Here is a 267,266-nt window from a genome sequence, read left to right on the forward strand (position 1 = left end):
ATTCGGTTGTCCTCCTGAGAAATAATGTATTCCTTCTCTTGTTGGTGTGGGAATGTGGGTTGTGGCAGAGTGCTTGCCTAGCATGTGGGAGGCTCAATATTTAATCGACAGCACAGAAAAGAAAGTCAACAGAACCTTTTCATATATCTCATCTCTAGAATCTTTGAAAGTGTGAAGAGAAAAAACAGAATTAGGACAAACTGTTGCCTATGAACAACCTGAAGGAGAGACCGTGAAATCATTTCTAAAAGGAAACATACCTGTCCTAGTTTGGTTTCTGCTGCACTATGGCCAAAAGAAACCTAGGGAGATAAGGGTTCATTTGGCTTACCAACTACAGTCCATCATGGAGGGAAGCCAAGGCAGGAACCCAATACAAACAGGAACCTGGAGGCAGGAACTGAAGCAGAGACCATGGAGGAATGCTGCCTAGAGGCTCACACATTCATCTACCTTTCCAATACAGCCCAGAACCATCTACCTGAGGACAATACTGCCCAGAGTGGGCTGGGTCATCTTATCTCAATTAGCAAGAAAATGACCCACAGACATACCTACAGACCAATCTGATACAAGCAATTCTTAGCTGAGGTTCCCTCCTCCCAGATGCACCAAATTGACCACCAAGATTAGCCACCACGGATCCTCAGGATTTGTACTTTGAATGTCCATTGAGTGGCAAATACTATTCCTGCCGACTTTTGGTTATGTCTACTGTGTGTGAGGCAGGATTCACTGTGGTGGTATTGTGTTCCCCACAATATTGTGCACCCTAATAAACTTATCTGAGGTCAGAGAACAGACAGCCACTAGATACAGAGCCACAAATGGTGACTAGAAAATGGGAAGAGTAAGCCTTAGCAGAAGTTGGGCGGTGGTGGTACACACCTTTAATCCCAGCACTTGGGAGGCAGAGCCAGGTGGATCTCTGAGTTCAAAGCCACTTTAGAAACAGCTAAGCATGGTGACCCACCCCTTTAATCCCAGAAACCCAATCTTTAATCCCAGGGAGTGGGGGCAGAAAGAGAAAGGTATATAAGACTTGAGGACCAGGAACTAAGTGAGTAAAGCATGTAGTTAGTTAAGCATTTGGTTGGTTAAGCATTCAGGCTTTGGAGCAACACAGTTCAGCTGAGATTCATGTGGAGGAGGACTCAGAAGCTTCCAGCCTGAGGAAACAGGATCACCTGAGGAACTAGCAAGGTGAGATAGCTGTGGCTTGTTCTGTTTCTCTGATCTTCCAGCATTCACCCCAATAACCTGCCTCGGGTTTGATTTCATTAATAAGAATTTTTAAGTTTCCTACTACAATTCACAGTACTGTGAACTTGAACTTTTCCTGTTGAATTATGAGACAACAGCTGTTATTTCTCTACCCAGAGCAAGAATTCCCCAAGGGTCCTATTTCTTCCCATTCTGTGGGTTAGTTTCTCTGTCAGAAAGATGCTTCTGAAGTGGGAGCCCTCACTTTGTGTTCTTTTACCTAGGGTGAGTCTCCAATACATTTTGAAACTGATTTTCAAGTATCAGCTTCAAAAGAAAGAAGTGGATTAAATAGAAAATGTGAGGAGTTCGTTGGTAAATCAGATTCACTTGAAATTTGGGTTTTCAGTTTTATAGATATACACATTTACTGGTTCTCCATGGAAAGTTTCTTTGGCTCAGGAGTTAAAGGTTTGCAGTGGGGTTCAGAGACAGCTAGGCCATAGCAGTTCTCAACCTGTGGGTCACAACCCCCACAGGGGTCACATATCAGATATTTACATTATGATTCATAACAATAGCAAAATTACAACCATGAAGTAGCAACAAAATAATTTTAGAGTTGGGGTCACCACACTTCCCAGGTTTGGGAAGGTTGAGAAACACTGGCTTAGCAGGTAAGAGTCTACAGTGTTCTTCCAGAGGACCTGAGCTCAGCTCTCAGTGTCAGATGGCTGACAGCTCTCCTGTAGCTTCTGCTCCAGGGGATGTAATGCCCTCTTCTGGACTATGAGATCACCTGCACTCACATTGCGCATACCCACTCACTGGCACATGCATGTACACACAATTCAAAGAAAAAGAAGGTTTCAAAGTAAAAAGGGCTGCAGAGAACTGTTCTTCTTCACCACTTTGAGATGTACAATGGTTTCCCATCGATGGTCCTGTTGGGAGTGAATTATGTGTGATAAATTCTCGTTGGGTGATGGAGTCTTGCAGGATTTCTTTAGGTATGTTGCCAAACACAGACACAGTGTAAGCAGAAAGGGTGAACAGACTCAAAGGTTTCTGACCTGTCTGTCTTGCTGCTGAGTGATCAATTCTCTGAGGGCACATGTTGCCTGGTAATTTTTGAAGCACACAGTACATTATTTGTTCAATCACATGACTTTCCTTCACTAATTACAGCTATTCTGTATTTATTATATTCTGTACTTATAAATCATTTTCTTCCTTTTCTCCCAAAAGACACCCTTGCTATATTTCTTGAGCTCAGATGCAATCATCTGAAAACACATTTTATAAAGCTCTGGAGCGAGGAATACAGTGAGGACAGATGATAGAATTGTGTTGTGAATTATTAAAGGCACCATGCATCATGGGGGATGAGATGAGAATTCAATTGGTAATTTAAAACCAACTCCAAAGAAAGGAATAAACACACACACATACACACACACACACACACACACACACACACACACACACACACACACAGGACAGGGGGGAGAAAGGGAGGCAGGGAGGGAGGGAGAATATGATTCTTGTGAGTGCTATTTTCAAATACAGCATTGACTTGGTAGTTGGTGTAAATCTTTTTCAGACACAGCCAAGTGAGATAATATTACAGAGTGTGGAAAACAGTCTCCGAGCCTTTCAGCATGTATGTTTTGATTCTGAGAAGGGGAAGAAATGGTGGCAGTTTTGCAGTTTTATACAGATTTCCAAGAACTTTCTCGGGGAACTCCAAGATGTTGCTTCTGCATGAGTGGCTCCAGGAGCCTGTCCTCACCTGAGGCAGGCACAGCTGAAGTCGGACGCTCAGCTGCATCTGCTTGGAATTTTATTTCCTTTTCCCTTTAGCTAATTTTTTAAAAAGATTTATTTATTTGTTATGTATACAATATTCTGACTGCATGTGTCCTGCAGGTCAGAAGAGGGCACTAGATCTCATTATAAGTGGTTGTGAGCCACCATGTGGTTGCTGGGAATTGAACTCAGGACCTCTGGAAGAGCAGTCGTTGCTCTTAACCACTGAGCCATCTCTCCAGCCCCCCTTTAGCTAATTTTTAAAACTATCAAACCTACAAAGAAGTTGAAAGGATTACAACAACATGCATCTATGGATTCCCTGTCTCCCTTGGTTCACCCGTTAGTCACATTTTCTCACATTAGCTTTCAGACATGTACAACATCCATCTAAAATAAGCCACAGACCTTGGTGACTTACTCCTAAATACTTGAACAACTCTCTCCCAAGAGTGGGACCGCTGTACTCCATAACTATAATGTTCAGCACTGATTCATTGAGATCTCCTGATACAGAGCCTAATCTCGATTTAACTGATTGTTCTGGAATCTGATATTGAGGCTGTGCTGACATGGAATTCTTCAGCATTTCCAATCCCAAATTGAGAAATTCACTTAAACTGGCAATAAGTCTTCCTTACCCCATGCAAGGGACCAAGTTCTATCTGGAACTGTACTGTAATATTCTACCCCCAGCCCTCCCTGTAGGATTTAAGGCCCACAAATCAAATGATGCAGAGGGATTGTGGCCAGCCTGGAAGTCTTCTTGGGGGAAGCAGTTCTTTCAGCTCTGAGCCTTGAAGATTTAAGGTGAGGGGTTTCTGTGCAAACTAGCCTCTACATCACAGGCCTTCTGTGATGGATGGGAATTAATACCCAAGGCCCTTCTTTGTAGATGTAACCGTCTTGTTAAATAAGAAATACAGAGACAGTTGCAGAGTTAAAAACCACGAGGTCAGAGCAAGAGCTGAAAACCTTACCCTTCACTACTTCTGCTGTCCTATCTTTTTTTTTTATATATAGACTTTCTGTTCTGTTTTCTCATTGGTTGTAAACCCAGCCACATGACCTCATCACTGCCTGTTTGTACAGACCTCCAGGTCTTCTATGGTTGGTATTGAGATTAAAGGCGTGTGTCTGCCATGCTGGCTGTGTCCTTGAACACACAGAGCTCTACCTAGCTCTGCCTCCCAAGTGCTGGGATTAAAGGCGCGCACCACTACCGCCCAGCTTCTGCTCTGGCTTGCTCTGACCTCAAGGCAACTTTTTTAACATACAAATAAAAATCACATTTCAATACAAATAAAATATCACTGTATTTCTTAAAGTGGCTTCCGTGGTTTTCTCCAAGCTCATCTTGTTCCCTTCCTTACAACTTGTTCTTCAGGATCCTCTGACAAACAATGCTCCCTTAACTCCATGGCCACTGCACTTCTGTCCAGTTGATAATCTGTCCACTTTCTCCCCGCAAGTGCCCCATAGTACCTCCTCTGAACATGCTTCTCTCTCATCTGAGTTACTGCTTCTCCTCTAGCTCCCACAGTGCCTCTCTGGGCTGTCACATTCCACTGGAATTTCCAGACCAAAAGGGCCACAGGGGTAGAGCTAGGTCCCCTGGGTCCCTGGTGCAGTTCAGGCGGTACTGTGTGTCCAGGCATGCTTAGGAGGTTGTCTCTTGTTGACTGAGCTGTCTTTTGTTGACTGAGCTGTCTTTTGTTGAGGATCTAGGTGTGCTTTGTCATTATGCATTGTTCACCCCCCCCCCCATCTCATGCGATGAGTGGGCATAGTACCCATGTGACAGAATCCAGACCACTTGAAGTTATGCTAAAAATAGAGTGTGAAGTCGGAAGTGACCACCCCAGCTGTAGAATGGAGAAAGTGTGTGGAGCTCATTGATGGGGCTGAGCAGCAGTCTCGGATGCCTGGGCTGCACTCCTTAGAGATGGAGGGCCTCTGAAGGGCTCGGGGAGGAATTGATCCTGGGGACAAAACAGTGTAAGCAATCACGACGTTGTGACCATTGCCTAGAGAAGAGAGCAGGGGAGGTCATTTCAGGGAGAAGGGACAGTGTTGTGAAAAGTAGGACATAAAATAATGCAAGCATAGCTGGAGCTGTGGAACAGGAAGCTATGTGCCTCTAAGGTCTGAGCCAGGACTCTTTGGATTTTATTTTTATATTCTTTTTTTCATTTGTGTGTATATTGCATGCGTGTGTGCGTGTCTGTGTGTGTGTGCATGCATGTTTTATATGTGTGTGGTTACATGTGCATTTATGTGTTTGCATGTATATTTGCAGGTGTACATGTGTGCACTTGCATGTGGAGGCATGAGGTTGGTGTCAGGAATCATCTTCAATCACTCTTCCATCTTTCATTGAGGCAGGGTCTCTTAATCAAACCCAGAGCCCATCATGTAGCTACTCTTGCTAATCAGCTCACTATGGGAATCCTGTCTCTGTCTTCTCAGGCTGGAATAACAGCAGGCCACAATATCCACCCTGCGTTTACATGGCAATCCAAATTCCACTGCTCATGCTTGCAAGATCAGTGCTATAACTACTGAGCCATCTTTACAGACCTGCTTTAGACTTTCAAGATGGCTCCTGTTAGGGCTGGAAAGACGGCTCAGTTGTCAAGAACACTGGATGCCTTTCCAGAGGACCCAGGTCCCAGTCCCAGCACCCACATGATGGCTCAAAATTGTCTGAAGTCCAATGTGAAATTGTCAAAGAATAAAAATTTGGGGCTGGAGAGACGACTCAGTAATTGAAAGAAATGGTTCCCAGCACCAACGTAACTGCTAACAACTCTCTGGAACCCCAGTTTCAGAAGATCCCACCGCCTCTTCTGGCCTTCTCAGATACTGCATAGAACATGGTACACAGACATGCAGGCAAAGCACTCAAACACATAAAATATTAACATAATTTTTTAAATTCAAGATGTTTGTTATTAATGGTTATGCCAATGGTTATAAATTGAAACTGGTTTGGGGCACCTTGGGATACAGATAACAAGCAAGGCAGCACCTGGTGATCTGGACATGTAGGTGATCTGGACATGTAGATAGGAGCCTCTGAAGGGTTTTGAGTCAGGCGGCTTTGTGCCTTGCACCCATTTATGCAGGTGAGGGATTCCCAGGTGAATACACAAAGGGGGAACACAGACCTGCAGTGTGAGGCTTTGATATTAGGCACTGCCTTGCTCTGAACGCCCCCCGCCCCCAAAACAGCATCTAAGCCTTTTACCACCTCTCTCTTCAAAGGAGGTAAACAAGGGTCATTAGAGTATCGCGGCATCTCAGAACGTGCAAGAACATTTTCCACTTTGGGTTGTTGGGCAAATCCCCACAGAGAACCCACACCAAACAAGTTAATCAGATGTTATTATTTGCTCCACATCTCTTACTTCTGGGTACCAAAACGTGGGCTGTGGCCACCCAGCAGAGAGAAATTATCCCAGTCATGGGGGTTTTTAGTGAGCTTTTTAGGCAGTATTCCTTTTGCAGTGGTAGAGTGCTTGCCTAGCAAGCACAAGGCCCTGGGTTTGGTGCTCAGCTCTGGCAAAAAAAAAAAAAAAAAAAAAAAGAAGAAGAGAGAGAGAGAGAGAGAAAAAGAATGACCTATGAAGGACTGGTTACCCCATCTGGCATTAAAAAAAAAAAAAAAAGATGGATTCCTGATGTGAGTCTGCATAGGAAGACTTACCCAAGCATAATAGAGCAGGTGGATTTTGCAGGCAGATGTTACTAAAAGTAACATTCAGGTTTCTACATTGACTCTGTAACCTCAAGCAAGTTTTTAACCTCTCTGAGTTTTAGCTGCCTTGGGAACAAAATTTGGACAGGGAAAAATGTGAAGTACTATGACCTGAATGCCCGTTTCTCCTTAAATTTTGGTGGTAAATCCTAACCCCAAAGGTGAAGGAAAGCATTAGGAGGTGATTAGGTCATAAGGGTCATGGTAATAGGAGCAGTGCCTCCTTCAATAGGTCAGGTGGGGGAAGAAGAGAGAGAGCAAAGAGGTCCATGAAAGATTCCCCACCCTGCTCTTCTACCCTGGGACAATGCAGCAAGACAACAACATTCTGTGAAGTGGAATGTGGGCCCCCACCAGACAAAGAATCTGCTGACACTTTGATGCCAGACTTCTTAGAGTCTAGAAATATGAGAAAGAAACTTTTGTTGTTATACACTACTGATATTGTGGTGTTTTGTTACAGTACCTGTGGTAGTTAGAATGGAATTGACCTCCCTAAGCACACAGGGAGTGGGGAGTGGCATTATTAGGAGGTGTGGCCTTGTTGGAGGAAGTGTGTCACTGTGGGGGTGGGCTTTGAGGTCTCATCTATGCTCAAGCCACACCCAGTGGCTCAGACTACATCCTGTTGCCTTCAAGTCAAGATGTAGGACTCAGCTCCTTCTCCAGCGCCATGCCTGCCTGCACGCTGCCATGTCACACCATGATGATAATGAACTAAACCTCTGAAAATGTAAGCCACCCCAATTACATGTTTTTTTCTTTATAAGAGTTGCGGTGGTCATGGTGTCTCTTCACAGCAATAGAAACTCTAAGACAGAACCTGAAAGGGTTAAATCACAAAGTTGTTTAGAAAACATGAAATGGAGTGCATAAGAACATCCACCCCAGAGTTCAGGGCTCAACAGGTACACCCAACTATCTATCCTACTGTTCCTGCATATCTAAATATACTCATGAATATAGTTTTTGTCCTTAGTCACCAATGGTCCTAAAAGTTCACATGCTCCAGAATCCCCTGGGTCACTTACATCAAGAGTTTCACGGAGGACTATTAGAGAGAGGAGGGGGAACAGCAGGAGAGAATAGGGGCACAAGCAAGGAGTGTGTGTGTGATAAAGTATATTAAAGTGGTATGAAAGTGTCATAATGAAACCCTTTATTTTGTACAATTAATATTAATGAATTACAAGTTAAGAAATCCCTGGGCTTTCATACACACACATATATACATATACATGTGTGTATGTATGTATAGGTATACACACACACACACACACACACACACACACACACATCTTTCCCAGCCTTGATACTGGTTTGCAGCTGCTGTACCCACACTACACTTGTTCTCTATATGACTGCCCCATCTAGCGCCCCGGCTTTCAGCTAAAGAAGATGGCAGGTAAATCAATCATTTCACCGCAACAAGGACAAAGTCAGCAGCCCGCAGCACCCAGGAAGCAATGTGAAGTTTGCCTCCGACAAAAACCAACCACAACTGTTATTCCAAGAGCAACATGTTAATCCAAGAGACAGAAGCCCTGAAAGTGAACTAGGTAGCTAGAGAGAAAGCAGCTGCGTTCCCAAGAGCTCAGGGGACAAAGACAAGAAAAGCAGACTGCTACTTAAAACTTGGAAGTTTGGAGCAATATGGCCGTTCCCTCAAAAAAATAGTAGTCCAGCCAGCTGTGGTCTCGCACACCTGTAGTCTTAGTGTGGGTAAGGTATATAAGGAGGCTCAGAATTTGAGGTCATTCTCAGCTACACAGTCGGGTTGAGGACAGCCTGGGCTACATGAGGCCCTGTCTGAAAACAAGAAACAATTGATGTATGACACAGCAATTGAACTCTTGGATACCAAAAGAACTGAAAACAGAGACCTAAGGAAATGCACACACCATGTTCAGTATTGCTTCAGTATAATTGTTCCTTGTCCTGCCCCATTCCTCACTTTTGGAGTAGGAAAGTTGACTCTTCCATCCTACATCGGATGGATGCAATCCGCCTTCAGATTTTCCAGAGGCTCCAAGTAAAGACAGCCAGGTTGCCTTGTTGGACTATGCAGACTCTTGAAGGTAGACTGAATGCAGTTTGGATTGTAAGATACCACAAGCCTCTGGGCACCTTGGTGGAATGTTGTGATTTAGGTCTGACACCCCCTCCCCCAAGCACACATGCTTAAACACTTGATTTCCAACCGTGTCACTGCTTGGGGAGGTCGTGAAACTTCCAGGAGGTGGGGCACGACAGGAAGAGGCAATCTTCAAGAGAGCAGACCTTGAGATGAGGACCTGGTCCTTCTTCTGGTCCTCTCTCTGCTTGTTCCATCTCGATATGAGCAAGTTCACTCGACCAGAGCCATGGATTGCCTGCCACCCTTCCTTCCTTGCACCACCAGGAGAGCCTATAACCCAGAACTGTGAGCTAAATCCACCCTTTGAGGACTGCCTTTGCCAAAGCGTTTTATCACAGCAACAGAAAAATAAACTGAGACATGTCTCGTCATCTCTTCAGGAGTTTCCACTCGAGTTCCGTCAGCAATCTTTCTAAACCTTTCCCACTCAAAGCCCAGAACCCTGACTGCAGAGGTCATCTTCTGTAGGGTGAATACCACATACATTCTATGAACTTGGACTCATCTTTTAATGCCTCAGAGTTTTAGTTTCACGAATGTGGTCGGTCATACTGCATCTGCAGTCAAGAAGCAGAGAGAGAAGAATGTTCAACTGAGTATAAAATCATCCAGGACTCTCAGAGAACAGTCTCTCCCACAATTAAGGTGGTGGTGCACGCCTTTAATCCCAACACCTGGGAGGCAGAGGCAGGCAGACCTCTATGAGTTTGAGGCCAGCTTGGTCTACAGAGTGAGTTCCAGGACAACCAGAACTACAGCACAGAGAAACTCTGTATCAAACAAACAAATAAATAAATAAATGAGATTCGTTTTCCCACATAGTTAATATAATCAATATAATCCTCCACAGGCACATCCTGAGGGCCCATCTCCCAGGTGATTCTGGATTCCATGAAGTCGATAATTAACGTAACCATCACACTTGGTGAAACTGCTTCATGTGTGCTTGCATTTGCTTGGCTATCCTTGGAACTGTATTTGCAGGAACGGGCGCTTTAGTTGAGCTGTCCCTGTCTCTTCTACCTGCCACTTCTACTTTTATTGCGTTTCAAGGCAAGGTTTTTCTCTTAGCTAAGACTGGTCTCAAACTAATGATCCTCCTGCCTCTGACTCCAAAATGCTAGGATCACAGGCATGTGCCACCATATCCATCTCCTGGGACTTCTTGTGACCCACCCTTCCTGAGGCAGGTAGATGTGGAGGGCCTGTGTGTGCTATTGCCAGCTCTTGGATTCGAATTTGTTCACAGGACACAAGCTTACCAAGCTGACCACTGCCATGTCAAACAGCCTAGACTCCAACCTTCTTTGCTATACCTGCTTGATGTTATTCTCTACAGTATCTATGTCAGTTATCAAATGAATACAGGCAAATGTGTTTTGCAAAACATTGAATACCATAACATGTTAATTATCATTGCTAGGACAGCAGAATTGGCCACTTTGCAGACTTCCTTGCTTGGGTGAGTCATTCAAAGTCATGTTATTTGGGGACTGGTCACTAGGTGTTGCTATTTGACAGCACATCTTCAACATTTTTCAGGCATCACAGTCCATGTACTTTTCTTTATTTTTCCCACAAGTACTGAGATTTCTAATTGATTTTGAGAATTACCCATAGTGTTTCAAATTGATTCAAAGTCGAGTACAGAAAACTAATTGCTCTTCCTTTTGTTTCCTTTCATCCTCCTTTGATTTTGACAACCACAGTTTCACAGCATCTCAACCCATACTTTATCCTTTGAAAAATATTTATTGAGCATTGTATATGTGCCTGGCATCGAACTAGGTGTGAATAAGGTGTGCTATATGGGAGTGAATAAAACAGACAAAGTTTGGACTTTGATGCATCTTACTCTGATAGCTATCTTGGACAAGACACTCCTCTGTGGTGAAATTAACTTAAGCACAGTGAGATATTTTAATTGTTATTTAATTTAATTTAGTTTTAATTGTCAACTTGACCCAACCTAGAATCACCTGGGGAAAAACTCTCTTAGGAAGATTGTCTAGATCAGGTTGGGCTATGGGATCATGTATGGGGGATTGTTTTAAGTATTAATTGATGTGGGATGACTCAACCTGCTGTAGGTGACCCCATTGCTTAGGTAGGAGATCATGGGGTTTTGGACGTGTAAAGAAAGGGATTACCACAAGAGGCATGTCTATATTTATTTTCTTTCTGCTTTTGACTGTGGATGTGACTGGTTGCTTGAAGTTCCTGCCTTGACTTTCCTATAATGACAGACTCTATCTTGAACATATGAGCCAAATAAACCTTTTCTTGTCTAAGTTGCTTTTTTTTTTTTTTTGTCAGAGTATTTTATCACAGGAAGAGAAGGGAAACTATAACACACTTACCTTCGTCTATCCACACTAGCATCGTCCCCAGTTAGCCGCATAGCCCAACAAGTGTGGGTGATAAGGGATAGTGAAAACCGGATTCAAGTAAGACATTTTCCATGGAAGGACTAGCAGGTTATCCCTGAAGATGGGGTGGGAAGAGTGATAGGAATAGGAAGTCTTCTATAGCAGATGCTCCCTGGAGACCCAGGGGCTGCTCCAGATTTGGAATCACGGAGGACAGAGGCTCACATTGCCAAGTCTGGCAACCTGATCTCAAATCTGAAGAGTCCTCAGGTCCTCTTCCCTTGTCCCTTAAGATACGGTCTGATCATCCATGGTGCCTGTGCTGTGGGATGTTCTGTATGTCAAATGTATTGCTCTGATTGGTTAATAAATAAAATGCTGATTGGCCAGTAGCCAGGCAGGAAGTATAGGTGGGACAAGCAGAGAAGAGAATTCTGGGAAGTGGAAGGCTGAGGCAGAGAGACACTGCCAGCTGCCGCCATGACAAGCAAGATGTAAGGTACTGGTAAGCCACGAGCCACGTGGCAAAGTATAGATTAATAGAAATGGGTTAATTTAAGATAGAAGAAGTAGATAACAAGAAGCTTGCCATGGCCATACAATTTGTAATCAATATAAGTCTCTGTGTGTTTACTTGGTTGGGTCTGAGCGGCTGTAGGACTGGCGGGTGAGAGAGATTTGTCCTGACTACGAGCCAGGCAGGACCAGAAAAACTCTAGCTACATGCCTGATCGCCTCTGACGCGGCACGTGTAGGGGAAAGAAAGTCATTTTTTAAATCTGCTTCTGGAGTTGTGTTCATTGTTTTTCATGGTTATTTGCTGAGCCCACAAATATGATGCTAATGTCTGGGTTTCTCGATGCTCTGTAGGAAGAATGCATGCATGCTCAGAAACACTGAATAACTCAGATTCCTCTTTGTGAAACACTGAAGTATTTCAATTTCTCTCTTTCCACCCACTCAGGAATTTTTAGTTTCAAAGTAACTTTAATAATGGCTGACGGGGAGCATTATTATGGATGTTACTAGGCTTTGGAAATGATTTTATGATACTTATTCCTTATATTTTCATTTATAAATGTTAAAATGTCTCCATAAAGAACCAAATTGTACTTAAACTGTCATTGACAAATTAATGAACAATCATAATCCAAAAGTAATTATTATTCTCAGTAATTATAATGACAAAGCTTCATGTCTCAAGATTTGTTCTACATGAGAATAATTGTAACTCAATTATACTTCCTTCAACTACCTGAGTTGTTAGGTAATGATACTCATGAATGGTACATAGGTATTTAACAAACACCGTTTGATTTTTATCATGATCATGTTAAAAACTGGTGTGGGAGGATTGTGGTGGTACACACCTTTAATTCCAGTGCTGGGACACAGAGGCTAGAAGATCTCTGTAAGTTTGACATCAGCTAAGACTTCATAGTAAGTTGAGGCCAGCCAGGCCTACATAGTAAGACTCTATCTCCAAACAAAACAAGAAAACAATAAAACCCCAAATGATACAGGATCAAAGAAGGAACATCAATTATTCACTAGATGTTTCTAAACAAAGGAAAATTCAAATTATGGTTTAAATAATGGTGAAAAATGAAGCTAAAGGCAAAAAAATTAATTATAGATTGATGTTCGTTCTTTTAGTTTACAATCAGTGGTTCCCGAGGTTGCAAGGAGCTGGAGGTGAGCAGATACTTTAGGTTGGTGTCATAGTTAGCTTCAGTTGTTAACTTGACACACCTGGGGAGAAGGACCCTCAACTAAGGAATTGCCTCCTTTGGATTGGCATGTGGGTATGTTTATGGGGATATTTTTATGATTGCTAATTGATGGAGGAGATCCCAGCCCACTGTAGGTGGTACTATGCTTAGGGTGGTGGACCTGGCTTATGTGAGAAAGGTAGCTGAACATGAGTCTGGAATGAGCCAATAAGCAGTGTTCCCTGTATTCTCTGTTTCAACTGCTGCCTTAGTTTTCCTTGATAAGGGGCTGTAAACTGTAAGCCAAATAAACCCTCTCTTCCTCAAGTTAGTTTTGATCAGTGTTTTCTCTTAACAACAGAAAGAAAACTAGATGATAGTCTTGGATAGTGTGGATTTCTGGAGAATATTCCCATAAATCTTGCTCTCTAATGAGCTGAGCTGGGTTGGACCATACATTTGAAAGACGTCATAGAGTATGCTTTGCCAGGAACTGGTTGAATTTTCTGTCCAGTTAAAGTTTCCCCAAATAAGGGAACCCTCCCCAGCCTACAGCAGTGACCAGAACCCACACTGTGTACAGTGGTGTTGTGCACAGTCACGTGACATATAAGACCACTTTGCCAGAAAAGGGGTTAAGAATCCTGGTCAGTGAATGGAACTCAGAAAACAAAAGCAAAAATGAAACAACAACAAATAAAACCAAGCAACAAACAGCCCAAGAGCAAAACCTAAGGTGATTCCCACAAGGCTGAAAGGGTGGGTGGAGGGCAGGGCAGGGGCGATGATTCTGCAGCATTAAACTAGCAAATGGCTGTCCAGGGGCAGAGCTAGCCAGCCATCTCTGGAAGATAGGGCATATTGATTATAAATACTCTGAGCTCAATTTGCCAGAATTGATTTTTTTCTTTTTTTTAAATAAAGGATCACACAATTCATCCAGGTTTGGAATCTCCACCCAAGGCCTTTCAAGGTGAAACTGCTTGGTATGACCTGAAGGTGGGCTAATACTTCAACAGACATACAGGAGGCTGAGAGAAGGAGAGGAAGAAGAGGAAGAGAAGCAGAAGGCGAGGAGGAGGAGGGAATGGACTGGACCCAAGTGCCAAGTCCCTACCTAAAGGCAGGGTGAGGGTTCATCTTTAAGGTAGATTGACCTTACTGGGCCAGTGAGGGAATGAAGAAAGGGCAGACACACAGACACAGTACAGACAAACTGGGATTGGCTGGTCTGGACTCCCGGATGAAGGAGCCTCAGCACCCTGGAAGTGCAACCTGTTTATTATAGTTGAACAGGGAGGCAGGGTTATTGCATACAAGCTCTGAACAGGGACGCGGGGTTATTATACAGAGCTGAATAGGAGGTGGGGTTATTATATAGAGGTGAATAGGAGGCAGGTTTAGCCAACCTCTTAGGAGCAGCTCTGTAGGGGAGTCTCAAGATTGTAAACACCCAGAGGGAGAAAGCTCAGTGGATGATTTCAGCACATGCCGTCCAAATTCACACTCAGGCCCGAGGAAGGCTTTATCATCTCTCTCAGACTCACTAGGGAAGATTGACATTCTCATGGGGCTGAGGCCTTGGGGTCCTTAACATGGCCATGCTCATATCAAAACAATACACATTCATTCTCTACAGTAGATCATTTTTCAGGTCCTTTGGCCAGATGGCATTGTGTTCCAAAGCAAGGCTTTTTTTTTTTTTCTTGGTAAAACATTCACTCAATGCCTAAAGGAACCAGGAACACTTATTACATTGGAACAGCTTCAGGAATACAGAGGGACAGAGGGGATGGGAAGGGAGAAGAGGATAAAAACAGGGACATAGCAGCTCCAGGGAGGTAGAGAGGTGCAAAGGCTTGGGACTGGCTGGCAAACCAAGGTCCTCCTGTTCCAGCGCCTCAACCCATTACCACTGTTTCCTTTCACTATTGCTTAAAATGTTCTTTTGGGGTGTGTGTGTGTGTGTGTGTGTGTGTGTGTGTGTGTGTGTGTGTATGCTTATAAGTGCAGATGCCCATGGAGTTACAGGAGTTACAGGTAGCTGTGAGCTGCCTGATGGGGGTCTTGAGGATAGAAATTGGGTCCTCTGGGAGGCACAAGCTCGTAAGTGCTGAGCCATCTCTTCAACCCTACTTGCCTTTTTTCTCTAAGGCTTCCCATTTTTTCATAGAACATTTTCCACAGGAATAAAAATGGGCCTTGGAGGTCCGTGCTAAAGAGATTTTCAGCTAACACCATGGTTGTTAGTTACTGTACCAGAGTCGGGAATTGGGAGGGGTATGAGAGGCCTGACAATTACTGTTCTTGAGTTTGCCCAAGGACCTAGCCTCGTGCAGAATTCCTGTCTTCACAGCATTTACAGCAGCTATTGGCCTATGTGTCAAAGGTTCAGTGATCACATTTTTTAAAAATAAAACTGTCTTGAAGTAACTGGGCAAGCAGAAATGTTCTTACTTATATGGATCATGGGATGGGGTGTTAGAGACTATAATGACCTCCAGGTAAAGGTATTGATCCTCATTTAGCTGACAGAGTTGTCCTCTGAGCTCTATATGTCCTGTGGCATGTGTAAACTTGCACTCACACATGCATATCCACATCCACATATATCACAAACACATACCATACGCATACATCATATACACCTACACATATCTTCCTACATACAACACACACACACACACACACACACACACACACACAAAGAGAGAGAGAGAGAGAGAGAGAGAGAGAGAGAGAGAGAGAGAGAGAGAGAGAGAATACTCTCATTTAAATGGCATACAAATATTCTATCAGCTAGTTGTGGTAGCTCATATTTATATGCCAACACTTAGGAGGCTGATGGAAGGAGGTTTGTTGTGATTTCAAGGCCAACTGGGCTATGTAATGAGACCCTGTCTCAAAAAAAATATTATGTGCCTTTGGGACTTTAAGAAAAGAGACGGGTTGGGGATTTAGCTCAGTGGTAGAGCACTTGCCTAGCAAGCGCAAGGCCCTGGGTTCGATCCTCAGCTTAAAAGAGAGAGAGAGAGAGAGAGAGAGAGAGAGAGAGAGAGAGAGAGAGAGAGAGAGAGAGAGAGAGAAAAGAGACTAGGGGGCTGGAGACATGGTTTAGTGGTTAAACCACCAACTTCTCTTCCAAAGGAACCAGGTTCAATTTCCAGCACCCACATGGTGGCTCACAATCACCTGTGCCGCCAGCCCCCTTCTGGCCTTTGTGGGTACTGCATACATGTAGTGCACAGATGTTCAGGTAAACATTAACACATAAAATAAATAAAATCTTAAAAAATACATTTTTTCAAAGCAGGCATGACCTTACCCTTCAGTCTATGAATAATCAAGAAGGTTGCAATATGACTGAGTTGGTTGGGTAACCCAATATTCTAAGTGTTTCATGTCAATTTAGCTAAACAATTATTTCTCTTTTCAAAAACATCTACACTTCATATCAAGACTGAATGACTTTACTATTTGAAACATTTTTATGTTTTGGTAATTTTGTAACTAAGAATAATTTTATTTTCATTCTTATTTTTTCAAACTCCATTTCTACAGAATGACTCATGTTATACTAGCACATGAGATATTCAAGTGAGAGAGAACAGCTATTTAAATGAAAGGAGTATTTTTTTCAAGCTTTGGGAGCTGCAGCTTTGTTGAGAGGAGCTGTGGTTGGTTTTGCCCTTCATTCTTTGCTGTGTGTTTTCCCACAATGAACAGTAATGCTGGACTAGGAAGCTCTGGGCAGTTAGTTTTCTGAGTTGTCCAAGATCCGTTCTCTATCTTGTGTTTGTTTGTTTTGAGACAGGGTCTCATATGCACCCTTGGCTGGCCTGGAACTCATTGTTTAGAGCAGGTCAGCCTCGAACTCATAGAGCTCTGCCTGCCTCTGCCTCCCAAGAGTAATCTGCACCATTACGCCTGGTCAGCTCCTCGTCTTTTGGACTCTCATTTGTCCATAGTATTTTTTTAATGCCACTGGCAATTCCTTCACTCTCTCATTGTAGCACCTGCTTCTCCTCACTCATTATTTTATCATTTTTCCTGTTAAACTTCTATTTTAATAACAGGAATTGGTTACATCTGCATTTTTCATATCACATTGCTTGGATTTTGACCCACTTTAGATAATAGATGTATACAGTTGAAACATTTCTTTTTGTTTTTTCTAAGACAGGGTTTCTCTGTAGCTTTGGAGCCTGCCCTGGACTAGCTCTGTAGACCAGGCTGGCCTCGAACTCACAGATATCCACCTGCCTCTGCCTCCCGAGTGCTGGGACTATAGGTGTGTGCCACCACCGCCAGTGAAACATTTCTTTTGTGAACTTTTATGCCATCCATTAGCCTAAGAACTATCTTTTGGTGTATCATACATACACTTAAACACATGTATAAGCACACTGCCATGCTGGGCATTTTTATGTGAGTTCTGGGGATCAAACACAGGTCTTCATGCTTATGCAGTTATATATATTCACTTAGTGCACACGTGTTTCCAGGCGATACTTTTTCATGTTTTCTCACCAGAATATAAGCTGGCTTTAATCTCTTGTCAGAAAGTGGCCCATGTTTTGCAGTGTTTGGGCTGATGGTGGGCTAAACTTGAATGATTTTAGTAAGTCATTTTAACCCACACTCTATAATCTTATTTCAAAATGTCTGGGAGATAATGGTAGCTAGCCAAGGGCTTGGCTGTTCTGACGGAGTTCTGTGTGTGTATCCTCTTCATCCAGGGCAGACACCCCCTACCTCGCCCCCCACTCCTGCTCCCCCTCTCCCCGTGTTCTGGATGAGAATGCTGGGTGGAGTGGTTGTTCACTTCAATTCCTGGCACTTGGGAACAAGGCAAGCCATGGCAGTTTTCTCAATCTGGGAGAGTTGAGGTTGGGGAACAAGCATCCAAGAGTACGCCTCAGTTTCCCACACCCATGAGCTGATAAGATGTTTGTTCGCCATCTACTGAACAAATTTACAGAGAGCTAAGAATGCTAGACCATGGGACCTATGGGAAGGTAGTGTTAGTAGAAGTGGGACAGGAGACTCTGAGGAGGGACTGCCCAGCCTTAGCAGATACACTGAGAAGCCTAAGGCAGGTTCTGGAAGCAGGTTAAGCCTGATCCTCCTGGCTACTTCTAAGATGAAGGCCTTGGGTAATGCTGATAGGAAAACAGCTAGCCCCTTCTCTGCCTGGGGCTTCTAACCTCCTTCTGTACTTCCTGTTGGCAAAGTCTGACAGGGAGCAACTGGCAAAGGAGAAATATCTGCAGTGTGGAGACAGATCATAAACCAAGTATCATCTGTAGCAGAGAATGGAGTCTAGATCTAACGTGGATCTGAAGTGTAGTTAGCATGTTGCATGTTAAAGAACTGGATATCTAGAATTTAATTTGATGGCTCCAGCTTCCTTCTGTCTAAAAAAAAGGAGAAGGAAAGGGAGACAGGGAGAAGGGAAAGGAGGAAGAGAGGAAGGAATGGGAGGCTAACGTGGGTAGAGGTGGCCAGGGACACAGGAGAAATGTTGAAAAGGGTGTGTGCAGAGAGGCTAGCACTCTCGAAGTATTTACTTGTGCATGTGGTCCACACGTTCCATTTTTCAGCAATGTCACATATGCTTTTTTAACATTCTCTAGGTTGTGTTCCTCCACAATCAAAATTTGACATGACAGACTAGGTAAGAAAGAACCTTCTATGGTTCTGTCATGCCCCTCAAGGAAAATACAATTAGCCCGCTATCTCAGCTAGGGTCTCTGTTGCTATGAAGAGACACCATGACCACAGCAACTCTTATAAATGAACCATTTAATCAGGGCTGGTTCACTTACAGTTCAGAGGTTCAGTCCATTATCATCATGGCAGACATGGTTGCGTGCAGGCAGACATGGTGCTGGGGAGGTAGCTGGGAGTTCTACATCTTGCACAGGCAACATGAAGTGGTCTGTCTCACTGCACATGGATTGAACATATATGAGACCTCAAAGCCTGCCTTCACAGTGACATACTTCCTCCAACAATACCACACCTACTCCAACTATGCCACACCTCCCATTAGTGCCACTCCCTTTGGGCGCCATTTTCTTTCAAACCACCATATTTTCTTTTAACTTTCTGAAAGAAGATTGGAAATAAAGGAAGTGACTTTTTCACAAATCAACAAACTTCTGAAGGGAAAGTGAGTCTCCCCTTAAAACGTTCAGGGGTGTCCAACCCATAGGACACATGTGGCCATGGTTAGCTGTGACTTCAGCCTAATGCAAAAATCATAAACTTACTGAAAACATAATGAGGTTTAAAAAACCTGTTTATTTATTTATTGGCAATTGCATTGTCTTAAGTATGAGCTTGTAGATGACGGTTTGTGTACTGATGTCAAGAGGATGGATATGCCTGAGAGGCATTGTTTTTAACTGGAAAAAAATGTCCTCAGTGTTTCCTGCATGCTAGGGAAGTGCTCTACCACAAAGCTACATCCCTGTCCTACAAATATGTTTCTTACTATCCTGAGGCTCAGCACTGAACATTAATTTCCTACCTAGTTGTGAGATTTCCAAGTTAGAGCTGTGGGTCTATTGCAATTATCAGGCCACAGAGTGCAATTTTACAGAAAAAGAACTTATTTATTTATTTATTTATTTATTTATTTATTTATTTATTTATTTATAGTTGTGTTGGAATTGAGTAGGTAAAGGTTTTTTGCTAGCAGGACTATCCCTGCTTAGCTTTGATTTTCTTTTTTCCAGGGAGGAAACAAGGTGAAGTTTGTCCCTCACGTGGCAATGGCCATTGTCTCATATGGCAGTCCTTGGTGTGGGCGTGCTCACTGTGGCTGAAGAAAGACAAATAGGACTACAGTTTCAAATGACTAACTTGTCCTTAGAGACACACCCATCCAGACATTCAGCTAATGGGTGTAATGCCAAGGCTCCTGCTGTGTTTCTCTCTTACATTTGGGGTTTTCAGTCATCAAGAGGTCAGAGACAGAAATACCTGAATACTCTGCACGGTGTCCCCGTGGAAACCACCTGCTTCATTTGAATTCTGCAGGACAGAGTTGTCTAGTTATGAATACCTTTACTTCAAAAAGAGTATGAGGGCTGGGGAGATGGCTTAGGGGATGAAGCGCTTGCTACTGAAGCATGAGGACCAGAATTTGGATTCCCAGACCCTTGTAAAAGTTCGATGGGTGTGCTGGGCCATCTGTGATCCCAGTTCTCTGGAAATAGAGACATGGTATTCTGGGAGCAAGGTGGCTAGCTACACTAGCTGAGGTGGGAAGCTTCAGTCTCTGTATGGAGGATGATTATGGAAGACATCCTATGTGACCTTTGGTCTACACACACACACACACACACACACACACACACACACACACACACACACACGCATACCTGCACCCAAACACATATGCCTACACAGTGAGTGCCTATCTCATATGAGAACACAATATATACATTCCTAAATACTACACACACACACACACACACACACACACACACACACACACACACACGGAAAAAAGGAGTGTAAATTGCTGTTAAAAGTATTATATAGAATATAGCTATATAATTTGTCTAAAATCCATATGTGTGAGAAGAATAGGAAGTTATTATTTAATAGGCATGGAGTTTCAGTTTGGAAAGTTGAGCGAGTCTCAGCAATGAATGGTGGCTGTGCTGGATGGTTCTATCACCTTGACACAACTAGAATCATCTGGAAAGAGGAAGCTCAATTGTGGAAATGCCTCCATCAGATTGGTCTGTAAACTAATCTATGGGACATTTTCTTGCTTAATGATTGATTCAGGAGGGACCACCCTACTGTGGGCAGGTGGTCCTGGGTGGTATGAGAAAAGCACCTGAGCCTTGAAACAAGCCAGCAAACATTCCTTTCTGGCCTCTGCTTCAGTGTCTGCCTTGTGTTTCTGCCCTGACTTCCTTTAGGAGGGACTCTAAGTTCTGAGCTGAAATAATCCCTTTCTTCCCAGGTTGCTTTTAGTCATGGTGTTTATCACAGAAAGCCAGCGAAGACAGTGGTGATGGGTGAGTGACACGGTGAATGATCTTTCCTCTTCCCAAGTACCCGAATAAATGGTCACAATGGTGTTATGCTTCGGATTTTGTTTATCTCTCAAAGCCTTCTTGGAGCTTAATGCTTTGGTCCCCAACATGTGGTGCTATTAGGAGGTGAAACAACCTTTAGGATATGGGATTAGGGGTCGCTGAGGGTGTACCCTTGAAGGGGATCCTGGCCCTTCTGTCTTGGTTGTCTGTCCAGTTACCATGGGGTGAGCAGGCTCTCTCTGCCCTCCCCTTCCGTCACGACACACTGCTCTGTCACAGGCCTCAGTGACCAGCTGGAACAATGAGCAAAAACAAACCTTTTTCCATACAAGTTATTTGTTTCATTTTTCTTTTTGTCACAGTGATTGGAAGATAACTAACATAAATGGCAAGATAATATTACTTACCACAAAAACAACTAGATTAAAGTATTAGAAGTCATGTTCTTAAATACTTCAATTATCTGGGCCTGGTAGTTCATGTATATAATCCCAGCAGTTAGGAAGTAGATGTGGGAGGATCAGGAGTTCAAAGCCAGCCTTGGCTAGATAGTGAGTTTGAGGCCAGCCTGGGCTACAAGAGGTGGCTCAGCAGGTGGAAACATTTGCCATGCAAGCTTGACAATGTGAGATTGATCCCTGGAACCCATATAAAAGAGTGAGATGTGGTGGTGTGCATCTGTAACCCCACTGCTCCTATGACAAGAAGAGAGGCAAAGAAATAACTAGCTGGAAGCGTGTGGATCAGTTAGCCCGGAGTCGCTGCAGAAAGAACAAGAGAAACCCTCTGTGGGAGAGGGTGAGAACCAGCTTCTGAAAGTTGTCCTCTGACATCTACATGAGTTGGGGCACACAGGGTACCATCAAAAACACTTATGTAAGCCCATGTGCATTCATGTATACACAGTAAATAAAGCGTGAAAACCAAACAAAATGTTCAATTAAGCTGAGACATTTTTGAGACAGACCATGCTTTCGAAGGAAACAGCACTCTTAGATTAGCAGGGCATCGTCTTTCCCTTTACTCTGAAATTACTGGAGCTCAGAAAGTTCATGGACAAGCCCTTGTCACTAGTCAGCTGCAGTGGAATTGGGATTATTAATTGGAGAATACTATCACATCTTAATTAGTACCCGATCCATTGCTTCTAAGTGATATATCCTTCCATCAATTGGTTAATATAGCAGGAAATAGGCTGTTGATTTTGCCGTGAATTATGGCAGTGGTGCATGTGCAAAGGGAGAGGGTATAGTTTTTGATAGAACTGCTAATGGTATTGATATTTATATTGGTGGAAAATAAGGATAAGACAAATTTTGTTCATGCACTGAAGAGATTGTAATATGGTGGATTAGGTCTGATAAATAATTAACCTTATTAGCTCTGTTAATTAGCTCATTTATCTGTCTGAGACAGTTTATAAGTACTGGAAACAAAAAGCTAGGAGACCTCTTAAACTTTTCTTCCTAGGTTTGAAGGAACCTGTCTGTTATTTGATGTCTCTTGGAAGTGTTTCTGGACAGTTCTCATAATTCTGTAGCCTAGTGATGCTGTTACAGAGATATGGGTAAACTCTAAAGACCAAGAGGCCAGTGGGAGGAAACTGATGAGTCTTAAAGGTCTCACAGTTGCTTCTCTGGGGACAGCACTTTATTACAGTTTGGATGAAAAAATGTCCCCCATAGGCTCATGTATTTGAACACTCGCTGGGAACACTGCTTTGAGAAGTTGTGGAATCGTTAGGAGGTGGGACCTAGATGGAGCAAGTGGGTCCACAGGAGAGAGGTATGCAAGCCTTGAGGACTATAGCCCAGCCCAGCTTCTGGCCACAGTCTGCTTCCCAATCTATAGAGATGTGAATGAGCAGCCTCACACTTCCACTGCCATATCTACAATGCCTTCCCTACTGTAATGGATCATACCATCTGAAGAGACACTAGCCCATTGGAACATGTGGCTCTGGCAGGCCTTGCCCTTCATCCCATTCCCTGTGTCTTGCTAAAAAACTGTTAGATTGCATTCCCAAACTAGCCACCAAGGTCTAGTCCCTTATTTGACCACTTCTTCTTCCTGAGGCTGACTATCAAGGTCCAGCTACCAAAGACTTGAAGTCCAGCAATCAAAAGCCCCCTTTGGCTGCCTTAATTAACATTCCCAATTAAAATTGAACACCTCATCCTAACACAGGGTTTCCACCTTTACTTTTATAAACTGTCATTTTCCTATGTGCCACGTCTGTCTCCTCTCTGTCCAGAGGCGGTCCTTGGTCCCTCTGGGATAAATCCTCCTGCTCCCTTCCCTTGTTCCCTTCCTCTTCCCCTTCGTTCTCTGTCTCCTTTACCACCGTGTCGTAGCCCATTCTAACACAGACCTTTTCCTTTTCTCCTGCAAGGTCATCTGCTGCTGTTTTCCTGCCCGAGTCAGAAAGCAGCCACTTTACCTTTTCTTCCCACTTAAAAAGGCTCTCTCTGTGGAAACAGGTGTTTGAATGTGGTTTGTGCCCGAGTAGGGGTCTGGAAGGGAGCCCGTGCTGTGTGGGAGTCCCCTTCACCATCTAAACAACCCCCTACTCCCCCACCTAAGTTGCTTCTTTCAGGTTTTATCACAGTGATGAGAAAAGCAATGAAGCCTTTTCCATACAGAAGCTCAACACACCGGGGTGATCAGGACTGGAAGAGCGAAGACGGAACTGGGCCTGTCCCCAGGGCCTATTGAGTTGTTTGGTCTTAGGGAAACCATTATACCTAGCTAGGTGTTGGGGTTTAGTCTCCCTTCAGCTTTATGCCCTGATTACATGATTCTGTCCACCTAAGTGATTTTATCACTTAATCTGTCAAGGCCTGTGGTCATTGCAACAGTTATCTGAAGATCTGGCACCCACAGGAGGGCACAAAAACTCCTGTCCTCAGCTAGGGAGAGATGTGGTCTTCCAAGCTCAGGTGGGTGCTATGGAGTGAACAAGTCTCCTGTATCCTGTGAATTGCTGACTAGTTATATGATTGCTGGGAATAGTAACCTACTGACTGTAGTTAAATGGGGTTATTTGCTGGGAGGATGCAGAATTTCCATAGAATTTAAGGCCAGGAAGGCCATTTTCACCTTGCAAAGCATTGGGAATCAAAAACTGGGAAGATTGGATCTAAGGAAATTATTTCTCTGATAATTCTTTTTCTATATCTCTCTTCTCCAAATCTTTACTTCTTCTTCTTCATTCTTTATGCCCACCCACCATCTTTGGACATTTCTCATATGTCTAATTTAATTCTAGATTTACATGATATATTCATTTCAGCGTGCAAATTGAGACCAACCTTAGTGCAGAAGAAATTTCCCTGGCCCTGTTTGAGTTAAGTGTTAACATCTGGTCTGGTTTTCTATAAGAATGAGGATGGGTTGGGAAGCAGCTTATCTTAAACAAGGACATGATCTGGATACATTCCTTAAGGTTATTTGGCTACAGATAGCAAAATGCTCTCTAGATATTAAAACAAAATGACTTGGAAATATATTCAGATACTTCTTGTAATCTAAGGAAACAGGGCAAGGAACCTTTAGGTGTTTGTTTATAGATCTTTTATTTAGGACATTGCCACATGCGAGACTCAGTTCTCACAGTTTTTTTTTCCCCCTTGGAGCTGAGGACTGAACCCAGGGCCTTGCGCTTGCTAGGCAAGTGCTCTACCACTGAGCTAAATCCCCAACCCCGCAAGACTCAGTTCTAATGGCTGTCTTCTCTCTGTATTTCCCTATGCCGTACTTGAAGTTCCTGAGACAAGACGTCTTAAAGATTTGGTCTAGGATGCAGTAGGAGGGTCATGAATTCAGGCTAGCCTGGGTGATACAGTAAAATCTTGTTTTAAAAGGAAGAAAATAAGGAGAAAGGAGAGCTTGGTATGCCAGAAGCCTATGTAATACCAATAGTGAGTAAAAGATAGCAACAGAATCAACAGTCCTCACTGCTGTCTGTGAAGTCTGCTCTTCCCTGGCTCCTCCCTTTGGTTGGTATCTCTGTTGGTTGAGGCAACCTCAAAGATCTGAGCCTTGGGAGGGTTTTAGTATTTGCTCATTCTTTTTCCATCTGGGTATGGCTATTTGAGAAGATACTCGCAGGGAAGACTGCCTTTCTACCTATGGCTTCTTACGGGTTTTTATTTTCATCTCTCCTCTTCCTCTGGTCCTGCCCCTTTCCTTCCTGTCTTGTGAATCCAGGCTGCTCTCAAGCTAGCTTTGTAGTTGAGGATGACCTTCAACTACTGATTCTCTTGCCTCTACCGCCTGAGTGTTAACTTTCCAGGGATGCATCACTGTGCCCAGTTTCTATGATGCTCAATAGCAAACCCAGGGCTTCATGCACTTTGGTAAATACAATAGTCACAGACCTAAAATCCCAACTATCAGGTTTCTGTTTTTTGGTTTGTTTGTTTGTTTTTTGGTAACTAGGACAGTCACTCCGGGAAAAACCACGATTCACTGTTTTGTCTGTTCTACTAGTGACTGCATTGATTCTGTTGTTATGAAATTGGAAGCTCCAAGTTTTGTTTTTGTTTTTGTATAAAGTTGAGCATCATCTGGCCTTGTCTAGGTTTGTTCTTGCCCAATTGACCCCACTTCTATGCAGCTACCTGTACAAGGCTCTGACTTCCTGGTATCCTACCTTCACCCTTATTCACTCTTTAATTCAGTCTCCACTGAAGTTGTCGTTCATAGGCAGTCTTCTTGCTCAACTCTCTACACCATACCATTCTCCATAACCCGCCACAGCTCTTAACAAGTTGTTGTATTACTTGAGGGGTTACAACTTGTACCCCAACAAACCAGGTTCAGCCACCTGTCCTCCATAAACCAATGAAAGGATCCAAAATAATAGGGGAAAGCAGAAAAAGAAGAATTATTTAATATTGCTTCATTGGGAAGAGGGATAAGGAGATCGAATAACACTCATCTTTAATGGAGTCCATCTTCAGGGTCCTGAAATGAAAGTAAGGCTTAATAGAAAACAGGAGATAAAAGATAACTAGACAGCCCGTCAAGGTGTGGTCTTCTGTTCACCATTTTCCTGTTTCCTGAGTGATGGAGAAGATAAACATCTTCGTTAATGAGATAAAATCTCCTCCCTCGTGGTGTGATTAGCCACTGCTTTTGTTTATCTCAACTTTTCAACACTTTTGGCCTAGCATTTGCAGACCGGCTAAGTGACATACCACGGGGAGCCCGAGATAGAGGAGAGGCACGCGCCTCCACACCCCAGCCCAGCTGCAGCGGCGTGGAGTAGCGGGAGGCCTGGGCCCAGGAGCCAGAGGCGGGACTTCCGGTCCCGCTGGCGACCGCGGCCCGCGCCAGGCGGAAGCGCGGCTCCGGGCCAGGATTCGCGAGCTCCGGCTGGAGCTGAGTTCGGAGCCTCAGTGTCCCGGACGCCTGGGGTCCGTGTGGATGCTTCTCGGCGCTGCGTCGCCCCGTGCCGCGGTTCGGGGGAGGCCGGGGAGGCACGCGGGAGTCGGCGCGGGAGAGCCGGGACTCCGGGGTGAGGACGGCTGGCGCAGGGCCGCTGCGAGGGGCCGAGGAGGCCGAGGTGACATCCTCCATGGGGGTGTGTCCGCGTCCCGCCGCTTGTGGGGAAGGTGGCCCGAGATGGCCTAGGGGGCTGGCAGGGAGAGGCTCCAGGGCCAGCTGTCTTCTCCATCGGGGTCGAAGATGAGAAGGACGTCTTGACCTAACCCATCTGCGAGATGACCAGCCGCGGCTTGCATGCTCAGCAACCACCGCTTTCTTTGCCACACTGTCTCTTTCTCCCCAGTCTCCCCCTCTCCCTTGGGCTTTGGAGAATATTCTACATTCACAGGGAAAACTTGAACTCTTACTTCACCTAGCTCCAACTCAGGCTACCTTTCTTTGTCAGACTCACAGGACTTCATGCCTTTGATTCAGACAAGCAAGCCTACCGAAGTTTTCATTTTGGACTCTGCTCTACCTTGCGAGTTCAGGTTGCCTCACTCCCTTTGTCGCGGGATGAACTCCTAATGTCTGGAGAAAGCTAGCACCTTCATGTTTGCACTTTACCACCTACTGTTTGCTTTCCAGCGTAGTGACACATTTTCAGATGCTAAATAGATTGGATTTTTGCCACATACTGGGCGTAGCTAGGGAAAGCCAGAGTACTGTCACTGATGGAAGCTGATTTGTAATGATTGTTTCAAATCCCAAGAGTTAGAATCTTAATTTCCCCCCCCCCCCCCCCGTATTTGTCAGTACAGGTAACTTAAATCTTACTTAGTGATCTGACCTGAGCTATTTGAAACAAACCAGAAAACTGTATATTTATTGTTGTCATAGTATCTCACTAACTTACTAGAACGTCTTGGTGACCTTGAATCTGTGCTCCGCTCCAGTGAGATAGTTACTGTAATAACGATATGTTGAGTGGCGCAGCTGATGTTTACCAGTGTTGGATGGTCCCTTACACAGTGCTTTAACATATTAATGAAGACATTGAATGAAGTCTTCGGAAGTTACTGTGCTAACTGCAGTGTTGATTTTTTTCCTTGCATGTCTTCCTTTAATTTGTTTAAAAAATTATTTTATGGATGGATGCTCTGCCTGCCTATATGTCTCTGCTCCACCTGCAGGCTTGGTGCTCATAGAGATCAGAAAAGGGTGTCATGGTCCCTGGAACTCGAGTTGTGGGCTGCCATGTAGGTGCTGGGAATCCAACTGAGGTTCTCTGGAACTGTGGCGCAAGCCTTTAATCCCAGCACTTGGGAGGCAGAGGCAGGCTGATCTCTAGGCAGGCTGATCTCTAGGCAGGCTGATCTCTAGGCAGGCTGATCTCTAGGTAGGCTGATCTCTGTGAGTTCGAGACCAGCCTGGGCTACAGAGCGCACCAAAACTACACGGAGAAATTCTATTTCCAAAAACCAAACCAAAACCCACCCCCCCAAAAGACAAAACAACCCCCCCCAAAACAAAACAAAAAACCTGTAGCAATCCCCCATCTTCCTATTCCACTGACTTTTAAAAGAGAAAGCCCTTGAGAATGCTGGAGTCTTTATAGCTCTTGGGTGGTGAAGTGTTCATCCTTGAAATGCAAGAATGGTTGCCTTCTGTGGTAGGTTTCTAGTTGTAGATCTGAAAGGTGTTCGAAGTTTCTTGGGTTTGGGAAATCATTGGGATGTTTATTCTTTGATGTAACAGTTGAATAAATTGCTTAGTTTTCCCTTTAGATATATTCTTTGCATCCTGTATGATTTTGATGTGTTTCATAATGAGCTATGTTAGTTAGAATTTTTGATTAGCGGCAGCAAATTGCTAGTTATTTGTGTGCATGGATTCACATTTTCTTTTTATTTCTAATACATGATGTGTGTCTGTTGAGGGAGAACTGCCCAGTCAGTGGTAATTCAGACAGCCTTCACATACATGTATTTAAATGTTTTGTTTGGGTAGTCACCAATTTATAATATGTATCAAGCATTTGAGTTCATTGGTTCAATGCCTTCTGGCTATCAGCTCTACCATTGTATAGTACATTCCCAGTTATGTGCTTGTCCTAGTTAGAGGTCAAACTCTTGGTCATTTGATGCAATCCAGGAAATTGGATATGGCTGAGGAACACAACTTTGTGGGTTAGGAGACACGCCAGAGCCAACAAGGATGGCTGATCATCTCTTACAGCCAGTCCTCTCACCCTCACTGAGTTAGTAGTCCTTTCCTTTCATAGTGACCAAGGTGACTCAGGCCTCAGTGAAGGGGGTTCAGAGCAGCTACACAAGACTGCCCTTCGTAAGGGCAGAGTCCACTATGCCGAGTCCCCGAGGAAAAGAGGAACCCAGGGGCAAGCTAAAAGTGTTTGTAATTGAGGTACAGCTCAACTTTTATTGGAAATTTGTGTAAGATTTGCTACCTCTGAACAGCATTGTTTTGTAATCGTCTATATTATTATCCTTGCTGGAATGAAGGCAGCAGATTTGTAGACTATTTCTTCTTGAAAAGTGGACATCATTCCATACTATTACCAAATGTTTATTGTTATTGGGAGTTCCACATGGCGCTAAAACTTAAGAGACATGTCCTGTTCCTGTGTTGTTTGGTATCCAAAGTGCCCTCAACTTGTGGAGGAAGTCGGTGTGGCTCTGATTGCCTGTATTGCTATTAATGATTTTTAGAATGAAAAATTTTATGCATATTTGTTAATTTTTGTCTCCCTATGCTAGGAAGGTTATTATTTTTGCTTGTTGTGGTATATATTTTGGTGTCTATTTTCTAACTCATTTGTTAATGATTATTTTTAGCTTGGTCTTCTGCATTTAAAATACTTCTTCTGTAAAGCTTTTATTGAGTCAGGGCTGGTTTGAGTCGATGATAGTGATTAATGATTCATGATCATAGTGAGATAATAGCATTGTTAATGTGTTGGCATTGCATTGAAAGTACTAACTTAGAAATAGCAATCAGCATTTCTGTAACATGCTGTCATATTTGAAGGGTTAGAAAGATACATTTATCAACCCTGACTTTAAAAAGTACCCATTCGACTTTTACTATTTTAGTGTATCAGTTAGGGTTTCTCGGGGAAAAAAATGAATGAGTGTATGTGTATTATTACTATTATGATTTAAAGGTTTATTTTAAGGGGGCTGAGAAATGGCTCAGTGATTAACAGCACTTGCTGTGTAACCCTGAGGACCAGAGTTCTGATCCCAGAACTCATGTGACCCCCAGCTTCTAGTGGAACAGAGAAGAATTCCTGGGGCTAGCTGACTTCCAGCCTAGCCAAGAATGCCCAAGCCTAACTTCAAGGAGAGATCCTGCCTCAGGGGAATAGGTGGATGGGGGGCAATAGAGGAAGGGCACTGATTCATCTGAGGGAGTCACACATTCAGGCTGGAGATTCAGCACTTGATTTTGTAGTCCTCTTGTTGTTGACATGTCCATTTAGGGCACATCGTGATGTTGTGCTGCCCATGGAGCTTGAAGAATTTTTGCGAGTATAAATTAATTATTGCATCATTCACGGGGATAGTCCAAGAGGCCATAAGAACAGGGACCACAAGAACCCGGAGAAGTTGTTCAGAGTTCTCTTTCTGAAAGAAGTTGGTGGTAAAGAAACACGTGCTAATGGAACCCACAAACTGTGGGGCAGGAATTTGGAAACCCTCTCCCACAGGGTTTTAAGGAGACTCTGGGGGCATTGTCGGATCTAAATGGTCTTTTAGAAGGTTGCCAGATTTTAGGCATTAATTTGAGCTGAATCTTGATAGTAACATTAATGCTATTTGTTAATCAATCGTAGTCCAGGACTGTGAAGAGAGATTTTTCCAGCTTTCTGCCCTGATTGAGTTCTTGTCCTGGTTTACCTCAGTGATGAACTGTGATTGAGATATGTAAGCCAGTAAAAAATCCTTTCATCCCCAGGTTGGTTTCAGCCAGTGCTTTATCACAGCAAGAGAAAGCAAACTAAGACAATAGGTATTTATAGTTCAGTTCTGGAGAGGTTAAGGTACTTTGTATAATTCCGTGTTAGAGTGAATGCTGGAGCGTATTTTAAAGTCCTTTCCTGGGGAAGTATACATTGTTTTCTTTTTTCAAAAGCACTTTACATTTTTTTTTTTCTTGTGTGAACCTGAAGTACAAGAGGGAGGACTTTGATTTCGTCTGTGCACAACTAGGGGTGTTTTAGCCTCTTGTTTGAGTCCATGTGTTTCACTTTAAGTTTTCATTAGATGCAGTTAGCTTATAATTGATCAGTTTTTCCAAGGATGCTACTTCAATTAATGTAGCATGAAGGATGGTTGAAAGTAGTATATACTTTGGACATGTTTGCTGTGTGCAAAAAGTGAGGTGGCAGTTAACACGGGGCCTGCTCACATAAAAATTCATTTTCCTTGGAATGTGAGGCTGGAACACTTCTCATCTTACAGCATGCTGCAGGGCAGGGCTCGAATCCAAACTCTGATTAAAATCACCCAGCTTTTTTTTTTCCTTCACTCTACAATCACAAGTTATTGCCAGCTGAAAAGGATAGTGTAGGGTAATAATGAATTCATTTCCATCTGTTGCAAAAAAATGTTTTAGACACTTTTAAACCTAGATAAAAAGGCTACTTTGAAATGAAGAGTGAATTAGTGGCTATCAAGCAAGTAGTTATTAGGTTCTTTCCTAGAAGCCTGTACAGGCCATGCTGGTGGCAGTTAGCAGTTTGCTCTCAAACAGGACCCCTCGGGCATGGGTGGAGATGTGGTGTGACTGGTCTTAGGTTTTAGACAGAGGTGGCTTGTTCCTGGGTGCTGCTTAGGCTTTCTTAAGCTTCAGGGTGAAGTGCTTTGATTTTGGTATGAGCGTATGCAAAACCACCAGAAACACAGACAGTTGTGTTCATTTTTTTTCTTTTCAATGTGAGAATTGAGCCCAGGGCTTCACGTGTATTAGAAAGATGTCCTACCCTGGGCTACATAGCCCTAGCCCTAATCGGTTAAATTAACAGTTAGTTTAAAGGACACGTACTATTGCTCTTTCAGAGGACCCAGATTCAGTTCCCAGCACCCACATGGCAGCTCATCACTGCCTGTAACACCAGTTCCAGAGAATCCAATGCCTTTTTTTTCTGGTTTCCTTGCACATATTCATACACATAGACTCATAAATAAAAAGTAAATCTTTAAAAACCCTTTTAAAGGCCAAATGTAACATGTATGATTACTTGCAGTAAGTATGTTATTTTAGACTTTGAAACCTCAAGGAACTAAGGCATTTTGAATTGCCCATGTCTGATGTCTTGTCCCCTGCCTTTCCCCGTCTCTCATGCAAGTTAGGTGTTTGAGGGAAGGACTGAGGTACTGTACATACCAAACAGTTGGTTCTTTTTGTTCCTTTGGACTGTCCTGTGGTTGATTTACCAGATGCTTTCCTCGATGGGTAGCTTTAGCAGCAGCATAGTATAGAAATGTGTCCCTTAGTATTATAGCCTGATTATTAGTGATTTGAGCTCTGGCCCTTATTGAATAGTAACCTTTTAAAAATCATTTAATTTCTAGTTGTTGCTGGCTTCCAGAATTTTCTATTTGCTGACTGTTTGATGGATATTAGTGTCATCTACTCCTGTTAGGAAGTGGGCAACCAAAATATAATTTATTAACCATTGTTTAGGTGCTTTTGGCATTTCAGATCTGTTTTATAAAAGAGTTTAGTCTTAATTAGACGAGTACTAACAATTACTAACTGTTTGGTGCATGCTGATTTCTGGTTTTGAATTCATCCTGTCTCATCTAGTCTTCATTACAGTCCCATTAAGAGCCATTACACCAGATTTACAGACACAGAAACCGAGGCTTATGGAGACTGAATAGCTTGCCCTATCCACACAGTAATTACTGGAGCTTGGACTTAGAAGTCCAGGACCTAGCTTTTAACAGTTGTGCTATTCACCAAGCGGATGCCTTCTGGGTTGTGCATAATGCAGCCTTACTTAAGATTTCCCCTACAAATCCCTCCCTCCCGTGCCATTTCTGATAGGAATCTGGGCATGCAGGCAGGACTGTCCATTTCTATTGTAATAAATGTTCCCCTTCAGTGTTCGTGCCTGGCTGTTGAGTTCTTAGCACTTGCACCCCAGGCTGAGAGGACCTGTCTTGTGGATGACTGCCTGTGCTTTCCTGTTGGAGGGGGTGGCCTTCGCTTCCACTAACAGTAGCAGTTATAGGTTTTTCTGGTACTTTGTGGGGCAGTTTATTTTAGATACATACAGAAATTAATTTTTATTCTTAGTGGATATAGATGGCAGCATTGTAGAAACATCCTGTGAAGAAGAGAAAAAGAAAGTTGATTTAAAATTGGCCGTGTGAGTGGAAAGGGGATAGTTTGTATGTGGATTGTTGAGTCAAAGCTTTTCACTGCTTTGTCTTTATTACTGGGAAATACTTGACCTACAGCGTTTTTACTATACTCTTTTAAATTTTAGAGTGAAGCGTTTAGCTCTATAAAATAGAATAATCTTCAGAGGCCCGTGAGATAGCTAAGTGGGCGAAGGTGCTGAATGAACATCCTCAAAACCTGAGTTCAGTCTCTTGAACCCACATCAAGATGGAAGGAGAGAACCGACTCCATGCATTGGTACATAGGCAGACTGGCACACGGACTACACGTAGGTACAGATACAGACAGGCCTTACAGGCGGACACACGCAGGCATGCTGGCAGAGATCAAAGCACTTGCCTATGACCTCAAGGCCATATTTATCCAGCATCACATAAAAGTACCCTTCTTTATATAACAAATTTCATTGCTGTTTGCTTTGGGGTTTTCCAGACATTGGTGTTAGCCCCTCCTTTTTTCTGAGTCATACATAGTCCCCTATATGTCCAATGTTAGTCATCTTTGCCCATGCTGGATATCTGTATAGGCACCATGCTGTCTAATCAAAATGGCTCTTGCAGCCTCTGTTCCCTACTGTAAGGAACAGTAATATCAGCTTCCTCTGATGTCATCTATTTTTATGTTACAATTCTTGAGACTTCATCTTTTAGCCTCAGAAATAACAGCATTTAGATTAGCTGTTAACATTCAACCTGTTTCTTCTCCTGATCATTCTTCTGTGTGTTCCATCTGTATGACAAATTACTTTTGAATTTACTCTACTGTGGAGCTTTGTGTGGGATGGTTTCTGGCTTTGCACTGTGTGTAGACTGCCAGGTTTTAATTCCTCTTACCAATTTTCTGCACCCCGCCTAGAATTTTCTCCACCAGGACTGTGCAGATGCCACCAGGACCTTAGAACTAATTTACCTCTCTGTATTTGTTCATTCTGTTCTTTTTGAGGCAGTCTCTTTACGTAGCCCAGGCTGTCCTGAGACTGACTTTGTAGCCCAGGGAGGTTTCAAGCTGGCACCTTGCCTCTGCCTCTTAGCAGTGGTGGAGATAAGGTGCAGCATCACACCATTGTAGTCAGAAGCCTGAAGGTCCCTTTTGTCTTTTAGGGACCTCAGTTCAGGTTAACAGAGTTAGTTTACCTTTACAGGGGCTCGGGTGGCTCTCTTAGAGGCAGAAGAGTAGCTTAGGATATTGGTGTATCTATCAGTCCTTATGGTGATGGCCTTCTGATAGACCATGTACAGTACCACCTGCCACATGAATGGAGCATAGTGGCTCTAGGGGATTTTGATCTTTGGCACCAGTGATATTGTCATATTAGACATTGTGTGGGTCTTTGATCGGAAAATAGTCACAGTGTGGTGGTTCGAAAGAAAATGGCCCCTGGGCTGGAGAGATGGCTCAGCTGTTAAAGGCTAGGCTCACAACCAAAAATATAAGAAAATGGCCCCTAAAGGGAGTGGCACTATTAGGAGGTATGGTTTTGTTGGTAGGAGTGGCCTTGTTGGAGGAAGTGTGTCACTGTGAGGCAGGCTTTGAGATCTCCTTTGCTCAAGCTGTGCTCAGTGTGGTACACAGTTCACTTCCTGTTGCCTGTGGCTCAAGATGTAGAACTCTCAGGTCCTGGAGTTCCCAGGATGTCCCACCATGTCTGCCTGCATGCTGCAATGTCCCACCATGATGATAATGGGCTAAACAAACCTCTGAAACTATAAGTCAGCACCAATTAAATGTTTTCCTTTATAAGAGTTGCTGTAGTCATGGTGTCTCTTCACAGCGATAGAAACTCCAAATAAGACACAAAGTCTAGTTCCTGGTCCTCACGCCTTATATACCTTTCTGCTTCCTGCTATCACTTCCCGGGGTTAAAGTTGTGTGTCACCATACCTGGCTATTTCCAGTGTGGCCTTGAATTCACAGACATCCAGATGGATCTCTACCTCCCAAGTGATAGGATTAAAGGCATGTGTGCCACCATTTTCTGGCCTCTATGCCTATCTAGTGGCTGTTCTGTTCTCTGACCCCAGATAAGTTTATTAGGGTGGACAATATATTGGGAGACACAATGTCATCACAGATTATTTCAGAGGTGGGATGGAATAGGGATTTTGTATCTAACAACTCCACACATGTAATATGAAGTGAGGATTGATCTCTGCAAAAATGAGGTAGATGTTTATGTGTTATTGCTGTTGATTTCCTAATCAGGAAGAAGCTTAGGACTGCATATTGGTTAGGCAGAAGAATAGCTTAGTTAGTGGCAGTACCTTTTCAATTCCTTTAACAATGTATACTCAAAGCCTGTTGTGGAATGTCAGTGTTTTCTTGGTTCTGTTGGAAGAGATAGTACCCCAAACTAGAAGTATTGGAACAATTTTTGAAGTAATAGCCTGAAGTATATGGGATGCCTATTAGGAGGCTCCTGTAAGATGGAACCAGGACATATGACATTGAATATGCTAATGATTGTGAACTAGTGAAGTGATCTTCAATTCATTCAACAGCCAGCTGCCAGCTAGGCAGAATAGTACAGCAGGGAAGGTCGTCGTAACTCTCAGGGGGCCCAAAACTGGTACGTTTAAGTCTTAATTTACTGCTTGATGGCATAATGACTTTGTAATTTTGAAATTTAATGCTTGCTGGTAGGTCTGGACCTGTCTACAACAGTAAAATTGCCAAGTCATTGAGTTTTGTCAACTTTTTGGTGTTTACGATCTAAGAAGCTATTATAAGAAACTTCAGTCTGGCCAACTGATCTTAAGATATATAGAAAGCTTTTATCATCACTAACAAGTATTTTGTATTTCATAAGCTGCTTTAGCTGAGGGGCTTAGGGTTTGGTTTAACAGTAGTGTGAAGCCCAGGCTCAAATTTTAGCACCACTCCCCCCAAAAAAAGCAAAAAAGTTTTTAGTTGAGATTTTTAAAAATGTAGAATACTTTTTAGTTAGTTTGATTTCTTGTGGATACTGCCTAATTTGATTTTAAGTTAAATGTAAGAGAATATAATTTAAATGAGATGTTTTTAACTTTAAATTGAGCCATGTTAAATTTAAAATCCAAAAGTGCACCCCCTGAAAGTCACTGTCTGAATACTTGTACCCATCTGTGCGGCTAAAGGATGGCATGGAAGCATTGGCAGTTTTGGGTTTTCAGCCTTGTGAAGACAGTGTGGAGTGAGGAGTGATTCTGCAGACAAAGTAGACACTTCTTTGTCACTCCTGTTGATGTCAAGCCAGAAAAGGATTAGGAAAGCATGCTAGGTAGACAGAAGTAGTTTTCATAGCATCTTACAGATGAGCAGTGGGATATATCCCTAACAGTCTTTGAGAGCAGATGTCTCCCTGTCACATCTGCACCCCATGGTACTGGGGTCTAACTCAGGACCTCATGCGTACAAAGCAAAGACTCTTCCAACTGAGCTGTGTCCCCAGCCTGAGAAGAGACTTTTTTTTTTTCCCTGAGACAGGGTTTCTCTGTGTAGTTTTGGTGCCTTTCCTAGATCTTGCTCTGTAGACCAGGCTGGCCTTGAACTCAGAGATCTGCCTGGCTCTGCCTCCCAAGTGCTGGGGTTAAAGTCATGTGCCAACACTGCCCAGCCTAGAGAAGAGACTTTTAATGAAGAGGTAAGTCACAAGTATGATCTCACAGAAGCTGGTATTAGTGTGCTGTAAAAGTGGGAGTATAAATGTTTGAGATGATCTCTCTAGTACTGTGCACAAAGACTACTGTAATCATTCACTCTCTCATACTGTTGAACAGTACAGTTAGACTCTTGCAGGGTAGAGAATGTGAGGAGTGTGCTTGGCCTGAGAAGTGAGTAGGAAAGCTGGGTCCTGTTGCCCAGCCTCCATTAGGATTGTCCTTAGTTGTTATCCACTTTCCTCATATACCCATGGCTTTGTCGTGACTGTGAAACCGTGGTGTGGTAGATGGATTACGAGGCATTCACTTCAGAGGGTATGACCTGAGCTGTGAATTCACATGATGGAAACCTCATTTTTCTTCAGAGACTTTGGGTGTAGTCGGTCTAGAGCTGGGCTTCAACTTTGCCTTTTCTTATTTCTACCACCCAGGCAGGGATACCATGTTTCTTAATCTGCTTCCTTGTGAGTCAGTGCAGACTACTCATTTTTGTTGTAGGTTGTTGTAATGAGATTTAAAGTGAGATCCTCAGAAAGCATTTCATAAAATTCCAAGGGCTGGGGTTGGGGATTTAGCTCAGTGGTAGAGTGTGTGCCTAGCAAGCGCAAGGTCCTGGGTTCTATCCTCAGCTTAAAAAAAAAAAAAAAATTCCAAGGGCTATTTAAGTGTCTTGTATCACCGGGAAACTGATTGGAGTCATTGGAACATGTCATTTAGGGACCAGTGTGTTTCAGATTTCAGAGATTTTTGTATTTTGAAGTATTTGCATAGTCTTAATCACCTGAGCATTTCAGATCCAAAAATCCAAATCCTGTGTCTTTTTGTGTATCTTACCTGTGCCGACAGAGCTATCACAGATGAGTAGTTTGGAAGTTCTCTAGGGATGAGATTTTTTTTTGTTTTTTCTGTATTGTACCCAGCATCTGTGTAGATCATAGTTATTTCATTTCTAAGTTTAAAAACTTTTTATAGTTTTTATTTTTTCTATTCCCATTTATTTTTCTTAGGGATTTTATTAATCCTCTGCCATCTTTGAAAATATGGGACAGGCAGAGTATAGTACCTTGCTCTGTAGCTAGATGGAGAAACCATGGGGTCTGGTCTCTGGAAGTAAAGGAGAGACAGATCAGCAATGGATTCCCCTACGATAGCTATGAATTTGGTCTGATGCACAACTGTAAACGTCTTAAAATATGAGATTTTGTCTTATAACTCAATTACACTGTTCTCCAGTGTGAACATCATAGATGACATTGGTGGGTTGCAATGTCAAAGGTTATATATTCTATACAAAATGATATAGCTCAGGTCTTACTACTAAGAAATTCTGTCCTAGCTAGGCAGTGCACATGAAGCCTATGCATACAAGGAATCCAAACTACAGGCTTTTAAAGTGGTAGTTGTTTTGTTTATGAATGTAAGTCAGTATTCTTACAGTGACATGTGATATAGGTAAGCCTTTATAGTTTCTGATGATACTTTCACAATTCTTTTTAGTAGGTTAAATATAACCTTCTACCTAGTTTCTCTGAAAGAATGATTTGACCTTATACATGAGCTACTAGATAAAGGGCACGTTGCCCAACTTTGGATTCTTTTTTTTCAGTTGCAAAGTAGATTATTATTTACTTTGGAGAATTGTTTTTAGGATGGAAAATAATACATGCAATATATGTGGTATATTATTATTATTATTTTGCTTTGCTTTATTATTATTTTATACTGTTTGACAGTAAGTTCCCCTGGTATGGGATGAGCATTCCAGATGTCAGTTGTGTGGGTTTCAGTAATTGTTTCTAACCTAAATTTAAGTTATACTTTTCTTTCGTACGTTTCTGAGAATAAAGGCCCATCTTGGTTGTTGAATTATGTGTAGTAATTCATGTATAAGCTGTCACAACTGCATAATTGAAAAGAGGTAATTTCAAATTTAAAAGTGGCTGTTTATCTTTTAATTTTATTTGGGTTATATTAGTGTCCTTAGATCCGTAGATGTTAATAGTCCTTTTGAACTAAATTGGACCCATCCACACTATAAAACATAGCTATTATATTCACTCATTGTATGCATATGTGTGTACAAATGCACATGTGTGTGGGTACACGTACATGTATGTGTGCAGTGTGTGCAAGGACTAGAGGACAACCGCCAGTGTTGTTTCTCAGCACTGCCTACATTTTTCTCTCTAAACTGGCTCGGTTGGCTGGCTAGTGAGCCCCAGGGATTCCCGCCCACCTCCACTACTCTGGGATTACCAGCATATGCCACCTTGCCTAGCTTTTTAATTGTGGGTTCTGGGGATCAAACAAATCCTTGTGTTTGCAAGGTAAGCATTTGCTAACAGAGCCATTCCCCAGCCCTACATATTCATTCTTTACTGGACATTTTTTTGTTTTGTTTTCTATTATTCAAAAAACTTTTGGTAATGTAGTTTATACTGTGATCATCACTGTGCTATGTGATATAGATAGTGAACTGAGACTTTAAAAGTGTGCTCTAGGATATGGGTAAAGTTACTGCCTTGCAAATATTTAAGTTTCCTCAAATGATCTTAAATGTTCATTTTGCATCACTTATGGCAAGGATAGAGTTTGAGAAATATATCAGTAGGTCACTTTGTGGCATGAACACTATAAAATGTGTATACACACACCTACATAATATAACATATGTGCAACTAGCTATATGGTGTATACATACATGGTATAGGCTTTTGCTGCCAAGGACATGATAAATAAACATAATAGTAGTTCAAGTACAAATAGGACTCCTGCATAGAGCTGCTTGCTGATGGTGGAACATGGCCCCTGTTTTATAGGGAACCTAACATAAGTAAATACTGAAGAAAAGTATAGTGTAGTGAATATATAAACTTGTAACATAGTCCTGTATCACATCAGGTATCCTGAACTGTACATAACTGTGTCATATCTGACTGGCAATACACATGTTTATGCCAGCATCAGCACAGACTCATGGACACAGAATACACTATGGGAGCGCCTTTTGGTGCCACTAGGCAGTAGGAAGTCTGAGCTTTGTTGTTATGGGACCAATGGGAATATGTGGCCAGTTACTCACTAAACATAATTTTGTGCACTTTAGTGTTTTCTGTGGAGCAAGAGAGCACTGAGCTCTTTGGCATAATCTCATTGAGACTTTAATGCTCACCAGGGAGAAAATAAGCTTGCTAGAAATTATGTGCAGTGGTAAATTTGTTTCATCTAGGCAACTTTGGCATCTGTTAAACATTTAATTTATCTAAGTACATTTTTAAGGCTTTGTTTTGTTTTGTTTTGTTTTTGAAATAAGGTCTCACTTTGTAAAATACAGACTGCCATTGAATTTGAATGATCCCCCTGCCTCGGCTTCCTGAACGCTGGGATTTCAGGTGTGAGCCTCCCATGCCTTGCTTTAGATCTCTGTTTTCATTTGTTTGTTTGTTTGTTTGTTTTCTGAGACAGGGTTTCTCTGTGTAGCCCTGGCTGTCCTGGAATTCATTCTGCAAACCAGGCTGGCCTCTACCATCCAAGTACTGAGATTAAAGGCATGCACCACCACTGCCTGGCTTAGATCTCTGTTTTTTACTTAGTATAGTGATATTAAATATAGCTTGTAGTAGATTACCAATGATTTGACTCTTGGTGTAAAGGGAATGAGGAGTTCTATTTTTCTGGGAACAGATTTGGTACTAGGATCATTTGGTAATTCTGAATCTAAAAACAAATAGAAAAAAGTTAGGATTAAATTTACTTTCACTAGGTATGGTTGCATGATATCTGTGACCTCAGCACATGGGAAGGTGAGGCAGGTGAGAACACTAGATTTTAGACATTCTCATACTGAGAAAATGTTGTGGTTGTGAAGGTTTCTTCCTTTAGCTCCATAAAATTGGTTCAAAGATACCATATCTTGCAGTCTCAGTAAACATACAGAAGTGGTAATATACACCCAATGTATAGGGTCCACTTGGGACTAGTGTTCTGTTTCCATTTTGTATTAATTACTCATCTCTTTCTATGATAAGATGTCCTGAGCAACTCAACTTATATAAGAAAGATTTTTTTATTCTGTAGGGACAAGAATCTATCATGATGAGGAAGCATGTCAGCATGAAGCAGGAATGTGAGTGTAGCAAGCTTTCTTGTGGGACTATCTTTGGACTGTCAGCCCCCAAATAATGTCACAGAGACTCTTTATTGATTATGAAAGCTTAGCCTTTAGCTTAGACTTGTCCCCAGCTAGCTCTCTTATAACTCAAATTAACCTGCTTCTATTAAACTAAGTTCTGTCATGTGGCTTTACCTTTCCCCAGTACAGCATGTCCAACTTGCTTCAAGTCTGCTGGCAAAACCCCTGCACCTAGATTCCTCCCTCTTACTTCCTCTCTCTGCCCAGAAGTCCTGCATATTCTCTCCTGCATAGCTATTGGCCATTCAGCTCTTTATTAAACCAGTCACAGTGACACATCTTCATACAGTGTAAACAAATATTCTGCAGCATTTCTTCCTTTTTGTTTAAATACAAAGGAAAGAGTTCTAACTCTAACATACTAAAACATACCAAAACATACCATAAGAAAAATTACCAAGTAAGGATTACATTCACAATGTCCAGTCCATTTGTATTTGGCAAATTCAGAGAAATTATTCTATTATTTATCCAATTTTGATGAGTGCAAAGTATTATACCTAAGCCACTTTTATCATAACTTGTATTGCCACCCTAAAAATAGCTTTTTAGACCTTGAAACATTTTATTAGATAAACAACTTAAGCTTTTATGTTTTTCAGCCTTATATACTTTACACCTCTTTTGTGAATTTCTTTTCTGAATTTGGTAATAAGGGAAATTTTAACTATAACTATCTAGTCTTCAACTCCATCCGAGATCTGAGGGGGATATAATATTACCTGAATAAATAGGAAATGCAAATCAAGCAACTTCCAAAACTATAGAAATGACAGAAACAGCCAGCTGCCTGGACAGTCACCTAAGGTTCCTCTGAAACAGTGGGGCATCCATCTTCAGCTTACAGGCCTAGAATATCTGACAGATGTTTTTGTGAGCAGGAATTTTGAAGGATTATCTTACCTTGTCTTGGCAGAGTTTGGCAGTCACCTTATTTTGTGTCCTGCTTATCCAGTTTGGACAGCATATTGTCAACAGTTGAGACAAGGTGTAGAGGCCCATAAAGGTTTCCTAGTGAGATCTGAGCTTGCTATACCCTGCTGAGCTGCATCAGAGGATTGCTTGACCATGTTCATGGTTACTAAGTGATTGGAAAAGTCTAGACTTGGCTGAGCTAGGGGGAGGTCTTTACTCCATCTCTTGGCATTCCTATAAAAATCCCTTTAGAAGAGACAGAAGGTGCCAGTGGATAATGATCTAGGCCCTTCCAAGGCTACCCCGTGTTTCTCTCCCCTCTATCTTTCTACCCAATATCTCTTATCTTTCTCTCCTCAAGAGTACCCTGTCGTAAAATGTGGGAGCCGGTTTCCCAGCTGGGCTCTCACAAATGGCACCAGGAACAGGGACAGGGACTTGATGAAAGGAGAGAGGGAGTATCATGGGTGTAGGGGGGCATGCCAGATAAGGAATTAAAAATAAAGGTGATAGTATTTTATTCTTGGGAGGGAAAGTCAGGTGGCAGAATGCTGAAGTCAAAAAGTGAGGCTGCAGCTGAGGGGCGGTGGTGGTGCAAGCCTTTAATCCCAGCACTCGGGAGGCAGAGCCAGGCGGATCTCTGAGTTTGAGGCCAGCTTGGGTCTACAGAGTGAGTGCCAGGAAAGGCACAAAGCTACACAGAGAAACCCTGTCTCAAAAACAAAACAAAAAACAAAATAAAACAAAACAAAAAGGTGAGGCTGCAGTGAATATCTCTAAGTTTTTATTCTTTTTTCCCCCTCTTAATTTCTATCTGTAAAAATTAAGGAAAAAAATATAAGGTAGAATGTAGGACTGTAGTGTAGAAAAAAACTTAGGGTAAGAAGAAAAATATATAGAGAGTATGGGAATATAGTGTAAGAAAAACTTAGGATAAGATAAGTAACAAGACAGAGGAACTATGTCCTTGATCTCCAAATATGGGACCATGAACATGGACTCCTGGGGGAAGAATCAGAGAAAAATCTATCAAAGATGAGAAAAATGGGCAGAGAAAGATTCATGTGGATTGGATTTAAGTCCTGAGTGGCAGAGGAAAGATTTTTCCCTGTGGTGGATATGGATGAAATAAAACTTTTCACTCCACGGACATGATGAAAATATCATACCATCAGAATTATTTTCTTTGGCCATGAAGCCAAGAATAGGGAACAGAAGTTTTGGGAAAAATCTAGTAATCTTTCTCTCAAAAACTAAAAGCTTTCTTGGGAAAAATTTAGTAATCTCTCTCTAAAATACTGGAAGCTCTTCAGGTCTTTCCTTCTCAGATTTTTTTCTCTTTCTGTTAGGGCAAAAATTTAACTCACCTGGGAAAAATCACCTGTAATTGCTCTAGAAAAAAACAAAACAAAACAAAAAAACCTGTTGGAACAGGGTAGATATTCTTTGCTAGTCCTATCTCCCCTTCAAGCTGGTATTAGAAAAAATAAGAAAACATCAGCTACTTTGGACCCTTGCCAGAATCCCTTGGGGCTAGAGCCTAGTGATAGACTCTGGGGAGAGTGCAGGCAGAGAGCTGAGTGGGGCGTCTTCCTCACCCCGAAGGGTGGAGCTGTACCAGAGGTGGTGTGGGACCCAGGGGGAAAAAGCTGCTGGCATAAAAAGCAAGGTCTAAGTTCTCAGTAGCTATAGTGGGAGCATGGGAAAAGCTGAGGCAAAATTTGGCCATACAAACAAGGCCAGTGGGAACAGTGAGAGCCACTGGCTCAACTTCGAGCCCCGAGTCGGTAGGTGGGCCTACACAGCACCCACGACTGCAAAATGAAGCTCTCTGAAGAAGCTCTTTTTTTTTTTTTTTTTCCTCTATCAGGGAAAAAATCTTTCTAAAAAAGTTCTGTTTTCAAGTACTCTCCTTACTTTTTCACTGACCCGTAAGGCAGGGGAACAAAGGGTTACCAAAAGGCCTGTCCACGGATGTGTGCACGGATGGACAGCTGCAGCCCACTCTGGGGACAATATCAAGTGAAGGTAATACACCTATCAATGCCAGCTCAGGGACAACGAAAATCTCCCATGGTAAAAGAGCAAAATCTTGACTCAAAAACCGCCTGTGGTAAAAGCAAAAGCTTGAATACAGACCGTGTGAATGGAAGTTTTCTCCAGGGCTCAGAAAGTCAGCAAGGGGAATGTAGTTCTTTCATAATAGCATGATGATATAGAGAAAGGCAGCTTGAGAAATGAAGTTCATAACAGAGATGTTAGTACTACACTGTCCCCAAACACTGTTTTCTCAGCTCAAAATGCTATTTTTTCCACAAGGTTTGTTAGCTTGCTTCTTTGGGATTATTGGCTAGGGGAAAACAAGAAACAAATGATACCTGTCAGGAGGCAATTAAGATGCCAATAATGCTTCTCAAGTCATTTTGTAACCCTTAAGAAAGAAAGGAAAATTGGTCCATACACTGGGAAATTACTGTAGGTATTGAAAAAACTTACAGACAAATAAAAAAATAAGAAACTTGGGTTTTGCTTGAAATGCAAGAGAGAAATATTGGTATCACTGAAATGCTTATGATAATTTTAAAAAGCAGTTTTAAAAAATTAAGAACAGGGAATTTTACCATCAGTCAAGCTTAGAGCCATTGATGAATTAGGCTATGACTTCAAACTCTAGAAAACTTTCAGAATGATATCAAAACTGACTATAAACTATGAACTTCAGAAATGATTTGTGTACTTCTGTCTTGGTGAATGAAAATATAGTAGTTCTGTTAAGAAATCTCTTCTAGATGTTTGCTAAACTTTGTAAAGTAGTCCTGTAGAGTTTGCTTTTGAGTGTAAGTTAGTTAAGAGATTCTTCTAGATAATTTTGTAAAATAGTTCTATAGAGTTTTCTATTGAATATAAGTTTGTAAAAAGTATAAATGTTGAATGTGAGTTTGTAAAATGTAAATATTGAATGTAAGTGCAAATTGTTTTTATTACTACATCAATATCTGTCTAGACAAATTAGGTACCATTAATTTTTAAAGAAATATGTTTTACCTTCAGATATATTTGACTACTTTTTATGATAGCTTAAAATATAATTTTATGATCTTAGTAACCCCTGGAAAACTCAACTGAAGGTGTCATAATTAGGGGAGGTTTTCTGTCTTCTTCATAGAAGTTTCCACTCCTGTTTCTGTGTAGAAAAGGGTTGGCCTTTCTCAAAGGGATAATTCTCCCACAATCAAGTTGGTTTGTAAAAAGGTCTTTATAATTAGCATGGATTTTTGTTTTCTTGAGTGGATACTTTGAAGTGCTTTGAAATGACTGGTTTCTCCTGAGAATCAAAATAGTTTCTTGAAAATTTTATTGAGAGAGTTTTGAAAAGGGCTTAGTGCAGCTAAGACTGCTGAAATTACCTTAGACCCATTCCAAAGAGGATATTCCATCTTTATTATCCTCTACTGCTTTACTGGGAGGAGTGGCAGCTATGGGGATCACTGTGGATGTTTGCAAGCTCTTAATAGGGACCTGGGTCAGAGAGTAACTCTTCCTGCCAAAGGCTGGTAGCCAAAGATGGGCAAATGTTTTCTTGATAGCTTCCAACATAAGCCAGTATATGCTTAATGGAAAGTATATCTCCATGACGGGTAAGAAAGATTAATCAAGAAGGACAACCTAAGACAGGCACAGTCTATCTCAGGAGTCTGGGGAGCCTTTTCTTATATCAATAAGGGGGAATTATGGAGACCCATAAAGGTTTCTTAGTGAGATCTGAGCTTGCTATACCCAGCAGAGCAGCATTACAGGATTGCTTGACCATGTGCATGGTTACTAAGGGATTGGAAGGGTTTACACTTGGCTGAGCTAGGGGGAAGTCTTTGCTTAACCCCTTGGCATTCCTATAAAAATCCCTTTCGAAGAGACAGGGGGCTGGTGATAATGATCCAGGCCCTCCTGAGGCTATCCTGTGTTTCTATGTGTTTCTCTCCCTTCTCTCTTTCTACCTAATATCTTATCCTTCTCTCCTCAAGAGTACCCTGTTGTAAAATGTGGGAGCTGTTCATCCAGCTAGGCTCCCACAGCAAGGGCGGATTCTTGCCCAGTGGCTAGCTTTGCCACAAATAAAATAAACTCCATATAGAGGTTCTTTGATGTCTATCATCCCTTTTTGAAGTAAATTGGTGCTGCCAGGAGCAGACATATCTTACTGTCATGAAAAGCCTTGTGTTGTTAAAACATCTGAAATATCACATTCTTTAGGTCTCTGAAGTGTTTGAAGACCATCGATTTACAATATATCTCTGCTTGACCTTGAAAATATACCTCATATATCTACAAGTTTGATTGTTGTAGATGACTAACTACTAACCTGCATTTCTTAGTTATCCTAAATGGCTTATAATAATAATTTTTAAGAACTAGAAATTTACATTACAGTTTTAGATGAGCTCCATAAGCACAATACCTTAAACATGAGTAGAAACACATATATATTTAGTATATTAAAACAAAAATAACCTCTAGTTTGTATCAATATACAAAAATCTGTACCAATATTTGAGCTTAGTAGTTGCTTTTTGTTTTCTTAGCTTAAAAGTAGATTCAATAATCTACCCTCTTATCCTATCATACTTTTATCCCCTCCTTTTTTTAGAATGAGATCCCTGAATCAATCTCCTTTGCTTAGTTTCCTCCCTGACCATGACCAATAACAACTTGTGACCAACCCCCCTAAGGATGATAAACATCCATAACCCACTGAATGACCAAAACTTCATACTCCACCTCTTGGGAATGTGAGTGTTGTGGTTTCTAGACTGCTTTTTGATGTCTGGGGGTCAACGACATCTTTAGGGGACTCTGATAAAATTGAGGTAATTGTCAAGTCCTGGGAGAGCTAGCTGTATTTTTGTTTATTTGTTTGTTTGGTCTCTGTGTGATGGGAAGGTCCTCAGCTCTGGGAAAAAAAAAAAAAGTCATGTAGACTTAGTATTAATTATGAATGCTTGGCCTTAGCTTAGGCTTGTCCCACTAGCTCTTTTACTTAATATAACCTGTTTCTATTCATCTACATTTTGCCTCAGGGCTTTTTACCTTTTTTCATTCTGTATGTCTTACTTTCTGTTTCCTCCATTTCTGTCTGGTTGGCCCATGGCATTTCCCTGGTGTTTCTTTTTTTTTTTTTTCCTTTCCCAAGCCTAAATTTCTCCTCCTACTTACTCTCCCTGCATGGCAATTCTTCCTGTTCCTCTTCTCTCACTATTGACCATTCCGCTTTTTATTAGACCCACCAGGTGCCTCAGGCAGACAAGGTAAAACAGCAACACATTTTTACATAGTTAAATATTCTACAACATAAACAAATGCACCACATTTTTACATAGTAATGCAGCACATATTTGCACAGATAAACAGATATTCCACAACACTTTATCCATGCCATATGAAAGGATGGCATATAATAATATGTTACAAGGACTCTATAGCCAACAAGATTTATCATGTCTCATCCAGTCTCAGAGCCATTCCCATGTCAAGGGATCAGCATATATATGTCACCTGTCTTGCAGTTTTTTTTCCTTCGTGTCTGTAACCAAGATTTTCAGGAGGTCTCCCCTGATCAAATCTGATTTTCATTAATTTTGAAGAGGTCCATAGTTTTTTATTTCCTGTGGAAACAAAGGCATAATCTCTTTCCCAATGCAACATATTTTCTGATTTTCATTCTAAAATTAAGACATCCTTAAAAATATATAGGTTGGTTTATTCAGTAATTTTCTTCACAATTTAATACCTCTCAGCAGTTTTCAATTTTGTTTATTAGCATTTAAATAACTCAAAGTCAACAAAGCAATATACAGAATCCAGGTGCCCTATGTATGCTATTTCCCATCCTTACATGGCTTGTTCCTTTTATATTGCTTTACTCTTTCTTTAAAGACTTTAGTTTATTATTTTTAAAGTATTTATTTTTCTATGACTGTCTATACCCATTTTCTTTTCTTCAGCATACTATATCTGTTCAGAGTTTTCCCTGCTCTGAACCTGACATTTTGCATGCCTGCATTTGTGCACTTGGAGCATTCTCTGACCATGGGAGACAAATATTAAACTGCTAGGCTACTCCTGAAGAGTGGCACTGGTGGCTGCCTCTGTCCCTCACCTCCGTTCTGTGAGAGTCTAGCCTCATGCTGGTGGGAACAACCCTGGAGCTGCATTTATTGCCCCAGCTCTGGAAAGTTGCTGAGTCCACTTTCTGGAGTCTCCAAGAGTGGCAGCCAGCTGTTGTGAGCACTTGCAGGGAGGCCCAGGTGGTGACTGCAGTGGCTCTGGCTGGCAGGACTTCTCCATATGGTTGTGCCCCACATTGGGCGCCAACTGTAGCAAACTATCTTTGCATTGTCAGCCTCTAAATAACGACACAGACACTTCTTATTAATTATGAAAGCTTTGTCTTTTGCTTAAGCTTGTCCCCAACTAGCTCTCTTATAACTCAAATTAACCTGCTTCTATTAATCTATGTTCTGTCACATGGCTTATACCTTTCCAAAGTACAGCATGTTTTACTTGCTCTGAGTTTTCTGGCAAACACCCTGCACCTAGATTCCTCCCTCTTACTTACTCTCTGTGCCTGGAAGTCCCACCTATTTTCTCCTGCCTAGCTGTTGGCCATTCAGCTCTTTATTAAACCAATCACAGTGACATATCATACAATGTAAACAAATATTCAGCAGTACCCTGAGAGCTCACATTCTCAACTACAAGCATGAAACAGTGAGAGAACTGGAAATAGGCTGAGGCTATATAATCACAAAGCTTACCCCCAGTGACTTACTTCCTCTAGGAACATTGCACTTCCTAAACCTCCCCAAATAGCACCACTAACTGGGGCCAAAGTGTTCAAATACCTGAACCTATGGAGGACATTTTACATTCAAACAACCATATGTTTGGAAGAAAAAAATTACCCATGTAACTTCTGGGAGTGATTATAATTGTGGCAAGTTGGACTTCCAGTAATAAAGAGATTCTGGAAGGATCACTGGAGTACTAGGGGCTCAGGGTCTCTTACATGTCTTTAATAATTGACTGGGAGCTTATGTAACTCAGTCTTTGGGATTTTATTTCCCCATGGAATGAGAGAGAGTGAAGTACCAAGGGTCCATTCCTCCCAGAGGAAGAAAGTTTTGTAATTAGCAGTACTGAGACATGCTGGTCCACAGGGTTAGGGCCAGTCCAGTTGTGCCATTTTTGGCAACATAGTGTATGACATCACATCTGTGGTGGCTGCCTCTCTCTGTCTATTCCTATTGTCCTTTAGTGTAAGGTCCAGAGAAAGAAGTGGAGTGGCGTCCTGGGTTTGGCTGTGTCTCCTCAGGCAGATGGCTGGTTCTCTGATTCTGTAGCAGGACTAATGACAGTCACTTGAGACAGAGGCTGCTTTTCTTCTTTGGAGAGATAGAGTCCCAGTCGGCCTGTGCTTTTTCTTGCTCATGACTACCCATCACTGTTCATCAGGTAGATGCAGATAGATTGGGCCTTATAGGTTTGGGCCATTGGGATGTAAGAGGAGGAGATGGTGACAACTTTTGGGGTTATTTTCTTTAAGAAAAACTCATTTTTCCTAGATGTCTTCTTTTTCCTTTTCTGTTTGGCTGATATGTGACCCAAACTGAAGCATCAGCCTTTTATCTGGAGATGGACACTACATGGTGAAGACAACATAGCCAACTAGGATCTGTTCCTTGGAGAAGGGTGTTGTGTTCACCTCAGACCACCTGTGTACCTTTCAACTGTCGAGGGACAATAAACTTTTACTTAAGTTATTAAATTTACTTCCTTGTTATAGTTGGTTTTTGGCTTGGTGGGCTAAAATCACATAAGAAGAGTAGAGATAGAGTGTCCCCAAAGGTGCTTCTAGGTACTATCTAACCTGCATGAATGTGCATTTCTACTTAGTGTGAGTGGATGTAGTGCTAAATATAAAGGTCATGAAGATGGTTTCTGATGCTAGTTGATTTAAGGAGAATGAAAAGTTTCTCAAACTTTAGGAAAACAATTTAAAATAACTAGCAGTAACCAGTTAGAGAAGAAACAATTTAATGCCAGTCTGAATAGTAACGAAAACTATAACTTAACTAGAATGAGATGGATTGACAGATAAATATGAGAAATATAATTTATAGTTAAGACAAGAATATAAGAACATGTGACATACCTAGCTATGATGTGGTAGGTGTGCAGCCCTCCTCCCCAGCCTGAATTTACAGGTTATCATTTGGAGCACATGTTCAACTGAAAATTTTTATTCATCTGTTTTGTGGAAATTCTATGGGTCTGGAATAGTTTTACATTTGCTCCTAAGTAGCTCACCAGTATTATCACCTGAGATCACCTTAAAAATAAAATTCTAAGCCTGACGTTTGAGGTTTTTCAACCATGCAGAAGTATAAATTTGAACCATTTTAATCTTTGTGGATGCTAGCCTACAATTTAAGTTCTAAATTGTCATTGCTCTAGAGGTGGTGGGACCCGGGAGAATGGAGTTGATAAATGAGGTGAACTAAAGTCTCGTGATGGCCAGCTTTATTCAGAGCACCAGACAGTTTATAATCTGAGGGCTAAGAAGGCTCACCTGGATAAACTTCTCATGAGTTCAAGCTGTATACAACCACAAGGACAGACTACATGTGGCAAATCCATGCTTTCCCTGAGGCATACAGAGGATAACAGCAGCAAGTAATAATGACTAATCTGAAGTAAGCTCACGCCTTTCTGCTACACCTGGGAAGAACACAAAACCACATTCCAGGAACAATTTCATGTTTTTCAGAAATGGAAGTCACAAAACTCTTGCCTTGTTTTCTTGGAGTGTTCTCACAAGCACTCAGAATTCTCATTATGACTCCATTCATGACCACGCTCTGACACTAGATAAAGAGTTTTAATTTATTATTATTTTTCTTTGGAGCTGTAGATAATTCAGAGCCCTTTATATGGTAGGCAAGCACTCTATCACTGAACTACATCCCAGCCCTTCCATAGTCCTTTCAATTACTGCTTTTTCTTAACACCTGAAAGCCTGAGATGTGGTCACTAACACATTTCCTTTCCACCTTACTTCATTCCACTCACCACTGGTAAAGGTTTTAACAGTTGAACTGCAGCATGATCAGGGCTTCCAGTACTGTGTTTCCCATTGATGATGGAAGCTTTTGGGTGAGGGCAGTTCCTAGAATGAATGAGTCTTGACTATGAGCCAACAGTAGCCAACAGTTGCAGTGTATGGTTTGGGTTGTTGGAGGCCAGGTCTGATCAGTGTACCATAGTGTCTACTTCATGTAATCTTAGTGGCTATAAAGCAAGAAATAAATACTAGTCCTGTATTTCAAACATAAATTCTTTCATAATTCTTTCCTGGTAGGTAGCAAGACTGGAAATATATGTTAATTATATCACTGAAATGAGGAATCATATTTTGAAATAGACCTAGATATTATTGATTTATGACTTGAAGGATACTGGTTTTTGGTACTAGCAATATATTTTGTTTTTAGACAAGTTCTGTAATAAAGTACTATATTAGCAGCTTGTTAAAAAGGGGAAAACATTGTAAAGAATCAGGCCTTGAAGCTTTAATATTACTCATTAAGAGGAAGAATCCAAATGCATATCAGAACTCACAGGTATTTTTTATATTTTTGAGATGCATTTCATATACCATAAAAGTTAACTGTTGTAAGCAACCAGAGTAGTGACTTGCAGTATATTTACAAGTGTCTATCCATCGCCACATATACATTTAGAACATTGTAACATTCCTAAGGAGAAAGTCTTGCTCCTGCGTAGATAGTAGGCACTGATCATTTCTCCTCCTTGGTCCCTTCATTGCACCCTCCTTCCTGTAGGCACAGACTCACTTCCTGTCCTTGCAGACTTGTCTAATCTGGACAGTGCATACAAGCAGGGTCGTGTAATAGTACCTTCTGTGATTGGCTTTGTGCTGAAACCCCTGTTTATTTTGTAGTACTTTAATGCTACTAGCAATTCTTTCGCTCACAGCAAGAAAGAGGGTTGGGGCCGTCAGGGAACAAAGGTCTGGCACTTCCATGGCTTGTGAGAATCTCTGACTACGTACTGGAGGTGGCTCTATTCCAGGATTTGGTGGGTTAATTATCAGTCATAGATGAGATGATTTCAGTGATTAAATTATCTGTCTATTGCTTTATTCAGATTGGCTTTGTGGAAAGAGAAATGAGACATACATCTTTAGCCAGTTCTCAGGAAAAACTGCATTCCATGTAATAGCTGGAATTTTAACATTGTTTTAAAAGGAGAAATAGCTGAGACAATATGAGATTGTTTCTTTTGTCATTGGATTATAAAAGTACCTGTCATCACCATGTCTTAGTGCTTTTGATTGGCAGCTTCCAGTGCATTGAACGTGATGCTGAGAGTGTCACATGAGTGATTCCTTATTAGCCTGAGAGCTTTGTGAGGTAGCGGCATCATCCCCACCTTAGAGATAAGGAAAATGAAACCTGGCGATTGAGCAGCATGTCCATGCTTGCTAAGAAGTTTTCACATTCAGGTCTGTGCTGGCCCCATATCTGGACTTCAACATCCATGCGTGCCTGCTTTGTTTCTCAGCTCTCCATTTATGGTCCATATATTTATGTAGCCATTTTGTTGTCAGCTAGTGTGTAATGAGTTGGGCATGGTTGCTGTCCTCAGGAAGCCCGTGGAAGAGGTTTTGTGCCTGCAGCTTACTGGCAGTGGTCCTGCCTCCCACTAAGGAACTAGATGTGCCCAGTGTGGGCCACACTGTAATAGCCCCTCTTTCTCATTCTACCATTTATTTGGTGTTTATTGTATGCCAGCTTCTGTGCTAGCATTATTATTTCATTTAAACCTTAAAGCAACCTGTGCTTTGGTGATTCTGGTATCCTCATTTTCAGGGTATGGCAGCTGAGTCTGAGAGAGTGAGGTAATTTTTCTCTGGTGAATAAACTCAGGGGAGATAGCTGAGATTTGAACTCAGCTAATTGTAGTTCTCCATCCACACCCCAAACGCACCCATATGTCCTTGAGCATTGAAAATATAGTCACCTAAAAGACTTCAAGTGCTTGAATCAAGCCAATTTGAAAATTAATGATTGTAAATATTTTTCTGCTGCAGAAATAATATTTACCTAAAAAGTGGGAGAACTGTTAGACTGTTAGACCTACTAGCATACCAAAAAGGCTGTATTTGACGTGTTTTTCATTTCTTCCTTGAGAAGACGATTTCATGTTGTAGACAGGTTATACTTGAGGATAGAAGCAGTATATTCTTATGTAAAATTTAGAGAATCCTCAATTAAATTTTATACAGGCTAGTTAGAGACATATTTTTGGCCCCCAATAGGAAAAGAAATGTCAAGTTAGACTATGTCTGAGGAGAGGGACTTTATAATGATGTAGTAGTAATTGTGATATTGGGTTTCATAGGTGAGCATAGCTATGGGAAATGCCTCAACGGACCCTAGGGAGTGGTTATGGGAAGGAGAGATGAGGGTCTACTATGTATCATCCTTGTGCAGTCTCTGCAGGACCGTCTCTTACGATGCCTCTTCATTCTGTAGATTGTGTGTTTGTGTGTTCTAGGTGGGGACTTTGTTTTTGAAAATGTGTAATATTTTACTGAATGAGAGCCCTGCAGTGATATAGCTCTTATTATCTCTATATTAATTGTAATTAGAGTTTTAATAACTAAGTCATCTCTTATAAACCATACAGAATATACTTGTTACATATAAAAATTACTGGGTTTTCTTGCATTTTTGTTGACCAGTAGACTTTATTGCTTAGGCTCCTGGTTTTATGCTTCCAGAAAAATTGCATGGAAAATATAAAACCTTCCCTTATGCTCCCTACCCCCTGCCTCCCCAGTTTTCTCTGTTCTCAACATTTTTCTTTGCTTTAGTATGGTACATTTTTTTCCAAATGATGAATTAATAATTGATGTGCTAGTATTAACTAGAGCTCATAGTCTAGGACTTATATCAAGATTGTGTTGTGTAGTCATATAGGTGCTGACAAATGTCACAATTTAAAAATCTCCTCTGAACTTTTGGAGGAAAAATAAGTTCCTCCCGTCAGCATCCCCAGTCTAACTCCTCAAAGAAACAATGGAGGTGTCATCTTGTCTCCTTAGAAGTGTTTTGCAGTTCATCTGTTTAGTGGAACACTGAGTGTAAATGTTCCTGTAAACAGATGATTTTTGTAGGTATCATATTGCCATTTAAAGCATAGTAAGCCATCTTGAAACTTCTCAGAGGGAGGGGTTATTAGGGAACTGAGGACTGAGGTCTGATATTTTTCTGTTGAGCAGTCCTCTGGGAATAATGATGCTGTAAGCTAGCTTAGCTAATGCTCTACCATAGCAACACCTTGGGTTGGGGACTGGTGCTGGAACACATAATGGAAGCCTTGGGATTCCTGACACATAATAGCATGCTCTTTTCTAGACTTGCAAGCAAGTGCTCTGATGTGTGGTGCTCATGCCATCACCACCTTTGTCCAAACAGAAAAGCTTTACCTAATGTTACACAAGACTTAAGATCCTCATCTGTGATACTTGAAACCTCTAAGTAGCTTATTGATTATGTGATTAAATGTGTCTCAATAACAGGTATGTTTTCTTTTTGAAAAGTGAAAATTAAAAAAAGAAACATGAACTGGTCAGTGAGGCTGAAAGGGTGTTTCATGAAAAATCAGCCATCGTTTTACTGCTTTCTCATGAAGTTGCTTGCCCTGGGAAGATACTGGTGGAGGCCCCTTCATAATGAAGTGTTATACAGTCATTTTAGAGATGGAATTTCCATTCGGTGGTTTGGTACACTGTCATGCCTGAGTGCTGAAGAAGTAGAACTTAGTGACAACTCAAATAGATAAGCTTTACAATTTTTTCCTATTAATTTTATTGTATGAAAAACATCATGCTTTTCTGGAAGCTTCATGGTGAGTCTGTTTTCTAATTTTTTTTTTTTTATACTGTTGGCTCTTGACAAATTGTTTAAAAATCAATTCATAGCTATATGCATAGCAGCATTATAATAATTGTTATGTGAAAGAAAGTGCCTGTAATTGGTAACTGGAAAAACAAATACACACAGTAGAATATCATTAGCGTTAAAGTGGAAGAAATTCAGACAATACTGCAGCATAAATGAAGGTTGAGAACATTATACTAAGTGAAATAAGCAGTCTTAAAAAAATCAGATACTGTATGTGTCTACTGTCTGATTGAGAACCACAGGGACAGACAGGAGAATGGTGGTTGTCAGGGAGGAAGATAATGGAGAGAGGTTTAATGGGTGTAGAGTTTCAGTTTCTGAGAGACAAAAATCCTAGAGCTTGTTTGTATAACAGTGTGGATGTGCTCCACATGACTAAGCTTAAAAAGGGTTAAGATGATACGTTTTATGTGTATCTTACCACAAAAGAAAATTAAGAAAAATCAATTCAAAGACAAACAGATTTTTTTTCCCCAGGGGATTAGCCACCGAGGAATGGAGAAGGCTGGAAGTCTGGGTCTTTTCCTAGGAATGTATTATCTCATTTCTTAAATATTTAAATTTAGGGATATCCAGCTGCTTAGAGCTAAAGAGGAAGACAGTCATTTGGGTAATTACTGTCTATTTTTAAAATAGATGTAAAACTGTTTATTCCTATATAAGAATTTTCTTTTAAATCCCGTTTTGCCATTTATGCTGACGGAAGTTTTGTGTGTTCTACTTAAATCATCTAAGCTAGTGAGTAAAGGCAGTTTGAACTAGTCAAGTTCAAAGGAAGTTAAATGTGTGATAGTGTGGAGGTGATATCCACACAGTGGCAGTTTGAAGAGGTCTGAGCAGCTATAGATTTGCCTGAGAGGAAGGAGACCAGCTGCTGAAGAGGATTTCTGTGGTTTTCCGGGAGTGAGGAAGTTACTTGGTAAACACAAGGAAGACAGTGCTATTTGTGCTAGGTTATCATTCCCAACAGTCATTAATTGTGAGCGGGGCCTGGGGTAAGAGTGATGGAAAATGTGATGAGATCCTTGTTCTTCCCTGTCATCAGCCACCGTCTTGGGCTTGTAGTAGGTTTAGGCACAATCTTAAGCAAATATGCATGGGACTGTAATTAAATACTTAGATATACACATAGTATTTTAATATAAGTATCAGCAGAGTACCTGATCTTCAGCAGACATTTGTAGGTAAAGTAAGATTTGATCTTATTTGTCATGTGATATCATTACATCACACAGTGCCAGGCAGGGAAGATATGATTAATAATTATTTAAATGACAAAATAAGTGTGTGCCAGTTGATAAAGTGAGATAAATAGCATTTTATCTGTAAATCTTTTGTAAACACACACATAAATAAAAATAAATTTAAAACCATCAGATTTCATAGGAATAAGGTAGAGAGTGATAGAGCAGGACTCTCATTGTCCTCTGGCCTGCAAGTGTATATTTGTGAGTGATATGTAGCTGTTGGGTGCTTGAACTTTTAGTTGTTGATAAAGTGTTGTTTTCAGTAGCAGAGGAGGAATGGGAGTTAGACATGGTGTTTTAGACATGTTCTTCATTTTTGACTACTACTTTGACAAGAAAATGTAAGGTCAGCAACGCCGCCTTTACTCATCACACTGAATTTGAGGCTGTGGAGTTGTTTAGTTTTGCCCATTTCTGTGGCTCAAGAAAGAAGTCTGAAAGTTGAAACTGCAGCTGAGTTTGAACTTGGATTATTACCCACTCAGGCTCACATTTATTTGTTCTTATTTGCAGTTCTCCTTTGCTATCTTCTGGGATATTTCTTGATACTCTGGTTGCTCAAAGTCTCTAGGAAGCCCAAGAGGGGAAATAATGTCTAAGATCAGAGGGCTCTGTGAAACAAACTGTCATGTTTAAAACCCAGTGCAGCAGACTTGTGTGCTGTCAACTCCAGCAGTGTGACAGTGTGATCAGCACTGTGTGATGTGTGTGTGTGTGTGTGTGTGTGTGTGTGTGTGCGCGCCAGTGTCCATTTATGTGCACTGTGTTTGTTCAAGAGCCAGTGGAAGCCAGAAGAGGGTGTTGGATCCCCTGGATCTTGAGTTTCAGGTGGTTGTAAACCGCCATCTGGATGTAGACACTCACTCAGGTCCTCTGCAAAAGCAGTGAGTACTCTGAACCACCCAGCTGTCTCTCCAACCCTGAGCACTTTGTATTCCCCTTCCTTTGTCCACATCCACTTCTCCTTCTACATATAAAGAACTGTTGTTGTTTGTTTCTTTGTTCTTTTGGGGGGGCACCACCCAGCTCCCAAATAAATCACCCACAGAGGCTTATACTTAATTATGAATGCCCTGCCTTAGCTTGGCTTGTTTCTTGCCAGCTTTCTATAACTTTAAATTATTCCATCTACTTTTGCCTCTGGGCTTTTCCTGTTCTCTTACTTCTGCAAATCTTGCTCTCACTCTGTGGCTTGCTGTGGAGCTGGGTGGCTGACCGCTGATGTCCTCCTCCTTGTTGGCTCCTTCTCTCCTTCTCCAGATTTCTCCATTTATATTTTCTCTCTGGCTTTCAGCCTCACCCATCCTTTCTCCTGCTCGATATTGGGTGTTCAGATCTTATCAGACCATTAGGTGTTTTAGGCAAACACAGCTTCATAGAGTTAAACAAATGCAACAATAACAAAAGTAATACACCTTAAAATAATATTCCACAACAGAGAACCTGATAACAACTGTTTATGTCAATGATTAAAACAGTATTGGATAGTGGCAGAGTTTTGTGTATATTTATATTTTCCAAGGTGTATTGCATGGTAATATAGAATAACACATTTGCTTTAAAGGACTTTTAGTCTCTCTATTGGTATCTAATAATGGGATGATAAACCTCATTGATTCTAACTAATTGGGGAATCTGTGTAAGTCTAAGGTGTCAAAACAAAACAGTCTGCTAAAGAAATGCAGTTTATTATTGTACACGCTTCATCTAAAAATCATACTAACATATCAGACCCATGTGGAAGAGTCTGGGGAGATTCTGTGAAGAGAGGCGGCAGCGGCTTTGCAAGTGGATAGTGACTTTTGAAATGACAGACTCCTTAAGCAGTTCTCTAAAGTTTTAGCTTTCATTTTCTTTATAGCATAATCAGTCTTTACCCCCTTCCCCAAACTGTGGGTTGAATTTATAGCCTTCTAGTGTTGGGCAGGCACTCTACCTTACGCCCTTCCCACCTCCACTGTTGAAAACGTTTTGAGACAGGCTCTTGCCTTGTTGCTCAGGTTAGGCTTGAATTTGTTATGTAGCTCTCAAAGCCTTGAACTCTATCCTCCTGCCTCAGATTTCTATGTAACTGGATTACAGGTCTGTGTCTGTGGAACATCTTGTAAATTCTTAGTTATCTGTGCCCTGAGACCAGAATGAAGCATGGGAGGAAGGCCCGATGGGAGAGCCTCTAAATGAAGAAGGGCAGAATTCAGAAGCCAGCCCCTTTGAGCAGGGTTAAAGTAGCAAGCAAGAACTGAAGACTGTCTGAACAAAAATGAATGATTAGTAACTGATAAACAAAATGAAAGCATCTACACTTTGGGGTCTGGGAAAGTCCATATTGAAGGCCCCAGAGGGCAAAATCAAAATGGCCATCCCAGGATAACAAAGAGAAAAATGAAAGATCAGAAACAGAGAGGTGATAATGGTGGTTGCCCCACCTAGCATGGATGTGAGGGTAGCCAGGAGCCAGAGCCACTACAATGAGCATGAAGAGGAAAAGCACAAGGAGACTAGACAAAGGAGTCATCCTGTGGTCACCACCATAGCTCTGCTGTACTGACCCCCTGCCGCGATGTGGTGAGGCAGTGGGAAGGAACCCAAACAGCCCTTAAAGTGCTACCTTCCTAGATGTTGTGTGAACCTTCAGAGATGCCCTAAGTAGCTTATTCTCCTTTGCAGTTTAAAATAACAATTACTTTGTTTCCTAAAATCCCATCATGGTTCTTGCTGATTTTGAATAATCCTGATGAATTGGTATTCATTCTCCTACCCATAATTGTACTTTTTATTTTATTTTGGGATAAGAAGGAGCAGTTAGGCCTTGTGACATCACTTCTTCTTCTTCTTCTTCTTTTTTTTTTTTTTATAGGAATGAGCAAATCAGGGTGAAGGTAGAGTTACTTGTACAAAGAATGAAAGAAAGGGGCTTTCAAGTGCAGCTTGGAAAGTGGGAGTTTAGTATTTTTATAGGAAAAAAATATAACTAATTGAGCAGGCTTTTTGACTTAAATTTTTGTATGCTTGATGGCACACTGAAGTATTAAATCTTTCAAGTGTATCTGTATCAGTGCTGGCTAATCTGCCTTTAGGTATGTAATGGACAGTTGATCTAGCTTTGCTTTTAAGAAAATCCTTGGTGCACTTGACCATTAAAACACATTCCAGCATTTGGTGTTCATTAGTGTTGTAACTGAAACAAAAACATTTTAATGGTTGATCCCAGGGTATTTTGAAGTTAGTATAACTTTGCTGAGAAGGTATTTAAGCTTTAGTATCAGTTACAAATAGGCTGTGAGCCAACTTTTCAAGCTGTTTCTGAGTAAGACATTGAGTTTTTCTGAATTAAAAAAAAATACACTATATGGCACTGTGCCATGTGGAGGGAACAGAATGGAACAATTATTGCAGGATTTGTACTGATAATTGTCGTTCTGAGTGAGGCCTTTAGGATATTGTGAAGTGGGCTTAGAGTAACTCCTCGTGTCAACAGTTTGCTAAAATTTAGTTTTCGATCATGAAGGACAAACTTTGAATATAAAAATAGGACTGGATTTGGATAAGAATTAAAGTTTCAACTCATTTTAGGGGTTCTCTACTTGTCTAAAACTGGGCTACAACTCTTTTTGAAATTACATGAAAATGACTCATTTATCTGTCAAGGTAGGATGATAATTTCACAATCTAGTGAGTTACAAGGTAAAAAGCCACTGAAGAGAGCACTTGGGAGGTAGAGTCAAACAGATCTCTTGAGTTCAAGGTCTACAAAGAGGGTTCCAACCCAGCCCGAGTATGTGATGAGACCCTGTGACAAACCAACCAACCACCTCCACACAACAACAATAAGAGATGGAAAACTGGCTTGCCAGAGAAGGGCTTAGAACTAGAGACTGCCATTCTAGAGAACATACAGAGCCTTCACTTTGCCGAGGAAAGCAGGAAGTCTCATTAATGTATACATATTTGTAATAATTCTATAGTCTGGTTTTCTTCATGCAAAAGAAGAACTTGCTAATTATTTACCTGGGTCTATTTATATTCTTTAGTTCCATATTGTAGAATTATGCCAATGAAAGTAATTCAATCCAAATCATTTTGTATGGTTTTTACAATCATTCTGGTGATAATTTTTATAATTTTGCCCTTTTCATCCATTGGCCTATTGTGTTTGAAAGTGTTGCCTTCTGATTCTCTTGCTTATGCTCACTGTGTAGTTTGTGTATAGCATAAACTATGGGTGTTGCTTAGGAAGAAGGAAGATTGATGTGTCTTGACTGTTTTCATTACTCCACACATCAGTGCTCTGTGGAGATAGATACAATAGATACAAGGCGATAGATACAATCAACTGTCCTTATGATGATGAGTAAGTGAAACAGTTGTACCATGCTTGGGTTTAAGTTATTTCCTCCTGCTATAACAGAACACTCAAGACTAGATCATTTTTAAGAAACAAGATTTATTTAGTTCATAGTTCAGGAGGCTAGAAATCCACAGTTGAGGAGCCATGCCTGATGTAGGCCTTTGTGCTGTTAACACATGGTGACAGGAGAAGCAGAGGGGTAGTGACAATAGGACATCATGAGATGACTCTTGCAATAACTGACTTATAATACCACAGTAAGCCCTGCTGTGCAGATCCCATCTTGAAGAGTGTCTTAGTTACTTTTCTGTTGCCATGAAGAGACACTGTGACCAAGGCAACTGCTTACAATTTCAGAGGATGAGTCCATGACTGTCATGGCAGGTAGCATGGCAGCAGACAGCCACATGATGCTGGAGCAGGAGCAGAAGCTGAGTCCTTAGATAGAATCCCTAAGCACTAAGCACAGAGAGCTTCCTGGGAATAGTGTGGGTTTTTGAAACCTTAAAGCTTGTCTCCAGTGACATACCTCCTCCAACAGAGTCACACTTCCTAATCCTTCCCGAAGGGTTCCATCAACCAGGAGACAGGCATTCAAATATATGAGACTATGAGGTCTATTTTCATCCAAACTACCTCACTCTGAAGCCCTGGATGGCTTTGAACTTGTCAGGATCCTTCTGTCTCAGCCTCCCAAGTGCTGGTATTAAAAGTATGAGCTACCACTCTCAATTCATGCTCATTTCTTCCTAGGCCTCGCCTCCTACATTGTTGTGCTGGTAGTTACATTTCCAGCATATGGATTTGGAGAAACACATTCACATCATAGCAAGTAATAAACATCGATTCCTAACACTCATTCTAAGGCAGTAAAATTGAAAATTAGCTGTAGGGGACTGATCTGTGTTTATTTTCCAATTACGATCAATGTCACTGTTTTATATACAATAGCTTATTTACCAGGTTTCTTTAAAAATAGATACTGTGTACATGGATTTTCTTGAGTGTATTTGTGTATGTGTGTGTGTGTGTGTGTGTGTGTGTGTGTGTGTGTGTGTGTTTAGTTTTGCACAGGGAGACAGCGTTAGGTTTCAAGGAGAGAGTAAGTAGACACAGTAAACTGATCTAAGACAGTAGCACCCGCAGACAGCAGATTAGAACAGAAGGAATGGAAGTTTTGAAACAGAAAATGTTGGGGGATACTGTATGAAGGTAGGAGGTAGGAGGCACATTGCTCCAGGAGTTGGGGCTGTAACCAGGGTTGGATGCAGAAGAGGCAATTTCTGACTGATGGAGCACAGTTGTGTCTTCCAGCTGTTAGTTCATGCGGTGTTAGGAGAGTCACTGTTGACAGGCTGTTAGGACACAGGCAGGCAGACTTTTAATGGAAAGACTCTTTAATCTACTGTAACTAATTCTGTATGTTATTGTTTATTCTCCATTATAATGATTTTTATGGCTCCACAATACTGTTTAAATTTTGTAGCTGTATGAATGAATGATGTTTTGAAAACTCAATGAAAGTATTTTCTTGACCCCCATTTGCTCCTATAATCCCTCCTCCCTCTCTTCAACCGAACTTCAGGAGCTTGGCCAAGTGCTTGGCTGTGGATCTCTGCATCTGCTTCCATCAGTCACTGGATGTAGGTTCTATGATGACAGTTAGGGTAGTCACCAATCTGAGTATGGGGAAGGCTAGTTCAGGCACCCTCTCTATCATTGCTAGGAGTCTTAACTGGGGACACCCTTGTAGGTTCCTGGGGATTTCCCTAGCACCAGGTTTCTTCCTAACCCCATACTGGTTCACTCTGTCAAGATATCTTTCAGGAAAAACCACAAATACAGCTGACCTGAGCTAGTGGGAGCTCTCAGACTCTGGATTGACAGCTGGGGAGCCTGCATGACACCGAACGAGGCCCTCTGAATGTGGGTGACAGTTGTGTGGCTTGATCTGTTTGTGGGACCCCTAGCAATGGGACCAGGACTTATCCCAGGTATATGAACTGGCTTTTTAGAGCCCATTCCCTATGGTGGGATGCCTTACTCAGCCTTGAGGCAGGAGGGAGGGGCTTAGTCCTGCCTCAACTGGGTATGCCAGCTGGTGTTTACTACCCAAGGGAAGCCTTACCTCCTTTGAGGAGTGAGTGGGGGAGAGTCACAGGGTGGGGGAATAGGAGAAGGAGAGGGTGAAAAAAGTTTTTAAATAAAAAACCAAAGAAAGAAAGTAGTTTTCATGACTATTGCACTTGCTTTTTAATCTCGAGATATAGGCATCTCATATCATTCACAAAAGTCAGGTCTTAAATCTGTATTTGTGGGTACCCTCAAATTGTCCCAGATGTGGCCAGTAACCCTTTCAGCCAACTTCTGTGTCTTTTTGATAATCCTAATAATGTGTGAGAACTTTCTTTCATTCTTTGATGACAAGATACTCTAGGCTTATCCAGCACATCCCTACCCTAGCCCTGTGCTTAGCCATTTTGCTAAAAGTTTTAGCTGAGTAGAAGTATGTCTATGATTTCCAATTTCTCTGCACTGACAAGACTTAAAAACAATGATGTCAGTTGAGCTACGCAACAATCTATGAGTATAGCAGAATAGTATCATTAGGAATCATTTCATTGACATTTTATTTTATTTTATTTTATTGTCAGTCATGTTTGGTTCTATCCTAGGTCTCTGGACTGTCCACCCTCTGGGTTCTAGCCCTCTAAGAAGTGTCAGGGATGCGCTCCCTCTCATGGTATGGGTCTCAAGCTGGACCATTCATTGGTTGGCCATTCCCATAACTTCTGCACCACCATTACCCTCAGCATATCTTGTAGGCAGGGCAAATTGTAGGTCCTGCTGGGTTATCTTGTTCAGCCTCAGTAGAAGAGGTGCCTAGTCTTACTGCAACTTAATATACCATGGCTATCTGATAGACATGGGTGGCCTGCCCTTTTCTGAAGAGAAAGGAGGAAGAGTGGATGGGGTGGGGAGGAAGAGGGGAGGTTGGGGTAGGGACTGGAAGAAGAGGAGAAAGGGAGGAGAAACTGATCGGGCAGGAATAAATAAATTAATTAATACATTTAAAAAAGTAATGATGTCATCATATGTGGGAGATCCACTCCCACTTTTACCTCAAGGTACTCTTGAGGAGTGAGGAGTGAGAAATATTTAGATAGAAGGAGAGAGGGAAGAGAGACAGATAGAAACATAGAATAGCTCGGGAGGGCCTAGATCCTTATCCACGAGCCCCTTCTGTCTCTTCTGAAGGGTAATTTATAGGAGTGCCAAGGTGTGGAGCAAAGACTTCCACCTAGCTCAGCCAAGTGTAGACCCTCCCTTTCAATCACATAGAAACCATGCACATGGTCAAGCAATTCTCTAATGCAGCTCTTCTTGGTAAAGCAAGCTCAGATCTCACTAGGAAACCTTTGTGGGCCTTCACAATCACAGCAGGGAACATATGTAGTATGCAGATCTTTTATTCTAAATGCCATAATTATATATTTATACATATAAATTAATGTATGTATATAGTGCATACATATCTACATTTGTTTCTTTTTTTTTTTTTTTAATTCCAACATTAGCACTGATTAACCCATCTTTCCCACCCCGATTGAAGTGCCAGTCCCATGTTATGCCTTTCCCTGCTTCTCTACTCTGTGGGCACCACTGAGTCCCTGGAAGTGAGGCAGTGTGGTATTTATTTCAGTGGGTTATTACAAGCCATAAGTGAGACTCGCCAGCCTGGAAGAATTGAGTCAACACATTAGCCATCTCTGCTATCTCAAAGTAGATGATCAAGTTTAAAAACACGGGAGTAAATGACAGCAGCCACTGAGGAGCCACATGCAACAGTCTGGTCGGAAGTTGGGGAGCTGGTCCTGATGATGTGTTTGCCACCTCAGCATCTGGGAAGCTGAAGCTGGAGCTTGTTGGTTCAAGGCTAATTGGGTGCATAGCCAGGTCTTACTGCCATCCCTCCCCACTCCCTCCCAAAAGTTCTGACATCCCTCCCACTGGAAGCTTAGAACCTACTTTTAAAACGGTTATAGGACGGTGATAGTTCATGTTCTTACACACATATCAGTGTGTTAGAAAATTCATTCAAGAGTAGATAAAATTTAGCTACTTGAGATTATAGGTATTCTGGATTATAAACTCTCTGAGGGCAGAGCCTGTGTCTTATTTCACTTAACGCTTACTTATTTTGTACCTAGTGCACCAGACACCGAGCATGGGCTATGGTACATCTGCCCTGGGCAGCTTACAGTCTGCTTGGGAGAACAGGCATAGAGACAGAGAAGCACAAATAAAAACTGCCAGTGCATGTGTAGTATACTGCTCGTTTTCTACTGTTGCGGAGCAGTGAGGTCAGAGGGCACAGACTCGCACACTCGCTGAGCTATCTTCCCAAACACAGGGAGAAGGGGCATGTTTAAGTGGTGTCTCACAGCCCTTGTCTGTGCCCTTCACGCACCCCAATCCTGTGTGCCAACTGCAGAGATAAAACATGGTTGCACTGTCACATTGCTTTTCTCAGGTATCTTCTGTAGAGCTCTCGCATAATCACAGATAGTGGTTGTGTGCAGCCAGCATGGTGGCAGTGACAGCACTTGGCTCTAACATCATTTTCTCCAAATGTGTCTTGTGTTCTGTCACTAAAGTTCATTTAGATTTTATAAGACTAAATAATGTATTTTAATTCCTCTGTTTTGTGTTTGTTTAACACCTGTGACAAGATAATTTCAACCATTCACTTATAAAAGAGAAACACATTACCAGGGCATGACCCAGCTTTGAAACACACCTTCTACGTTTTTACCCATTAGCCATGTGGCAAATACCAATTACAGAAACTTTGAGAACAGTTACTTGTAAACCTAGTATTCATACAAAAAAAAAAAAAGCCCATTAAAATAAAAACTGTAATGAGATGCACTCAACCAAATCTGTGTATCATAAACCTTTCCAGATCAGTGCAGCTGAAGAATGTATCCATGATTCTGGAGCAGCTTGAACAAAACAGTATTGTTAACAGGACTAAAGCGAAGTGGCTGGCAGCTTGGCTGTGAGAGGAAGGTGTGGAACTCCATGTACGAGTGGATCATTCCCAGCAGTGGGGGGCTGCTACAGGCCATCATTCTGTGCACACCGCTTAACAATGTAATACACCTTGACAAGTAGAATTATGGAATTACCAAAAAAGCAAAACAAAACAAAAACCAAACCCAAAACCAAACCAACCCAACCCAACCCAAAACAAAACAAAAAACCCATTGAAAGTACTATTTTAGTTGGAAGGAGAATCATGACAGTTAGTTGTAAATGTAATTGGAGTCTGGCATTGTCTACCAAGAAGGACTTGTATTCTAGTCTCACCTGTGTTAGAAAATTGCCCTCAGTGTTAGAAAAAAGCATTCTTTCAGGGTGTCACAGGGGCAGATTGCACAGCAGGCATTACTAATAAAGACTGAGAGACTGGCTTTGTTAACTCCTGGCACAGGACACTTACCATGTCTCCCTCAATCTCTTGAGCTGTGAAGTGCTTAATACAGGCCCCCAAAGGGTTCTGTGAGAGGACAGTCAGTGTGAGAGTGCTGACCCTGTTAGCGGCAGAAGCTGGCCTAGCCTGTGCTAGCAGCTTTCCGTACAAGCAGACATTCTCCTGTCCTCCTGTGCTCGCTCATTCGCTCACTGGCTTGCTCGCTCTCCCTCCATCTTGCCTTCCACCCTCACCTTTTCTTCTTTGGACTAGTAGATTCCTTTAGCTCTCTTACTGTTCTTCATTGACTTTTCCTTAGCCTCCTAACCCTTGTTTGTTTCTTTGTTGTTTTTAGTTATGGGGGCGGGGTGACTAGGTGGCTGTGAGCTACCTGACCTGGGTGCTGGGAACTGAACTTGGGTCCTCTGCAAGAGCAGTAGTGCTCTTAACTGCTAAGCCATCTCTCTAGCCTCTGACCTTTTGTTTTTGTTTTTGTTTTTTTCCCTACTTTATCTGATGTCTATTATCTTCTTAAATTTCCTTATCTCCAATTCCCATTCCTTTCTTTATTGAGCAGACTCAGTGCTGCGCTCTCTCTCTTTATCTCACGGGCATGTAGCTCTCCATGGGAAACTCTTAACCTGAGATTTTTGAAGAGCCTTTTGGAGGACCTCGGGATCTCTGAAATTGTATGCGTGTGTATCTTTATAAGAGAGAGGCTTCTAACTCCTGATGCTGTTCAGAGCATTTCATGAACTCTACAAGGCTAGGAACTGTTGCTTCCTGGGATATAACTGCCCTTTCCTCCCAGATGACTTGCTAGCCCCCTTTCCACCTGCCTTATTGGTGTGAGGGACCCTCTTCATCAACACGTGCACAGGTGTTTTTTACTGCTGTCTCTACTCGGCGTGTATGCGTTTCTGTCACTGTATTATAAGGAGCTTTGCCTTCAGAACGTGGTTATTGCTCTTCACTCTGCAGGCAGCAGCCTTGCTGTAATTTCCCCCCACACTTTCAGAGCCACAGCTGTATATATTCCTTAAAAGTTACCTTTCTTGGCTTCAAATTTGGTAATTTTAATGAGAATGTCACCCATAGGCTCTGGCATTTGGAAACTTGATTCCTAGTTGGTAACAGTATTTGGGGATTTTAGGAAGTGTTGCCTTTGTTTCCAGTTCACTCTCTTTGCTTTGTGTTTGTGGTTCAAGATGTGAGCTCTCAGCTTCCTGCTCTGGCCACCGTGCCTTCATTTCACTCTCTAAGACTCTAACCCTTGGGAACAGTGAACCCACATAAACTTTTTCCTTAACAAGTTGCCTTGCACATGGTGTTTTATCACAGTAACAGAAAAGTAACAAATACACGGATATTCCTAGTAAATGGCCAGCTCAATTTGAAACGTGGCAAATTGTTTTTGATTTTCCTTTTCTTATATGTGAAATGTGCCAACATGGAACCAAAGTGTTCAGTATTTTAGAAGATAATTGTCTAGTGAAAAAAGAATGTTTTGAAGTTAGTTATAAATTCACCAGAAAAAAATGCACATTGAAATAATTTTGGATTTCTTTAGCCTTTGAAGACAAATATGGCAGCTATAACAAAATAGTCATGTAGACTTACAGTATATTATTTCTAGTTGGCCAGAGAACCACAGTTGTTTTCTTAACCAAAATCATCATGCACATGAATCATCATGTCAGCTGGAAGAATTTAGAATTCCTCCAGGAAAATGAGATAACCAAGCAAGGCATTTTCATGCATCTTAGCGTCCGTGAAAGCCTGAGGAAAAAAAAGCCTTCCTCTGAAAGCCATGCCGCTTTCATCTCTGCACTGGCACCCTGACCTCAGAAATACATGTGTTTCCAGAGTCTTTCCTGTGCTTGTGATAATCAGATCAGATGGACAAACACAAATGCCATGTGTCCACCTTTTCTTAACCCTCGGCGATCAGCTCTGGGTTAGTGACCCAACAACATGTGCTGAAATTATTTAACAGAAATGAAAGGAGTGCCTGGCATTGACTCTTGGTGCCCAACAGTGAGTGTAGCACACAGGGCCTTTGTCCTCCAGAAAAGAAAGTATATTCACATCTATACTGTAATTCCTATGCAAGTAGTCTTAAGTACATTGAAGGACTGGACAGAGACTCACCCAGGAGAGTAAATTACAGCCACCAAAATAGCTCAGTTAGGAGAGTGCTGGATTGTAGAATGCCATATACAAGTAGTGATTTGATAGGGAAAAAGACCTTCATTTTGTAACTGCTAATCTGTTTTCTGTACTTTAGTAGTGAAATGGGTGGCAGGCCATTATGTTTGGCTGTTCAGCAGTGGTATACAAAAGCTTTTGGACCTTGAAACAAATTGTGTTCTGGAAATGAAAATACATCATGATCCATGCAGGAGATGTTGGCCACAGCTGATAAAGGGGAGTGAGACTGGAGGGGTTCTGGTTTTTGTTTCCCTGGTGGCAGATCCCTTAGTAAGGCTGACGTAAAGAACTCCAGTCTGTTTTGGAGACCGCTTTGGGCGTGGGGCTCTATGAAAGACAGTTTAGACAGTACTTGTCTGGACTGACCCCTCTGTAGAGATGATGAAATGGAGGCCTCTGTGTCCTTTCAGCTGGTCAGAGGATTATAGAGTTGAGCCTAAATGTTTTGCTTAAAAAAACAAAAAAAAAACAAAACCAGCCTTTTACAAATGGCTGACATTGTGCCTACTTCTGCTGTGCTTTGGGACCTGAGTGGTGAGGGTCACAAAGTGTGCTTCACAAGACATTGGAGAACAGGGAGTGGCTTTGCTGGAGCCCGTGTGTGTGTGTGTGTGTGTGTGTGTGTGTGTGTGTGTGTGTGTGTGTCTGTGTGTGTGTCTGTGTGTCCGTGTGTCCATGTGTTCTATTTCTTGCTTCTTTGTAGTAAGTCATTCCTGAGTTCGAGTTCCCAAGACCAGCACTGGAGCTTGCCACCTGCTATAAGAAGCCACAGCGAGAGCTCTCACCTGGGCTCTCCCTCCTAACATTCTCTGCTGCCCCTAGGCAGATAGGAAAATGAAAAAAGATATGTGACTTCAGCTATAAGGATTTTAGAAGCCATTTAAGACCTGTCAAAAATGATAGATTTAAGCAATTAATGTTTCAGGGTCCTCAAAATTATGTTCTTAAATCTACCTAACTGGAAAAATATGTTATCTTCATTAGGAAGACTCTATGGAGGTAAGCAAGAAGCCAAAGCATTTAGAAAGCAGCATATTTTACCAGTAATGAGCTGTAACTTCTGCGGGGCTGACACGTGGAAATCATTATGTACCAGCAGATAGACCTTCACCATACTTCTCAAGTCAGAAGCCAGGGCTTCATTAGAGCAGGCCATTCTGATGCTCACAATTCATCTTACTAGCTGGCCAAATGCTTTCCATACTTAATGAAACTAAGCTTCAAGAGAAGGCTACCTTAATTCTGTAGTGTGAAATGCTTCCTTTTCTTTTTATTTCTAAGCATATTCTCCCTACCTTTAGAAGATTTTTTAATTTTAAATTTCACATAATATTAAGAATAATTTATAAGTTATGTAGGTATGAGATTTGCATGCTTTCTATCTAATGTGACTGGAATTTTTCTCCAATTACAGCAGAGGGCAAGCCTATCATTCTCGTTTCCAAAAAGATTCCAGCTGCTTGCAAGAGGAGACCTAAACAGAACATTTAATATTTTGAAAAATCTGCCCTGGGGGAAAAGGTTTCCTACTCACAAAGATATTAAATTATGTACTTTGGTCACTCTGGGGTGTGGATATTTTGAATACTATAACTGTGATTTACTTTTTATCAAGTTCAAATGGAAAAATTGAAAACTTACTTTTGACATGTGGTCCTTTGGCTGCACGGACCTGTGTGCTGCTGAGATCCACACAGTCACATTCCTCTTTAGTGGAGACGTGTTAGTCTTCAAAATTCTCAGCAAATATTGCTGCAGCCAAAAATTCCTCTGTTGAGATTCCTTCCGGCCCAGATGAAACTAATAGTTCCAGGCTGTGTTGCTGTCAGTCATTATAATCCAGGTATGGCTGCTCACTGTTCTTAATTTTCCTTTTCGGAACTGAAAGGCAGTGTTTGCCCTTTTCCCATGAGAAGTCAGTGCTAATGTGCCTGGGATTCTAGCAACTGCAGATAGTTGGCCCTTTCCACATGGACACAATTAGGCTTTGTTTTAGGGCTGTTGTGGATATGGGCTTGATGATAGACATAATACAGGGGAAGACAGGCCTTGTTGGGGCATTATGGAAAAATAAGAACTTTGGAAGTTGATGTCACAGAGAACAGCTATTTCCTACATAAAATACTTCTTGGTTATGTTTGCCATTTGGGGGCAGAATGTGAAATTAATTAAACGAACATTATATTTCTGTTTATTCTTTTCAGTAGTCACAAGACTTTTAGAAACATTCAAAGTCTCATCACCAATTACTGTTCTAGTCAGACCATATCAAAATGATTTTCTCTTTCTCTTTTTCTTTTCTCCTTATCTCCCTCATTTTTTAAACAAAAATTGCATTTATTCATTCATTAATTTATGTGTGTGTGTGTGTGTGTGTGTGTGTGTGTGTGTGTGTGTGTGTGTGTGTGTCAGGGTGCAGGTTCCTCCTTCTATTGGCATGAAAGTCCCAGGGATTGAACTCAGATCATCAGGCTTTCTCCTTTGAGCCTCTCTGTCTTTTCTGTTTTTCTTGATAGTAACCGAGGCTGGCCATGAATTTGTGATCTTGCTGTCTCTGCCTTCTATGTACCGGGATTTCAGGCATGTACCACCATTTCATATTTTAGATTATCTTTGTTAATACTTAAAAATGGCATGATGGACAGTTCTGAGTTTATATATCAGTTGGCTCTGACCTTAGACCAGTGACGGGTGATCTTTTAGCTTATGAACTAGGGCAGTAAATTATAGAGTTGGTAGAAGGAGTAATAATATGGCAGATATGAAGTGTCTGAGGTATGCCTGGTATTTAGAAAATGGTAGTTATATTGAGTCATAAATTGCCTGCCTGCTTGCTCATTTATCTTATTTTACTTTTTTTTTTTTTTTTTTTTTTTTAGCTCTACCTATTTTTGCTAATTTAGTTCTTTTCTATTGGAACTTAGAAGTGTGGAAATAATTTATGGATAAATTTATAAAAAAATAAGAGCTTTGCTGGTCATCTCCCAGAGGCTTTGAAGACGTTTGACTTTCAGCCTGAGGATGTTTCAATGTCCTCAGGGCACCATATCTCTGGGGGAGACTGGACTTGCTTGAGTGGACACTGTGTACTCAGATACAGCCTGAGAAGGAAGCAAACAAAGGTGGAGTCCTTTCGCTACCCTGGGGCATAGCTGTAGAGAGCACTGATGCTCCAGAGCTTGTGGATGCACAGAAGAGAGTAAAGAAGGGGGTAGTTCCAGGGCGTGGGTGGGTGTTGAGTGGTGTGGGCGAATGTGGCACTGACCACACACTTGCTTTTCCCGCTTCTCTCTGAAATTCTACTGAAAAGGACCATGCCAAAATGGACAGGTGGTAACAGTAGTAGAGTCGTGAACAACATTTTGGAAATTAGTGAAAAGCAAAGAAGTAGATGTTTGCAGGGTGAAACCAAAGACTGTAATTGAAGGAGAAGATCTGGAAAGTCACAAATTCACATGCACTGGGTGTGCATTAGTCATTGAAGTATGAACCTTCTTTATTCTCAGGGGAGGAGATAACACATATTACACATAATGAAGTGATTTAAATAGTGTTAGGTGACAGGTAGTGAAGAAGAAAATGGGGTAAGGAAGGTTAGGTATACTGAGGGAAGGGTGGAGAGGAGAGGGGCTGGTCATGTTTTACAGTCGGGTGGCTGAGTGGACTTACTTGAGCAGTGACTTGGAAGATGGGGATTGAGCTAAGCCCAGTGGAGGTATGCTGCTATAGGCATCAAGATGACTAGTGGAAGCCTGGAGCATGTGGAGACCAACTTGAGGACCAAGGTTGTGAACATGGTTGGACAGGAAGGAGTAAGAGACAGGTCATGGCTGGAGAGAGGACCCAAGTCTGGTTCCCAGCACTCATGTCAGGTGGCTCACAACCCACCTATACCTCCAGCTCCAGGGGGGAGGGTCTGACATCTTTGGCTTCTGTGAGCACTAGCACACGTTCACATTATCATTGCACCCCCTTCTACCCCCACCAGATACCATAATTAACAAAATAACAAATGAAGAGATCAAAGGTAATGAAGAGGTGTGAGTAGATGATGGAAATTTTTGGCCATTGTAGGGATGTTCTGAGAGTAAGTTTGTTGTGGAATATTATTGTAACTAGGCAAAGATGTATTACATTTGTTTATGCTGCAGAATATTATTTTAACTGTATAAAGGTGTTATTATATTTGTTTGTGCTGCATTTGTTTAACAATGTAAGGATGTTTGTTTAATTATGTAAAGATGTGCTGCATCTATTTCACCTTGCCTGCCTAAGGCACCCGATTGGTCTAATAAGAAGCTGAATGGCCAATAGCTAGGCAGGAGTGATAGGGCAGGGCTGTGGTGCAGAGAGAAAAAGAGAAGAATGAGAGAAATGCCTGAGGCAAGAAGCCAGGCAAGCATAAGCCAGTCAGACATACAGACAGCCAGCAAGAAAGAAAAAAGTAAAAAGCTCTGAGGCAAAATGCAGATAAAGAGAAACAGGTTAATTTAAGTTAAAAGAGCTAGCTAGAAATGAGCCTAAGCTAAGCCCGAGCATTCAAAATTAATAAGAAGTCTTTGTGTCATTATTTGGGAGCTAGTTGGTGTCCCAAAAGAAGAAGCCTGCTACATAAGTTGGAATGACATGGTCTGCCCAAGGTTTTATCAGGGTCAAACAAGAATGTGTATGCCAACTGTGATACTCTGCCTGCTTCTAATGGCCGGCACTCAGAAAGCTGTTGGGCTCATGACTTCTCCCGACATGCTCCACCCCAAAGAAGGACACATAGGAGAGTGAGAAGCATTTATTGGAGAGACTAATTAGAAGAAGGTCTACATGCAGTGGTTTTGAGGTCCCGATTGGAAAAGCTCACTTGCCATGTTAGCCTATGATGATGTCACGAGATGGTGTGTCACGAGATGGTGCATTGCACACGTCTAAGTATACCTACTGTTCACTTCAGCTATTGCTCTCTTGACTTGAGCAGGCATGTTTGAACAAATGAAACCAAAATAGGTGAAAAAGAATGTGAAAGGAGCAGAGTCAGGGTCAGAACTTGCAAGCTCAGGTAGTAGGTGTGCAGTACCTATAAAGAGCAACAGGGCGCTGGCACAGCACCACTCACAGATAGATAAAGACTCATGGTCATCTAAAATGTTGCTTAGCCAGAAGAAGAGTTAGGAGGTGAAGTAAGTAGTCTTTAAGGTTCCTTTAAAAATGGTAAGGCGGTATGGAATAGAGTGGAGGTGGGAGGTTCAGGAGAGCACTGGAAGCTGCTTAGCGCTGACTAACGAGCCTCAGAAGTTTGAGATGAATGGCTGTTCTTCCAGTCAGCTCTGTGGTCTGGACTCCAGCACTTACACTGGGAATGTTTTTCTGCTCCTGTTCACTGTTCTGTGCCTAGTCTATGTGTACATAGTTGATTCTCTAATATTTTGACTGAAATTAGCCTCATCTTTCATAGAAAGGACACATAATAAACTAAGCAGGGAGCTAATGAGAAGGAAACATTGTTTCTTCAAGAAAGACAATTCACTTATTTTTATTTTTATTTTTTAAGTCAATTGGGAATAGTCTTGTTTGTTTGTGTGTGTGTTTTGAGACAAGGTCTCACTGTCCAGGACTCTAGCTGTCCTGGAACTCACTCTGTAGACCAGGCTGGCCGTATTTCAACAGTCCTTACTGTAAAACACCAAACGTTGGTGTAGATGACAGTGGTGGTGATTGCACTGAGAAGGGACGGAGAGTGCTGTGGGAGAGCTAGGATGGTAGTGGGGAAGCTTCGGCTGTCGCTGTGGAAGCACCTGTAGGCATGGCATCTGGAGATAGCTGAAGAAGGATGTGGTAGGAGCCCTCACCTGCACTGATACATGTCTGTGAAACTAGTTATAAATAGTGTAGTTTCATTTTGGCAAAACAAAAATTGAAGGTGTATAATGCTGCCCCACATTGCATCCTTCTGTGTATCAAGGCCGTGTCTGTCACCTGCATCTTTCCAGGCATCCCTTTACATGCGATCTTTCTCCTTCTCTTTCTGCTTCCATTGCTGGTCCATCTGATGCTGTTGTTCCACATAGGATCTTTTGTTGGATGCCAGTGTTACTGTCGTGAGAGGTTCTGGAAACTTTAGGCCTAGAGGGCTGGAGTAGGTCCTTGTTGGTGTGCCTTTGAAAGTTCTATCAGTCTCTTCAGTCAGTGCTTCCTGTCCACCTTCTCCATTGACTCCCATCACCATGATGTTCTGCCTGAGCACATGGACCCAAGCAACTGCTGTGGGATGTCTTTCTGTATGCTGTGAACATGTGTTGCTCTGATTGGTTGATAAATAAAATATTGATTGGCCAGTAGCCAGGCAGGAAGTATAGGCAGGGTAAGCAGACGAGGAGAATTCTGGGAAGAGGAAGGGCTAACTGAGGAGTTGCCAGCCAGACACAGAGGAAGCAAGATGACAAGGCAGAACTGAGAAAAGGTACCAAGCCATGTGGCTAAACATAAGTAAGAATTATGGGTTAATTCAAGTGTAAGAGCTAGTCAGTAATAAACCTGAGCTAATGGCTGAGCAGTTATAATTAATATAAGCTTCTGAGATTATTTTATAAGTGGGCCGCAGGAATGCGGGGGCTTGGTGGGACCTGGAGAAATATCTGACTACAAGCAGCCATGGGTCCCAAGAACCAGAATAAATCTTCCCTCTTTTAACTTGCTCTGGCAGATGTATGGGATACATAAAGAAGCCAGCACACCTCTCTGATTGATATGGCCTTTTGACTTAATTAGTACAGTGAGTAAGACTGTAGCCACGTGTCTGGGGATCTTTTGCAGTGGGCTGTTTTCTCTGATGAAGTCACTTGTGACCTCTTGCTGTAGTTTCCTTTAATGATGACACTTTTCACGGTAATGAAGGCCACTCAGGTGCCAGTGTTGTTCCTTTGAGTTCTTTAGTGTATATTGTATGTTCTGCCAGGCCAAGGACTGTCGGCTCTGTTTACTGTGTAAGGACAGTCACTGTACGTGTGTGTAGTAGATTCCCACATATCGGATAGGACATTGTCATATGCCATTGAGAAGGAGATCATTAGTGTTTAGAAGAGCATGGCTGAGTTAGACAAGCCTGGATCTCAAACCCCTCTCTACTGCTTACTAGCCATTTTACTTACCTTCCCTTGTGAATACCAGTTTTCTCGTCTACATAACAGAAATGGTCATGGTTCCTCAGGATGGAAGTTGTTGTATGGAGTAAATGAAATAAGCAGATGAACTACTCAGCACACAGTAACGGCTAGTGTGTGCTCACTGTGGTTTCTCTGGCCTTGTTTCTGAGTGATGCTGTCACTGTTTGCTCAGACTTTGAGAGCTTCCATCTGCTTGTCAAGAGGAATTTTTCCTCCTCAAGGATTCAGCGAGTGTTGACGGCTGCTTGTTGTCTGTCTGCACCTCTTCCTCCCTCTCCTGTAGCTACTGCTTGCATTTAACACCTAAGGCCCTCTCACATCAGAGACATTTTCAGTTTCCATCATCTGCTCCTGCTTATCATTTTCTTCCTGCTCTTTGAAAGCATCACACTTAATTGTTTTTTTCATTAAAGTGATGTCTGGCACTAATAAATTTTTCTAGGGATACCATGAGAGGTCACACAGATTTTAGAGAAAAAAATTCGGTCAGGAAATAGGTTTTTTTTTTTTTTTTTTTTTTTTAAATGATATCTATTGTGTAATTTCCAGTACAGCGAGAAAATGTTTTTCACAAAACATTCTCCACCCCGTGGGGTGTGGATTGCTTTCAGAGAAAGTGGTGAGAAAAATTTGCAGTGCTTTCAAGAAGGGGGTTGGTGTCCTCCAAGGTGGGAGTCTGTTCTGCTCATCTCTCTGTCCACTGGCAGGAGGAGGACCGTGTGTGTGTGTGTGTGTGTGTGTGTGTGTGTGTGTGTGTGTGTGTGTGAAAGAACCAATCAGCCATGTGGCTGATGTGCTTTTCCCTGGGTTTGTATTTTGTTATTCTGTGAGAGGTTAGTGAAGGGCCACCTTACGTCTCCATCCCGCCCTTTCTGATTCCCACTGCTTTTACATGGGTAGATGTTCTTGGCCCTTGTGTCGGTTGCTGAAGCGCTCTTGGCTTTTTTTTTTTTTTTTTTTTTTTGGATGAATTTGGGTCTGTTGTTATGCAAACTGCCCCTCACTTTGGATTGGTATAGTGAACACTCTTAATAGAGTAAGGTTTTGCAGTTCTGTGGAGAACCATGGCAGGACACTCTGCTCCCAGGTGTGTCGGTGGGCACATGATACCAGTTTGTACCAGTACTGTTGATCACTTGGTTAAGATGCGTAGGAGGTTGCCCAGTGTCAAGTTATGGTTTGTCCCTCTGTAACTCCTGTGTGATTTACACTAGCTTCTTCCTCATAGATGCCTGCTGTTGCATCCTTCCTCATTCATTGGTGCTATCCTGCTAAGGAAGGCTCCCCTTCTTTAGCTTTTATTTCTATTAGTTTGAACTCACAGATTCTTATTTATTGAGTAGATTAAGTTTTATTACTAACATTAATTAATTCATTACTGACATTAAACGTTTTGTTGCTTAAATTAGTTCAGGTCTAGCTAGTGGGAGTCCTTGCAAATAGCCTCATCCTCTTGATAGAGCTTCATCATTTACTCAGTCTGCATTATCTTTCTGTGTATTAAGGTATTCAAAGTTCTTTTTGTACTTTCTGCCTTAGCCCTAGGCTCAGTCTTTTCTCTAAGGTGCCCTGGGTCCTTTTCATGGAAAATGGTATTTTAAAAACAAGATCTGAGTGTTTGGTGCAATCATTGCTGCTAACATAATCATTGTTGGAGATGCCATCAGATTGCATGTTTTTCAGGAACCAAGCTGCAAAAGATATGTGTGTGTCTGCATTGTGTCTAAATTACAGCTCTAATACAACAAACACTACAGTACCCAGTCTAGATCCTGTTTGTGACTTTCTAACAGTTGAAAACTTGGCTCTGTAGTATTATCTTCTGTCCCTGTTAGGACCCCTGCTTTGTCATTAAGTGATATGTTTAAGTTAAGTTATAATAAACAGTTACAGTGTTAGGTATTCTCACTGTATGGTCAGTGTTCGGCATGAAGTAGAAGAAGCAATATCTTCATTTTTTAAAACTTTTGACAGTGGTTCTCAACCTGTGGGTTGTGACTCCTTTGACAAACTTCTGTCTCCAAAAAGTACTATGATTCATAACAGTACTAAAATTGCAGTTATGAAGTAGCAATGAATATAATTATATGTTTGGGGTCACCACAATATGAAGAACTGTATTAAAGGGTCACAGCATTAGGAAGGTTGAGAAACTGCTGCTTTTGACTATATGATATACAACTATATAAATATCGTTGCTTTTTACTGTTTAAAGTATGACTATGATAGATTATTCAATTACTGTGAACCATTAACATCTGGCTTGTTTCCAACAAGAAAAAGTCATAACTTAAAATAAAATTGCTCAGTAAGAAAAATAGCTCCTTTGTCTGCTTTAGAACGCCTCATGTGTAGGCAGTGGTACCGAACAGACATCACCTTTCTAATTACAGAATTAGCTTGCGGACTTTGTCGGGCTTGTTTCTCACACCTGTCAGCTGTAGCGATGGGAAATATGTTCTTCATCTGAGTCCCCTCCTGTGCCTCCTGCTGCCAGACCAGACAGAGCTCCCATCACTGCCGCTCGGTATTAGGCTGCTGAAACAAGAATGCTTGGAACTAACTTAGGAGCTGGAGACCAGAGAGTTCGATAACCTTAAGATTCATTTCCAAATTACGTTGTTAGCGCTGTGTGTAGTCCTGGGAAGAACAGTAGGGTTTCCTTCCCTGTGCCCTCCACAGTTACACAGTGACCGTTTAGGATGGCCACTAGCGGCTTTTCTCTGTGATGTAATTACAACAACACCCTGTTCTCACAAACTTAGGAGCATGCTTTCAGAGTGATCTGTACTTGTTTATTTGCCTCGGGTGTGTTAGTTGTAGCTGTGGCTTCTCGTAAGTTTCTAATGTGATTTCTCATGCCACCAGGCAAGTAGGGAGAACAGATAGCTTCGTGCTCATCATGGCTTTCCCACAGGATAACTAGCAACTGCTTTTGTTAGAAGAGATTTTTCTTCACTGTGGATTTTCTAACCCAGATGGAAGTATTTGTTTTAGGCTTTTCTCTTCATACTTATAAGGGAGTGGATCTTTTAAAACTGGACAGAAAGATCAAAACCTTCCAAGCACTCTAATCTTAAAAGCATTGTTTTGTTTAAAGAAAAACTGAAATGGCAATTTATATAAATTTTGTTCTAGAGTAAACTTGAGAACCATGTTCTATATATTCAAACCTTTCAAATGTGGACATTCGGAGCTAATTATGTTCCATGAGACAAGGTGTGATTGTCATAATGTATGTCCCTGCTCCTGTTGTGGTTGTTTCTATAAACACAAATTGTTCAAATATTGGCCCCGTATTACTGACTTACACACACACACACACACACACACACACACACACACACACACACATTGCTGTCACAGCATGACCTACCTACTGGCTGTAGTTTCAAATACATCTTTGTACTTTTAGCCAGTTATGATTTTGTTTTCATTTTCAGTTTTCAGGCATTGTCCCATTGGGTTTTATGACAGTGCAGTATCTTTTTTAGGGTTACACATGAACCTCAGGGATACAACCCAGAAGAGGTATGGGAAAGGAAACTCCACCCTGCTAGGGGTCACTCAGGTTCAGTGTTGACGGTGGGAGCTGTCTTTTTCAGTTAAAGTGAAAACCAATGTTTTTCCCCCATTTCCAATCACAAGTGTGGCAGAATAGTTATTTAAAAAGAATCTTTAAAAGATACATAATAAACTTTATATTTAATCACATTATGGAAGCATCCTGAGGTGCAGAGCCATAGGCGTCACCTGGCAGCAGAGGAGGCCATGTTCCTTCTCACAGCATATCCCCAGGCAGATTTGTTTAGATGTGGTGGATTCTCAGCTAAGATGTGTGCGGAGAATGAGTGAATCTCAGGAGCTTTTGTCTGACTTTTCTTTTATTATTATTTTTTAATTGAAAATAGAATCTTCTTTCATACGGTTGACTTTTCATTTTACAGATAAAGAATCTTAATTTGCAGATGGAATGGCTAGGACAGAAGCAGAGCCCCAAAGTACTTTACGCTCATTTATAACTTGTTCTATCTTTAAAATAAGTTTTATTTTCAGGCTGTGTAATAGTTGGAACTAAGCCAAACATAATCAAGTGAAATTTTTATATGTACTGCTACAGTGCCTTGACCGTTTTCAGTTGTGATTTGCATATTGGTTGTCTGTAAACTGACAGTTATAATGTTCTCATAGAGGTACTTAAACAGTTGCTTTCTTGGGCTAATTTTTTCCCTTTTCTGTTGTTATTACTGTTCTTTGTTTAACTTGTTGGTAACTCCCCTACTGAGGGCTGTTATAGTTGGAAGTTTTGAACAGAGTATAGTGTCACTGACTGCAGTGTGAAGGGACTTCAGACTATTTTGTTGAAGCAATTCATTATTTACAAGAAGAAAGGCCTCCAAGCGCTGAGTGACTTGTCAATGCCACATCAATAGTTGGGGGCAGAGCTGGAAGTAGAGCCTGGGTTTTATGGTCTCTTATCCAGTGTATCTTTGTTGTGACTAATTTACCTCTAACTTGCAGATAATATAAGAAGCCAGAGTTTTGGTGCAGATGTATTGGGGCAGTGATTATGATAAAATGTAGGGCAATAGAGGCAGGCTTACAGATCAGTTTCACTGTGCTTTTCTTTCCACGTGCTAGGTCCCTATGCCTGTTGAAGAGGGAGTTAGTGAGAAGAAAACCTAAGGAGATGAGGACTCCTTAGGCTGTCACAGTTGGAGCACACACTTGAAAGCTCTGACCTGCTAGCAGGGCAGGAAGAATGATTATGGAGAGAAGAATGATGTTGCATCTGTACCACGCGATCATTTTACAGGGATTGCAGACACTGGTTAGCTCTGCTTTGCTGATTGAAAGTGTAACCAGGAGAGATGGGAAAGCCCAGCTGGAGATTCCTAAGTATTACTTCATGAAAAGGACAACAAAGCCTAGCACACGTGGGCCCATGTATGCATGTCTACATATGTGTTTAAAGATTATATTTGTATTGATTGAGTGTTCCCAGAGGAGTCAAAGCAGTTATATATTGATATATTGGCATTTGGGAGATAAATTACTTTTTCTCTGATAATTATATTATTTAATATGTCACTTTCATGTGTTACTTTTATTAAATAAAATGGAAATAAATGAAAATTCATTTATGGGATTTTAGACTTAAGATCTTTTTAATTTTTATTTTTTATAGTACGGTCTTGCTCTGTGTCCCAGGCTTTCCTTGCTTAAAAGCTGAAAAGCTTAAAATAGTGAGGGCAGCTAATAGACTTTCCTGTACAAAACAGATGTCTCTAAATGACTTGTCCTCTGAATCACTGTGCGCTGTGCATTTCCAACACACTGCGTTCTTCTGGAAGCTGACATTTAGATGTGCTCTGTGGTGCTTGAAAGACCATGGCCCCCAAAGGGAGTGGCACTGTTAGGAGGTGTGGCCTAGTTGGAGGAAGTGTGTCACTGTGGGGGTGGGCTCTCTTTTGCTCAAGTTCCCTTCCCTCTGTGTGACTGGTAGTTGACTTCCTGTTGTCTGCAAGATATAGTGCTCTCAGATACTGCAGCACCATGTCTGCCTGCACGCTGTCATGATATAATAGACTGAACCTCTGAAACTGTAAGAGAACCACTCCAGTTAAATATTTTGTTTATAAGAGTTAACATGGTCATGGTGTCTCTTCCAGCAATAGAAACCTCAACTAAGACATGCTTTCTTAAGTTGAGAGTTTTCAAATGCCTATAGTTTTGATTCACTTACTTTTAAAATGTGTTTCATGTTATTTCATAAATCTCTTATATTTAGCAGTAAACATATTAAAGTTAGTATATTCACCAAATTTTTGTATGGGATATTGTTCTCATGTAAAATCAAGGCCAGTGAGTTCTCATGATCTCTTTGATTAACTTAAGACTAGAACCATCCTTCTGCTAGAAATAGATTACTATTGTATTTTGTTGATTTTCTAAGTCCTGAGTTTCTTGAACCTTTAATAACTTAATAAATACTCTTGTAATTTTCCAGCACTGGAGAATCTTGGCCTAAAAAGTTGCTTGTTTAATTTAAATCATAGATACCAATAAAAGAAAAAATATTTTGGGGTATAAATATTTACTGAGAGTGTGTTAGTCACAGGTTTCACATAGTACCAACAAAGCTGTTCTTCATAGAAAAATTAAAAACTAGGCAGTTTAAAAACATAAGTGATAATTTGTGTTTGGGGTGAGAAAACAGAATACTATTTCTTTTCCTGGTTAAGAAGTGTATTTTATAATTAACTGCTCTTATATGCTATTTTTTCTTGTAGTAGCATCAAATTAATATTTATATTTTGTAATCATGTCTTGCAATTAAACACTACATTAAAATTGTCTTTATGATTATTATTGTTGGTGTATGTGATGTGGGAGGGATACATATGCCATGTTGTACTTGTGGAGGTCAGAGGGCAACTTTGATGGAGTCAGGTCTCCCCTTCCACCTTTGCATGGTCCACTGTTATTAGGTCACTAGGCTTCTGCACCAGGTACCTTTGCCTGCTGAGCCGTCTCACCAGCCTAACATCCATCTTAACAAGGGAAGCCTTCCACTCTAGGGGGCTTGTAACACTTGTAGAAACCCAGTGTCTGGTCTGCAGGCTCAGAATATGGAGACTAGCTGGTTCAAGCTACAAAGGAATAAAGTAACTTGCACATGAGGGAGTAGTTATAAAGAAGGGGAGAGGGCAGTGGGTGGTCTTGTCGCACACCTTTAGTCCCAGCACTTAGGAGGCAGAGGCAGGCAGATCTCTGTGAGTTCAATGGCAGCCTGGCTATAGAGTAAGTTCCAGGACAGCCAGAGCTGTTACACAGAGAAACCCTGTCTCGGAAAAAAAAGAAAAAACAAACAAACAAACAGGAAAAAAAGAAAAAGCAAGCAAACAATCAAACAGGAAGAAGGTAGGAGATCCAATGTGCTGCACAGCCTTCCTTAGCTTTTCATGAGTTTACTAAACTTAGCCTCCCTGAAGAACTCTGACCAGCTTCCCCTTACTGCTGCTGTGAAGTTTTCATTGAAAAGTAGGTTGTTGTGGTTGACTCCTGCTGTGACGTTGGTGAGGAAAGCACAGAAGACCTGGCTTGTTGTGCAGTGGGGCTGCTGGATAACCTGGCTCGTTGGACCCTAATTCTACCATTAAAACATTCATCCTATTTAAGGCTGTGCATGCGGTTGCATGGTTTCTGCATATTCTGGAAGGATATTCAACTTAGACTGCAGTGGAAACTCAAAGAACAGATGAAGGTGGTCAGGGCCTTTCTGGGCCCCTGAGGGGCAGGTATTAAGTTAATTAGAAGTAGTAGTCGAACAGACGTTGGCTAGAGGTGTGTTAGAAGCATGCACAACTCTTGCTTTTGACCTGTTTTTGTTGTTTTGTTTTGTTGAGATGAAGTCTTGTTGTGTACCTGAGATTGGCTTTGAACCCATGGCAGTCCTCTTGCTTCAGGCCTCCCAAGTGCTGGGAAACAGATACATGCCAACATGTTGGCAGACTCTTGCAGGTGTAAGATTCATTCTTGCTATTAAATTTTAGGATTCGTTCATGATTTAAATGTTTTTATAGGAGAAAAAGTATGAAAACAGCCAGGAAAATTCTAGAAATACCAAGTGAAATACATCTTCAGATGGCAAAATGGGGTATTGATAATGTCTGCTTCTTTAGGTTGTCATGAGGATTAAAGGGTATAATTTATTTAAAATTCTTAGTAGGGTATCAGACACAGAGCAAATAGTTAATGTTTTTGTGTATGGCGTGTGTGTGTGTGTGTGTGTGTATGTGTGTATTTATATTTGCATGTGTGCACTCATACTAAGGCACTTGTGGTGGTCAGAGAACAATCTTGACATTGGCCCTGACTTCACCGTGTGTGAGATGGGGCATCTCTCCTTGTTTCCCCCTCCATCGATCCATTGTGCCTGTTAGGTACCGTGTATGTTTTCCTTCTGTAAACGAGATCATTTTGTAATTCAGGCATTTTTACTAACATAGCCAGTTCTTAGAATAGTGAGCCAATAACAAGAAGTTTAACAATGCTCTAAATGGGTGCCATTGTCTCAACAGTTACTCATTACTGAGCTGATGAATGATATTCTTACCCTACTGCTAGAGAAGTACTTACTAAATAGCATAAATCTTTTGTTTTCTCTACTTTAATGGGTTCAGACAGTACTTGCACAGGGTGTGCCATGCCCTGTTCTGGACTCTTACTTGGTTGGTGACCTCTTGGCAGTTGGGAGTGTGGGGGTGTGGGCGTCCCTCTTAGAAGATCCTTCCTTCCTCTCACTTTCCATTCTGTGGGTTTGTACCCCTGCAGTTGGAGAAAGGGAGAGAGTCTGTTAGTGTGGGCTTTAAAAATAGTTTTACAAAAAGAACAAAACCCAAATTCTATTGGTCATATTTAGAGAATGTTAAAGACCCAGCAGACTATTATGAAAGATGAGAATGAGTGGCTGGGTGGGTCACTGTCTTAAATGACTGGTTTAAACATGGAAGCCAGAGATCCACTGACTTATCTGAACTAAAAAGAATCACAGGGCAACCTGAGCTTCATAGTGAGAACCTGTTTCAAATAAAACAGACAACACCAACAGCTTCCCTCACCCCTGCCTCACATCCCCAGCCAAAACCTAAGTATGAAGAAATACCCCATATTGTGGCTGAAGCAGAAATATGCCAAGTTAGAGGCCATCTGGAGTTATATAACAAAACCCTGTCAGGTGTGGAGTAGAGAAACACATAGGTGCTTCCTTAGACCTTTGCTTTTATAACTAGTATCCTAGTTATATGTTGATGGAGACCAGTAAGTTTTATAACTAGTGCCCTAGCTGTATGTTGATAGTGCCCATGTTAACATGTTGATGGAGACCTTTTCTATTTATTTCCTCCTCCGTTTCTCTCCTCCACCCACCCTCCTTTTCTTTTTGCTATATAAAGAATGCTGTAGCTGGGCAGCCGTGGCACACACCTTTAATCCCAGCACACAGGAGGCAGACAGGTGGATCTCTGTGAATTTGAGGCTAGCATGGACTTCAGAGTGAGTTCCAGGACAGACAGGGCTACACAATGAAACCCCATCTCAAACAAACAAACAAACAAAGAATGCTGCAACACATATCCTTGTATACACTGTTTTAATGAAATTTTAGGCTTAGTCATGGAGTAAACTCCAGTGGCAATGGGTTTCTAGATGAAAGGACTTTACAAGGTACATTGAAGTCTGTTAGTAGCTATAACTGCCCTGTAGAGAGGCCTCCTAGTTACATTGTCACTACATTTCCCCAATTTTGTGGGCACCAGCCATCTACATTTTAGTGTTTTGATTGGAACAAAGTTTTGTTATGAGAAAGCAATTTTGAACTTAATAACTTTATAACTTGTTTGTTCACGTTTTCTGGCCTGTTAGTTACCTACCAGTATTACCTGCTCTAACCAGCAGCCTTGTGTTACTTAGGTTGGCTCCAGCTGCTCACTCAGTGGCTGCAGAAGACTCCTGACTGAGGCCTGCAGAGAGGAGCTGTGCTCTGGCATTAAGGTGAATCATGTGACCCTCCCAGCCAAGGTGTCCATTCATGTGGAAGGTAGGAGTTGATCACTTGCCACATTGTAGAACAAAAAATTTTTATAAACATAAACCGTTATAAAAACAAAGTATTACATCTTGTATAAGTTCATTTACTTTTGAGAACAACTTTCAAATGCTTTTTTTTAATTCTTTAAGTACAGGTTTTCACTGTATATCCCTCCCTGGGGTGGAGCTCACTCTGTACACCAGGCTATCCTTGAATTCACAGAGATCCACCTGCTTCTGCCTCCTGAGTGTTGTGATTAAAGGCGTGCGACACCACTGCCCAGCTATCCCTAGCCTCTTGCAGATCTCTGAGGCAGGTTCTGCAATCTTAATTAATTTATTGGAAAACAGGGTCTACTTTTTAGTGTGAATGGTATGATTTTGTGTGTAAAGAGCTTAGGTGTATGACTTTGGTTTTGGCACATAAATAAAAGGAACACCTTAATTAGTCACGCTCACTGAGCAGCTTGTGTGTTTGTTTGCTGTGTCCTCTCTTGTGCAGTTAGTCTGCCCTGGAGAGACTCGGGGCTCTGGGGTTTTTACCTTAGAAGTGGGCCCTGTCAGGGAAGGACTGTTTAATGCATCATCTGTCTCAAAATGTTACTTAGGCCCCATCTTCGGCCATATGACAGCCAGATTAGCTATTTAGTTGTTTAAGGCTGCAGTGGAATATTCTTACCACCCCCCCAACCACATGTACACACACACACACACACACACCTTTTTTAAACCCCACAAAATAAGTTGAGTTACTTTAAACCTCCAAGTGCCTGTTTATTACACTTGAGTGTGTTTAGTGCTGATCAGCAAGTGAATCCCATTGTGATGTGAGGGGGATGTCAGAGATGACAGAAGTGAGCCTTGTTTGAAATTTGGTGACCTTGTATAATATTATGAAGGATCAATAAAGAAATTTTAATGTAATTATAGATCTGTTTTTGTAGATTATGAAGAATATTTTAAATTTGAAGAGAAATATATTTATTTTGAAACCAGGTCATTCTGTCTTGTTTGGCTGGCCTTGAACTCTTGATCTCCAGTAATTCTTCCTTGGTCTCTAGAATAGGTGGCCTGCAGCCATGTATGACTATGCCAGGCCAAATTAATTTCCTAAGTCCTAAGACTTACAAGCAAAAGAAGATTAAAGCAAGTTGGTAATTCTGTAGTGTTGGCACAAATGACAGCGTTACTTATATAGCTGGAAACGTGGGCTGGCAAAAAAAGATCCAAATAATAAGCAAAAAGCCAGTTTCTCTGGGGCCAGAGCAGTGACCCAGCAGGTAAGAGCACTGCCTGCTCCTCAAGAGACCCAGGTTCAAGTCTCAGCACTTACAGGGCAGCTGACATCTGTCTAAACTCCAGTTTCAGGGGATGAGATTCCTTCTTCTAGCCTCCTCATACCAGGTATGCAAATGGTTCACAGACATACACGGAGGCAAAACACCCAGACACACAAAATAAAAACTCGAAAAGGCAATTCCCAAAGAGAACATACATGTTGCTATCATCTACAGAAAAAGATTTATGTGCCCAGTGTGCTAACATATGCCTATATAGGCTTTCTACAAGTTTAAGGCTAGCCTGACCTACATGATGAGACCCTGCCCTCAAAAACAGAAGAAAGAGGATTTCATTTCCTTAATAATCAAAGAAATGTAAGCTTCTCTTAGAAGTAGTTGTTAGCATTAACAGAATATTGTAGCTGTCGGGGAAGACTTGTTGAGGTAAGCATGCATGCCCTGGGTATGTTAACATTTGAGAAAGTAATTTGTAGGACTCTTGAGGACATTATAACCAGTGAAAAAGTCACACATATAGTCATCACCGCTCAGGTGATTCTTCGTTGGGATTTGATTTTTAAATAAAAACCCCAGAAGCAATCTGAAAGTTGAGTCATAGTAGGGATGTTTGAAACCAAGTATCTGAAACTGAATCTGTTTATGCTGTTTAACTTGAGGGTTGTTTTGATGGACGTAGGTAGGAGCCGAGTACACTCTCAGTGATCCTGGCAAGAAGAACATGTGAAAAAACTGCCAGTATAGTCGGGGACTTGTGCTTCAGGGAATGGTCGGATGGGCCTGGGGGAGCGATTTGTTTTTTGTGGGAAGGCTGTTTATCACAGGGAAAAAAATGTTGGTTTTCATAAAGAGAGGGCAATGTTTTCCTGTTTAATGGAACTTACTAAGTTGGTTCAGTGGAAAATGTGGCTTTTCTGTGTGCGGACTCTCCTAAAATATCATGTTGGAAAGAGTGTTAGGAAATGTTCTGTCTACAAGAAAATGGGTTTTAATTGGTTTGAGGAAACTTTAGATTACTGTGTATCACTGCATTGGGTTCTGTCACTTCTTTAAGGGGTTCATTAAGTAGCATCTCAGCTGCTCGTGTTAACGGGCTCTCAGATGAAGTTTGCTTTCCTCTTCCCTCTGTCTCTTTGCAGCCTCATGACAATAGCTGTGCTCCGACTTTATAAGGGATTTATTGACAAAGTCTATTGGTGTTAACCATAATTTGTGGTTGTAAAGTAATCAGCACAATATTTTCAGCTGTTTTGATTTCTTGAAGGTTTTTACAGCACATTTATGCCTTTAGCAGTGGTTTATAGGAAAACAACTGTTTGATTAATTTGTAGTTCTGGACTTTGGAGGAGACACATGCTGTATTCTTACTTTAAAAATCAACACAATGAGACAAGTGACTGAGTGGACACCTTCGTATGTGTTTATGAGCCTGTCTGTGCCTGTGTATCTAACATGTTCGTATAACTTACTCAGAGCATTTACAGAGGGCCAACACAAGCTTGGGCCAACAAAGGGTGGGTGGGCTGAGGTGGAGAGGGAGGGGTACATGGACTTTAGCAGTTAACATTCAGAAAAATTGCAGGTATTTCCTTTCCTGTAGGATGGAAGTTTTCACAAATCCTTTAAAAAGTTTTCGTGAACATACAAAGAACTGTCTGCTTCCCTGGTGAGGTGGACGTGGAGGCCCCTGAGGTTTTGTTACTTATGCCTGTTTGTCATAGAGATTTAAGTTGTGAACTAATCAAGAATGAGGGAATTCTACATCCAAAACGACTCACTTTGGGGTTGGGTGTCAATACTGAGGTCCAGCCTCTCAGTTGGACTCCCTGGGCCAAGAATGCTGCTGTTGCTCCTGTGGCCACCCATCAGCTGCACTCCAAAGGCGCATGCTTTCTCACTGCCTGTTTGTAATCTGGGAATGGCAAATATTTAGAATAACTCCGGTACAATGGCAGAAGGAAAAGTCCATGGGTACCTCTCTTGCCTGCATTAGATTTAAAAATATCTCTACTTAAAGGAATAAGAAACCCAGCAAATTTCTGTTGATCAATTTAACGTGACTGAGGTTTTGCATTTAGAGCTGCATGACAGAGAAGAATGTGCTCTGTGTTTCCTTTGGTTACTCTTGTTGAAGGACCCTATTTGGTCTATTTTTGTCCACTTTCCATTTCTCTGCCTCATTTTCCATGGAATTGACAAAATAATGAAAGTATTAAAATATTTTATAATTGAGTATTATACATTTGATATCAAAAGTATCTACAATCTCTGTCCCAGTAATTCTAAGCATAACAATTTACCCTGAGAAAATAACTTAGAACCTCCACCTCCCTAGATATATGTATGTAAAAAAAGATTAGAAATAATTTTACTCACTTTCAGGTTTTTCAAAGTAAAGATCATCTATCCATTGTTTAGAGACAGATTGATTATACAAAGGTGTCAGAGTAGTTGCACAGGCTGACGATTGTGCATATGGTTATACATGTGCTTGGAGCTGCTGGAAATAGACACATACAGTGTGATCTCTTGAATATTTTTTCCAGTAGTTTATGATGCATTGCTGTTCTGGTTTATTTTGTTGTTCGGGTTGTTTGGGGCTGTTGGGGTCTCCTTTGAGACCTTGTGTCCTTCCACATTTTCTTTTGAGTGTTCCCATACTTTAAGGCACCAAAGGCTAGTCCAGGCTCTAGTTGCATTTTATCCCTGTCAGGCAAGAGTTTTGAGGACCCTATTTTATTGAAGATGGATATTAGAGACTGAGGTCCAGGTCCCGAGTGTCCTTGCTCTGTGGACATCATTGCTTTTAGGCCCATTGGGTGGGTAGAGCTAGAAATTACATGTGTCTTTACCAGAATACCCATATATATTTTATTTTCACTATTTACCTGCACCCTGCACCCATATATTCAACACTATGAGTTTCCTCCTCTCATTCTGACACTTTGAACCTTTCCTCCTTTTATAAATTTTTTCTCCAGCAGTAAGGAGGCCCGTGCTCACTACTCGGTGTATTTAGAGTCTGCAGATAAAGCAAGGGCTTTCCAGGGAGACATTTGCCCCGGAGACAGTTACAGATGCTTGGGAGTATTTTAGTTGTTAGGGTTAGAAAGGCCTAATGGCATCTGGAGGTCAAGGATGTTACTGATCATCATCAGAACAGTGAATGTCATGGTTCAAAATGATGAGCCATGCAAGGTCGTCCTGTCTGTAACCTGGTACATGGGAATCTGTGGCTGGAGGATTGCAAGTGTGAGGCCAGAATGTACTCTATAGTGAAAGTGCTCCCTCATTGCTAAAAAACAAAGAAAAAGACAGAATGCCAGTGGTGCCCCATGTGAGAAAATAAGTAGTTCCAGCGTTACTAGTTTATAGCCTATGGGAAATGAAATAAACATCTGTGCTAGTTAGGATGAAATAGTCGTGTGCAGTTAGTTTAGTTTCTTTCTTTCTGACAGCTTGCTGTGCTAGTCAACTATAGTACAGTTAGGATTGTTTGTTTTCTTTGTATTAGACTGTGGCTCATCTTAGTTTTGTTTTACTTTTGTATGTTGTTGGGGATATGAAACACCATGGGATTAAGAGTCAGAGCAGTACAAGAAAATTCTAGAAGAGGAAAGCTGTTGTTTGAAAAGCTTCCTAGAGCACTGCCCTAGTCTGTGGGCTCTGGAATTAGCCACGACTTTAAAGTTAGCCAATGACTAGACACAGAAGAGTGGCGAGCTGTTTTCCAGTTCCTACCTGGGAGGGTTGTTGTGAGGATGACAGAATACCCAGGAAGCATCTGCCCATGATGCCTGCTTCAGAGAGCCCGGCCACAGAGGGTCACCCTTCTCGTGTTTAGCAAACACTAATTACCTTGCTACTGCGAACAGAGGTACTGGCTCTTTCCCAGTGACAAAAATCCACATGGTCTGTGGCTTGAATTGATCCTGTGTGAGCGGTGTGTAGTAGTTTATAGAAAGGACAGTGTCTGTTTCTTATCATTGATAATGCAATGCAAGAGGCTAGGGTAAAAGAAGTAATAATTATGAAACTTTTATATAGAAAAAATGTTCATTTCTGTGACAAAATGCCTGATACACATTACTTATTGAAGAAAGGAGCTTTGTTTATTTCTGTTTGGGAGGCTCAGAGGCACAGCTCAGTTCCTGGATGTGCGATACGGTGGGTAGATTGGTGGAAGCGTGGTCAGAGGCAAGTGAGCACGTCTCAGGACTTCTAACTTGGGTGTCATACCTCTAATCACAGTGGACCTTCAGCTAATACCTAAGCCATCGTGTAGGTTACATACATACCTCTCCAGGGAACTACAGGAAAACAAACAAGTAAGGGGAACAGGGTATGATGATACACACCTTTAATCCCAGCACTCTGCGAGTTTGAGGCCAGCCTGGTCTACATTGTGAGTTCAAGACCGACCACCCATGGCTATATAGTGAGACCCTATCTCAAAAACAAACAAACAAAAATAGGTAGAAAGTAATAGAAGACGATACCTCTGGTTTCCACACTTGTACACACGGACAAGCACACTGGCAGCACATGTGTACAATTCCCTGTGTGTACACTACACATGCACTCACACACTCACACACTCATGCATTCACACATGCATGCACACATTGTAGAAAATAGTTATGTGTCTGTTATTTCTGCTTTTAAATACCATTTGATATTGAACAGTAGGTGGATAGGTGTTTAGTATTCTCAGATACTGAAAATGCTCATGTGTCTCTATTTACAGCACCACCATTCAGGTTGAATGTGTATGAGAATTCTCTGAGGGCCCTTTCTAGAGGCAGATTCAGAGCGAGAAGACCTGAAGCAGGCCTGAGATTGGCATTCACACTGTGACATGCACTTGTGGAACCAGCTTCAGAGTCCTGCTCTCTAGCTGTGATTCAGTTCTTCCATTACACAACTGTTAGAACTGTCAGTTACACTCACTCTGTGTCCCGTAACGTGTTAGCTGTTGAAGTCACCGCTAGTAGCGGTGATGTTAGAATTCTCCATAGGGGAGACAGACATAATGTCTGCCCCTCCTCCCAAGATCCCAAGAAGGAGAGTTTCCATTGAAGTTCACCCTGGGGAATCAGAGAGTTGCTTGGGCTTCTTCCCAGGGCTAAGTGAGGGTCGCCCCCAGGGCATGGACACTCCTCTCCCAAGCCGCAGCAGCACCGGCCATGCCTTCCCCATCCGGGAGGAGAGCTCACCTGGAGCTCTTCAGTGGCGACCTCTTTAGTCTTTTCCAGCCTCCCTACACTCCAGGCCCTCCTGAGGCCATGTGCAGCCTGACCAGGTGGTAGGAGTCCCTGGGTAGTCAGGAGAGAATCTCCTGCACCTCTTTGCTGGTGGGGATGCCTATCCAGGATAATCTTTGTAGGGGGCACAGCCTGACTCCCCAAATAGCAGTTGCTTGGCAGGGAGGACAGCCACTCCTGCCGAGCAATTAAAACATTTTAAATTAATACTCAGTATGTGAAGACAACCTGTAACAGTTAATGAGTAGAATTGATAAACAAACATCATAATTTAGTCAAACAGGTGAAATGAGCTTTTTTCCTTGGCTCCGTGTATTAGTCAGGAGAGCTTTATGTGTATGTGAAAAACCCTTAAAACCAAGTACTTAAATTAACTGACACTAGAACCCAGCCTGTGATATCACAAGTCTTGTTAAAGCATGGGCGATACACTGCTCTCACTGTACTGATAAAGAAGTAATTAATAATAAAGTTATTTTACTGGTGGTTTTTGAATGACTGGCTAATAATTTAGAATGCTTTAAAATATGTTTACTTCATCACCCTCTTTAAAATGTCTAATTTGTGTGTGTTCACACATGTGTGCCTCGCAATAGAAAACATTCATATTCTATCAATGGGCAGCATGAAAAAGATGGCTTTCTTTTAAAAATATTTTTCTTGATTCTCCAAGATCTCATACATGTATATAATGAAACATGATCATACCTACTCCCATTTCCCCCTCCACTCCCCTAATCTCCCCCAACTTCATGTTTTCTTCTTCCTTTTTATAACCCACCCATGACTTTCTTTGAAATCAGATATTGAGAGCAGATGTTATAGTCCTGCCACTGACTAAATACCAATCTCAGGATGTTCCCCCGGTGCCTGATGCTTAGAAGTTTTATGACCACCATTGTAGTTTAGGCAGACTCAGGCGAGCGAGCGCACACACAGTCTAGGCTATGGCTGTGAGTCTAAGCACAGTGGCTTCCTCCAGCCTGCATGGCACTGCAGGCTGCTTCTGCCGCATGTGCTCTAGGCCCACACCCAGGTCTCATGTGTGCTGATTCCTCAGCTTCGTCTTTCCCCTCTCCTGGTCCAGCTTCACCCCCTAAGCAGTAGATCTGAAACTTGTTGGTCTGCAGAACCCTTAGAACCACTTGGCCATAAAATATTTTGTTGCTACTTCATAACTGTAATTTTGCTACTGTTATGAATTATAATGTAAATATCTCACTGGGTATAGTAATGCTTACCTTTAATCCCAGCGCTTGGGTGGCAGAGGCAGGCGATTCTCTGAGTTCAAGGTCAGCCCGGTCTTCAGAGTGAGTTTCAGGATAGTCAGGGCTGTTCCACAGAGAAACCCTGTCTCGAAAACACAAAACCAAATGTATATGTACACACATATGTAGATCTGATGTGACCCACAGGTCGAGAACTAGTGCTTTAGACTCTTAAAATTGATTGAGGAGCTCGACCATTTTTGTTTGAATTAAAACTACCAGTTGTTCCTCAGCAGAAATTAAGACAACTTTAGCAGAGCCTGTTCAATAATTTGTTTTTAAAATATGTTGCATGTCAAAGTAAATAACATTTCATGTGAAATAACTAGTTCCAATTATTCTCCATTGTTTGTGAGCCATTCTAATGTGTGACTTAATGGGCACCAGGGCTTCCTGTCTGCTCCAGTATCCTGTTGAAACACCATGCATCATCCAACCCCTGAGAACTCTCTGGATGCTCTGGAGAGAAGGAGGGTGAAGGGGTTGTTATGACTTGGTATTGTTATGAAAGCCCTCTGCAGTGCAGATCCTTCAGAAAGGTCTCTGGGTTATGTGACATTTTCCTTTTTCCTGGGCTGAGGGAGAAAGAGATGTTCCAGCCTGGCTGTGCCCTTCCCAGGGAGGGTTTGCCCAAGGCCTGATTTGGGGCACGGCACTACCTCTCCTTTGCTTGCCCTGATTATGCTGTAGGTGGGACACTCCAGTTGACATGGCACTCTGGTTTCCTTGAAGGTGTGTGCATTTTGTCCTGCTAAGTCTACTGAAAGCCTTTCCCTGCTTCAGTTTATTATTAGTTTTACAATGAAATGGAATCTGCTCAGTGTTTGTTTCTTATAAAATGATCAAATCTATTGTTCCTTTCTGTTAGCAAAACACATGGACAATTAAATTAGGTGATCAATTCATAACAGATATGAACTGATTATTTGAAGTTGAAAGCTTATTTTTTATTGTGATACCCAGACCTTTGGTTGAGTTTTGTTTCAAAATGTCTATGGTGTTGTTTTCTTCCAGTAAAGGAATTCTTAATTTGTAATAGAGTTTGATATATATTGTATTATGGAAGTATCTCACAAAGAGCCAGTCTGATGGCCAGTACACAGTACTGGAAAGATGTTTCGGATACTATGAGAGGATGCCGAGGCAGACAGCTTGAGAGGAGGAAAGGTTTGTTGTAGAGATTTCAGCACATGCACTTGCCCTGTGCTCGTGCTGGCACACTCTACACGGAGGGAGAGAGGGAGGGAGTGTGCTGGAGGAGGCCCGTTTATTTGACTGCAGCCAGGAAGCAAAGAGCGAAGGGCCCCAGGGTCTCATTCTCCCTTTTGTTGTGATTTGTATCTGAAATGACCCACAGGCTTATGTTTTGAAAACTTGTTCCCGGAGGCTGGCAATATTTGGGGTGGAGGGTCTAGTTGGCAAAACTCATTCATTGGGAAAGGCTTTGGAAGGTATTCTAATCTCACTCTGCCTGTTTCCTGCTCCACTGAGCTGTGAAGAGTCATGGTCACATGATTCTGCCGTCATGCTGATCATGAATGCTACCATGCCTTTGCCACCATGGTACACAGGCATCTCTGAGCCACAAGCCAAAATAGACCTCAAAAACAATACCTGTTTTTCTCAGGTGTTTTGGTCACTGCAGTGCAAAAGCAAACAATGTATTCTTTAAGAGCTCACCCTGGTGACCTAACTTCCTCCCACTAGGCTCCACTTTCTAAAGGTTCCATCACCTATGCAACACAGGTTGCTAACCAAGCCATTGACACTCAGCCCTTGGGGGACACTCAGTGTGCAAACTGATTTTTCTGGTGCTTTGCCATAAGAACAAGTTTGAAAATACTTGCAGAGTGGAAATTGGAAAGGAGTGTGTAAGCTTAAATTGCTGTCTTTTGTCTTAGTTTTGTCATACTACTGATGTGATGAAACACCATAATCAAAAGCAACTTGGGGAGGAAAGGGTTTATTTCACTCACGGTCTATATAAGAGTTGATTATCAAAGCAGCAAGGGCAGGAACTCAAGCAGCGTAGAAACATAGAGGCAGGAGCTGATGCAGAGGCAATAGAGGAATGCTGCTTATTGACTTGCTCATCATGACTTGTTCAGCCTGCTTTCTTATAGAACCCAGGACCAACCCAGGACCAGCCCAGGGATGGTACCACCCACAGTGGGCTGGATCCTCCCTCATCCATCACTAATTAAGAAAATGCCTTAAGCTGGGTCTTATGGAGACATTTTCTCAATCGAGGTTCCCTCCTTTCATATGACTCTAGCTCATGTCAAATTGACATTCAACTATCATGACGTTTTTGTATAGCATCTCAACCACAGCAAGACAAAGGCATGAGGGAGAGGCCCTTTCAGTAACCTCCCCGACTTGGACACTGCATCCGATATATCTGATTTCTTTCACATTTCCCCTTTGTGCTTTTCTCGTGCTAATGGCAGAGAGCTTAATTCTGGAATGCATGAAGAGTGAGTCCTGAGAAATGCAAGGACAGAGTGACAATCTGTTTATTAGGTAGAGCCTGATGGTGGGTGCATCTACTGTGTGTCTGTTAGCTCGTGTTGTTTCTTATGCTATAGATGCAGGAATTCATGTCTCAAGATGTCTTAATTGAGCATCTACTAGATGCTTTAAGAGTGTAATGGAAAAGCTAACACAGTCACCCCATTAGTCAGCTTTTCCTTCTTTGAGTAGTCTAACCCTGCCAGTCTGTGGTGGTTTGAATCAGAGAGGCCCCAAGAGGCTCATGTATTCAAATGTTTAGTCACCAGGGAGCGGCACTATTTGAAAGGACTAGAAGGACTAGGAGGTGTGGCCTTGTTGGAGGAAGTGTGTCACTGAGGGTGGGCTTTGAGGTTTCAAAAACCCATGCCAAGCCTGGTGTCTCTCTCTTGGCCTGTGGGCCAGGTTGTAGTCCACTGCTCCAGTGCCACGCCTGCTACCATCTCCCCTCGAGGATTATAATGGGCTAACCTTCTGAAACTGTAAGCAGGTCCCCAATGAAGTGTGTTTTTATGAGAGTCGCCTTGCTCATGGTGTTTCTTCACAGCGGTCGACAGTGACTAGGAGGACACCGTCCAGTGGGGGAGAAGTTTTCATGTACTTGGGTGACTGAGCTGTTGTTAGAGACCATCTTACACCATGTCTTCTTTGAAAAAGGAAAAGCCAAGGCTATCTTTTCTTGATGTAAACAACTTAAGGGAAGAGAGATTTACTTGGCTGGGGTTTCAGTCTGTGGTCATGGGACTCTTGCCTCTGGTTCTGTGATGAGGTAGAATATGTCAGTACACCATAGTAGAGGTGGACACATTCCTAATGACTTCTGTCCCCTGACCCAGCTTCACTTCATAACAGCCTATCCACTGTGAACCAACCAGTGTGTCCTCATGATCCAGTCACCCTCAATAGTGAGTGCCATCAGCTGGGAACAAGCCTTCAACACAGGCACCTTTTGGGGAACACATTTCATATCCAACCCTAACAGTCTCAAAGTGCCCTGTGAGATAGAGTGCCGCTGACTGCGAGGAGACGAACTTTAGATCTTCCTGGTCAATAATACCTGCATTTCTTTTTAAAAGGGGATTAACACAGTACAGAGGGCAAGTGAGTGCAGATGTGGCTGGCTGGGAGCCAGCCCTCTGAAGCTAGCTGCCATAGACCAACCCTGTCAGTTCAGAGGCATAGGAAGCCCTAGTGTGCTTTCTGTCAGAACTGTTGGGAGGCCATCTTCTTGTGTTTCCTTTGAAGAACCTTTCCTGGTAGAGGGCCAGGTCTCTGACCCACAGAGCCCTGAAAGAAAATTCCTTCACCAAAAGGGAGTTGAAAGTTGCTCCAAGTGACTTGCAACATCAGTTTACTTCAGCAGCTTCAAGGGAGACCTTTGCAGTTAGTCTCCTTTTCTTGGAGGTAAAGGGCTCCTTGTTTCAAATGATTCCTTATGGAATTTACAGTTCGGTGTGATGTGTCTCAGAATTCTTTGGGCTCTGGCATGTTTAACTGCAGATGTTTTGGGGGATGGTCAGTTTGCTGATAAATGGCACAACTTTACCTTACCTTACACTTGAAATATGTCTTGAGACTTTTTTAAAGCTAGAATGGAGAAAATGCTCACAGAAGCTGAAGATTCAGTTTCAGAAATACCAAGTTAGTGTTTCTTCTCTGGTGCCAGATTAATGGGGGTTGGGGACTGAAAGCTGGTATGTATTACCCGTGTACACCCTAAAATGCTGCTTGTTAAGACAGGCACATTTCTGAAGTAGTTGCTTGAGGACCTGAAGGTCAAGCCCCTCTCTTCCTGCCTGTTTGTTATCCTCCAGTCATAACCAGAAGATCTACATTGTTCAGTTGATTTGATTTAAAAACAACTTGTTGATTCTGTTTTAATAAACACAGTTTGGCTTAATCATTTCCTGACCTAAGTAATTCAAATGTTGTGTTGTTACTGTTTCTAATATTTTTGTGCTTAAAATGTAGATGCCATTGAGAATGGCAATCATTGTTCCTGATTTGGCAGGTTGGTATAGGGTTTGGGTCACAACCCTGCTAGAGATGTGACCCTGCTGAGTGAGTGTCATGTGATTCACTCACATCAGACCTGGATTCAGGTTGCCTGCAAGGCCCTGAAACATTGACTGTTCAGTGTTCTGCAGTTCACAGTTTGGAGCAGAACTGCAGAATGAACCTGCCTGTAAGTTATATAGAACTTATTTAGAATTGGCATTTCAAACCAGGTTTATGTTTTTCTACTTAAGACCATTTCTAGGAGAACATTTATTTAACTTTATAAGATTTCTTGTAGTATTATAACGTGGCCTTAGTTGAGTTTTCCCCAATTCACTTTTAAGTGGTGGGTGCGTGATGGAGAGAGGCTAGTCAATTTTCATTTTAGATGTGCTGGGTAGTCATAAAAGCATAATGAGCATCGTGCGTTAACAATGGACTGTGCACTTACCACATGGATGTGAATGACAGAGCAAATCCCTGTGTTTGTGTATGGTGCTCTATATTAAACTCTACTTATGTGTTGTTCCTTATGTTGAACAAACTAATCTTAAGGAGAAGGAAAGGAACTCTTAAAGTAAAATCTTTGTGGTTGATGTATTGTGTATCCTAATAAACTTTGACATAGAGGCCAGAAAATGGTGGCACACACACCTTTAATCCTATCACTTGGGGAGCAGAGATCTGTATGGATCTCTGTGAGTTCAAGGCCACACTAGGAACAGAGCCAGGCATGGTGACACACACCTTTAATCTCAGCACTTGAGATCTCATGTCTTTACTTGGGAAAAATGCACGCCTTTAATCCCAGGAAGTGATGGCAGGAAGCAGAAAGGTATATAAGGTGTGAGAAACAGGAACTAGAGGATTTTTAGGCTTTTTAAGCTTTTAGGCTTTTAGCAGCAGTTCAGCTGAGATCCATTTGGGTGAGGACTCGAGGCTTCCAGTTTGAGGAAACAGGATCAGCTGAGAAGTTGGTGAGGCGAGGTTAGCTATGGCTTGTTCTGTTTCTCTGATCTTTCAGTGGTCACCCCAATACCTAGCTCTGGGTTTGTTTTATTAATGAGACCTTTTAAGATTTGTGTTACAAATCTTCTTTACTATTTGTATTGGGTTTAAAAAGTAGAAGTATATACCTTAAGCAAATTTATTCTTGAGCAAAAGCATGCTCAAGATTGGGGACTATAAAATGATGACAGGAATGGAGCAGTCACTCAGGGATGGCCTCCTAAGTCGTTTTGGCAGTTTGGGTGTGGATGTGCTTTTTCTACTTCAAAGGGTTTTAAGACATTAGTTATTAGTGTTTGCATATGTGTATTAATCTTGAAAATAAACTTTTTTTAAAGGAAGCACATTTACTTATTAAACACTTTTTTGTTTGGAGATCCCAGTTCCATCTATCATTCAAGCGGCAAGTTTTTCATTTCTTACTATGGGAGTTTTGGGATCCTTTTGTAGTCAGAAATTTTAAGAATGAAAGAAAAGGCCCTCAAAATCTTAGCAAGCTAGTATTAAATAAATTAGTGTTTCACCCTCTAAATGCTAGCTGTTTTGGCAACGAGCACCCCTGGATGGGCTGTCTGTTGAACTGATGGGTGGTGAAGCTAAGCTGTTTTTTCCCAGCGAGTGCCTTTCTGTGATTCCAAAGACTGTTTAGAAAGAGGCCACCTCACTGGAAGCTGGTGCAAACCGTAGTTTCTGTGGTAGTATCCTTGGCTTACGTGAGAAGGATTCTCTCCAGATGGAAACTTCTCATTAGCTCATTGTTTTTACCATGTGACTATGTTCCCACAACTATTAGCCACATGTCATTACAACTGTGCGGACTCTGTGTCCTCTGAGGCTGCAATACACAGAGAAAGGAGAACCAGCAGGTATGTCAGAGACATCCAGTTGTGGGAAACAGTTGTTTTTTTTTTAGAATTAATGTTGTTAGCATATGTAGGCAACCTTTTATTTTATCATCTTGAAAAACTTATTTTCACTTTTTCCCATTTTCTTTCCCACTTTGCTGACTTCATCTAAGAAAGTAATTTTACATTTTTGTTTCATGAATGTAAATCATTTTGAGGTCAATCGTAGCTGAGAACTATGCCTTTCGACTGATGTTGGCATGTTTCTATGTAGTGCATGTAATCTATAAAGTAACATGACGTTACTAAGAAAGACTTACATTAGTGTCTGTGATGCTGTAGTTTCCAGCCTTGTAGAATCTTAAGTGATTTGTTGTTTCTTTGAGACATATTCTCACTATGTACACATAGCTCAAGCTGGCTTCTTATTCAGGATCCTCTTGCCTCAGCCTCCCAAGCCCTGATTTTACAGGTGTGAGTCACTTCATAATAAAATGTCTGACATCATTAAGTAGGCTCATTCCCTCATTTATTCATCATGTGCAGTTATTGATTGCTTTTTATATAGCTGGCTCTCTATATACTTTGCACTCTGCATGTCACAGTGAGCAAAACAGGCATTTAAGAGATAACAAATGGACATCAGTTATGTATCAGGCATTGTTAAATCTGAGGTTATGCTCTGTGGAGAGAGAAGGAAGCACTGAATAAGAATTTAATAACTAAAGTAATTTCAGATAGTGTTTTAGACAGGGTTCTCTAGAGGAACAGAGCTTGTAGACTGAATCTATCTCTCCCTTCTTTCTCTGTCTTCATATCTATGTATTTAGATTTATTAGAGTGGCTTACAGTCTATGGTCCAGCTAGTCCCACAATGGCTGTCTGCTAGTGAAGGTCCAAGAATCCAGTAGTTGTTCAGTCTGGTCTTTGGTACATGCCAGAATCTCAAAGAAGTAGGCTCTGATGCCAGGGAAGGAATGGCCTTGCCGGTGAGAGTGAGGGAAGCAGGCAAAGAGAGCAAGCTTCCTTCTTACATGCCCTTTCTATAATCTGCCAGCAGAAAATGTGACCCGCATTAAAGGTGGATTTTTCCACCTCAGAAGATCTGGATTAGAAGTGATTCTTCCCACTTCAAATGATTTTATTAAGGAAAATATCCCTCACAAATGTGCCTAGCTGCATGGGTTTTTGTTAATTCCAGATGTAGTCAAGTTGACAAGAAGAATCTCATCACAGGTAGAAATGAGAACTTCAAAGATATCAACAAAGGGAAAGCTGTGAAGACCCTGGTCTACTTTATGGTTGGTAGAGGAGATCAAAATGAGTGTAATTAATCACAGGTATTATGGGTACCATAAAGGAAGAAGTAAAGGTGCCGTGACAGTGTAGAAAGGAAGTTGGGAGTGACAAGGAAAGAGTGAGGAAGAGGAGACAGTCTGTGCAGAGTGGAGCTGCGTCTGTGTGTTTGCTGGCTCTTGGAACAGGTGCGGCAAACCAAGAAGCTTGAACCACAGAGATTGATGGTTTGTCATTGTGTAGGCTGAAGATCTGAGGTCACAATGCCAGTGCAGCTGGCTCCATCTGGCTCCATCTGATGGCTAAAGGGCAGTTGGTTCCGCTCTGTCTGCCGGGGGTTGTGCAGTTTTTCCTATTACTTGGTGAAGGGACACATCACCCTGATCTGCGCTGTCTGTTCACATTGTCTTCTCCATGGGTGCTTCCTGTGTCAGGTTCCCTCTTACAAGGATATCGGTCCTATTGGGTTAGGGGCCATCCCACTTAAATGAATGACATTCACAGCCTTTATTTCCAAATAAGGTCACCTTCTGAAGTGATGGTTTTAGTCCAGTGTGATCTGATAAGATGCGAGAAATGGTTTCTTGCGCTGTTTTAACTTTGGTGTGTTTAATCTGTTTCTGGAAAAAATAAATATGTTTTTAGAAAATACATTGTAAAGACCTTTTTCAGAAACTGCCTTCAGCTAATGTCTCATGAGCAGGGTGGTGAGTGGAAGATCAAGTTACGGCTTTGTTGAGAATCTGAGCTCTGCAGAACCAGGGGTAGTGTTTTGCTTGTTTTGTTGTTTTAAAAAGAGAAAACAAAGACACATTTGTAAGCTAATGGAAGTAATCCAGTAGAGAGGGAGAGCTTGGGGACACAGAGGAGATGTAGGAGAATCCGTGGATGAGATGATCCTGAGTAGGTGAGAGGAGATAGATCTCGCACACACATAAGAAGAGCTAGTCTTAGAAATGAGAACAGGTGGGTTGGGAAGGTGCTCAGGAGATATAGAGTGCTTTATAAGTACTTTTGCTTTTAAAGTGTGTGGATCTAAGTTCAGATCCCTAGAAACCACATAAAAGCCAGGTTGATATGGCAGCTGCCTGTAATCTAAGCATTGAGGAGGCATAGACAAAGGGTCCTTTGGGCAAGTTGGCTATGACATCAGGTTTGGCCAGAGATCCTGCCTCAGTATATTGTGAAGCAACTGAGGGAACTGTTTTCTGTAACAAATGCTTGTGTAGCTTTCTTCCCCTTCACAATGAGTGGAAGGTGAAGCTGCAAGCTGATTTTCAGAAGCTTCTGTTGCTTGGGCAGGCCCACTGGTTAGAAACGTCAGATATCATATGACTTTAGTCCACACTATGTAAAATTAAAAGGTGCCACATATTTGACAATGGTTTCCAAATAGAACAAAGATTAATATTATGCATCTTTGATATATCAGCTACCAAGCTAAGGAAGAGATTACTCCTATGTGTTTAAAGACCTAATGTGTGGACACCGCCACAATAAGAGGCCAGGAATTTGTGCCTAGATGGACTTTAATTCTCCCTGTCTGCGTCAGTGTGTGTGTGTGGCAGCAGCACTCAGGTCCAACCAAACAGCCCCTGAGCTGTGCCCCTAGAGTTCAAACCCCTTTAGGAAAAGTGGGCTGCCTTACATTTCTCCATCCAGTGTTGAGCAGCAGCTGGAAGTAGCCTCATTTCCACCATGTAAGGGTTAGGAAGTTTAGAAGACCACTAAGGAAGGGAAGGAGTCTGAGTACTTGTCAGTGTGAAGTTTTAAACCCTCTTTGTATTTTCAGAATTTAAAAGCAAACTCCTAGTTTGATGTCTGAATGACTTGGTAGATGGAAAACTGGTTTGCACAAGATTCCCAAGCCTCTACTTTCAAGTGACCATGCAGCCTGGGCAGGCATTACCAAGCCTGGTCTGCAGAGCAACAGGGATGCTATTACGTATTAGTACTGTTGACTTTCCCAGTTTCTCTGAATGTGTTAGCAGTCATAGTTCCTGAAAGTAACTCAAAGCTCATTTCTGAGATGGTTCCTTTTTAATGTGATACTTAATAAAAACCCAGAAACTTTTTAAAACCTAGAAAGCCTAGAAAGTGTCTTTATCTTGAGCTTTCTCAGGGACCTTGTCTTAACCAATGGTGTGATTTCCCTGCATTTAATTATATTATGGAGTATTTTACTTAATTCATCTGTATGTTGTCACTTAAAAAAACAAATTTTTATGCTGTTAAGTGTGCTTGCTAGTAAATGCAAATCAAATAATTTTAGACTATTGCTATTATCTTTTTTTGGAAATTTTATTACTGCTGTATCTAAAATAAAACATTGTCATACTCCATTTTAAAGCAAGTTGGAACATAAAAAACAAATAAAATAGGATGGATCGTGAGATGGGAAATGTTCTGCCAGGTTAGCATTTCATTTTGCAAATAGCTAAATAATTTCAAAGCTTTTAAAACTTTCTTTAAATTTGAGTTCTAAATCATAGTAGTTTGAAGAGTGTATTAGTAAATGCTTCAATTGGAAAACCTGCAGCCGCGGTAGAGGAGTGTGTCACCGTAAATCTGTTTACACAGCTGTGTATGATGTCAGTACACAGTGAGCCTCATTTCCAAACAGCCATCAGCTCTGCCGTGGAATTAGCTAATTAAAGGATTACTTGAGAGGTTGACTGCGTACTCCTCAGTATCACTAGCTGCCCTCTACCTGCATGTATGCATTTGGTCATAAGTATATGTTGGCCAGTTTCTGAGAAAATTTGGACTTTTTGTTAAGACTGCTGCATATTTGGGATTTATACTTTCATTGCATCTGTTACCTCCTGTGTTAGTACCAGTTACATAGGCTCTTTTGGTGCACTTTACTGGAGATGGAGAAGTGAATTAATTTGGTCTGTGTGAAAACCTCCTTTATCATTAATAAATTTCATTTAATCCACAGGGCTGTTAGTTTTGGATAGACTGTATGACTTCATTCATACTGCTACAAGGATACAAATACATATTTTAAAACTAAGCATTAGTAAAAATACAGATTTAGACTTTTTTCACCGGACGTTGAGGATTTAGAAATCTCCTGTGTGTTGTCGGCACGTAGCTTCTGAAGTACTTCCCTGCAAGGGTTAACTACTGTGGGTGCTTTAGCTGGGTTCTCCTCACCTTCCCAGACACCAGGACACAAGGGTCACCTCTGCCCACTGGTGCTTTCTTTTCTTTCTGCCTGGAGAGCATCTTAAGCAGCAACGTGTAATTCCAGCAATTGCTTTCTTAAACAGCATCTGGTAGAGCAGATCTCTGCAGCATGAATGGTGGCATCCTTGTGAGACCCTCAACTCTTGAACACTCTAAAATGGATCTTGCATTTGAAAAGGGCCCCAAAGAGAAGTAGATTCACTACATGTCCATTACTCTGGGAAAAGTCACTTCAGTGTGGATTTTAGTTGGACAGTAGGGAGCTCCTTATTTTTCTTGTTTTAAGCAATTTAATTTCCAAGTTGGGTGCAGAATCATGGTGTGTTCTCAGTTAAGGTTAGTTTGCGTTTAATTTTTTTTTTTTTAACAGCACTTAGCACAGCAGTATTACTGACTGAGCCATCTCCAGTCACAAAATTTGCTGCTTTGTACAATTAGTATCTGCTATACAGATTACTAAAATGTGCAACTTAAGGAGAGCCCAGAGCTCACCAGTTGTCTGGCCAGCAAGCCCCAGGGATCCTCCTGTCTCTACCTCCCCCAGGGGTAGGGGTGGAGAGGTGTTGTGTGTGTACGCGCTCCATCCTCATGTTGAGAGGCAAGCACTTTACTGACTGAACTCTTTCCCCAGTCCTGAAATTCATTATTTTGTGTAGTTAATACATGCTATAATAATGCATAAAAGTTTGCCGTTTAAGGAGACAGGAAATGCCACTTACCCTGATTTGATCCTTATAAATTAATGCATATATAACACCATACTTCATAAATATATATATAAGTATGTCAATTAAAAATTAATGAGAAACAAAGTCTTCAAGTAGTAGGAGAATCAGTATGATTGTAGAGAGCAAAGAGCTGTGAAATCAAAGTATTCATTTTTAAGTATGATTTATTCTTCAGGCGTACTAGACAACAGAAGATAAAAAGGAAATCACAATATATTCTTACACTTCAGTCAACTTTTGTTGAACTTATTTGGTTATTTGAGGTCCTCTGCAAACATCCTTGATAGAAAAACAGCAGCGGCAGGGATGTGGGCCAGTCTGGGTGTTGGCCTTTGAGAAGCACAGTAGTCCTGGGCAGCCGTGTGGTCTGGGGTCTGGAGGCAGTGTGCCTGGCTGTCCACCTGCCTGCCCAATGTTTTAGCGGGGAGGATGAAACAGGAAGAAGCCGTTCTTCAGATAGCTTCCAGTTGTGCTTTGAAGTCTTACAACATAGAACCAAGTATGGTGGATTTCTCCCACATGAGGAATGAGTGACCTCACAGTACTTTCTAGTACTTGGTACTTAACCATACTTTTTAAATGCTTTCCTATGAAATGGTTAGATGTGAAATATACAGTTAAGAATATTAAGAAGCTGTTAATGAGTTCAGCTCTATTTCATTGATAGCTAGATAATATCAAGTATTAGCTTCAGTGTGTCAGTGGAGGGTGGAGATGGTGCCATTTGGCCTCATTCTAGGAGATGTGAACTTCCAGTGAGAACTTCTTGGGAAGAAGTTGGTTCCTAGGGTTTGGCTTGCTTCTCCTGTGTTGTTGTCTCCCACTTTCCCTTTCCTTTCTGATACTGCTTTGTCTTACAAAGAAGTCACAAGGTACTAGTGTTAAACATTCAGTAAAGGTAAGTAAAGAACGAATTTGTTTAGTCCTGAATTTGTACTTGAGAATGAGAGTGCTTTGTGTTTTCAAGTACAAACTAAACAAATAACCTGGGTAAGGTCTGTGCACATAACCTTGTGTCTCTTCCTCAAGCTTATTTAAGCCTTCTCTACAGGAGAGCGGGAGACAGTCACTACACTACTTGTGTTGTTAAGATGTCTTCTTCACTACTTGTAGTAGTCTTTATTAGTAGGGCAAGATGTAAGTTTTCAGAAGGAACTTTTAAAAACTAAAAACTGTTAGGCAGACTTGTGCAAATAAGTGCTCAGCTGAACTTTTCAACTTTCAGAATCCAGAAATAAACATATATTACTATATACAGATGTAATTGCCTTCAGAACATGTACCAAAGGGATGTTAATTTTATGCTTTGAAGTTAAGATCAGAAAAACTATTCCTCTGAGCTGTGCACATTATTATTAGTGGAACCTTTGCTTTCTCTAGAGCAGCTCCAAGATCTCCACTTTCAGAGACAGCATGACATGGACCCTGGGACCTCACCTGCACTGTCAGTCCTCTTACTACTTCCTCTCACAGAGCGCAGCAGGCTGACCAGATGACTTGTCACCAAGCCTCACGACCTGCACTCACTCCCCAAGTCCCACATGGTGGAAGGAGAGCAGATTTCTGCAAGGTGTCCTCTGACCCTTCCAACATGCATGCCCTCATATGCAATACACACAATCAATAATAATTTAACAGAAATTTTAACTAAAACAGGAAAAGGCACAGGGGAACAGACACTTCCAATCTGGAAATGTAATGAGAAGCCCTGTGAAACTCAGTTTTCCACAGTGTCAAGAGTCATGGAGCCATTAAGAGCGCAGTCACAAAGACTGAGTTCTTTCATTCACCCCTGGCTTTCTCAAATCAGAGTTCTGCTCCAGTTAGCTTGACAGCCGCCTCTAAGTGGTTTTTCTCAGTGGTCCATAGTGACTGCTGATATTCCCCACAAAGTCCCATCTGCTGAAGACTGTGTCCTTAGCTTGGTGCTAACAAGAGGTAATGGAAGCTTAAGGTGTGGGGCCTGATTGATGGGAGGTCTACAGTTCATTCTGAGTTCCCTGGAAGAGGATCTGGGCCCTTCCCTTTTCTCTTACTCCCTGACCATGGGGTGAGTGGTTTTGTGCCTAGCCACTGGCCCAACAGCAATGGGACCCTGTACTAAAACCTTCAAACTATAGGCAGAGAAGTCCTTTCTCTTTGTGATTTTGGTCTCTGCTTGGTTTCTCAGATACTTGTATAATAGTGACAGGAAGCTAAAACAGCTGATTAAATCATCCCAGGAATTGTTAAAATGACAAAAAGCTATCACTGAGAAAAACATTTGCTTCCAATACTTATAAATCTCTTAAAAAGAACATTTTGACGGGGCTGGAGAGATGGCTCAGAGATTAAGAGCACTGATTGCTCTTCCAGAGGTCCTGAGTTCAATTCCCAGCAACCACATGGTGGCTGAAAACCATCTGTAATGAGATCTGGTGCCCTCTTCTGGCTTGCAGGCATACATGCAGACAGAACGCTGTATACATAATAAATAAATAAATCTTTAAAAAACATTTTGAAAAATGTATCTGTGGGGGATGAGTGCATATATGTGTGTGTATGTGTTTGTACATGTGCCTGTGTATGTGTGCATGCATTCTTGTATTTGCCTGTGTGTATCTGCATATGTGTGTGTGTATGTGTGTGTACATGTGCCAGTGTATGTGTGGGTCTGAGAAGCTTTCGGAAGTTGATTCTCTCCTTCTCTCTTAAGTTTCAGAAATCCAGGTTGGGTCATCAGGCTTGCTAAGCCATCTTGCTGACCTCTAGAGTTAAAATTCTTGGATGAAAGTAGAAGGTGTGTTTTAATTGTATATGAGAATAAAGATTGTATTAGAAGTTTGTGGCAATTGTACTTCTCCATATAGAGGTTCTGAGCTTGATTCTTGGTGCTGGTTTGACCCCTTGCAGAGCCAGTAGGGTGTGGATGTGAATTCCAAGGCATCACCCTTGGCAAAGCAAGGAGTGAGTATCGCATTGCCTAATGTCCCGCAGGGATGGGAGGGGAGTGCATAAAGTTCCTTCACTGAAGTTGGGGGCTGCACTGACTGGGATGTTAAGGGAATGTGACTCCAGAACACTGAATAGAGTACTTAGGAGTCCTTGAACACTGTCTGAGAGGGCCAGCAAAGCAATACTATTGTTGACTCAACAAAGCAGGTATCTTAGGAACAAAACAAAGAAACTTGCTAGTTTAATTTTTGTGGCTCCTTGGAGTTATTTTCATCTCCTGTCGTGTAAGGTGTTGCTAATGACAGGCCTTTGCAAAGTATGAATACTGACTAGTATTCCCAACGTTGTAGTATAAATCTCTCTTTTCAATGTATTGCTGTTTTGTTTTAAGGAAAAGATCATCTTGGCAGCACTCTGTTACTAACTTAACTTGGAACTCCAATGCAATACCCTACTTAGGGAATACAGTATTTTCTTGCTATCGGTAATTGTATAAGGACTGACAAGAAGGCTCTGCTAATACAGATGCTTGCTAGCAAGCCTGATGACTTGAGTTTGCTCTCCAGGACCCCCATAGTTGAAAGAGAGAAAGGACTCCCACACATTATTTTCTGTATTCCCATACATACATGTATTTTTCCTTTAGTAATAACTCTGTAAGTTCTTCTTTGGCATTTCTTTACTAATTCAGTGCTTACTTAGTGCTTTGCCCCCTGCTTGTCAGACTATTTTCACAGTAAGGTTAGCTTGTGAGTTTTGTAATGAAAGAGTTTAAACATGTGAAACCTTTTCCTCCTACACTTGTGTCAGAAACATTGCAAACCTAGGTTATGTGAGTAGGACCTGGATATGTTAACAAGGAATCCTGTTTCCTCCCTGAAATGGTGAAGATGACTTCTGCAGGCTCTACCTGGACCCAGTCTTTGGGAAGCCGCAGCAGGATTAGGACAGCACCTTGTCACAGCCACATGTCACTGTACCAACACTGGAGCTGGAGCAGTTTCTATTTGAGCCCTCAGGAGGACCATTCTGACAGACAGCCCCAGAAGTCTGCCACTGTGGATGACTGCCAGTCAGCTGGACTGCTGAGCCCTCCAGCCCCGAGGTCTGTGGAACTGCATCAGGTGACTCTTAGCACCAAGGCCTGTAGGGACTGTACTGGGTGACTGGGACTAGAACCCTGTGGAAGGGAAGAGACATTGAGATGTTTTATTTCAGTGTTGTTCTGGGATTTTTTTTTTTAATGGGATGGGGTCTCACTTTCTTTTATAAACTAGTTCCAAATTCCTTGACTCAATTCCCGCTGCTTCATTCTCACTAGTAACTGGGAGGCGAGGCCAGCACCAAGCCCAACTCCATCTCCGTGTTCTCCAGGTGGTTCTCCTGAGCTGATGGTGCTGCTGCCCTTAGAGACAGTAAGGCCCTTTTACCATCCAGGACTCAGGCCTGCTTTCTGATATATCCCATCTATGTACGTGTTTGCTTTCAGCCAGGCCCCCACTATAAGTCTAACAACACTGCCTTCCTGGGATATTTTGTGTGTTTTCATAGTCTTTAATTCTGATGTAAGTAAAAATTTTCTTATTTTATTATTACCTTATTTCTTAACTATTTATAGCCATCTCACAGAATTTTATCTCATATAAACAAATTTCTGAAGCAAGACTGAGTATGGCTTTCACAATTTTGAACTGTTTGAACTTTTGAATTGTTAATGCATGTCTTTTCAACATCTCAAGTAGCTTCCTCCGCATTCATGAAATACCTAATTCCAGCGTCTTCAGTCTTAGAGATTGGGTGGTTTCAGGTTCTTTCCTTGCCCAAACCAATATTATTCTACATTATAAAAAGTTTAAATAACTAAAGGGGATTTAAGGTGTTTGTTTGTTTGTTTGTTTGTTTGTTTGTTTGTTTGTTTTTTTTAATCCCAAGACAGGGTTTCTCTGTATAGCTTTGCGCCTTTCCTGGAACTCACTTGGTAGCCCAGGCTGGCCTCGAACTCACAGAGATCCGCCTGGCTCTGCCTCCTGAGTGCTGGGATTAAAGGCATGCGCCACCACCACCCGGCTGGATTTGAGTTTTATTTACCCTTCTGTATGACTTCATTTTACATCAGAGAATGTCATGTATCCTTGTGATATATCTGTTAGTCTTTAGCAATGGTGACCCATGTTTATATTCAAATAACACCTAGTTTCTTAAAATATCTAATGCTTAGAAAATTAAATTGCACATATTTTTATTTCATGCTGTAAAGAAGTGTAACTTTCCCCATAAATGCCCCAAGTCTGCCATATGGAGGATTTCAATTTGCTAGGTATAATCCCATACTCTGCATACTGCTTTCATTTACTTTGCAGGGCAGAGTGCAGTAACAAAACACAACTGAAACCCTTAAGAGAATGCTCTAATTAGATTCAAGTCAAGTACAATGTTCTTCGTGTTGGCAGGAGGTTTCTTGCTAAGAACTTCTATTGGAAAAGTAAAGTATCACATTTTAAAATCCTATATGCAAACCAGAAGTATTTTGGGAGCTGCCCAGAGCTGTTAATATTATGCTTTGTTTTTCAATCCTTGTGCATCTCAAGATTATGTGCTTGGGTCATCTGTCTGCCCTCTTGTTATTTGCAATGCTTGAAATGATTTTACTTTTAAAAACTATATGTAAAACTATCAAGTCTGAGGCTTCTCTCCTGAAATTTAACACCGAGTCTTTCATGACAGGAAAGCTCTCCTTCAGACAAATGTGGAACCTTCGATGAAGTGGCCTTGCATTAACTTTCACATTAAAGGGCAGGGCTTGTTGGTTCCCTTGGTGTTTTGAGAAAAGCTAGCGTTGAACCGTATGGATGGTGGAAGATAATCTGTACTTCTGACCCTCCTACCATCTCCTCCCAAGTGCTTGGGGAATAATAATAATTCCTTTTGGCTAGGTTAAAGGAGGCTAGAATTGCTGTGGAGTCTCCCAAACTCTACAGGAGACTAGAAGACGTTCTTCCCTGAGACACACCAATGCCCATCCCTTCTCTTCTAAAGTACACATTCCAGTTTCTGATCTCTTTAAAATGTTTGATAGCTTATTAGTTAATACTAAGTGAATTTCATTCTGGATGAACAAGGTATTTCTTGTATTATTGATAAGATACATATGATTTTCTAATTTTAATCAAATCAAGCAAAGAATATATGAGATAAAAACCAAGATTTCTACACTTGTACATTTCCATGATGCTTTGCACAAAGATCAGATTCACTACAGTAAAATTAGCTAGGGATTTATTACTGTAATGGTTCACTGTGGAGGGGAAAAATTCTTTTGTTGTTGTTTAAAAATACTTCTGTTAATGTGTAGGAAAATCCTTCCACAAAAACCAAGAGAGTTGAGAAGCTCTCTGAGGATGAGCTTGCATATTAGCTCCTGAACTGACTGCTGCTGGTACTCAATAGTACAACATACTGCGGTCAGACTTGACATGAATTCAGTCTGGACTGTTGTTTCTTTCCCACAGCTGTGGTGAGAATGGTCCCTAGGGCCTGTATACATCAGCAGGAAAACAGGATTTTGTGTACTGAATTTTATTTGATAGACTATATTTCAATGCTACACTCTGCATAATAAAAATGCAGCATGTGTAATAGTTACAAATTGTGAAATGTGACTTGTTTAGTCAACATTTGTTAAGTGTAAATATTTAACTTAGCACATAGTATACTGTTCTTTATAATACTTTCCTCAGAGGCCCAAACATAATAGAGCTTTTGCCTTTAAAATGTAGATTAAGAAGGCAGAGGAGAGATCTAAATAGCCCTGATTAAAAAAAAATTAAAATTGCCATATGATAAGTGGTGTAATAGAGCTCTTAGGGTCATGTGACTTAGAGTAGGATGTCAGGATTTCTGCTTCAGGCAATCAGAGAAGGCTTCCTGGAAGACATGGTTAGGCATGTGTTTTACAAAGAAAAGGATTGTGGGGAGAGGTTGGAAATGTAATTAAAGGGCATTGCTGGTAGAAGGCGTAGTGTAAATATGGAGAGAACGTGTGCAGACTAGCTCAGGGCAAGGCAAGTTCCGCTGTGACCCAGCTCAGCGTCTCTCATGCTAGGGATTGAATGCAAGGCCTCCAGCATGCCAGGCAAACTCATAACACTGAGTTACACCCTCAGCACAAGGAAGAAAGCAAAATATGTTTTGGAGGGCATGACTGGGAGAGAAAAGGGACCTCAAGAATAGATCTTGTATTCCAGCTAAAATTACTGAATTTCTGTGCACAGGGACCGGGGAGCCATTAGCATTTCTGAATGAGGACAACTTGATCAGATCTGTTTCTTCTGCTGATGAATATAGAAACTCTCTCTCTATGTATATATAGATAGATATAGATATAGATTGGAAAAAGTATAAACTCTGCACTATCACATCTGTGAGGCTCTGGTAATTATCCAAGGAAAAATTCAACTAAATGACTGAGGGAGTGAGATTGAAGAAATGGGTGTCAGTGGCTAGGGAGGGAATCAAAAACATTGTAGTTGCTTAAAGGTCAAAGGTGACTCCTACTATACCTCAGGATGCAGCATAGCTCTAGTGCTCCATAAATAACTATTGAAGTAGAATTTGTGAGCCGGGCGGTGGCGCACGCCTTTAATCCCAGCACTCGGGAGGCAGAGCCAGGCGGATCTCTGTGAGTTCGAGGCCAGCCTGGGCTACAACGTGAGTTCCAGGAAAGGCGCAAAGCTACAGAGAAACCCTGTCTCAAAAAAACAAAAAAACAAAAACATTAAAAAAAAAAAAAAAGAATAGGAAAACTTAAGAAGGTCTTTGATGCTGACAATTTATGTTTTAGATTGTTGACTTTGAACAGCCAGTGGGACATGTAAATGAAATGTCCTCGGACAACAGAAGCTGTGAAATAAAGCAGCAGAAGTTGGGGGATATGGAGTAGGCAGGAATCGGCAGAGAGAACAAAAGACAAGCTGTCAGTGCTGCAGGGTTAGAGGACAAGACTCTGGAGGGTCAGGCCAGGGCGTGTGGTAGAGGTCAACAAGGCAGAGATGACTGGAACTGAAGAAGGAGAAAAGAGCAGCAGGGTGGGCAGGTGGAGAAACGCAAACAAAGTTGAATACTGAAAAAGGACTACTGAATTTCATTTTGGAGGCAAAGGTTGTATCAGTGTGGGAAGAGGGGGAGTGTGGGATGAGGCCTGGGTTGGGTGTGGCAGTTGAAAGACAGGAACAGGTCGGCTGAGAAGCCCAGGGACCAGGAGGCCAAAGAAAGGAGTCCTTGGATGGAAGAAAGCTCAAGAGTTTTTGTGAGTGAAGGAGCTGACAAGGAAGGAACAATGGAGGTGCCCTTGAGAGGGTGGATGAGGCAAAGCCAGGTGTCCTGGAGCCAGAGCTTTGCTGCATAGCCTTGTGTGTGCTGCAGGGAGCTGTGTCTGCACGCTGCGGTTCAGCGGCTGAGCACCCACAGTGGTGCTGATGCACTTTCTCTACATCTGAATTAATTTAAGATAAAATAGTCCCTGTGGCATGTGGCTGCCTTTCAGGGTACCCAAAATAGCATAAATAGTTACGTTAGGAAAGAGGATCAGACGCTGCAAGGGCTAACGGACAAGTTCTAGATGACATTTGAGGAAGAGGTGGAAGTGTTGAAGAAACTTGGGATCTAGTTTCCTTTTCTTGTATGGAAATGCATCACTTGCAGAAGGTTCCAGCAGGGAGATGGGTGGGCATTCAGTGTCCTTGTGGATTTCAGTAGAGAGGCTGGCAGATGGGAATCACAGGGACACAGAGAGCCTCCTAGACTCTTTAGGTGCCCTTCCCTTTCTAGAGGCTGTTTTCATTAACACCCCCAAATCTGGGAGAACAAAGCATGAGGGGACTCAGAGAGCAGGTTTAGGGGAGGTTTTTGCAGTGTGATGGTTGAGTAAATTAATGCTAAGCAAGTGAAGATGGCCTGGGGAATTATGGATTAGAGCTGGAGGCCCTGAGAAGAGGTGGGGGAAGAGCACATTCTTCAGCTGCCAGGCTGTGGGAGAGAAAGCCGGGCAGTTTTCATTGTGAGAATCACAGGTCTGGAGATAGGATTTCCAGCAGGAAATGGGGTAAGGAGATTAACAGACGACAGTTGTCAGATAAGAGGGAGCACGGAAGATAGATGCACATTTTCCAAGTGCACAGGGCTGGTGTGCTTGTCACCTTTACTCTGCCTTTGTTCCCAGTCTACTGACATAACCTGGAATAGAATCTGAAATGGTCAAACCAGGTTTATTTTATCTTTTTGTAATGGCCTCCAAATTTATCAAAACTGAATTCAGAGCCTGTGAGATCTTCTTTCCTGACATTGAAATTTTGTAGATGGAGAATGTAACATCTGGATGTTGTGAGAAAGCTCAGAAAGCTGAGCCTGGGCTTCTCGGTCTTTCCTGCCTGCCTGCCTCCTGAGCTGTGGTGTGGCTTGAGCAGTGGTGGCTTCTGGTCGAGATTGTTACTAGGTATCTAATGATCTGTGTGCCAGAAACTAACACACCGCATGCACTGCTGTCAGTAGCTTTGCTGGAGTTGCTTTTCTGAATTTGTATTTACAAATTACTAAACTACTGGCTTGACCAAACTGATAAAATACCTTGCTGGACTAGTGCTCTGTTGTCTCCCAGCTTACTCATACATTGCCATTCTGACATTCACCAGTAGGGAAAGCAGGCAGCATGTCAGTGCTGATAAATATAACAAGGCCTGAATTCTAGTGTAGCTTCAGCTGGGAAGGAGTATGTCAGTGAGCAGCTCTTTCCTTTCACTTTTTAAAAAGTACTAAGTGTGCTCTTCTCTTCTGCCACCCAGCCCCTAAACCTTCTCCTATGCTCTTCTGGACTTCACAAAGAAGAAAGAAATCCAAATTATACAATAAAAAGTAAAACACTTTTCAGGGAGTATTAGAACTTCACAAGGTCACTAAGCATTTCCCTTTTTGTTATGAATAATGTTAAGAGCCCTACTGAAACGGTTGAAATTAATCATGTTTGTTGTTTTATAAAATAGTACTTTATATATATATATATATTTTTTTAAAGATTTATTTATTTATTATGTATATACAGTATTCTGTCTGCATATATCCCTGCCGAGCAGAAGAGGGCACCAGATCTCATTTCAGGTGGTTGTGGGCCACCATGTAGATGCTGGGAATTGAACTCAGGACCTTTGGAAGAGCAGACGGTGCTCTTAACCGCTGAGCCATCTCTCCAGCCTGTACTTTATATTTTTATAATATATATATTACACACACACACACACACACACACACACACACACACACCATATGATAATACCGATAGTACTTTCTCTTGCCTGTTTGTATACACACCCTGAATTTGAAAAGAGGTCAGAGAGAAATCAGCAGCTGCTACAAATGCAAATGATGATGTACAGGTTTGGGAGATGGAGAGTTAGGCCTTCAGTTTTTGTAACACTGTAACTGCTTTACCGAGTTTCTTAAAGCCATGTATGGGATCAGCTCTAAAGCATTTTCATTTTTTGCAAGGAGAAGCACAAAGAAATGGGCTTACTCATTTTATAAACTAAACTATAGTGTTGTGCAGGTGACCAAAGAGGGTTAAAATGCCCTCTTTTTAAATTAGTTAATATAGTTTTCTTGAGGACTTTTAGGTGTTACAGTATTTGGAGTATGTGTGACATCACATCATCAGACATTGATGATAGGGACTGTTGTGGTTTGAATAGGTATGGCCCACATGAACTCATGTGTTATGTGGCTTGGCCCATAGGGAGTGGCACTATTAGGAGGTGTGATCTTGTTGGAGTAGGTGTGGCCTTGGAGGAAGTGTGTCACTGAGGGGCAGGCTTTGAGGTCTTACATGCTCAAGCTTTGCCCAGTGCAGTACAGTCTCCTTCTGTTGTCTGCAGATCAAGATGTAGAACTCTCAGCTCCTTCTCCAGCACCATGTCTGCCTGCACGCCAACCGCCATGCTTCCTGCCATGATGATAATGGACTGAAACTGTAAGCCAGCCCCAATTAAATGTTTTCTTTTGTAAGAGTTACTGTGGTCATGTGTCTCTTCACAGCAATAGAAACCCCAAGACAGGGACTAATATTTTTTTCTCAATTAAACACTTCCTTCCTTCCTCTCCCTGACTTCCTGCCCCCTACCTCCAGGTTAACTGTATTTTAGGTACATTTAGGAGATGTAGAGGGGAAAAATTACATTTAGGATCCTAGGCATTGTCTTTAATGCAGTGCTTCTTAAAATATAGATTTGCTCACCAGCCCAGACTTCCTAGAAAATCAAAATTTCCAGCCTACCTCCAACCCTGATCCCTGCCCAAGACCTTCAGCATCAGAATCTATGTGACATGACCCAGTAACCTGTGTATCCACAGCCCTCTAGGGAATTGTGATGCACACTCAAGTTGAGAGCCACAGGCTTTATGGCTAGAATTTTATGTCCCACCAGCAACTCCCAAATACCCAGCAGCCCTTCCCAAATAATTGACTCGGAGGGTTAATATTACTTATAAATGCTTGGTCAGTAGCTCAGGCTTATTACTGACTAGCTCTTACACTTAAATTAACCCATAATTCTTGTCTATGTTTAGCCACCTGTGGGAGCCCACAGAGGTTTCCTAATGAGATCTGAGCTTGCTTTACCCAGCATAACTGCATAGGGATGATTGGACCACGGGCCTGGGTACCAGGTGTTTGGAAGGGTCTACACTTGGTTGTATCTAACAAGGGGAAGGTCTTTTGCCCATCCCCTTGGCATTGTTATAAAAAGCCCTTTTGAATAAAGTTCTGGGCCATTGGGTGTTGATCCAGGTCCTCCCAAAGCTATCCTGTGTTTCTGTCTTTTTTTATTCTTCTCGGCTAGGCCTATCATTCCATCTGCAAGTTCCTTATTCCTCTCTCATCCTCATAGGAACCCTGTAAAATGTGGCGGCTGCTCCCCCACAGCCATGTGGCTTGGTACCTTTTCTCAGTATGGCATTCTCATCTTGTTCCTCTGCTTCTGGCTGGTGACTCGTGACTCCGCCCTTCCTCTTCCCAGCATTCTCAGTTTGCCTGCCCTGCCTATAATGCCTACCTGGCTACTGGCCAATCAGTGTTTTATTAAACCAATTCAAGTGACAAATCTTTACAGTGCACAAAAGGGTTATTCCACAGCACCTTTCTTATTTTTTTTTTTTTTTGAGACATAATTAACATATCAGGTATTTCACTGTTTCAGTGTCTGGTTGAGTGGATTTTCACCACATTGTGCAACTGTTTAATTCTAAAACATTTCATCACTCAAAAGGAAACTCCACACCTATAAGCAGCTGGTCCCCACTGCTAGCCCCAAACCCCAGCTCAGGATGACCACTAGTTTGGTTTTTGTCTTCATGATGTACCTACTATGGATGCGTTATAGAAATAAAGTAATGGAATATGTGGCCTTTTGTTTCTGCCTTTCACTTAACAAGGTTTTCAAGGTTGATTCATGCTGTTGAATGCACTTCTCTGTTTTCATGGTTGAATTTTATTGTGTTGGAAAGATACATTGGTAACATGTTTATCCATTACTCATTTGATGGACATGCAGGTTGTTTCTGCTTTTTTTGTGCTCTGAGTATTTATGTCTACATTTTGCAAGAACTTGTTTTCAGTTCTCTTAGGTACGTAGAGTCAGTTATCACTTGTGAATGTTGAGTCCAGAAAGTCACTGGAAGCAAGTGAGCAGTGAATCATCCAGATACAGGATTGTGTTCCTGTGAGCCCATGTTCACAACATTCCCATCAGATAATCAGTACAAACCTGGCTTTATGTGTTTCCGCTTTGAGGTAGCTTCTCTGATGTATATGGCTGGTTCCTTAATAGTATCACTCATGTCTGACAGCAGTGTAACTCATGCCTGGAAGCGTTTATTTCACACATACATTTTTCTCTGAGCTGTGCGTCCCAGGCAGCTCTTCAGCAGTACCCTTAAAACAGTGAGGTTACAAACAGAAAGCACAAACACTGTGAAAAATGTGGCATTTGGTGAACTGACAGATAAGGACCTTTTGGTCTCCCCTGGGATGTTGCGTACCAGCAGGTCAAATTTCCCCCTCTTGCAGTAGTTGTGAAAATACCACAAGGATTATTTAGAGGGTTACAAGTAAGTTATATCTAACAGGCAAATTCACAGAGTATGAACCCAGAAATAATGTATTTGATGCTAGGCACCATCTGTACCTGGCAGTGGACTTTCAGGATCATGTGATGACTCTGATTTTAGTGGTTCACTGAGGATGTTAGAGTGCCACCAGCACCATGGAAGCATTCTGGCTTCTCTGCTCTTGATGTTGTTTTGAGTTCTTCTTTCTTTATTATGACCGTCTTTGAGGATATGAAATAATATCCATTTCTTTGTGGTTTTAATTTTATTTCCTGAAATCACTAATGTATATTAGTTACTTGAATGTTTTGAGAGACACCTTTTCAAAACCTTGGCCTCTTTTAAAGTGGATTATCCTTTTATGGATGACTTCTGGTTTTTGTTTTTAAACATATATCTGGATGGTAGACACGTAAGTATATAATTTGAGAATATATTCCTATTCTGTGTGTGTGTGTGTGTGTGTGTGTGTGTGTGTGTGTGTATACTTTCTTGAGACTGTCCTTTGATGTATTAAACAGTGTTTTGATGAGGCACAGTTTCACCTATTTCTCCTTTGCTTGTGCTTTGGAAACTTGAATATCCACTCTTCATGTAATTAACTAATCAGCGTGTCTTGGCAGAAAACTGTTCACACATTTTTATTATTAAAGACATGAAGAGTGGAGTTTATGGTTTCAATAGTTCCTTACTTGCTTTCTAAAAGGCTATCATTTATAAATATATGGTATTTGTTGGCAGGGATTTACAAAGATTTATATAGAATTTTACACTGGCATCTTTAGAACCATCTGTTTATAAAAAGCAGTGTTAAAGCCATTTAGCCAGTGGCTATTTTTGTTTGGAAAATTGAAGCAAAAAAAAAAAAAAGAAAAAGAAACACAACAAAAAACCTCTTATCACTGCTTTGGCTAATCCTTCTCCTTCTTCTTCTTCTTCTTCTTCTTCTTCTTCTTCTTCTTCTTCTTCTTCTTCTTCTTCTTCTTCTTCCTCCTCCTCCTCCTCCTCCTCCTCCTCCTCCTCCTCAAGACTCTGCCTCTTTTAAAACTGTGAGCTTTCTGCTTTGAAAGCAGGATCTCAAAAGCTATTTGTGAACGAACACAAGCTCCCGAAGGTGGAAATGAACAGGTATTGGTGTTTATTTGTGTTAGTTTAGAGGTAGTAGCCAACATGTCAGAAAACTGAGTCTGTAGTACTTATACTAGGCTGAGCAAGCAAACAGTATCAGCCAGCGTGGCTTTACTCTAAGTAACTCTAAATCCAGAAGATCAAAGGACGTTATAACCAAAAACAGCCCTTGTTGCAATTTCCCTGTGGAAGCAGGAAAAGGCTAGAAATTACATGTCACCTTCATATCCTGGCTGGCTGACCTCGGTGCTCAGATCAAGTCCCTCTGTATGCCAGCTGTTACCATTATTAAGACTGTGCCCCGAGGGGTTAAATAGGGGAAAAACTCCCGTGTCCTATCCCAGAGCAAACACAGAAGTCCCAGCCCCTCACATGCAGATTCAAAGCACTCTGTGCCTGCCACTCACTCCCCCTCCTGCTCTGCTCCTGTGAGCTCCTGCTTTCTGTTGTGCTGAGTTCTGCTGCCTGGCCAGTCTTGCCGCCTGCCCGCCAGCCTTTGCAGATCAAACTGAGCCAGGAGTTTCTTCTTTCAACAGGAGGTAATGTCTTTATTTCTGCTTCTCTAGGTGGGTGATTGTTGTTTTAAAGGAATTTCTTTTTAAACTGAACCCATTTTTTAAGGCTGTATTTTAAAATCCAGCTTACTTTTTTTGCAGTGTAAATTCTGAATAGTGTTTTACTACTTTAAAAATCGTGCAGTGTTCATTTGAGTGTGTAGTGTGGTACAGTAGACGAGGGTCTGCTATTCCGAAGTTTATTAAAATGTGCTTTCTTTGTGGAGTTGGAAGGAAACCTAAGATTTAAAGTGGAGTATATTGTTTCATACCTTTCGAGTTTTGTTTAATCTCTGCCTGAATCAGATTTGGGGGTGGGAATTGAAAATGTGCCCCTACCATGACCAGTTGATAAAAAGATAGGTAACGAATCACTTTACTCACTTCTGCCAATGAAGTATTTTTAAAGAACAGTGAATTAATTTTCCAGCCTATGAAGAAAGCCCCTCGGGAGCTAAGCATTAGCAGCAGGTTCAGTTTTCCCCCAGGTCATTTCAAATGTTCAGCCCAGTGAGCTCCTCTAAGCTGCGTCTGAGCTAATTAAACGCTGTGCCTGTGTTCTTTAATTCTGCCAGTGATGGCTGCACTAGGATTGGAGTCACTGCCCAACATCCTGTCAGCAACAAAATAGGTTTCTCTAGATGGTCTTTAGTTCAAGTGAGATGGATAATTTATATGTAACTGGCAAGAGAGAGAGAGAGAGAGAGAGAGAGAGAGAGAGAGAGAGAGAGAGAAGGGAGGGAGGGAGGGAGGGAGGGAGGGAGGGAGGGAGGGAGGAAGGAAGGAAGGAAGGAAGGAAGGAAGGAAGGAAGGAAGGAAGGAAGGAAGGAAGGAAAGAAAAGTTCAAACTGGTCTTAATTTGTAAAGAATGTTTCTATGTGGTAATGAAAGCTAACATCTCTCATTCCGGTCTCTGGTGAGCAAACATGCCCTTCAGCAGGGACAGTGCAAGGCTTTCAGAACATGCTTTGTGATTTACTAAGAATTGTCCTTATTTGAGAAGTATCTGTGTGAACAGAAGAATGAAATTTACTCCCTTTACCTGTAGAGGATGATTCTAGACCCTCTGCTGGCTGGGCCAGCACTAGACCCAAAAGAAGTAAGCGCTGGACTTGGAGGCAGGGGGCTCTCCGCTTCCATGGCTTTAATTCCTGATGGCATGTTCTGCTTTTTAGTGTGCTGAAATAGTTATCTTGTTTATTCTTTAGTTTTGCCTCTAATTGGTGACGCTAGGATGTTTTTACGGTCAAATACTGAACATTAGAATATGTACAGAATTACACTTCATTTGAAATGTCTTGTACTTTATGTAGTTTACATTATACACCTGAAATTAAGAATTGTGAGCATCAATTACTTGTAGTGATTATAAGGAATATGCAGTGTCTGAAATGATTGCTCTACAGTGTATTTTAAGAAACACATGTTAACCTTGTCTCAGCTTGTAAAATGATCTGTCTATGACTGATTCCTCTGGCTTTCAGCTGTGAACTCTTATTTTCCTAGCTTATATTGAACCAATCACCCTTTTGGGTAACCCTTGAGAGATCTCCTTTTCTATGGTTGTTATTCTCAATTCTTCTATTTCTGTCCTTACTGCTGTGAATCCTGGGATTGAGTCTGAGCATTCTCACAGTAAGACTCTTAAAACACTAATGTGTATGTTGGACAACCTGGACATACATTGACATACACTGAACATTTCCTATTTTTTAAAACATTGCAATCAGTGGTCATACCCCAACACGGGAGATAAAATTGAGATAAGATCAAGACAGTGAATGGCTTATGATATGGAATGAGTATATACTTTTTAGCTGCTTGATCTACCAATCTATTGTATAGTACATAGAGATATATATGCTGGCTTTGAGAAACAAGAGTGGGGTATTCTTTTCACCTTTTTATTCTCTCATTTTAGTTACTGTTAAGTAGGATCATTTAATGTCAGCCTTCATATTTAATTTATAAGAAAACTCACAAGGAGCATAGTTGATGTTCCTCATATGGATCGCTAAATAGGGACATTTACCTATTTAACTAAAAATATGGGTTAATTACTTTTGCAAGCAAACAAAAATCTCAGGGCAACAGTAAATGCTGTACTGTTCATCTGATACATACAAAAAACAATGTATCAGAATTTAGGAGCATTTATAGTGATAATTTAAGGAATAGAAAAATAGTTATGAAAATTATACCCTGGCAATACTAAAAGTAAAATACTGACCAAATTGAAGTAAGAAAAAGCCTTTACAAATTCAGTGTTTTCTAAGCTTAAAACAGTTTCAGAGTCCTTTCATAAGAGGATGCCCTAATCAGTGTTTCATACAAGTATTTGGGTGATGTTTCCCAAGTTGCTCAATAAACTAAAAGATCCCCTTGAGACATTCTGGGCCAGACTCTGCAGGGAAGGACCCATTTGGGAAGCTGCTCTACAAACTTCATTTGCTACTGCTCCAAGTTCACAGATCGGTGGTGGTGGTGGTGGGTTTGGGACAAACACAGCATTTCTGGGGGAACTTTAATTCTCAGTAAACACATCACCATTTTAATTTTAATCAATCTCAGTTTTTGACAAAATGAGAGCTTTTTTTTTTTTTTTTTTTAATCTTCACTTCCGTTAGTGTGGCAATAAATGAAAGGAGATTTTCTTCTTGACTTACCTCAGTGATGGGCGTTTACTCGGCGCTGATAAATTCTGAGGGTTTGGGTGGGGTGTTAAGCATCATGCCCTGTGCTGTCCCCAGATGAGCCTGTGGCTAACTCTCTGTTAGCTGGCTCAGTGCTACGATCCGGCATGACCAAGAAGAGCTGGTGTCAAGAAGGCAGTTGCCTTGTTGCAAGTTGAGTTTTCTTGAGAAAAGAGTGTGTTCAGATGACCTCAAGACAAAGCCTTACATCCCAAGGGCTTTATTTTCAGAACACTTTGTAATTCTTACTTGGTGGGGATGTGAAGCTGGGAAGCAGCCTTGCCATCTCTCTGTAGGTTGTGTGACTGTAGCATTAGAAATTTAAGATGCTCAAAGTGCAACCAGAATCGTCTCCCCTTTTCTTGGCGTGAACATCGGGGAACATGCTCTTCTGTTGGTGCAGCTGGAGACTTCCCTTTGGAAACTGACCATGCCTGTGGATATACTTTCATTGAGGGTTAAATAAACTCGTCCGTCAAATTAGCTATCTCCTAAACTGCCTTCAGCAGACCCACAAGTCACCGATTTTGTTTCAGGTATCTATACATTGTGCACAGGAATTCTGCAGTTGTCTCTCATGTATTAAATGTTGATGTCTTAGTGAGGCTCCTGTACTGTGTCCTTGCCTCTGCCTTTCCAGTGCAAGGACTGTCACCAAGGAAACAAGTGGAGATGTGTTTACATTTCCTGAAATATTTTCTAAATGTTGAGTATTTTGAGTGACAGTTGGGTCCTCTTAAAAACTGATGAATATTAATTATGTAAACTATAATTGCTGCCTTGGCTGCATATTAGAATTACTTGGGAGCTTAAAAAATTACTGATATCCATACCATTACAGTATGAATGAAATTAGAATTGCTGGCTAGCAGTCTGTTTATATAATTAAAAAATATCCATTGCTGAAATAATTCTGATGTGTAGCTGAGGTGGAGACTATTGTAACAGGCCTGTGGTTTTGCAAATGTCTGTTGTATTCATTGCATTTCCCTAAGACTTGTGATCTAGATGTGTGCCTTGGTTTGGGTGGTAATTAGGGAACCACCTTTAAAGGACTTTGCCTGTTTTTTTCATAACCATTGTTTGACATTTCTGAGTTAGAAAGATTCTTTGGCTTTAGTTTATGTAATTTTGGTTTTATAGATTAGTACAGTTCTCCAGATTTAGACTTAAAAAATAATTGTCTTAATGGAATTTAGCCTCTGAACTACAGACTCAAAGATAATGAGTCTTATCTCTCTCATGATGCTCACCTACAGTGTGAGTTTGAGACATGGTACTGTGTGGTGTGATAATTTCTGTGGCTCTTTAAGTACTGCTTTCTTAATTGCAGTATGTGATAGAGCTCTTGAAGTATATGTAGTCAGGGAGGTAGATGTTCATGCTAAATGAAAATGGTAGCATCTTTTGTCCCAGATGGTAAGCAAGAAATCTCATTTTTACACCTCTATCTTTTCCTGCATAGACCCAGTACAAAGAAACATAGACATAAAACATATGAAAAAATAGGAGTGGTGTTTCTATAAGCCCAAATTCCCTTTTTAACTTATCCTTGCATGTATAAATTCATGCCTTGGCAACTGATGCATCTCTAGCTAGCTAAATTCAGGGTTTTTTTTTTTTTTTTTTTTTTTTTTTTTCTGATTTGCTCTGGTGCGTTTACTATCTTCCTAAGGGGTTTTTGACTTTTATCATGTTCTAGTGTAAATGTGGGCAAAGGCTCTCCATTTTTCTGCTACATCATCAAGTTTTTATAAATACTATTGGTTGTTTTGTAGAAAGATATGTAGCACTTATGGTTTACCATCTTTGATTCTTTATTTATATATTACATATATATTCAGAGAGGTTATATAATGGTAAAATGCTTTGTACATTTCACTTTCAAAAGTGGTAGTTGTTATTGTGTAAGTTGACACTACCTAATTGATAATATAAATTTAGTAGTCAAACAGCAAGTTCTCATGAAAAAGTTATTATCCTTCCAGAGCTCCCGTACCTAAGTCAGTTTGCCTGTTCGATAGTGTGGGAAAGCACCCTGCTACCAAAGAGGCTCTGATGGGGTGTCTGTGGAATGGGTAGATAGTTGTGGGATTAGATCAAAAGCATGGCTTCGGATTTGCTGCATCTTATACTTATGAAGAATAATAGCAACAATACTTTTGTATGGCTCTTGCAACCTGTAAAATGTTTTTAAGTGCTTAGGTGGAAATATTTATAAATATTCTTATTGGAAGAGAGTTTAATGGCAGAAAGTTTATGAACTAAAAAACAAGTTACTTTGTCTCAGAAGGTAAGAAGACACTTCTTTCTAAGACCATCTCCTTAAGTCTCTTAACTAAACATACGGGCTTTGCTCAGGTTATGGTTACATTATTTTGAAATTATCTGAGTAGTAGCTGAGAGTAAGGATGGGTCTATTGGCTTGTTTTTGTTTGTTTCTAGTTAGTGATTAGCAGTGGCTGGAGAGCACCTCTAATTTATTAAGGTGTCTCTGGTACTCTTGAAAGTTAATTATAACCTTTTAAACTATTTTGGGAAATACTGAATTTAGAGGCTTTTTCATGTGGGTCTTCAGACAGAATCTTATGTCAGTAATCTCTGGTGAACCCATAAATACTGTTGACCCTGGCATTTCCCTGGAGTCATCTTGACATATTGGAAAGCCTTGCCCTCAGAGTCTTGGGGTGGAATTGAATCCCAGTCATGTGATTTAGAAGAGACTTTCATATTGTGGACACTTAGTTTTCTCTTCAAAGGGTTAAACTAACTTCATAGAGGTATTTTGAGAAAGTGATTCACACAGCAAAGTAACTTAAATTCTACTAACGCTTTATGAGGGAAACTGCTGGTAGAAACAAAGCCTGGCTCCTGCCCTTCTGAACCCTCCCTAGTTGGAGAGTGCCATGCAGAGGATGCTGGCATACAGACACTGTTTTTACAGCCTGTAGAGAAGCTGTGCTCTCCTGCTACACTACTAAATACTGAGAAGCCAGCGTGCTGCTGGTGACCAGAACCGAGGCCATCACTTTAGGGTCAGATCACTCAAGTGTCAGAGGAACAATTTCCTACTAAAACAAGGTCGATAAATAACAGATACAAATTCAGTAGAGGGGGTGGGAACTGTAGGGCCTGCCCCCCACCCCCCACCCTCCCCACCCCTGTTTTGGGTAACTGTTGCTTGCTTGCTGATCTTGACCTTGATATCCTCCTTACGCTAATTCCCTGCAAGATTCCACCCTCCTGAATGTTAAGGGAAGCTCCTCGTCTGTGTATCCAGCATATTGGGCATTAACAGCTTAGATGCAAGATTATAAAACATCAGAAGCCGGGGTGGGGATTTAGCTCAGTGGTAGAGCCCTTGCCTAGCAAGTGCAAGGCCCAGGGTTCGATCCTCAGCTCAAAAAAAAAAAAAAAAAAAAAAATCAGAAGAGAACTTCTGCCCTCCGGGTTCTCCCATTGTGCTGTAAGCCTGTATTTAAGACCTCCTCCCTCCTTAAATAAACAGCATTCAGCATTAAAAAAAAAAAAAAAGAAGAAGAAGAAGAGGGGGTCAAGATAATGATGGGGAAACCCACAGAGACAGCTGACTCTGGACTGACAGCTCAGGAACCTGCATGTGACCGAACTAGGCCTGCTGAATGTGGGTGACAGTTGTGTGGCTTGATCTGTTTGTGGGGTCCCTGGCAGCAGGACCAGGACTTATCCCAGGTGCATGAACTGGCTTTGTGGAGCCCATTCCCTGTGGTGGGATACCTTGCTCAGCCTTGATACAATGGGGAGGGGCTAGGCTCTCCTTCAACTTAGTATGCCAGACTTTGTTGACTACCATGGGAGGCCTTACCCACTCTGAGGAGTGGATGGGGCAGAGTGGGAGGGAGGGGAGGAGGTGGGAGAAGGGGAGGGAGGGGAAACTGGTATGTAAAATAAAAAAAAATTAATAAATAAATAAATAATATATTTTAAAAAATAGATACAAATTCTTCCCAAATCACCTTTTGTGTACCCATCTTCTGTTTGGAGAAAAAAGAGGCAAGGTAATTCATTCTTTACATATACATTTTACCAAAGAGATTCAAATCCTGCCAGATGTTATCAAAATTAGGTACAACACAGTTTGGGAGAATTGATACAAGCTATAGTTAAACTCAAAAATTAATTGGAACTTAAGTTAAAATGTGTTTCTTTCTTTCTTTCTTTTTTTCTTTTTTTTTTTTTTTTTTTTTGGTTTTTCCAGACAGGGTTTCTCTGTGTAGTTTTAGTGCCTGTCCTAGACTAGCTCTGTAGACTAGGCTGGCCTTGAACTCATAGAGATTTACCTACCTCTGCCTCCCGAGTGCTAGGATTAAAGGCGTGCGCCTCCGCTTGGCCAAAATGTGTTACTTTCTCTGCCCTAATTAGAAAAAAAAATTTTTTTCTTCAGTCCTTTTGTTCAACCTTGCATTGTGCATCCTCTCACCATTGCATAGGCCTAGCTCCCTTGCTGCCTCGAAGCCTTGTTTGAGGTTTTCCTCTTCCTGGAGAATGTGTGCCATGGACTAGCAGCACAGACATGTTTCTGGAGGCTGGTTGCCGCCTCCAGGCACCTGGTTCAGAACCTGTCTTTTAAGCACATCCCTAGCAGACCCCTAATTTGGAGGCATGGGGCCAGCTTTCAACGTTTTAATCCAGCAGATGTGCTCTAGAGAGCCTCACTCTCCTGAAAGCATGATTGGCTACGAACAGGAATGCAGTTTTAACCATTAACTTAATGCTGTGAGTCTGGGGAGGCAGTGTTGTTCCACATGCGTCATCTGAGCTTTTAGAAGGTAGAACGCTCTTAACCTTGGCATCGTCTTCCTAGTTTCACCCTTATCATTGGGGTGTGTCTCTGGCACCTTTCTTAGTCTCCACAGCAGTTTTGTTTTGCAGAATGAACTAGGTAATGCCTTCCACATCTGTTGTCCTGAGGGCTCTTAGCGGGATCAACTGGAGTGAGATGATGCATGTAAAAGTGCTTTCGAAATACCAAAGAGGTGCACTATGGTGCTGTTGATGACAAGGAAGACATTGTTCCTTCAGGCCATGAGTCCTGTGTTTGTTAAGGTGGTGATGGCTTCACTAAGTGCTTACTGTGGTAACTGGATCACATCTGTGTATCTAACTTGGCAGTTTTCTGGAATGGCTAGAAATTGTGAATTCCAGTTCCTGAAGCCATTGCGTAGTCCCATGGCATCCTTTAAGTGAGTTGTGTTAATGATATAGTTTGGTGCATATTGTATTAGTGATCAATTTTCATCATTCAGACATATTGTCTCATGATTATATAATAAGATTTTCAATTATGTGCACTTTTTTCTTTGAAGTATGAGTTTTTGTATTTCATAGGATCTAATTCTAAGCATACACACACACACACACACACACACACACACACACACACACACACACACACACAGAGTCTTTATTTTAACCACATAGACTGTCCTGGCAGTTCTGGAGTTTCACACATGCAAGCTCTCTACTACTGAGCTACAGCTGCTGACCTTAACCACATTGATTCTTCGCAGTGGAGTTTTTTGCAGATAGCGTTGTTTGTATATAATGGTGTCCACTGACTTCTTCCTACCCATTACATCCAGATCTAAATCACTAGTTTTTTAGTTTTGTTTTGTGTTCTGTGGTTTTTCTTTTTCTCCTTTTATTTATTTTTTCATTCATTCACTCACTTATTTGTTTGTTTGTTTATTTACTTATTTATTTGAAACAGGATCTGGTTACATAGCTCGGGTTGAATCAGATTAACCATTCTCTTGCCCCAACCTCCAAGTTCTGTAATTCTAGACATGTTACCATCATGCCAAGCTGATTCATTCTTTTCCATCACATGTAACACCTAACAAAATATGGCAGAATTTAAGTTCTCTGTTGATTGTAATTTAAGTGGTTTGTCTTTTTCACCATTAAAGTGCTGTAGCCCAGACCCTGGTGATATGCATATTATTCATATATGTGTATATATATATATATGTGTGTGTATATATCTGAATACACATTATTCTTATGTATCTGAAGTTTAGCCTAGTAGAATTGTGGGCCAGATAATGCTATTTCAAATTTTGACAAGTAGTGCCCCACTGCTGCCTTAGAAAGGCGTATCACTTTGTACCAACCTGTTTCAGTTACATTTCTCTCAGTTTCCATCCTAAAATTTTTGGGCTTTAAAACTAGGAAACATCATTTAATATCTTTTCATATTTAGATCACCCAGTGCATGACAAATGGTATTGGAAGCTGAAGTAAGGTGAGATTAGTGGCTTTTAATGGATTGATGTTGACACATCAGATTCCTGCAGAGTGAGAGGCTTGAGTGCCAAGAACCCTTTCTTTGGATGTGCTCTCAAGAGAGTGTGCTGGCTTGAACATCACTGTCTTTGTAAGTTATTCTTTATGTATGATTCAAAACTGATCTTAAACTCAGAAATAAATACTGTTGTTATTGCCTTTATAATCACACCATTACGCTTAGCACAGGATTTGTCACATGTGAAAATGGTCAGTGCTTTCTTCTAGAATCTCCTTCTGCATTACTACTGACTGTATTTGTTCTCCTCTGCTCTGTATGCTTTGCTGTTAGCTCCCCTCCATCCCAGCAGCAGACCAATTTTTCCTCCTCTGGTTGTCTCTGGCCTCTCTCGGCATGGGCTTTAGTGTCAACTCTTAACTTCAAATTGAGGCTTTGCTGTTTTGGTCATCTCAGTGTTGTCAAACCTTAAACAGTGTTTTAATAAAAAACCCAGAGCCAGGTATCAGGTGAAAGCTGAAAGATCAGAGAAACAGAGCAGGCCACAGCCACCACCTCTTACCTCACCAACTCCACGAAACTTCTGAGTCCTCTCCCGAAAGGGTCTCAGTTGAACTGCTTTAGTTCCTGTTTTCTCATACCTTATATACCTTTCTCTGCCCTGCCGTCACTTCCTGAGATTAAAGGCCTGTGTGCTTCCCAGTACTGGGATTAAAGGTGTGTGCCACCACTGCCTGACTCTGTTTCCAGTGTGGCTTTGAACTCACAGAGATCCAGACTATGATCTCTGCTTCCAGAGTGATAGAATTAAGGGTGTGTGCCACCACTGTCTGGCCTCTATGTCTAATCTAGTGGCTGGCTCTGTCCTCTGATCCTCAGGTAAGTTTATTAGGGTACACAATATATCACCACATCTGAACCCCTATACCAACACAGCTAAATGAGCCTAAATAAGTCATTAATATTTCTTAAAACAATTGATTTGTTTTTGCTTTGTCTCTCTGTGGTTTTTTTTTTTTTTTGGTTTTTCGAGACAGAGTTTCCCTGTATAGCTTTGCGCCTTTCCTGGAACTCACTCTGTTGCCCAGGCTGGCCTTGAACTCACAGAGATCCGCCTGGCTCTGCCTCCCGAGTGCTGGGACTAAAGGCATGCGCCACCACCACCCAGCCTGTTTTATTTACTTATGAGTCCAATTGGTTGTTTCCATTTTATGATTGTGATTAAAGAAACCCAGTCGGAGAGGGCACATGATATTTCTTCTAACTGCAGTCAGAAGTCTGAGTTCACATTGTTCTGTACTACCTACTAGTGCCTGCTTCATGACAAGATATCTCCAGGTTACAAAAAGGTTGCATTTCTAAATCACAGAGAGGGGGAAAGTGATTTGGTCATATTAAGTGTCTCTTTTGGCTTATCCAAACATTTTTAACTCTTACAGAACAACAGATGGTGTGGTACAGCAAGACTAGAGGAGAATGGTTGCTGTGATTCTGGTTATAAAGACAAAGAGATTTACTCAGAAGAAGGAAAACTGGATGGAAATGAGAGAATCTAGGGACAATTTTAGGGTACTCTGGAGGGCATTATAAGTTAGTGTCAAACTGTCTTGAGCCCTGTTCACTTTAGAACTGTTTACCGCAGAACCACTTGTTTCTAGATGTTTCCAAGCAGAACCACCCAGTAGCTCTGCCAGTAGATAATAGGATCAACTAGTCAGTAGAATTGATGGCCTTAAATATGAAAAAACTAGACCATTTCAGATGCCATCTTAACAGCTGGTGTGATTAACCAACCTGCAAACCAGAAGTGCCTTCCTGTCCTTCTGGGCATCTGTCACTTAGCTCAGCAGATCCTTGTGTTGGGATGGCTCTGCAGGCCTGGATAGTAGCAGGTTTACAGCCTGGGGCAGGGGCTGGAAAAGTTAAGGCTTCTAGTCAGTGTTCCTGCAAGAGCCTATCTAGTGATGCTCCCTACGTACAGTCAAACACATTCAATTTCAGTTAGCTTTCTTAAAAGGCTAAGCTTCTTTAAATGTCCTTCATGTTTGTTGATTTGGGAGCATTCCCATACACCTCATCTTTCTGTTAACAGTGTGAAGCTGTGTTCTTCCTCAGCAGGAATGTCAGGGGACATCAGTGACATGGCAGGCATCCTTGGTGGTAGCTGACCGCTTAGCTCTAACCAGTCACCTTAGTGTCTATATCTGCCTTGCTTCCTATGATTGAAATAATGCACTGAATTCACACTGCTTTGTTTTGGGGATACTATCTGAGTACTTAGACTGGATGCCTTTATTCCAGAGTGAGTTTATGAAAGAGAAAGCTACTTCATATACCATAGTTCAGAGTTTCTCTCAACAGCCTTTGGAAAAGGAGGTTGGGAGCTGACAAGTTAGTTTGAAAAGTGACGGCAAGGCCTTTTAGACCTTTTGAGTTTATTTGTACAAGGTTTAAAGTATTTTATTTTTCTATCAAGACAATTTACAAAGACAATTTTAATTTGTAATTAACTTCCTACTTTGTGGTGTTTATTTAGCTGAGTTTATGCATAGGTGTGAAATAGTTTTTAATCCAAAAGATAAATATTACACCAATGATGCTAAATTTGCATCAGAATGTGTTGAGTGCCAGTATCCAGATGGAGCTTTGTGCATTCACTGGCAGGTTCTGCTCAGAATGGCCCTGCTGAGTTGATGGAGTGGGTGAGAGCAGGACAGGACTCTTGCACCCACGTGACCCAGGTTATAGGAGCGCACACGCAGACAGAAAAGAGGTCACTTCTCTTGACACTTGTATATGCCCGAGGTGGGAAGAAGGGACTGGAGAGAGATTGCTCTAGAAGCCACAGCAAAAGGTTAGGGATCTAAAGGAGTCCATGTGTATGGTGAATAGGTCAGTGGCGTTTTATGACTGTTCTTACTGTAAGTCCCCATACTTCGTTCCTGTGTATGTTAAAAGAGCTAAGAATGAGCTGGTGGTTCAGATTGCTTGGGGGTGGGAGATCAGGCTTCTCTAGTTTTGCGGTTGCATGTTTACTGGACAAAAGTGTTCCTGGTACTGTGAGCATGTGAGGGATTTCCTGTACATGAAGGCCTGAGCCCTTTGGTAGAAGCGGGGGTGGGGAGGCACACCTAATTTAATGTGAAACAAATTGCTCCTACAATATCATTTTTCTTGTGCAAATGTTACCTGCTATATACAGCACAGAAAGCAAATTCATGAACAACTTTTATGGTGTACTTAAAGGAAAAACTGTTGTATTCCCGATAATTTGTGTTGTAAGAATTTTTAGCTAACTAATCTTTATTTCAGGAGGCTTGTTCTTACTCTGAGAGTTGAGTGACTTAGAGGGGAAAAAAAATCTTAAATTGTTGAGATCTTAAGCCATGAACCAGCCTTAAGGTTGTGTACACTCCTGACTGTGCGCTCGGTCACCTCCAGTGTCGCCCTCGTTCTGCCCATGGCTCCTAAATTAGGAGTTGAAGAAGTGTGTTCTTGTTGTTATCCTCTCTCCCTTCCTGAGAGGGAGGGTGGGTAGAGATCGCCCAGTAAGGCTAAGGAAACACAGTAGAGGAGGGGCTCTGTGGGACTGGCCCTTCTCAGACACTGACTCATGACTCCTGTGGGAACCCTCATTTCCCAAGAGCTGCATTTATATATTTATTTATATATTTTCCTGCCTGCTTCGAACTGGATGGCTTTATATCTTTATCATTTCTAGGGCCAAGAAATTGGAGCATGGCTGTGATCAGTGGAAGTGATTCTGTGCTTCTGAGCAATGGCAGCATCTCAACCAGCACTACCAACCCCTGCCCCCTCACCCCCAGTGATGGAGACCTCACAGCCCAGCAGCTCACACCCAGAGAAGCCCCGAGAACAAAAGCGAGTCCAAATGGATGCCTGCAACTTAATGGCACAGTTAAGTCATCCTTTCTGCCTTTAGACAACCAAAGAACACCTCAGATGCCAGCTCAGTGCTGCCACCCTTGTCCATACCATCACCCTGTGACCAGCCATACCAATCACCAAGAGTGCCATCCCGAGGCTGGCCCCACAGCATCCTCCGCTTTGGCCTCCTGTTGCATGCAACCACATTCCGAATACTCTGCATCCCGGTGTCCACACCATTCACCTGTGTATCAGGCCGCACACTGCCTTCAGCCCTCGCCATCCTTCTGCCTTCATCACCCGTGGCCTGACCATTTCCAACATCAGCCTGTACAGCAGCACCTGGCCGTCATCAGGTGAGTGTGCTGATGTCTTGTCGGCCTTCAGCAGTAAACTAATCCCACATAAATGTTGAATATGACAGCTTCTATTTATTTCTCCAAAAGAAGGAGGGAAAAGAAAAATGGTCAGGAAATAAAACCCACATAAACACCTATTTGTGGATTATATGAAGCCCACTAAAATATAATTGAAATAGTGTATTTGTGATATCCATTGACTTGGTTTGCATGTATATGTGTGTGGTGTGTATATATGTATGTGTCAGGGGCTTGTGTGTAGCTCAAGATTTTTTTTGTTTTTACTTTTGTTTTTTTACTTTGCATAAGAGATATATTTGTGGTGAGGTCACCCAACAGGGATCTCCTTATTGTGTTGTTAGTAGTAGCCAACCTGTATGAAAAAGAAGTCAAAACTGCTTGCTCCCTTATAATTCTGTGCATCTGTGCTCACAGTTTCTGTTCATAGGGTTTGAGTGATTATGTAGTACAATGACGTCAGAGAGAAGTAACATCCTTCCATAGCAGACAGAGCCTATAAATCTGAAGCATGTGATTTTAAGAAAGAGAACAACATGCCTTTTACAATCAAGGTGTACTATACACACACACACACACACACACACACACACACACGAGCTTAAGGTACACTTTGATTAGTTTGTCAGAGGTGCACACTAGTGTCATCGTCCACATCTCAGTATGATATGCAACGTTTCTATCACTCCAGACGCCTCCCTTGTGCCCAGTCAGTCTTTGCCTCTCGCTGCAGTACACGCCATGGTTGTTCTGTTGACCTGCTTCTGGACACACAGTTGTACTGCATTTATGCATCTTAAAGATTTATGTAATTGTTTACTGTTTTGTTTTTACTGCAGACTAGTAATCCATTGTGCACATGCTACAGGCTCTCTTGTCAGTGAGGAGCCAAGCCCAGTATGGGGAGAGAGTCTTCACCTTTGTCAGGGTTTCCATATTGTCAAGATTGCCTGTTCTTCATCTTTCAGGAAGGAGATGTAAGAAAAGAGCAAAGAACACGGGGAGGGAGGGGAGCAGTCTCTGAAGTATGCTTCTCTGGGCTCTGATTACATTTCCATATTAGATTTGAGAGCCTCTGTGTTCTAGAAGTGTATGGAATTCCCCAGAGCTAGCCTTAGATGATTTGTCCTGACAGCTCTGGGCTCCATGATCAGGTTTGGACTCTTCCCATGTTGAATTAAACTCTGTAACTAGTGGATTCTAAAATTACATACTCATAAGTATTTCTATGATTAAGTCATCAATTATATATATGGTCGTAGAGTACAAGGTGAAACAGCTAGTTATACATACTGAAGCTGTTGAAGCTGAACTCCATTTAGTAAGTCTTAAGCAACTCTGGGCAAATAACCAGTGCTTTCGATATGCCAAGATTTTCTGGATTTTACTTAGCATTTGTTCATGACCTGATTCAAAAGGAATGAGAGTCGTATGTGTACGTTAAGTGGAATGACATTAAAAGTCAAGCTGATGGTAAATGGCTGAGCTTGCCACTGCCTATGGTTGGCACTGAGAATCCTACAACCCTGGCGAACTTACTGTATGTAGATGGTTTAGAACATTGGGTTCCTAGACTTGTCCCTGTGGATTCTCCTTTAGATCTTAACTAGACAGAGTGATGCAAAGCTAGCTGTTTTCCTGGGCAGAAGATGTTGTACATATTACATACCTTATTTTGCTTTAAGAATGACTCCCACGGGCTGGAGAAATGGCTCAGAGGTTAAGAGCACCGACTGCTCTTCCAGAGGACCTGAGTTCAATTCCCAACAACCACATGGTGACTCACAACCATCTGTAATGAGATCTGGTGCCCTCTTCTGTATACATAATAAATAAATCAATCTTTAAAAAAAAAAAAAAAGAATGATTCCCACAGTTCTTGCATTTATTTACATATGTAATCAACACTTTTTATTGGATACTCAAATGTGCCACACCAAAAGTATCATTCTAAGTAGATTAAAATATCCTTTATGCCTTCATCAAGTCTTTAGTCTACTAGAAAGGTCAATCAAATAGTCTGCTGCAGTATTGTGATAAATCCTACCAAGAAGGTGCATACCGGGTTAAAGATGTGTCACACCTGTGGAGAGAGAACAGAGGCCATTGTCTTGGCTGTCTTGCAGACAGTATTTATGCAGAGCTGCAAGTTCCAGCATAGCTGAGCATCATTCAACTCCAGTAGAAGAGAGAGGAGTGAGGGGGGAGGCAAACTGGGCCCAAGTCCTGAAGGAAATTGCAAACCAAGGCTTCCTAGGCTCTGTTCTGAGAACTGTTGCTGCTGTTTGTGGCTTCTCTCTCTCTCTCTCTCTCTCTCTGTGTGTGTGTGTGTGTGTGTGTGTGTATATATATAAGTTATGAATTGCATAAAATACCATTTTAGCCATTTTTGAGGAAATGTTCAGTTATGTGACATTAAACACATGTTACTAAACAAGCATCCTGGCCACCCAAACCAAAAGATGCATCTTTCCAATCTGAAACTCTGTACCTATTAAGTACTAGCATCCCTTTCTCCTCCCCTCTAGCCCTTGACAATGACCACTCTACCTTCCTTCTACAAACTTGAGTATTGTGGGTGCCTCATATATGTAAAATCACAGTTTGTCCATTTGTGACTTTTTTTTTCCACTTAGTATGTTGCCAAGACTCAACAGAGCCATAGCATGTGGCAGTATGTGAGTGCTGCATTTATATATTCATCTCTTACGGACACAGGGACATCTGGACTCTGCCTTTTGTACGGATAATGCTACTGTGAACATGGGTGTATCAAATACCTATTGGAATTCATGCTTTCAGTTGTTTGGGGTATATACCCACACCAGAGGTGGAATTGCAGAATCCCATGGTGATTGTGTTTTGACTTTGTGAATATCTCACATACTGTTTTTCATAGTGGTTGTACCATTTTACACTCCCACTAGCAGTGTACAAAATTCAGGTTTTATATCCTTGCCAACACTTGTTATTCTACCTATTTGGTTTTGGGAGGAGCCGTCTGTTGAGTGTGATATCGTAGGTCAGAATCATGGTGTGGTTTGCTTTTCACTGTTGTTGTGGAGGACAGATTGAACTGGGCCAGGACTGTGATAGATAGGAAGATAGCACTAGATAGGAATGATGGTGACTTGAACTAGGATTTAAAAAGAAGTCAATTCTAGAGGGAGTAGACTGTAGTGGATTCGGTGATTCGTTAGTTGAGACTCTAGAAAACTCTAATGTGAATTTTTATTTTCTGAGGAGGTGGGTGGAGGGTAATGCCAGTCTCAGAGATGAAGAAAAGAGAAAAAGGGCCCTGGGTGAACAACAAACAGAGCCTACAGTATCCAGAGGGCCTGGGGTTTGGGATGCAGGGTTTAAAGCAGGGTATTGTGCTAGAACAGTAACCGTGAAGGTGATGGCAGGGGCTGGAGGGGGGCTCCTTGGTTAGAGTGCTTGCTGCTCTTCCGGAGGACCTGAGTTCAGTGTCCAGCACCGCTTTCTGGCCTTCATGAGTGCCTGCACAGTACATACATACATACACACACACACACACACACACACACACACACACACACACACAAATAAAAGAGGATAAAGATGGTTGTCCCTTGAAAGCATGATGATACTGGGTAGTGCATGGCAGTGACACTGAGGACAGTAGTACTGTTAGGGGTTATCTCAAAAGACCCCAGGCTAGTGGATATTTATTTGTAGAATTCTGCTGTGGAATGGGAGGGCACTGGTCCAGGTGCTGCCTTCTGTTTCCCATCCTGTAAAATGTCAACAAAACCTCTGTGTGGTGTAAGAGCAGGTCAGCTGAGTCTGAAGGGGTAAAGAATTCTGAAAATGAGAATGTTGTATGTCACTGCACTGCTTTTATCAGCTGCCCTACCCTGTTCTTTCAGGAGATGATCCTACAGGCTGATTTCTTGCAGGTGCTGCTGTACATTCCTAAATCTCTGTGATGGATTGCACAGCAGTGCATGCTGCCATTTAGCAATACATGATGTAAACTGTGTTCGTGACTTAACGTTTCCATAGAGGATGCCCAAAGGTTGACGGCCTTATGGCGAAGTGCAAGGATGGGGCCTCCTGCATGCTCTGAATCATTAGCACTGTTTGCATCTGTGCTACAAATCAGCCTGCCTGCTCTGTACTTCATTTTTAACATCTTTAGTTATTCATGAAGTACTTAAGCCATAGAGTGTTTTCAAAGTTCAGTCAAATAGGCGATGTTAACTTTGGCCCCAGACATTTGCTCCCTACTTTAAGGTGGTGTCATCTTCCACATCTTCGCCTTTCACAGATAGTACAGGACCTCATTCACTCCTAGACTGATCTTCCTGAGGCCATTATGTCAGTTGCTTGTGGGTCATTTGTTTCTTTTAAAAATTCTCTTAATTTTATGACTCATAACATTAAGATCATTGCAAAAGTTACATTTAGTTTTTGTTTTGTTTTTTGTTTTTTCAAAACAGGGTTCCTCTCTGTAAACTCTAGCTGTCTTGGAACTCACTCTGTAGACCAGGCTGGCCTTGAACTCTCAGAGATCCGCCTGTCTCTGCCTCCCGAGTGCTGGGATTAAAGGTGTGTGTCACCACTGCCAGCTTCAAAGTTACATTTAGTACATCCTGTTTTAATATCATTTATCACTGAATATAAAGTAGCTTCAAGAATAATATTTTAACGCCTCAGACGTTTTTACTTGTAGATTCTTGTCTTCATATCCATTGTTCAGCCATTAATTAACCTGATTAGTTGAAGACAGAAAAGGATTCGGAAAGGCCGGTAGTAGCCTCTCCCTGCCATAGAACAAAGCCTGTGCCAGCGGGTCTTAAGCCCCATTGTTCTTCTGATCACTTGGGGAGTTCAAGAGTAAATAAGTGAATATGTGGATAAGGGAATTTTGCAATGAAAATAAAGAATTCTGAGAGTTCAGAGGTGGTAGGAACCAATGAGCTGAATGAACTTTAGGTCTTCCTAAGAATGGAACTTGTTGACCTTTGAAGGATGGCTAGGAATTAATGAAGGGAGATGAGAAGAAAGGTATGGAGAGTGGTTATAAATTAAGAATAAAATCATAATGATTTGGGCAGAGTAGGGCATATACCTACCTACCCGCCTATAATCTCAGAACTCAGAAGGCTAAGGCAGAAGGATCCTAAAGTTTGAGGTTTAAATCTATTTTTCAATTAAAAAAATGTGTTTAAGAAAGGGTAGAAAAGGGAATTTAGTGAGAGAGGAGTCATTTGAGATGGTCTTGAGGCATTTTCTTAGTTTTATACCCCAAATGCTGCCCAGCTGTGTAAAGGTCTGTACAGTAATGATCTGCTCTTTATCATCTAGAGCTTGGAAGATGCCTCACAGGACAGTCATGTTCCACCTAAGCTGTGGAAACAACTTTCCAATTACTCATTTGGGATCTTATTGCCATATTAAAGTGAAAAGCCATAATATTACTGTATAGTTAATAAGGAGTTTTGTAGCTAAAAATAGCAGCCAAGAGTTCTAATGTCAATCACTTACCTTTTAATTTGGTGTTGCAGACAAGGGTTCTCGGTTACAACAGAGCACTCCATACCTGGCTATGCCATAGGCTCATTATCATGTTAAACCTATATTTGGGGTTTCCTGCCCAGTGCAGTTTTGTTTCTTTGAAGGTGCTTTTACAGACAATAGTTACCGTTAAGTTCTGTGAAGCACACTGGAAAACTTGAGAGCGATGCAGAGTTAGCAATGCTTACCATGGGGGGCCTAGAATTCTACCACAAGCCCCTTAAAAGTTGACTGAGCACTACTGCCACCATGTACTTGCAACAGAATGAATTTTGATCCCTGTGTTTTCTTTCTCCTTTACTTGTGGTTTTCCAGTCTCTGGCTACCTGAGAGGCTTTATTTCTGTTCTCCAAAAAGACTAGTCACTGTCTATGAAGGGCCTTTTTTGCTTTTAAAAAAAGTAAGAAATGAAAATTCATGTGTTATAGTAAAAGAGGTAAACGCCACCCCTTTAATGCACCTTCTTTTGAATAAAATATATTGTAACAGCTCAAGGCACCATTACCACTCTGGCCTGGTCCGCAGGACCCATCCTTTTTCCATCTTTAGCCCTGGAGACAGTGCTGTTTTATTTCGCCAGAAACATGGACAGAAGTTGGTTTTCATCGACGGAGGCACTGACACAGACCTAGCATCTTGGCTTTTTCCTGCCACTCAGAGTCAACCCACACGGTTTTCTGAGCTGCTGGGTGAGAAGACAAGGTCAAAGGTTGCTATTCACTAGTAGCAGGTACACTAGTAGCAGGTACGCACTGAGGATTTACTGTTCAGTGCTAGGCACTGGTAAGAGCTGTGAGCCTGGCTCTGATCTTCAGAGGTGGGAGCATGGTGCATACTGGTTAAGATACTTAGATCCCAGCATGGGCTGACCATGGGTAGGCTGTTGTCCTCCTGAGTATTTGGTATATTACTTGGAGCACAGAAGTTAAGCTGCCGTGTTACTACAGAGGTATAAGTCAGGCTAATATAATATGGAAACTTGTGCACATTCATATCCCTTTTCCTTCCTTTCGTACCAGTAAAAAGTTACTAAAGAGTTCTCTGTCCTCATTTCTTGAAGTAAACTATGGCATCTTTAGACTTTCATCATTCACTTAGATCCAATAAAAGTTGAAATTTGATTCTTCAGAAACACTAGTGACATTGTAAGATTCCATGGCCTAACACAAGGGGCTTTGCTAGCAGCACAGATGAAGGTGATTCCTATTATTAGCGTCTTGTTGGACTAGGCTGCCTTTCTTGGCTCTATAAAGGAGCTGAGATCATTTTTCAATTGTGGCAGCAAATGGAACTTATATGACATAGAACAACAGCCATGTGTGTGAATGTGAGTTTGTGCGTGTGCGTGTGTGCGTGCGCTACAAGTGGAGGCCAGGAATCATATGAAATATCCTCCTTGTTGCTTTCCACATTATTATTTTTGAGATAGTCTCTCTCAGTGAACCCAAGAGCTCACTGGCCAGCATACACCGGCACTGAGTTCACAGCAGCACACCACCACACTTGGCTTCCCATGTGCTTGATGGGGATTGAACTCAGGTCATCACACTGATGCAGCAAGCAGGCTACTAACTGAATCATCTACCTGGCATAAAAACAGTTATATTTGAGAGTGATGACTCTTTTTTGTCCATCTAATTGGAGTTCTGTTGGTTGCATTTTGTTTAGTGTATAACAAAGAAATGATAAATGATAAAAATGTTCTTCAAAATCTCAAAGACCAAATTCCTACATTAGGAAAAACTGTATAACAGATAAACAATATCCTTCAAAATCTGAAGATCACAGATCCCACAAAAGCCACTGTACGTCATCATTGCAGATGCTCTGAAACCAAAAGCATCAGCTCACATAATTTATAATTGTCTGGGCTCTTTAAATTGGACCTGATGAAAAGCATAGTTGTCAAGAGTAACAAGTCCTACTGACTGTGGAAACAGTTGGTGCTACCTGTCAGTGGTTCCCTTTCTCAGCCTCTTGCCTCTTCTTGCTGCACTGGGTGAGGGGAGAAAGGCCGGTCTTGGAAAGAGGCATTTAAAGCCCAGCTCTGCTGCCTGCTAGCTTTGTGGCCTTAACGTGTATTTAACCTCTATGCGTAGTGTCCAGTCCTGCGGAGGTAGAAGTGCCTGTCGAGCGGCACTTGTTTAGACTTCCACCTCTCTTCTCTTTGCTGGTTTTGTTTTGTCCACATTCTTGTTCTGCTGCTGCTCTTCATTGTCTGTGATTCCTTCTGTTGGTGCTGTTTCAGAAACAGCCATAGCAGCCTGGTGTAAGTAAAGGCAGGGGACACCCCATTTCCTTCTTAAGTGTAAATTACACACTTTTCTCCATCCACATAGGAAAAAGAGGGACACTAGTTTTATTTTTGAGAAAGGGGGTTGTTGAAAAGGCTCCCCAGCCCAGACTCAGAGTCTGGCCGCCAATTACATAATCTTATTATGATAGCTACAGATCATGTTAGAAGTCTGCTAAGACTTCCTCATGATTTTACCAAAAGCAGGGTTTATTTTTACATTCCTTAACATAGTCAAGTTAACTGTTTAAAAGGGATAATGTTTGTAATATGTAAAATGTTCCAAGCTTGCTTGCCAAATTCAGTCAGTTTGGCAGCCAGGTTGAGCAAAGGCTTATTTTATTAGGGGAGTTCTTTTAGAGTTCTTCATATTATAAATGAGCATATTTTATGGAGTTTTGCCCCGTGAAATGCATTGCACAGTGTGTAACACATTCCAGAATATGAGCCTTGGTGAGCCTTTACCTTAATAATAAATGTTAAAAAACAAGATCAGTTTTATTTCATAAAATTAACATAACTCTTGGAAATGAATCTATTTCTTTCCATGTTACTGCTAGTTTGGTAGATGAAGAGAGAAGTGGGGTGGGGGGTTTGGCTTTAGTTTTCTCAGAGTTTTTTTTTTTGAAAGGGTATGAGATACTTGGCAAACGATGAGGCTTAATAAAAAGGCATTGTTAAGGATCTGGTTCTTGTTGATTCCAAGAAAGAGACAGTTGCTGCTGACTGCACCTTCTTGAGTGTGTTGCTAGGGGGAACTGAAAAGAAGTTACAGGACTTAACGTTTATAGAAGAATTTTGATTGCCATACTAGCACTCTTGTCAGTAAAATTAACTGTACAAAATTGCATTTTTAACACAAACCAGATATTCAACTGATTGCTTGGCACTTGGGAGTTTAAAGTATAGTTTTGTGCCAGAGGCATATTTCGAGCTCAATAAATATGTGATGGATGAAAGAATAAAAGAATTTCTCAAGACATATTTTTCTACTTTTACAAACAACCCCAAACTTACATTTTTAAAAACACCTCATGAAGTTAAAATAGTCAACTGTGATCAGACAACTATGGTTTTCTAGAAGGGAATAATTTAGGCAAAAATCACTCAATGACTTCATGGAACAAAGTAAGGCTTAGAGAGTACCTGAGCTCTAAAGAAGGGGATGGGACCATAGGAGAGTTTGGAGGAAGTATCATAATAAATGGGAAGGGCTTCTCAAACATGGACAGTTTGTACAGGTACCTGAAATATGGGTAGAGGAGACCTGTAGGACAGGTCTCAGCTTAGCCATTTCCTTTGTGTAGAGATAGGCCTGCTGTGGTGTCTGTCTTAGGGTGTTCATCACATTCAACTCCAAAAAGCCATCTACAACGACTAGTCCAGAATACTACTCTCATGATGCAGTGGGTTCTGAATGTTGTCCACCCATCTTACAGCATAGATTTATTGCTGACTACTTTGTATTCAGTAACTATTTACTTCTAATACTTGTGATATTGTCCTAAGTTTTTTAAACCATTTTTGTACTATTCTGTTTCTTCAGGACCAAGCAAGGTGCCTGGCATTTGGTAAGCATTCTGAATCAGTTGTTGAAAAACTAAATAGATAATTGGGCACCAGTCAAGCTCTTCTTGCTTGCAGAGAGCTCAGTTAGATGGTGTGATACTTTGATATTATGAATTAGGCCCTGTTGATCTATCACATATGATGAGATGCTTCCTTGGTAGTGGGAGAAAGTGTGAAATCCTCACCTGTCTTTAAGAATATATTCTTATCCTTTAAAGCTCCCCAAATGCACTGGTTTCTGACTTGAAAACAGTCAACTAGGGGATGGAGAGATAGCTCAGTGTTCCAGAGCACCTTGGTTCAATTCCCAGCACCCACATGGTGTCTCATAACCATCCATCACCCCAATGCCAGAAGATTCTACACCTTCTTTTGGCCTCCAAAGGCACCATGCCACATATAATGCTCAGGCACACATGTCAGCAAAACAATTGTACACATAAAATATAACATTTTAACAAGTAAGAAATAAAACAAACCAGCCAATCATTTTTCTCATTAGTGAAGAGAAAAAGAAACAAGGGTAGATATGCAGTCCACTACTTCCAGCTCCTAGACAACTTCCCATTGCGTTTCTGAATGCTGTTCTAGGGAGAGGATGTGGAAGGGGAACAGTGCTCAACCTGAGAACAGGTTCCTCCAGCAGGGCAATTTCCTTACAGGATAGAAGTTTAATCAGAAATCCACTGTGCATGCAGTGGGCAGCTCTAGCAAGAAGTGATGTCTGGGCTATAGTGAATACTAAGTAGCCTGGGTCCCGAGGCATTAGTGTGGAGCTCTGGTTTTGTGTTGCAAGCAGTGATTTGCTAACAGGTTACTGGAAGCCAAAACTCCTTCATAATGAAGGAGTACTCAGGAAAGATTTATTTAAATGTGCTATTTCATCATTACAGGGCTTCTCTCTAATGGTTAGACTTCACATTGAGCTCCAGTTGTATTGATTTTTACACAACTGAAAATTCCCAGTGAACAACATTAGTGTCCAGTGAGTGTTTTGGCTTGAGGATTGTACACTTCATTCTGCATTCCACACTCTCTGGTTACTTAAGTTTAACAAGGCTTTTCTGGCTTTCTTACAGCCTTTTCTCAGGCCTCTTATTAATGATTATTATTCATGTCATATTAAGAAAACTAGTTTATGTGCTCATTAAGCATGTTTTGCACAGCATTCTCAGCAGCAGTCTGGTAGAGAAAGGCTCGGGTTTAAGGGTGAGCATGTTATAATAGAGTATAACTTTGCAAGGGTTGTTTGTTTCATAACCTCCAACTAAACTATGTACATTTAACTTGCATGTGCTGAAAAAGAATATCAAAGCTACTGTCTTTAGAAATATTGTTAATTAATCAGTTGTTCCTTTTAGAATTCTAATTGTTTTGAACTAGTTCATTAGTGGTAAATAGGCATTCCTAGATTGTGGTTGGCTGTGCATTGCCCAGGAACAGAAACCTGTGGTATTTTGATCATACTGCCTTGCACTGCCCCTGTGATAAGTGCAGTGGTTGGATGTGTTTGAAAATGAATACTCCATGGCTTGCTTCCGTCACCTTCAGTTAACTGTAGAATAGCCACTTTTCAGAGATATGCTAGGCTTAAGATTGCCTTAGGAAGAAAGAGTTTGTTACTAGAGTAAGAGGAAGTTACACCTTAACGCTCCCAGTTATTCCACTCCCTCTATTTTGTACGCAGGATTCCTTTCTTGTTGGTCACAATAGCCTCATCTTTTCCTTGCTTGCTCCTTGGGGCCAAACTCAACTCCTAAGAGAAAGTTTTGTTTTTTGTGCAAGTATGTGCATGTGCGCTGTGTCACAATGAATGTGGAGGTCAGAGGGCAGCTTGTGGGATCCGCTCTCTTCTGCCTTATGGGTCCTGAGGATCAAATTTGGTTTGTCAGACTTGGCAGCAAATTCATTATTCACCTGCTGAGCTATCTCACCAGCCCAAGAGAAAGTTTCTTTTGACTCTAAGTTGAACTGAAGCTGTTATATACATCTCTGACTTGTACAAGTTTTGGGGGTGGGTGGACCCAGTAGATGAGCTAGTATTGTGTGTCTTATGCACAAACATCGTTTCTTTTGGAACACCCCATAGCAGTACCTTTGTGGGTCACCAGGCTTGGCTTATAATTGACAACTGTTAAGCAAATCCTGAAAACACAGTTTTCTGTCCGTGTCTCCAGCAGATAGACACCTTGCGAGTTTCAGGTGTTAATTTTGGCTATGTTAGTGTGGGGATCTGATATTTATATGCTCACTATGTTTTTGCCTCATGTGTGCCTTTTAACATATCTTCCCAGTAATATTCTTAATGGCTTTAGGGAGAAATTGCAAACTAAGTAACAGCTAAATTGGAGGTAAGAGCCACCCCTCCCCCCCAGCTAATTAGTAGTCCTTGAGTGCCCAGTTGAGCTTTAAAGCAGGACCAGCTTGTGGATGTTTATCACATCCATTGAGTCACCCATAGACCCTTCAGCAGAAACATGGGCTTCGTTTTCTTCAGCACACTGGCACATTCCTGTCAGTTATAAAGAGAATCTAAATCTGAATGTTTAAAGTGCGGACCTTGACCACTGAAGGTGCACTCACAATCTGGGGCCAGGTAGATATTAAAAGAGAGCAGGTCAGTGTTGTGTTAAGTGATATTTTATGATTGCATTGGTTAGAGATTAAATATTTTATTTATACTCAGTAAAAATAACTGCCTGAAGACATTTTGTTTAAAATCATTATGCAAAGAAAAACAAATTCCATTATTATGAATTATCCTAAAAATTAAATTATTGCAGAATGTACTTGAGTGAAACACTGGAAGTGTGTCCTCAGGGTTTCAAAGTGGGAAGAGGTGAGCATTTTGAATAATGTATGTCTACTACTCACCCACTGGTCTACACATTTCACATAGAAATAACCAGCTATAAATCGAGTCTACATTAAATGGCACTTGGTAACAGAATCTGCTGAGAGTGTGCATCAGCATTGTGACTTAGACTACATAACATTACATTCCAATTATCCTATGGTCTCCTTTGTTTAATTTGTGACTTTTATAATTAAATGACCTTTCTAATCATTTTAATAATAAAGTTTGTTATCAAAAATATTCTGAAAGATACCACAGTTATGTATAATAGTCTGAGTTTAAAACTCTTAAGAATTATGACACAGAATTTGATCATACACTGTATTATGTCCTTAGTTAAATGATTGAGCTTTAATGGCATAAGGTTGCCATTAAAATATATGATGACATTATTAATGACTTCTTTGGTACCTTAGTATATCCAGGCATCACATTATATTTTATAGTTCTGAAAACAAACCAAGGAATTTAGTCCTGTTATTATCATCTACACTTAGAAGAAACTGAGGTTTGAAAAATTGAATAATATTTTAGATATTAATTCAATAGCTAACAATATGTGGAAGAACTTGAAACTGAGTCCAGGTCTCTTTGATTTGTCTCCCTCCCCCCAATATTAGATGCACTTACTTGGATCCTAAAGTTTTGACATAGTAAACATCATGCTTTTAAAAAGATGCCCAGTGGGTAGACAACTCATCTAGAGACTTGGAATCCCTCCTTCAATCACAGTTGTATGTCACATACATGTTAGAGAACTTTGGCTGTAACTTTTTCAGTTCCAGCAGTAGTTGAAGAACTAGTTATCACATCCAACTATGTTGCAGGCACCATGCAAGTTCATTCTTGAGGTCACAAAACTGAAATCACACACTGATTGTACAGACTGCAGCATGACTGTAAGAGCATCGGGAGCAGGCTTAGACTACTCTAGTCACTTTTGGGTCATGGAAACAGTATATTGACAATGCCACTTCATACAGACCCTGAAGAAGAATCTTACCTGATTCTGCATCCTGCGTCTCTCATGTGCATGTTAGGCTTACACATGTTAGCTGATGTGGGGCACACAATGGGTTTTGAGTGCTAGTGGGAATAAGTGTGTTTTATGTGGTGTGTGAGGTAAATTTTATTGCTCAATTAGGGATCTATGACTTGTAAGTCATCTGGATATTTCTTAAAACTGCAAGAGAAAAGATAGGTAAAAATCTCACTTCATAGTCAGACATTGAAAATATTACTAGATTATTTGTATGTATTTTCTTAAATCTAAGCTTAATGATCTGAGGTTCTATTTAAAATTTTATCTTTCTCTTAATAAAAGACAGTCCAGTAAACAATCAAATCTATAATGATCGAATATTGCAAGCTGACTCTGGGGGCAGAATGTGATTATTGATTAGGAAGAAGCACAGGAAGCTTTTGGATGCTAAAATGTCATTGTGTAAGCAGTGTCGGCATAGGTGTGTGTGCAAATAAACACCCACCATACTGTAATTGAATTCTGTGCCTTTAAAGACTTCAGTGGTATGGTAAAAGGACCACACGAGGGACTTGAAAGAGCTCTATCTGCATCCTAAAGTTTCTTTTCACTCTCTTGGCCTTCCTGGGAAGAGTGGAAAGGCCAGGACTGTGCTGTATTCAGTAGTCAGACAGGATGAAGGATGATGAAGGCCCCTTTCCAGCTGCCTCACCTGCTCTCAGTAGCTTCTTTGAGAAGACTGGTCCACTTTTAGTTTTCAACGTACTGCTTGTGTTTTTCACCCTGATTTCAAAAGTTTTGATTTTAGAACCTCACAGGGTAGGAATAGTTTGTGACTTGAGGACATGAGTGCATTTCTTGCCTCTTGTCCCTCCTTGCATCTTTGCGAGCCTCTCATCTTCCTATTTTGGTCCTTGAGAGTGGAAATTATATCTCTTGCGTTTTTGTTGCTCAGCAAGTGCTTAGTGAGTTGGAATTTGAGGGTGGAGAAGAGATGACAAGAGACTGATTTAATACTGCTGAGAAAATAAAAGGCTGTCCTTCGGCAGCCCTCCTCAGGGAAGGTAGTCATACATCTTCCTATCGCTCTGTCTGAGATGGTATGCCAAGACTGTAGCAAGATTTAAACTTTCCAGATGGAAGAGTCAGATTTAGGGTCGGGAAGAAGTCATGGGAGGGTGATTTGAGCATTTATGACAAAGCCTTGGAGTCCAGATTCATAAGCCCCTTTTTCTCTCATACCTCATCCTATAATGGGGGTCTGGGAAAACTTGGTATGCTCAGTTGACTGGGAATCTTGCATGAGTTTCATTTGTAGGAAATGTCTGTTCATGAGGAAAGCATGTGGGAGTTCCCACATGTCCTGTTAGAGAATTGAATCCATAGGCTTTTGAAAGTTCCTTCAGAATCTTTGTTCTGGGTTGTGATTTAGCATGCACGTGTCCATGTCGTGGAGAACTAATATCCCTATGTCTGGCTGATGGCCTGTTTAGTAGTGTATTCTCTTTCTCTCTTGTTTGGTTTTTTGTTTGTTTTTAAGACAGGTTTTTTTCTGTGTTGCCCTGTGTGTCCTGGAACTCACTCTGTAGACCAGGCTGGCCTCAAGCTCAGATCTGCCTGCTTCTGCCTCCCAAGTGCTGGGATTAAAGATGTGTGCTACTACTGCCCGGCTTTAATAGTCTCTTTTGGTCTGACATTATTTTCTGAATGAATTTAACTGAAGTTATTTTCACATTATAGATGCACGAACAACACTGTAAGTTTTCAAGGGAATTAGAGTGTCATAAATGTAGTTTATCCTGGGACTTTCCTATTTTGCGGTCAAACTATAACAGTGTTTTTCTGTGAATGGAACTGGTAGACAGACTGATGGCTTCACTGGGACAGGTGAAACTGGCCTACAGTGTGTCAAACCTAACCCAAGTAAAGCCTCTTCCTAACTCTGTGGCTTCTGACGTCTGTCTGTCTTAGGCTCAGACAGGCCAGGCTAAAATTCTTTGCTTCTGACAGATGAAGAAATCATGAGCAATTCTCTTTCAGGAAGTCAGGCAACAGAAATAGATCCTCAGATGCCCTTAATTTTCCCAGTCCAGTTTCTTCAAGTCACCAAATAACATCAAGGCTTGGTGACTCCTGTTATAGATCTGGAAGTCAGCTGCAGGCTCTAATGCGTCTCCACTGGTGATTAAGCCCAAGTGAAAAACTGTTACCAGATGGCACTAGACGATAGCCTGGACCAGGATGGTCCATGACCTGAAAATTCTGTCCCCTGGGTCCATGTGTGTGCCACAAAATGTTATTCTTATGTGCTTTTGTAGAAATAGGCTTTTGGATTTTGCTCTTCTTATATTAATGCCTTAATGTAAGGCATTCCTGAAGATAAAAATTGCAACAATTGTGATATGATAATATGGCCAACTAATCAGGCTGACCTGGGTCTTCAACAAATGGAACGAGGCTTCCCAATCTTAGATCAAAAATGACTGTAGAAGTAGTGATAAAAATTATAAATAAATTACAGCATTGAAAGGGCTAAAATGTGTGTCAGAAAAACCATGTTAAAAGTGTTAGGCAGCAAGATGGCTCAGTGGGTAGACACTTGCCACCAAACTTAAGATCAATCCCCAGGATCCATGGGGTAGAAGTAGACACTTGAAGCTTGACTCCTAAAAATACACACACACACACACACACACACACACACACACACACACACATACACACACACTTTTTTAAAAAATTGATACACATATCACTAACTAGGAAAAGTATTTGCCAGAGTTGTTATGTCATAACATTAACTTACAGTTCCTTTAAATAAGGAAAATATGTGTAAATTAAGAGATAAATAATGTGATTGCAACTGTGTGGTAATAAATTATGCCAAATCTAATAGCTACTTTTCAGAAGAATTGAAGTACACAGACAAATAATAACCCAGAGTGCTAACCATGCTATGCATGTTCAATGTCTGTACTAGACATGGGGGAAGCCACAGGTTTTATCTGTGTGAGAGTATGGACGAGTGTTCTGTTTTCAGTATAGACAACAAAATCAACCTTTAAAAAAAGTACCTTTGAACAAAAGCTTTTCTCCTCCCTTAAGAATTCAAGTAATCTTTTCTTTTCCCAGTTCTGGGGACTGAACCCCAGCCTGGGCCTTGCACATGTTAGAGTGAGCCTACTAAAGGTCCATTTTTAGAATTATAAAAGAAGAAGGTTATTATGGTCTTCTGACACTGGATGAGAAGCCCAGAGCAAATGTTCTGGAGATTAAAGCCCTCTCAGTGTCAAGCACTCTAAGTTACGCTGCTATAGGAAAGTCCACCAGGTGGCAAGCCAGGTGATTGCACCTGCCCTCACCAGTGTTTTTAACAACCTGGCGTGGTTTCCCATGGTGTTTCTAGCTCTGGCAAGCACCAGCACAAATGTGTTTGGCATCTCCTGCTCACCAGTTTCCATCTGGGTTAGGAGTCACTCGTTCGCCAGTTTCCGAGCTCATCTGAAATGAGCACCTGGAGACTCTGCCCTGCTCTTCTATTACATTTTTGAGTGTTTTTCCCACTACACTTTTCCCCGCTCCCATTAAATCTTTACTTAGATACTTAAAGTGTTAAGCCTGGTTGACATGTACATGAAATGTTTAACACAGGAGTTTGAATTTGGTTGGTGCCTGGTTCAGCAGCTTTTATCCCGACAGTGTTGAAGTACTTCCCAGGAGGCAGGAGATACAGGCATCTGAATTGTCTAAAATTCCAGAGCAGAATGTAATAGAATTTCACAGCAGGAACGGACCTTGGAAACAATTTAATCCAGCTCTTTATTTTACAGATGAGGATATTGGAGCCAGAGAGGTTAAAGCCCAGTTGGAAACAGGCCTTCTGACATCTCATTGTGGTCTTTTATTAAAAACATCATCCTTACAATATGCTCCTAAATCCTGGGACATCATTATTTGGCTATTGCTAGCATATACAATTGGTTTCAAGGTTGCAAATAAAGCTGAGCCTGGTGGTGCCTCCCTGGGAGCCCAGCACTTAGGAGGTAGAGGCAGAGAATCTGGAGCTCAAGGCCAGCCTTTACTGCATAGAGAGTTTGAAGCCAGACTCAGCCTACATGAGACCTTGTCTGGGTAAGAAAAATACATGAATTTAGAATTTTAATAGGCTGGGGGTGAGGTTCAGTGGTGCAGTGCATGCTGAGCACATACAAGGTCCTGAGTTCAGTACTCGGCACCATAAAAATATAAAAAGAAATACAGTTTAGGTTGACTGCCCTACTGGCAAAGTTAACAAGGACATCTCTGCAGCTTGAGGACGCTTTCTCATCTGTAGGACATTCTTGTTTGTCCTTAATCGGATTCTCTTAACCTCAGTTGATTTTTGTTTTCTTTGTTATTAGACTTTGATACTGTGAAGAGTTTTCCTTTGATCTTCGTTTATATACAGTTCTTGGTAGTCATTGAATTAAATATGGGGGTGCGGTGGGCATGAAATGTGCTGGCAAGTGTACCCAGGGCCTCATACATGGCAAGGAAAGTGCTCTATGACTGCGGTGTACCCCAACCCCCATAAATTTAAAAAATTTTTTAGTTAAAAATGTATAATGTAAGGGGAAATCAGTTCCACCACTTACTGTTCTTAGAAATGTAACTAAAAAGTTTCTGTAGATGTTTGAGGACACAAATTTGCCTCCTCACCAAGAGAATGAAGCTAATGAAACAGCTGCAGGGGACCCTTGCATGTTGTAATTTCCGTGTGATACGGTGGGTTTGTTATTTTTAACTCCTTCCCCCAAAGTCTTTTTTGAATTGACATTAAGAAAGATTAATAATATTGAGTAGATTTTGTAATTTTTACCTTGAATGTAGGTGTACTAAAAGTTACATGTTAGATTATAAAATAACTGAAGAATTTAGTAATTATTCTATGTGTATGGATGTTTTGTCTACATGTATGTATGTGTACCATGTACATGAAGTGTCAGTGGAAGCCAGAAGAGGGCGTGACGTTCCATGTTAGAGGTGGGCTGGTTTACCCTGCTGGGACTACCAGAACAGGCCTCCAGAGCAGCTGTCTCCACAAGGTCAGGTCTTGCTGGGGACTTGAATGGCTTCCTGTCTCGGTCCTCACCTTTGTCTCTTGATCCCCCAAATGCTAGTCTTTAGTCCTCCTCCCCGTTCAGGTTCGTGCTGGCTGTGTGCATGCTGTGTAGAGAGTGTCCTGTACAGGTGCTGGCCCAGCATTTGCCTCCTGACTACCTGTTGAACCTTTCCCAGAGCACCTATTTCAAGTTCTACTTCTCAGCTCAAGTCCCAGGAGATGCCTTTTGGAGCATGCAGCTGGGTTCTCCTGCCTCATTCACTTAATTTAGAGTGTGCCATTAAATTTTGAGTATTTCTTGTATTGGTCTCGCACTGTGTTTCCCTACAGGTCATATTTTCCTGGCAGATTGCCTAAGGCAGTGGCCCAAGCTCTGACTCTATAGGCTGTACTCCAGGACCTACTATACCAGATCCCAGGATGGGGACTGGGTATTTGTAAGAAGTTAATAAAATTAATCACACAGGTGATTCCAGTGATGTAAGGATACTTGATGAAATTTAGTTTAAGTGTAGTAAATATTTGACTTAAATAGAATTAAATATAGTTTTTTAATTCACTCTATTTTGAGTTCTTTGAAAACTTCTCATTGGGGTATAATGTTGCTTCTTTTCATCTACATAGTAATCTTGACAAAATGAAGACACACAAGGTAGAGCCCACTCCTGATCCTCTTCTCATCCCTCCTGTGTCCCTGTGATAAACATTTATGCTGTCTTGGCTCACTCCCTTGCCGGTTTGCAAATGCATCTGTATGTTTATATGTAGCTCATATAACCAGCGTATGACTTGTGGGAAACTTAGCTTTGTCCTGCAGCCCTGTCCGTATTAGCGTGTGTGTGTGTGTGTGTGTGTGTGTGTGTGTGTGTGTGTGTGTGTGTGTTCATTCTGTGCTGTATCTCAGCACGGGCACACCACCATTTGTTTAGGCATCCTTGCTGATAGATTGGCATTCGGCTTGCTCTCAGTTCCCCCCACACCTCAGTGAGCATCCCTGCATACACCCTGTTGTCTACCTGTAGCAGTTGTTGGTGAAGAAGAAGCTTTTCCCACTTGGCCTTCTGTCCATTTTGAGTTAACAAGCAATAATGCCCCAGCCTGTATCAGTGTGAAGCTTTTCTTTTTCAGGGATGGATGTGCATTATAGACCTGGCTCTCCCACTAATTACTCTGTGGCCTGAGAACATTTTCTCCTTTGAATGGGTGACTCTTGAGGTTCCTTACAGTTCTAAAGGCCTTGTGCCAATCATGCTTGTGGGTGTTACGCCCTGTCTTCAACAGTGCTGAGAATCACCCCAGTTCTGTGCATGCTGAGCAGGTGCTCTGACACTGAGTCCTACCATTAGTCCCCACCAATCTTTTATACTCAGCTATTGGCCAGTGTTGTTGAAACCTGTAAAGTAATCCATAGAGGTTCACAGAACCTATAAATGAAGAGCTTTGTATTTATTTCTTCATGAGTTGTCTATATTACTTAACCATGCTTGACAGCATTCCCAAAAGAACAGTAGTAATGTATTTTTCCATCAGATAATGATCAATGATTTTCAGAAAGCTGTTACCCATACTAGCTCCCAAACATTGAGCAATGCAGGGACTTGCTCATGAAGTTTAGATAAACCTCTGCTCTTCCCACATACCTTCTGGTTTCACTATTCTCTTATACACAGATTCCTCATATTTAAAATATTAATTGAACGTATGCTAAATTTATTTCTAACATTTAGGAAGTGCTTGGTGTTCATCAGGTGCTCCTTCAGTACTGCTCTCCTGCGCCCACCTTCTCCCCTCTTGGTTAATTTTGTGTAGTAGCCCAGCCTCTGTGCAGTTATTTCCAATAGCAAGATAGGTAGCACTTCTGGACCTGCATCTCTTAAGCATTCAGGAAATGCACTACACACACAGTTGTGGTTATTGTTATCCTTCAAGTCACTTGACACAGACTGTAAACATTCATCTGTGGTGCGTGAAAAATGCCATGGAATCCAGGCTTAGCTTGTCTCCGGGTATCTGTTTCATCTTCAGATGTAGCTGTGTGCCAGTGATGATTCATGGAAATACTTAATGGTGAAGAACAGTTTTGTTTTTGTTGGAAATCTTTGAAAGAGTGCTCATCAAAGTGTGGATTCCACTTTTCAGATTCTTTCTTCTAACACATCAGCAAAGTCATTCCTTGCAGAGAATCCTCTTACAGAGATGCCATGGCGAGGTGCCTTGTACTGCCAAGACCCAAAGTGCTGCTTGAGGCATTTTCCAGCTTTCATTTAGAGACAACCATAAAGCTCAGAAGTACCCAAAGCCATTTTGTATAGGTTTGCTCTTACAAATGCTAGGAGGAGGTAATTGGAATGCATAAAGCTGGCACTGTCTCTTAGGTAGCCATAATGGTAATTCTGCAGTTACCAGGAAGACCTCAGCTAGGGCAGGTTTTTTTTTTGTTTGTTTGTTTGTTTGTTTGTTTTTATTAATCCATATCTTCACTCCTTTGTCCTACAGTCTCGCCTTCTTTCTTTTCAAGAATTTTCCAAAACTGAAAAGAAATTGAGGGAAATAGACCTAGAGCCTGTATGCCCCTGGGAACTTCACTTCTCCACTTCCCTTTTTCTGTCACCTTTGAAAGCTCCAGTCACCTCTCCGCTCTCCACTGACCGCTGCTGCCTTGTGTGAACATGCACTGGGCAGTAGTCACTAGCTGCCCAGAACCATTGCCCTCCCCTGGCATGAGGTACTGGTGGCTGTTACTCATTATGAGTGCTTCAGTTTCCAAGTGCATTTTAAAAGCCTATTTGATGCTTTCTTGAGGAAGAGAATGGTACTGCAGCCAGTCCACAGCTAGGGAGCTGTCAAGACCCCCTTAGCTATGGCACGGTGTGCAAGAGTGTTACAGAGTATGCAACCGCTACCTTTCTTTAGGCCTTCTCTGCAGGCACAGAGACTTAATCTAACCAAAGAACAGGCAGATGTTGCCGCTCAAGGCTGGTGTTTCTTGGGTTGGATGGTTTGGCTGTCTGGAAGCTGATGTGTGCTTTGACTCCAATGCCAAAAGGTGAATTAAGCCCGTGAAAAGGAGATGATTTATGTATCTGTTTTTACTGGTTATTGATTAGCACCGGACACTGAAATTAAGATGAAAAGTCATTCTGGATTTCTATTAGCTGGATATTAAAGGTCAAATGTGAACGCTGTGATGGACAGAGGAAACACTAGTCAAATTCAGCTTCCTTCACATGACCTCTTTCCACGATATCATTTTGAGGATGTTAAAGAAGCAGGCCTGCAAATCAGAGGGCTTTCAGCTCTTCTCTCTGGTGTCATGGGTGTGTGTCCAACATCTGCTGGTCATGCTTGTTAGTACAGAGACTTCAAAAGAATGGAATGTTTCCCCAGGACAGGGTATCTTCGTGGTAACCTCAATTTTTCTTTTTCAGCTGATGTTGACAGTTTCTACATATTGTCTCAAATTGAAAGTAAAATGAAGTCTGCTGTGAAGCAGAAAGAATCCTCTCTGTAGGGAGTAAAGTGGTCATAGATCCACAACGAACTTCTCGGTTGAAAAACAAAATGTGATGGGCTTGAGTGGGAAGAAAGAATGTTCGCATACTGTACAGTCCAAATGTATACCATAAAATCCCATTTCTTTGCAAATCTTACTGTGACAGAGTCCAGAATTATAGCTATGGACCGCTTTTGGTCTAAAGATAGCAACATCTCTTAACTTGTGGAATTTCAAGAGGTCCTGAGGACGTGTGTGACTAGAAGACTGAGTTAGAGATGGAGGTACAGTGTGCAGTGGGTGTGTCTCTGCTCAGCGCCTTTGTCTCACTGTATACAAATTAAGTTTTTCTCAGAGCTCATTAATAGCTCCATCTATGGGGTTCCTATGGCTTAGTCTTTAAATGTCTGTGTGTAGTTGTGATTTTGGTTACTGATCTCTAAAAAATACATATATGCACATATATATTACCTTAAGTGAATGTATATGTGGCATATGAATTATATCTCAATGCTTTTATTTTTTGGTTGTGAGCCTAGCCTTTAATGGCTGAGCCATCTCTCCAGCCCCTCAATGCTTTTATAATAAAAATTAGTATGTAATTACATTAAAAAATACAGGTTCATGGATTCTCCCATAGATTTATTCAAAAGAAGTTAATTGCTTCATGGTTTCTCCAGGAGTAAACATCTGTATGGAAAGGGCGCTTTGCCTGTTTGTTCCTAAACTCTGCCCCATGCTGGCTGTGCCTGTTCACCATCTGCAGTGTGCAGCCCCTGGCCTGCGCAGTGATTGGCAGAGCTGGTTTCCCCTCCCAGCACTTGACACAAGCGCTTATCAAACATGTGGATGCTAGGTGGTCTTGTCTTTGTCATCGTGCCTTCTAATTTAAAAAATTTTAGCACACTCCATTTGTGTATAGGCTCTGAAAGAAAGCTCTTTTGTTCTTTACGAAGAAAATGTTTGCCTTAGGAAAATTAGATAAAGAAAACTGCTACCAAGAAAAATTATTATTGAATTAGGCATGGAGAAACAAATGTAAAAGGTCTGGGGGAGCCATCGTAGATAACATTACAGTCAGCACTACCAGGATATTTACAAATATCCCAAGTCCTAAACCAGAGAAAAGACAATGACCTTCTGTGTGGTTTAGATGAGGAGGGTGCCAGCTGAGCACTTATGCTTAAGTTACAATACCACAGTCAAAGAGTGCATGTAGCATGCTTTGTTTAAAAAAGGAACTTTTGATTTAACTATCCAAGTAGGAGTTCCTGAGGCACTGATTCATAGAACCCTACTATAGGATGCAGAGACACAGACCAAAGGAAGACAATATAGGAAAGTGTAAAGTAGCCTGGTTCTGACAATGAGACAGAGAGAGAGAGAGAGAGAGAGAGAGAGAGAGGGAGGGAGGGAGCTCTTAAGTGCAGATTAATATTTTACAGTTGTCCTCTGGGTTCCCTTCTTTCATGGTTATAGAAACACTCATAGGCACAGCTCAGAGAGCATCAGATCATCCAGGCACTTCAGAGAAAGGGCTACATCAACAGGACTGCAACACTGGCACTGTCAGTGGGAGTGTCAGTGTGGAGGGGAGGATTCTGTAGGTCCCAGCCCTAGACAAGGACCTACACGTAAGCACTGGCTGCAGAGGGAAGGAGAATTAGCCTCTCCCAGATAAAAGCCCTCTTAGTGGCTGTCCAGTGCAGAGTGATAACAACAACAGTGGACTCGGCTGCGTGTATTTATATATGTGCGTGCGCGCGCGCACACACACACACACACACACACACATACACACACACACACACACCAATAATAATCAGAGGAAAAGGCTTTCAATTTGAGAGTGGGAAGAAGAAATGGGAAAGACTGGAGTAGGGGAAGCGATGAGGGAAGGCTATGTAATTTTGTTTCAAATAAAAACGTTTTTTCTTAAAGAAGCTCCAGTTCTCCTTACAGCTCTGCTGCTGAGAATGGAAGTGGCCAGAAGCCAGAGGAGGTCATCTCTGAAACTGGGGATGGAACAGAATCAGAAATGTACGCTCTCTAAGATCCATTTCTGGACCTCTGGTCTCAGCAGTTGTTCCCCTTCTTGGATGTGACCTTTTTAATAGATTGTGAATAAAGCATGAAATGCAGAACACATGTCTTTCGTAGAAACAGATTCACACACTGTGCATTCTACAATGCAAAGTCCATGGTTTGGGAGCCTGTCTATTATTCATGGCTTTACTGGGAATTAGATAAATACATTTTAAAGAAATTTAATGACAAATGGAAATGAAAATAAGAAAGAAAACTTTCACTCCTGCATGGGACCAGACTAGGCATTCTGCATACAGGAGACGGTTGTGTAGCTGGGTTTGTTTGAGGGGCCCATGGCAATGTGATCAGGATCTATCCCTGGTGTATGAGCCGGCTTTCTGGATCCCATTACCTATGGTGGAACTCTTTGCTAACCACTGATAAAGCAGGGAGGGGCTAGGTCCTGCCTCAGCTGAATTTACCAGGCTTAACTGTCTTCCCTCATGGGAGAACTTACCCTGTTAGAGGAGGAGATGTGGGGGAGGGGGAAGGGGAAGGCAGGGCGAGGAGCAGGAGGGGTGAGATACAGGGGATCTGTGGGTGGTATGTCAAATGAGTAAAAAAATTTTAAAAAGACTTGAGGATGACCCTCCAAGAAAGAAAGGGGAGAGAGAGAAAGAGAGAAAGAGAGAGAGAGAGAGAGAGAGAGAGACACAGAGAGAGAGAGAGAGAGAGAGAGACAGAGAGAGACAGAGAGAGAGAGAGAGAGAGAGAACACGAACCCTCAGAGTAGGCTGTGAACTGTGGGAGGAGTCAAAGCTTGGGTAGGAGGGGTCAAAGCTTGGGTGGGAGGAGTCAAAGCTTGGGTGGGAGGAGTCAAAGCTTGGGTGGGAGGAGTCAAAGCTTGGGTGGGAGGGGTCAAAGCTTGGGTGGGAGGAGTCAAAGCTTGGGTGGGAGGAGTCAAAGCTTGGGGTGGAGAATTGGAGGCAGCGTTGCAGATTGCTTTCTTTCCTCTGAGTGCAGTGGGTTGCAGTAGATTTCGCTTGGGGAGCATTGGAAGCTAGGAAATACAGTCATTTGGTCGGCAGATAGTCACATGAACTGACTGTATTAAAGAAGTCATTCTCAAACTTTTGTTCTCATGGCCCCTTTACACAAATGGAAAGAGGTTTTGTTTCATGTGTAATAGCCGAAATGTGCCATATTGATATTGACCCTGAGAAAATTTAAGTTATTTAACTTGATGATAATAATAATAATAATAATAATAATAATAATAACCAGGTAGTGGTGATGCACACCTTTTAATCCCAACACTCAGGAGGCAAAGACAGGTAGATCTCTCTAAGTTCAAGACCAGCCTGCTCTACAAAGTGAGTTCTAGTATAGCTAGGGCTACACAAAGAAACCCCATCTCAAAAAGATAAATACATAAATGAATAAATTAATAATAGTAATCCAGGCCTGGGAAAGCAAACCTGTAATGCCAGCTACTCAGGAAGGTGAGATATGAGGATGACACATTTGAGGCAAGTCAATGCAAGCTCAAACAACTTGGTGAGATCCTCCCTCAAAAATTACAAAAAGAGAGTCTTTAATAAGTTTGTTGGAATACTTTCTTCGTGTATGTGAGGCTGTGTTCAATCTTCAATACTGAAAATAGCTATATATAATAAGTCCATTATATATTAGTATAAGTTAACATTTTTATGAAAAATACTTTAACAATACAGCTTGTGGTGTGCATACCCCTATTCTTTTCTTGTGGGTCTCTCTGATGTATGGTCATCAGACCAGAACAGGGTTTTGATTGGAGGCAGTGTGTTGCAGCCTGTTCGAAGTATATGAAGAAAATCTGTCCTTCAATAGGTACATATTTGGACCCTCACAGACCTCATAAAAGGGTCTCAGGAAATCGCTGTGGTCTTTGGGCCACACTGTGAGCCACTGTGCTTTAGAGCAGTGAAACATGAAGAGTGGGCTTTGTTTGTTCACCAAATATTTATTTAAAAGGTTACCATGGGCCAGCAAATGAGAAATTAATGGATCTAGTAGGGATAAAGAGTTCAGAAGTTGAGGCTGAGTTTGGGATTTCTTCAGCGGGGTTAGTGTTATGTATTTGGGTGGACAGTGACGAGAGGGATGGCTATAGACACTGGAAGGTGGCGACTTGAAACACAAGCCCATCCTTGTCAAAGTGGATGGGGAAGTGAGTAGTAAGAAATCAAAACAAGAGAGTCAGCTGGTATCTCAAAGAGGAAACAGAATATTTTTAGCACAAGAAGGTATTGATGTCATGTTGGGGGGTGAGAGGAGGCTGCTTAGACCAGAGGCTTGGGGATGAGAACTCTTGTCAGAGAGAGAGGAGTGAATCTGGTGGCCATAGGGTCCTGCTGTGATTCCCTCGGGAATGCTCAAAGGACTCCTCACCTGTTGGCGGCCACTTGAGCATGTCCTCGGGAGTACAGAGGCCCTGTAGTAGAGGTTCACTCTCTCCATGTGTGTTGACACCCACTAGGCCATCTCTCTTAACCCTCCTGGGAGCCTTCATGGGAGGGATACTAAGTCAAGCATTGGCATGTGGAGGGTTTGGGGGTGTCCTTACAGTACACAGCTTTGTTTCTGATCATTATTTCTTTGCTTGTTCCTTTTTTTCCAGGCCATCCAGACCTTTCAAGTTCCCGAGAAGGTAGAGTAATTTAAGTCATCTTGTTTGCTAATAAACTTCTCCATTCCTCTGCTTTTTCTACACTTTGTTCTTTCCACCTTTTTCATTCATATTTTTATGAAGGAAAAGTACATTTCTTATACATTGACTGCTTTCAGAACCACATATCTATAAAAGTACTTTTCAGACTTACAGTAGATTTTCTTACCCTTTAAATTCTCTTGGAGTCTGCATTTATATTTGTCTAGCTACTTTGCATTCTTTCCTATTTAAGTTGGCTTCTCTATCCTTTTTGTTGGCAGGAGGGGGCAGGGTCACATGCACCTCCATTATCTTATTTGTTGAATAACAGTACCGACCATCCTGCCAACTAGTTGAATTAATGCTAGTTTGTTTCAAATGCATTGGATATTTTTCTTTGTGAGAAACTGTAACTGGATTAAGATGAAGGTATTTGTTTATGTGGAAATGTTTTATTTTATTTTATTTTTATTATTAAATGTTTATTTATTAATTTTTTTTTTCATTTTACATACTAACCCCAGTTCCCCCTCCCTCCCCTTCTCCTGCCTTCTCACCTCCCTCCCACTCTGCCCCATCCACTCCTCAGAGTGGGTAAGGTCCCCCATGGTAGTCAACAAAGTCTGGCATACCAAGTTGAAGGAGAGCCTAGCCCCTCCCCATTGTATCAAGGCTGAGCAAGGTATCCCACCACAGGGAATGGGCTCCAAAAAGCCAGTTCATGCACCTGGGATAAGTCCTGGTCCTGCTGCCAGTGACCCCACAAACAGATCAAGTCACACAACTGTCACCCACATTCGGCGGGCCTAGTTCGATCCCATGCAGGTTCCCAAGCTGTCAGTCTAGAGTCAGTGAGCTCCAACTAGCACCGGTCAGCTGTCTCTGTGGGTTCCCCATCATGATCTTGACCCCCTCTTTGAATGTCAAATGTTTATTTTTATTTTTTTAAGATTTATTTATTTGCAGGCCAGAAGAGGGCACCAGGTCTCATTACAGATGGTTGTGAGCCACCATGTGATTGCTGGGAATTGAACTCAGAGCCTTTGGAAGAGCAAGCAGTGCTCTTAACCTCTGAGCCATCTCTCCAGCCCCAAATTTTTTATTTTTTAAATTGTGTGTGTGTGTGTGTGTGTGTGTGTGTGTGTGTATGTATATGTCTGTATATGTATATGCACATGAGTGTGGATGCCTCTGAAGGCCAGTGGTGTCAGATCTGAAGTCTAGAGCTACAGGCAGTTGTGAGACCCTTGATGCCACAGTGGTGGCAGAGCCATATTCAGTATTAACTGCCAAATCCTAGAAAACTTTAAATAAATAGAATTCTTGAAAATAAAGTCAAGATGCTGTCCTATGTTCTTACACAACATGATTCTAGGTACAGTGTCACCACACTTAATCTTGAAGTGGCCTGTGAGATTCAGCTGCCACAGAAGCTCAAGAGAGAAGAATCCAACCCTCCCGAGGGGAGCACTCACTGTGTGGAGCAGCAGTTCTCAACCTGTGGGGTCATGAGCCCTTAGGGTCGGACAGCCCTTTCATAGGGTCACATGTAATCCTACATGTCGCACATTTTCATTATAATTCATAACAATAGCAAGATTACAGTTATGAAACAGAGATGAAGTAAATTTATGGTTGGGGGTCACCACAACACGAGGAACTGTAGTAAGAGTTACAGCACCGGGAAGGTTGAGACCACTGTCTAGGGCAAAACTCGGCCTCCCAAGGGGAGCACTCACTGTCTAAACTAAAATTCTCATTTGCAAACTCTCCTGGTTGAAATAACACTTACGATTTTGGTAACAAAATAATAATAATAATATATAAATTACATTTTAACCTTCTTGGGTGTTTGTGATCTAGGAGTTGGGCCCAGGGCTCAGCACCTGTTAAACAAGGGCTCCAGAACTAAGTAAGCAGCATCTGCAGTTTAACTATTTGGGGGCCGGGGATCTCGTCTGTGTTCATAGTATGGAGGCTGGAGCTCAATGTCAGCTCCTTCCTCTGTCACTCTCCACCTTAGTTTTAGAGACAGGACCTCTCATTGACCCTTGACCTTGCTCTTTCATCCAGGAAGCAGTTCCCAGGATCTGCCCGTCTCAGTCCCCAGTGCCTGGCTTTACCCAGTGCTGAGGATCCAAACTTGGGTCCTTTTGCTCACAGAGCAAGTGCTTTATCCACTGAGCCAGCTCCCCAGCATGAGTTTCAACCATTTTGAAGAGTACCGTTTTGTGACATTTTATGTATATTCATATATATTCATATTTTCCACTTATAAACTGAAATGCTGCACAATAACTTTATCCTCATTTCCTTATAGTCTTGGCAACCACAATGCTACTTTTTGTCTCTGTAAGTTTGACTGCTCTAAGTATGTCATTGAGGAGAATCATCCAGCTCTTGTCCAGGGTGACTGACGCGTTCTGTTCAGCATGAGGCCCTCCAGGTCATCATATGCTAGCATGTGGCATAAGTTCCTTCCTTTTCAAGCCCTACTCATGTTCTGTTGTGCTGTTTGTAGCGGCCATACTTTGTCTAGTTCTTCCATTTTTGCCTCTTCCTGGAAGAGAGACAGAGACATGAGAAAAGATATACAGATAAACATTCCATATTAACAAAAATAATCTCATTTTTCTGGAAATAATGATTTTTCTCAGCAGACTAAAATTTTAACATTTTGAAAAGACTTGGGTTTTCCTCTGTTACCAAATTGATTTTTTTAAGACTCTTAATTTCTTCCTTTTACCATAACTACCTATAAATACAACTTACTCAGAAAAGCCTTTCCTGATTTTCCAGTTCCCACCTCTCCTGGAAATAATCTCTTCGTTTTCATTGGCCAAACATCAGTCCTGTTCTAAAGCCCCCAGTTTGCCTGCTTTTGTAGATACCTGTACCTGTCTGATTTTCTGCACTTAGCAATAAAATTCCTCAAGCACAGATCTTTCTGCCAATCTTGCATCTTACTATTTGATGTACTATTAGATGAATTTGTAGCCTCACATGAAGGAAAGAGTTGTTTGTCCTGTTTTTGTGTGTGAATTTTTTCAAATCTGATTGATGCCACTAGAAACATTGTGAAATGCCTGCCCTTGAGGGATAACAGAAGTTGGGAGGGTTATTGGGGGAAGCAATAAGCTGGGGGAGGAAGGATTCTTTAGGAAAGCAGAGAGGACACAGGATCTTAAAATTTGCTCAGATCAGTAAGATGGAAACCAAGACCATTAAGTTGATTTGGGCAGTGCCAGAGTCAGGAGAGTGAAAGCTACTGGGGTTGAGGCATTGGGGGTGGTCAGGAAAGGGACATCCAGTCAAGTTACACCCTTCCAGGAAAGTTTGTGGAGAGAACAGTTTTCTGGAGAGACCACAAAGGGTAAGCCAGGAGAGAAGCAAATAATTCACTGTGGAGGTTCCTGTGATGTCAGTGACCTGAGCATAAGGTAGTTCTGTAAGACACTCACTTCACAGCTATTTCTGGTCTATTTCCAGAGTAAGCCTGGAAATAAGGTTGAGCCTCTGTAAGTATATTCAAGGGACTTCCCGTGGATGCCAGTCCAACACACAGTGTCATCCTCACCAGGAAGCCAGTTTGCCCACTCACTCAGAGTCATGGAGCATAGAAACACTTAAGACACGCTGTTACTGAGAGGACTTGAGACAGCCAACTGAAGGATGTTAGGAACTTTATACAGTGGTGACCAAGATAGAGCTGCAGGCCCTCCCCTTAGGGAGAGCTCTCCCAGCCTTTCCAGATCACTCCCTGCCTAATCCAGATGTTACAGAGGACTACATTCACAGTTGTGCTGTGTTCCTATGTAAACATCTCCCAGTTAGAGCAGGTGGGTGCAGGATAAGTATTGCCTGATGTGCAGGGCAGCTTGCGTAAAATTGTTCTAATGCACATGTGGTTCACTTTTCAAAGAAAATAACGTGCACATACTTTACTGTTAGTCATAAGTGAAATGTTACAGGTGTGTCTGTGTGTATTTTATAGGTCATTTAAATTGCCTTTACTCCTCCCAGTTTTATAGGGCTTTTTTTTTAATCGTGATAGTATAACCAGTGTCTGGATTTCATATCACACATGAAACATTTGTATTTATTTGTAGTGCCCATAGCTGGGCCTCGGCAGCACAGGAGACAGAAGTCCTGTAAGCAATGTGTGCTATTCAGGAGAAGCACTTGTCTAAATAGCTGTGCCTGTCCCCATAGCACTGAGCATGCTCAGAATGGCAATACTGAACAGTTGTCTTAGGAGAGGCCAGCGTGAAACATCTGCTGTGTGCGGAAGGGGTTGTGATATAGTACAGTCAAGTGTGTGTAGAAGAATGCACTGAAGAACTAACTATAAAGTGTCCACATGTCATTGGTGCATGTATGCGGCATGTGGCAGGGCTGTGAAATTAAAACCAAATGTTTTCAAAGGGAAGGGAAGCAGTTATTCAAAGAGATTTTTAGAGTCTCTGTGTATGTGCGCATATTTCTTGAGAACACCAAGCAAAACGTCATTCTGGATAAATTAAGCTACAGATGAAAACTAAGCAATGCAAGGCCACCATCCTCTATTGATAAAATGTTTGTAAGAAAGAACAACTCTGGGTTCATTGAAAGAGTGGATTCCTTTAGAATGTAGTGAATAAGCACTTAGGTCTGGAGCCATCCTTATTTCATGGGCTGGTATTTTAGGGTCTAGTGCAAAGTGCTCTTTCTAAAGTATGGAGTGGTGAACAGAATGTCTCAGAAGTGTTGCTCAGACCAAGGGTAGTAGTGCTTCAAACCCAGTGATTTCCTCACTGGGTTTGGTGGAGTAGGTGGGAAAGTGGGGAGGGTGTTTGCAGTGGGCATGTGGCCTCTCAGGGAGGACGTGTGAACAGCCACAGGCAGCACCTTGGGATTCCTATGTTCCCATTACATCCTTAGCTATCCTTAAAGGCCATTCTGTCTTGCCTAACGAAATGTTCCTTCCTTCGGTGAAGTCTTAAATCCAGAATATGCAATCAGGCAAATAATGTTCACCTCAGTGTCCTGTGGTCTCTGTGACTTTGCAGGGAGAAATTAACTATTAGTGGAGCTAGAAGTTTTTTTCTCTTTGAGACAGGGTCTCACTATGTAGCTCTGGCTGACCTGGGACTCACCTATGTAGACTAAGCTGGTCTGGAGCTCACAGAGATCCACCTGCCTCTGCCTCCCAAGTGCTGGGATCAAGGTTTGGAAAAGGTAGTTGGAGAGACAGCTGTGGGCACTGGGAACCAAACTCTTGTCTTTGGGTTGTGAGTACCCTTTGTCAGCTGAACCATATCTCCAGCCCTAGAAATTTTCAAGTGTGAATTTGAAGTATTTGGCAAGTTTACTTCTTCCTCGTGTCTTTAGTTCCACTTGTGTTTGAAGAAACAGATGGGAACACAGTAGTTAAAAGTCAGACTCGAGACCCAGATTACCCAAAGCTCTATGTTTAACTAATTCCTTAGCCTGTCTGTGCTCAACTTCTCCACTAAGGTGGACATAAGAAAGATTTAGATGATGGTCTGTGAAGGGCTCATGAGTACTGACACTGCAGTGAGTACAAACTGTTATTTACGTAGTTATTTTAAAAGAACAAGCAGGGGAAATGCCAGGGCAAGCTACTTAAGGCATAACTATATTGTGACTTAATTCTCTTATTAGAGTGGTACACTTGAAGTACACATACAATAGAGTCAGTTCTGTGCAACTTCAAAACCAACACTCTGAGCAGGGAGATGGGAAGGGATACACACACACATACACACACACCAGTATTTCCTGGCATGTAGAGCCCCCTTGATTTGTAATTGCTAGCATGTTCTCAAAAAAAAAAAATCCCTATGAACCAGAACTAGGCACCCAGTAGCCAAGGAGCTCCGTTGTTGGGAGCTGGAGAGTAGTAGTCACACACCGGCTGTTTGGGCAGTTTCTTCTTCTAATAAAGACTGCAGTGACTGGAAGCTCCCAGACACTCTCTGACATGAGAGAAAGTTCAGTCTCACAAGGTTCTGGCGGGCACTTGGTTCAACCTGTCAGAGAGAGGTGGCAAAGCGCAGTCCAGGAGCGGTTCACGTCAGGGATGGCGCGTGAAGAAGGCCAGTGACGGAGTTAGTAATGGAGGAAGGTTCTGAGGTTGAGGAAGAGGCTGGAGCCGGCCTGTAGGGGCTGCGGAGGCAAGGGGCTGGGGAACCTGGGCCAGTGCGCCGCTAGTCACTAAAAATGAATTGTGAGTAATGAAGGGCAAGGTTCAAGGGAAAGAGAGCTTAGGGGAGCAGGAGAGCCCAGCTGGATCAAGAACAGAAAGGGAGAACGAGGAATAACAGACCATGATAAATGAAGACCACGTGAGAACAGGAATAGGCAGAGTGCTCGAGAGGTCCCCAGAAATCCACAATGATACATCATCTGTAGTCTGCTGGCAATGGTAGAGAGAAAGCCTGATCTGACCTAGTCTGGTGGTCAGATGGCCAAACACCCTAACGGTCGTGCTGGAACTCTCATCCAATAACTGATGGAAGTGGATGCAGAGATCCTCAGCCAGGCCCCAGGTAGAGCTCCAGGAGTCCAATTATCGAGAAAGAGGAGGGTCTGCAAGAGCGTGAATTGTTGAATCCAAGATTGCAAAAAGCACAGGGACAAATAGCCAAACAAATGGAAGCACATGAATTATGAACCAAAGGCTGTGGAGCCCCCAGCTGCAGCAGGCCCTCTGGATAAGTGAGACAATTGAATAGCTTGATCTGCTTAGGAGGCACCCAGTCTGTGGGACCAGGATCTGTCCTTAGTGCATGGGCTGGCTGTTTGGATCCTGGGGCTTACACAGGGACACTTTCCTCAGCCTGGAAGGAGGGGACTGGACCTGCCTGTACTGAATCCACCAGGTTTAAATGAATCCCCAGGGGACTCTTGGCCCTGGAGGAGATGGGAATGGAGGGGAGGGGATGGGGGGAAAGTGGGGACGGGGGTGGGAGGGGGTTGGACAGGGGAACCCATGGCTGATGTGTAAAATTAAAACACAAATAAAAAACATGAATTGGACCCTTCTATAAAGTACTGTTCTAGGACTGATGCCGCCCTGAGTAGAGTAAATGTCCCACCCTCGTGAACTCAGTCTGCTGGCATCTTTAGTTTATTTCTAGGAAGGAAGAGGGGCTCTGGGAAGTATGATTTGGGTGTTTTTCAGATTGTACTACATGAACCTGTTCATAGACTTTTTCCCTTTTGAAAGAACTGATTAAAGGTATGGAGAAAGAAAGTAAGGACAGAAACAGAAAGTTCTGAAAGACACTGCAAGATGGAGCCTCTGGGTTTTTTGTTTTTTGTTTTTTTTCCTTCTTTGTGTCTATAAAATGTGGCTTTTTAGTCATCTTCTTGCCAGACATACATACAGATACAAACTCTTTTTTTTAATTTTTATTTATTTATTTTTATTATGTAAACAGTATTCTGCCTGCATGTGTCCCTGCCGGCCAGAAGAGGGCGCCAGATCTCATTGCAGATGGTTGTGAGCCACCATGTGGTTGCCGGGAATTGAACTCAGGACCTCTGGAAGAGCAGTCAGTGTTCTTAACCTCTGAGGCATCTCTCCAGCCCCAGATACAAACTGTTATTTGTCATATAACCTGCCTATGCTGACCCAGTAGCCTGTGGCTACTAACTACTTCTACTTTATCAGAAAAACAAAAGGATGATGACCTTGAAATTTTCTGAATCAATGTGTATAAATACTTCTAATCACAGTAGGGAATCCTCGTGCTGGTCTAAAATTGGGGATCCTAACACTGCTCTTGTGTGTATGTAGCCTTACCTCCACACTGCTTCTCAGGTCCTCTCTGGGCTTGCTCTGTGTCTTGTAGTTACGCGGCCCTGCTAGCCGACTGGCCTGTGGTGGTCCTGGGCATGTGTACTCTGCTCATCGTGGTCTGTGCCCTGGTGGGAGTCTTAGTCCCGGAGCTTCCCGACTTCTCGGACCCGCTGCTGGTAAGGAGAACTTGACCTGTCCCAAGCCTTACACCGTCTCCCTGGGTTAAATACTTAAATGTATGGTATTTTCTGTTAGCAGCCCTTTCCTTTGTTTCTGAGATAGTCTTACACTGTAGCTCCTTGAACTTGTCATCTTCCTGCCTCAACCTTGTGAGTGCTGGGATTACAGGTCTGAGCCACTATACCCAGCTCCCCATTTCTTTAAAAACCTACTTCAGCCACTAGTAACCATAAAGCTCTCTTTCTGCAAGTAGAGATGTGTTATCAGCTGGGTGTGGCAATGCATGCCTTTGATCCCAACACTCTTTAGTACCAGAGGCAGAGGCAGGTGGATCTCTGTGAGTTGGAGGCCAGCCTGATCTATACAGGGCATTCCAGAACAGCTATGTCTGTTACACAGAGAAACACTGTCTCAAAAACAAAAACAAAAACAAAAACCCAAATAGATGTGTTATCTATGCTCTTAGGTAAGGTCAAGGAACTTGCTCACCCTCAACTCAAGCTCAAGATGTCCCCACTTCTCTGTCCCCATGTTTAATCAAGGAGCAACATATTGAAGAGTGTACATACTCTGAAAGTATTTTCATAAAGATTTTAATACTGTATGTGTCTTGCCACCTCCCACATATAATAGGATCTGTTAAGTAAATGTTCCTCTGGGGTGAAATAAAGAGAAAAATGTCATCAAGGATAATGATATACTCTTAGTAAAACACTGTAATTACGTATAACATAAGTTAATTTGACCATAATTTTACAGTTAGAATTAGCACTTACTAAGTGCTTGGGCACAGGTAAGTTTCTGCTGTGCTTTTCCTACTTCCTGAGCCATGTAACTAGAGAGCAGGTGACTTTGTCATAGCAAAGAAATGATCGTTATCAAAGAGACATCGTGTTAACACTGGTAACTCTCTAGCAGTGAGGAATGCCTACATTTCCTCTGGAAAACTCTGCATCACTTTGATGTTGCTTTCTGAAGTCATTAACATAATCATAATTAGTGGGAAATGGAATACACTAATGGGAACGTGTAATATTTTGTCGTAGGGTTTTGAACCACGAGGGACTGCAATAGGCCAAAGGCTGGTCACGTGGAATAACATGATGAAAAATACAGGATACAAAGCAACATTGGCAAATTATCCTTATAAGTATGCAGAAGAACAAGCCAAAAGGTAAACATTTACTTTATATGACTTTTAAATAAAATATCACTTAATGAATCCTTCTTACTGCCTGAGCAAAAAGGCTAAATTAAAACTACCAGGCTCAATTCCTTTGCCACTAAGTTTAACTTGTCATTAAAGTATCTTGGCTATACTATGATAAAAGATGAGGTTTTTCTTCTTTACCCATGGAAAATTAATGTTGCTCACATGAATCTTTCCAGCTTAGTATTAGATTCAAAATAGGTTGGAACTTTAGGGTGTGCTGTTAGAATCTGCCTATCTCCTTGAATAGCTAGAACCTTATCAAAGATGGGGTTGTTTTTCCGCTTTCAGCCACCGTGATGACAGATGGTCAGACGATCATCATGAGAGGGAGAGACGAGAAGTCGACTGGAACTTCCAGAAAGACAGCTTTTTCTGCGATGTTCCAAGTGAGTGCGCATCTAGATGTACCAAATCCTCGGCAGCTTCCTGCAGGGCAAGACTGAGTGAGATCAAAGTCCAAAACTGCTGCCCACTCAACAGCTCCCCTGGTTCTGTAGTCAGAGATGTCAGCTAAGTAACGGACTCTCCGTCTAGGGGGGTCAGCCACTAGTCGGAATTCTTGTGGGATTAAAAATTAAGGAAAGGGTTCTGTTCAGATTGAAGGAAGTGATTGATAAAATTTTCTACCTTGTCTGAACTTTCAAGTCATGTCAAATACTTTTTTCCTATTTATTTCTGGATCAAATAACAAGTGCATATTTTTTATTGAATCCTGAAATAATCTATTAGTTTAAAAAAGTCCTATACCTTTAAGTGAAAGCAAACATATTAAGAGCCGTGCACTTGCCAGGTGTGGTGGTGCATGCCGTAGACCTAGCCACTCAGTGGCTGAGACAGGAGAGTCACTTAGGTCCAGGAACTCTTGGCTGTGGTATGGAGGTACTGGCTGTTGTACCTGTGCTGTTTGGGTGTCCACACTAATTTTTCTATCACTATGGTGACCTCCCAGAAATGAGGGATCATGAGGGGTGAACTGGCCCAGATCAGAAAGAACCATGCTCCATCACTTTAACAGTGGAAATAGAGAGGTGAGCAAAGTGTGGTGCAGAGGCCTAGAGCTTTAAGTGGGTCAGCCTGGCTGGAAAGGCCGTGTGGCTGTGGTGCTGATCTAGAGCCCTGGGGCACCTGTTCTCTCTGAAGAAGTGGGGCCTCACAGAATTGAGCCCCAGGCATTGCAAGAATCCAGATTTCAGTATGGAACCCTGGATCTCTAAATGTTGGCATTCAGTTACACGTAAAGTCAGTCGGCTTGTCATGGGGCAGCCGCCAGGGGATGATGGACAGGAGGTGGTAAGGAACTGCAGGTGACATGTTAGATGTTCAGTGGTCAGAGTGATTGAGAATGCAGATTGAGGACAATAGCTGCTGACTGAGCCCCATGTTAAGAGCAACATTGTTTTGATTTCAACTTGTTGAAAACCCCCTTCATTGTATATTTCCCTGCCTCACTAGATACCAGAGGACTCACTTAGATCTTGATATCTCAGATAGATAAAGGAAAGGAGGAGATTTGGGTTTTATACTAATTCTAGGGAGCAATGTTCAAGTTCTAGGGATCAGTTCAAGTTCAAATGTTTTCTGCCTCTTAAAACAGATTAGAAAAACTGAATTCTGATTATTTCTGTTTGGGGCTGGTTTTTGTTTTGTTTCCCCTCTCAAAGTATTATTATAATTGCTCAATCAACACTTGTTAATGTCTCACCAAGAACAATAGCAAACTCAGGAAGTCAGTCTCGCTTTTGTTTCCAGGAGTCCGCACCGATAGCTGTCTTCGGAGCAGTAAGTTCTGGCTTGAGTGAAACCCGCGTGAGCTCGCTGGGAAGGAAATGCTTGTTTTCATGGGGCTGATCTCATGCTCAAACTCAGTCTACATAAGACAATAGCGGTTTGGTGAACACAGGTGTTTGCTAAGGACCACGGAATGATCATGAATAAAACTATTTGTAAAGATGGTTTGCCAATTGATTTTGTGAAAGCAGTTAGGCATTTGGGTGATATAAAATTTAATTTGCTTTGTTTTGATACATACTAGACCTTTTTAATAACCCAGACAGAAGCAGTCTCCTGGAGCACTTGCTTTCCATTTCATTCTCATGATTATTTGACAGATCTTGTCACTGTTTACAAATGAGGAAGTACTTCCAAAGAAGTTAGCAGTTGCTTGCATAAGGTCACACAGGTGATTAGCAGGGCCTGGTTACAGCCAGATCTGATTTAAAGACCATGTCCCTTCCTGCACATGGCACACCTTGTTCAAACAGTTTGTGTTAGTCTAACTTGAGGTTCTTTGTCTGGACTCTGGGGTGGGAGAGTGATCCTGAGCACAGCCAGGCTCTGCGGTGCTCCTGTGGCCCTGGTGGCACCATGCTTCAGCACTCAGGTGGCCTCTGGTACAGCAGTTCAGTCACCCACCATCTCTCCTCTGTAGTCAGCTGCCAGAAAAGCTACCCTTATGACTCTTTTTGATACTCTGCTGTATAGCATCCTAACATTTTTTATGCCATTAAGGAAACGAAGAGAGACCTTCAGTTAATTTTCTGCTGAAAGTTTACAGCCTTTTCTTCCTGATTATAATTAATCAGAAATCAGTTTGTTATATAGTTACTACAAGGTTCCCATGTAGCGAGTGCGTACAGGCTTTGAGCTGAAGTGGCACTAATGTACCCCCGTAGCCCAGCACACACAGAGACATGCATATTTTCTCCTGGAATTTATCAAAGGAAATATTGATGATGAATTGTCTGTGCAGTTCCTCACTGGAATTGTTTCTGAATTCTGACTCTCACAGAATAATAACCTGTAACATGTTTCTTCCCCTCTTTTCATCCTCCTAGGTGATGGCTATTCCAGAGTAGTGTTTGCTCCAGCAGGAGGGGAGACACTGTGGAATTTACCTGCAATTAAGTCAATGTGTGATGTGGATAATTCCAGGGTATGTAAAATACAGCTGAAATCTCTTCAGCATAATAAAGTTATGTTATGGAAACTTCTGCTGCTGCCCTGGTGTCTTACCAATGAAATGCCTGCAAGGCTTACCACCAAAAGCAAGCTCCAGCAGGCAGGCTTTGCTCTCCAGATGCCAGCATCAAAGTGTCCTTGCATTTCCCTATCTTTGAAACACACTGCCGTCTTTAATAAAGAATTCTCTTCCTTTACCACTCAAATTCTCTCACCATGACGGTCTTCTTCTTTCACAACAGTTCTTGTTAGGCTAGCAGTTCAGGCTGTCTTGTTCTGCTCTTACTGTGTTCTCTGTTCTCTGTTTAGTTCCTCTGTTCTGCACATTGCCCCTCCTGGAGTCAGTTCTCGGCATTGTCATTATGCAGTTGTATGCCGGCCTTTCTGGCAAGCAGTGGTCATTCCAGCCAGTGATTTCAAAGGAGAACTTAGGAAGCAGGCTAGGCAGTGTGTGTGTCTGGAGGAAGACAGGTAATCAAAAGGCATTAATACAGTTTCTATCTCAGTGGTCCCCGTGCTCCAGTCCAGACTGACCCAGGATCTAAACACCTTGCTGCTTAGGAGGACACTAGGATTAAGGATAGACATTTCCTGTCAGACTCCTCCAGAGCCACACAGATGTCAGGTCCAGAGACATGAAGTCAGTCACCCCTGGGTGTGGAAGGACTACAGTTTGAGCGGCCCAAATGGCTGTCTGACATCACTAATGACCTGTCCAAGGATGATAGATAGCCAGGCAGAAGGAGCTCAGTATGTTCTTAGCATACCTCTGAAATACAAACCAGAGTTTAGTCCCAAACCCAAGCACCCGGCCTGTTAAGAGCTAGCTGGACAACCTGATTCCCATCTTGTGCTCTCAGTGGGGCTTCTTAGTGAAATATGGGGTAGAAAGGGCCCATAGGGTTGCCCAGACCAGCAGTATCATTGTGCTGACGAATTCCTCCAGAGAAGTATCCCCTCACAGTTCACCTAGTGAGTTGGTCCCAAATGCCCTGGCTTTACACCATTCTCCCATAGGAAAAGCAGTTTGACATCTTGGAGGTGACCTTACCGGTGATTATGGCTTCAGTTCTCTGTCCATGTCACCTTCCTCGTCTTTGGTTCCAAACCAATCAAACTGACAAGTGGTCTGTAAAAGGACTGGAGTTTCTAGTCAGGGTCTGGTTTTACCTGCCCTATTTCCTCCACTGGCCCCCAGAGCCTCTCCTGTACTTAGTGCATGCAGTTTCTGCCAGCTGGTCACAATGGGTGGCTGTAGGCCCGTGGCTTGGAGAGCAGCACCGCTCACCAGATGAGAAGGTGGGCTTGGGGCAGTGAAGCTTGATTGATTCTTGTCTCCTCAGCTTGGATGAGGACTCTGAATGGATGCCTCTTACCCCTCAGTGCTCTGCCTGCCCTGGGTCTTCAGACCTTGCCTTCCTGGAGACTCTGTGTGATCATGGACTGCTCACTGTGTGCATTCTAAATATTTTGATAAGTCATAGTCATCCCCACAACAGCGTAAGGAGCTGAAGTACCATTGCATAGATGGAGAAACTTGGCACAGATAGTGAGTAGCAGATTTGAACGCAGCTGAATCTGCCTCCTGAGCTTGCCCTACCTTCCAGACCTTGTGCTTCCATAGTGACGACGATACCCCTGCCCTGTTTTTGTGTGTTACTGTATATACTGTTTCCTACTTGAGTGACCCTTAAAGAGTCAGCAAGGCCTGGAATAAGTATCAGCTTGATAGCAGTTAATTCCTCTAATGCACATTCAACTCTGAGACTTAAAAAGCCCGTAAGCATTACTGTGTCACAATAGCTTTCAGCCATGAAAACAGGTAGTACTTCCTCCATCTATATGTATGTATCAAGTGATACTGGTGAGATAGCTTACAAAAAAGGCACACTTAAACAGGAAAATAAGTAAGTGAAAAAAATTATATAAAGGGGAAACGATGGGAAGAAAGGTAAAGTAACAATGAGACAGCATGAGAATGTATAGCTCTCTGTCTGCCTGCTGTGAGCTGCAAGCTTGTCAGGAGCCTCTCAGCAGCCAGCAAGACCAGAATTTCCTTTCAGTGGCCAAAGTCACCAATGGGGTAATAAATCAGGATTGGAACAAGTATATGTTTTAGAAACCCAACTTTTCCTAATGCTGACGAAGGGAACATTTCCCCCATTCTCTCTCTCTCTCTCTCTCTCTCTCTCTCTCTCTCTCTCTCTCTCTCTCTCTCTCTCTCTCTCTTTGTGTGTGTGTGTGTGTGTGTGTGTGTGTGTGTGTGTGTGTAGAGAGAGAGAGAGAAGGAGGGAGGGAGGGGGAAGGAGATTGGGGGCCAGGTAAAGCAAGGATGTGAATTCATATGTATGCATGCATGTGTAAGCCAGAAGACAACCTCAGATATCCTTCCTCAGACACCAGCTGGGTCTTGCACTGGCCTGAAACTTGTTGAGTACACTGGATTATCTAGCCAGCGCAACCAGGGATCCACTTGTCTCCATTTCCCCAGCACTGAAATTATAAGCACATGTTACCATGCCTGGCTTGTTCTGGGAATCCAACTCAGGTCCTCATGTTCACACTTTAGACTGAGTCATCTCCCCAGCCCTCCTCTCATACTCTTGATAAAAGAAGTTTGATGTTATGTACATAGTTCCTTTTCTAGTGTGTGTGCGTGTGTGTGTGTCGCGTGCGCGCGCGCGTGTGCGTGTGTATGTGTATGCATGTGTGTGCGTGCGTGTATATGTGTGTGTGTGTGTGTGTGTGTGTGTGTGTGTGTAGGTACACATGCGTGGAAGTTAGAGGACACCTTGCAGGAGTTAGTTCTCCCCTTCTTCCATGTGGGTCCTGGGGATTGAACTCAGGTCCTCAAGCCTGGCCAAAAGCCCCTTTACCCACTGAGCCATCTCATCAGCCCAGTTCTTAACAGAATGCTTACAAAGTGAGAATCTGGGGGACACACCCAAAACACACACCCAAAGGAGTATTTGGTAGGGCAGTTGCAGAATTGCATTAAATGAATAAACAGGCAGTCAGGAACCTAAATATCTACTTCAAAAAACATTCTCTTAATTTTAACTTGTTAAATTAACACACTGTTATAAGCCAGTTGCAAACGTGATTGTATTCTGGTCTCAGATTCGACTCTGGAAAAGAAAGGGTAAAATGTCCATTGGGTCAACAGCTCAGCTTTGAGGTTACTGCTGTAATTATTGATGTTTTCCAGTCCCCAGTTGGAGCTGAGTTGGGAATTGGTGTTTGTTTTGGTGTTCTGAGTCCTTGGCAGCCTTTCCTCCCACCCCTCGGCCATTGTTACTGTGGTTAAGCACAAGCTAATGGACCAACCTCATGATCCAGAGCAGAAGAGCTGAGGGGTCAGGTGTTGACCCTGGCAATGAGTGCCGTACCTCAGTGAGGCCAGATGTTCCCTTGTCTTCTGCTGTGATGATTCTCCAGAGTCTGCTGAAATTACATGCCCCTTGTGCCCCTAATTCAGAGAGATGGGAGCTTCCAGAAAGAGTGGCTGTCCACCTCCCTAGAGGTGTCCCCTCATAGCCTCCATCGCCTCCCTGACCCCTTAGTCCCTGCTTCTGTCCTGCAGGACCCACCTGCCGACACACACCCATAACCGGGAGGGTCTCTGAGCTCCACTCTCTCTGTATTAGCCCCTGCATGTTACAGACGTTGGTGCTTTGAGGACTCACACGCTAAAAGGGATTTGAAAATTGGTGTCTAAGACTCTGTCTCACTAGATTAACTCTCATGGACTGCTGGAATCCCGGGAAGCTCAGAGGGACCTGGAATATATTTTCTGATGCTTCTTTGAAGAGGCCTTTGCCTTCACTCTGCTCTAAGCTCCCTTCAGCTGTGTGTGTTGGGAGGGCGGGGTCGGTTACCAGGCAGAGTTCAGGACTCGGATGAACCTGCTGTTGAGGCCCTTAATCTTCCTCTTTTTTCCTTTCTTGGCTTCTTAAAATACCTCCAACTTAGCCAGTAGTTTTTAAAGTTAAGGTACCATTTAAACACTACTGGTCTCTCCCTTCTCTCTCTCCTCTCTCTTTACCCACTATTTTAAGTCAGCTCCACCCCTGCTACTATCTAACTAGGGAACTGTGCACAACATGCCGCAACCACATAACCAGGATGATTCCCCAAGACTCCTGTTGGTGAATGGATAGAATTAGAGGGCTGTGTTCCTCATGAGGAGTTTGCTTTCGAAAACTCCATTTTATTTTTATAAACTCCTAAGGTTTGGGAGTTACTCCAAAAAATACATCTGCCCCCTGCATAAAGAGATACCTGCCTACCAGTCTCTTTTTGCCTCAGACTATAATATGGGATTCTGTATTTACCCCAGTCACAAATATCTAGTTGTTGCCACTGTGATACGGCACTTTCAGACTTGGGCACTTCCCTGCAGGTCCCCATATGTCTCTGTAATGCACTACTTGTCACATTAAGTTCTGATCTTTGATTTCTCTGCTGCTCTGAGAGTAAATTAAGGGAAGGACCACAGCTCCCCTCTCACTTGGTGCAGGTGCCCAGAGATGGCGTTTTGAATGGATGGACAGATGGGAATGTAGGGCCTTGCTTGCTGGAAGTATGGGCAGTCTGCATTGCTACAGTCCCTCTTGAAGGAATGAATAGTTAGAGGGTGCCCATCACGATACTTTTCTCTGCGATCCTATTTCTTACCCTATATGAGGCCTTAAAAGCAGTTTTTCCAGATGTTGTAACTAGCCAACACCATTGTTCCCTGGGGGCAAACTAGCATTTATTTATTTATTTTTATAATAGCCAGCAAAGAAGTGGTTGGTATTTATAATGCCCAACTTTTTAATCTTTGGTCAAATATACATGTAAAACCCCACTCTTATTAGAAAAATGGCTACGCAATGCCATGCCCCTTTTCCAGCTGTAGCTGGAAACTGTATTTCCTTTAGCTGTGCTGGGGCATTTCAGTAGCCCCTTCTAGCTGGGATCCCTGTAGTTCCTTTGTGGGGTGAACTACTCTCTGCCATGAAAACTGGAGATGATACTTTAGGGTTCCATGACTAACTAGCTCATTTTTCTCAACATATATGAATTTTTAAGCCTGGGATTGTCCTGTTTTATAAAGTAGTAATTGTGCATTTTCAGAAATAGGCTTTAAAATGAACTTTTGTCAAAGTAAAACTTCTCTACTGGATTTTCATAACTGTGACTCACTTTTCTTCACTTCCATAAAGAATTACTCAAAATAATAATTTGGTTTTTTGTTTTGTTTCTGGCTTGGTTTGGTTTGTTAAGGCAGGGTCTCATTGTGTAGACTGGGCTGGCCTGGAACTTCTATGTAGACCAGGCTAGCCTTGAACTCAAAGAGTTTCCATCTGTCTCTGCCTCCTGAGTGCTGGGATTAGAGGTGTGCGCCACCATGCTCAGCCAAAACGAGCAACTTTATATTAGGAAAACTTTGAACATTAGAATGGATCTCCACCTGCAGTTCCAGCCCACAGTCTCCTTGAACCACACACACACCTCTCTCACACATTAGTTCCGGTTTACCCAGGCCTTAGGAAATAATATGTAACTTGGGTCTTAGATAAGTCTGGTTTCCAAAACGATTGTGTATGTCAGCCGACTTCTCTGTCTTAGAAAGATATTTTAATGAACAGTTGACAAAGCCTAGTTTAATCAAGGTACAGATTGTTTGAAATCACATTAGAAAAACTCTCCACACCCTTTCTGACCTTTGGAGTGGCTCCCTAGAACAACCTTTGGTAAATAAAGATGAGGGAAAGTGATAAGGCTGGGCCTCTTCAGCTCTGCTCCCTGTGATCTTAAGTCTCTGGTGAGGCCCAGGAAAGAGGTGGTTCATCCAACCTAAGAATGGAATTGAGCCACCTTCATATCCAGAGTGCTGGTAGTTCACTGTGACAAGACCAGCCTTCCCAGGGACAGCATTCTAAAGAGAACACTGTCCACACCACCCAGAGTCACCACAGTTCCTAGGTGCTCCAGCCACCATCTACCAACAAAGAAGAGTTCCCCAGAAAGGGTTTTGCCAACCTGAATAAACTTGAGGATGTAGAGGAAGAACTAAAGTACTTTTTATTTATTTATGTTTATTAACTTATTAAAATTCAGATATAAAAATGTTCCAATCTTAAAATAGTGACCCTTCTCACCTTATTTCAGAAAACAATTTTAGTCTAAGTTTTTTCTTGAATCCAGTCACTTTTTGATTTATCAAATAGAGTTTTGTCTTAGTCTGTTCAGACTACAGTAACAAAGTACCTTAGATAAAATAATTTGTCAGCAACGGATTGGTTTCTAACAGGTCTAAAAACTGGAAAGGTTTAGAATCAAAGGGTCTGCAGATTCAGGCTCCGGTGGACCTGTCTTCTCGGGTAGTGCTATCTGTGTGTCATGATACGCACTGAAAGGCACAAACTCTCTTGAACTGCCAACTGTAAGGTCACTAATCCACTGATACCCCCCAGAAGGCTCTTCCTTTTAGGACTGTCACACTGGGGATCAGAGTGTAAGGCGTGAATTTGGGGGACATATTGCAGCCATAGGAGTACTTTTAGGAACAGCATCTTTGCCTTCAACTGTGTTTATTGGGAATTTGGTGGCTTGTCACCGAAGCTTTCATGCCAAGAACCAGAATTTTAAGGAAGACAGCAATTGGACAGCTGTTTCCTTCCAAACATGTTCACTTTATTACTTCCACAGTGACTTTGAAAAGCCCTGTTTGCTAAGCAAGTTTTAATGTTATCCCCCTTTTTAAGCCAAACTCAGTACTGGTTGACATGGCGTTATATTTGTATGCCATTCCCAAACAGGAGTTTGCTGTTCAAAATAGAGCAACCTGTGGAATGGCTGTAATATGAGATCTTGGGGGGGGGGGGGGAGTGCTCACCTGTGTACACACCAACACACACTATGAAAGAGGATGGTGTACTTTCCTTGTCCCTAGAGGCAGGAATGAACTGCCGCTGGCGAGCCTGTTTAAACTCCAGTCCTTCTGCGTGTCTGTCTCTACAGATCAGATCCCATCCCCAGTTCAGCGACCTCTGCCAGAGGACCACTGCTGTTTCCTGCTGTCCCAGCTGGACCCTGGGCAATTACATCGCCATTCTGAATAACAGATCATCTTGTCAGAAAATTGTCGAGCGAGATGTCTCCCACACCCTGAAGCTGCTTCGAACCTGTGCCAAGCACTACCAGAACGGTACCCTGGGGCCGGACTGCTGGGACAAGGCGGCCAGAAGAAAGGACCAGCTCAAGTGCACCAACGTGCCACGCAAGTGTACCAAATACAACGCCGTGTACCAGATTCTCCACTACCTGGTGGACAAGGACTTCATAACCCCAAGGACAGCTGACCATGCCGTGCCAGCTTTAAGATACAGCATGCTCTTCTCCCCCACCGAGAAAGGGGAGAGCATGATGAACATTTACCTGGACAACTTTGAAAACTGGAACTCTTCGGACGGCATCACCACCGTCACTGGGATTGAATTTGGCATCAAGCACAGCTTGTTTCAGGATTACCTCCTCATGGATACTGTGTATCCTGCCATAGCCATAGTTATCGTACTTCTCATCATGTGTGTCTACACCAGGTCCATGTTTATCACTCTGATGACCATGTTTGCCATCATCAGCTCCTTGATCGTCTCCTACTTCCTCTACCGAGTTGTATTTAACTTTGAATTTTTTCCCTTTATGAACCTCACCGCACTCATCATCTTGGTCGGAATTGGCGCAGACGATGCTTTTGTCCTGTGCGATGTCTGGAACTACACCAAATTCGACAAGCCTCGTGCAGAGACGTCAGAAGCGGTGAGCATCACCTTGCAGCACGCAGCGCTCTCCATGTTCGTCACCAGCTTCACCACGGCCGCTGCCTTTTACGCTAACTACGTTAGCAACATCACAGCGATCAGGTGCTTCGGGGTATACGCAGGGACCGCTATATTGGTGAATTATGTCTTGATGGTCACCTGGCTTCCAGCTGTCATTGTCCTGCATGAGCGGTACCTCCTCAATATATTCAGCTGCTTCAGAAAGCCCCAGCCACAAGCCTACGACAAGAGCTGCTGGGCAGTGGTCTGTCAGAAGGGCCGCAAGGTACTTTTTGCCATTTCAGAAGCATCTCGGATCTTTTTTGAAAAGGTGTTGCCATGCATTGTCATCAAGTTTCGCTACCTTTGGCTCGTCTGGTTCCTTGCCCTCACTATAGGTGGGGCCTACATCGTGTGCATAAACCCAAAGATGAAGCTGCCTTCGTTGGAGTTATCTGAATTCCAGGTGTTCAGATCCTCTCATCCTTTTGAGCGCTATGATGCTGAGTTCAAGAAGCTTTTCATGTTTGAGCGGGTCCACCATGGAGAGGAGCTCCATATGCCCATCACAGTCATCTGGGGTGTGTCCCCAGAAGACAGTGGCAACCCTCTAAACCCCAAGAGCAAAGGGAAGCTGACACTAGACAGCACTTTCAACATCGCTAGCCCGGCCTCCCAGGCCTGGATTTTGCACTTCTGTCAAAAACTGAGGAACCAGACGTTCTTCCACCAGACCGACCAGCAGGACTTCACCAGCTGTTTCATTGAGACCTTCAAGCAGTGGATGGAGAACCAGGACTGTGACGAGCCTGCCCTGTACCCATGTTGCAGCCGCTGCAGCTTCCCCTACAAGCAAGAGGTGTTTGAGCTGTGCATCAAGAAGGCCATCATGGAGCTGGACAGGAGTACAGGGTACCACCTGAACAACAAGACCCCCGGGCCCAGGTTTGACGTCAACGACACCATCAGGGCCGTGGTGCTGGAGTTCCAGAGCACCTTCCTCTTCACACTGGCTTACGAGAAGATGCAGCAGTTCTACAAGGAGGTGGACTCGTGGATTTCCAGCGAGCTGAGTTCGGCGCCTGAGGGCCTCAGCCATGGCTGGTTTGTCAGCAACCTGGAGTTCTATGACCTGCAGGACAGCCTGTCCGACGGCACCCTCATTGCCATGGGGCTCTCAGTGGCTGTTGCGTTTAGTGTGATGCTGCTGACCACGTGGAATATCATCATAAGCCTTTATGCTATCATTTCCATAGCGGGAACCATATTTGTCACCGTTGGGTCCCTCGTCCTGCTGGGCTGGGAGCTGAATGTGTTGGAGTCAGTCACCATCTCAGTTGCAGTTGGCTTGTCTGTAGACTTCGCCGTCCATTATGGGGTGGCATATCGCTTGGCTCCAGATGCCGACCGCGAAGGCAAGGTCATCTTCTCTCTGAGTCGGATGGGCTCTGCAATTGCCATGGCTGCATTGACCACTTTTGTGGCGGGGGCCATGATGATGCCGTCCACAGTCCTGGCTTACACCCAGCTGGGCACCTTCATGATGCTCGTCATGTGCATCAGCTGGGCCTTTGCCACCTTCTTTTTCCAGTGCCTGTGCCGGTGCCTTGGGCCACAGGGCACCTGTGGCCAGATCCCTCTACCTAAAAAGCTCCAGTGCAGTGCCTTTTCCCACACCTTGTCTGCAAATCCTGGCGACAGGGGACCAGGCGAAACGCCTACCGCCAGTGCTTACCGTGTAGACGCCAGGGGCCAAAAATCCGAGCTGGAGCATGAGTTTTATGAGTTACAACCCCTGGCATCTCACAGCTGCACCGCCTCCGAGAAGAACACGTACGAAGAGCCACACATCTGCTCTGAATTTTTCAATGGCCAAGCAAAGAACTTAGGGATGCCTGGGCCTGCAGCCTACAACAGCGACCTCACCAAAAGCCCCAGCAATGAGCCAGGCTCAGCCTTGTTACAGCCCTGTCTGGAGCAGGACACCATGTATCACTTCTCTCTCACTCAGAGGCGTAGTTGCCCAAATGCCTGCACACACTTAAAACATGGCCCTCGCTCTTGCCAGCAGGTGACCGCAGGTGACTCCTTATGCCACCAGTGTGCTTCCACTGCTAGCAGCTTTGTCCAGATTCGGAATGTGGTGGCACCTCTGCAGGCCACACACCAGGCTGCCGAGGTGCTTATGCATCCCGCCCGGCACATGCTGCCACCAGGGATGCAGAATTCTCAGCCGAGGAATTTTCTTCTCCACCCAGTGCAGTACATTCAGGCCCAAGAACAGCTTGGTCACAGCAGCATACACAGTCTTCAGAACATGGATGACCATCTTCCCAGGACAGCAGAGCAATCACAGTCGGTCAGCAGGAGCACTGAGTCTTTCCAAAGAGCCTGTTGCCATGCTGAGAATAACCAAAGGGGACTCTGCAGATGCAGAGCCACGGGGAACACAGAGGGCAGTGGAGGGACAGAAACCAAGGCCCCTATTTTACCAAACCAGGCTGACAAGGCACAGAAGATGGAGCCCAGCCTGCCACAGGCTGGCGAAAATGTGAACTCAGAACACTCCAATCACAATGAACCAAAGTTTATATTCAGCCAGTTCATAGGAAAGGCTGGCTACAGGGCCTGCCCGAACAGTCCACAAAGCTGCAGAAGCATTGTGAGGTTGAAGTGCAGTTCCACAGACTGCCAGATGCCAAACCTTGAAGCCAATGTGCCTGCTGTACCAGCACAATCAGAACTGTCTGGCGAAAGTTTGTTAATAAAAACGCTATAATAAATCTAGCATTGCATTCAGAAGCACCGCCTCTGTCGTTCTTTTGAATCAGGAGTGAGATCTAGGAGCTTAGAAAAGGAGGCTAAGCACGGGCGTGTTTCACATGTCACCGTGTTTGCAGTCCAGAGTATTTCATGCTCCATCCGAATGGTGAACAAACTCACAGATCTAGTGAGTGTGTTGAGATGATTGGACTATTGAGATTATTTTCAGGTTACTGGGGCTTGTTTTTGGCTTTTCTTGGGTTTTTTTTTTTCAAAATGTAGTTCTTGGACATTCCTACCCATCTGGACCAACCACTCTTCTATCCTCCTGAAGCAGTGAATGAGATTGAAGTTGTGAGTTACCTAGAAGGTTTGGTTCTCTCAGACAGTTACCTGGCATCATCTTTGGTGAGGTGCATTCTTGTTGCTCAGCATAAACATTAGGACCCAAATTAACAGAGATACTTCAGCTAGAAGCCAGGAACTAGGCAGCATTAAAATATATGTTAAGTAAAAGTTCATGCCAAGCACCTTAATAGTACATTCCATTTGTCTTGATGGGTGCCCCACATGAAGCCTATGGCATGTTTATATCCAAATTGGTATCTTTCCACATCAACTAGATGGACAGTTGCTGTTCCACTTCCTAACCTAGGAGTCATGGGCATCACCTTGTGTGAGGCGATGGTTGTGTTAGTACCACAGAAAGAAGTATGTAGAGCTGTGATCATCCATGGAGCACTGTACTTCAGGGGTATATTGAGTGATGACAAAGATGGACCCAGGTCAGATGTGTCCGGGCCTCCCAAAATCTTCAGAGTAAGGGACCTTGTTATATGGAGTGTTGCCTCCATCTCTGGTCTTAAGGGGCCATGTTCATAAGGCTTCTCTCGCCTGTGTCCCAAGACATGTTAGGATAGCTTCCCCATACAGCTGACACCTGGGAATGCTAAGCCTTTGGGCAGCACCTATGATGACACCATGTCATGTGTCAGATCAGACTGTGGTGGGAGCTGTTGGTGTGTCCCTTCTGGGTAGTATGTCCGATGACACAGCCCCAGCACACCATGTCATCTGACACACCCCAGCTCACTCAGGGAGAGCCAGCCTCTACCTGAAGCTACGCGTCCAATTTGTTCCTCCAAAGAATCTGGTGTGAGTACTCCTAAGTAGAAAAGTTGCTTTTGAAAAGTCTTAGTGGTTATTTTCTACAAATGGCTTTCCAAAATCGATCTCTGTAATCCTAGGACTTGAAAAGAAAGCTATCAAGAGCTAAATGGAGACATAGGAGTCATCAAATCTAGCTCCCCTCCTTCAGAGCACATACTGGCAACTTTTGCTTGAATGGTTCAGTGACAAGTGACCTACCATGTCTGTCTCTCTTGAGCCAGGCTGTTACTCATTTGTCGTCTTTCAAATTTCCGAAGAAAATGCAAACATCTCTGACATCTCCACCACCGGATGTCCCTCCAGATGCTTGAACGTGCACCCTAGCCTGTTGGGCACACTCAGTTGTTCTGTATTAGATGGGGTGGTGACGATCTTCCTTGGGTAAGCCCCAGGTATAGTCCTCGGAGCAGACCGCTGACACATGTTGAGGAAGTCTGGTCCCCGAGAGACTGGGTGGTGTTCCTGCTGGTTCCCTTAGAGGGAGAAATACTGTTTGGCTCAGCATTAACAGCCAACCCAGCTGTGCCTCTGGCACTGGGCCTGGTGCTGAGCTGTTCTTTCAAGCAATATCTGCCCAGCCCCCACTGCATTTAGTTCTTAGGTAAGATGACCAGGGGGAGATGGGAGCCTTGAAGGCAGGACTCAGTGCCCATGGTGAGAGTCCTTGTTTTCCTTCTGAAATGTGTAACATCAAGTTGGCTCATGAAAATCCAGGAGTTCCAAAGCACTTGTGTTCTCCACCAAGCTCTCATATTGTGTTCCACCAGTAAGGAACCTCCAGTGGCCTTTGTCCCTCCCCAGCTCTGGTTAATTCCAGTGAACCCTGCTGGGCCTGTGGGCCCTTTGTATATTTACTTCAGGGCACATGAGCTTTGAACTCCCTGGGTTTCTTATGGGGTTACTTTTGGTTGCTTGGCTAGTTAGTTGGGTTAGATTTTAGCATTTTATTTTACTTTTTATTATCTTAAGAATTTTATTGCTGGAGATCAAGCTTTAAAGGTATTTCTTTGTAATTCTTCACTACTGTGCAGAAAAGCATCACTACTTCTGATTCTTTGTCACAGGGAAGTTTCCTACGTTGTCCTCAAAAAGGTGATGCGTGAGGAACTTCCACACAGGGAAAAGAGCCCAGTGCACTGTGAAATGCTTGCAGCATGGAGGGATTTGGTGATGTGGCTTTATATATGTCTCTTACTCCTACAGAATCCATCTTTGATTGCTGAGTTCTGTCACCAAATTGCCCCCCACTTCCCTTGCAAGGTCACCTTTTAAATCCCTGTTTGATTGCGAAGTGGACTTGGCCAAGTAAAAGGCATATTTTCACAAGGAAAAGCTTATGGTTTGGAATCATCTCACAGCTTCATCAGTATTGATTCTGGATGTAATTGCTATAGACATATGTCCTCCTAAAACCATATTTTTCAGAGATGATGCTAAGCTGTCATTAAACTTTATTTCAGTAATAAATGTCCCAGCTTCAATCATTCTAAATTTAAAAACTTTTGCAGGGGTGGTGTGTAGAGCACTTTTACAGATGTGGCCTTCAGGAGGTTAGGAAATGTGCCTGGTTCCCATTGCCTCACCTGGAAACCATCTCTCCACCAGCAATTAGGATCACTTCTAAATGGAAAAAAAAAAAAAAATGAGGCCTGGTGACTCCAAAAACAGCTGTATCTTTTCATATATTAACGAGGAGAGTCATTTTAGAAAAAAAAAATCAGATCTGTATTTTTTAAAAAGGAAAAGACTGATTTTATTTTTCATAAAGTTGAGCATGGCAAAAAGGAATTTGCTGAAATCATGAAATTTTTTGTTTTAAAATGCAAAAGCAGCTGTCGTGTCTAAATGCTTATACAGATTGTATCTTTCCAAATGTTTGATCTCCAGTTGATTTTAAAAGGCTTTTTTACCGTTTTTATTGGTGTTTGGCTTTATATGCTGTGAGGCTTCCATAGTTTTGCACCGTATAGACAGGGAAAAATGAAATGGTGGCCAGTCGAATCTTCTGCCTGTTGTTAAATAATATTTTTTTTTAATTTTTGTTTAAATAATATTTAACTGCTATAATTTTATATTTTGTAAGGGAAGGAAAAGATGGCGTTTTTCTTGGTGTTAGCTTCCTAAACCAAAGGGTGCACATGTCTAGATCAGTCCAGAGTAACCAGGGCCAATGGGTCTCCTCAGCTGCCCAAGCTTTCTGTCGGACATGAAGTGAACAGTGCAAATGCCAGCTGGGACTCAGAAGTGGGGGTGGGTTGCAGCATATAGAGTGGTGCATGGGATAAAACACTGACATCCGGAAGTCACTGTCCCAGAAAGGGCTCTTCCCAATGTGGATATTCACTAAGTCTGGGGCCCAACCTAAGCTTAGCCTGCAGCGTGCTCTGGTAATACAGTGGGGATTCATGCCAAGTCTTGAGCTAGCCGTCAGCACCTCCACCCCTCAGATGAGGTAAATCTCTCAACTCACTCTGACTCATACTGAAATAAGACCTAGACTTCTTCATACTATATGATCAACCGAGACGGCTAAACTTAGCTATTAACTCAGTAGCCTTAAAGTTGTAATCCCATCTGTAAAGGAATCTACCTTCCTAAAGAGCAAAGGGCAGATTATTTTCTTCAAGAAATATTTGTCTCTGGAATCAAATAAGATTCCTAAGAATTTGTTTTAACTTGCGATAAAGTAGCAAAGTAAAATTTGCCCACATTTTATATGTAAATTAGCCATTTTTGTGTGTTTTTTTGTTTTTCTATGTTTGGAATTCAACCTAGGGCCTGGAGCTAATTAGACAGTTAAAAAGGGTTTACCAAGTAAACCAATCATCTAAATGAGATTACAAAGCCTACCTGGGAAAACTGCTAGAATTAAAGAATCAAAACAAAAAACCCTGTAATCCTGCTTTTGCAGTGTGATGCGGTTGTTAAAAATCTCACTAGTCAAAACTGCTCCACTAGAGGTTTCTCTCAAGAGTCGTTTAAGTCCAGGGCGAGAATAACGAGAGCGCAGGGTATTCAAGCAGCCTTGAATGCGGTCTCTGCTCCCTGTGGCACCACTGAGCCACCTGGGCACCCACTCAGCCTGCACCACTGAGCCACCTGGGCACGCACTCAGCCTGCAAGGTGGTTTCTCTTCTCTCCTGGCCCAACCAGCTTACTTCACTGAGGTCTTGGAGAATCAAGCTTCTCTCTCCAGCTAAATTTCCTTTTGCAAAGAGGTCTGAGGAAAGGTGTTGCGGAATGAGCTTGTCCCTGGTGATACATTGGTTGACTGACTGAACTTTGAAATGCTTTTTTTTTTTTCTTTTTCTAGGCCTTGGACATGGCTCGCCCTGTAGAGCAATAGTTCTCAACCTGTGGGGTCACGACCCCTTTGGAGTCATACATCAGATATTTACATTACAATTCATAACAGTAGCAAAATTATAGTTATGAAGTAGCAGCGAAGTAATTTTATGGTCGGGGTTACCACAGCACGAGGAACTGTATTAAAGGGCCACAGCATCAGGAAGGCTGAGAACCAGTGCTGTAGAGTTGTTAATCACTTACACCAGCAGAGGCTAGAAGCATACTGAATGATCCTGAACTGTTTCAGAATCCCTTCCCAAATTGCAACTTGGATTTCTTTGCTCTAAAAGGGAGCCTGGGCTTCTCCTATAAGCAACAAGGGGAATTTCTCCCGTGAGCCTCTGCACTGTCAATCATGGCAAATACACAGTTCTATAGCAAATGCCTGCAGACCCAGCCACCGTGGGCCAGTGTGGCTCAGCAGAGCAGTTCAAGCACAGATCCTACCCTGATACATTCATCCAGACCCCACTCCAAGGTGCAGAGATATCTGTGTTCTGTTCCATATCCTGCCTGTGGCTTGGGAAAGTCAGGCTGATGGGGCTTTAGCTGTCCTGGAGGCAAATAGCAGGCTACTCCATCTTGTCTGATTCCAGCTGCATCGGAGTGAGAGGATGTGACCTGCCTGTGCCTTTCTGACACCCCCCACCCCCAAACTGGGCTCACCAGTAGTGCCCATGGCCCTGCATTGCCATTTTCTGCCCATGTGTGTGTCGCCATTACTTGACTGCCTTCTAGGCAGTCATTTGTGCTTTTCACCTACTGTGCCTGTGACAGGACTTGACAGAAAGTCTACCTCATTGGGGACTGGAGGCAAGGCCACCAGTGACCGTGTGCTTCCACTGGAAAGCACAGAGGCAGCCGGGCGTTGGTGCCACACGCCTTTAATCCCAGCACTCAGGAGGCAGAGGCAGGCGGATCTCTGTGAGTTCAAGGCCAGCCTGGAACTAGAAAGCAAGATCCAGGAAAGGAGCAAAGCTACACAGAGAAACCCTGTCTCCAAAAACAAAAACAAAATCAAACAAACAAAAAAAGCGCAGAGGCATTCTAAACTCCAGCTTTATAAACAAAACATGGCTGCATTTTTCTTCTACCATGTAAGTCATCTGTACATGCCTCCTCGTTTGAGCTCAGTCTGTCTTCATCGTAAGCTGTGGGCTAACAAGTTTTACACAGTAAGTGTATGGATGAAGTATAAATGGATGGGTTGTTGAAGTCGTCTGAGCAGATTCTTTTTCATTATAAACTATGAAATTGAGCTTAATGCACCTAAGCTCAAAGTAACAAAGTTTTCCCCATAATTTAAAACTAACATGAATGAATCATGTTTCTAAATGGTAGGATGTCTTGATAACTTAGTTTTTTTGAGGACTTACTTATGTGTATGAATGTTTACCTGCATGTACATAGGTGCACCAAATGTGTCCTCAGAGGCAAGCATGAGAGTATACAGGTGGTTGTAGGTGCTGGCAGCCAAGCCTGGGTCCCCAGCAAAAACATCAACTTCTGAACCATGTCTCCAGACCCCTGATACCTTGACTTTAACCAGGGCCCAAACAAGGCAAGGCTCCTGTCTTCCAGGAGCCTCCAGTAATACACAAACCATTACCAAAGCCAAATGCGCCCCGGGAAGAAGAACTCAGTGGCAGCTGACACAAAGGGCAGTGTCTCTACTGCACAAATCTAAACAGAATCCATAAAAACAGGCAGTCTAAATGGCGCTCGCTAGGAGGAAGAAGGACAAATAGGTAATCTAGTGTGGGGCGGCTACCCACCAACCCCACAGCTCCCCAGAGTTTTCTTGAGTGACAGAAGCAGGAAATATTAGGTAGAAGGAATTAGATTGTGGAGATAAACAGAAAATACAGGATAGCCTCGAGAGGGCCTGGAACCTATTCCAATCTGGCCTGACTGTCTCTGTTCCAGGGTATTTATAGAAATGCCAAGGGGTTGGAGCAAAGATCTCCGCCCAGCACAGCCAAGTGCAGACCATCTCAGACACCTGCACTCAGGCCAGTGGTCCTAATCATCCTCTCTATGTGGACCTGCTGGGTAAAGCCATGAGGAACCTGAAAATGGGTTCCCACAATCTAGTCACTCAGCCTACTGTTTATTTGTTTGAACATTTGTGTGTGTGTGTGTGTGTGTGTGTGTGTGTGTGTGTGTGTGTGTGTGTGTGTTGGGGGAGTGTTCATGTGCCGTGGGAACAGACAGAGGTCAGAGGACAGTCTCTGGTGTTGGTCCTTGCTTTCTGCTTTGTTGGAGATAATGTCTCTTGTTCCTCCAATGAGAATGTCAGGCTAGCTGTCCAGCAAGCTTCCAGAAGTCTCCTGCATCCACATCCCATCTCTCTGCATTGGGATTATAGACATTCAAGTTATATGCCCAGCTTTTATGTGCATTTTGGGGATTCGAACTCAGGTCCTTACACTTTCTCAGCAAGCACTGTTCCCCATTGAGCCACTTCCTCAGCAGTGAACTTACCATTTTAACTTACCAGGTTGGCTAGAATTTGATAGCAAACAAGCTGTGTTGACTTACATTCTAAAAGTTATTCACCAAGTACCCCAAAGACAGTCCTGGACTCTGGAAACTAAACTATGACAGTGAAGTATTTCATGTAAATTTTTCTAGGTTCTGTGAGTACATGTTCCTTTAAATTTTGTTGTTGGTGGTATTTTACTCTTTCGGGGGACCTGCCACCCAGCTCCCAAATAAACTCACACACACAGGCTTATTCTTACTTACGAATGCCCAGCCTTAGCTTGGCTTAGTTTCTTGCCAGCTTTCCGTAACTTATCCCATCTACCTTTTGCCTCTGAGCTTTTCCTGTTCTCTTCCTCTTACTCCATGGCATGCTGAGTGTGTAGCTGGGTAGCTGACCCCTGGAGTCCTCCTCCTTCCCTGGCTGCTAGATCTCCTTTTCAAATCCTCTTCCTTGATTTCTTCTTCTATATATCCTTTATGCCTGCCAGCCCTGCCTATCCTTTGTCCTGCCTTGCTATTGGCCAGTTCTTTATTAGACCATCAGGTGTTTTAGACAGGCATAGTAACACAGCTTCACAGAGTTAAACAAATGCAACATAAACAAAAGTAACACACCTTAAAATAATATTCTACTACAATTCCCCCTTTTTGTCTAAATAAAAGTGAAAGGGGCCGGGCAGTGGTGGCAGTGCATGCCTTTAATCCCAGCACTTGGGAGGCAGAGCCAGGCGGATCTCTGAGTTTAAAGGCCAGCCTGGAAAGAAAGAAATGAAAGAAGGAAGGAAGGAAGGAAGGAAGGAAGGAAGGAAGGAAGGAAGGAAGGAAGGAAGGAAAGGAATTTAGCTTAAACATAGTAAGACTATATACAAGAAAAATTATCAAATAAGGATTACATTCACAATATTTTGTCCATTTGTAGTTAGCATATTCAGAGAAAATAATGCATTGTCTACCCTATCTTAGTGGATCCAAAATTTTACACCTAATTTACTTTCTATTATAACTAAGAAAAACTGCAACTATAACTATCTAGTCTTCAACTCCATCAGAGACCCAGAAGGATGTAATATTATCCAGTCTACAACTCCATCAAAGACCCAGAAGGGCATAATATTATCTAACAACAAAGACATTTGGTTGCCGGGACAGTCACTCAAACTTCCTCTGCAACATTGGGGCATCTGTCTTCAACCTACAGGCCTAGAGTATTTGGCAGACTTCTCTCTGAAGCAGGAATTTTGGACTGTTCTGCTTTCATTGTCAAACTTCATTAGTCATTTTACTCTGTGTTCTGCAAAATGTCTGGCAGTTCCTTCTGTGGAGCAGGAACCCTGAAGGACTGTTCTGCCTTGTTTGGACAAAGTTCAACAGTCTTTTTTCTGTGTGTTCTGCATGTCCAGTCTGCACAGCACATTGTCAGAAGTAAAAGGCAAGAACAATTTATTTGCCCAGTGGCTAACCTTGCCACAATGAAAGCAAACTCCATAAGGAGTTTCTTCAATGCCCATCATCTCTCTGAAATAAATTGGTGCTGCTAGGGGCAGATGTGTCTCATTGTCATGAAAAACTTTAAGTTAACAAAACATTTTTTTTTTTTTTTTGGTTTTTCGAGACAGGGTTTCTCTGTGTAGCTTTGTGCCTTTCCTGGAACTCACTCTGTAGACCAGGCTGGCCTCAAACTCACATAGATCCTCCTGACTCTGCCTCCCGAGTGCTGGGATTAAAGGCGTGCGCCACCACCGCCCATCAACAAAACATTTTAAATGCCATGTTCTATAGGTCTTTGAAAGGTTTGAAGACCATCTATCTATCTAAAATATATCAATTTAACCTAGAAAACATACCTAACATGTCTACAATTTTGATTGTTATGAATGACTAACTACAGACCTATGTTCCTTGATTGTCATATATAGTTTATAATAATAGCTTTCAAAAACTATAACTTTACTTTACATTTTAAAATAAAGCACATAGGTACAATAACTTAACCAAGAGTAGAAACACATATACAATATGTGGTTTTAAAAAAAAAGCAACCTTAAATTTGTATCAATATACAAAAACCCCTTAGATAAGAGTGAAAACATATACAGTGTAACAAAAATAACTTAAATTTATGTCAACATACGAAAATCCTTTAACCAAATTAGAATATATATAGTGCTGTAACAAAAATTACCTTAATTTGTATCAATATACAAAAGTCCTTACAAATACAAAATACTTGAGATCAATAATGGTCTCTTAGTTTATAGTAGATAAAACAATCTACCCTATTATTTAAAGTAGATTCAACAATCTACCCTTCCATCTTATCATTCCTATATCCCTTTCTTTTTTTCAAAGAGATCCCTGAATGTAATATCATTTGCACAATTTCTTCCCTTGCCAATACCAGTAACAATAAACAAACCCAATAAATGATGGCAAGCATCCATAACCCACCAAATGACCAAATACCATTCTTCCCACCTTTTAGGAATATGGGCTTCATCCACAAAATTACTTCCTGTTGTTTGGGGACAATGAAATTCTGAAAAAAACTGAAATGTTGACCCAAGTCCTGAGAAAATATTGTGATCCAGGTAGAAGCATTGTAGGGCCCCATCATCCTTTTGGAGACTTCCAAGATTGCTGTCAAGAAAATTTATTGTTAACTGTGGAAGACTTAAACATTATTAATACCAAAATGGAAAGTTTAAATTTTAAGATAGTGATATACCTAAAGAAAAACTTCAAAAAGTCAAAATAAATTTTGAGGGAAAGAAATCTGTGACAATAGTTCCCAGATTTTGGTTTTCTTCTGTCCCATACCATGGCTCTTCTGATAGGAGACAGAGACTCTGAATTTTCTTTTAACAACATGCTTGGGTTTAGAGAGGGAGAGAGCCACACTCCAACTCCAAAGTCAGCTTTGGTTTATAATTGAGTAGGGACAACAAATATTTCAAGAGCTAAAGAGATTTTACCCTGTAGAAAGTAATTATATCATCATACCAGATTGTTTCTTTTCTTGGTAATTTTTTCCAGACAGTTCTCTCTTCTTCTTTAGATGTCTATCTGTCCAAAGGTCAGTGAAGTCTTCAAAATGGATAGTTTGATTTTCCTGTAAAGACAAAAACAAAACCCTGCCCCAACCCTAATTTGTTGAGGTTTTTTTTTTTGATATGTTCAATTGCCAACTCAATTGATGAATTATCATTAAACCAGTCCTCACTGTAAGCTGTGCACTAAGTGAAAAAAGATTGTTGAAGTAGTCAGAGCCAATGTATCAACCAGTGTTGGAGAAGGTGGCAGAGGCACTGTTGGAATGAGAAAAAAAGCACAACAGAGCCAGGCTTGGTGGCACACACCTTTAATCCCAGCACTGGGGAGTCAGAGGCAAGTGGATCTCTATGAGTCCAAGACCAGCCTGGTCTACAGAGTGAGTCCCGGGCCAGTCAGGACTGTGTAGTGAGACCCTTTCTAAAAAATAAAATAAAATAAAAATCTCATTTTCCAAGGTCAGTTTCTGGGGATGTTATAAATGTTCAGTCTATGATAGAAGAGACTCATTCCTAGAAATTTTTTCTCCATAACTAATGACACAAATGAGCTAAATATATGTTCAGCCCTAGAATCTGAAACAATTCATATTTGTTAGTAAAGCCTTGGTTGAGTAAAACTATGGACTATCTTATGGACACTAACAAGAGTGATGTAGATATTTATAAACTAGCCTTTAAAGACAGTTAAGACATTGAGTGAAAGAATAATTTAAAAATAGAATAATTATATACAATGCACATATATATGCATATATATTTAGAATGAGTTTTTTTCTTTTTGAAAGTTATTACATCACACACACACACACACACACACACACACACACACACACACACCACGACTCTCACCTCAAAGGGGATAAGAGATAGTTCACTCTGGAGCCCAATGTGAGTAACCATTCCCACTCACAAATGAGAGGGACCACAGATTTAGGTTACCTCAAATTCTAATGTGGCAAATAGTTGAGTTTTTTAAAAAGTGAAAGAACACAGAAAGTCACAAATTGAGGCACTTTTCAAGTAGAAGCATTAAGTAGGTGAGTTGAAGCATCCTTGATAGGCCTCATGCTAGCTAATGACTCTTAGGCTTTGGGTGGTTAAACTGGAGTCTTGTTAAGTTAATAAATTCTGTTGGTCACAGGGTGATAGGTCCGATACAGAAGTGGCCAAGGAACGGCTATTTAGGAGGCTCAAGATAGCACAAGAAATACTGTAATTAGGCTCTGGACCTGCAACACTCCAACTTCTCCAAGGTCTCTGATGTTTTTATCAGTCAATCAGCCTCACACACAGTTCAAGGCAAGGTGAGGTTTCTTTCAGGAACTTCCGCTCACAAGGGATAGATGTATTGCGATGGTACTCACACACCAAACTCCCTCCCTCATCCTCTTCGAGACTTTACTTAGCTTTCTTTTTCCAGCTAGTTCCCTCCCTACCCCCATGCCTTTTTGTTGTTGCTTGGTTTTGCTTTTTGACAGGCCTTGCACACGTGCTGTGTGCTCATGCTTGTGACAGGCATGCCAGAAGAGAGCACATCACAGCGTTCCTCTCTACCCTCCAGCTCTCACAGTCTTGCTGCTCAGTTTTCCATGACTTCCCCGGGAGCTTGGAGGGGGTGACAGAGATGTCTCCTCTAGGGCCAAGCACTAACAAGTGCATGAACTGTCCCCCTGCAAACAGAAGAGGATCACTGGCCCAGGCCGAGAGGCGCTTCTGTGGCTATCAGCACAGATATTTAGAAAGCAGCTTGGCTGTGTGTCCAGTTAGCACAGTAGTACGTTCTCGTTCAGTGTCTGTGACTTCCCAGCTGTATTGGTTACTTTTCTGTTGCTGTGGTAAAACACAAAGGGAGCAAAGGGAATGAGAGTTTATTTTAGATTCTGGTTCCAGAGGGATAAGAATCCATGGTGACAGGGCAGAAGCAGTGATCAGCAGGCATGGTGGAGGAGGACCAGGAAGCTGAACTACAAGCAAGAAGAGAGAGAGCCATCTGGGATTACTAAGAGTATTTAGAATTAATACTAAATACCCTGGCAGCCTGTCTGGTGACATGGCACCTCCCCGGGACAGTCAATAGCCTGGCAGTAAGGCTTGCTTCTAGTACCAGAATGTAACTCCAGGTCTCCATACACACAGGAGCCCTCAGGCCTACACATCCTTGCCTTAGCCAGATCTACTCAATGTCAGCTGGTCAGGGTTCTACCCAACACTGAGTCAGGGAGAAGCGGCTAGTTCTTCATGGACATTCCAGGAGTCTTCTGTGAGTTCTAGCATGGTCCCCCAGGCAAGTCCCTTCTCCCACCTCTCTGCTACACCTCTGTAGGGCTCTCTTTTCTCAGAAGCCAAAGGCCTGTGGTGCCAGCTTCCACCCTCAGGGGAAAGTCCACTATTCACCAATTGTGGAGGCTGAAAGGAAGCAAGCTGCTTGAGAGGGGGCTGGGCAGTGGCTCTTTCCCATCTGCTGGGACAAGTCTCCACCAAGATAAACAGGAGGCTATTCACCCTGGGAATTCCCAGACGTGTTTCTTTTTAACTGGAAGAAAGGGATATCCTGACATTGATCCATGACATGGTCCCTGCTAGGAATCTTTCCAGACCCACAAGAGGAAGGGCCAGGACATGTGCTGTCCTGTTAACTGGACTGGGCCAGCTGGAGTGAGGACCAGAAACAGCTGGACTTAGCTTTGAGGGATGAAGCAAAGGGAAATCGATCCTGGGATGCTGGCTGGGGAAACAGCTCCAGAGCCAGGCAGCAGCAGCGTGGCAGAGGCTGAGCTGTCTCCTCTCTGCATCCATACTGGATGGAACCACACTGCTCATATCCCAGGCTGGGTGATAAGATGTGTGCCAACCTCAGACATCCGGAAGCTCCTTGAGCTGCTTCTGCCTGGCTTGCCTCCAAGGGTGGGGTTGAGAATGGTAGGCGACATTTTCTCCATTGCCCCTCTTCTGCAGAAACACTGGTAGTCAGGTTCTCAACACCATGGCCACCACTCCATGACCTGCTCTCACTGTCTGGCCCATATCACCAACTTATTTGTGAGGTCCATGTGCACTCAGGCCCCTGGGAATAGGAACTCACCAGGTCTGGTAGCCGTCAGCCCCTGCACCACTCCCTGGGATCCAGGTTTCCTTAGAGAACCATTTCTATCCCCATGCCACCCTCCCCTGGGAACCCGGAGTGGGGTGCTGACTCCTGGTGTCTCACGCTTCTGCCTGCATTGCAGGCCTCTTAGTTTTCTCACAGTGATCTGATTACCCCACCATTGCACACTCAGACACTTGATAGTGAGCTGTTTCATAGCCGAAATATGACTGTTTCCTGCTGTTGAACGGAGCATAGACTGTAGGCCTTCCACCATGAACAACTCTCTGATTGTGCAGCATAGTGCTGGGAGGCTGCAGGTGAGGGAAGCCATGCATGTCTGAGGGAGCAAGTGGCCTCAGGCTCCTCATGTCAGACCTGCAGTCAGGGCATGTTGTGCCCTTCCTGCCATCCTATGGAGAGAAAGGGAGCCACTATCCAGGCTGGACACCTCAGAGCTGGCTTCCACTTGGGCTGTCCTGCTGTCTGGCCTTGCCTGGTCCTTTGCTGACCATGCAGGAATGGTGTTCACAGGACAGAAAGTAACTGTGTTGAGGAAGATTGTTAAGAAGTGACACGTTGGCTGGGAGGATCTGAATTCAAACCCAGAACCCATTTAAAATGCCAGGATTGGTGGTGTGTGCTTATAATCCCAGGGCTGGGAGAGCAGAGACAGGTGAATCCCCAGGTGCTTGCTCACCAGCTAGCTCAGACTCATATGGCAAACTCCAGGCCCATGAGAGACCAGTTTCAAAAGAGAAGGCAGTGACAACCGACTGACGACATCTCAGGTGTTGTCCACATCACAAGTACACATATGCACATGCACACACAGACACACACACACTTGTATACATATACATACATATACACGTATACACACACAGACATATACATACACACAAACTTACATATACATACAGACACAAACATACACAATGCATATACACAGAGACACATACAGACAGACACACATATGCAAACATGCACACATATACACACAGACATACACCATACATATACATACAGACACACATACACACCTGTTGTACATCCCAGAGGCCCACACAAAGGCAGGAGAAGCCCTGGGGGTCAGTCTCCAGAGACAGAAACAGGGGGCAGTCCCAGAGTAGAGATGGCCGCTGGCTGGCCTGGGGAGACAGGTAGAGGGGTAGAGCTCTTGGAAGCTGAGATGGGCCTCAGCTTGTTTTGCCGGCGTGGTGCCGGTTGGCTCTGAGTGGATGTGCTCTCTGGCAGGCTGGAGCTTGCTAAGAAGAGCGGCTGAGCTCTGGGTCATCATCACACTTGCTCAGGTTCTCACTGCTCTGTTGGAGGGAAGCAATGGCAGATTGGAAGCCATGACCGTTGGAGGCCAGACCTCTCCCCAGCACTCTTCTTCCCAGAGGGCTTCCATTTCTCCTCTTCCATCTGGGCTGCATCTACCCTTCCCAATGCTGCTGCTGGTGGGACTGCTGGTTTATGTCACAGTTCTCTGCTTTTTTTTTTTTTTTTTTTTTCTGGGCAGTCCATAAGTCTTTCCTTTCTCTTTAACCCTGCCACCCACTCTCTGGACTCAAATAAATCTCCTGACCTCAAGGAACAGTCTACCTCAAAGTCTTCTATGGAAGGTGAGAACTTACTTTGACAGCCTCTTAAACCCAATCATAACCCTACTTGGGTCATGAATCAATAGAGAACATTGAATCAGTAGAGAAAACCATAGGCAACAGTGAGAAGGCTCTGATCACACAACAACCAACAATGAATTCAAAATCAAATGTGTGACGGTGAGTCAGAGGTGTCTGGCAGTGATCGCCTGTGTTGCTTTGGGTAGCTTCACTGCAGCCTTGGTTCTGAACCCACCACACGGTGCACTTTGTACTGCACACATCGTCAAGGCACACGCTGCCAAGGAATGCTGCCTGAAACACCTCAGCTTAGACAGCTTGGCTCTCACCCTGCAGTTCCCCTTGTAAGTTATGTGACTTCTATCCTCTGGACCTCAGTTTCCCAGTCTGTAGATGGGAGAGCCTATGGGCAGCACCTTACAGATCGTTGAAAGGAGCCTAGAAGATCCAGCTGTGGTTGGACCTGGAAGACCCAGCTGTGGTTGGACCTGGAAGATCCAGCTGTGGTTGGACCTGGGCTTCCAGTCTTCCACGGTGCCCATGTCTAATGGGCTCTGTATGATCTCCTGGAAAAGCCAGCAGCCCTGAAGAGGTACCCTATCAAACCATAATGGCTTGGTCTCGGGAGGCCATTTGATAGGCACGGAACGCACATACAGCATGGGTTTAAAGTGCACAGTTAGCAGTTGAATACGAAACTGCGAAGCACTCCCTGGTCCTAAGAGTGTTGCTAAGCCTGAGTGTTTGCTGTTTGATATGCTCACCAGGAGGAAACAGAAATATCTAAGTTGATTGAGTTGTATTGACCATGATGTAGTTAAACTATGTGGAAAGTGACTGGATCTCTGTAGAAACTTGTGGTGAGATATTGCATGCCCTAATAAAATTTGCCTGAAGATCAGAGAACAGAACAAGCTGCCACTAGATTAAACAGAGGCCAGGCAGTGGTGGCTCACACCTTTAATCCTAGCACTCAGGACACAGAGATCCAAATGGATCTCTGTGAGTTCAAAGCCACCCAGGATTACATGAGATTGAACTCAGTCTAGGAGAGAAACAGAGCCAGGAAGTGGTGACGCACACCCTTAATCCCAGCACTTGAGATTTTATGTCTTTGCTTGGGAAGCACACATGCCTTTAATCCCAGGAAATGATGGCTGGGTGGAGAAAGGTATATAAGGCGTGAGGACCAGGAACTAGAAGATTTTTAGGCTGAGGGGTCCTAGAGGTAAGGGGTGGCTTGTTCCTTTGTCTCTCTGATCTTTCAGCATTTACTCTAGTATCAGGCTCCAAGTGTTTTACTATAAGGCCTGATTGAGATTTGAGCAGCGGAAACTGGGACAGCCTCTTTCTCTTGTAAATGGCTGTGGCCACGTGGAAGTCTTCTGTAGTTTCTTGTCCTCCAGCATCAGGCAATCCCACAGCAGAGCCTGGACCTCTCTGCCTCTGGGCTGTGAGGCTGGGACAAGGCTCTTCAGAATGAAGACGGGGCAATCTGTAGCCCTTGCCAAAGTCTGTGGAGTAAATACTCCCAACATGGCTGGTCCTGGTCACCTGCATGACATGTCTGGCCCAGAGGTGGTGAGGATCTGTACACCAGGACCCCCCTCAGCCTATGGTAATGAGATTAACCACATGTTTTGGGGGAGAACTTTTCCATTCTTCAGGCTTCTCAAGTTGTCTAAGGACCCCTGTGTCAAGTCTCTAAGCAAAGAGGAGTGAGACTGATCATAATTGTCTTTTCTGTGGGGGGTTGCTGTGGTGAGCCCTGCTGTCAAGTGGCCTCTGCTTAGCCCCACCACAGGAAAGGATAGCAAGATGACTGTGGCACAAAACTGGGCCACAGCATCTCACTCCCTGGAGGAAAGTGAGCATAGGCTGGTTGAGAATAGTTTTTGAAAGGTCATGGGATGGGTGACATTTTTATAAGAGTATTAGTATTATTCTGTGTGGAGGCCCTTAAAGGTTTCCTAGTGAGATCTGAGCTTGCTTCACCCAGCAGGGCCACATTAGGGAATAGCTTGACCACATGTGTGGTTACCAGGTGATTGGGAAGGGTTTGCACTTGGCTGTGCTGGGGGAGGTCTTTTGCTCTGCCCCTTGGCATTCCTACCAATAGCCCTTTAGAAAAGAAAAAGGGGGGCAGTGGATGAGTATCCAGGCCCTCCTGAGGCTATCCTGTGTTTCTACCTGTCTCTCTCCCTTCTGTCCGTCTATCTAAATCTCTTATCCCTCTCTCCTCAAGAGGACCCTGGGGTAAAATGTGGGAGCCGGTCTCCCAGTTGGCCTCCCACAATTCTGCACAAGGAACAGCTTGGAACGCAAAGAGGAAACAGAAGGGTAGTTAGGAGGGCACAAAGTGAGTCCAGATGCTGCAGGACAGAACTGTGGCATAAAGTTTGCTTCCATTTGGAATGTTCTCCAAAGAGCCATGTGTTAAAGTCTTGGGTTTGGGTTTGGCACTGTTGGGAGATGTGGGACTTTAGGAAGTGGGACTTTGGGGGAGATTAGAGGTCATTGGTGGGATGCTCCTGAAGGGGGTTATAGGACCCTAGTCTCTTCCTCTTTGTTCCATTGTAGTTCCTGCTACATACCTCACCACTGACCCAACCCAGCCAGTCCATCACAGGCTGACACCTAAACTGAAAGATCAAACAAATGTTCTCTTTCCATGAGTTGATTACCCTGAGCATTTGTTATAGTACTGAGAAGCTGACCTTCCATTTGCATCTCAGTTGTCGGCTTACCCTCAGTTTCCCAGTAGGTACCAGCCCTGCCTGGATAAAGCCTTGAGGCTGAGCACTACTGCCAAGCCAAGGCCCACAGGATTTACCAGGATCTGAGAGTGTGTCACTAATCACTGGCTTATCCTTTCTTCCTCTCGAGAACTTCAGATGGCTGGAAAGATTCCCTCGGTATTTCAGAAGAACATAATTGAGCATTTTGAGGGGAGGATGCTTGCAGAAGTTCAAATTAAATGCTATATCAGGAGATTATGGGTACCACTGCCAAGAAGAGCCAGTAAGAAGGGCTGCTAGTGGCAGAAGTGTTCAGCTGAATTATCAGTGAAGCCATGCTGAACCAGCAGGGCTGGATGTCAGGAGTGGGGTGCGGGTGGGAGTAAGCAGTATCTTCTTAGTACCTCCACACGGTCTCCATCTGTCCCCAGCCCTGTCCCTGGGCCAAACAGATCAGAGGAGAGCTGGAAGCTCTTCTGCCAAGAACCTTGTAGGACCCCCGACATTCTCAGCAGTGGACATGGAGGACAGGCCAGCAGACCCTTGGCACATGGCCTCAGGAATCCCCAGCAATTTTCTCTGGAGCTGTCATCTACTGCCAAGGATTTTATCTCCTTCTCCCTAAAGTCCTGGCCATAGAATGCCTTCTTCGGAGACTTCTAGGCTAGGAGAGGGGCACCTAGGCTTGCTATAGGCCCCATAGGCTCTAGGCTGGCTTGAGGGACCTATTGGGAGCTTCCACAATTTCCTGGAATCTCTTGAAGAACAACACTAGCATCTGTATGATGGCACTTTAGCCTGATGGCCAAGAAGCCAGTCAATACATGTCATGTTGAAGACCCAAGCACTACATCCATGCCTTCTATGTCTCTTGAGTGATTGCAGTGTTCCCAGATCACATCCCCATATCTTACCAACTCTAGGGTAAAGTTGGGTCAAAACCTTGTCCCCAAGGTGGGGCCCCAGACCTGGTACCAGGCAGGGGACTTGATACTCACTGCCTGTATCTCAGCTCTGAATCAAAGCAAGTTGTGCTATTTGGAAAGGTTTTGGGGCCATGGGGGACCCAGGGCCTAGGAAGCAGAAGTAGGCTTCCTCAGGCATTGTAGGTGATAGCAGTTCCTGGTTCTAGTCCAAGCTTCTTGCTCCCTAAGCTGTCAAGATGTGAACAAGCCACACTAAAATTCCTGGCTAGCACAGATGGAGCTGCTCTAGCTACCATCTGTCTGTGGCTATCCCACCGTGATGAACCTGTATCTTCTGAAACTGTGAGACAAAGTAAACTTCTCCTCAAAACAAACAACCCAAAGGTAGTGGCTAGGGTTTGTCCAACACCCTCCTTATAGACCCTCTTCTGGTCCTCTAACTTACAATGGGATTTCCATTTTCAGATGAGGAGACTGAGGCTGGAGGTCAAATAACTATTAAAGCCAGACACCAGACACCAGTGCACCAGTGCTGGTTTTTGTTAGGGGTGTCTTTTTGTGTGTTGTGAATGTGTTGTTCTGATTGATTGATAAATAAAACATTGATTGGCAAATAGCCAGGCAGGAAGTATAGTATAGGCGGGATAAGCAGAGAGCAGAATTCTGGAAAGTGGAAGGCTGAGTCAGGAGATGCTGCCAGCTGCCGCCACCATAGCAAGCAAGATGTAAAGATACCGGTAAGCCACGAGACACATGGCAAGGTATAGATATATAGAAATGGGTTAATTTAAGATATAAAAAATAGATAGCAAGAAGCCTGCCACGGCCATACAGTTTATAAATAATTTAAGTCTCTGTGTGTTTACTTGGGTCTGAGTGGCTGTGGGCCCAAGCGGGATTAGAGAAAACACCAACTACAGGTTTTGAAACTGGATTTGTTTATCTCTGCAACCCATGTGCTTTCTGTTCATGCTTTCTCTCATCAAAGCCACTAGGATGCTCCTCTCACCATCCCCCTAGTATCCTGTTCCCAAATTATTCATATTTTCTATGGTCACTTAGTCATCCAGAAAGGGCTGTCATTCCAATGAGCTGTCCCAAAGGTCCAGTGGAGGACAAGTACTCTCCAGTGCCTTCATCATCAGGAACCTGGTTGAGAGGGGCCAGAGAAGCTGGCTCTCTACTGGAAGTCTTCCTAGCCCTCATCACCAGGGTTGGCACACCCAGATAACACAATACAGGACCCACTGGAACCAGCAAATTACACATCTCTATGGCATTCAGAACCAAACAATCACTCTGAATCTTGCCCAAGCACTTGCCCTGGCACCCGCTGAAGGCTGGAGAGAGAACTGAGCTAGCTATAGGTGAGCCAAGAAGAGTAGAAGGTTGGCAAAACTGAAAATTAGGCTGGCATGAGGGAGGAGGACCAAAGGTAAGATGGACAGCCATCGGCATCCAGGCTTGTCTTTGCAGCCCTTCTAAGTCTTCCCTCTTGGCACATCACAGGCAGGGAGGACTGAGGGACTGTTGGGTATCTCACCCTAAAAGGTTCTTCCACCAGAAGAGAAGACAGGGAAGGGGGCATCCCTGTGCCTCTGGTATGTAGACTCCATGACAGTCTCAGAAAATTTCTCCATCTAGAGGAAAAAGCACAGGAGTTTTGTTGCCCTTCTTATTTTCCAGAGAATCAGTTCTGGGGATAGCCATGTGCCCTGGACAGGAGGCCTGAGACTGTGAAGCTGTGTCTCCTCCTGCAGGGCTGGTGGCTGGTGGCCGTCTGTAGTGTCTTCTGTCACTGGAGCAGAGCCGCCCTCAGTCCCCATAGAAATGCTGCAGGGGGAGCCCTGCTCAACCCTGTCACTTCCTCAGAGACACCCCCCCCCAAAGTTCCTGAATGCCCACTTCCTCCTCCCTGTGCTCATGGTTCAGATCATTTGTGGTTCCTTGGCTCTCTGGCTTCAGGTACTAAGTAATTTTGTTTTCCAACAAAATGTGGGAGTTCCCAGACTTCTGAGCTGCATGTCACTATGTTTTTGGGATATCTGCAGCCACTCAGCCTCATTCCCAGATTCCAAAAAGGGTGGCAGCTAGCCTCTATAAGAGTCATCCCTGGATGACAAAGTTTACTACTGTGTTGGCAGTGGTTCCCAGAAGCTTCCAGGACCTACTTGGCATGAGCTTCCTGTTGTGGAAAATTACTTTAACTGTGTAAAGGTTTGTTACATTTATTTATGCTGCTCTAGATTAATAATGTAAGGACATGTGTTTAATTATGTAAAGATATGTTGCATCTGTTTCACCTTGCCTGCCTAAGGCACCTGATTAGTCTAATAAAGACCTGATTGGTCCAAAAAAAAAATGAACAGCCAATAGCTAGGCAGAGAAAGGATAGGCGGGGCTAGCAGACAGAGAGAATAAATAGGAGGAACAATCTAGGGGAAGGAGAGAGACAGAGAGACGAAGAGAGAAGAGAGGAACCAGAGAAGAAGGAGGAGAGAGTGAGAAGATGCCTGTGGCCAGAAGCCAGGCAAACACCAGCCAGCAGACATGAGAAGCAGAGAAAGTGAGATATCCAGACGGAAATAAAGGTTAAAAAACAAAACAAAACACTGGGACAAAAGGTAGATAAAGAGACAGGTTAATTTAAGTTAAAAGAGATGGCTAGAAACGAGCCTAAAACTAATAAGTCTCTGTGTCATGATTTGGGAGCTGGTTGGTGGCCCAAAAGAAGAAGGCTGGTCCAGCTTTCCCCATCTCCACCATGAAATTCACAGAAGAGCTCTGCCCGGCTTAGTGGCCTTCATAAGCCTCAAACACTGGGACAGGGGCATGATTATTCTGAGCAGGAACAAGGCTCACAAGTAGGACACAGAGGAGTGGCTGGGGTCAAAGGGCAAGTGGTCCTGGGTGGTGTAGAAAAGGTAGCTGAGCAATCCCTAGGGAGCAAGCCCTTAATCAGCATCCCTCCATGCTCCCTGCTTCAGTTCCCACCTCCAGGTTCCTGCTGTGTGCTTCCCTCCCAAGTTCTCTTTGTGATGGATGATAAGCTATAGACTGAAATAAACCCATTCCTCCTCAGGTTGGCTTTGGTCAGGATTTTGTCACAGCAACAAGTCACTGGGACACAGTATTTGCAGAGATCTTTTTTTCTTTCTGAGAATGATCTCACACATTCTGGGAGTTGAGAAACAATGTGTCAGAAGTCGCTATAAATAAATACTTTGCATTCAGACACACTGAGGAAACTGGAGACCTGCCAGATTCCAGCTAAGGACCCCTCAGTGTCACTCTGTCCTGTTTTATTCTTGTCTGTGGCGACAGCAGCAACAATGGGCCACTTTATTTTCAGTAGACAGTTTGTGTCTTCAAAGTCCTTCTAGATACGGTCTATAGAGACACTGACAGATGAGGAAATGCACGTCAAAGATTAAAGGGGCTGGTTCAGGGCCAGTCTGCTTGGCACCAGCCGAAAGGCAAATACGCACTCTCCTACCCAGCCTTAGAGGATTTGCTTGGAAGCTTCCTGTAACACAGAGGCAGCTCAGCTTTAGCAGGTATTGAGTCAGAGTTGAGATATTGATGTCATGACGTGGGAAGGTCCCACGATGCATGACACAGGACATCAGAACTTTCCTTCAGTCACAGGATGAACCGGAAGTGTGTTTGGCCTAGGCTGGAAGCGGCCCTCCACTGAGGTGGAGAGGCGTGGAGGCTGTGGTGATCCTCTTAAGCTTGGGTAAGAACTCAGCCAATGAGTTGGCCCCAAAGACCTGGCCATGCCAGGCAAGTGCTCCATTACTGAGCCACATGTCTCCAGCCCGTGAGTCATCCTCTCAGAACTTTCTCTCTTTCCTTTTGTCTCAGAGAAACACCAGCATGACTGTGGAGTGTCAAGAAAGACTGGTCCATGGCCCATAGGAGTGAGTCCTCAGTTAGGGGTCGGGTCCTTTGTCACACAGTTTCCTGAGCTTTATTTCCTTAAGACAAAGACAAGACTCACAGGTATCAAAGGGGGCATGGCATGCGCATCCCTTGATTTGGGAATCATGAGACTGTACACTGCTGTTTTAAGTTGTATGGTTTGTGGTTTTTGTTATGACAACCTTAAGACTACACCTCCCTCCCTTCCCCCTCCCTCCCTTCCCCCTCCCTCCCTCCCCTTTTTCCTCCTTTCCTCTCTCCTTCTCTTCTTTCATCTTTGTTCGCTTTTGACACAAACAAAATTTGTTATTTCTCAAATTTGTGGTATAGCTAGCCTGGAACTTGCTGTAGAACTGGGGATAACGTTGAAGTCCTTTCCTCCCAAATGCTGGGATTACAGGAGGCCTCCCTCACACAGGGCCCTGACGTTATTTCTGGATTTTGTCAAAGTAAATTAAGACTCTTGGTCAGTGGGAGACTTCCTTTGCCTGGGGGCTGTGGCCAAGAGACCTAGACTCTACCTTTCAACCGCTGGCCCTGTAAGGCAGGGTCTGAAGGTGGCTGTGCTGGTCCTGGGACAGCTATGCTAATCCTGCAGTTGCCATAGCAACTGAGGACTGAGCCTCTCTCTGCCCTGCTTTCTCCTGCTTGTGTTAGTTTGCAGATGCCTGTGACTGTGAGCCCCTGACCCTCCTTTGCATTAACCAGACAATTTCCACTATGCAAAACACTGAACACTGCCTGACTTCCCACCACCGCCAAGGCTCTTTCCGTTTTAAAGGATGACTACTCTCCACCGTTTATTTTAATGATCAATTAACACTTCAGTCAGAATCCACAGGGTGCCAGTTCTTCTTCAGGAATCAATGCCCAGAGGAAGGCTGTGGGTTGGTTCTCCTGGGAGACTCATATAGGGTACAATGGTACCAGATTTTACATCTGACAAAAGAGCTTTGAAGACGTAGCAGCCTGGGCTAGAATGTGCTCCAAGGTCTTCCTTAGGAAAGGGTGAAATGGGGAAAGATGTCTAGGGCATCTTTTCACTTCACATCCCCCCCTACCCCACCCATTCACTTTTTTTTTTTTCTTGAGACAAGATCTTCCTAAGTAGCCTTGGTTGGCCTGGAACTTACTATGTAGATCAAGCTGGCCTTGAACTCAGTTTGACAACTTTCTCAGGGGCTATAGTAGGTTAGTTTACTAGTATGGAGTTGGTTTGGCCTAGCTGCCTTGAGAGACATGCATTATATGCTTTTCAGGTTAGAGTCCATGGCTCCTCAGGCAGTGAAGCATTCAGGCCTCTTTGTGTCTCTCTGTATGCCCCCTTAGTAGTCAAGGGAACATGAAAGCTGACAGGGAATTAATTGGTCTTAGACGTTACTCTTGTATACCCTGTATGACTTGCAAACGTTACTGTATCCTGGCACCTACGGGTGTATTGATCCTGGCAATTGCCACTATATTCTGATTCTGATAAAGGTATAAAAAGTCTGGTTGCTCTCAATAAAGTTGTCACAGCCTCAGTTATGCTGTGGCCCCTCCAACCTGACCTGATTTCCTTCCTCATGACCATATCCGATGACCTTGACGTGGTAAGTAAGTGTAGGTACTTGCAGTCATGGTTTGTTGTTGTTTTTTTAAAACATTTGTTCCAAGTGCTTCACTTGGGGGTGAGGGGAAGAGGGCCGGGAAGGGGAGCACAGGGAAGCAACACCCTGAAATCTCACCTCACTCACAACCTCAGAGCACATCCAAATGTTCTGAGACCCAAGAAAGTAAAAGCCAGAGCCTAACTGAATCTACAATAGGAGTCTCCCATCTCCCAGTGCCTGTGTGTGTGTGTGTGTGTGTGTGTGTGTGTGTGTGTGTGTGTGTGTGTGTTATCCCCCAACCCCAGTACACAGACACAGGGTACTGACTTATTATGACTTATTCCTCTGTTTGCTCATCTATCAAGCAGGCCTCAACCCAGGGGGGCAGAGGCAACATGAGACAGAAAGTCGAAGAAACTCCCCAGAGAGCTTCATGGATGCAGAGGGGAGCTGAACTCTGGAAAGGGGCTCTGAAGAAAGTCAGTCATGTAAGGGAAGACAGGGAGAAAACGGCTTGTGGAGAAACAGGGTTCTGGACAATCAAAGTGTAGATGCTGAGAGGAAGAGGGAGCAGGAGAAGACTGCGGGTAGAGGACAAAGGCAGAAGGGAGGAGGAAGGGAAAGAAGAAAAAGAGAAAGAGGAGGAAGATGAGGGAACTTGGCAAGTGAGAGGAACACCAGAGTCTTGAACATGTGGAAGCGAGGAACAGGGAGGAAGTGAGGGCCACTGGAGGCAACCAGAGTTACGCACAAACTCAGCCTTGGACAATCTTTCTCCCGGCCAACCACCCCAAGCAAGAATAGGGATCAGCACAACTGTGGCACTCATTTCTAGGCCAACCTGCGCAACCCTGGGCACGAGGGAAGAACACGGAGAGGTTGGCTTGCCCGTGTCTAAGTATTTAAAAAGTTCTGAGAAGCCAGCACATCAGGAAGTTCAAATGCCCTGCTCTCTATCCCGGACAACTACACTCCCAGAACTATCGAGCGAGGTGGGCTTGAGTTTAAGATGTTAGCCTTTGGTGTTCTTGGTCAGAGGCTGAGGCTCTGGGAGAGCTGGCCACAGCCTACCGTATCCCTCCATCTGGGTTCCATCTCACACTGCTGGGGACTCGATGTACACATGGGGCCGTACGTCCAGCTGTTCCCGTCTTCCACAGATCCTGAGAGAAAGACCTGGGAACATTCCATGGTGATCAACAGGCAGAATTAGGACTGTTCTGGTGGGAACTGGGGTGGGGGCGGGGGATCCGGTCCCACCAGATGTAGTCTAACTCTAGGAGGAAGGGCCAGGCCTCTATTCAGGTGCGTTCTCTTGGTTCTATGGACTTCTTGCTCCCGGGGAAGGATAGCAGCCAGAGGAAGGCTAAAGCCAGGGACCCAGCAGCCCCTGTTTTGTGAAGGGGACAGTTTCTATGTCTCATAGCACAGCACGACTGTGACGACATGGGCCAGGGCTCACAAGCCCTGCAGAGTTTCTCCACTGTGGATCAAGATGGATTCCCCGGGCTATGACCCATGCTGCTCACCCAATTCCTCTGCTTCAACTTCTGCATCAAATCTCTGGGCTCAATTCTGCTTCTCTCTTCTCTCCTGTCAGGGCTGAGAAGTAGCACTGTGCTCTGCGGGGGAGGAGGGGTGTCCTTGCACAGCCCTTAGAAGGCCTTAACAGCTCCATCATGATTACCTTAAAATGTGTCTACACATGGCCATGTTTTTTGTTTTTTTGTTTTTTTTCTTTCCACAGGCCTGGCAGTGCTGTCTTTGGAGGTCTGGGTGGGGACCAGTGCTCAGGCAAGGGCAGCCAATCACACAGGACTTAGCCTATCTCAGTGACGCTTGAAAGGGCCTAGTCTTCAGGAAGAGAGGAAGAGGTGGGGCGGGGAGGAGGAGAGGGAAGAGAGAGAAGAGGAGAGAAGAAAGGAAGACGGAAGGTATAGAGAGGGAGAGGAGAAGGAAGAGGGGAGAGAAAAGGAAAAGGTTCAGAGCCGGGGAGAGGAGAGAGAGATGGAGGAGAGCTGGAGGGAGAGAGGGCGAGGAGGGAGGGCAGGGAGAAGAAGAGCCCCGTCTGTGGGAGGCCTCCATTAAGCCATGGAAATTGTGAGATTTATTTCAAGTCTTAAAATCGAAATATTTTTCCTGGGTTCCCTCCTTGGGAACACTTATGTGTAGGATTAATTTATGACTAAATCTCAAACCAAAACAGTTCGTAAGGCCCAACACCCAATAAAGTCTCCATTTAGTTTCTGCTCACATTTCCTCCCCACCTGGCAGGTCAAGGTCTTCTGGCTCCTGGTGTGTTTTCCATCGCCCCGAAGGCCTGCCCCTCTCTGAGTCTCCACTGCCTTGGGCATCTGCCTCTGTCTACACTGAGGCCCCTGGCAAACATTCACAGCCATGTGCTCAGCTCTACGCCCTGTCTTCTTCATAACACGTCTGTGTCCTGTAATTGGTTTGTACAGTAGTTGTGCCTGCTAACTCCGGGGTTTGACTTAGAGGCTGTGAGGTCCCTGGGGATCCCTGAGCAGCATTGCTCTATCCTGCAATCCCCATAGAGCAGAGAGAGGCCAGGATAGCTCCTCACACAGATAGTCTCTGTTGTAACAATACACAGCTCTTAGACACCCTAACCACAGAGGTCAGGTCAGGACCTGGGAAATCACCTCATTTGACAGGGGGAAGCAGAAAGAAAGTTTCCTAAGATACTTCCAAGTTCTCATTCTAGAGGAGCGATGTTTGCATGGCGGAGACTCCGTGCTTGCTGGTCAAGGCAAGAGAGCCGGCAATGGAACAGATGCAGGCTTGTGTGGGCTCCAGACCCAGCATCCAGGAAGAGCAGACACAGGTGGGAAGTGCCAGGAAGAACAACTGGAGGCTGTGTGGAGTGGTCTCCAAGGCCAGGCTGGGGCAAGGCAGGGCTATGGTGCCTCACTCACCACCTTGGGTTGCTGAGGATATTCCTTGCTTCCTAGTCTAGACCAGGACTTGGGACAGAGCTGAGAAGTAACTTCTTGGCCTTTGACTCCATAGAGCTCTGCGTATTTCCTTATGTGATCCTATTCTTGTGGTCCCTGTGCTGTGAATTCTGGGAATAGCTGTCAATAGCCCCTCCCACCTCAGATATGTGTCGCACAACTGTCCCTGTCTCTCCTTGCTCTGATAGAATCAGCTCTCTCTCTAGGACGGATATCATACTACAACCTTCCCCAGCCCACAGAACCTAGAGGTGGAGTCCCATTTTCTCCCCTCGCCCCTTCTCCCTATTGTGCCTGTAGGCAGAGGGACTTCTTGAGGTACCCTTAGGGTTGTTGCTAACTGCCCAGAGCCTTTCCCTCTCCTTCACTGTTTCAGTGAGTGGCTTTGAGTCAGTCTTAGCGCTGACAGACTGGGGTTAGAGGAAGGCAAAGGAGTAGGGAGGTAACAAAGACAGGAGGGGGGGGAGGGAGGAGGGAGGGGGAGCATTCTCCTCGTCCGCCTTCCCCACTGGCTCCCACTGAACTCCAGTCACACCACAGCTTTGTCACTATCAATCAGTGTGCTCCTCCTCCACAGCAGTTGACTGCAAGGAGCAGGTCTCCTCTGTGCTTTCCCACTGACGCTGCCCGCGCTGGGGTTGCTGCCCATGTATTTAGACATTGCATGGCTCTCTCCCTTACTGTGTGCTCTGCTGGAAGGCCTCCATTGCAGACCTCTTGCATCCCTTGCTCCCTGTTTGAATCACCTGGCAAACTCAGCTCTGGCCAAATCAAAATGCTGACCTCTTTGTGTGTCAGCTGGACGTGGCCAAGGACACCACATGTGGAGTCATACTGTCTCAGGTTCACGGCCATCAGCCTCAGCGGGGCATCAGTGGTGCGCAGCAAGTTCAGTCTGTTCGCTTTCCCTCTTCAAGAGTGTCATATCTCACAGCCCCTCTCTCATTCCTTCGGTGCCTCCCTCCCCTGCTGACTCCCCACTGACCACTTTGATAACCAAGGAGTGATAAACAATAGGAGCATGGTACTGGAACACTCACCATGGCATCCACAGCCCTCCTTCATTCCTGCCCACCTCTCAGCCTTCCTTCCCGTTGCTATGGAAGAAGCTTTTATGGAAACTGAGGCTCCATTTTCCTGCATTAGGACATCTCCTTCACTAACACTTGCCATTGTCACACTGCACAGATTCTGTGGCTCCTGCACACGGAGGGTCTGCCGGATCATCCTTCTAACAGCGCGTACTCACTTGGTGTTGCTAGCAAGATTTCAAACTTTTCCATTACACTATCTGTTGTGGTGATCTGTGACCGGGTGATCTTTAATGTTTCGATTTGATTGTTTGGGGCATCAAGAATGATGCCCACAATGGATGGCGAACCCAATTCCTAAGTGCTGGGTGTGTTCTGACTGCTGCTTCATGGGAGCACCCCATCTCTCCCTCTCCTCTCCTCTCCTCCCTGAGAGGCACACCATTTCAGCTAGGCCAGCCGTTAACCCTGTAATGGCCCACAGTGTTCAGGTAGGAGGAAGACACGGATGTCTGTCATTTTAACTCAGCAATGGTGACGTTTAGGAAGACGTCAAATGCGGAGATATGCCAAGCACTAGGCCTCTAACAGCAGACAGGCAAGCCGAGGATGCCTCTCCGGTGAACACATGAACAATAGAATAGTGGAACATGCTAAAAGTGTTTGCAGGAGTTAATGAGGGGGCTTTGATGAGGACTTCGGGGTTGTTTCTGGCACCCTTGCTTGAACACAAGAACAGCCTGCTATCACCATCCACACCTAGACATTCATCAATGCATTCCCCACATTGATCAAAAAAGCCCTTTGTAACACACTTTTTAAAAATAATTTATTTATTTTTATTTTAGGTGCATTGGCGTTTTGCCTGCATGTATGTTTGTGTGAGGGTGTCAGATCTTGGAGGCAGAGACAACTGTGAGCTGCCATATAGTTACTGGGATTTGAACCTGCGTCCTCTGGGAGAGCAGCCGGTGCTCTTAACCACTGAGGCATCCCTCCAGCTCCTGTAACACACCTTTTAGTTGTCAGATGTAAGAGAGAGTGGAGAGGAGAAGGATCATGTGATTTGCATTGGCTGGGAAATCATTTCTTCATCTCCCTCACACATGGTATAAAGTCTTACCTGTGGGACCCCAAATCCTGCTTTAAAACATAATGGAACTGGGTACACAGAGGGGTAGAGATGCTTAGAGTGGGCATTGAGTGTGAGCCTCAACACTAACGAAGGAAATACATGAGAACGTGAAAGGATTAACGATTATAGTACACAAAGCTTTAAATGCATATCAAAACACTGTGATTGCTTTATTGCAATATTCTTTGTATTGTTTGATATTTTTTTAAAGATAGACTCAATGTGCAGCCCAGGCTAGCCTCCCAGGCCGGGACTTCAGGCATGTGCTACCACCTGGCTGCAACATTCCTTTTATTGAGATAGGCTGGAGTCCAAAGCCTAATATCTCCAAGGTGCCTGTATTGGACCTTGCCGGATAATGATGCCATGTGTCCTTTGTCATCCCATTCCCCTCCTCCCCTCCTCCCTCTGACTGCACAGGAACATGCTGACTGGTTCCGTTCTGAGCACATTCCAGCCTGGCCTCACTCTCCGCCTTCTGTGTTCCCTCTTCCAGCCACACTCTTGTCTTTCTTTTTCAGATTATTTTATGTATATGGGTGATTCTCCCGTGTGTGTCTGTGAACCACATAAGTGCCTGGTGCCTGTGGAGTTCAGTAGAGGGCATTTGGATCCCCTGGAACTAGAGTTACAGACAGTTGCGAGCCTTCTTGTGGATGCTGGGAAGTGAATCCGGGTCCTCTGGAAGAGCACTGAGTGTCTTACCCTCTGAGCCATGTCTCTAGCTCAGCTACACTCTTAAAGAGAGCTTTTACATGCCTGCCCATGTATGTCTTCCAGATATCTCCTTCCCTTTTCTTTCCTTCTATTATTATTATTTTTTTATTTTTTATTTTTTAGATAGTCCTACATAGAAGAGTCAGCATGGGTCTCAGTGTCCAGCTCCACTTACAGATCACACCTCCTTGCAGTCACCACCCAGCTCAGGACATCCAGCCCAGACTGTCCCCAAGGCAGCCACCCGGCCCTCCACTCCTGGTGAATGCTTTATGAATGTGGGGTGAATTGGGGGATTGGAGTCGGGGTGGGGTGAGGGGTTGGGGGGGTGCAAGGGTTGTCAGCCAGCTGTGCCTCTCAGGTGGGGATAAGTTCTCCTATCGTCTGTGTCCACAAAGGGACACTTGGAGCATATTGTGCTCTTTTATTTATTAATTTCATTTTCCCAAATGCATTTGGATATCTACCTTGGCTTAATCCTTGAAATCTAATAAGTAAGAGGTATTTTTTATGGATGTACACTATTAGGCAATTTGATATTGAAATTTAAAAATCATGTGTTCTTTGATTTATAATCCATTATTCTACATCTAGCAGAACAAATTGAACATTTCACACCCTTAGTTTTGGAGTGAAGTGATTATATTCAGCATGTTGAGTTACTATTCCCAGTGTTCTGTGTGTTGTCCATTGTTCATGGGTTTCAGTAGTATTTTCTTCCTTCCTTCCTTCCTTCCTTCCTTCCTTCCTTCTTTTTCTTTCTTTTTTTTTTTTTTGTGTGTGGCAGGATTTCCCTACTCATGATATAACCCAGGCGGATCTGGAATTTACAATCCTCCTGCCTCAGCTCTCCGAGTGCTAGAACTATAGAATTGCATCACCACACCCAGTCTGTGTTTCCTGAGTTTTCTATCACCCTTATTTTTATTTTTATTTTAAAATGGGATTCTTTCTTGCCAGCTTCTCCTCCTCCTCCTTCCTCCTCCTCCTCCTCTCCCTCCCCCTCTCCTTCTCCCTTACCCTCTCCCTCCCCCTCTCCCTTTCCTTCCCTTTCTCCTTTGCGCTCTCTCTCTCTCTCTCTCTCTCTCTCTCTCTCTCTCTCTCTCTCTCTCTCTCTCTCTCCTCCTCCTCCTCCTCCTCCTCCTCCTCCTCCTCCTCCTCCTCTCCTCCTCCTTCTCCTTCTTTTACCCTTCTGTATCCTAGGCTGTTCTGGAGCTTGCTATTTCAGGAAAACCTTGAAATTCTGATCCTTCCAACTCCTGAGTGCTGGAATTGCAGGCATTCATGCACCTCATCAGACAGCCAGTCATCTGGCACTATTGATGGAAGGGTCTCCTCTCCCACCAGAGCAGTCATAAACCAAGCATGTGAGTGTGTGTGTCTGAGGCCGTGTTTCTTTTCCTGAGTCTGACATGTCTGCCTCTGCATAGACACTTCATCTTGCTGGTCCCTGTCCTTTGACACTGGTTGGTACACTTTGAAGACTGGCAGGTCATCCCTTTTGAGTTTGTTCTTCAAAATGTTCTTGGTTCATTCTTTGTGCTTCCAAGTAAATTTTAAAGACATCTTCTCAAAGTGAAAACACACACACACACACACACACACACACACACACACACACACACACTATGATTTTGGCATTGGATACCCTGACCCTGCAGACATAGGGGCACTAGCAATCTAAGCACATTAAGTTATAAATACAGTATATATACAGTGTATTTATTTCTTTAATTTCTTTTAGCAGTCTTTTGAAGATTCTTTCTACACAGGCCCTGCAATCTTATGTTAGACTTACTTATAGATTTTTTGATATTATTATAAATGTCTTTAAAATATTTTCTTTTTCCAACCACTGTTGCTAATATATAAAAATACAATTCAGCTCCCCATTCTCTGCTCCACATGGCCCTGACCCCAGGGTGGTAAATGCAGAGACTCATCGCCATCCCAGATGCAAAGCATTAAGTGACAGCATTGAGGACTCAGCCCTAAATAAGGCATTTACACTATTCCTTCTAAGGCTCAGGAGTCATTGCGGAAGAGGAGGCAGAAAGAACGGAAGGGCTGGAAGGCGGGGGTGTGGGGAGTGGAGGTGTGTGTGTGTGTGTGTGCTGTGAAATGCTGTCCTCTGGGTACCACACAGCCATTTTAACGGAATGAGGTCCCAGAAGCTGCAGTTACTGACGCTGGGCTGTCAACTGTCAGTCGCTGGTTTGGGAGGAGCTCATGGGGTCCTGCCCTTTGCTGCTGTACTGCTGTCTACTGACAGATTCCGGAAGAAGGGGAGTCAGTGTCCTCAGTTGGTACCCAGAGGTGAGCCACTCAGGCTCCACTGGATATCCCCAAACCCATTGTCACAGGGGATAGCCCTGGTTAAACTCAAGTGGGTCACAAAACAAAACAAAAAGGCATGCATGTGAGAAAGAGATTTGTACGGAAGCCGGGCTCACGGGGTAGGAGGGAGATAAGAGGGAGTGGGAGGAGAGGGTAATTAGAATATATTATATACATACATGAAATTGTAAAAGAACAAATGCAATTAATAAAATATATAATTTATTTTATATTGACCTTTTTCCCAATGACGTTGTGCAATTAAATGGCTAAATCTAATACTTCTTGGATAGCGTTGACTTTCTGAATATATAACTGTGTCACTTGCCTAGAGATGGCTTCCCCTTGGCTCTTTCTCTTGCTCTATACTGCAGGGCTAACTGGAAACGAAGCTGATGGGTAGCCTTGTTGGAGTCCCAATAGTAACGGCTAGAAAGCATTTTGACAGTGAGAGCATGTCTTTCACACAAGGTAGAGCAATTGCATCTGACTCCGTGCAATCAGTACCAACCTGTATGGAGGCAGCAATTGCATTAGCATTGCTGGGGCCCTGCCAATGGCAGCATCTTGGACAGAGTTAGGACCTCTGTCTTCCAGCAAGGGAGGAAGGAAAGATATTTATTGATACTACTGTTTTAGATAGGGAACCTGGTCACAGCATTAAATCTAAACAGAATCCAAACATCCTGCCTAGTGATAACTTTGGCCATTCCTCTGGGTCCAGCTCTCCTGGGAGCATATGCAAACAGGACTGTGCTTGCCTCTTCTGGGAATGGAACTCCAGCATTGGCCCCATCTGTTTGTCGGCACTGGTGGCCATTTCTGTGGTGCTATTCACAGATCCTTCTCCTCAACACCAAAAGGAACATGGGTCCCACGTGGCCCTTCTGACCCGCTTGTGGGATGGGACCATCAATCTTTGCCCTGAGTCCTTTGTAACTATCAGTTTCATGGAGAGGGTGGATATAGCTGGTCCTTGGCTGACCTCCACGAATGATTATTTTATAACATAATGATACCTCTACTTCTGTTTGTGTGGTGATTTAATAGATCACTTATGAAATTTAATAGAAGCCCCCCTTGTCTTTCTTTGATTCTCCAAGCCATCTCCATCAGCCTCAGTGGTGAGGAGTGGGGGTTTGTGCTAGTAAGCTGAATGAGTCAGATCTGCCAGGAAATGGATTTTAAGGCAGCTGTCCCTTTTTGGTCTAAGTGGGGGGGGGGGCAGTTTGACTTCCATTCATCTTGTTGTCAGCTACCTCTCTAACTGAATCAGTTCTTACCACCCCTGCCGCCAGGCCCCAGTGTTGGCTTCCTCCTCTCTGCCCTGCATTCCCATCACTAATTTCTGCTGTCCCTTTTCCTCCCCTCACAGCCAGAGCAAGGGACCTCACTCAGTGTTAGCTGCTTTTCTATAGTCATGGTAACACACCCATGATGAAGGCAACTTGTAGAAGAAAGAGTTTATTTGGGCTTATGGTTCCAAAGGGATAAGAGTCCATCACAGTAGGGATGCAAGCAGCAGGCATGGCAGCTGGTGCAGAAAGCTGGAAGCTCACCTCCGTTACTGCAAGCACAAAGAATTGCAAGTGGTGTGAGGCTTTTAACCTCAAAGCCCACCCCTAGTGACATACTTTCTCTAGCAAGGAGCACCACCTAAGACCTCCCCCCACCCCACTGCCCCAAAGAGCACCAACCAACGGGGACCCAGTGTTTAAATGCCAGAGCCTATGGAGGACATTTCTAATCCAAACCACCAGACTAGGAGTCCTTGCTGGACTCCCATCCTAGTGTACATGACAATATTTGCTAAACTCTCTGCCTGGCTTGGCGTCTTCAACCCTTTGATTAAAAGTGGCCCCATTGAGTTTCTCTCCTCTCTATTGCTTGCCCGACTTTATGTTCATCATAGAAATAATGTTGACTTGTTTGTTGTTTCTGGCATGTCTCCCTAGTCTAGAATGGGAGCTCCTCTGGCTGATTGCCTTACATTATCTAGGGCAGGGCATACAAAGCTTGTTTGTTTAGTGTGTGTTGGATGAAGAGATGATGAATCACATGTGATATCTAGAAATAGTGGCAATCTCAGAGGGGCCAGGTAAAGGAGAGAGTGGGAGGAGACACTGACCTAGTGAGGAATCAGAGCCAAAGTTGGGAGACTCCAGGGTGGAGGCTGGCTCAGAACAAAGAACAGTTGTTCACTATGCAGCAGCCAATCAGTGGGCTCCAGAGGCTGTGTAATGTCGGGCTGTTGTATCTGTATGCTTGTCTCTTTCTGTAGGTTTCCTGAGGTATGTACTCATTCCTCTCTGTGTCCCGAACACTGAACCCAGACTGTGTTCACACATATTTCTGAAGAGAATGATGAACGGAGTGAATAGTGGGTGTGTCCCAAGCTGTCTCTGGTTTATGGGTTGAACTGTGTTTCCCTTAAAATTTATAGCCTTGAGTCCTAACCTCCCCCCTCAGAATATGACTGAATTTAGGGATAGGCTCCTGAAAATGAGGTCATTAGACTGGGCCTGGCTTCAGTATGACCTTACAAGGAGGCAGCATAGACGTACAATGAATCTGTGCTTCTTATGGTTTGGGTGTAAAATTTCCCTCACACGCTCACATGTGTGAAAACTTAGTACTCTGCTGATTGCACTGTTTGAGGAGGATTTTGAACCATTAGGAAGTGGGGCTTAGCTGGCAGGGTTGGCCATTGGGAAGATATTGGTACTAGTGTGAGGTTTATACCTGTGCTTCTGGAGTAGAATTAGGTAGAAAGGACAAATTAGATACTGATTTGTTGATTTATTTAGTGGGTCACTTAAAGCATGGCTTGTTCTGCCTAGCTGCCAAGCATGATTCCACTTGCTACCTGGAACAGGATGACCTGGAGAAGTAGCTAAAACAGTAGGTCCTTGTCCTTAACGACCTGCTGCCTGCCACGTATGCTTCTGTAAAATCTTGCTTACTTGCCCATAGTGGTTTAGAATATAAAACAAAGATACAAACTAGACCCAGCTTCTTGGGAGCTGTCCTGGCTTTGGTCCATCAGTGACATCTCTCTTCCACTCTCATGGTTGGAGCACTTATTCCACAAAGATTCCCTCAACATTTCTCTCCCCATCCTTCGCTTCCAGATACACTCATGTTTGAGCAGCCTCTGCCACATGCTTCTGCCACCTAGAGCTCCAAAATGACCTGTCCCTGTCATGGCAGACTGATAACATGAACCGCACCAAATCCTCCATCCCTTGATTTGCTTCCATCAGGTATTTTATCTTTGTGATGAGAAAAGAAACAGAATCCAAAGAATGCTCCCAGATCCCCTGTAGAGACCATCATCCAATGGTACCCATGTGGTTTTAGTAAGAATGACTCCCATAGGCTCACACATTTGAATTCTTGGTCCCCAGCTGGTAGAACTGTGGGGGAATATTAGGAGATGTGGCCCTGTTGGGGGAGGTGTGTCACTAGAGGGTGGACTTTGAGGTTTCAAAAGCACACACCAGGCCCAATTAGTTCCCTCTGCCTGGTGCTTGTGGATCAAGCTGTGGGCTCTCAGCTACTGCTCCAACACCATGGCTGCCTGCCTGCTGTTATGCTCCCCACCATGATGGTCACGGACTCTGACCCTCTGGAACCATGAACTCCGAATTAAAGGCTTTTTTTTTTTTAAGTTGCCTTAATCATGATGTTTTGTCACAGAAATAGAAAAATAGCTAAGACAGTGCTCAAGTTTCTTCTTTGAAAGGATGGAGGATTTTCAGATAACCATCATACATCCTACTGTGCTACTTTACATGGCGTCTAGGTTATTTACAGCGTGCAACATGATGTCATGCAGATATTTGTTTTGCATCATTAGGGAATAATGACAGGAAAAGAAGGCTGTGTGAGTTTATTGACACATGTTTATTGTGTGATAGGGTTGGGATTTTAACAAATATTTTGGTCCATAGTTGGTTGACTCTATGGATCTTCAACCCTTTAATTAGAAAGGGATGTCTAGTGATGGAAAGACAGATCAGTGGTAAAGAGAGCTTATTGCTCTTGCAGAGGACCCAAGTTTGGTTTCCAGCACACACATCAAGCAGCTCCCAAACACCTATAACTCCAGCTTCAGGGGATTCTACATCCTCTCCTTGCGTTGGTAGGTATCCGCACTTGTGTGTACACATACACACAGAAACACATGTGTGTATATATAATTAAAATTTTACAAATAAATCTTTAAAAAGAAGGGCTTTTCTTATAGAGAAATGGCCATGTGACGATCCAGAGAAAAGATAAGCCATCTACTGTCAAGGACGGAGAGCTCAGAAGAAGCCAACCCTGATGACACCTTGATCTTGAGAGTCTGGCTTCCTGCACTGTGAGAAAACACATGTATGCGCAAACACCCAGTCTTCAGTAGCCTGTAATAGCCTCCAATCAAACTCAGACACCAAACTAACGCTAAAACAGTTCACGATCATAAAGCCACTGTTCCTCCAACTCCTTCCACCTCAACTATTCTTCACTTTTCCAGAGTCTCCTGAGGGTCTGAAGAGGCTGTTTGCCCATCGAAGCCTGGATGCGGATGCCGCCACTCCCATCTCAGGGTATAGTGACATCTCTCTCTGAAGCCGATGCTAAAGTCATGAGGACTGGCTGCTTGGGTCAGTGCAGACATCTTTAGGGACTGGCAGTGGGCTGTTGGTGTCCAATTCAGGGCACAGGGTCTTTGAGTTCCCTCTGGAAACCCTGGCTGCTGCAACCATCCCTCCCTGCACCTGCTGGTGGCTGTGAGTCTGCTGCTGGTGATCACTAAGGCTGGTGGCCAGCATGCTGCCTCTGTACTTACATCGTCCAGCATTTGGGGCACTCAGTGATTATGAGTCAGTGGGACTGGGACAGAGAACCAGAGTGTCATAAACTGTGTCGACAATGGCAGACCCAACTGTTTTCTCCAAATTTGAGAAAATGATATTCCTATGTAGCTACTTTTAATCATGTTCCTGTTTGAAAACATCTACACATGACGTAAATTAAAAGTCCTGTGACTAGAGAGATGCCTCAGTGGATAAATGTGCTTATGCCTTCAAGAAGACCACCTGAGTTCAATCCCTGGAACCCACATGGTGGAAGGAGAGAACCAACACTCACATGTTGTGCTCTGATCTGATCTCCACACATGCACCATGGTGTGTGCACCTGTACACACACACACACACACACACACACACACTCACTCACTCACTCACTCACTCACTATGCTTCTTATTTTTCTATCATTTCTGCTTCAAATAGTGCTTCAGGAAACACTTCATGTCACTTTGGAGAAGCAGTTATTTTGTTCACACTTAGCACCTTCAAGCAACACCTGTGTGGTGATCTACTGTGTACCCTAATAAACTTGCCTGGGGATCAGAGGACAGAGCCAGCCACTAGATTACACATAGAGGCCAGGCAGTGGTGGCACACATCCCCTAATCCTATCACTCTGGAGCAGAGATCCATCTGGATCTCTGTGAGTTCAAGGCCACACTGGAAACAGAGGCAGGTAGTGGTGGGCCACACCTTTAATCCCAGTACTGGGAAGCATATACGCCTTTAATCCCAGGAAGTGATGGCTGGGCAGAGAAAGGTATATAAGGCACGAGGAAACAGGAACTAAAGCAGTTTAGTTGAGATTTTTTTTTTCCGGTGAGGACTCAGAGGCTTTCAGTCCAAGGAAACAGGATTGGCTGAGAAGTTGGCAAGGTAAGGTTGGCTGTGGCTTGCTCTGCTTCTCTGATCTTTCAGCTTTCACCCTGATATCTGGCTCTGCGTTTTTTATTATAAGACCATATAAGATTTGAACAACACACTTGTGCATACAAAATGAAGCTGTTCACCAGTTTCCTACAATGATGTCATATTCCATCCTGTATGGTTCTATGGGATAGTCGCAAGCCACATGGAACAAAATTTTGATCATTTAAAAGAAAACAACTGAGATGCAATTTTAGGTTTGTTTTAGTTCTCATCACACGTGGATAGCAGGGTTGCACTAGCAGCACAGGTACTACACCAGGTACTCTGCATTTTAACACAGACAGCTAAAATGAGCTGCAAGTGGTATATATGAAAATGCTCTCTCGGAAGTACCTACTTTTCCCATGCTCTCGCCAAGGTGGATGCCTAATGGTATTGAATTATTCTGTTACTTTTGTGCATACTGGTACAATTGAGCATGGTTTGTGTACTTACTAGCCATATGTATTTCCTGTCCTGTGATTTCATTATCCTTATCCCTTTCTTTGAATTCCAAGAGGTTAGAAAGCTCTTCTTGATTACTGAGAGCACTTCTGTCTACAGACACTTGTGATCCTGCTACCCACCGCAGAGCCATCTCCTGACCCCACAGTAGAGAGTCATGATCTGCTTGGTTAGTCCACCATGGTCATCATGCGGGGCATTGTTGACCTGCAGGCAACCCAGCAAGCCTCTCCCAGGATGAGAGCCAATGTGACCTTTCCAGCAAAGGGTCTTGAACATCCCATCTTCCTGTTCTTCTGGAGATCTGTGGTGAGGCTTCTGCTCTTCAGTGACCCTGGCAGCACTGTCCTTATGATTGCCATTGTACCAGTGCCATCCCAAAGCAGGTACAACTGTGTTAGATATCTGAGGCAGGTCTAAGGATCTTTGGGTGATGCCTCTCAGCCAGGGCCAGAAGTCTCCTGTGATGCTCGAATAAGGGTAGTTCAGATGACCCCTGAGGACATTTCTAGCTTCATTCCTTGTCCTTTCACTTTGTCCCAGGAGAGTACCCAGAGACCAACAGATAAGGATTCATGTATTCATATTTCCTAATGGCCTTTGGAAGGCCCTTTGCTCTGACTTTCCTCATCCATAGGCAAGATAAGGTCACAGGTAGTGTGTGGCTGTTGTAAGGTGTGTGGGACATCAAAAAGGTCTGGCTCTAGGCCTGGCTCACGTGCCAGGAACCTGGCTGTGTCTCCACATAGACTTCCAATAGACTGGAGGCCTATCCAAGAGGTTTCCTGGAACTAAAGTACACTCCAGCCCTTTTGTAGGAGGATCCCTAGCTTCCACCAGTGGTGGGGCAAGTCCTTTACCAAGGTGGGGCTGACTGCAGTGTGGGGCCTGGGCATCTCCAGGCTTCCTGCCTGACCCAAGTACAAAGGCAAATGGCAATCTTGTGACTTTCAATAGATCAGGAATGATCCACACTGGACAGTTCTGGGGGAGGGTGGTTCAGAGAGAAGGAGAGGTCTGCAGGCCACACCATGGTGCCACAGCTAGATATTTCTCAGAGCTGGCAATGGCTGTACTCCTAAACTCTGTGACTTTCCTTCCCTAACTCACATCTTTCCTCCCCAAGATGACTGACCAGAGTCGGATAGAGCATCCCTTCATCAGAAAGGCCCCGACTTTAATATCAAATGTGTTAGGTTTAAGTAGCCAAGTCTGCCAATCAGCGGCTGGAAGACTGGGCAGGATGCCGAGCCTCTTTGGCCCTTCTTGCTCTCGTCTTTGAAATGGAACTGTCAGTTCTTATGGCCCAGAGTTCTGAAGAGTCAAAGCAATTGCTGACATAAACACACAATCATTAACATAAGCACTAGCAAAGAGCCCGGCACTTGGGGGGATTGTCTTCTTCTCGTGACTAATGCAGTTATTATTTCACAACAATAATAACTGATTTGAAGATGTTTAAAACACAGCCCCTGCTGCTGAGAGGCTTAGCTTGTTTGTGGGGGAAGGGAGGCACTGACAGTGGCCTTGAATATGGAGCATTCGAGTGGGTAGCTGCGGGGGAACCTCATCTGGCAGCTTTGGCTGTAGACTGAAGTGTTGGCTTAGGTCATGATGGGCTCAGCCCTGGTCAGCTTCCGACTGGGCCCATTAAACAGCAAGACCAAGGAAGCTTCCTGCCCGCTTATCTTCCTCTCTTGGAGATCCCCTGGTCTCACACTGTCTAACTGAGGCCACCTCTAGCTAATTCTCCAGTGCTGGCCCACAGGATGTGGTCTTTTCCCCAGGCTAGACACCTCTAGAATTGCTAGTAGAGCTCTGCCATGGCCTCTGACCTCCAGCCGCAGATACCATCACAGAAGGTTTGTTCTGCCTCACCTGAGGCTTGGCTCACACAGGAGCAGAATTCTTACTGACTGAGAAGGGGGTCCTCCAAAAGGAACTGCTAGATCCTGGGCACTGTCCTGGGACAGAATCTGTCTTCTGAGATGTCATGTCTCTTGGGAAGCACGTGGAACCCTGAGATATGACTAGAAGAATTGCCAGACATTTAGACAAACATAATAATATACCATGCCCTCAAGAAGCCAGGCGATCCTGGATGCAGCCCTGCCTCCTCTTGGGCATCATGGCCACAGGGATGGGGATCGGTTGAGACTCAAGCCCTGAGGACAGTAAGTACTCCAGGCCAAGTTCTAAGGAAAGCAGAAAGGCGTTAGAACAGGCCCCAAAGACTTGGCATGAGAAATGGAATTTCTACAAAGGGATGACTTTTAGAAATACTTTAAGCTTGGAGTTAGCCTAAGGAACAAACAGTGGCTAAGACAAACTTCAGCCAATTGATGAGTAGGCATGCGAGAGCCAGAAAGGGTGCTGTGGCTCTCACTGAGGTGGCTTCCTTGGGTTTCTGCCCATCAGAGGGCAGACAGGCCACTCCAGTTTCTCACTATGGAAACCACGTTCCCCCCTCACAGTCACCTGATCTCTGCTCTGCTCAGGCTTTGTCTGGAATCTTACTTTTTAGGGCTAGCTAATTATTGTAAAACTCTCTGCTGAGTTAATAGACATCAAATTAGAAGTAATTGGATTAAAATCACTTTTATTGAGTTCAAAAACAGCGAGACTGATTAACGTAATCGTCTTCACTCAGTGTTTTCAAGTCATTGAAAGCATGCTCTCTCCTTTAATCAACCTTTTGGGTTTGTTGTATTAAAGGCTCTAAATCAGCCATTTATCACTGCTCTGCTCATAGACAAACACATGCCAAGTCCCTTCGAGGCTGAGGCCAGACGATACCCACAAAGGTCCAGAGCAGGAAGCCCCGAGTTCTGTCTCCAGACACTAATGAGTGTACCCCACAGTGACCTGCATGGGACCTTTCTTCACACTCATGCAGCTGGTGTGGTCAGTTTGTGGGGGTACAAAGACGATGCAGGGAAAAACTAGGAGGCCCATCAGGTCTTTTCTTTAAGGTTGACAATCCTTTGCTGGGCCTGGTGGTACACATGTTTAATCTCAGCACTTGGGAGGCAGAGGCAGGGGGATCTTTGAGGCCAGCCTGGTCTACAAGAGCAAGTTCCAGTACAGCAAGAGACCTTGCCTCAAAAAAAAAAAAAAAAAGACAATGCCTTGTTTTAATTCTCAGAGACTTTGAATCACATTAATTAAGCTCCCAGAGACTCGGGTACAGGCCAGAATGAAGTCAGTAAAGTCGGGGTTTCTAGAATCCTGCTCCCATAGCTAGATTGCTTGGGAAGTTGAATGACCTATGGAAGGTGATCTTTAAGTTTGGATGAAGCGTCAGGAGATTGTGTGTGAAAGTCTAAACCTGAATGGTATCAGGACCAGAACTAAACCACAGCAAAAGCACTCATACTAATGATTCTTGGCAGCTCCCCAAAAAGCAGGCTCATTGGCTTACCAGTCTTCATCACTACTGCTTAGCACATAGTAGGTGGTCAATAAAAAGTGTTAGATCCATGAGTATTTCCCACGAATGGTGATCCAGATCCCTGGTGCTAAGAAAGCTATGGCTGTGTTCAAAGCTTATGGTATCTGGTTTAACATCCTGTGGTATGGATTAGGGGTGAGGGCACCATCTCAGTCCTGAGTGACAAATCCTGAGTTAGGAGACATGCATGGAGGGCCAGGGAGCACTTAGGTTCAGGGGCCACTCCCCGCCCTGGGAGCCCATAACTTCAGAAGCCATTGGTCTGTCTCTGTTGGAGAAAACTGTGGCTTGACACAGATTGGAGACCAGGGCTGCTGGCCCCAGGAGACTCAGCTCAACACACTGTAAGTCTAGCTTTTGTAAATGCAAAATGTAAATTTTTTTGTTCCCAAAGCTTGATATATCTTTGTTGAGCCACAAAATACTTATCAAATAACTGGATATGCTGTGCCTCAATATCTCTGGGCCTTTGAAGAGAGAGAAAAATTGTTCTAAAAGTCACCCAAGGGTCAGAGAGGTGGCTCAGTGGTAAATGCACTTCCTACCAAGTTGGTGACCTGAATTCGATTCCTGGGGCCTACATAGAGAGAGAACCAACTCCTGCGAGTTCTCTGACCTCCAAACATGCCCTGTGGTCATGACCCCCCAAGATAAAATATGTATTTTAAAGTCACTCAAGTTTCCCTTCCCTAACATGAGAAGCAGATGCTACCTCTGTGGCCAAGCATGCCTTTCTAGGGAGGTGACTCTCTTCATGTGTATCAGGTGTGTGTTCATTCCTTGTGTGGCAAACACTGGTAAAATTGAGCCAAGCACCATATGACTGTTGGTATTCATCTGCTTAATGATATAAAAGGCTGATGGTGTTTTGATTTTTTTCTGGTTCTGAGAACCTCTGGCATAGAAGAGGGAAAATTGCAAAAGGGACTCTAAGCCAGGACTGAAATTCATTTCCCAAGGTCAAGGACATGTCACTGCACAGTCCATGAGACTTCTTGCTGGGTGTTATAAACTGTTGTGTGACAACATGTTATTATTTCTGGGGAGCCATGAACAAATGTCTACTCACCCCAGATAGGGGAAAAAATTTCAGACAGCACCAAAGTCCACCTTGGTAAACTGATGAGTTTACTGGGCTTACTTAGGGGTAGAGGTTACAGGAGCAACCGAGTTGATGAAAAACCCAACTCTCATGGGCAACAACTCACAAAAGCCAAAACCCTGGAACTCTGCATGTCTTGTAGGCAGCTCCACATAACAGAGTCCTCACCGAAGCAGGCCTTATGCCTTCCATAACCTTGAGAGGGAGGGGCCTTATGAATCTGGTCCGTTTTAGGGACTTCCTGAGATTTCTGACTTGTTTACTTCCTGAGTCTTAACAAGCTTCCCTCAGGAATGAACTGTTTAAATCTGGAGGGTAGAGAGACTGCCTTAAGAGCTGGATTGTCCTCATATCCAGGAGCTGCTGAAGCTCCATGTCAGGTGCACAGTCATCCTCCCTCACCTGGAAACCACTTGGGGCCTTGGAGTCCCTCTTAGAGTTGTAACAAATGCACCTTGATTCCCAGGGCCTTACCAGACATGTATGTGTCACACATGGAGCTGGCTCAAGGGTCCCTTATTGTCTAGTTTAAGTCCCCTTTAGTACAGTGCTCCATTCTCACAAGATTCAGGGAAATGAAGGGAGAATGGGAAGTTGGTGAACCTCGGGCTTTTGGTCATTAGGAGCTGGGCCTTGAACTTATAATCCTGGTAGAGGGGGTGGTTTGTGTAGACCCATACTCATTGTTTTTCTCATTCCATAGTGACTAAGGACATATAGCTATGAGATGGAGTCAAGGGAGCATATCATCCATTCATCCATCCACCCATCCACCCACCCATCCATCCATCTACCCATTCATCCATCCATCCATCCATCCATCCATCCATCCATCCATCCATTCATCCCCCCACCCACCCACTCACCCACCCACCCATCCACTCACCCATCCATCCATCTACCCACTCACCCACCCACCCATCCATCCATCCCCCTACCCACCCACCCACTCACCCACCCACCCATCCATCCATCCACCCACCCACCCACCCACTTACCCACCCACCCACCCACTCACCCACCCACCCATCCACTCACCCATCCATCCATCTACCCATCCATCCATCCATCCATCCATCCATCAATCCACCCACCCACCCATCCACCCATCCACCCACTCATCTACCCATTCATCCATCCATCCAGCATTTATTGAACACCCACTTCAAGCTAGGTGTTCTGTTCCAAAAACAATAGCTAAGACAAAATCCTGGTCTGTGTAATCTGATGTTGTACAATAGCCAGGAACCCAGATGATGAACAATTGTGAAATGGCTTCTTTTTACAGCCAGGAACCCCTACCCCCAGAGGTCAGTCTTCTTTGCTCTAATACCCGCTGAGAGACACACACACTCCTATTTCAGTAGGGAGTTTTCCCACCCTACAATTTGGCTGTTGAAAAGCCTGAGGGGGCTCCAAACAGCCAAGGGCTACCTGGCACCTTCCCTTCAGCTTCTCATCCTCCTGGCCCTCCCCACTGCTTGCTTAGGGTTCTTCCTTTCCATGCCTGCAGACATTCTGTCTAAGGGGAGTGGAGGAAAGTGCCAAGGAGAAGTTCAGAGGCCTGGCCAGTAAAATTCCAGGGCTGAGTTCAAGATCCCAGAATAGCAGTGGACAGAGAGCTAACTTCCTGGCTTCAGGGCGGTCCCTAGTGTATTGAATGACGCTGTTGGTTTGGTGGGTCTAGAGGGTGTGTGTGTCCAGGCGGGTGGTGGCGGAGATGACCAGTGATGACTGGGACCCTGGAGAAGGATTTCCCCAGAGTGGTGACCACAGCCACATGCACACATTGCAAACAGCCTACACCCCGTCCTCCATGGTCAGTTCTTTCTTTAGAAAGAGATGCTTTGCTTTTTGTGGGATTGACAGAACAGCAAGAGACAAGTCAGTCACGGTCTGTGCAGGGCTTGGGTGATGTGGGCAGCGAGTATTTGTGGACAAGGGTGTGGGGGCATGGTGTCTGCCGGCAGCTGGCAAATGGGAGGCAGGCGCCTGAGAGAGCGGCTCTATTCCAGACACAATGGCGTTCTTATTCATCTGCCCTCCACAGAAGGGCCCTCAGTTCATTGGCAGTGTGTTAAAGCATAGAGACCAACAATCAGCCCATTCTGTAGACGGGAGGTACTTTTCATAATTTCTTAGGTTCTACAAACATGGTGTTTTCTCTTGATCTAGTATGAAGATAGCAGAGACACTGGAGCAAAAAGAAGCATTTGGGTAAAAACTTGCCTCCAGGAGTGAATTAGTTCACTGGGAGCGGACAGGCGAAGCTCACCACTAAAGCATGGTGTTGACAAGCTTTCTCCTGCTACCTGCTGTGCTCAAAGGTTGCAAATGACTTGCTGTGTGAACTAGAGACAGTCTTCCTCTTGCTGGGCCTCAGTTTCCTCCTTCATTAGGTCCTCCTACAAACATGGCTCCAGTTATGACACATGTGAAGAGAATTGGGACAGTAGCAAGCAGAGATAGGGCAGTTGGTAGAGTGCTTACCTAGCATGCATGAGGTGCAGGGCTTGATCCTCAGCACTGCAGAAAATGGGTGAGGAGGGGCCAAGTCTGTAACCCCAGCACTCAGGAGGCAGAGGCAGGAAAACCAGGCATTCAAGGTTGTTCTCAGTCTCACAGCAGACTTTGAGGCCAGTTGGGGCTACATGAGACCATTGCAAAAGCCGAGGGGTGGAGGTGGGGTGGGGTGGGGGTGGTTCAACCACACAGACAAAAGTCTGAGCACCACCCTCATGCTTATGAAGTGTCTGGCTGTAGCATTGCCAATTTCAGCCAGGTCTCAGTGCCAAGGCACACTGAGGTACACTTCTCTTCTTGAGTGGGGGCAGGTTGGAGGCCACAGGGCCATCACATCTCTTCCCATGTCCCTTTGCACACAAAGATCCATTGCCCGCACTCTGCCTTGCATGGTGGTGATTCTCAGCAGACATGTCTGCAATGAAGTGGAAGTGGGCACCCAAATGTGGGTTCCATGAGGGCAGTCAGGACAGATGCCACCTGGGATGCCACCCCTACTGATGTGGACAGGGAACTGAGTGAAGGCATTAGCTTTAGATCAGGCCAAAGACTAAATTGGGATCCTATTTAAAATCTCTCCTTCCAGGGTGGAGAGGTGACTCAGTAGTTAGAGTTCAGTTCCCAGCACCTGCTGTGGATATCGCTCTGTACAAATAAAATGCTGTTTGGCCAATGGCTAGGCAGGAAGTATAGGCGGGACAAGAGAAAAGAGGATTCTGGGAAGTAGGAGGCTAGAGAGAGACACCGCCAGCCGCCGCCATGAGAAACAACATGTAAAGACACTGGTAAGCCACAAGCCATGTGACAAAATATAGACTAACAAAAATAGGTTAATTTAAGATAAAAGAAATAGATAATAAGAAGCCTGCCACGGCCATACAGTTTCTAAACAATGTAAGTTTCTGTATGCTTTCTTGGTTGGGTCTGAGCGACTGTGGGACTGCCGGGTAAGAGAGATTTGTCCTGACTGGGCCAGGCAGGAAAACTCTAACTACAAGCACCCACACTGGGCAGCTCATTAATGTCTGTAGCTCCAGTTCCAGAGCCTCTGATGCCATCTTCTGGACTCTGCAGGCACCTGCACTCATGTGCTCATACACTTGAACATTGGTACGCAGACACACACACACAGATACACAGACACAGACACAATTAAAATCCTTAAGAATCTAAAAGAAAATCCTTAAAAAATTGTCTTCTCCCGTGGTGACCTGTGTAATTTTCCATTCTTATCCTTTTTTCCCCCACACCTCAGGCCTATGCATCTCTTCAGGTTGACTCAGCATTGCTTATAAATGTGTGAGGGTTGGGGAGCATGCATCAGGCATGCCACCATTTCTTATCCCCATAGTAACAATACAAATGTCGTTATTTCAACCTCAGTGCCCAGAAGGCTGAACCTGAGAGACGTAGAGTAGCTAGTTCAAGTGGAGCAGCTGGCAGGAGCCTGGCTAGGATTTGGACCTAGGCTGAGAGCTGGCCCCACATGCTCCTCACAGCTCCATAGCATGTTCCCCTCACTCATAGGCCCTTTCCTCCCAACCCTGAAGGTCCCCTGGTCATCAGGGTAATAAAGCATCTCCTTCCCTTGAGAAACCTTCCACATAACAGCCAGCATCCTGCCTCCGAGCACAGCAGCCCACAGCTCGGCCTGGTCCTGTCATCCTTGGCAGGCCTGCACAAACAGAGTAATTTTGATGCTGGCAATGTTAACAGATCATAGGTTAATATAATTATTATTGTTACTTCAGTCTTGATTTCCTCTTGCCAGACATGATGTCTAAACAGGAAAGCCAGCTTTCCTGTTTGCACATGAGTGACTCGCAGGACTGGGCTTCTGGGACCCCTCCCAGATCCCCTCTTCTTCATGTGGTTTGTGAAGATTCCCTTTTGGTCTTAAAGATGACTGGGGAATACCAATAATAGCCCCTGTGGAAGGAAGGGACGATGTGATGACCAGTACGTGGATGCTGCTGTCGCCAAGAGATGGGCTCTGCTCCAGAAACCCCAGCCTGCTTCCTGTCCAGTGCTGCCCCTTCTCTCTAGGAGCACACGATTGGCCTCGGCCCTGACCTTGAGCACTGAGGTGGCCAGGATGGTGGGGCTATGTCCAGGTTTGCCTGTGTGTGACTGCGGGCACCTCACTCACACAGGTATGCTTCTAGGTCCAAGAGATGGTCAGTGGACCTCGGTGGGGCCCTGGCCAGGGTCCACCTCTGGCCTCTAGAAAGGTCCAGGTCTTTCCCTGTGATGGCCATACTGCACCGCTCTAGTTCATTTGAGTTTTAACTTTGCGCTTGCTGAGCAGCCGTGATACAGCACACTACTTACCTCTGGGCTTTGAGAGCCCAGAGGGAACTAAATATTCCTTCTCCCCAGAAGACTATGGATACCAGTGGAAGAGCTACACGTGGACACATGGCTAAGGAAGCCAGGTCATGGGAAGAATGAGAGAGGCCAACACGTTTCTGGATCTTGGACCCGCACCCTTGGTCTGCAGGGGAGCAGGGGAGCTTGCAGCAGTGAGTCACTTGCATTTCTGGGAGGCAGGCAGGCAGGATCTGGCTCTAGTCCAGGGATGCTTTTCTCCTCCCCACTGCCAGCAACCCTCAGGCCATACACCAGACCCATCCAAAGAGATCCATGTCCTCCCAGCTCCATACTGGAGTCAGGGAGCAGTAGCTGGAGGGGAGGAGAAGGAGAAAGGGAGGGGGAGCAGGTTGAGCAAATGAGGTCATGTCTGTAACTGCTCCTGGGAGCTGATGTGGCAGACACAGGCAGGGGCCTGGGGCTGCAGGTTCTTTCTTCCGGTGCTGGGAGGGACCCTGGGCCTCAACATTTCTGAAGTCTTTAGGGAACCCTGATCTTCAACTCTGAAAAATCCATCCATGACCTCACCTCTACACATCTCATCTCCAGCAGCTGCACATGTTTCCATCAGGGCCTGGGCTGAGGAGAGCCGAGGAGGAGAGGCCGGAGGGGAGGGATGGCTCCTGGGCCTAGGCAATGCAGTTGGCAGAGGACAAGCTGAGGGGCTAGACTAGCTGAACATGGACAATGGCTGCCAATGGCCAGGGGGAGGGAAGAGAAGCATCTGCCCCAGGGGCCCTCATCCTTCAGACAAGACCTGCTGCCCTCCAGAAAGAGAAAACTGTCATGGTCTACAAGTCTCGTTTCTTTGGATGGTCGAGGCAGGTGCCCACCCACACCTGTCTGGAGGTGAGGCAGGAGAATGGTCTGGCAAGTAGAGGGACAGTGTGTGGCCGGGAGGCACGGTCAGCTGGTGTTACCTGCACAGCACAAAAAGGCTTTGGAGGCTGTCTGTGTCTATTCTTCTTCACCAAAGTCTTCAGCTGGAGAGCCGGGATCATGACCGTGGGACCTGAAAACATTCTAACTTCCTGCCCTGGCCATGTGCTCTGGAGGCATCCCTGTTTGCTAAACGGTCCGCTGCTGTCACAGAATATCTATGGGGAGAACTAATTTAGAGGCAGGACGTATTTATTCCAGTTCATGCTTCCAGAAGTTCTGTCTACAGTCATTTGGCTCTGTAGCTTTAGGCCTGTGGTGGCAGAGGACGTTATGGCAGGGGACATGGGGGAGGCTGCTAACCTCCTGGAAGCAAAGAAACCAAGAGGGTGAGAGACTAGCACCCCAATATCCCCACCCTGACAATGGTCTAACTTCCTCCAGGCTCCCCTTCCCCATAGCATGGACTGGCCACCAAGCCTATTTAGCAGGTGGGCTTTGGGGATGGAGTCCCTTCAGGATCTAAACTCTGGCACTGGTCCAAAGTGGAGGAGGCTGAACCCCATTGGCTGCCGTCCCACCCACTCCCTCAAACATCAGTCAGTGATGAAGACTCCGGCCATCCTGCTGCCGAGGAGGGAAAGGCCTCTCTGTGCAGTTTCAGAGGCAGACCTCAAACCAATCCGTGCAGTTCTGGAAAGCAGACCTTAATCTCCATCGAAGAATGAGGAATGGGGTCAGCAAGATGGCTCAGTGGGTAGAGGCGCTTGTCACCAAGCCTGGCAACCTGAGTTCAGGCCCTGGGATGCAGTCGTAGGAGAGAACTGACTCCCACGTACGAGTTGTCTTCCGACCTCCAGATGTGTGCTGGGCACCTCTGCAGAGCCGCTGAGCTTTCTGTGTTCAACTTCAGTGGGGATGGGTGTGGGAAAGACATGGGTCAGAGCGCGCCACGAGGGGACATGATATCCATTGGGCTGGGCTCAGGCTCTCCTGTTGGTGCAGGAGCCTATTCCTGGAGCTGGGCCTCAGGACTGGTGACCTCCATCCACACCACAGTGGCTCTGCTGCACGGAAGTGGCTTGAGAGCTGAGCCTAGAGGCTGGAGCGATGTGATTTTCCAATTGGTGGTCTAGTTGAATCTTGGGTGTTTCTGGCCGCCTGGGTTCCCGGGGCTGTGCTGGCTTCTGCTTCTGGCTTGCTGTGGGTTATCAGTCCTGTGCGAACAGCCAGGAGGGAACGGGAGTTCAGGCAAGTGCTGTTCCTGAGCAGGGCCCCAAGAATATGGAAAGAAACGTCTCAGGGTCGAGGTCAAATGAGGCATTCAGCTTGTGAGTATTCTAGTGCCAGGTGAACCAGGTTTAACCCTTTCCTTTCCAGCACCCTGTATTGTCTGTCTTTACCTTTGGTTACCATGGCACTCTACAAAAATAGCAAAGGATTCATCAGGCTTTCTAGCATATTCTGAGTGCTCTGTGGCCAGGCTGGGGCATGGGCCATTGTCCTTCCTGTGCCCAGCATTTCACAGGGACGGTGGGCACTGAGCTGAAACCACACCAGTGAAGAGTCGAGGCAGGGAAGACTATTCTTAGATGATCTGCAGGGTGTGCTGTGTGTGGTATATATGTGGTATGTGCTGTGTGCTGTGTATGGTATATGTACTGCATGTGCGGCATATATGTGTTGTGTATGTCTGTATATGGTATGTACTGTGTGTATGTAGGGTGTATGGTGGCTGTGTAGGTATATATGTATGTTGTATGAGTGGTAACGTGGTAAATATTGTGTTACGTATGAGTGGAGTAATGTGTGTATGTTGGTATATGATGGATAAGTGAGCATATCCATATGTAGCATGTGATGTTTATGTGGTATGTGTGTTGTGTGTATGCAAAAGTGTGTGGTGTAATGGTATAAACACTGTATATATGTAATATGTGTGATATATGAAGAGGTGTGTTATTGTATGTGTTTGATTGTGACATACAGGCCTGTCTGTGTGTCTGTGTCATGCATGTGTGTGTGTGTGTGTGTATAGACTTTTGTTTGTTTTGAGACAAGGTCTGGCTATGTAGCCCTAGCTGGCCTAGAACTTGCTATGTAGACCAAGTTGTGTGTGTGAGTGCCTGTGTGTGTCTCTGTATGTAGTGTGTGTGTGTATATCTCTGTGTGTAGTGTGTGTGTGTGTATGTACATGTGTGTGTAGTATGTGTGTGTCTGTGTATGCATCTGTGTGTATATATGTGTGTGTCTATCTCTGTGTGTAGTGTGTGTGTCTATCTCTGTGTGTAGTGTAGTGTGTGTGTGTATCTGTGTCTAGTGTGTGTGTGTGTATCTGTGTGTATGTATCTGTGTGTGTGTCTATCTCTGTGTGTAGTGTAGTGTGTGTGTCTATGTGTGTGTAGTGTGTGTGTGTATCTGTGTGTAGTGTAGTATGTGTGTCTATCTCTGTGTGTAGTGTGTGTGTGTATCTGTGTAGTGTAGTGTAGTGTCTATCTCTGTGTGTAGTGTTTGTGTGTATCTGTGTGTGTCTATCTCTGTGTGTAGTGTAGTGTGTGTGTGTATCTGTGTGTGTGTCTATCTCTGTGTGTAGTGTTTGTGTGTATCTGTGTGTGTCTATCTCTGTGTGTAGTGTAGTGTGTGTGTGTATCTGTGTCTAGTGTGTGTGTGTCTATCTCTGTGTGTGTAGTGTAGTGTGTGTGTGTATCTGTGTCTAGTGTGTGTGTGTATCTGTGTGTGTGTCTATCTCTGTGTGTAGTGTAGTGTGTGTGTCTATGTGTGTGTAGTGTGTGTGTGTATCTGTGTGTAGTGTAGTGTGTGTCTATCTCTGTGTGTAGTGTGTATGTGTATCTGTGTAGTGTAGTGTGTGTCTATCTGTGTGTGTGTGTATCTGTGTGTGTCTATCTCTGTGTGTAGTGTGTGTGTTTGTATATCTGTGTGTGTGTGCACGCGCACATGCGCATGTGCTGCCCGCCCCCGCAGTCATCTGGAGGACTAACAGAAGGAACATGGGTGGAGGTTGTGAGCTGAGATTCCAGCCAGATGGTTCGGTCTGTGAAAGCCAGTGTCTGTTTTTGTTTGTTTTAGTGTGTTGTTTGTTGGAGCGACTTGAGCACACAGGGATCTTTCTCCTTGAGGTCCAGGCATCTGTGCCTCTGCTGGCTTGCTAGAGTCCTGGAGAGAAGCAGGCCCCTGGGTTTAGATTAGCTGGGTGTTGGTGAGTGTGGATTCTAACAGCCAGGCTCCGAGCCCTGGGCCACTTCTGACTTCGGATGGTGGACACATGCTACATGCCTTTGAGTTGACTGGATGTGGAAGGCTCCAAAAGGTTTTGGGGGTGCTGGGGGACAGCCAAACCTGGAATTTAAGTGTGGGTCTCTTGGTTTCTCCCTGAAAGTCTGAGGCAGGAAGGACACCTGAGCTTGGGGCTGAGGACGTGGCTCGGGGCTGTGGTCCTGCAGCGCCACCTGGGGGTGATGAGGAGAATGGCTGCAGAGGAGGAACGCGTTCAGGAGTCTCCGCCCTGAGGTGGGTGCTCATGGGCTTCCCTGCTCCAGTACTGACTTCAGGTGACATGCTGGGGACTCTGGAAGTGAGGGTTTCTGTAGGGGGACCTGAAGACTCATTTCTGACATCCCTGCCTCATCTTATTAAAAGACAACAACATCAAAAGATTCTTAAATATTCAGCTTGGGGGTGTGTGTAGTTTTTTGGGGTGGAGTTCACCTGACCAGTTTTTGTAGGTGAAACAGTGAGGCTCTTCTCACAGATGTTCTAGGCCACGTCCACCTGGAGTAGGGCGCCTGACTGGGCGCTTCTGCGGGACATTAGGCAACAGAGAAACTTCCAACCTGAAGGAAAAGCCAAGTCACAACAAAGCCAGGAAGCATCCCGGGTGGGGTCTGGTGATGGTGAGCTTGGACTAACACTGGCCAGGCCCATGCTCTCAGGGGCCCCACAGGTGCCCTCTGACCCCTTGACCCTGTCCTTGTCCTTGCAGTGTGCCCCAGAGAGCACCCTGCTGACACCCCTGGTTCTGCAGAGATGAAGCCTGGGGACTTAGGGTGTGGAGTGCAAGGAAATGTCTTTTGTCTCCTTGGGAAGACTCCAGCGTGCATTCCTTTACTTATCCCTGACTACAATCAGAGGTGTGTTACGGAAACCATGTGAAAACACTCAGATTGGTTCAGGGCAAGAGTGGGTCCCACTGAGGGGCCCCAGGGAAGCAGCAGATCCAACTTCTACTCACTCAAGGGCTAAAACATGAAGCAAATCACGCTTACCATCACTGATTTATAAGGCACCTCGGCTACTGCGTGTCCAGCTGACCTCTCTAGCTAGTGCTGGTAAGCGTGCCCCAAATGATGGACAGACTTGAGTCTTAATTTGTTTCTCCCTACCCCCACCCCACCATTGCACACAGTAGTGAAAGCACATCTCTAAGCTAAGACAGGTGGTGCCTGCCTGCCTTGTTTGCCTTGATAACAGCAAAGTGTTGGACACTGAATCAGATTCCTGTCCCTGACGAAACACCTGAGTAGCAGGTCATAAGGAGGAGAGATGTGCTCTCACTGTTTCAGAGGTCTCAATCTGTGCTCACTTTTGCCTATTGCTTTAGGCCTCTGGCTACAAAGTACAATATGGAGGAAACACGGAGGGGAGGGGAGGAGAGGGGAGGGGAGAGAGAGGGGAGAGAGAGAGAGAGAGAGAGAGAGAGAGAGAGAGAGAGAGAGAAGAGCAAGGGTCCCAAGGGTGTTTCAAGAATGTTCCCCAAAGGCTTGACTTCCTCTCGCTAGCTCTACCTCCTGGAGGTCCCATCAGCTCTTAGTATCACCATGGGCTGCTGACTATGCCTTCAGCAACACATCAGCTTTTGTTTGTTTTGAGATAGGGGCCTCCCTATGTAGCCCAGGCTGGCCTAGAACTTGCTATGTAGACCAAGATGTCTCTGCCTCCTAGGTACTTTACCTCCCAGGTATTAAAAGTGTGTGTGCTACCATGTCCAGCCACACATGGGCTTTGGGGGTGGAGGGCACTTTAGAACCAAACTGTAGCTTTCCAAACTCATCCTCCTCAGCCCCCACAGGAGCTGAGTAGCTAGAGCATAAGGAGTGGATAGAACTCATGAACATTTTATTTTCAGCTTTGGAGAGGCTCCCCTAGGGTCCTTCAGATCTATGCCTCTTCCCCCAAACACTGGCCACACCCCTGAGGATCTGGAAGTTGCTAGAAGATTCTGAAAGGTCATTTTTGACCAAGGCCCTTGGGAAGGATTGAGACACTGGGCCCCATGGTCTGATCTCAGCCAGGCTGTTTGGAGGGGCTGTTTAGACACCAAAGATGGACTCTGCTGGAGAATCTCTTTCCCACTCAATAAATCCTGCATGAAGCAGAAGATAACAGTTGTGTGACAGGTCCTGGAGACAGACTGTAACATCTTAGAGAACAGCGAGTTCATAATCCAGATCCTATGATGCAGCCTTGGAGCCTGCACCACACTGGGAGACAGATAAATGGTCCCTTCAGCAGAGGGGGAACTTGGGGAGGGTGAGAGTCTGGGGCTGAGCAGGGTCACGTGAGGCACCGAGGCATGTAGGGGAGAGCTGGGGCCTGGGAAACTTACCAGGCAGAAAAGGCAGCTGGGGATGAGATGGAGAGGGACCCTGTTTGAGCCTGTCCCAGGAACCAAGTTGTCTGAGTTCCTGGATATCAAGAAAGCGGTGTCAGCAGTGGGCTTCAACCCCAGTAATGACATTTGCAGCCCCTTGTCACAGAAGATTTGTTGCTGCGGATAGCAATGGCCTGAGAGGGCGGGCTCTGTGACTCTTCATGCTCGGGTAAAGAAAGAGTGACTTGTGACCCTTGTTCAGGATGAGACGACAGTCTGTATATCTAGGGGACCGTCACAGCCAAGAAGCAGGATGGGTGTCGGTGAGTGGAATGTCACTAGCTGGGCACACCAGCCAGGGCCGGGGGACTTTGTCAGAATGACTGATAGGATTCTTGCTAAAGACTGAATATGAAGACTGAGAATTGGGTCCCAAGCAGGGACTAGGGGCGACCTTCTCCAAGCTGATGTAACAACAGGAGTTTGCTCAGACTGGATCCTACAAGACAGAGGGAAACCAGAGCTTGGCCCTGTTGTGCTCTCATGGCAAGACCCCCAAGCAAGCCCACCACAGAGCTGATATCCGATGTGAAACACACAGGGATTTATTGATAACAAGCAAGCCTGGGCTTGATCTGTGTCCAACACTCGACACAGGAGGTGGAGGAGGATGGCCCTGAGCTCTCGGGGTGAGGTGTCTTTAAAGGGAAAAACTACAAGCAGGATGGTATAAACCATGGTGTTGTATGATTGGGTGAGGATGTGTAACCTTTGAATTTACTGGTTGGGGGTTACAGTTATCATTTTTGGGGCAGGCCTACACAGGTTCCAGGCTCTGTCCTTGAGCTGCCATGGAGGCTGGCTGGCCTAGCACGTTCACATTGACCCATGCACATAGCTCTAAGTTGGAGAGAGGTCCCAGACAGTAAACAATTGACTGAACTTTGAGAGGTCAGAGAATGTGCAGAAAGGAGCTACTGCAAGGACTGTGTCTTTGTTCACGGCCCTCCCAGAAACTGCTTGCTCAAGTCTCAGGAAACTGAAATTGAGGCCTGATCTCTGAGAGAAGACTGAGCAGCCTGTTATGGTGTCTGCCTGGTCCTTTCAGCCCCACGGAACACAGGACCCAGAGGCAGGAGGAGAAGCAAGAGTCTTTGCCAGTGCTCACGTCCACCCTACAGGCTGAGAGCCCCACTATGGCCTTCATGAAGAGAGAGGGCCTGCTCCCAGTGCACATGTGCCATCACGAAGGAACACAATACTCATGCAGTGAGGGACTTTATGTTCTACATATTCATGAAGCAAACCAACATTTTTGTGGTACTTCACAGTTTATAACTATTGTGTGTTTATTAGCTCATGCTGGGAAAGGAGTGTCCTGAGCCAGCAGGGGATGCCTGGGAGCCTGGGAACCTGGGTGTGCTTTAAATAAATTGCATAAAACCATATCAAAAATTACACTCATTTCTTCTGTCTATCTATCTATCTATCTATCTATCTATCTATCTATCTATCTATCTATCTACATCAAGACAGAGTCTCACACAGCCCAGGCTGGCCTTGAACTTATTATGTAGCCAAGAATGACCTTGAACTCCTGATCTTCCTCTCTCATTACCTGTGGGCTGGAATTACAAGTGTGGGTCATCAAGCATGGTTTATACAGTGCCTGCTATATGCTAGGCAAACACTCTACCAACTGAGCTGCACTCCCAACTCTCATCCCTATTTTATACACAAGAAAACTGAGACCTGAAGAAGTGGAGGCTGGCCTAAGTCTAAAAAATATCCCCAAGGCGAGTGTCCTGGCCACCTCTATCATCTGAGCACATACTTTATAACAGGCATCACAATAGCCCTGGCAAGAAGACACTGAGCCTTGGGGAGGTGACCAGCTCCAACAGTGATTATTTGGGCCCCTGACCCCAGTCCCTATGTTCTACTGATTTTCTTTCCTCGGGGGATACTTCACATAAGGGAGTTTACTCGCTTATGTGAGACATCTCTTGTCCGAATTAAAGAGTCAGATAAACCAGGTGAAATCCATCTCTTTTTGTCATGGGTTTGGCATCAGAGTCTGTCCTTGGTGTATTCTGAGGTGTTTTAAAAGGGAGAGCTGTAGACCTGATGGTGATGACACACACCTTTAATCCCAGCACTGGGAAGCAGAGGCAGGCAGATCTCTGTGAGTTCGAGGCCAGCCTGGTCTACAGAGTGAGTTCCAGGACAGCCACACAGAGAAATCCTGTTTTAAACAAGAGCAGCAACAGCAACAACAATAACAACAATAACAACAGAAACAACAATGGAGGGGTCAGGAGCTGTGGAGTGAGAACTTGTGGGTACACTTGGGAATTTAACCCACTGGCCTCATCCCTTCCGTGGGTGTGCCTTCAAATGGAGATTCCAAATGTCATTTGGTCCAGAAACATTATCTGCTGTTGTCTCCAGAGCCCAGGAAGGCTCCTGCAGGAGCCTGGGTCTTTAAAGTACAGGTGTGGGTGTGTGTTCTTTTCCCATCAGGCTGCCATTGCTGAAGAGCTGTCCCACTTCCTGCTTCTATTTCTACTTTTTCTTCAGGTTGTTTTTAATGAACAGAACCAGCACCCGGCAACACCCTTGAAGCTGCTAGCCTGGTCTCTCTAATGAGCTTTGCTGAAACTCAGGGCAGGCGAGGTTTCCCTCTGTAGGCTCAGGATTCGGGGTTTTCAACCTTTGTGATGGCTGCGGCCTTTTTCTTTCCAGCCAGCTGGGTTTACCTCTTCAAAGATGTCAGCTCCAGTCTTGCCAAGTTCGGGTTTTATAGTTCTATGGATGGGGCCTTAACATAGGTATAAAAATAGATCAGTGTTTCTTCTTCCTTCTCTTTAAAAAAAGTGGGGAGCGGGGAGTGTGCCTGTGTGTTTTCCAACATCTCATCAGTCAGAAACTGTTGAAGCAATTTTAGCTCCGTTTTTTGCCCCCCAAAAGATTCGCTCCAAGCCTGACTCAGATGATGGAACACTTCAAGGAAACTTTTCTTTCCAAAGAAGTCAAGTGCAATTAATGAAGAAGGAGCTGAGGGGGAACGGAATTCCAGAGTGTCCGCTGTAATGTCAATTATATCACTGCCTGATAAACACAGAAACGTGTGATCCACAGGCTGGTCCCCTCCACCATACCACGTTCTTAGAAGTGACCATTTCTTTCCATTACAGACCTGGAGAATTTAATTTTCCCAACTGAAACTATAAACAAGATGGACTTTTATACCTCTCTCTCTTACACACACACACACACACACACACACACACACACACACACACACACACATCTGAGGGAGAAAGTTTATTTAAAACAAATGAAAGTCAGGCCTGGTGTTGCTAGTCTGAAATCCCACCTACTTGGGAAGCTGAGGCAGGAGAATTGCAAGTTATAGGCCTACCTGGGCAGCTTAGTGAGACCCTATTTCAAACAAAAGGACAGGCTGGATGGAGACGCAGCTCTATGGTAGAGTGCTTGCATGAACGAACCCTGCATTCAATCCTTTGCATTGTAAAAAATAATAATAGAATACGTAAAACACTGAGTTAGCTCAGGTATAGACACATTGTCATGTGCAGAAAGAAACATGGGCTGGAACTCCAGTGCAAGCACCTTAAATGTGTCTCACTGCAACAAGGTGGTAGCCAGCTTTGTGAAGGCTGGAAGCCTTATAATATGTGTCTTTGTTTCTATTTCTTTTACTTTCTTTCTTTCTTTTTTTTTTGCTGCCATTGGGAAGAGATCCCCAAATAGTTTATTCAATATTAAGTGGTCAGCCCTGAAATCATAACATACGAATAACATTGTATAAACTGAACAAGTTACATTTATATATTTAGACACACACACACACACACACACACACACACACACACACACACACACACCTTGTGTGAGGTTCAAGGGTGGCCTTGAGCACCTTTCATCCCATTCCTGTGCTCAGCCATGCTTTCCCAACCCCAGGCCAGGTTAGAGCACAGGCTCCCACTTGCTGGGGCATTCTTTTCTCTGTCCTCATCTCTAGCTGCCCATGTTCCTAAGGAGCAACAAAATTCTATGAAGTAAAACCGTCTATCCTGTGTTGTACCATCAAAGCTTATCCTTAACTACAGAGGATTATGTCCTCAAAATACTAATCGGGTAGTGTCTCCCCAGCTTACCACCCTTCAATGACATCCCCTTGTTCTTGAGACTGAGTCCAAAGGATTAGCTCAGAACCGATTATGGTGATTACTCTGACCTCAGCCCTCCTTCCCGCCACAGCTCCAGGCCTCTGGGCAGCCCAGCTCTCCCTCCTTCCCTTCCCAAACATAGCTCACAGGTGCCAGACAGCGCTGTGTTGACCACTGCAAGCAGAGATGAAATAGAACAGCAAAGCAGGCTCTTTGCAGGTGCTCCAGCAGGTTCTGGATCCCTCGGACACATGGCTCTAATGAGTCAGTCCCCACACAGCCTTCATAGCGAGGGCGGTGGTGAGGGAATGGGGAAACAGCGCAGAGATTAATGGCTCCCGCCCCAGGATTTCTCTATAGTGCCCCTGTTGGATGCTTCAGGAACTCATGAATGGCCTTGGAAGCCAAGGGGTGGATTGGACATTTTCTCCTAAAAAAGCAGTGAGTTCCGAGATTGGAAATGTAGCTCCACTGCCTAAACCTCAGCACTGCCCACAACAGTCATGGTGGCACATGCTTGCAATCCCAGCATTTGGGAGATGGAGGCAGAAGGATCAGAAGTTCAAGGTCAACCTTAGCTAGCCTGGGCTATATGAGACTGTCCATTTTTAAGATAGAAGTCAAGGTGACTGGATTCATTGTTGGAAGTTATCTCTTTGGCTTCTGTATGGAACAGTAACTAGAATACATAAGTAGGATTCCAACTGTCCATGCAAAACCCAGGGGCACCTGCTACTTTGGCAAGCTTCATGGGAATCCTGGGTCAAAGCCTCCAGTGGGTGTAGCTTCCCTGGCCCTGCTCCCCCATGTCTCAGAACAGGTCAGTTGTAAGATCCTCCATTCTTTTAATTAAGATGTTGACTAGCTGGAGGTCACAGAGAGGCTTGGTTCTTCTCGATAGGATCCCAAATGGAAGGTGGGAACGAGAGAAAGGCTAGAGCGGCAGGGGGTGTCTCTAGACCGCTGAGATCTGGGGTGGGCTGGTGTTTTCCCAGGACAAAGCCACAACATGCCAACAGTGAGGAAGGACCCACATCCCAGCAAAGAGACAGAAAGCAAAGGGGCCACTGGGGGCTGAGGAAGGACAGGCAAAGTGTCAGAGAAATCCAGGTTTGTACCATTCACTAGCTAGGCAAGTTGCTCAAGTGTCTGCATCCTTCTCTATGAGATGGTTTGTATTCACACTGCCCATTCCAGTCATGGGACTTTAGTGAGGTTATGTGTGTGAATTTGTCAGTATAGAGCCTGGCATAAAGGAGCCCAATCCAGTCTGGTTCCTTTCCTCCTTAACAGGGAGCCCGAGGGCTTCAGCATGATGCTGTCATGGGCTAACATGCAGGACTATGGTCCGCCATCACTGCCAGTCCCAGGAAACAGTTCCTGCGAGTTTCCTCCCGTTCAGAAAGAGGCCAACAAGAGAGGAGAAGGGTGCTCAGCATGGAGGATTTCCTTCCCCGGGTGTGGTCTTATGCTATAGTGGCTCCTTCCCACAATGAACCTCAATCCCCAGCCAGCTTTGGGAGCATGGATTTAAAATACAAACACTAAACACTAGAAAGGCCCCAGAAGGCAACTGAGGACTATTCTCATGACCTTGGGGCAGGCAAACATTTCCAGGCAGGTCACAATACTAATCATAAGTGCATCAATTGGACTTCCTCAAAAATAAGGCTTCTTGTGCATTAAAGACATTGTTAGTAAGATGAGAAGTCAAATTATATCCTGTGAGAAAATAATAGTAATCCATCTGTTTAGCAAAGACTTGCATCTGAACATATACAATGTGCCTTTCCTACAAGTGAATAGCAGAAAGGCAACCTCACTGTTGTGTCGCTATCTCTTCTGGGTCGGACACGGCCACTGCTGTCTTGAACTAGAACAAGTGTGATCATCAGCAAGAACTGTCACAAGAGATGATGCCTCAAACCATCCCTTCCTGAAGAAAGGGGAGATGCTCACATGGCCCTGCCCTCTCCTTGTTATGTGAGGGTTGACTGGAGGTGGAAGACCCTTGTTTATAACCTGCTGAGAGGTACTCAGCATGTTGGTATGTTGGTATGGTATGCTTTAGACACTTCCTGGAGCTGGGGCTGCCTTTGAGTCATCCATGCTCTTTAAGTAAGCTGGATAAACTGATTGGCCCACCCATTTAGACTCGGGTAGATCCTTCCTTTGGTCTGTTGGTACCCTCTTCATTAGAAAAGACAGCAGCTGGGTTGGGTCGGGAAAGGAGCTGACACAAAATTACCTTCAGGAATGAGCTTTTTTAGGAGATAGATCTTGACACAGGAGCCATGATCAAACCTTGAGGTGGGACAGTCCTTCATGTTAGAGACAACTCGAAGGGGCCTTGAAGGGCTTTAAAACTGGAAAGGGGCTTTAGTAAGAGAGGTGGCTTAGAGATGGGGAGGGAAGGAAGGAGGGAGGGAGAGAGAGAGAGAACACAAGTGAGCTACCATGGACAACATGACAGAGGGGGACCCAGAGAAAAGCTTTCAGAGAAATCCCTAGAGTAAAGGAAAATATCTGACTTTTATGTCAGGGTGTTGGAAAATTCCACGCCACCTGATTTCTGGGATAGCCTACATAACAAAGAGCGTGGAGGGGCCTCCAGGTATTGGGTAGGCCTGTAGATTATGGGCTGGGTGCTACACAGGACTTCTTAATCTTTGTCTCAGAGAGCACTGCAGTGGGAGGTGGAGTAGTGGCTTGATTTCTTTAGGCTGTGAGATTTGGCTAACTTAGAGTGCCTACTATCTTCAGGGAGCAGGCTCAGGATCTCTCATCTTTGTATCTGAGGTGAGTGAGAAGACATTTCTTTATGTCTCCCTAGGCAAAGTCACAGGGCACCAGTTAAAATGGGAACAACTTGACTAATTCTTCATCTACAGTGACACAGACATGCTTACTAAGCACCGGAGGTTTTCAGTGTATTAACCACTTGGGGAGTACACATGAAGACCATACGTGCTGAGGCTACATTCCCACTGGATGGCTAACCATAGCAAATGTTGGCAAGGCCACGGGGCAGCCTGAAACCCTCCCCCCACAGGAGACACCAGTGCAGACGGTTACAACAATCTCAGAAACACTGGCAGTTTCTTTCAAGAAAACGTACATCACTCTCACGACTCAAAAATTTCACTTCTAGTTACTCACCCAGAAGAGGTGAAGACAGAGCTACAGAAAGATCTGCAGAGTAATGTCCATTGTAGTCTTATTTCTCACAGCTCAAACCTAGAAACAACCCCCATAGGAAATTGAAAACTAAAAACCACCGGGTTATAACAAGAAGCACTTCAAATTATTTTCAGCAAAAGGAAACAGATGCAAAAATTGGGCTATGGTTCCTTTTACGTGAAGTTCCAGAATAGGGAAACTCTTTCTGTGGTCACAGAAACCACAACAGTATTGAACTGAGGTAAGGGTGGAGTGTGCAGAAAAGGAAAGAGAATTTGGGGAGTGGGGAACTATTCTACATCTTGACTGAGGTACATTGCTGTAGCGTCAAGGGGTCCCATTTAGGATTTGTCTGTTTTATTGTATTTTTAAAAACAGCTCAGTGACTGACTTCCTTCTCAGCTTTCCAGGGGTATTTCCTAGATCTTTAAAGGGGTGACTTCACCTCAGGGACTAAGCCTGAGTGTCCAGACCAGGAAAGCTGGAGAGAGACCCAGGAGCCCAGAGAGACCCACACGGCCAACTTACACAGCATAGTTGTGCCTCTCTGCAGCATGTGTTGATGTGCATTTAGTGTGTGTGTCCCTGTGTGTGTGTGTGTGTGTGTGTGTGTGTGTGTGTGTGTGTGTACACATGTGTATATGTGCACCCACCCATGTGCTACAGTATGCACATAGATGTCGGAGGACAACTTGTGGGAACTGTTTCTCTCCTTCCATCATGTGGGTCCTGGGGATGGCACTCTGCTCATTAGGCTTGGGGACAAGCGCTTTTCCCAGCTGAGCTGTCTCACTAACTTAGGTTAAAAACAACGACCACAGCCCAATCTGTGACGCTCCAAGGGTGACAGGAGACCCAGGTAGAATGACACCTGGGGTCTTCCACTTCCAAATCCCTGACATTTTCTGTGAATGTCTCTAGGGGATGGCCTGTGAGGACCTCAAGGCTTGTTTCAGAGCTGAAGCTTGAGCAAGGCCAGAGGGATGCCTTTGCCAGTCAAGACCCTCTACCAGCTCTTGCACCCCTCGGCTAGATGTCTTATTTCCAAGAACAAGCAGGCTTTCTAGTCCCCTCTCCCAAAAGCTTTCCTTATCTTTGCAGGGGCCTCACCAGTGGTAAATTACTTGTGTAAATCCTTCTAGGGTTGGCATGACCTACAGACTTGCAAGATGCTGCCATACACCACACCTGCAGCTGGGAAAGTACCAGGAGTAGGGCCCTTAACAGCCCAGGTCACTGGAAAAACCACGTAGACAGCCTTGAATGTTAGGCCCTGAGGACTTCTTGAGCAGCGAACCTATGTCATCACAGCAGAGAAAAAGGCCTGGGCTCCTCTCCGCCAAAGCACCTGCTTCCTGAAGTGAGGCTGAGTCTCAGTGAGACATGATGTCATTGGTTTTTATCACATCTCTGTGAGGCAGCCTTCCTGGGGAGGAGATGGGAAAATGGAGCCCTGCGACCTTAATTGGGAAAAGAAACAGGATCTCCAGCCATTTGAGTCAGATGCCCATATTTCAGAAATAAAGCCACCCTGTCTGAATTGCCCGGGCCATGCTGCCAAAGAGGACCACCGCAGCCTGAGCGAGTTCTTTCCATGGAATTTTCTGTAAAATAAAAATGCTAAATTTCTTTAGGACTCCATCTAAATGAGGGCTATTGTGGCTGATGAGAAATGAAATACTTAACTGCTAAGTAAAACAGATTAAAAATTCCTTTACTCACAAGGAAAACAGCAAAATAGTACATATATACATATAATCTTAAAAAATATTTACTATGGCTGTGTAGTGTGAACTCACATGGTGTATATGTGTGTCGGTGTGCATTTGTGCTGCAGCACATGTGTAGAGGTCAGAGGACAATTGTGGAGTCAGTTGGCTCCTCTTCTATGTATGTTTCCAGGGATCAAACTTACATCGCTGGCTTGCACAGCAGGCCCCTTTATCTGCAGAGCCATCTTGCCAGCCCCACATGATTTGTTCATATATAGTCATCAGTTGAAATATTATTCTGCCTTGCTTGTTCAATTTAAAAATTATGAGCTAGTATGGTGGCATAGGCTTGCGATCCCAACCTGGGCAACAAGGTAAGGCTCTGCCTTGAAAGAAAAAAAGTAAGTAGATAAAGTAAATTCTGGGTGATAATTGTTATATTCTCTGTCTTTTACACAGACAGATGTATTCGTCTTGATTTTAAGTGAGGGCATATTTATTTTGCCTAATTAAAGACTTATTATCAACACCACACACACACACACACACACACACACACACACTATAGAAATTAAAAAAAAATCATAGCAAAGATGCATAATGAAAGCATGTGTCCTCTTGTACCCTAACGATCTCCCCAAGTCCCCAGAGAAATCACTGTTCTGGTGAGGGCAGTGCAGGGAAACACATTGAGGCTCAATGATCTTCCCAACAAAACTAAAGTGTTTGGGGGTGTGGCAGTTGTCCCATCTATTCTATAGACATGATAAAAAATGCCCCGTTTCCTAAGCTTCTTTGTTTTTAAACTGCAGAATACAACCTTGGACAAAAGTGAACAGATTCAGGGGTGCACAGAAACTACATTGCCACAAAGAATACACACTTGGTCATCACTGCCCAGGTCAAAACATGGAGCTGACCCACTATCTCAGAAGTCCCTTCCATGTGCCTCAAAGGTGACTGCCGTCAACACTCTCAGCTGGGTGCTGCCTTTTCATACAAACTCGTTGTGCCCCGCTGCCAGCATTTCTGTGAGACTGGTGCCTGTGGTTATGAATTGCTGCAATCACTGAAGTGTCCATGTTTCTTAATGGCCACAGTCTTTTATGGTTAATGGACAAGAAAGTTGCTTCCTGTATTGACTATTGTAAATAATGCTGATAAAGCATCTGGTGGACTATAGACATGTTTCTAGTGTGTAGGGGACATGTATGATTCAATCCTATCAGGAAATGACAACTGGCTTTCTGAAAAGATGCTAATTTACATATTCACCATCAACCAAGGCGTTTCCATTGTTCTATGTCTTTTTCACAATTTGGTACTGCCAGGCATCTTGATTTTCATCATGTTGGTGGGTGGGTAATGCCACACCAATGTGGTTTTGATTTATATTTCTCTAGTGACTAAAGAGAACAAATGCCCTTCAATTTTCTTGCTGAGTAGTAGAGTCCTCTTTTTTTTTTTTTTTTTTTTTTAAGCTTGAAAACAATTTTGTTAGACTTTAACTTCAAACCAAACCAAACAAACAAAGCCCCAGGGTTGGCAGGGTGTGAATCTCAGCAGATGCTGGGAGGAGTAGACTGGAGAAGAAAAGGGGGAAAGCCATGCCATGTGAGTGAAGCAGGAACGGAAGTCAGGCAGACAGACCATATGGCATAGAGGGAACTCTAGAAAAAAAATGGAAGACCGAAGTGTCAGGGAAAACATGCTTAGAAGAGAGGTAGAAAGAAAAAGAGAAAAGCCACACTTTTCTGAGTAATTCAGACAAGAAGGCAGAGTTGCAGAGCTGCGTGTGTCTACACTTTTCCTCATCTCCTCTTTAGCTGCGCAGCCCTGCCTCGTTCCAGGAAGAGGCTCTGCCAGTCCTGCTGAGTATCATGGCTGTCCCTGTAGTGTGTCCCTGCAGCTAAGGCTGACGGACAGCAGTGTGGTGAGACCGAAGCAGCTCAGCATCATCTTTCTCCATCTTTAGGAGCCGTGGCTCTAACTGTCTGGAAGGCTAGGCTCTGGTTTTGCTGAACCCCTTAGGAGAACAGGGATCAGAAGAGTGTATTCTCCGTGACTAACCCAGGGCTGTGTTCCTGCCTCCACACACCCACCCCTCAATCCCAGCACCACTCTTGGCTGTTCTAGATGTGTCTACACCACAAGATGAAGCCCAGTGCCTCCAGAACCTGTAGCATCTTCCACTTTCACCAGCCTTCAGTTTCTCTGTGATGCCACTGTCACAGCCTGGCCCTGCCCTACCCCTCGCTGGAGATCTAAGAGCAGAAGACCACTATGCAGACACATAAGAAAGTGGGCGTCATCAGACACTTAAGTATTTATTAAGAATTCACAGTGGACCAGGTCTCAGCCTTGGCCCAGGACACACAGGTAAATGAAAAAGGGCTGGCCAACAGGGCTCCCAGTTGGGGTATCCTCACACACACCAAACACATCATTGGCATACATTTCAGTGACAGAAATCCGAGGCCACCATGAAGAGGCAGTCATGTTACTGTAGGGAAATGACCCTGGTGGGAGTTAGTGGAGAAAGAAGCCTGGGCAGGAAGCGCAGGTGGAAGACTCCCACATGATCCCTAAGCCATATGTGATGTTATGACTAGTGAGTGGGGGCTGAGAGCACGGGGCAAGCTTTCCTATGGAGTTTGTGGTCCAGAGGGGCAGCAGGGGGTATGTCCTAGGCTAGAAAGAATAGATATCGTACCAAGAGTGTCCAGAAAAGAAAGGGTGGAGGACTTTGGGTTGGAAGGATTCACAGGGTCTTTATGGACTGGATCTCAAAGAATGTGTAGAATGGATGGGAAGATATGGGAGAACATTCCAGAAAGAAGAAGTGGAGTGGGATGTATGTTGTTTGTATAATGATAAGCATACTGCTGACTGCAGGGTGTGCTCAGACACATGGCTAAGAAGTGCTGGAAGAGTCTGAGGTGTACATGTCTGCCACAGTGAGGCTACAAGAGTGACACTTTAGGCGGCAAGTCCCCTGTGCATTCATGCTGCCACAGTGTGAAGGAGTTTGCATGACAGGCAAGGGTACTTGAGACACAAGTTCTTTGGTCTAAAGTTTCTTAATGCTTTTGCAGAAAGACTGCTACATTAATAAACACACAAAGATGATTAGAATGCAAAGTACAAAAAAATCCTTTTTACTCAAAACCTCAAAAAGAAAAATCACTGCAGCCTCCAGGAGCCTTTGAATATGCGTCTTCTCCTATGGCCACTAGGGCAATTAAGAAAACCATCAGCGAAGCCATGACATTCTTGGCCGATGAGCATTTGCCACATATTTATGAGGTAGATATTGTTAGGTCTACAGGAGAGAACACCGAGGCCCAGCCATAGTATAGAGTGCTCAAGTTACACACAGTTAAGAAACCACAGAATCAGTAAGAAACCAGTGTGTGATGTCCACATCCTTCTTACGCTTGTGTAGCAGATGCAACAGCCGTTGTATAGTTGTAGGGAAGGAAATGCAAAGGTCAGGCTGGTACTAAGTTGTGAAAGGGTATGAGCATCAGGTGAGAGGACCAGCGTAGAAGATGGCCATGACCCACAAATGCTGGACCTGCAGGGTCACACCAGGAAGGAAGTGCATTGTGGCCACAGCGATGGGACCGCTGCCATCTAACTTCTTCTCACTAAGGTAGAGCGACAACAGTCTTCAGCACTGACCTCGTTTCTTTGGCCAGACAAGGCCCTGCCTCCTCTGCAGAGTTCATGCTTTGCAGAGTCAAGAACTCAGGATTATCCAGCAGCCTGGTCTTGAACTGAACAGCGCAGAGAGCGTGAAGCCACCTGTAACTGCTCCCAAGGTGTCCTCACCATCGAGGAGGCTGCAATTGCATCCAGAACGCATTAGAATGGGAGGAAACAGTATTATCTGGCCTGAAAGGAAATGGATGATGAGTGGGCACCTTCAGAAGCAGCTGCAGTTTTCTGGACCTGTTATTTTCCATTTGGAAGTCAGTGACACAAAACACCTGTTAACATGGAAATCCAGAGATTGATGACGCTCTCCTAGTCAGGAAACAACCCCTGGGAAGGACCCCCAAACAGTTGTGCGCATACAACGTGGGGAGTTCTTTGTGGTGCTTGTAAAGGGTTCCTTCCACTAGGAAATGGTTGTTATGGTTCGCAATGGAAGGGTATTGCTTCTTTTCTCTCCCTTTTCTTCTTTTAGTATGTGCCCAGAGAGTTTATTGAGAAACCAGCCAACATCCTGGAGGTCCTCGGGCCACCTCAAGTACTGCTGCTTTTGCAGAAACCCTCTGATAGCCTCATGCTTCATCAGCTGATACTGAGACAGGGACCCCACCACCACCACGATGAGAACATTCTTGAGGTCTGACAGGCACCGGCTCTGGGCATACCTGAAGGCTTCCAGGCACCAGCCATCCTTGAGGAATTGTCTACTCACTAGACACACAGTCTTTCTGCTGCCCCAGACAGCTGCATGGATGTTGGAGATGTGGTTTTCCCCCGGGATGAAGTCTCTTTCTTCAAAGCACAGCCTGAGTCTGTTGTGGGAACTATACTGAGCATCCAGGTGTTTGAGCAAAGCGTTCTGTGCCCATTCAAAGTCTTTGCCACTGAAGCAAAAATAGGCATCATATCTGTAGACACTAGGTTCTGAACTCTGGACCTTGTCCTTGAACACCAGCTTCTGGATGGTCTTATAACACAGGAAACAATGCCCCCGGAACTTTATGACTATGAGGGTGATGATGAGGAGCAGAGTCAAAGTGACGGTGTACAGGGTGAAAAGGGAAAACTTTAGGGCCTGCAAGGCTTCCTCTTCATCACAGTCCTTGGTAGAGATGTCGTAAAGGGAGGTCCCTAGCAGCGAGTCAGGGTACATGCAGTATACATCTGCAGGAGAGCCAAGCAGGGTGACATTGGTTTGGTTGAGCCAGATAATAAAAGGGCTAAGTTCACATTGGCAGACAAACTCGTTATGAGTTATGTCCAAGTTGCTAAGTGAGGCAAACAACCCAGGATCAGGAGAGAAAAGCTGATTTCTAGATATATCAAGAATCTCTAAATTAGTAGGTAAACTGCCTGGAGAGAGAGAGGTCAGCCTGTTAGCGCTAAGACTGAGCCACCGCAGGGAAACCAAATCGTTAAATATTCCAGGTGGAAGGAAATTAAGATAGTTACTATTCAGATACAGGATCTGGAGGTGGAAAAGGCCTCTAAAAACATCCCAACAGAGGCCAGTCTCCCATGCAAGCTGCAGCATGTTTTCTGCAAGGAAAAGTCGTTCCAAGCTCAGGTTCTCTGAAGGGGTGTCGACTGCCTTGCAGGAAGAAAGGCGATTCTGATTCAGGATGAGATACTGGAGCTGGGGAATTCGCAGGAGGAAGTAGAGGTCAGACAGATTTTCTAGCCTGTTCTCAGATAACTGGATGAAGTTGGCTGTGAAGCGAATGTGTGGCAAACTGACCAGCTTATTGCCGCCCAGGAAGATGGTCAGTATGCTTGGAATGAAATTAATGGTTTTAAGAGCATTATCACGGAGATCCAAGGTTTGTAAGTTTTTCAAGTGTCTGAATGTTTGGGATTGAATGATCCCAATGTGGTTCTTTTGAAGGTCAATGTAGGCCACTCTAGGTAGCCCATAGAAGTTAGAATTATAAAGTTCTCCCAAAAGATTATATGACATATTGAGAACCTGGAGATTGTCAAGTCCATGAAATGCGTTGTTTGTGATTTTGTTTATCTTATTAAAGGCAAGGTTCAGAAACTTCAAATCTTTCAGTGTTTCAAACACCCGGGAATTCAAGGAGAAGATATAACCATGGGAGAGGTCCAGGAGTATCACCAAACTTCTAGCCAGGCCAGCAAATGTGTCCTGGTCAGGGTCCTTGATGTTCTGGAAGCCAAAGCCAGACCCCATTATGTGGTACGTAAGCATCAAAGAGGAAACCTGGCTCCCCCAGATGATGTTGCTGAAGTTTCCTGTGATGTCCACTGTCCAGCCATTACTAGAAAGATCTAGAGTTTCCAGCCACATGCCTCTGAATGGGTTCCTGCATGTCTCCCAGTCCACAGAGACTCTGCTGAACAGGCTAGTTGATTTGAGGCCAAAGAAAGAGAGTGCTTTGCCCTGCAGAGGCTTGAGTTCATCCTCACAGAGAGTGAGTATTTCATTGAAAGAAAAATCTATGGCCTTTATGGAATTCAATTCCTGAAATGAAGAATGGAGATGAAGGCTGTAAATCTGGTTGCCAGATAGGTCTAAGCGAGCTAATGAATTCAGATTCCTGAAGTAACCATCTCTTAGCACAGTACCGGAGAGTTCACAGGAAAACAGTCGAAGTTCGAAGAGATGGGGCAGTCCCTGAAAAGCATCTGGATTCAAGACTTCAATCTTATTTTGGCCCAGGTCCAAGATCCTAAGATTGGGCAGGTTTCTGAAGGCCTCCTGGCCGATGGTCATGGGTGTAAACTGGGTTCCCAGCTCCAGCAGCAGGAGCTGCTTCAGGAATGGAAATGATGTGGCATTGACCATACGGATATTGTTGAAGCTGAGCAGGAGCCTCTCGGTGGTGTTGAGGACCCAGGGGATCTGGGTAAGGTTACAGAAGCGAAATAAGGCAATCTGGCCATCAGAAGAGCAGGGAGACATTCCCAGCATGGGGCTGGCCATGAAGATCACGCCTAAGAGAAGGTCAAGTTGATCTGCCATGACCTATGGGGAAAGAGAAGAACAGAAACATATCACAGCCCATGGATCTGCCCCTGGGTCCTCAGCACTTGAGGGTTTCCGGTGTGATGGGGCTCTACCTCGGAGCCCTTTGCTCGACTGACTGCACAAACATTCTGCTGGCAGATTCTGCTCAGTGGGACAAAAGCATTCACTCTTTTTCTCAAACGCTTGCTAGTGCGTATTTTACACACAGGGCACCAGTACTTTAAAGATACTGCAAGCCAGGGAGGTAGCTAGGTGGTAGAGTACTTGACTAGTATTGCAGGTTCAAGGTTTCCCCCCAGCACCACAAAAGAGCAAACAACAAAACTGTTACCGACTCAGTGTTTGTTCATTAGTTCCAGAGTTGCTGAGGGAAGTAGAAAATCACAAAAAAGAGGCATTTGTACTTCTGTTCATCCAGACATTCCCCATTCCGAACCCCCAGAACCACAGCTGGTGAACGGATAAAAAATCACATTGATTTCTCTACAGCATTCTAGCCAGACTCTAGCCCATCCTCAAAGATCTGAGCACATCATCATATTGGCCCCGAGTACTTTTTGTGTCTTCATAAAGAATCAGATTTGATCATTTGAATTAAGTGGATGAGGCACCCACTGCATACTGGACACACACGACGGTGTGAGAATCTAACAATAAACAGAAATACACCTACCTGCTGAAGTTTGGTGCAGGGAGCGCACTATCCGTCCATGTGCCTCAGTAGCAAAGGGTGTCTCATAGATGTGACTGTCATGTTTTCCAAGCATAGGCTCTGTGTGAGAACAGAAAAAAACAAGCACCTCAGAAAGCTTAATGTTTTCTGTGGTGGTCTGTGTAAGAATGGCCCCCATAAGTTGAGATATTTGAATGTTTAGTCAGCAGAGAGTAGAATTCTTGAAAGGATTAGAAGGATTAGGAGGAATATGGTGGAGGAAGTGTATGACTGGGAGAGGGCTTTGAGGTCTCATAATTACATGCCAGGCCCAGTCAATCTCTCTTTCTTGGCCTGTGGATCAGGATACAGCTCTCAACTAGTTCTCCAGCACCATGCCTGCCACCATGTTTCCACCATGATGATAATGGACTAAGCCTCTGGAACTGTAAGCAAGCCCTAATTAAATACTTTCTAAGAGTTGCTGTGGTCATGGTATTTCTTTTTGGCAATAGAACAGTAACTAAGACATCTTCCATGTACATGGCTCCCCTGATAAGTTTTAGGCCTCCTAAAGGCCTCTCTGCCATCACAACAAACCGAATCAGACCAAATTGGAAAGCCCAGGTTTAATGGGTAAAGCTCTCCTGGGTAATTCCCCTGCCCCTCAGAGAACAGACAGGAAGAAGAAGAAAGGGAAGAACCATGAGTCTGTTTTCTGGGATGCCTCTTATATATACATCCTGTGGGAGTCGTCCTGAGTCTCTCTGGGGGAAGATCTGTGTTTGGTGGGTTTTGGGGAAAGAGATGAGGAGGGGAGTCGAGGTGGATCCTCTACCAGACTCCTTCCAAACATCCCCCATCTTTGGAACACATCTCACTTCTTATCAATGGCTCTTACCAAAAGCCTCTGTTGAAAGAGTTGGTATTCTAGAAAGTGGGGACTGGCCCAGGTATTAAAGGATTAATTGTCACTCTAGGACACCACTGGGAGGTAGTGGAGCCTTTAGGGGGTGGGGCTATTGGGAGGAAGTTAGGCCACCGAGGTTGAGGTTGTGCCTTTAAAGGGACACTGCCCTCTTGTATCATCCCTTGAGCAGCCCATCTCTCTCCTTGCAGATTCCTGTTTGCCCTACCTAGACTAGCCATCATGCTGCTCAGCTGCCAACTTCAAGTGTGCACTCATCATTGAGACCCAGAACAGCCCTGGTCATTACCAAACATGAGTCCTGGCTGACACAGCAAGTCTAGAGAGGGCAGACTGGAATCCACAAGGAGAGAGACGGACAGCTTGAGAGATGACATTAGAGGTAACTGCTGAAGTGGACCTTAAGCGAAGCTCTGTCTCTCCTGGCATGCAACCCCAAGACTATGATTCTAGAAGCTGGTAGAACCCCCAAAGGCAGATGAAGGAATCCAGTGTGCAACATAAGTCTTTTGCGTGGTACCCAAAATGAAGACTCTGAAGATGCGCTTCAGTGGAGAAAAGAACGGGCAACCCAGGTTGGGACCCAAGTAGGAAAATAAGCAGCAGTGGGAAGCTCCTACATCAAACTTTACACATCTCCCAGTAGGAAGTGGGATCTAGTGTGGCCTCCAAAGCATGCAAGAGTATAGCCTCATTGCCCATACCTGAGGATGCCTCGGTGCTCTGCTACACATAGTCAGACCGCCTGGCAGTGGACAACCTACTGTGGCAGTCCTCATATGGTCTGTTTTTTGTGGTCTGTCTGTATAGTGCATGCAAGTGAGTGTAAGGATGTGCACACCCATGCACACGCTTGCAGAGGCCAAGGCAGGATGTTGGGTGTCTTCCTCTGTCCTGTTCTGCCTTACTGCCTTGGGACAGGGCCCTCGAAGAACTGGAAGCACACTGTTCTGACTTGCCCAGCCGGCCAACAAGCTTTCAGGACCTTCCTCTCTCTTCAGCCCCTGTCCCCAAGCATTGAGGCTGTAGGCACATGGCACTGTGCATAGCTTCTTCACAGGCTTTAAGGTCCTGAGTACTTTGAAACTCTGTTGACAGTTTTGTGACCTTATTCTCCACTGGCATTACAAACCTAATGCTGTACCCGGACTCAGAGCACATCAGCCTCCCAGAGGCCGCCTGTTGTTTCCATGTGATGTAGAGGACCTTCAGTACACATACAAATAACCACCATGGTTCATAGGCTGGGGGTGAAAACACTGTCTGTAAAGGGCTAGATGGTAAACGTGTTAGGCTGTGCAGTCCAAACACAGACTGCTGGCCTCTGTTCTAGAAGAAAAGAGAACAGAACTCTGACTCCGAGAATAAGGGTTTTTAAGTGACTCTAAGATAAATATGGTGTTGAGATACAAGAAGGTGCAGGAAAGAGCTAGTGTGGTCCCCAAGTCACTGATGGCTTTGCAGCTGTTATCTTTCCCAAACATCGGGCTGATTTCTCATCTTATGTAACTGGATGGAGACATCCCCTCAGAGACACAAGTGTGAGGATGCCAGCTCAGAGAAGCGTAGTTGAATTTCTTCATTTCAATTCTGACTTTTGATGGGATCAGTGTTGGTCCCCAGGTACCACTGCTGAACTAGATGACCTTGAATTTCTGGTAATGAGTGACAGGCCTAAATAACATATACCTCAAGATATTTCCATTTCCGAACCCACAAGAGAAGCTAAAATTAAAGCTAGGAAGATGAAACCAACTGAGCACGCAGATTTTAAACAGAACTCATTGGACCCAAGTTCTAATGACAAAGATATCATGCAGACCTACATCTTTAAGAGGTATAAAAGGATGGAATAATTCCATTTTTACCTCCGAAGCAGATCTCTAGTTAAAGTGGCTGACAGGACAGGGGAGCAGGGGAGCCAGCTAAGCATCGAGATGAGGGTGATGGAAGAGGCTCATGCTGAGAGCATGGGAGGGGAACCAGCAAGTGTTTGTTCTGTTATGGAAGGCAGAAGTTCAAATGTGTGGAAGTAAAGACATCCAACCCCAACAAGGCAAACTGAACTAAAGATGAGCACCAGACTGCCAAGCACTTCCAGACTCCAATTTCAGAATGATAGGCGTCCAGGAAGGAGTTCACACAGCAGAGGTGGGCAGTGAGAACTGAGTAGTGTGGGCATGAGGGACAGCGACAGAGATGGGCAAGTGACTAAAGCCACACCCCTAAGTGGCTGAGGTCAGAGGGGCGCAAGGTCCTGCAAGTGGCGGGAGAGCCCAAGGGAAGCATGAGCGCCATGGCCACTTGCTTCTCTCTCGGTTCAGGAGTTCGGCCCTAACCTTCAGGAAATCCCTTCGACCCCCATCAGTGGAGTCTGCCCTCCAGCGCTTGCCAAGAGTAGAGGGAGGAAAGGAAGAACAGCGGAATAAACTTTGGGGACAATGTGTCCACGACTCATTATCCAGATGATAAAAAGAAACACAGGGGCTGGGCAGTGGTGGTGCACACCTTTAATCCCAGCACTCGGGAGGCAGAGGCAGGCGGATCTCTGTGAGTTCGAGGCCAGCCTGGTCTACAAAGCAAGTTCTAGGAAAGGCACAAAGCTACACAGAGAAACCCTGTCTCAAAAAACCAAAAAAGAAAAAAGAAAAAAAGAAAAGAAACACAGAAGACAGTAACTTCCATAGATAGGAGTCTCTGGTGACATATTCATTCCCTGTTCATAGATGTAGAGCATGCGTAAGTTCCTGGGTTCAGTCCTCCACCCACCATGAACACCCACTCAAGACAAGTCATTGCATTGCCCTTCGGCTAGGTGTGGTGGTGCATGCCTGTAATCCCAGAACCTGAGAGAAGGAGGCAGAGAATCGGGAGTTCAAAGGTAGATTCTATAGTTAAACCTTATCTCAAACAATACCAAAAAACCACTGCAAAAATCATACACTTTGCTTCCAGGATTTATAGGAAAAGTAGGGTGAGAGTATAAGGCTCAAAGGATCCATCATTAGCACAAAGAAGACAAAGGATAGGAATGAAATAAAAATGGTATGTGGTGAGCTCAGTTAAATGAACGAGAGACCCATGAATACTTCGGTAGACATGGTACTTGACTTTGGAAAAGACCTGAGGTTTGCTGGTGGAAGTGGGCACCAGGAGGGTTTCAGTCGCCAAATTATTATGAAATGGTGGGAAGAGGTGGGGCTGTCTGGTATCAGGGGGAAGATTTTAACGCCAACTGTAGATGCCTGGGGCTCAAAACACATGGAGAGTAGAGGCAGCTAACATACAGCAGGGTGCATTTTGTGTACTTGTAGGTGGCTTAGTTCAGCTTGGTGCATTTTTCCGTCTTTGGATTTAAGAAATTGCACACAAGAAAAATGAACTATGCATTTCTAATACCAGGACTTTGTGTTTTGTTTTGTTGCTGTTGACTGAATCCATGGCCTTGGGCATGTTAGGCAAGAGTTTTCCACTGAACCATAGCCCCAGTCAAGATCTCTAATACACCAATAATCTTCCCAAATGTATCAGTATCATTGCCTAATGTCAGTTTTCTTAGGAACTAGTGCACATTTTGAAACAAGCATTATAGCTGAACAGACAACGCCAGTTCAGTTATGGAAGGGGGATTCTGGCTGTATAAACAGTTTCACCCCCTGCACTGAACAGTAGGATGGACTTGGGAACAGCCATGCAGACCTAGCTTCAGGGATAGGGGAGGGCCATGGTCCTCTCTCCAGCCTCAGTGTCCTTATGCTTCTCTTAGAGACTGACCAAGATGAATAGTCCTCAACCTGGTTACACATTAGAATCATGGTAGAGTCTTGAGACCTGTGAGGTCTAGGTTTCCCTAGGCCTATTCAATGAGACACTTACAGATGGGTGTGTTCTCAGAAATCTGTATTCTTAACAGGTGTGAAAATTTTATATACACTCAGGCCAAACAGTCATTGGCATAAGTCAATAGTTGTTGAATTTGCCAACACCTTGAAATTACCTGGGGTCTGAGCCTGGGTCCCAGCAGAGAAAGGCTGGTTTTAGTTGGCCTAGCAGGCATCTCCAGCATGCAGCCCACAGGTCCCACAGGTCAGAAATGCTGCCCAACACAGAATTGTAAACTTATACTTTAAAAATATGAGAGTTTTGCTCATTTTTTTTTGTAACTTGATTGCAAGGTTCTTAATGCTATGTTGCAATGTTAAAAGGCCGGCCATCCCTGGTAGAGTGAGGCATGGGCACCTGGAGTTGTTAGTTCTCTGGAGGTAACTCTGGGCTCTGACAGTTTGAATACCTGCTCCTCGGGCTGTAATCCTGGTAGTTGGAAGTGAGAAGGAGGAGGATGTGGGGCTCAAGTTCATCCTTGGCTACATAGCAAGTTCGAGGCCAGCCCAAGCAATGTAAGGCTCTAAATAAAATAAAAAAAAAAAAATCAATTTAACAAGCTAAAACCTGCTACTGGCGCTCCAGCAGATCCCACAGGCCTGGAGGCTATTGGAAGTAGCATTTTAAAACTGTATCCCAGGCTCCTTTGATACAAGCAGTTCTCAGGCCATGCTTTGAGAAGTGTGGGTATAAAGGGTCCCCTCTAAGTCACACACCCCACATTTCCTCTGCAGGAAGAAGCTCTGGCAAGAAGGCTGGAAGACTGTTGAGTATTAGGTTTTGATTATTATGGCTGGGTTAACTTGTGTCTAGGGCTCTGAGGGGCACAAACAGGAATAAAACAATCAATGCTGGCCTCCAAACTCCTGCCATGCAGTGTTAATTAAGATAATCAGGCCAGACAGAGAGGGTCATCATCCCTTCGTTCCAGCTGCCTTCATTTGGAGTTAATCCCAGCCATTAAGAGAGCAGGTTCCTTTCTTAATTGCCTGGGCAGAAAAGCTGCCTGCCGGAGCAATCTGAGTTACGGGCCATGGTATTGGCAGCAAATCCATAAGCTTTTATTTTGGGGGTGCCGTTACTCCCCTGACACCAAGTTAGTTAGTGAATGCCTCAGGCTGAGCCAGGGAAGTCCTTGTTTTAATTGAATGCATGATCCTTAGAAAATCACACCAGTAATGGATCGTTGGCAAGGCCCCGGGGTCTGAGCTGAGTCCCAGGCTAGCTATGTCCACAAGACATGTTGCAGAAAGAATGTTTCCTCTGGTAAGTACCAGGTCCAAACCTGGGGCGCCACTGGAGCACCAAGCATGGAGGACTCCTATACAAGAAAACCAAAATTTGGGCTGGAGAGATGGCTCAGAGGTTAAAAGCACTGACTGCTCTTCCAGAGGTCCTGAGTTCAATTTCCAGCAACCACATGGTGGCTCACAACCATCTTTGAGATCTGGTGCCCTCTTCTGGCCTGCAGGCATATATGTAGGCAGAACATTATATACATAATAAATAAACAAATAAGCTTAAAAAATTAAAGGAAAACCAGAAATCCTTTGCAAATAGGTGCCTTAGAGAGTTTCTGCAACGTTCACATAGTAATAACCTGTGGACTAATTCCCAATGTGAGTACAGGATTGCAGGCTTATAGATAGAAGGCTGGAGGAACTGTAGACCCAGAAATGCTTTGGAGTGTTCCAAGGGTTGCCCATTTGTTGGAGTCATAACTTGAATCTGAAGTGTCTTCCTTGGGCTCTTATTTGAATAGCTGCCCCCCTCCAGCTAGTGGTGCTGTTTGGGGAAGTTCTGGAAGCTTTGGGAAGTGAGCCCTAGTTGGAGGAATGAATCACTGGAGGTGGGTCCTTGAGGCTTATTGTCTCTGGTTACTTCTCTTCATTCTCTGTGGCCTGTCTACTGGCACTTTTCCTTCTTCCACCCCTATGAACCATCTCTTCAAATCATCCCTCTGCACCTTCAGTCCTCCGGCTCCCCAGCTCTTCCAGACCAGCTGCCTGCCCTCTGTATGCCCCCACACCATGCACCCTGGCATCCACACAAGCGTGTGCTACTCAGGGGTGCCCTCAGCACATTGTCTCCATGTCCCTTATTTCTCCTTCAGTTTAGGAGTCACTTCACACAGCAGTCAGCTTTTCCTTGTTCCCCTTCCTAAGAGAAACAGGAAGCCAGGTTCCAGCTGTGGGTCTGCTGCTGCCCCCTTGTGTGTGTTGGGGGGTCACAGCACAAGAGAGCTCAGCACAGCCAAGAGGTAGCCCCCCCCACGCTCTGTGCTGCTGTGAGGGGACCCAACTCTTCAGGCTGAGGCGGATGCAGGTAGACAATGGCTCACTCGTTCTATCTTGATTGCAAGAAGCACCATCTCCACAGCTGGGAGCAGAGGGCCTGTTCCTGAGAGCTGGGAATGGTACAACTCTTCCTACTCCTCAGCCCCGCCCACTCTAGAGCCTTTGGGATTGGCCCAGCAGGTGAACACCCAACACTTAACTGTTCTGCAAACAGGATTCTGAGATCAGCCCATTAGTTTTCTGGGGATGCTGTGAGCTCAGGAGAGTGATTTATTTACCAATGTTCGCCCTTCTCATTAGTGTCTGTTTGCCTTTGCCTCTCTAAATGTTTATGATTCCTCAATACAAAGCACGTCTGTTACGTCTAGCCCAGCAAGAACTTTCCCACTTATCTGTAATCTTTGTTCAGTGTGTGTGGGGGGGGGAGGGGTTGCAGGGGGGAGGGATGACATGAGGAACGCTGAGTTCCCAGGCTGGGGGGTTCTGGGGGAGAGGGTGGAACTCCTGGGAAGCTAGAAATTCCCCACCTTCTTTCAGAGCCACAGCCCTGCTACTAGACCTCTGCTAGAAATGCACTTACAAATTGCCAGGATCCCTGGTTTGTACTTAAAAACCCACCTGCAACCCTTTTTGTAAATTAGAATTTCATTCTTGATGCCAGCTAGTGGTTTGCTGAATGGATGTACCCATTTGCATCCAGCTCTCTCTCTCGGGCCTGCCTCGCTCCTCCTGGCCCTGCAGGGATGACTGCCCAGCAGATGAGAGATTTGTGTGCTTCTCTTGGTCCCTTGGATGGACTGGCCTCAGCTTGTTCAGAACAGCCATCCCCTTGGTCTGTCCTCAAAAATCTTACATGGGTGAGGTCATCATGGATTCCCCGAGAAGGCAGCATCAGCAGCTGGGAACTTCATCAATTCTACTGTGGAGTTCCACCACCCGCCTCAGTTCAAGGTGACCAGTGACCGCCCTGCTTATCTCCCACTGAGTTATGGTTTGGATCTTAAATATCACCAGAGGTCCATGTGTTAAGTTTTGGCGCTCTTAGGGAACAGTACAGCCTTTAGGAGGGGTGGAATGAGGTAAGGTACTGTAGCTGTGTCCTTGAAGGGGAAATTGAGACTCTTGGCCCCTCCTGGCCTTTCTGCCTTTGATGTTATAAGCCATGTGCATCTTCCATGACTACTACGCTGCCATAGGCTTCAGACTCACAGGCCAAGTGACTATGGATTAAAGCTTCGAAACCACCACCCCCCCTACACACACACTTACAGATTAGCTCAAGTATTTTGTCATTCTGACAAAAATCTAACAGTGTGTGACCCTAATACATGCATCCTTACACACATGTCTCTAACAACACGCATGCTACTGGAGGGAGCTTCCCAGAAGAGAGCATTGACTAGAAATGTCCTCGGTGAGTCCTCAGGCCCACAAACCAGAACTCTTCAGGGTGGCTCCAGGGTCCCCCACCTCAGACTACAAGCCTTCTAGAAGAGCTACCTAGTGGGGACATTTCCGGCTGGAACTGTCATTTTCTAGAGGGGGCATTCAATGCAGCCAACTTTCCCCATCATCTCTGTACTGTCTACTGTCACGGCCTGCGTCTGACTTCGCCACCATTCTTGGCCTCCCCTCGGCCTTCGCATCTCTGCCTAGCCTGGTCCCCAAGCTCCGAGTGCATATCTATATCTCATTGGCTCATCCCACCCTACCCTCCTTCCAAAGGCTAGCTCAAAACAGTCCTGACATCCCTCCAGGCACGTTCGCCTCCCTCCCATGACATTCTGGCTCCATCTCCATGGCAGCATTTTATTACATTACGCCTTTCCTGCTAGGTTGTAAGTCATGAGGCAAGGACTGGGTTTTATTCATACTCGATCCCCCACCGTTCCTAGCACAATCCCAGCACCCCAGCAATATTCACCCCATTAGTGTTTGGAAGCCACAGTCACTGTGTCCCAGCCCAACACCAGGAACATCTAATAAGTTCTTCTCATTCTAGGGGCAGTGGATTGCGGGTTGTTCAAAAACTCCTGAGACCGTAGGGATCTCATCACAGCCATGGCAGCAAAATAAATAAATAAATAAATGAATGAATGAATGAATAAATAAATAAATAAATAAATCAATCAGGAGACACAGCGTTTGCTTTCCTAAGAGAATAAATAGAAAACATTACACACATTTTTCTGCACTGTGCATCACTTTCTTTTTAGCAGGTTTTTACTATGTGTGATCTCTCTTCTTTCTTTTGGCTTTTTGTGTTGGGGCTTTTTGAAAAAAATTAAAGTTTAAAGTTAGCACACCAAAGCAATGGGTTTCCTTATGGCATCTCATTCATATAACTGTCCTTACATTTGTATACCCATCTTGACATTTGCCTTTCTGAGACAAAGTCTCACTGTGCAGCCCAGGTTGGCCTTGAACTCAAAGTCTTCCTGCCTCTCAGGTGCCGGGATTAGAGAATGGAATCTTCACTGGAAGAGAAACGTTCTAAATAATTGAGACCTGTAAGACGTGAGGCCTGAGGAGACTGAGAAATGTCTGGCCCAGCCTCTGGGACAGAAGGTGACTTCTAAGTCATCCAGTCACGTGGGCACCTTCCTGTTTTGCACCACCAGAGAGTAAGAGACAATCACTACAGTGGTGCGGATGTTCCCTCTGGGACCCAGAAGTCTTTTTCATGACCTGTCTGGGATCATTTGGCTCCTGAGATCCCAGTACTAGGACAAGACAATTACCCTGTCCCAGCACTCCAAGGAACCAAGGACTTGCTGGCTCAGGGGTCTTGTGGGTTTTTTTGGGGGGTAGGATGGGGTTGGGGAGGGAGGTGCTGGGGATGGGAGGAGTGAAGTAAGGCCACCATGAGGGTTTGGCATCTCTAAGCAGCAGAGCTAGGTGAATGATGGCAGGGTTGGGAGCTGGTGTGTAATACTGGGTCTCAGGTATGGATGGGAGTGTCCTAAGAGTTGAAGAACTGACGAGTTGGGCATCAAATCATTTTCTAGATGATTAAACGGGTGCTTAGTGAGGTCACACCAGAGTACATTGTGGAGCTGGGATTTGAATCCAGTTGCAAGCCCAGTTGTCAGGTCGTCATTGTGATCTTTAAACAAAATCAAACCTGAAAATTCTACCAAACACATAGAGTCTCAAAGGATGCTGTGCACAGCGGTCCCCTGGAGGCTGAGATGCTGATCCATTTGGTCTGGGGAAACCTGAGAGCATGTGTTTTTGTTAATTAAGAGAAAGTGTGTGTGTGTGTGTGTGTGTGTGTGTGTGTGTGTGTGTGTGTGTATGAGAGAGAGAGAGAGACAGAGAGACAGAGAGAGAGAATGGCATGGTGCTCATGTGGAGGCAGAGGACCACTTCAGCTATCATACCTCTCCCACCTTATTTGAGGCAGGATGTCTTTGCTGTTTGCCACTCTGTACCCCAGAATAGCTGGCTCCCAAGCTTCTGGGACTCTCTTGTCCCTTCCATCTCCTTGCAGAAGCAATGGGATTGCTGATTATGTGTTACAGTTGCTGGTTTCTATGTGGGTGCTGGGGATTTGAACTCAGGTCCTCATACTTGGGCTTCCCCATTGAGCTATCTTCACAGCTGAAGAGCCTGCGGTTCTAACATGCTCCCAGGTGATTCTGATGGGGCTGGCCCACTGAGCACATCCTAGTGGACAGGACTTGGGAGCCTTCCTTTCAGCCTCCTTGTTGTCCAGCACTAACTCAATCTCTTGTAAATGCCTTATGGCCCAAATTCCATATGACTGGTTTTGAGCTGTATTAATGAGTTCACCCCAAATTCTCTCACCTCTCGCTGGAGATTTCTCATGAGGGAGAGCTAGAAGAGCCCCATGGTTTAATCTGAGCGAAGGAAGCAACAGAGTTTGGGATTAATTTCTCAGGTCCTGCAGAGGTACTCCTCTTGGACACCAGCAGGGGGCACACACTGGGCGGAGACCAGGGGAGGAGCCGGCCTAGCCCTTCCCAGGAAAACCAGAGCTGGGCTCTGCTGGGAAGTGCCAACTGCCTGCCTAATGTGGGGCACTTTCCAAATTAAGACGACAACCCAACCGAACTGGTGGCTAAATTCGATCGTAGCTCCACAAATTAACAGGTGCGTGAGCTTGGGCAGCGCTGAAGTTCTGTGAGTATCAGTTTAATCATCTAGAAAATAGCAAGGATAATTGTTACCGCTTGCTTCCTCAGCAACACTGGGTGGGGTGGGGGACAAACCAGAGAACCAGAGACCTGTGTATAATCTCCCAACAGTTCTTGCTTTGCTCAAACAGACAGCATCATTCATGTACCCCACCCTCAGCAGAAAGGCACACCCTTAGAAACTGCTGAAGAGGAATGCAGAGAAAAGGAACATTTCCTGGAGTGGGTTGGCATTTCTTCTACCATTCATGGGAAATTGCATAACAATGACTCCTGTTTGCTTTAATATCTTTAGGTAATGGTCCCCAGCACCCCCAAACAACAAGCAAACAAACAAAATGATACTCTGTAAAACCAGTATTAGTATCCCAATGGTCTAGGCTTGGAATGGCTCTTTCTGCCTGCTTATTATAGACTCATTAGCACACTTTTATAACAGCTGATCAAAACGAAATAGTTTCAACTGAGTGATTATGCAAAACTAGCACCTGGCATGACACACTTAAAACCCCTGAGTGAAGGGAGCTCACGTAGCAGTCGGACATTCCGATCTGCTGTCACCAGGTTTAGGCTATGCTGGCGCTCTGAATTAGAAAATTAACACCACAGGCTCTGACAGCCTCCCCAGACGCAGCTCAGCTAAACCTAGAGTATCAGTGGACAAAGCAAACTGCCAGGAAAGCTGGGCAAGTGCCAGGTCAGGGAGCTGGAGCAGGGAGATTTGGGAAGTCCAAGGCAGCAGGTAATGACACAGACAATTTGCTTAGAGCAACAGAAGTCCTTTGCAGAGTGATGTGAGTTGGAAGCCACCGGGGTTGGGGTGTGTGCGTGGACAGGGAATAGAAACCTTATTAAGCCCAGGTCAGATATGCAGAGGATGGGAATTGAAGGTGAGATAGTAAAACACTTGAGAATGGTCCTGGGGAGGATCTGTAGTCAGTATTTGAAGAGGAAGCTTCTTAAGCCAAGCTGAGCCCCAAAGTAGGGGGAGGACGGGCATAAGAATCCACGTGCAGAGGAAGAAAGAGGACTTCATCGGACCCAGACAGGCAAGGGCTAGGTGAAGTGCCCTGCTGAGAAGCACATGTTCCCTCAGTGGGTTTATGGAGTCTGCCAGGGCAAGACATCAGAGGTGTTTGTGCTTTATTCAAGGTTGGGCCGGGGAGTCAGTGTGACCAGACTCTTGTCTGCTGGTGACAGTTATCTCCATCATATATGAGGCCACCGCAGAAGCGCTGGGTCCTGAGATGCCACATCTGTTTGAATCCTCCTTCAGCTACCAACTGGGGATTCTGGGCAAGTCTTGGTTTCCTTGTCCCCAGTTTCTACATTTCAGGTCACAACATCCCAGGGATGACAGTGGCGTTAAGGTGCATGTGTTCAAATCCTTGAAGGGTCTCTGTTGTTCCAAACTGGGTGGGTGAGTGATGCATCTGCATAGTGGCGGTCATGAACTAGAAGCATGTCCCCGTTTTTTTGTGGACTCTAAAACTACCCAAGGAAGTCTGACAGCAGTCAGACCACAGCCAATCCTCCCCGGAGTAGAACATTCACCTCCATGTAAACAAAGCTGCAAGCCTGGCATAGGGGACCTTGAAGGCAGAGGAAGAGAATGGCCTTGACCTACTGATGAAAATGGTTCCACATATATCCTGGCTTTAAGCAAAACTTACTCTCAGAGTGGAGACTGATAATCTTTGGGATGAGAACACGGTTTCCCTTCCTTGTGTTTCCACCTTGCCTCCCCCACCTCCCTCACCTCCACCTCTCAGAGTTCCTCTGGTCATTACTCTCTGGCAAACATGAGACAGAATTACACCAAGAGGTAGCTTGTGGGTTCCCAAGCAGGGTCTTTGGGGTGTGGACACAGACTCGTATATCGAGAATAACACATAGACGATAATTATTTCAAGATATCCTGGGAGACTTGAATGATTGTATTTGTGATACTGATTGAATGATGTTTTAGCTAGGCTTTCAACTGTTGTGATCAACCCTGCTAGCGCCTCTCAAAGAAATATGCGATAAACGATCTCTGCGACTCACACTAGAGAAAACATTATATATTATGTAGAGCTGGAATAGGGCTACACAATTTTTTAGAATCTTAATAGCGTGACATTCTGGGTAACTAAAAATTTCCTTGACGAAATATGAACACACGTGCGTTTGAACTAACTTCTAAGGGTTAACACCAGAAAATCTATGTATCTCAAAGTTGCTGTGTTTCGTCTGTTTTGTGCTATTGGTCTTGTTTTTTGGGTTTTTTTGAGACAGGTTATCTCTGTGTACTGCTGCGCCCTTTCCTGAGACTACTTGTTTGTAGAACCAGGCTGGCCTCGAACTTCTCACAGAAGTCCACCGCTGCCTCTTGCCCTCCTGAGTGGCTGGGGATGAAATCCGCCGTGGGCACTCATAACACCCAAGACCATGCTGAATCCCGCCCACACCCTACCAAATGGTGCCTGCTCTGTAACCCCAAGAGCCGAAGACGTGGTCATTGAAGAGCCACCTCTAACGTCTTGAATGGCGCGCTGAAACTGTGGCTTGATATTTTCTAACTATCAAGAAAGTGGCAAGGTCAAGAGGCCTAAGAGCTGGACAACAGCGCCCTAATATTTCCCTGTGACCATAGTCATTCTATACCTTAGTGGTCGTATGTAAAGGCCCTGCTGTTCTCTAACTAAATGAGTGAGGAGACTTACAGTTCCTCTCATCCTCGCTGCTTTGAGAAGGAGGCTGTTTGACATGAGCAAACACAAGAAGAAAACCTCGTGTAGCTCATATGTTCCTGTGACTACTGTATAGGTCTAGAGAGAGGCTAGACTTACATCGCCACTAATAGACTGATTGGTTTGGCTCACACTCAGGCTGGATGTTAAACACGTGGTATACTGACTATTGGGCTGACACCACAAGACACGCTAGACACGTTTGTGTCACCAAATTCTCTAAGCCTGGGAAAAGGTGAGCTCGATGATGGAGGTAGTAATGGACTTGGGGCCAATCATTGGGTTCTTGGAGAGGAGACAGAATTGGAGACTAATTACATTGTCGGGATAGGTTCCTAGAATCATATTTCAATTCTCATTATATGATAAGTGGAGATTTACTACACAGACATATATGATAGGGGTTAGATAGTGGGGTAATGGCTGTCTGTACATGGCAGAGACAGAGCCCAGTAGCTACTCAGTCCTCAAGACTGGACCCCTCAGTAGTTCTAATCCAGGATCACAGGCCTGGAGCTCCCTGGAGAGTAACTGATATTGACTTCCACACTGGAAGTCCAAAGAAGCTGGAGTCTCATGTCAACAGAGGGTGGAGGCAGCTGCCACAAACACAGTTGCTCAGGAAGAAGTGAACACAGGTAGACACTTGCCCCTCAGACTGATGAGGCTGCCTATGGGAAGGCAGTAGCTGTTCTGAGGGCTTGTCTTCTCTCTCAACTAATCCTCTCTGGAAACAGCCTCACAGAAAGGCACAGAGGTCTAGCTCCTCAGTGATTCCACATCCTGTTAAGTTGACAATATCAATGTCACAGAAAGACAGATGATAGACAAGCAATAGATAGGTAGGTAGGTAGGTAGGTAGGTAGGTAAGTAGATAGATAGGTAGGTAGATAGGTAGATAGATAGATAGATAGATAGATAGATAGATAGATATAGATAGATAGATGCATAGACAGATACATAGATAGATGATAGATTGATGATTGATAAGTAGATGATAAATAGGTAGATGATGGTTTAGGTAGATAGTTGGGAGGGACATTTGCAGGGAAATCGGCTCATACAAT

The 267,266-nt window shown here is 43.7% G+C and overlaps 2 protein-coding genes across 7 annotated transcripts; one reads left to right on the forward strand and one right to left on the reverse strand.

Moving 5' to 3' along the window:
• The first annotated feature begins 26,362 nt into the window (after positions 1 to 26,362).
• Disp1 (dispatched RND transporter family member 1) lies at positions 26,363 to 181,485 on the forward strand. 6 transcript variants are annotated; one of them, XM_036202824.1, is made up of 9 exons: positions 26,363 to 26,574; positions 84,623 to 84,749; positions 131,613 to 132,135; positions 158,680 to 158,709; positions 166,569 to 166,692; positions 167,743 to 167,870; positions 168,198 to 168,295; positions 170,744 to 170,841; positions 177,879 to 181,485. In XM_036202824.1, the coding sequence occupies exons 3-9, from the start codon at positions 131,630 to 131,632 to the stop codon at positions 181,458 to 181,460; spliced, it is 4,566 nt and encodes a 1,521-aa protein (XP_036058717.1). In that variant the 5' UTR covers positions 26,363 to 26,574; positions 84,623 to 84,749; positions 131,613 to 131,629; the 3' UTR covers positions 181,461 to 181,485. The 6 variants fall into 6 exon arrangements, with proteins under 6 accessions (XP_036058717.1, XP_036058718.1, XP_036058720.1 ...); XM_036202825.1 differs by having other exon boundaries at positions 26,392 to 26,574; positions 84,623 to 84,703; XM_036202827.1 differs by lacking the exons at positions 26,363 to 26,574; positions 84,623 to 84,749 and adding an exon at positions 115,083 to 115,098.
• Positions 181,486 to 248,965: 67,480 nt separating this feature from the next.
• Positions 248,966 to 251,542, reverse strand: Tlr5 (toll like receptor 5). The gene has a single exon (XM_036201745.1). It carries the CDS (start codon positions 251,540 to 251,542, stop codon positions 248,966 to 248,968), a length of 2,577 nt encoding a protein of 858 aa, XP_036057638.1.
• Between the last annotated feature and the right edge of the window lie 15,724 nt (positions 251,543 to 267,266).

This window comes from Onychomys torridus, chromosome 11 (assembly GCF_903995425.1).
Source record: "Onychomys torridus chromosome 11, mOncTor1.1, whole genome shotgun sequence".
Classification (NCBI taxonomy): domain Eukaryota; kingdom Metazoa; phylum Chordata; class Mammalia; order Rodentia; family Cricetidae; genus Onychomys; species Onychomys torridus.

Bases quoted from the DNA above. Each gene is read 5' to 3' on its own strand.
- Tlr5 (XM_036201745.1), bottom strand. From the start codon at position 251,542: ATGGCAGATCAACTTGACCTTCTCTTAGGCGTGATCTTCATGGCCAGC.
- Disp1 (XM_036202824.1), top strand. From the start codon at position 131,630: ATGGCTGTGATCAGTGGAAGTGATTCTGTGCTTCTGAGCAATGGCAGC. The intron at 158,710-166,568 runs GTAGAGTAATTT...TGTGTCTTGTAG, and splicing joins CCTTTCAAGTTCCCGAGAAG to TTACGCGGCCCTGCTAGCCG. The intron at 170,842-177,878 runs GTATGTAAAATA...CTGTCTCTACAG, and splicing joins GTGATGTGGATAATTCCAGG to ATCAGATCCCATCCCCAGTT.